This window comes from Podarcis bocagei, assembly GCF_964188305.1.
Source record: "Podarcis bocagei genome assembly, chromosome: 12".
NCBI classification, from domain to species: Eukaryota; Metazoa; Chordata; class Lepidosauria; order Squamata; family Lacertidae; genus Podarcis; species Podarcis bocagei.
The window spans coordinates 60,190,443-60,474,229 of NC_138137.1; the positions used below are offsets into that span (position 1 = coordinate 60,190,443).

Consider the following 283,787-nt stretch of genomic DNA (forward strand, 5'->3'; position numbering starts at 1 on the left):
CAGGTGCAAGACATGTTACGCACGATAGACGCTTGTGCTGCGGTTAGGGATCCCTCCGTCAACCCTTCTCTTCATTATGGTCAGTGATCAGTTAGGTGATTTTAGGGCTTTTTGCTTGCAATGCGCTGGGGGCTTTTTAGGTTGGCAGTGTGTTGCCTCACCCTTACTGCAAAACCTGGCAAGCCAGCCCTGCCGGGTTGGGGGGGGGGGTGGCCCTGTAAAAATATAAGCTGTTCTGCTGGATCAGGTCAAGGTACATTATAGACCAGCAACCAAGAACCATAGCATGAGCGTAGCCAGGGTGGGGGCAGGTGCCCCCCCAATGAACCAAGTGTTGGTGCTGACCTTGAAAGCCCTAAATGGCCTCAAAGGCCCAGTGTACCTGAAGGAGCGTCTCCACCCCCATCATTCTACCCGGACACTGAGGTCCAGCTCTGAGAGCCTTCTGGTGGTTCCCTTGCTGCGAGAAGCCAAGTTACAGGGAACCAGGCAGAGGGCCTTCTCAGTGGTGGCGCCCTCCCTGTGGAACGCCCTCCCTTCAGATGTCAAGGAAATAAACAACTCCCTGACATTTAGAAGACATCTGAAGACAGCCCTGTTCAGGGAAGCTTTTAATGTTTGATGCGTTACTGTATTTTAATATTTTGTTGGAAGCGGCCCAGAGTGGCTGGGGAAACCTAGCCAGATGGGCAGGGTATAAATAAATTATTATTATTATTATTATTATTATTAGTAGTAGTAGTAGTAGTAGTAGTAGTATATTATTATCAAGTAAATCAAAATACTTAAGTAACTGACCAATTGCTTCGCAGATAACTTGGTTCTGCCCCCACCCCATGTAAACCCTGCCCCCCCCATAAATCCTGGCTATGCCCAGGAATCATAGAACTGTATAGTGGAAAGGTCACTCGCTGGAAACCGCAGAAGGCGAGAGTTGCTCTTGTATTCGAATCCTGCTTGTGGGTTTCCCAGAAGAGGCCCCTGCTTGGTCGCAGTAAGAACAGGATCCTAGACCAGATGGGATCCTGGCCTGATCCTGCAGGCTGCCACCAGCTAAGGTCCTCATGACTCTAACCACTCTACCACCGCTGCCAATGGCTCAGGCTCTCTGAGGTTGTCGTGCTGGAATTCAATAGGCAAATCAGCTGGAGGGACGCGTCCATGCAGTGTTACAGACCTCGTCTTTTTAGATCTGTTCTTTTGCCTGACCTTGAATCCCGTGTCCTTCGAAAGATAAATCTAGATTTCTTATGCCCCCCAAAAACACACACACACACAATAGCATAAAATAAGATGTTCAATGCTAAGTTCAGAAGGAACGCCAAGGTAAGTCTTTCCTGTTTTCCTGGAAGAACACCACATTCATTCCCAAAGTGCCTCTCATAGCACCTTATGAAATTTAGTCCACAGCCTATTTTTGACATGGAGATAAAAACGGAGGGGAGCTTTGCCAGTTGGATTCCTGCCTGCCAAGCTGCTGTGCTGCTAAAGGCAGGCTGGGGGAGGAGGTCTTCCGACTGGCGCCCCCTTCGCTCCAAGTGAAATGTCCCAAAGCACTGTGCAGTCGCTTCCTGCTCATGTGATTTCGTTGGGAGCTGATCCCTGGGAAATTAATGCCTGCCTGTCATGTGTCTAAATGCCCTTTGGATAAAAGAACCAGAGGCGGGTGCTGGCGATAAGGAAGGGGTGTTCTGGACATGCTGCAACCAAAGCCTGGACTACGCTTCCCAAAATGCACCGCAAGGAAGCAGAGCTTCCTGCAGAGAGACAGGACGGATGCTCTGATCAGATGGTTTGGAAGGAGAATGTGTGCAGAAGGGGAGAGATGTGCCCCTTTGGACTTAGATGGCAATCCCTGGCCAGGCTCAGGAAGGAATCTCCACTGCCCTCTTGGTTGTTGTTTTGTCGTGTCCGACTCTTCGTGACCCCCTGGACCAGAGCACGCCAGGCACTCCTGTCTTCCACTGCCTCCCGCAGTTTGGTCACACTCATGCTGGTAGCTTCAAGAACACTGTCCCACCATCTTGTCCTCTGTTGTCCCCTTCTCCTTGTGCCCTCCATCTTTCCCAACATCAGGGTCTTTTCCAGGGAGTCTTATCTTCTCATGAGGTGGCCAAAGTATTGGAGCCTCGGCTTCAGGATCTGTCCTTCCAGTGAGTACTCAGGGCTGATTTCCTTCATAATAATAATAATAATAATAATAATAATATCTTTATTGTCATTGCCCCCTCTCGGGGACAACGAAATTACTTGGCTGCTCCATCCACCCAGGTAGGGCACTCCACACAAAATCAACAACTATAAAAACACTAATTAAAACAATACAGTATAAAACAGCAAGGAAGATTAGATGACTTTCAAAGTCCGGGCTTCCCATTCAGGGCCGAGATCGCTCTGGGGAAGAAGCTGTTCTTAAGACGGCTTGTTCTTGTCTTCATCGTCCTGTATCTCCGTCCCGACGGCAGGAGCTCGAAGAGACAGTGACCAGGATGCGATGGATCTTTTACTATGTCCAGTGCCTTCCTATGGCACCTTGTGGCATAAATCTGCTCTAAGGAGGAGAGTGGGCAGCCAACAATGCTCTCTGCTGCCTTAACAACCCTGCACAACCCCAACCTGTCCTGGGTAGTACAGCTTCCGTACCACACACATAAGCCATAAGTGAGCACGCTCTCAATGGCACAGTGATAGAAGGCAAGCAGAAGTTTCTGCGGAAGATGGTTTTTCCTTAGAATTCTCAAAAAGTACAGTCTCTGCTGCGCCTTCTTCACAAGCCCCCTTGTGTTGACACTCCAGGACAGATCCTCTCGTAATTCAATGCCCAAAAATCTGAACGTTGTTACCCTCTCCACACAGACCCCATCAATCAAAAGTGGCTGGACGTTGCTCTTCTGTCTCCTGAAGTCCACCACAAGCTCCTTTGTCTTCCGTGTATTTATGAGCAAGTTGTTAGCTCTGCACCACTCTGTCAGCCGCTCCACCTCATCTCTATAATCCGTTTCACCCTCCCTTTCAGGGATGAGCCCAATCACAGTTGTGTCACCTGCAAATTTGACAACCCTATTACTAGGGTGAGCAGTGACACAATCGTACGTGTAGAGAATATAAAGGAGCGGACTGAGTACGCATCCCTGTGGTGTTCCTGTGTTAGTCTTAAGCATACTAGAGGTATAAGGGCCCAACCGAACCCTCTGACAAAAAGTCCAATATCCACCCACAAAGTGATAACGGAAGCCCCAGATCTTCCAGTTTAGACATCAGACGTTGTGGTAGAATGGTATTAAATGCCGAGCTGAAATCTAAAAAAAGCAGTCTGGCATAACCCCCCCGCTGCTCCAAATGTGCAAGAACGGCATGGAGGGCAATCGCCACAGCGTCCTCTGTCGATCTTTTCATTTTATAAGCAAATTGGAATGTGTCCAGTCCCTCTGGTAGGCAGGCAATGACATAATTTCGTACCAGCTTTTCAAAGCACTTCATGATTATAGGTGTGAGTGCTACTGGACGAAAGTCATTCAGATCTTCCGGGTTAGATTTTTTTGCTATTGGAACGATAGTAGAGGACTTTAGGCAGGATGGAACAATAGCCTGGGCTAGGGATCGATTTAAGATCCCAGTGAAAACTCCTGCTAGTTGATCTGCACAGTCTCTCAATACCCTTGAGAATAAGACCAACATGATAGAATTTTATTGAACATGATAGAATTTTTTTTAAATCATGCACGTCGTGGAGAAAGCAGAGAAAGAACAGTTTTCCTCCCTCAGCATGAGAAATTGTGGGCATCTGATGAAGTTGAATGTTGGAGAATTCAGGACAGAGAAAAGGAAGTTTGCCTGACTTTGTTTCTGATTGATGTTTCACTGTGTTTGATGTTTTAATTTGTTGGAAGCCACCCAGGGTGGTCGGGGAACCCAGTCAGATGGGTGGCATAGTAATAATTATGTTACATAATAATAATTACATTACACTCAATGGTGTAATATTGGAAAATGTCGGTCACTTCTCCTACCTGGACAGTTACCTTTCCACAAGGGCTGACATTGAGGCCGAAATCCAGCATCGCCTGAGCTCTGTGAGTGCAGCTTTCTGCCGAATGAAGCGCAGAGTGTTTGAGGACCAGGACATTCACAGGGAAACCAAAATGCCTGTTTACAAAGCTATTGTACTACCAACCTTACTATATGCTTCTGAAATGTGGACCACTGACAAACGCCATCTCCTTGACAGATTCCATCAACCGTGTCTCCAAAATTTTTTACACATCATCGGGAAGACAGGTGAACTAATAGCAGTGTACTGGAAGAAGCAAAGATCACCAGCGTCAAAGCAATGATTCTTCAACATCAACTTCGTTGGAGTGGTCATGTTGTGCGGATGCCTGATGGTCGTCTTCTGAAGCAACTGCTCTATTCCAAACTTAAAAATGGTAAGCCTAATGCTGACGGTCAACAAAAGAGGTTCAAAGGCTCTCACAAGGCAAATCTTTTTAAAAATGTAGTATAAACACTGACAACTGGGAAACACTGGCCTGCGAGTGCTCCAGTTGGAGAACAGCCTTTGCCAAAGGTGTCCTGGGCTTTGAAGATGCTCGAACTCAGGACGCAAGGGAGAAACGTGCTAAGAGGAAGACACTCTTGGCAAATCCACACCATGATCAACTCCCACCAATGTCCCCACTGTGGAAGGAGGTGTGGATCCAGAATTGGCTTCTGCAGTCACTTACAGACTCATTGTTAAAACAGTGTTTGTGGAAGACAATCTTACTCGGCTACGAGGGATCGCCAAAGAAGAGAAGGAGAAGGAGAAGGAGAAGGAGAAGAAAAAGAAAAAGAAAAAGAAAAAGAAAAAGAAAAAGAAAAAGAAAAAGAAAAAGAAAAAGAAAAAGAAAAAGAAAAAGAAAAAAAGAAAATAATAATAATAATAATAATGCATCATATTTCATTGTAACAATGGAAATTGCAATAAAAATGATCAAACACACACAAATAATTTCCTTCTGTTCCAAATGGATTCCAGCATTGCGCATATCAAGGGGAGATGGGGCGGTATGTGTGTGTGTGGGTGTGTTTGTGTGAGGGTGAATGACAACCTGGGGACCAAAGGAGAGCAAGTGACCTGCTGGGGGCTTTGAATTCTTTGCAGAGATGAGCTGGAGACCAGGAAGCAGGGATAAGCCCAGATCCGTGTTTGGGGCAGGAGGGCGTGATGGAAATGCCAGCAGGGGAGGCCTTTGCAGACAAAGTCTGGGCTCGTAGCTCAGAGACCCCCAGCGGCACATCCTAGGGACACAAAAACACCTCCGGGCCACGAAGCAGGTGGGACAGGCCCCCCCCCCCGGCCTCCTTTTATGTCATATTACGGATTTTTATATGATGGATGGGTGTTCTGTATTATTTATTAACACAATTCCTGAATGCAAGTTAGGCATGTCTTTTGGCTAGAACAATAAACCTATTAACTTGAATTTGCATTTTCATCTTTATTGGTTTTTAAAATACATCACAGTTATCCTTCTCCATCAAAAATATACACAAAAGAAATACCAAAGCGTTGGAAATAAAGTAAAGTTGCATAGTGAAGTATTGAGACTTCCCTCCACCCCAACACGGGTCCTCTACATTTATGTATTAACTGCAGATTGAATAATGTCTAGTTTATATTTATCCATTATTTCCATAAGTTATGTCACATTGCAGGAGTCATTCAAGGCCGGCCAAAGATTTCAGGTCCTTGCAGTGATCTCTTGGGTATTGTCTGTATTTTTCCCACTCTCTGTTAAATTTTTGGTCGCCATGATTCCTAATTTTTCCTGTTAATCTTGCCATCTCAGCGTACTCAAATAATTCCGTCTGCCATTCCATTTTTGTTGGTATTATCTCTTTTCCAGCATTGGGATAATAGCATGGTTGCATACATGAATAACGTCCTCAAATCTTGCGGTATATCTACACCTAGAATACATAGGAGAAAGGCTTCAGGGTTTTTTGTTTTTTTTTGGCAAAGGTAAATTAAAAAAAAAAAAAAAGCTCATTGTAAATCATATCTCAAAATTCCTTTATCTTTTTGCATTCCCACCACATATGGTACATAGTTCCTTCTATTTCTTTGCATTTCCAACGCAAGTTAGAGCTGGTTCTGTACATTTTTGTAAACTTGCTGGGTGTCAAATACCATTGATACAGCATTTTCAAATACACTGGTACCTCGGTTTACGAACGTAATTCGTTCTGGAAGTCCGTTCTTAAACCGAAACTGCTCTTAAACTGAGGCACACTTTCCTTAATGAGGCCTCCCGCTGCTGGTGCCCTTCCACCGTTCGGATTCCGTTCTTAGACCGAGGTAAAGTTCTCAAACTGGGACACTACTTCTGGTTTTGCGGAGTTCGTAAACCAAATTGTTCGTAAACAGGACTGTTCTTTAACCGAGGTACCACTGTAGTTTTCTTTAAGGGTGTAACACGCCATGAACTTTAGATTCTCTCTCCAAAGTTTATCCCATGCTGACCTTTGAATGTTATATCCAAAATCTCTAGCCCATTGAATCATCGCTGGTTTTACTTCCTCATCTTTCACTGACCAATCCAACAAAATCCTGTACATTTTAGAGCGTAATTTCTCCTTAACGCTTATTAACTTAGAATTCACCCCTGCATCTTTGCACGTTTCTCCTCCTGGGCTGTGACGCTTGGTGGCTTACATTTCTGATTCTTTCCTTTCCTTGCGTTTGCACTTTTCTATTTGTTAAGAAACCATTTGTTTAAAAAAAGGTTTTAAGAGGCAGGAGTCAGAGGGAGGGCAGGCGAGTTTGTGCAGAAACCCCAGGAGCAAAAGGGGAGGAGATGGGAAGGGCATCTGAAGACCCTCTCCCACCTCCAGCCTCCCACCCCCGGCAAATTGTGTGGCCAGGTTCTTTCCTGGATGCAGGCTCTGGATCCTGGGATGGGGGGGGGGGAGAAGGGGGCCAGTGGGGGGTTTCCATCTGACTGGGCAGAGTGAACCCAGAAAGCTGCATTGACGTGCGGGAAGAATGCTCCAATCCCAGACGCTCCAGATGTTCCCAAGCTGGCGACTCTTGCAGGCTATAAATGCCCCCATCCCAAGGAGCCATCTTCTGCTCTCTTCAGTTCCTGTCCTCCGGAGCAGAGAGCTCGTCCGCCTTGCCCCCCCCTCCACTGGAGCATCAGGTAAGTGGGGGGGGGGGTCTGCAGAGTGGGCTGGAGGGTCTTGCACTGGGGGGGAGTTTGAGACCCGATGGTGCCTGGAGGGGAGACTCATTTATTTCCCCCTTTCCAAAACAAGGGAGTTTTGGGTTGTTGGGGAACACTTTGAGCATAAGAAACGAAGAAGAGCATCTTCTGGATCAGGCCAATGTCCCATTTCGTCCAGCTTCCTGTTCTGACAGTGGCCGCCCAGATGGCTCTTCTGAGACACCCACAATCAGGATTCGAACACAAGACCACTGCTCCCTTGTGGCTTCAAGCTACTGGGATTCAGTGCTGCCTCTGTAGAAGGACAGCAGAGCCATTGCGGCTAGTAGTCACAGACAGCTTTATTCTCAATTAATTTGTCCAATCTTTGTTTAAGTTGGCCATCTCTGCCTCATGTGGCAGGGAGTTCCATCGTTTAGCGATGCGCTGTGTGAAGAAAGACTTTCTCCTGGATTCAGATCTTCCAACATTCAGCTTAATTGAAAGTCCACGAGTTCTGGTGTTTATTAGAGAGGGAGGAAAACTTTTTTCCCCTGTCCACTTTCTCCAGTTGGATAGGGGGGTGACCAACAGAACGCCGTGTTGAGTTTCTCCAGACCAATTTGGAGGCTATTAATATTTGCATATGTATTAGGATAATAATACCCTCCCTCTCTCCAGGGACAGGCTGGCCGGCCCGGACTCCACAAGCGGCGCCGTCCCTCCGAAGAGATGCAGGCGGCAGCGCGTCCCCCCAGGCCTTGCCACAGGTTAGTCCTGGGCACCTTGGCATGGCTCTGCCTCTGGGAGACTCTGGCGCTGGATGACGGGTAAGGAACAGGTGCCTCCCTCCCCATCCTCCTTCTGGGGCTGTCCATGTCTGTGCAGGCGCTGTTAGTACTTATTTTGTGTGTGTGTGTGTGTGTTTTTCCTTTATCATTTCTCTATTATAAATTAAAAAATAATATTTATTAAAAACATATGTATATGTTTGTGTTTTTAATCTGTTTGTGTAAAATAGAAAATGCAACTATATATATAATATTTATTAAATTTTAAAACATATAAGAAAAAGACCACCCCTTCATTGATGTATGTGTGATGTTTTGGGGGGGTGGCCTTGAGCTACAGGGCGGCAATTTCAAAAGTCTATATAAGGGCTTGTGCGCATGGCTTGGGGTTCTCTTCCTCCCTTCTGCGTGTGGAGAATGGGGACCCTGTTGCAACAGATTAATAAAGATCAGGCTTACTAGCTGCCTTGCTTCTCAATATTCTCTGGTTGGCCTCTGTTACTTTCTCCTACCAATAGGGAACCCACTTAAGGACTCTGTATGGGCTCTTGGAGACCCCATAAGGGAAAAGGAGCAGTTGTTTTTTTCTTATAACAGCATGGTTGTTCAAAGTGGTACCCATGCGCTTTAGTTGAACGGTGGCAGATGTGGCCTGAGGGGTCCAGAGTAAACCTATTGAAGCCAATGAGCTTCCTTGGCTCCTGCCTGTGAAGGCAGGTAAGAATCATCTTGAGAAACTTGATGCCACTTCTTCAGGGCCAGATTGAGGTTTGATGCGGCCCTCAGCTACTGAAGGTAATGGGGCCCTTTACAAGTCCAGCTGTCCTTTGTCAACAACAAATTGTCGCTGTTTTTTTGTGTTGAATCTATGCTATAGGGTTATTTATGGACCTCATAGGTATCTCAAGCCATTTGCACATCACAAAATACGTATTTTATCAAAGTCATTGTTGAACTGAAATACAATGAAGAAGTATATTAATAGTGAAATAATTATTAAGCTCTAACTTAAAATGATTTTTTTTCATAACAAACTTAATAATGCAAACACATTGGCATTTGGCAAGAACAAAAGTTCCTTTAGAAACACAATTTACAAGGACTCATCGTCTAGTCTCTAGAAACTTCCTATAACATGAAATAATAATAGGTGTAAATATATGATGCAAACTACTAATAATTATAACTAGCAGAATGTAGGCACCCTATATATAGAAAGGAGCAACCCGGGATATTTGAGGGAGCAGGCTAGCAGGCGGAGCCCATGACTTACATCACAGGAGCCTACACAACACAAAACACTGTTGCTTTTATTTTATTTGCTTTTTATCTTATATTTTGGAAATGTACATCCAGGTTTTGTCCTTCAATTTTTTTGGGGTCCCCAAGAGAGTGGGGCCCTGAGCTATAGCTTGTTCAGCTTATACATAAATCTGACACTGCCCCAGTCAGAAGGAGAAGGCTGGCATGGAGGTCCTGGGCAGGAAGGCCAAGGGTGTCCGGCTGGCACTCAGCTGCTGGTCCCTCAAGGGCCTCGTTCCCCCACAGGCGCTGGTGCGAGAAGATGGTGCAGGTGATGGAGGAAGAAGTGGTCAGCCCCCGGCGGGAGGAGATGGTGCCCTGCGCCGATGTCTACCAGTACAACATGGCGGGCTGGCACCTCGACCAGGACCGGATGCGCCAGGCTTACGGCAGGGCAGAAGGCCAGACTGGCACCACCAGCATGTGCTACATCTACAAGTGAGTAGGGCGGCTGGGGGGGGGGTGGGCAGGGAGAAGGGGAGGACCCCCCTAGCATGAGCTAGAAGAGGGTTGGAGAATCGAGGCAGACCCTCCAAGTGCCCCTATTTTCCAGGGACATCTGATTTGGAGAAGCCGTCCTGGTTTCTGAGTGTCCTGCTTTTCCTTAGGACATCCCGGGTGGCGCTGTGGTCTAAACCACAGAGCCTAGGACTTGCCAATCAGAAAGTCGGAGGTTCGAATTCCCATGACGGGGTGAGCTCCCGTTGCTCGGTCCCAGCTCCTGCCAACATAGCAGTTCAAAAGCACACCAGTGCAAGTAGATAAATAGGTACCGCTCCGGCGGGAAGGTAAACGGCGTTTCTGTGCACTGCTCTGGTTTCGCCAGAAGCGGTTTAGTCATGCTGGCCACGTGACCCAGAAAAACTGTCTGCAGGCAAACGCCGGCTCCCTTGGCCAGTAGAGGGAGATGAGTGCCGCAACCCCAGAGTCGTCCGCGACTGGACCTAACAGTCAGGGGTACCTTTGCCTTTGCCTTTACATTGATTATTGCTTTCATTTTATGGATCAGTGCTCTCGTTAGATAGTAAAATTCATGTTAAATTGCTGTTTTAGGGGTTGTTTTTAAAAGTCTGGAACGGATTAATCCGTTTTGGGTTAATTTCTATGGGAAAGTGTGTCTTGGTTTTGGAACGCTTTGCTTTTGGAACGGACTTCCGGAATGGATTAAGTTTGAGAACCAAAGGTACCATTGTATTGCAAAGGGTGGGGACCACCTGACGGGGATGTTCTCAGGGTTGTTTTTTTTTTTTTTAGATTAGATAAATTTATTGTCATTGTCCGTATATACACAGTATACACAACAACGAAAATCAAACACCCACCCAAAGACCGGGTTCACATATACATTTGCACGTATCTCCGACACTCTCATCCTATTCAAACATAATCTATAAAAACATAAAATCCAGAATAAACATGACCTATTAAGGCATAACATAACCTAAAACCTAAAACATAACCTAAAACCTATCTCATTCCTTCCTACTCTCTGCTTGCTAAACCTTGCAACTGGCCCTGAGATCATTATTTAGTGCAGTCAGAGCTCTTGGATAGAAACTATTCAGAAGGCGTGTGGTTCGTGTTTTCATTGTCCTATATCTTCTGCCCGAAGGCAATAGTTCAAAGAAGTTGTGAGCAGGGTGGGTGGGATCTCTCAGGATATTATGTGACTTCTTCAAAATGCGAGACGTGAAGATCTCATCCAGGGTTGGTAGTCGGAGCCCAATAACATTCTGGGCAATTTTAATTGTTCTCTGTAAAGCTTTTTTATCCGTTTCAGAGCTGCTCCCATACCACGATAATATACTATAGGTTAAGACACTCTCAATGGTACTATGATAATAGGACAGAAGTAGGTGCTGAGATAGATTCAGGTAAGGCAGATGTTGCAAACGCTTTGGAAAAGCTCTCTATAAAGACAAAGGGTGATGATTATTTGGGAAGATCGACTTCAGTCGTGGAGCGCGGCTGTTTTACGTACGTTGGGATAAACAGCCCTACAACTTGAGCCAGTTTCTTGTCTTCCTCTCCTACAGGACGTGAGAAATCAGAGCTTTATCATCTTCTTCTTCTTCTTCTTCTTTTGCTGTTCTGTCCTTGCAGGCCGGAGGACACGAGACCCACGCTCTGGAACCGCACGGTGCGCGCTTGCTGTGAGGGCTGGAGCGGGCCCCATTGCTCAGAGGGTAAGGCTGCCACAGACATGGGCCCCAGAGGGGGGTGGGCGGGTGCCCATTCTCCAGAGAAAAGTCTTTATTGAACATCTTTCACAGATTTATACATCAATATACTATATTACCATTTATATCCCATCCCATACAGAAGAAAAAATAAAAATACAAGAAATTTAAAACAAAAAAAGACCTAAAATAAACTTCCAATTTTTCTAAAAAAACAACACCTAAATCACACTTGTTACATTTTACACAGTATCATATTATTATATTGTTTCCTTAAATCTTTTTAATAAAGATTTAATAAAAAGAAAAAAGGTTAAATAGAAGCATTTGTTTTAAATATATTATCTATACATTGCAAGACTCATTCAAGATCTGCCAGGAGGTTTTTGCTGTCACAATAATTTTTCAAATATTCTTTGAATACAATCCATTCTTGATTTACTTTTTGCGTTGAATACGCTCTTAGCCTCCCCGTCATTCTTGCCATTTGCAGATATTTTAACAGTTTAACTTGCCATTCTGATTTTGTAGGTGCCATTTCGTTCTTCCAATACGTTGCAATTAAAATTCTGGCTGCAGATGTTGCATACATAAAGAGTGGTCTTGCTTCCTTTTTAATTTCAGTCGACATTATCCCTAATAAGAAGGCTTGTGGTCGTTTTGTGAATGGGACGCCCCTATTTTCATTGGAGAAATGTTGGAGGGTATGGAGTTATCCAACCCCTGAGCTACCTGAAGGCAGCTCGGCATAGGGCAGGTTTTTAAAAATGTTTAATGTTTTATTGTGTTTTTATATATGTTGGAAGCTGCCCGGAGTGACTGGGGCGACCCAGTAAGATGTGTGGGGTATAAATGGTAAAATTATTATTATGGAACAGGATGTCCCTATTTTCACTGGATAAATGTTTTAAAAGATAATTTTAGGTTATATTTTAGTGCTCAAGATTTAATGTATATTTTTAAATGCTGTTAAATCTGATTTGTCTCTGTTAAACCCAATTGCAATTCAATATATTCCCGTTGCGTTTTATGATTTTTCTGATATTGTAAGTGAGCCAGAACTGGTCTGTGACCGTAATCATAAAATTCAATTCAATTCACCTGGAGAAATGTTGGAGGGTGTGGGTTTCTCTTTCTCCCTTTCTCATCTCTTTCTTCCCTGACGTTCCAGGAAAGGAGTCTCTCGGCCGCTGCTTCTCCACCTGGCAATGCCAAGACCTGCCTGGACTGCAGAACATCTCTCTGCTGGGCATGGAGGAGTGCTGCCAACGCCCCTGGGGGCACAGCTGGCAGAACGGCTCCTCCCAGCTCTGCTTCAGCTGCTCCCACCTGCCTCTGAAAGGTGGGCAGCCTCAGGTCGCCTCCTCCTTTGCCAACCGGGTGCCCACTGGACTACAGCAGTGGGCAGTGGAATTCCCTGGGGGGCGCTAAGAGGCGAGGGGGTGGCAGTGGGGTGCGGCAGGTGGGTCCTTCTGAGCCAGCTCCGCCCGTGGAGCATAAAACTCCCTAATTTCAGGGTCACAGGTTCACATTTCACACTGGGCGAAAGGGGGTTGGACTAGATGACCCTTGGGTCCCTTCCAATTCTAGGACTCTATGAAACATCCGTTAATGTTCAATGATCATGACTGAGCAGGCCAGAGCCTTGAGCGAAGAAGCGAATAATAATAATAATAATAATAATAATAATAATAATAATAATAATAATAATAATAAAAAATTATTACCACCCCAGCCACTCTGGGTGGCTTCCAACCAAATATCAAAAACAATACAGCATCAGACATTAAAAATTTCCCGGAACAGGGCTGCCTTCAGGTGTCTTTTAAAGGGAAGATAGCTGCTTATTTCCTTCACATCTGAAGGGAGGGTGTTCCACAGGGCAGGCGCCACCACCGAGAAGGCCCTCTGCCTGGTTCCCTGTAACCTCACTTCTCACAGGGAGGGAACTGCCAGAAGGCCCTCGGAGCTGGACCTCAGTGTCCGGGCAGAACAATGGGGATGGAGACACTCCTTCAGGTCTACTGGACGGAGGCCGTTTAGGGCTTGAAAGGTCAGCACAAACACTTTGAATTGTGCTCGGAAACATACTTCCCTCCCAATAGCCCTCACCCTCTTTTAAAGCAATCCATGTTGGCGGCCATCCCCGCCTCCTGTGGCAGGGAGTTCCGCTGTTTTACTCTCTGCTGCACAAAGAAGGAACTTCCTCTGATCTGATCTGCCAGGCTTGTCCTCTCCCCCCTGACAGCTCACGTCTCTCTTTCTCCCCAGATGACCTGCCCTCGCCCTTCCTGCTCCGGCCACCGTCCCCCACGGCGCTTCTGGTCAGCTCGGCTCGGCACCGCCACCCCTTTGCCACCTGCGCCACCTGGGCCGGCTTCCACTACCGCAGCTTCGACGGCAAACACTTCCGTTTCCACGGCAGCTGCGCCTACACCTTGGCGGCCACCTCCGATGGCACCTGGGCCATCTACCTGTCTGCCGGCGGCGAGGGATGCAAGCCCGGCCACTGCCAAAAGGTGAGGGGCGTCGGCCCCACATGCCACGCAGGGCCAGAGGTGGGCAGGTCCTGGATCTCTGCCCCTGTCCCAAACACGTCCGTTCTGCAGGGAGGACGGCGAGGAGTATGGGCGGATTTCGCACCCAGAACCAGTGGTGGGTGGCTGGATGCTGGTTGCGACTGCTGGTAGGGCGGAAGGCAGGGAGGCTGCCAGTAGGTGGCGCCAGAGCCAAGGCAAGGCAGAAGTCCCCCAGAGCACTAACTTCACAAAGGTGCCTTATAAGAGTGAATATAACCCAGCAGAGAGTTTTAAAAGAGCAAAGACAGAGACTGCAGAGACAGCAGAGAAAGGGGAAGAACCATTTATTTAGAATTAGCCAAACTGACAGATATAATAAGACAAAAACTGAAAATTGAAGTGAATAAGGAATGGGTGTGCCTAAATGAATACCTTAAAAGCCAAGATTCGAGGACAGAAATCTGGCTGAGTCTGAAATAACCTTGGGAAGTGAAAGGATAAGAAAGAGGGATTGATATCTAGATGATAGGATAGAGATGATCAGGAAAACAGGAAGACACAATGAGAGGTCAAGGAGGTGTAGTGGGATTGGTGGAAGCCAATGTTTGTTTTTCTTTTTAGTGTTTATATTATTGACTTGTAATATATGGATTTGGGGTTTTTTTGTATACTGGTTTTTGTGTATTGTTATTTTTTGATATTTTTCGTGTTGTTGTGTGGAAAATACTAATAAAATTTATTTTTAAAAAAGAGAAAAGAAAGGCGGAAGTCAACAGCTGGATTCTACAAGGGCAGGGGTCAGCAAACATTTTCAGCAGGGGGCCGGTCCGCTGTCCCTCAGACGTTGTGGGGGGGGCGGACTATAATTTGGAAAAAAAATGAATGAATTCCTATGCCCCACAAATAACCCAGAGATGCATTTTAAATAAAAGGGCACATTCTAATCATGTAAAAAGACGCTGATTCCTGGACCGTCTGTGTGCCGGATTGAGAAGGCGATTGGGCTGGATCCGGCCCCCGGGCCTTTGTTTGCCTCCCCATGTACAAGAGTAACCCTGAGACGAAGAGGGCGAAAGAAACTGCCAGGCAGGGCTGGAGGCAAATAAGATGGCAAGCGGACAGGTGGGGCCTGGCTGAGGGCAAAGTGAGGCTGGTGGGGCAGTGCCCCCCTGACCCACAGCAGACAAGCCTCTGCTGCCCAGGAGAACTAGTTTCTGGCAGCCATAATGCAGACAGAGAGGGTGCCTCAGAGCATGTGCAGAGTTCCTGCTGCCTGGGAGGAAGAAGTGGACAGATACTTTGCCAGCCCTGCCTCAAACGGGAACGGCCAGCCCGACTGCACTGTTTCCATGGTAATTATCTGCGTGTTTTTAACAGATTATAGATACATAGCTTTAATTCTATGAATACTTAACATTTTTTGCATATTTTTTATTAAAGCTTTTTTTTTATACAACAAGATAAAAAGGGGGGGGAGAGAAGAAAGGAAAGAGGAAACGAAAGGAAAGAAGAAAAAGAAAAGAGCTTAATTGGTTTTTAATGATTGTTTCCACTCCCCACCCTCTCATGTTTTCAGTTGTTCTTATTTTTATCTGTGAGCTACGCAATATTTTAGCCAGTTCAGGCAGCTGCAGTTACTTTGTATTCCCCAAAGAGGAAAACGAAAGTTGAAAGTATCCTCTCCCTTTATGACGTAACAGTGGAGTCTAGCCTTCCATCACTGAGAGGTCCGCTTCAGAAATCAAGAGTCTATTTTCTGCCAGATCCATCGCGTGCAGGGTTCCCATTCTGTCAAAATCCCCCCCTTCCCCCTGCCAAAAGAGGGGCTTGAAAGTTTTACTTGAAAGTTTTTCTTTTAAAGATCTTTTCAGGTTGAGGCTTTGGTCAGCGGTAGCTACTTTCACTTTTATTTCAGCAGAAAGGGATCGACCTCCGTGTTTAAATCCCTTCCTGTCCAATTATGTAACCAAATTTAGATCCTTTTTACTCACAGTTTTCCAGTCTTATTTTTTCGGAGAAATTGGTCGCACACGATCGCCGGACGTGGAGCTTCGCGCAGTGAAGAAAGCGAGTCGATTCCACAGTGCCCACGTCTCCAACTCCGCTCGCTCTCGGGGCTCTTTTTAGAACTTACCGGGGAGCGGTACCCGCCGGAACACCAGGTCCTCAGAATGCTCAATCTGAGTTTTTTGGGGGGGTTCCGCAACGCTCTCGCGGTCACCCCAATCTTCAAAGCGCCGCGGCTCATTCAGCTGAAAGAGCTCCCGTCCATCATTGATCGGACAACCAGCCAGAAGTCCTAGTAAAGCTTTTTTTGATATAACAAGATAAAAATGGTTGGAAAAGAAGGAAAGAGAAAAGGAAAGGAAGAAATAAAAAGAAAAGAGCTTAATTGTTTTTTAATTATTGTTTTCACTCCCCGCCCTCCTCATGTTTTTAGTTGTTCTTATTTTTATCTGTGAGCTGCCTTGAGTCCCTGCCAGAGAAAAAGAAGGGCACAAATGATGATGATGGTGATGTTAGGATGAGTGAAGCTGTCACCTCAGACATCTGAGTTCAGGTGTCATGAAAGGGCAGAAAGATATAATTTAATACTATTTATTGTCTATAATTATTTATTGTCAATAAATAATATTATTTATTGCATACCCCGCCAGATGGGTGGGGTATAAATAATAAAATTATGATTATTTTTCACTCCTAGGAAGAGGCACCAGAGGAATTCTCTTTCTCCTAGGGAGAGACACCCCCCCCCCCCAAATAGCGTCGGCCGCCCTTGGCTTTTAACTCTGTACCTTGGCTTTTTTGGGGAGGGGGGGACAGGGCACCCAGAATGCCTTGGTCCAGCCATGGGACTCTGGCCAGAGCAGAGAAGGTCTCCTGCCCCACAGCAGGATTTGGGAGCCCCCCAACCTCACGAGACCCTCTCTCCCCACCAGGACCTTCGCCTGCTGTTCGGCCTCGACCTGGTCGTGGCTCAAGGACGGCGCGTCTCGGTGAACGGCGCTGTGGTGCCCGAGGGGGAGCCCCGCTTGCAGAAAGGTGAGGAAGCGGGGCAGGTGGGGGGGGGGAGATGGGTGAAGACTTATTTATTTTTTTATATTTTATTAAACAAACATTACAAACATAACATACAAAAAAAGTAAAAAACAAATTAATGGTACATTAGATATTTCTAAATACCATATTTTTTGCTCTAGAAGACTCACTTTTTCCCTCCTAAAAAGTAAGGGGAAGTGTGTGTGCATCTTATGGAGCGAATGCAGGCTGCACAACTATCACAGAAACTAGAACAGCAAGAGGGATTGCTGCTTTCACTGCGCAGCGATCCCTCTTGCTGTTCTGGCTTCTGAGATTCAGAATATTTTTTTTCTTGTTTTCCTCCTCCAAATACTAGGTGTGTCTTGTGGTCTGGTGCGTCTTATAGAGCGAAAAATACGGTAGTTATTACAGTATACATAACTGAATTGTCAAGAATGTAAAATAAATGTGTATTATATAAAAGAAGTAAAGAGAGAGAGAAAAGGAAAAAGAAAGAGAAAGTTGCATGGCGACAAAACCGAAAAATTAACAAAACTAAAACCGCCTGTCAGGGGTACAGGGACAGAGGCACAGGGAAGGCAGGAAATGGAGAGCGATGGAGAGGAATCCCAGGACAGCGAGGAAGAGGATAGCAATGACGCAGGGGATTCCATGAGTCTCTCCAGCGAATCAGAGGATTCCCAGAAGGGGGCGCCTGTGGTAAGGGCAAGGGGAGCCCCAGGGGGAAAGTGTCAGGAGCGGGGGGCCAGCAGGGGACCCCAAAGCGGCAGCTGGGAATCAGGGCCAGCCTCCCCACCAGAGCGCAGCGAGGGAGGGGGAGGTTCCAGTGTGTCAGAGGGAGCAGCTCCGGCGACAGAGAAAGGGGAGGGATCAGAGCAAGCCGTTCTCCCGGAAGGGGAGGAAGGCAGTGAGGGGAGTAGCATAACTGTCAAAAGGAAGGTCAGAGGTTGGGCGCGCGCGCCAAGTTCAAATGAGGAGGCGCGCGGAAGAACAGGGAGCCCGGAGGAGGAGGAGCCAGGTCCCAAAGCCCGCAGGAGGGGGCAGGAGCAGTCTGGAGACTCCGCTTCAGGAGAAAGCAGGAGGGGAGGAACCCCGGCGGGCAGAAAGACCCTGCGGAAAAGGAAAGAGAGAAAGAGGTGGGGCAGCGTTAGCTTATTAAACTGGTGTAGGGGAGGGACCGATTCAGAGGGGACTTCAAACGTCTAGGCTAAAAGACGCGGGGCTGCGCGCCTCGGTTGTGGAACCAATAATGAACTGCAATAAACATCCTTGTATATAAGAAGAGCTTGGCGTTGGTCTTTTGTGAGCTGAGACCTGAGGCAGCCCTGACACCGCCTATTAAACAAAAAGCAATATTTAGTTAATTTGAACCGGTACCAGGGTATTCTATCCACAAAGTCCCTCGTTCCGGATTCAGTTCCTTTTTTAATTTGTTGGTTTGCTGACGTCCGCCTACTCTTTGTGGTTTCAGTCCAGCTGTTTCTGTCTTTGATCTGTATTTAATTCTTTGTCTCCATCTTGGGATTCCGCTCTCTGTGAAATTAGTCTAAACACAGCCAAGTGTTGTTGTTGGAACCATGTTTATTCAAGTAATTTTTAAAACATTTAAAAACAGAATTCCAAGGCGTCTCTCATCCAAGCAATGTGTGTCTGTGAAAGAGAGAGTGGAGTCCACAGTTTAGCTTGTCCTTCAGCACCGATACCAAGTCCTCTCCTGCTTTATCCCAGGGATCAGTGTTTGGTGGCTGGGAGACTTCCTCTTCGTGGAAAGCGGCCTGGGGGTGCGGGTCAAGTTCGATGGGCGCGACACCGTCTACGTCACCATCGGGGCGGACCTGAAAGGAGCCACCCGAGGGCTGTGTGGGGTCTACAACGACGACCCTGCAGGTAAAGACCCCAGGGGGACACCCACACTTTCCCCTCATCCATGGAGGAGAAACAGAAGGGGGAGTTCTCACTTCTGACACCGTGTTGCTCTTCCTCAAAGGTCCAAAACACTCGCCAGCATTGGACCAAGGTAGCTGCTCTCTGGGTTTTGTATCGGGAGTGGGTGGGAGTCATTAGAAGGCAGTCTGCAAAACTTTTGTGGGGGGGGGCAAAGTAAACCACTGAAAAAGTTGGGGGGGGCAGGCTGGTTTCCCACAAAGCAAAAGAGAAGAGCCCTTTCGACTTATTTCTCAGGCTCTGCAAATGCAAGGAACATTTTAAAAAATCAAAGCTGGGGATCTGGAGATTATGGTTCATCCTTTGATGGGGGGTAACTGCCCCCCCTTACTTCCTCCCTTGCTACCCCAATCCCCGTGGATGCCCCAGGGCAAACAGTGGGAGACTCCATGGCTGGAACCACTTAGCATCACAGAAGTGCAGAGTCAGAAGGGACAACCATCTAAACCCATCCCTTACAATTGCTGGTGTAAGGAAAAAATATAGGTATAAAAGGGGACTCCTGTCAGCCCAGATCCAAATTTGGTGAGAGAACCCCAGCAGAGATTTAAAATCACAAAATATGCAACAAAGCAAAGCATGGAAGTCTAGGCTGTTAGACCTTTAAAAGATGCCCCTGTGAACTCCAAAAATTTCCCTCTTGTTCCAGCATAGGAAAAGACCACACATATTTGTTAAGTTAAAAATGGGTTTACTTACAAACTCTTCAAAGGTCAAGTTCATGTGCTTTCCCCTACATCAGTCAGAACAATTCCACTGGCAGTGAAACTTGGCTTAGTTGCAAAGTGGCGAAAGCTCCTAAATTATTGGTATATAGCAAATTAGGAGCGGCTGATCAGAGCCATGCGGTTTGAGCTGGAACAATAAACTCAGAACCTCTTTGCACGTTGAGCTTTTCGGGGGGTGAACGAAGGCTTGATTACCTAGTTCCTCCCCAGGTGAGGGGAAGTGGATCTAGCTAAGCCTGGCAGGACACCTTACTCTATGGTTTTAACCCCTTCTTTGGAGTTAAATATGTTGGTTATATGAAGCTGGTTATCCTACAGGAATAACAATGAAACTTGACCTTTACTCCGCCTTCTCCTCCGCCTCCCTAGGGGCGGGTGGGTGATCATCCCCCCCAGGGATCTTTCTCAGGAGGGGCCCCTTCCCCTGCTGCTCCCCACCCCAACTTGCCTGCCCCCTAGTGGCCGAGAGTGGAAGGCTATTCCGGCACCCTTCTCTGCCAGAACCCTTCCCACATGCACCCCACTTCCTTTTCTCCTTGCACCCACAGACGACTTCCTACGCGTGGGAGGCGATCTGGCCACCTCGGCGGCGAGCTTTGGCAATTCGTGGCGCGTCCCGGACGCCGGATTGGTAGGTGGTGCGAGAGCGGACCAAAGTCGCTTCCAAACGACTAGCTTCCTCCCTGAGGACTTGTCTTGGTTCATTTCTGCGGTTTGCAGAGAGGTCGGAACATAGGAAGTTGCCTTGCACTGAGTCAGGCCATTTCTCCATCTAGCTCAATATTGTCTACACTGGCTGGCAGCAATGGCTCTCCAAGCTTTCGGTCAGGGCTTAATCCTAGCCCTACCTGGGGATTGAAGTTGGACCTTCTAGATGCCAAGCAGGTGCTCTCCCCTTTGAGCCACTGTGAAGAGAGCATTTGCCCTGGCCCCTCTGAGTTCTCCCTCCTCCCCCTGTTAGGGAATCATTCTGCCAGAAACAAGTAGAAAGTTTCTAGAAGGCTCCAGAGTTTTGCCTTTATGTATGGGAGTGGCTCTTTGAGCTTAATTGGCATCAGCTGGAAGTGCTAAGAAGAAGAAGAAGGCCACTCGGCTTTGTTTTTGCAAACGTCTGTCCGAAGAGTGTTGTCTGTGAAATCTGTTGAAGGACTGTTCCTGTAATTTACGACGTGCTGGAGATCAGATTTTTGTTTGAAAGCGTGCTGTTAATTCCCGTTTATTTTAACAATCAAAAATATATTTGCTACTGCAATGCTTGTACCTGGTCTGGGAATAATATCTCTTGGCTGAGACTTCACAGAGTTTGTGAGTCATCTTTAGAATAACTTCCTCATTGTTCACCACGTCCACGAAAGAAAGAAGAGAAACTCTGCTAAACAGTATATATTCTGGGAATGGAGTTGAGAGATGACCTAACCTGGGGAGAAAACAGCAAAGTCCTGATGAAGAGAGCACAGCCAAGGTTATATTTTCTGAGAATCCTCCGGAAAAATAAGCTCTTAAAGGACCTGTTGATGGCATTTTACCATTGTACTGCTGAGAGTGTATTAACTTATGGTCTCTGTGTGTGGTTTGAGAGCTGCACAGTCAGGGAAAAAACAATGCTGTCCAGGGTTGTAAAGACTGCAGAGAGAATAATTGGGTGCACTCTTCCCACCTTGGATCAAATCTACGCTTCCAGGTGCCATAAGAAAGCTGCAGAGATAGCGCAGGATAGTGCTCACCCCGGAAATGATCTCTTTCAGCTTCTGCCTTCTGGAAGAAGGTCCAGGGTTATAAAGACTAGGACTAGCTGCCTGAGAAACAGTTTCTATCCCAATGCAATTTTGGTTTTTAATGCAATGTAAGGTAGTCTCTTTTTTTTATAAAAAAAAATTCTTTTTATTAAGTTCCTTTTATACATCCAAAAAGAAAAAACAACTAACAATTAGCTAAGTCTCCCGGGACTTAGTTACTGACCAGAAAAAGAAAAAGGGGAAAAGAAAAAAAAGAAAAAGAAAGGCTAAAAGAAAAGAGAGATAAACAACATAAAAAGACAAAAAAGTTGTGACGTACAACCTTGACTTCCTTCCCTACTGACTTCGGGTGTCCGCTTTTGATAGTTTCGTTTTTACCGCTGGTGTTTGTTTCTAGTTTATACATCGGGAGTTTTATAACAGACCTGCTGTAGTTGGTAAGTTTCTAAAATTACTTTCAAAATAAACCATGAATTTATTCCAATCTTCTTTTAACTTTGTATTTTTTTTGATTTCTAATTCTTTGTGTCATTTTTGCCAATTCAATAAAGTCATATAGTTTTAATTGCCAATCCCTCACCGTTGGGAGGTTTGTGCTTTTCCAATATTGAGCGATTAGCATTCTGGCCGCTGCTGTTGAATATTGGAATAAAGTTTTATCTTTTTCTCGAATTTCTTTCCCGACCATCCCTAATAAAAAGGCCTCTGGATTTTTGGGGAATGTGTATCTAAATATCTTTTTTAGCTCGTCATATATCTGATTCCAAAATTTTTTTATTTCCTCACATGTCCACCACATGTGTATAAAATTGCCTTCTTTTGTTTTGCATTTCCAGCAGGCCTTATTTTCAGTTTTGTACATTCTACTTAATTTTTCTGGTGTTAAATACCATCTGTATATCATCTTTTCTAAGTTTTCTCTAATTGCAGCGCTTGCTGTAAATTTTAATCCCTCATTCCACAATTTTGACCATTTTTCATATTCTATGTTATGCCCCCAGATCTATCGCCCACTTGACCATGACTTCTTTAACTTCTTCATCTTTAGTGTCCCATTCAAGTAATATGTTGTACATCTTAGATAGAATCTTGGAGTTGCTTTCAATTATTTCAATCTGAAATTTGGACTTCTTTTCATTCATTCCTATTTTCTTATCTTCTGTCCATTTTGCATTAATCTGGTGGAATTGTAGCCACCCCGTCAACATCCCTTTTAGTTCTTCATAAGGTCTTAATTTCCAACTGTCCTGGGATCTTACCAATAGATCTTCGTATGTCAGTTTTCGTTCTTCCAGGTTTTTCTTTTTGATTGATACTATGTTTGTTGGGGAAAGCCACCAGGGTGTTCTCCACTCTAACAGTCTCTTATTTTTTCCCCAAACTTCATACAGGGGTCCTCTAATGATATGACTCGAGAATCCTTTATGTACTTTTTCTTTATTTGACCAAAGGTAGGCGTGCCAACCGAACCTGTTGTCTGCTCCTTCTAGGTCTAGTAGGTCAGTATTCTCTAAGGTTATCCAGTCTCTGACCCAGCAGAGACAGGCCGCTTCATAGTATAGCTTTAGGTTAGGCACTGCCAATCCTCCTCTCTCCTTTCGATCGGTGAGTAGTTTGAATCTAATCCTTGGCCTTCTTCCCTGCCATATGAATCTTGAAAGAGTTTTCTGCCAGTCTTTAAATATTTTGGGCCCTCTAATGATAGGTATATTTTGGAATAAAAACAGCATCTTAGGGAGTATATTCATTTTTATTGCTTCCATCCTGCCCAGCCATGAGAGATTCACCCTGTTCCAAACATCCAAGTCTTTTTTCACTTTGTTCCATGTTGGCGTATAGTTATCCTCAATTAGATTTATATTTTTGGGTGTGAGCCAGATTCCTAGGTATTTTATTTTTTTTGCTACTTTGATTCCGTATTGTCTCTCCAGTCTTTCCTTCGCCTCATCTCTTAGATTCTTTGTCAACATCTTTGTTTTGGTTTTATTTAGCTTAAAGCCCGATAATTTCCCGTATTCTTCAATTATTTCCAATGCTTTGCCAATGCTTCCTTCCGGCTCTTCTAAGGATAACATCAGGTCGTCCGCATATGCTTTTAATTTAAACTCTTTAACTCCTATCTTAATCCCTTTTATCTCTGACCTTGACCTTATTTTATTCGCCAGGACTTCTAGAACCAGAATAAACAAGAGCGGGGAGAGAGGGCAACCTTGCCTTGTTCCTTTCTCTATTTTAAATCTATTCGTAAGATTATTGTTTATTATCAATTTGGCATGTTGGTTTGAATATATTGCCTTTATTCCCTTCAGAAATTCGCCTTCAATCCCTGCTTTTTCTATAGATTTTAATAAAAACCGCCAAGAGACATTATCAAACGCCTTTTCTGCGTCTATGAAAATCAGGGATGCCGGTATATTATTATTGATCTCCAAATACTCAATTATATTTATAACGTGCCTCACATTATCCTTCAAAAATCTATTTGGGAGGAAACCTGCTTGATCTTTATTAATTACATCTGTTAGGCATTTTTTCAATCTGTTCGCCATGATGTCAGCAAATATTTTGTAGTCGTTGTTTAGTAGCGATATTGGCCTGTAATTCTTCGTATTCAGGTTATCTGTGTCTGGTTTGGAGATTAATGTTATGTAGGCTTCCTTCCAGGACTCAGGTATTTTCCCTCCTCTTAAGATGTTGTTCATGGTTTCACAAAGTGCATGTGTCAGTTGGTCTCCCAAGACTTTGTAATATTTAGCCGATAAACCATCTGGACCCGGTGCTTTTCCCAGTTTCATCTTTTTTATCGCCTTCTCAGTCTCTTCTATGCTTATGAGTCTATTTAATTGGGTTTTTTCTTCTTCTGTGATAGTTTTTCCCGCACAGCTCTCTAGGTACTTTTCTATTTGGGCTGGGTCTTCTTCTCCTTTTTTATATAGCTCTTCATAAAATTTAAGGAAATTTTTTTGTATTCTTTTCGGATCTGTTATTAATTCTTCCTCTACCCTTATTTTGTTTATAACATTCTGTTTTTGTCTTCTTCTCAGTTGCCAGGCTAGAAATTTTCCTATTTTATTCGCCGATTCGAAATATCTCTGCCTCATTAACTTAATTTTCCATTCTATTTCCTGGCTCGTTATTATTGCGTATTGTCTTTGTAGTATTTTTATTGTTTGTATCGATTGCTCATCTTTTGGGTTTTCTGTTAGTTTTTTCTCGTGCTCCCTTAGTTGTTTAAGTATTTCATCTATCTTTTGCTGCCTTATTTTTTTCCTGTAGCTGTTCTGCTGGATGAAGAATCCTCTTAAAACCGCCTTACTGGCGTCCCAAACTATTTCTATGTTTGTTCCCGTGTTAAGGTTCAGTTCTAAATACTCTTTTAACGTGGTTTTAGCTTTTTCAATGACCTCCTCGTTGTCAAGCAGGTAATCGTTCAGTCTCCATCTAAAGCCTCCTTGTAATTTCCCTTTTATTTCTAAAGTTATTGAATTATGATCGGAAAGGGTTCTCGGCTGAATTTCACATTTTCCAGTTTTTAAAGTAATTTCTCTTGAGGCCCAAATTTGGTCTATTCTTCCCCAGCTTTGGTGTACTTCTGAGAAAAAGGTGAACTGTTTTTCTGTCGGGTGTTTGTATCTCCATAGATCTATTAAGTCCAAATTTTCTTCCAGACTTTGAAATGATTCCGGTAACTTTTCTTGTTTTCGTTTTTTCTTTTCTGTTTGTCTATCCAATTCTAATGACGGCACAGCATTGAAATCACCCAATGTAAGGTAGTCTCTATGGACGCTGGTGGCGCTGTGAGTAAAACCACAGTGCCTAGGACTTGCCGATCGTATGGTCGGTGGTTTGAATCCCTGCGGCGGGGTGAGCTCCCGTCTTTCGGTCCCAGCTCCTGCCCACCTAGCAGTTCGAAAGCACCCTTAAAGTGCAAGTAGATAAATAGGTACCGCTTACCAGTGGGAAGGTAAATGGCGTTTCCGTGTGCTGCGCTGGCTCGCCAGATGCAGCTTGTCACGTTGGCCACGTGACCTGGAAGTGTCTGCGGACAGCGCTGGCTCCCGGCCTCTAGAGTGAGATGAGCGCACAACCCTAGAGTCTGTCAAGACTGGCCCGTACGGGCAGGGGTACCTTTACCTTTACCTTTAAGGTAGTCTCTATGTGAGTATATTGTATTCAATTATGGGGTCTCAGAGTTTTTAGGGGGCTAACCAGGCTGGGATAGCAGGCTTGTTGGTTTTTGAAAGTAGGATGTATATTTTTTCCAATTTCGTTGTTCTGTATGGGACAATGACAATAAAGATGATCGTATTGTATCATAGCCACCAGTATCTGCACAGCGAAAGTGTCTGGATGGTAACCTCTAATCCCCCCTGCCCTAGATCCCCTGTGAAGACGCCGCAGAGGAGCCTCACAGCTGCGAAGCGCCGGAAGGCCGAGGGAAGCAGCAGGAGGCAGAGTCCGTTTGCCGGAAGCTTCTTTCCGGCCCTTTCGGTCAATGCCACTCGGAGGTGAGGGGTCTGCCACACCACACGCCTTCCCCGGCCTCCCTTTAACTTCCAACCTCTTGCCCGCTCATGCCACACCCTCACTGAGGTCCGGCCTCTTGCTCTGTCTCCGGCAGGTGGACCCCAGAGGCTTCTACGACACCTGCATGTACCTGCACTGCAGCGGAGCTGGGCTTGGTGCCGTCTGCGAGATCTTTGCCGGCTACGCCCGCGAGTGTGCCCAGAGGAGCGTTTTCGTCAGCTGGAGGCGGGCTGGATTCTGTGGTAAGCAGGGACAGAGCAGGGCACCCAGGAAGGACCTGCCTTTGGGAGCATCGACCCCTCAAAGCAGAAGGCATGTTTCTCCAAGGCTGTGTGACTCCAGCACATTGGCCACAATCTCCTCCTCCCCTTGTTTCTATCCTGCTGTTTCCCCAGACCTGGACTCAAGGTGGCTTCCACAAATTCCAAGAATTCACAAAGATCCTAGACAGAGGCTCTGAGATTACATCCACAAGCTCCTTTAGCACCCTTGGGTGCAGCTCATCATTGAAATTAGCTAGGTGTTCCCTTCGTCTTTTCCTGTCTTGGGCTGCAACTCCCGCTTTCCATCATTTATTCTGTTATCACTGGTCTGGGCATCGCTTTCCTTTTGGGTGAAGACAGAGGCAAAGGAGGTGTTGAGAATTCTGTCTTTTCTCTGTCACCCAATAGCATTTCTCCATCTTCCCCACGCAGAGGACTTCCCACTTGCTTGTTCTTCCTTTTACTCCAGACCTAGTCGAAGAAACCTTTTATTCTTATTTTTATCTTCTCTTGCAAGCCTGAGCTCATTCTGAGCTTTAGCCAGCCTGACTTTCCCCCTGCAACTGTTGGCTACTTGTGTGATGTTTTGGAACTACAGTTCCCATCATCACTGACCACTGGTCCTGTCATCTAGGGATGATGGGAGTTGTAGTCCCAAAACATGTGGAGGGCCGAGTTTGGGGATGCCTGCTTTAACCCCAAAACCAAGTGCCAGATTTACTTATAAGCTTAAACAAGCTCTAGCTTAGGGCCCCACTCTCTTGGGGGCCTCCAAAAAAAAAGGGGGGGGAACTGGATGTACATTTCCAAAATATAAGATAAAAAGCAAGTAAAACAAAAGCTACATACAGCAACAGTGTTTGTGTGTTGTGCAGGCTCCTGTGATGTAAGTCATGGGCCCCGCCTGCTAGCCTGCTCCCTAAAATATCACTGGTTTGCTCCTTTCTATATATAGGGTGCCTACATTCTGCATTGACTGGTTGCAAGGCAACATGTGCAAATGGCTTGAGATACCTATGAGGTCCATAAATTACCATAGAACATATATTCATTAGGGACGCGGGTGGCACTGTGGGTGAAACCACAGAGCCTAGGACTTGCTGATCACAAGGTCGGTGGTTCAAATCCCCACGATGGGGTGAGCTCCCGTTGCTCAGTCCCTGCTCCTGCCAACCTAACAGTTCAAAAGCATGAAGTGCAAGTAGATAAATAGGTACCGCTCCGGCGGGAAGGTAAGCAGTGTTTCCATGCGCTGCTCTGGTTCACCAGAAGCAGCTTAGTCATGCTGGCCACATGACCCGGAAGCTGTACGCTGACTCCCTCGGCCAGTAAAGTGAGATGAGCACCGCAACCCCAGAGTCATCTGCGACTGGACCTAATGGTCAGGGGTCCCTTTACCTTTTATATATTCAACACAAAAAGCAGCAACAATTTGTTGTTGACAAAGGACACCTGGACATAGAAAAGGCCCCATTACCTTCAGTAGCTGAGGGCCTCATCAAACCTCAATCCAGCCCTGCCTACATGTATTCCATAGCATTCTGAGTGTGGTCACCCCCCCCCCAACATCTGTATAATGGGGCGATGATCATGTTGATGGCTGTGATAAGAGGAGGCCAGTTTGCTGAAGGAAAGAGGGGGGCAGGAGCTTCTCTCACCCCCCCCCGAAGACTGCTGTGTCCCCCATAGTTCTCCCTAGACATCCGGAAACCTCCCCTTTGAAACTGCCCCTCTTCTTCCCTCCTGACAGAAAAGTCGTGTGGGCAAGGAAAGCACTACTCCGACTGCGTCTCCTCGTGCCCTGCCAGCTGTGCTGCGGTGGGCGCAGCCGAGGAAGGGCACTGCCGGGACGAGTGCGTGAGCGGCTGCGAGTGCCCGGCCGGCCTCTACCTGGAAGGGGGGGCCTGCGTCCCGGAGAGCCAGTGTCCCTGCTTCCACCGGCGCCAGAGGTTTGCCCCGGGAGATGTCCTCCAGCAGCGATGCAACCGTTGGTGAGTCTCTGCCCTTCTGAACCCACAAAAGGTTATTTCTCAGGATAGCTGGAGGGGTAACACGGTCCGATTAGTCTTGCTGAGCACAGCAGTATCTTTCACCCAGGGGTAGCTGGCATTCTTGGAGTTCCTGGAATCACAGAACTGTAAATTGGAAGGGAGAGGAGTCAGGGGTTACAGCGCTTCCTCAGGGTTCAGTTTCCTTGGAAAGGAGGTCAGCAGAGACATCTGAAGGCAGCCCTGTTTAGGGAAGTTTTATTCTGTTTTTAATATTCTGATGGAAGCTGCCTAGAGTGGCTGGGGGTACCCAGCCAGATGGGCGGGTTAAAATAAATAAATTATTGTTGTTGTTGTCTTAGGAAGCATGCTTTATTTTTTTAAAAAATATTTTATTAGGTTTTCACAATAAAAAACATACAAAGACAAAGAAAATACAGCATCACAAAAAACAGTACAGTACAAAAATACAAACATTAAACACATCAAAAGAAAAAGAAAAAAAGAAATAAAAACACATATAATAACAAAAAACAAAAATTCCCTCTTTCTTAGTTTCACATCTTCAATTAACTTATTTTCCCGACTTCCTCACGTCTCCCATTCTTGTATCCCTTCTTAGAAATTAATTCAGCAAATTCATATCTTATTAATTTATCTGTTGTTAATCCAATCTTACATTTTACTTTGTTGCTAAAGCCCCTGCAATTCATTTCAATGTCCTTAACATTCATAAATTTTACAATATTTCTGCAAATAAATTTTAAATTTCTTCCAATCTTCCTCCATCGTCTCCTCTCCCTGGTCTCGGATTCTGCCAGTCATTTCCGCCATTTCCATGTAGTCCATTAGTTGCATCTGCCAGTCTTCCAAGGTGGGTAGATCTTGTGTCTTCCAATGCTTTGCGATAAGAATTCTTGCTGCTGCTGTAGCATACATAAAAAAAGTTCTATCCTTCTTTAACACCGATTGGTCCACTATGCCCAGGAGGAAGGCCTCTGGTTTCTTCGGGAAAGTATATTTAAATACCTTTTTCAGTTCATTATATATCATTTCCCAGAAGGCCTTGATCCTTGGGCACGTCCACCAAAGGTGAAAGAATGTACCTTCAATCTCTTTGCATTTCCAACATTTGTTATCGGGCAAATGATATATTTTTGCAAGCTTGACTTAGGAAGCATGCTTTAGTTTACACATATACAGTGGTACCTTGGTTCTCAAACTTAATCCGTTCCGGAAGCGTTCCTAAACCAAAGCGTTCCAAAACCAAGGTGCGCTTTCCCATAGAAAGGAATGCAAAACTCCGTTCCAGACTTTTAAAAACAACCCCTAAAACAGCAATTTAACATGAATTTTACTACCTAACGAGACCACTGATCCATAAAACGAAAGCAATAATCAATGTACTGTACTATAAAATAAATAAGACAGTATTGTAGATGATAAAAATTAAAACTTAATTTTTTTCTTACCTGCACTGATGATAGTCATTGTTTTATCCATTTCTGCAGTCACACAATCGATCAATCAGTAGCTGAACTGGGTTCCACACGGTCACAAAAACAAATGAACCAAAAAAAGCCTCAGAAACAAAAACGCAAAATAAATAACAAAACAAAAGCGCCAATCTTAATCCATTCCGGAAGTCCATTTGACTTCTGAAATGTTCGAAAACCAAGGCGCAGCTTCTGATTGGTGCTGGTGCCCCGGAAACAATAGCCGACAGCTGCATCGGATATTTGGCTTCTGAAAAGCGTTCAAAAACCAGAACACTTACTTCTGGGTATTAGGTGTTTGGGAACCAAGGTGTTGGGGAACCAAGGTACCACTGTATTGACGCCTGCCAACTCTGAGCAGTAAGAGACTCCAAGCCAGGCTTCCTCAACCTCGGCCCTCCATATGTTTTGAGACTACAATTCCCATCATCCCTGACAACTGGTCCTGCTAGCTAGGGAATCATGGGAGTTGTAGGCCAAAAACATCTGGAGGGCCGAGGTTGAGGAAGCCTGCTCCAGGGGTTTCAGGCAACAGTTCAGTTTCCTTGGAAAGAAGGTCAGCGGAGACTGCAGTGTCTTTAGTTTATATGGTTGTATTGACACATAAATGCTACCTGAGCGTATGATGGAGGGGCTCACAGCATCAGCCCCCCTAGAGATCTTGCTTCTCTGTTAGTCACAGCTTCTGATCCAGCGCAGAGCAAGCAGATCTCTGCATCGCCAGCTTCCAGGCTGCTCCCAGCTCAGCTCTCCAACCCCTCTCTGGCTGCTTTTCTCCTACCTAGCTAGGTGAGAGGGATGGAGGAAAGGAGAGCCAAGAGACTACCTTCGCTTAGTCGCAGTTCGTGCTGCAAGCCATTTTTGGGGGGACGCTAAGGATGGTACTTAACTGTCCAGCTAAGGTCCTTATCTTACAATAAACTTGCCTGAGAAGTTAAGCAGGCTCCTCTGTTAGATTCCAACCCTCCTTGGGCACAGAACCCCAAGAATTGGAAGGGACACCCAGGGCATCATCCAGACTGACCCCCTCAAACTCACAGAAGAAGAAGAAGAAGAGTTTGGATTTGATATCCCGCTTTATCACTACCCGAAGGAGTCTCAAAGCGGCTCACATTCTCCTTTCCCTTCCTCCCCCACAACAAACACTCTGTGAGGTGAGTGGGGCTGAGAGACTTCAGAGAAGTGTGACTGGCCCAAGGTCACCCAGCAGCTGCATGCGGAGGAGTGGGGAATCGAACCCGGTTCACCAGATTACGATTCTACCGCTCTTAACCACTATGCCACACTGGCTCTCACAGCAGTATCTTTGGCTGTTGCTCTAGCACCCTGATGTGACTCCCATTCCCTTCTCCCCACAGCACGTGCCAAGGGGGACGCTGGCTTTGCTCCCGGGACCAGTGCTCTGGGGAATGTGCCATAACCGGTGACCCCCACTACCTGACTTTTGACCGCAAGCGCTTCTCCTTCCACGGCACATGCCAGTATATCCTAGTGCAGGTAAGGGGTCCAGGTGAGGAGGCAGGAGGTGGGGGTGGGGGCAGTGTGGTTCCAGCTGGGTTTCAATCATTTTGGTGGAAAACCTCATTATTTGTTTAATTTCAAGAAAATTATACAAAATCCAGGTATTACAAGTTCATTTTCCTTTTTTCAGATGAAAAAAATTATTTGATTTTACAGATTGAAATTTACACTCATATCACAAATCATAATCAAAAAAGAAAGAAAAAACATTTCTCTAAATCTTTGGCATTCCCACCATCCCTCCATGGGGTCCATATCCTTTCCTGCTACATTTTAAAAAATATCCATTTTAAAATCCATTTTTTAAAATATCCATTTTAAAATCCATTTTTTAAAATATCCATTAATAATCCTTTTCTCCTGCATCTTATAATAATCCATTTTTTAAAATATTCATTATATCCATAGTTCTTGTTATGTTACAAGTGTTATTACAATCCTGCTAACAATTTTAACTGTTTACAATGGTCTCGAAGGTAAACTACAAACTTTTCCCATTCCTTCTTAAAATGTTGATCCTCCTGATTTCTGAGCCTTCCGGTCTACAAGTTCATTTTCTCTTTCACACCAAAACTCCACGAGAAGTTTCCAATCCTTAATAAATGCCAATAGGTATTTCTCTCTCATTAAACACGTCAACTTTGCCATCTCAGCCAAGTTCAATAATTTTAGGAATCGTTCCTCCATAGTAGGTAGCTTTGCATTTTCCCATCTTGGTGTCTGTAACAATCTCGCCACTGTCATCTCACTGATCTTGGGGCTGCTTTCCTCCACTTTACAGGATTATGTGGATGGGAAGCTCCACATTTCCTCGGAGAATGTGGCATGTGGGAGTCGAGGGACCAGCAGCTGCCTCCACTCTGTGACCGTCACTGTGCAGAAGGTCTCTGCCCGCCTGTCCTTCACAGGTGAGAGAGAGAGGTGACAGTTATGGAGAATCTTTCATGAGTGGACATCAACGCCATAGGGGATGGGCGGGCAGGAGGCTAACCTGAGGCTCTCCAGATTTTGCTCCAGATTGTTGCTGGCAAGGGCTGGTGGGAGTTGGAGTCCCATAACATCTGGAGGACTAAAGGGTTCCCACTCTATCCGGTCAAATGCATTCACCGGGCTCAGGCTGGAGGTTTTGTGCGCATGTGAGGCACGTCAGCATGGAATAGCACAGGTGTTGCTTGTGTGAAGCCAGACAGGTTCCTTGCAGCCCGCTGTCAGAGGCTTAATGCTGTCCAGCTGGCATAGATAAGACTCCGGGCTCCCAGCCAGTTCCAAACTATTTGATTTATTTGACAAAGTTCAAACGTACATCTCCAGCGTTTCAATTAGCATCCTTCCCCTTGTTGTGCAATTGCCGCCTCTAATCTTTCTTCTTCCTTTTCCGCACCCAGCATGCAAGTCTGCGAAAACTCCTCCCCTGACTTCCTCTGTGCCCAGAATGTCTTGTTCCAGGCTCATTCTCCTCCCCCTCTACATCAGACCCACTGTCAGACGACAAGCTGCTGATAATCTCTTTAGGCTCTCTATAACTGCTGGTTTCTGTCCTTTCATCTTTTCCCGTTTGCCTCTCCCTCACACCCCCCATCCTGGCACAAATGTGCTACCACATTCTCGGGGTGCAAGAGTTCAGAGTCTGAGAATGGCAATGGCTTCCTTCAGCAAACTGAAGGTGGTTTGGAAGATGCCTGTGGTGTGATAAATCATTGTAAGAGCCTGCAAAGCTGCCTCCTCCTGAGACAGATCATTGGTCAATCCAGCTCAGGCTGGCAACAGCTCTCCAGGAATCCTGGACAGAGAGAGGCCTTCCCCAGCCAGTACTTCAGACTTGAGATCCCCTTTGCAACTGGAGATGATGCCAGGGATTGAATCTGGGGCCTTCTCTGTGCAAAGCATTTTCTTTCTCACAATGAGCTCACTTTGCAAGGTTGCAGGTGCTCTGGTCCTCCCGAGCTACTGTCCATCTAGTCTAACCCCCTTTTCACCCCTCCCTCTCACCTTCCTCCTTTGCTTCCCAGGGGAGCTGTCAGTGAACGGCCAAGAAGTCTCCCTCCCTTTTGCCAGCGCCGACCTGACGGTGCGCCTCGCCTCCTCCTCCTTCCTGCTTCTCCAGGCCTTTGGGGCTCACTTGCTGTGGGGCCTGGAGTTTCCGGCAGTCTACATCACCCTCCAGCCTAGCTTTGCCAACAAGGTGAGCCTGGGATGATAATCATAATTTTCTTCGCAGGAACATCTCGCCAGCAGCTCTGAGATGTGCAGTGGGCCACTGTTTAGATTTAGAGCCACACCCATAGGGTGTGTGAAGCAACTGGTCTGCCCTTGACTTTCCAGATCCTCAGGGACATTGATTGACTGACTGACTGATTACCTGTCCTTCACCCTAAGGTCCCAGGGTGGCTTAGAAGGTTAAAGGTATTATTAAAAAGCAATTTATAGAAGTTTCAAAGGCCTGGAAACGATGCCTTATGAGGAACGGCTAAGGGAGCTGGGCATGTTTAGCCTGGAGAAGAGGAGGTTCAGGGGTGATATGATAGCCATGTTCAAAGATATAAAAGGATGTCACATAGAGGAGGGAGAAAGGTTGTTTTCTGCTGCTCCAGAGAAGCGGACACGGAGCAATGGATCCAAACTACAAGAAAGAAGATTCCACCTAAACATTAGGAAGAACTTCCTGACAGTAAGAGCTGTTTGACAGTGGAATTTGCTGCCAAGGAGTGTGGTGGAGTCTCCGACTTTGGAGGTCTTTAAGCAGAGGCTTGACAACCATATGTCAGGAGTGCTCTGATGGTGTTTCCTGCTTGGCAGGGGGTTGGACTCGATGGCCCTTGTGGTCTCTTCCAACTCTATGATTCTATGATTCTATGATTCTAAGTCATAAAAATAAGGTGGGTCCTAAAAAACAGCCTCCTCAAGTGTCAGAAGCCAGGAACAAGAGGTGCTTCTTCAGCATCCTCCAGAAGCTGCACAATGAAGTTGCCAGGGGGGAGAATTCCACAACTTAGGAGCCAACAGGGAGAAGGCCCTGTCCCCTTGGGCCACCCCCACCCCTGAGCTTCTGAGGGCAGCAGAACTAGCAAGAGGGGCCCTTCCTCTAGTCTCAGCGCCCGACAGGGTATTTGGGGACTGAGTCATATGGGGCTTTACAGCCAGCATGTGCACTTGGAATTGGGCCCAGAAACAAGCTGATAACCAGCGCAAGCAGTTTGGAAATGGTTTATGAGATCTAAATGCAAACACACACACACACACACACACTGCCGCCACTAATTTGGCCGCTGCCTTTGGGTCCAAGTGGAGTTTCCGAGTCGTCTTCAAGGACAGCCCCATGTAGGGCACATGGCAGCAATCCAATCTGGAAGTTACCCGGAGCGTGGAGGGCTGTGGCCAAGCCATCTCTGTCCAAAAGAGACCATCGCTGGCAACCCAGCCAGAGATGGGAAAAGGCCCTGGCTCAGCAATACAGTGGTACCTCGGGTTGCGAACGGGATCTGTTCTGGAGCCCCGTTCTCAACATGAAAAGAATGCAACCTGCAGCGGCACGTCTGCGCACACGCGGGTTGCGATTCGCCGCTTCTGCGCATGCGCGTGATGTCATTTTGTGCTTTGCGCATGCGCAAGCGGCGAAACCCGGAAGTAACCCTTTCCGGCACTTCCGGGTCACTGCGGGGCGTAACCTGAAAGAACGTAACATGAAGCGGACTTAGCATGAGGTACCACTGTATGTCCCTTCTTCCGCCTTCCAGGTCCGAGGCCTTTGCGGCACCTACAACTGGAACCAGCAGGATGAGTTCACCACGCCGGAGGGAGACGTGGAGTCCAGCGCAGCTGCGTTCGCCAACAGGTTCCGCATCTCGCACGACTGCCCCTCCTTCGGCGCGTTCCCTTTTGACCCCTGCAGCATGTACGCCCAGCGGAGGCAGTTTGCAGAGGCGGCTTGCGAGGTCCTCCACAGCCCCCCCTTCCAGGTAAGAGGGGAGGAGATGTAGCCCTGAAACCGAGGCAAAAGCAGGAGATTTATCTGGGCAAGACTCCCGCCCCATATCCTTGGTGGAGATCTCATCCCGATCTCAAAAATCTGCCATCCATCCTCATCCTCTTATTTTGTGATCCCCAAAGTAGTTGTTGTTGGGCTCTGTGGGGTGGTGAGAATACCCAGGGAGGCCCTAACAGGCAAGCCGGTGGCAACCCAGTCAGATGGGTAGGGTGCAAATAATAATAATAATAATAATAATAATAATAATAATAATAATAATAAATTTATTATTACTAGGTCTGGCCTCCTAAGTAGACCTTGTTTCCTTGAATAAAGAGTTAACTTCACTGATGCGGTGTAAGTTATTAGTGACCTGCTCCTGGCACCTGCCAATAATAATAATAATAATAATAATAATAATAATAATAATAATAATAATATTTTTTATTTTTTATACCCCACCAAACTGGCTGTGTTTCCCAAGCCACTCTGGGCAGCTCCCAATAGAATATTAAAAACACGATAAAACATCAAACATTAAAAACTTCCCTGAACAGGGCTGCCTTCAGATGTCTTCTAAAAGTTTGGTAGTTGTTGTTCTCTTTGACATCTGGTGGGAGGGCGTTCCACAGGGCAGGTGCCACCACCGAGAAGGCCCTCTGCCTGGTTCCCTGTAACCTCACTTCTCGCAGTGAGGGAACTGCCAGGAGGCCCTCGGAGCTGGACCTCAGTATCCGGCTGAAAGATGGGGGTGGAGACGCTCCTTCAGGTATAAATTTTTGTTGTTGTTGTTGTTGTTTATTTATTCAGTCTTTGCAACTGCCTAATTGGGGCAACAGTTGCTGGCTACTAGGTCTGACCTCCTAAGTAGACCTTGTTTCCTTGATTAAAGAGTTAATTTCACTGACGTCCTGTAAGTTATGACTGACCTGCTCCTGGCACCCGTCCTTGGCGCCATCTATTGCTTTTTGCTGCATTTTCACATTAATATCTTTGGCACCTGAGCAAGTCTTAATGACCGGCTGGGCCTGCCTCAAGCCATCTCTGCATCCTGGGAAAAACCAGGCTGCTTGCTCATGCCAGCGCCCCCGTCTCCCCCCTCGCAGGCCTGTCACGACCTGGTGGAGCGGGACCCATTCTACCAGCTGTGCCTCTATGAGGTGTGTGGCTGTTCCACTGGCAAAGACTGCTTGTGTGGCGCTGTGGCTGCCTACGCCAGGCAGTGCGCCCAGGAGGGAGCCCCGGTCGCCTGGAGGAACCAGAGCTTCTGCCGTGAGTTTCTGGGGGGAAGGGGGGGCAGGGAGCGGGTGTGCTTGTCGTGTTGCTCGGGCAAGTGCCAAGATGGCAGTGGCCGCAAGGGTAGGATGGAGAATAGGGGCAGGTCATGAGAACCTCATAAAGCAGTTCCCAAAGTGGGTGGTACCCATCCCTGGATAGTGGTGGGATTATTTAGGGGGGCACTAAGAGGGACGCGGGTGGCACTGTGGGTGAAACCACAGAGCCTAGGACTTGCCGATCACAAGGTCGGTGGTTCGAATCCCCACGACGGGGTGAGCTCCCGTTGCTCGGTCCCTGCTCCTGCCAACCTAACAGTTCAAAAGCATGTCCAAGTGCAAGTAGATAAATAGGTACCGCTCCGGCGGGAAGGTAAGCAGTGTTTCCATGCGCTGCTCTGGTTCACCAGAAGCGGCTTAGTCATGCTGGCCACATGACCCAGAAGCTGTACGCCGGCTCCCTCGGCCAATAAAGCGAGATGAGCACCACAACCCCAGAGTCGGCCACGACTGGACCTAATGGTCAGGGGTCCCTTTACCTTTACCTTTAAGTGGGAAGGGGGCAGCAGGGGGGGGCTGGAGGTGGGTGCCTCCGAGCACATTGATCCCTTATTTACATTTGGCTGGAGCCTAGAGACTAGAAAAATGTTTATTTATTTTTTAAGTCTTTATTTATACTTTTTCAAATTTGCATATTTCAATAATTTCACAATCTTTTTAACATTTCAAAGTTTAGCTTCCTTCCCACTCTTTCTGCAATTCCTTAAATTTATTTTTTAAATATATTCTGCATATTCAAATTCATTTAATTTGAATGGAACGCTTATGGAACTCCAGGTTATTACAATAATCCTGCCAATGTTTTTATCTGTTTGCAATTTATCTGTAAATATTCAACAAACCATTTCCATTCTTTTATGAAAAAGTTTATTGTCTTGATTTCTTATTCTTCTGGTAAATTTTGCCATTTCTGCATACAGTGGTACCTTGGTTCTAGAACTCAATCCATTTGACTTCCGTTCAAGTCCGTTTGACTTCCAAAACGTTTGCAAACCAAGGCATGGCTTCTGATTGGCTGATTGGCTCCAGAAACAATACCAACAGCCGAAACGGATGTTTGGCTTCTGAAAAACGTTCGCAAACCGAAATGCTTACTTTCGGATTTGCAGCATTTAGGAGCCGATTTGTTCGTCAACTAAGCCGTTCAGGAACCAAGGAACCACTGTATTCCATAAGTTTTTGTATCCATTTTTCTTTGTTGGGACTTCTGCTTCTTTCCACTTTTGGGCGAACAACATTCTTGCCGCTGTAGTCGCATACATGAATAAGTTTCTATATAGTTTAGGTAGTTCTGTCCCTATAATTCCCAAAAGAAAAGCTTCTGGTGTTTTTTGAACATCTTTTTCAATTCATTATATATCGTTTCCCAGTAAGCTTTAACCTTACTACAAGACCACCACGTGATAAAAAGTATTTAGTTTCTGCTCGCGTGCAGGAACTGGCAAGCAGATAGGTGACGATTAAGGATAAATAAGTTTAAAAGCAACAAAAAACTCTTGTAATATAATTGAAGGGAATGGAAAGTGAGATAGAAATGACCAAGGAGAATAAAGCAGCAACAAGAGAAAACTTTGGTCACATCAAGAATGGAGTCCAGGAAGCCAGATTTTGCAGAAATTGTAGTAAAATTTGGAAAACTAATAAAAACGATTTGGCCACATGCACACAAAATAAACTTTCATTGCTGTTCAGCATTAAGTTGTGCTGAAGACCCTGACAACTTCCTTGAAGACCCGGTGTTACCCCGAGGGCTTCTTGCTTGCAGGATCCTGACCTTTCCCCTCTCCCCACAGCGGCGCCATGTTCTGGGGGGCAAGTCTATCGGGAATGTGCGCCCCCCTGCAGAACGACCTGCGCTGACCTGCGCTTGGGCCCCTGCCAGGATCTGGACCACGTCTGCGTGGCCGGCTGCAACTGCCCAGAGGGGACTGTGCTGGACGACGGCGGGCAGTGCGTCCAGCCTGCCATGTGTGCCTGTGCGAATGGGGAAGAAGCGCACCCCCCTGGCAGCAGGATCCAGAAGGGTTGCAACACCTGGTACGTGTTGCGGAGGCAACTGGGAGGCGAGGTGCTCGGAGGGAGAGGGGCGTATTGGATCTGGGATCTCAGCAGGGGCACCGACAATGGCACCGTCCTCTGGCTCTCGTGGAGTGGAAGGAGATGTTTGATGAAATCACCCTGTGACCTGTCTGTGGCTGCCCTACGGGATAGGTTGGTTTCATTGAATGTCTCGGCCACGTGATCTCGGCTGACGCGTGATAACCCGCGGGGTGTTTGCAACGTGAGTCTAAGGAGAGGCATGGTGGTTTTTGGATATGGGGTTTTATTTACACATATGTAAAACCTGAGGATTAAGAAGAGGGCCCCTCACAGCAGCTTTGGATTCAGTACAGAGCAAGTAGGTCTCTGTGTGTCCAGCTTCCTTTAAATATATATACCGCCTCTCGACCCATTATGTTTTATTGGCCAGGGAGGGCGGGGCATAAATAAAATTTATTTTATATATGTGTGTGCGTCTATATATATAGTTTTTAAATTAAAAATTTACAGCCGCGTATCCAACATACAACATAAAAACAAGATTCCAAGGAATCTCTTCCACTTCCCTCCTCCCCTTTGTGGGAATATTAATATTATTATTAATAATAATAAAATCTATTTATTTATACCCCCCCAATCTGGCTGGGTTTCCTCCTGCATCTTTTATGAAAAACCAAATCTTTCCATTGTCTCCAAAATTCACCATTAAGCTACAAGTGATATTCCAATCCTACTAATTTTTTTTTTACTGTTTACAGTGGTCTTTAAGATAAGTTATAAATTTCCCTCATTCCTTCTTACAATTTTGGTCTTCCTGATTTCTGATTCTTCCAGTCATTTTAGCCATTTTGGCATCAACTTGATCTGCCATTCTGTGTCTCCAGCTCTGCTCCCTGGCGCCTCTCTGGCTCCTAGCTGCTGGTTAAGGGAGTGGAAGAAAGCCCTTCCTGCCACTAGCCTGGAGGGGCCCCATCACTTAGCAGCAGCTCTGGCAATCTGGCCACTCCTTTTGGGTGCTGAGGAGGACACAAGCAGCCAGCTATGGCCATCACCTGACAAAGAAACATGCCTGACTACTTCTGCAAGCTCCTCTTTTAGATTCTAACCAGATTCAGGACCCCAATAATTGGGAGGGACTCAGGGCATTGTCCAGACTGACCCCTCCAAACCTGCAACAATATTTCCAGCCCCCAGGAAGTCCCAAACCTTGATTTTTAACTTGGTTGCTTTTTGTTCCCTATTGTCTCCACCCCCATCATTCAGCCCGGACACTGAGGTCCAGTGCCAAGGGCCTTCTGGCGGTTCCCTCATTGCGAGAAGTGAGGTTACAGGGAACCAGACAGAGGGCCTTCTCGGTAGTGGCGCCCGCCCTGTGGAATGCCCTCCCTTCAGATGTGAAGGAAATAAGCAGCTATCTTAGCTTTAAAAGACATCTGAAGGCAGCCCTGTTTAGGGAAGCTTTTAATATTTAATGCTGTATTGTTTTTAACACTCGATTGGATGCCGCCCAGAGTGGCTGGGGAAACTCAGCCAGATGGGCGGGGTATAAATAATACATAATAAATTGTTGTTGTTGTTGTTGTTATTTGAGGAAGCTGGCTCTGCTCTGGGAAGAGAGTGGCTGTTCAGTGGGGCGGCAGAGGGACGCACCCCCCTTTTTTCCAAAAAGACACTTGGAAGCTGGCATTGTTTGCAGAATGGACTTCCCACCTCACTCTGCACCCCTTCACTCACATATCCTTGCTCCTGACCTGTGTTTCAGCGTCTGTGTGAATGGGGCATGGAACTGCACAGAGCAGAGCTGCCCCCAAGCCGTCCGGTGCCCGGGGGAGCTGGTCTACGCCTTTGGCTCCTGCCTGCGGAGCTGCGACAGTCCCGAGGGGAACCTCAGTTGTGCCGGCTTCTCCGACGGCTGCGTTTGCCCCCCTGGCACCGTCTACTTGGTGAGTCCTTCCCTGGTGTCACAGGAAATGGGGTTGCTTGTGTGTAAACCTCTAGCTGTTCCAAACTGCTTAGGGGCGGTTGTGTCTTTCCCTGACTGAGCAGCCTGGGTGCTGCTGCTGCTCAGTCGCTCGACGAATCCGTGAGTGGGCGTCTCCTAAATTTCCTCCAGCATAAGAATTCCTTAACGGACAACCTTCGCCTCGCCTCTCTGCGCGGAAGCCTTCTGCGCAGAGTGGGCGTGCCTAGTGGTGGTCCTCCACCCTCCTCACTGACTTCACTGGTAGAGTCTCGGAGCCTCACCTCCAAGATGCTCTCTCCCTCTCCCTTCTTCCTGGTGTCACCTGGACTTTCTTCCCCAGATGACGTTCTCTCTCTACCCCTACTCGTTCCCTCTCCTGCAGAGTCTGAAAGCCTCGCCTCCCCCCTCTGCTCTGATGTCAGTTCCCTGACATTCACCTCCCTCCCAGGGCCCTCCACCCCCCCCGTCCTTCCCTGTGACGGTGATGCAGGAAACCCTCGGAAGGAACTTTCCTCTCCATCTGATGATTCAAACACCCCTCTCCATTTGCTGCTGTCTGTTCTCTCTTCCCAATCTCCCCAGTCGGATTCTTCTTCGGACCAATCCCCTCCCTCCTCTTCGGAGGCGGGAAAACCCGCAAACTCTTCCTCCTCATCGGTGGTGCCAAATTGCTCCCCCCAGAACCTCTCTGGTGGTTTGGGCTTTCTTGGGTACCTGCTATGAAACTCCTCCTGCAGATACTCATCCCTCATCTCTTCTGCTGGGACCCATGCATTTTCCTCTGCTGGCTCCCCCTCCCATGCCACCAAATACTCCACCCACCCCCCTTTCCACCTGGAATCGAGAATTTCAGCTGCATGGCCACTGAGTTCCCTTTCCTCCATCTGTGGATGCAAAGGTGTTTCATTTTGCTGACCCAGAAATTCCCTCCCTTCCCTGAACGGTGAGAGTAAGGACCTGTGGAACACGGGGTGCAGTTTCATGTGAGATGGCAATTTGAGCCTAAAGGCCACCGGATTAACTTGCTGGGCTACTTCGAACGGTCCCAGTCTCTTTGGCCGTAGCTTCTTGCACCCTCCTTTGAACGGTAACCCTTTGGTGGACAACCACACCTGGTCCCCCACTCTTATGTTTTCTCCCTCCCTCCGGTGCTTGTCTGCCTGACTCTTGTACTCTTCTTTCGCCCTTTCCAGGTTTAACTTAAGCTGTTGGTTTAAAGCCTCCATCTCTTCCACAAACTTTTCAGCTGCGGGAACACTCCAACTTCCCTCCCCTTCCCCTGGGAAAGCCCTGGGGTGACACCCGTAATTTGCCATAAACGGACTCATCCCTGTGGACACATGTTCTGCGTTATTGTATGCAAACTCAGCCAGTGCTAATTTGTCCACCCAATCCTTCTCCCTCTCGTTGACGTAGCAGCGTAGATATTGTTGCAGCACGCTGTTTGCTCTCTCTGCCTGTCCGTTGGTTTCTGGATGCCGGGCCGTTGAGAAACCAACCTCAACGTCCAGCAGACTCATAAGCTTCCTCCAGAATCTGGATGTGAATTGCCGGCCTCTGTCGGATAAAATCCTCAAGGGGGCGCCATGCAACCTGAAAACATGCTCTACAAACAGCTTGGCTGTTTCTTCTGCAGTCACCGCATGCGAGCACGCAATAAAATGGCACATTTTGGTCATCAAGTCAACTACCACCATTACTGCCGTTTTCCCCCTGGCTTTGGGTAAATCCGTCATAAAGTCAATTGATACCACCTCCCATGGCCTCTCTGGTGTTGGTAAGGGGTCCAGTAACCCCGCAGGTGCTGTCCTCTCCCCCTTCACTCTCTGGCAGCACTGGCACCCGCGTACATACTCCTTCACATCTTCCCTCACTCGTGACCACCAAAACTGCCTGGTGACCAGTAGCATTGTTTTATGTTGACCAAAATGTCCTGCCGTGGGGTTGTCATGCAGCTGTTTGAGTATTCTGCTCCTCAAATCCCCCTCAGATATGTACAATGCACCCTTATAGTACAGTGCCCCGTCCTTTACTTCAACCCCCCCCCCGAGTTTCCCCAGTGATACCAATTTCCCTGATTTTGGTTTGTGCATACTGATCATCCCTCGTCAACCCGACCAGCTCTTGCCTCCCTACGAACACTCCCCCACACACCCATTTGTCCTCGGGTATGACATAACGCGCCTCTGGGCTTCCCTCCCCTTCTGCGTATTCGGGCTTGCGGGAGAGGGTGTCTGCTCTGACATTTTCCTTCCCAGGCACGTACCTAATTTCAAAATTAAACTTGGAAAACTCCTGAGCCCACCGCACCTGTCGTTGGTTAAGCACTCTCGCCGTTCTCCAATATTCCAGGTTCTTGTGGTCAGTACACACCTGGACCTTGTGCTGTGCGCCTATGAGAAAATGTCGCCACCGTCGAAAAGCCTCGTGAATTGCCAGCAGTTCCCGATCGTACACTGTATAGTTTTGCTCTGACTTGTTCAGCTTCCTGGAAAAGAAGGCACACGGTTTCCACTCCCCATTTGCCTGCTGGAGCAATATGCCTCCTACAGCTCTGTCTGACGCGTCTGTCTCTAGCCTCATCGGCTTCCGCAGATCCACGTGTAGGAGCTGCTCTTCCGACGCGAACGCCTTCTTAAGCTTTTCAAAGGAACGCTGGGCCTCCTCCGTCCATACGAACTTCTTCTTGCTGCTGAGACAATCCGTTATGGGTGCTGTTAGATGGGCGAAGTTCTTGATAAACTTCCTGTAAAAATTTGCAAACCCCAAGAACCTCTGCACGTCCTTCTGGTTCTTGGGAGGCTTCCATTCTAGCACGGGCTGCACCTTGCCTGGGTCCATTGCCAGACCTTTGTCTGACAACCTGTAGCCCAGGAACTCCACCTCTCGTGCATGGAATTGGCATTTCTCCAGTTTGACCCACAGCTGATGCTCCTGCAGCCTTTTCAGCACTTCTCTGACATCTTTCACATGCTGCTTCTCGTTCTCTGAGTAGATAAGTACGTCGTCCAGGAAAGCCACACAATTCTTGTACAGCAGGGACCCCAGCACGTGGTGCATGAAAGCTTGAAATGTGCTGGATCCCGATTGTAATCCCGCCAGTGGCGCCGTCCTCCCTAAAAAAAGGCGGACAACTCTGGGAAACGGGGGGTGGGGGCCGCTGGAGGGAGTTTTGCACCACGGTGCCAGATATGCTTAAGACGGCCCTGCTGACCCCTACGGTTCTGTGACCCCACATGGATGAGGAGGGCCTGCTCACGTTTCCCTGCTGATTCCTTCTTTCAGAACGAGCGCTGTGTCTCCCCGGAGGAGTGCCCTTGCCATCACAACGGCCGGCTGTACCAGCCCAATGACACCATCACCAAGGACTGCAACACGTGGTAAGGACTCCGCCAAGCCTGCTGTGCTATGCTGGCTGCCACAGACTGGTTGGACGCAGAGGAATGTGGGGGGGGGAGGCAACAGCTGGGGAACCTTCAAGGGAAGAAGGCTCAGAGCCCGGGGACTGGTGGTGGGATGATGAAGAGTGGTCAGAGGGAGAAGAGGCAGCAGATTGGGAAGAGGAGGTATTGGAAGCTGAGGAGGTAACAAGGCTTAGTGAGCTGTGAGAGTCTGTAGCAGAGAGAAATCCAGAATCGGAGGCAGAAGCTGAAGCTGGTGAATGGAAGGAGGGAGACCAAGAGGCAGAGGTGAGTCAGGCTAGTGAAGAAGCTCTTGCGACAAGCTCCTCACCTCTGGTCTCCCAGAACCAGAAAAGGCATGCAGTGGAAGGAGCAAAGGCAGATGACCTGGCATAGTCTCAGCTTGCTGGAGAAGGATCTGGCAGAGGAGGAGCTTCGGGGAATCGGCTTCCTCCCCCGTGGCAGTAAATAAGAAGATCAAACGAAAGGAACGTCTCACCAGTTAGATTCTATAATAATCACAGTGAGAGACCAAAGAACACTGTCAGAGCTGCTTCAAGATCCTAGCTCACAGAGGATCACGCTAGCCAGCGGTCATTAAGTAAAAGTCTTTATTGAGTTACAGTTTCCATTTTCAAGCTGCTACGTGCAACTCTACGTCTAATGGCTAGATCGGCGAAGCTCCGTCTGAGTCTCCGCCCCTTGTGCACCAACTTAATATCCTAGCCCTGCTCCACCTTTTCCGCCTGACTGCTCTCCTCTGGGTCCCTCTGCCCCCCGGGGTCTCCTCCCTCCGGGATTCCTCTGACGCCGACCCCCCGGAACTCCCTGTCTCCTTGCGCCGGGCTTTAGGACCTGGCTCCCTCTCCTGGCTGCCTACTGCGTCACTTTCCTGTGCATTTGAACTTGGCGCGCGCGCCCAACCTTCCACTTTCCGTCTGACCGTTTCTTCGCTCCCCGATGGAGGTGTGGCCACTCCTGACTCGTGCCCTCCCCCCTGTTGCGAGCTGCCAGCGCTTGATCTCTGGCGCTCTTCCTCTTCCCTGCTCTCTGGCTGTGACGCTGGTCCCGATTTCCAACTGCTCCCCTCGGAGTCCCCTCTGGCTCTATCTTCCTGGGGTGTCCCCCTAGGCTCCCCCCTTGCCCTGACCACTGATGCTCCTTTCTGTGAATCTTCTGATTCACTGGAAAGGCTCGGAGATCTCGGGTCGTCGTCATCACTCATCTTTTCTTCTGCCTCCTCCCCCTCGCTCTCTGTTTCCTCCCTTGCCCTTGCCTCTGCTCCTGAACCCCTGACACCCATCCCCCCCTCGAAGCCCCCCGTTCCCCCCTCCCCTCCTTCCGGTGCGGGAACTGGGTGCTGCTGTGTCAGAGGGACGAACGTCGGATACAGTTCGCTTCCCGTGGCGGGCCTCCATCTGAAGTCTCCCGGTTCTGCCTCCCTGCTCTCGTCGACGACGGTCACCTCCGCTTCCATCTCTGTGCCGCCGTGCTCGAAACCAGGGTCGTCCCCGAAAACGTCCATGTCCGTCTCTCCCTCACTTCCTCCTGGCGGCGTTGCTCGTCCTGGACCTTCCTGCCACTTCCTGCGCCACTGCTCCTCTGGTCTATCGTCCCACCAATACGAGGGTTCTGAGGCAGATCCCGAGGGTGACCCCTCTGGGGAACGGGCGTCTCGTATCGGGTCCTCGTCCGAGTCGAACCCCCGGAACGTGCTGGCAGAAAGCGTTGGCGTGAAAAGCCAGTCGTCGAAAAAGTCTTCTGGCATTGGTCTATGTGGGAAGAGGGCATGAAACTCGTCTTTGAGCAGAGGTTCGTCCAAGGCGTAGCCCGGCACCCAGCTGTTCGCACTGGCCGGGGTGCCCTCCTTGGCGAGAAGGTATTCTACCCCCTCTTCCCCCCATCTGGAGTCCAAAATCTCCGTGACTTCGTTGATGCGTTCCTCCTGTGCCACTCCCGCGTGCCCGGTTCCTTCTCTGAGCGGACTCGGTGCCGTTCCGGGTTCCTGAAACCTGTGCGGTGCCTTGTAGGGAGTGAGCACCGATCTGTGGAACACCGGATGCATTCTGGAACCCTCCGGAAGCGCCAGCCTGAAAGCCACCGGGTTGACCTGCTCTTCGACTTGGTAGAGCCCCAGTTGCTTATGCCCCAGCTTCTTCTTGGCCAACGACCTGGCCGGCACTGCGTGGGCTGCTAACCAGACCCAGTCTCCCACATGGATCTCTTCGCCAACCCTTCTGTGTTTGTCCGCTTGCACCTTGTATGCATGTTTGGCCAGCTCCAGGTGTCGCCGCAGCTGATCGTGGACCTCTTGCAACTCCGACGCGAACGCATCTGCTGTCTGCGGCTCCCCCTCCCCCATCCTTTCCAGTCCCGGGAAGGTTCTGGGGTGCCTCCCGTTGTTAGCGAAGAACGGCGTGACCCCCGTGGACACGTGCTTCGTGTTGTTGTAGGCAAACTCGGCGAGCGGCAGGTAATCCACCCACGTCGCCGGCTGTTGATTCGCATAACATCTCAGGTACTGCTGCATGATGGCATTGACCCGCTCCGCCTGCCCGTTGGTCTGCGGGTGTCTCGCCGACGCCAGGTTGATCTTGACGTTCAGGAAGCCCATCAGCTTCTGCCAGAAATTCGAGATGAACTGTCGCCCCCGGTCGGACAGAATAGACCGTGGCAGACCGTGAACCTTGAACACGTGGTCTATGAACAGTTTGGCGGTTTGCTCCGCCGTGGCCACCTTGGCACACGGAATGAAATGTGCCATCTTGGAGAACAAGTCCACCACCAGCAGCACGGCCGTCTTGCCCCTCGAGCTGGGCAGATCCGTGACAAAGTCCAGGGCCACTCTCTCCCATGGTTCGACCGGAGTTTGCAGCGGTTCCAACAGTCCGGCCGGCGGTTTGTGCACCGGTTTGGCCCTCTGGCAGGTGTCACACCGCGCCACGTAGTCCGCGACCTCCCCTCTCATTCCGGGCCACCAGAAGTCCCTGGCGACTAATTCCACCGTCTTCTCCTTGCCAAAGTGCCCGGCAGTGGGCGCGTCGTGCAGCTGCTGCAGTACCTTGGCGCGAAGTTCGTCTCCCGGCACGTAGATGGTCCCTTTACGAATGAGCAATCCATCTCTCAGCTGGAACTCGTCGGTCGCTGCCGTGCCCCTGTGCACCTCTGCCATCTTCGCTTGCGCGAAGGAGTCATCCTGCAACGCTCGCCGCACCGCCTCCAGGTCCACTGTTGCCGCAGCGCACGCCCACACTGTTGGTGCGAAGATGTGCATGGCGGCCGCTGGCTTGGCGTCCTCCAGATATTGTGGCTTACGAGAGAGAGCGTCCGCCATGATGTTGGTGTCCCCCGGGACATACTCTATTCGGAAGTTAAAGTTCGCAAAGAACTCAGCCCAACGTATCTGCCTTTGGTTCAGGAACTGTGCCGTGCGCCAGTGCTCCAGATTCTTGTGGTCCGTGCAGACCTGCACCGTGTGCTTGGCGCCGATCAGGAAGTGCCTCCATGCTTTGAATGCTGCATGAATGGCCAGCAACTCTCTGTCCCAGATGGTGTAATTCTGTTCGGACTTGCTGAGCTTCCTGGAGTAAAACGCTCCCGGCCGCCAAACCCCCTGCGGGTCTTTCTGCAGCAGGACTGCTCCCACGGCTCTGTCCGAGGCGTCTGTCTCCACCCTCATCGGCCTGCTGGGGTCGACATGCAGCAGCTGCTCTTCCGACGCGAAGAGACGCTTGAGTGCCTGAAAGGACTGCTCCGCCTGCTCTGTCCAGATGAACTTCTTCTTCTTGGAGCTAAGCGTGTCCGTGATGGCCGCTGTCTGCATAGCGAAGCCTTTGATAAACTTGCGATAGAAGTTCGCGAAGCCGACAAACCGTTGGACCTCCTTCCGGTTGCGTGGGCTCTTCCAGTCCAACACCGCTCGAACCTTGGCGCTGTCCATGGCGAGCCCCTTGTCAGACAACTTGTAGCCCAGAAAATCCACCTCCGTCACGTTGAATTGGCACTTCTCCAGCTTGGCGTAGAGCCTATGCTGCTGTAGCCTGCTTAGCACTTCTCTGACGTGTCTGTCATGCTCCTGCTGCGATTCCGAAAAGATCAGGATGTCATCTAAGAAACAGACGCACGTCTTGTAGAGGAGCCCCGCCAACACGTGATGCATGAACGCTTGAAAAACGTGGGAGCCATTTTGCAATCCAAAAGGCATAACTCTATATTCGTAGGTGCCCAGAGGCGTGAACATGGCTGTCTTCCACTCATCTCCTTCCCGCATGCGAATGAGGTTGTACGCCCCTCGCAGGTCCAACTTGGTGAACACGCTGCCCTTCCGTACCTTTGCGAGGAGGTCGTCGATCCGGGGCATGGGGAAGTCCGATGGCTTGGTCACACTGTTTAAGATGCGATAGTCCACCACCAGTCTTTTTTGGGGCGTGTCCCGCTTCTTAACAAAGAATACCGGACTGCCCCCCGCTGCCTTGGACTCCCGGATGAAACCGCGCTCCAAATTATGATCTATGAACTCTTTGAGTTCCTGCAGTTCGTCCTCAGACATGGAATACAGCTTCCCTTTAGGCAGCGCCGCCCCCGGCAGCAGGTCAATTTTGCAGTCATATGGTCTGTGGGGGGGGGGTAGCCTGTCTGCCTCCTTCTCGCAGAAAACCTCCAAAAATTCTGCGTACTTGTGGGGAATCGCTTGCAGCGTGCCTAGCAGCAGCTGTGACTCCTCTTCCTCCCCTTCCTGCCGGGGGACGATGCAGTGTTCAGCACAAAAGGAAGAGCCGAAGGTCAGCTGCCTCTGGTACCAAGCCAGCGTTGGGCTGTGCTTGTCCAGCCAACTCATGCCCAATACAATGGGCGTGTCCGATAGTTGAGTGACGTTGAAGCTGATGATTTCCTTGTGATTCCCAAGGCGCATCACCATTGGTGGCGTCTGCTTCACCACTTGCCCCCCTAGCAGCTCCCTGCCATCCACCGTGACCACCTGCAGGGGCAGCGTGGCCGGCAGCAACTGTATAGCGTGCCGGTCTACAAAGTCCTGCCCTATAAAGTCCGCATTGCTTCCCGAGTCAATGGTGAGCGGCACGTCCATGGTGATTCCATTGGGCAGCTGGAGCGATGCGGTGAGCCTCACTACTGGTTTGGGCGGGAGGGGGTCCATGGGCTGTGAAATCTCCGGGGACTTCTTTACTGACACGTCTGGCTGGGCCCCATTGCCTCTTCCTCCAGCCAGACATCGTCGTTTCCCTGCTGTGGTCCTCCTTGTTGCGTTGCTGCAGTTACCATTGCTGAGGCTGCAGTGTGCTTGTGGAGCCTCCGGGGACACTCTTTCGCCATATGCCCTGGCTCCTCGCAGATGTAACACTTCCTGTTCCCTCTAGGAGGCTTCGCTTTCACTGTTGTCGGTGCTAGGGCTCTGGCTGCTGATTGAGCCCTTGCACTTCCAACCTCCATAGGTTGCCCACCTCCTCCTTGTGGAGGCGTGGATTGCGCACGCGCTGCTTCTCTGGGAAGGAAGGAGGAGCCCCTGGCTGGTTCGCGCCCTCCACGCCCTTCGTCCCTGCTCCACGGACGTTCTTCCAGCCGCACCCCCACGGCTAGCGCCCTCTGAACGATCTCCTGCGTGGTCCGGGGTCTCTCCCCCCTCGCAATTTCATCTTTAACAGAGCCGTGCAATCCCTCCCAAAACAGGTCTCTTACAGGAGCCGAATCCCTGTCCCATTCCAGAGCACTGACCAAAGCGAAAAAGCGGGCATGATACTGCCTTACGCTGGCCCTTCCTTGTCTCAGTCCATGTATCTGCTGCCGAGCAAGATCCACGTCAATGCTTGATAAGAAACACCCATCCATCGCTTTAATAAAGGCATCCGCATTTCGGAGCGCCGGATCCTTATCCCTCCACAAATTGCGCAACCATGCTTTAGCTTCCCCATGCAAATGGGACATGATGAATCCCACTTTCTCTTGCTCATCTCTAAAGTCTTTATTCAGCAGTTCCAGTGCGCACATTACATCTGCTCTAAAGTTGGGGTACTGCTGCAGGTTCCCATCGAAGTGAGAGACCAGCCCGCCTGTTCGTCTCGCCAACCCAATTCCCTCCTGTTTGGGTGTCAGTTGCCCGTGCTTCGTAAGCATGTCCAACCTGACCTGGAGATCCCTGCAGGCAGCAGCTGCCTCCTCCTCTCTCTTCCTGGATGCGAGAGCCTCGGCAGTCAGTTGTGACACTGCTTTTCTGAGTTCCTCTATCTGCTGCTCAGCCGTCATGTTGTCTGCCGTTTGTGAGCTAGCTAGTAGGCACCTGCTTCTCTCCTCTCCTCGAGGCTGTAGATGCCCACAATTTTTGAGACGGAGCTTACTGTCAGAGCTGCTTCAAGATCCTAGCTCACAGAGGATCACGCTAGCCAGCGGTCATTAAGTAAAAGTCTTTATTGAGTTACAGTTTCCATTCTCAAGCTGCTACGTGCAACTCTACGTCTAATGGCTAGATCGGCGAAGCTCCGTCTGAGTCTCCGCCCCTTGTGCACCAACTTAATATCCTAGCCCTGCTCCACCTTTTCCGCCTGACTGCTCTCCTCTGGGTCCCTCTGCCCCCCGGGGTCTCCTCCCTCCGGGATTCCTCTGACGCCGACCCCCCGGAACTCCCTGTCTCCTTGCGCCGGGCTTTAGGACCTGGCTCCCTCTCCTGGCTGCCTACTGCGTCACTTTCCTGTGCATTTGAACTTGGCGCGCGCGCCCAACCTTCCACTTTCCATCTGACCGTTTCTTCGCTCCCCGATGGAGGTGTGGCCACTCCTGACTCGTGCCCTCCCCCCTGTTGCGAGCTGCCAGCGCTTGATCTCTGGCGCTCTTCCTCTTCCCTGCTCTCTGGCTGTGACGCTGGTCCCGATTTCCAACTGCTCCCCTCGGAGTCCCCTCTGGCTCTATCTTCCTGGGGTGTCCCCCTAGGCTCCCCCCTTGCCCTGACCACTGGTGCTCCTTTCTGTGAATCTTCTGATTCACTGGAAAGGCTCGGAGATCTCGGGTCGTCGTCATCACTCATCTTTTCTTCTGCCTCCTCCCCCTCGCTCTCTGTTTCCTCCCTTGCCCTTGCCTCTGCTCCTGAACCCCTGACAAACACGTTTCCCTAGAAATGGCGGCGCTCCCAATTAAGGCGCACTCCCTCCTCCGTCCCTATTAATCTAAGTCACCCCTATGTCTTGTAATCTGCTCTTTCTGTTCTGAGACTTTCTGAACACTTCTCAACCCCGGGGAGGACAATGGAGAAATGCTGTCCATGACTGTGAATCTGTTAACCCTTTCTCTCCCTGTGTTTCTTCTCCTCCTAGCTGTTCCCCATTCAGTATTTCCCAGCTTCTGCCTTCTGAACTATGCCCCAGGGGGAGGGGATGGATCCCACCATTCCCCCTCAGTGCAGCCCTCCTCAGCACAGTCCCTGACACTTAGGCAGCTGTGGGAAGGCAGCGATCTTCCGTCTCCACAGCTTGCCTCACAGGGGCAAGACCTACCCAGGAGAGTCGCTCTGCTCCTTTGACCTGACACTCCTGTGCAGATCCTGTTTCTTCTAATACAGTGGTGCCCCGCAAGACGAATGCCTCGCAAGATGGAAAACTCGCTAGACGAAAGAGTTTTCCGTTTTGGAGGTGCTTCGCAAAATGAATTTCCTATGGGCTTGCTTCGCAAGACGACAATGTCTTGCGAGTTCCTGCTGGTTTTTTCCCCCTTCCCCCCCTTTTTCTAAGCCGCTAAGCCGTTTATCAGCTGATCCGATCAGCAGATAAGCCGCTAAAAGCCGCTGAAAGCCGCTAATAGCGCTAATCCGCTAATCCTTCAATGGGCTTGCTTCGCAAGACGAAAAAACCGCTAGACGAAGAGAATCACAGAACGGATTCTTTTCGTTTTGCGAGGCACCACTGTAAAGAGTTAACTTCGCCTTCTCTGTGTGATTGACTGCTGGCTTGCTCCTGACATTGGCTGTAGACCCGTGGCATGAGAGGTGCTTGGCTCAGCACTCACCACCTTGTGGTCCCTCCGTCTCCTTCCTTGCAGCATTTGCCAAAACCGGCGCTGGGACTGCAGCCGCCACCACTGCGCTGGGACGTGTGTAGCCACCGGGGACCCCCACTACATCACTTTCGACGGGCGGACCTACACCTTCCTGGGTGACTGTGAGTACATCCTGGCCCAGGAGAGCAGCGGGGCCTTCACCGTCACCGCCGAGAACGTGCCCTGCGGCACCAGCGGCACCACCTGCACCAAATCCGTCGTGGTGCTCATTGGCAACACGGTGGTCCACCTGCTCCGAGGTAATTAACGGGGAAAGAGACTTGAAGAAAATGTTTAAAATGACATTTGTAAAAAAGCCAGAAGCATTTTTGTTAGGGATTGTAGGACAAGACCTGCCAAGGAAAACAAAGAACTTATTTATGTATGCTACAACAGCGGCAAGAGTCTTGATAGCACAAGGATGGAAGAACGAGGAAACCCCAATGAAAGAACAGTGGGAAGAGAAATTGATGAACTGTGCAGAACTGTCGAAATTGACATACAAATTGTGAGATAAGGACAACTGTGACTTCAAAGAAGAATGGGAACTTCTTACAAATTACTTAAAAAGACAACAGAATGAATTGGACTCCTTGGCAGGTTTTGAATAAACATACACAAATTTGTGGACTGTTAACACAGTAAGGATTTATGCAATTTTACAGTATGCAGAGAACAATATGTGGTGAGAAATCAGAGAGAGGAGCTAAGGGAAGTCTTGGGGGGGGAGGGTTTGATGGGGAGGTGGGGGGAGGGGGAAATAACGAATATGGCATGTTTTGGTATTTTGATATGTTGAAATTGTTAATTAAAAAAAAACCTTTTAAAAAGGGGGGTGGAAGAGACGAGTATCGTGCCCATCTGCCCATCGCGTGCCCTCCTGATTTTGGCTTTCTCTGTCCACACCAGGAAAAGACGTGACTGTGAACGGGGTTTCGGTGCGCCCCCCGAAAACGTATAGTGGGAACGGCCTGACCCTTGAGAGAGCCGGGCTCTTCCTCTCGCTCATCTCCCAGCTGGGGCTGACGGTGCTCTGGGATGGAGGTGAGACTGGGCAGGAGTTGTGCCAACTTTAATAAAATATTGGGTGGGAGGTAAGCCCTGCCCCGCCTACTCACTCACATGATGTGGCTCATGCACATCGTTTGAATGGCAGTGCTCACCAACTTTGGACTGTGGCCCCCTCAAATATTTTATTGGGGGTGCAAAGACCCCTTGGGCCCTAGGAGTTGGCTCCTGTGCATTGTGGGCCAAGCTCCTAACCTCTTGACCTTTAATAAAGTAGAGAGTTAAACAGTTCTTGAGAAAGTTGGAGGAAAGAAACATGGTTTATAGTCGAAATATAAGAGCAAAATCAACGACACATGATTGCAAAATGATCAGAGATATATGTATCCAATCGGTCTTGTTCTGGACTGTTTTCCTAACCTGGTGAATATTGTTCAAAACAGAGGCTTCCAGCCTTCTCTGTTTTGCTTTTCCAACTGTTTCAGGTTTGTATCCTGGGTCCTTGTTTCAGGTTTATGCTCTATTTGCAAGAGGGCTCTAATTTCAGTTCTCCCTTAGTTCTCTCTTCTCCCTCCCCATCTTCCAATTTTCCTTACATGCCATTTTTTCATCCCCCTGCCAACCTTTGAGCCAATAAGGAGTAAAAATTCTCTTTTCTTCTGCTTGCTATATGCCGAGGCTGAGCTTTTGACTCACCTGCGCAAAATTTCCTCTTAAATGCTTTTAACCTCCCTATGCAAATCCTCCTCCTATGAGCTTTGACTTTTCCTGTGAACTTTTGATCTTCCTGTGCAGACGAAGCTCTAAAGCACAGAGCAACTATTTTACAACCCTAAAAATCCAAACACAGGGTAGCTGAAAGTCCTGCTTCTTCATTGTTTTTAAAATGAAAAAAATTGTGAGGTGGTGGTGGAGAGAACTTAGGAACGGAAAGGGGGAATGAAGTTGAAAAATAAGTCAGCATGTATTCCTTTTATTTTGACTCCAAGAGGCTGTGAATGAGCTCTTTCCCCTCTCTGTACAGGCACCCGCATCTACATCAAAGTGGACCCCATGTACCAAGGCCGCATGTCAGGCCTGTGTGGGAACTTTGATGGGGACACCGAGAACGATTTCACCAGCCGGCAAGGCATTGTGGAGCCCACAGCAGATCTCTTTGGCAACTCCTGGCGCGTCAGCCTGCTCTGCCCTGAGGTCAACAGCCAGGATTTTGAGCACCCTTGCACGGTACGCCCAGATCGGTGCCCAGTTAAAATCCATCTCTGATCCACATTCACCTCTTTACGGGCCTGGTCCACGCTTTCAAGTTCTGTGTCCCTGCATCCTTTTTAACTCAAGAGCTTTCCCCACGAAAACCCGCTCTCTAGCGCTCCATCGGAACAAATGTCAACCTGCAGAAAACCTGAACTGAAGTTTGCTCCGATGGAGTGCTAAAGAGCGGCTTTTCACCGGGGGTGGGGTGGGGGTGGGACTCCAACAACACTCAGTCATGGAGCTTGAAAGGCAAATGCATGCAACTGCGTTCCTGTACAATAAAGAGAAATGTCACCATACGAGGACGAGCGGGGGGAGGTGTGCCAGGTTTAACCTGTGGCTGCTGCATGCAGAAGGTGCAGATCTTTAGTGCGACGGCATTTGGAATTCTGCATACAGTCCTGGTCACCTCACTCAAAAAGGATATTCTAGAGTGGGGGAAAGACCAGAGAAGGACAGCCCAAATGAACAAGGGGAAGGAGTGAATCCCCTATGAAGAATGGTTGCAGCCTTTGGGACTTTTTAGTTCAGGGGAAAGAGGAGCAAGAAGCTGCTCTGTCCTCCACAGTCGGAGGCAGCAATCCAGTACCAGTTGCGTGGCAAGTCCCCTCCCCCATGTGAAATGAAGACACTGGACACAGTATTTAAGGTTAACGGGCATAAAAGGCCACAACTTTATTGATTACAGAATTGGAAGGTATTGGCCTTAGGCATTGGCTCCTATCGACTACCCGGCATGGGGACCGGGAAGGGTTGTCCACAAGCCGTGGGAGTCCTGTTGAAGTACGCCAACTAGGATCCCAACGGGTGTTACCACTCTGGGGCGTGCCGGAGGCCCTTACCTCCCTAGGTTTCGGACAAGGCAACGCCCCCCCGGAGTCCTCTACCGGACTACCCTTTTCTTTTGGGGAAGGTGATGGCGTTTCCTTCCCCCTTTATTTGCATAACAATTGACCCCTGCCAATGCCTAACCGCCAATACCGAATAAGTTGTGACGTTTGCTACGAGGTAGGCGAAAAAACCCAAAGGCTCAAAGTGTGCCAACTTGGAAAAATTCCTACCAGGCCCCTTGCGGCGACCAACCGAAGTCCATAGCAAGGGCGGTCCCCTGGCGTGCCTAGTCTTAAATAGGCTAGGCCACGCCTCCCCGGTCCGCCGATTGGCGGGCCGGGTCGCGGACACGCCTGGGGATTCCCTAATCACGTGGGGGCAATGGTGTGGGATGTGGGAGGGATTACTGCCCGCAACCCCCTCTCCTCCCAGGTCGGAAATGGCTTTGTTAGAAACCGCAGGAGGAGACAGTGGCTCTTGTGATTGGATCCTGCTTCGGATTTTCCCAAAAGAGGCATCTGCTGTGAGATCAGGGCGCTGGACCAGGTGGGCCATTGGCCTCATCCAGCAGGGGCTTCTGGTGAAGTCAGCGGCCCCTCTCACTTCTGTCTTCCTCCCTCCCACCACCAAGGTGAACTCACACCGCGTGACCTGGGCCCGGAAGCGCTGTGGGGTCCTCTTGCAGGACCTCTTCGCCCCCTGCCATGAGGAACTCCCCTGCCAGCAGTTCTACGAGTGGTGCATCTTCGACGCCTGCGGGTAGGGGGCTGGCGAGACATATAGCCGTTATACCTTGATAGTAATCTATTGATATATTAAACATTAAAAATGTTGAATTGAGGGCTTCCCTGTTGTTGATTTTTTACTGATGTCCTTTTTTGTAACACTTTGGAGGTCCCAAGTCGCAAGGTGGTTAGATTGGTCTCAACTAGGGCCATGGCCTTTTCAGTGCTGGCCCCAACGTGGTGGAATGCTCTGTCCCAAGAGACTAGGGCCCTGTGGGACTTGACATCTTTCCTCAGGACCTGCAAGACGGAGCTGTTCCGCCTGGCCTTTGGTCTGGACTCAGTCTGACACTTATGTTTTCCTCCCCTTACAGTTTTAATCCATGGGCTACTTTTAAAATGAGGCTGCATTTTAAATTGCATTTTAACCTATTTTTTAAATTGCCCCGTCCCCTCTCATTTTCCCCTATTATGTTTTTACTGTGATTTTATTGGTGTTAGCTGGCTGGGGAGGGTCAGTATTATTATTATTATTATAATTATTATTGTTAATAATAATAATTACCTTTGGTTTTAAATGTTGTATTTCCATAGGGTTGCTATATTTCTAAAAATAAAATCCCTGACACCCGTAGTTGTTGAGCTTTTATTAGGAAGACCCCAAAAATTGTTGACGTTTTTTTTTTAATAAACCCACCTCAAAAATAGTGATTTTAAGCTTTTTGAGCGGTTTCTGCTGCATTTTCCCATACATCCGGGTTTTCTCTGACATTTTGCCAGTTTGGCAAAAAAAAACCCCCCACGCCGTTTTTACACCCGAAAACATATGGCAAGCCTAATTGATAGCACATTTCCCCCTGTCTTTTCATTTATCTTACTATGTTTTATGTAAACCGCTTAGGGGTTTTGCATATTAAGTTGTATATAAATATTATTGGTGGTAGTGGTGGTGATCAGGGAGATTCACAACCAGATATGAGGCCATCGGGGTAGGGAATGTGTCTTCCCCTACAAGGGGCTTTAGAAATGATAACTTGGGGAGTTTTGAGAATGCATTTGGAAACTTGTGAGCTTGTGGGGGGGCTATTCTTAGGAGGCTGTTCCTGAGTAGAGACCCTCTTGTGTCCCTCTACTGTCCCCCTGGGATGTGGGTGACGCTGTGGGTTAAACCACAGAGCCTAGGACTTGCCGATCAGAAGGTCGGCAGTTCGAATCCCCGCGACAGGGTGAGCTCCCGTTGCTCGGTCCCTGCTCCTGCCAACCTAGCAGTTCGAAAGCACGTCAAAGTGCAAGTAGATAAATAGGTACTGCTCCAGCGGGAAGGTAAACGGCGTTTCCGTGCGCTGTTCTGATTCGCCAGAAGCGGCTTAGTCCTGTACGCCGGCTCCCTCAGTGAAGAAAGCGAGATGAGCGCCACAACCCCAGAGTCGGTCACGACTGGACCTAATGGTCAGGGGTCCCTTTACCTCCCTGACTTTCTTCTCCCCCCAGCTGTGATTCCGGAGGGGACTGCGAGTGCCTCTGCACCGCCATCGCTACCTACGCAGAGGAGTGCAGCCAGCGGGGGGTTCCTGTGCGCTGGAGAAGCCAGGATCTCTGCCGTAAGTCATGCTGCTTTTGTTTGGGAGTCTGGAAGTGGGCTCTGTGTGGAAAGGGGGAAAGCCTTTGCTGCCCAGCTGCGACACAACAGCTGGGCAGTGTTGCCAGTGGGCCTTACTGTCCGAATGTTGCTGCCTCTACCCTACCACTTACACTGCAGACCAGAAGGGAAGAGACTTCGCATGAACCAAGGCAGTTAAAAAATAATAATTCTGAGGCAATGCACCTAGCATTCTTTAGTCCAGCTGGCAGCTGACAGAAGCGAGGCAGCAGTCAATCACACCTTGCAAGTTGGTATACATGTATTGTACAGGAGTGTCAGGCCTAATGAGCACAGCTGCTTCTTCTTCTTTGGTGATCATTTATAACCAAGTAAGATTGTCTTCCATAAACACTGTTTTAACAGTGAGTCTGTAAGTGACTGTGGAGGCCAATTCTGGATCCACACATCCTTCCACAGTGGGGACATAGGTTTCCGGGGGGGTTGATCACGGTGAGGGTTTGCCAAGTGTGCCTTCCTCTTAGCACCTTTCTCCCTTGCGTCCTGAGTTCGAGTGTCTTCAAAGCCCATGACACCTTTGGTAAAGGCTGTTCTCCAATGGAGCGCTCACAGGCCAGTGTTTCCCAGTTGTCAGTGTTTATACTACTTTTTTTAAGATTAGCCTTTTAAGATTAAAGCTCTTTTGTTGACCCACCAGCATTACACTTTCCATTTTTAAGTTCGGAATAGAGTAGTTGCTTTGGAAGATGCTAATCAGGCATCCGCACAACATGACCAGTCCAACAAAGTTGACGTTGAAGAATCTTTGCTTCAACACAGGTGATCTTTGCTTCTTTCAGTACACTGGCATTAGTTCTGGAGGTCTTACCTTCATGAAGCGGCTGCAGAGACTGAAGGTCCCCGCCTCCCCCAATTGTCTAAGTCCCCTCCTTTCCAGGATTTCCCCCAAGCCACTGGAGACTGCACCTGCATGAAGCCAACCTCTCCCCAGCCCTTTTCAGCCCTCTTCTGGGTCTGGGAGACAAGTGGGGAGGGGAGCTTGTTGCAGCAGAAGGAGGCGACAACCTGAGCTTCTTCACCAGCCAGACCCATCTCTGCCTCCTCTCCTGCCTCAGCCTCCAATTCTGGACTTCTCTCTGCCACAGACTCTCCCCGCTCACTAAGCCCGGTTGCCTCTTCAGCTTCCAACACCTCCTCCTCCCAGTCTACACTCTCTGACCGCTCATTGTCGTCCCACCACCCCTCCGTGGGCTCTGGTCCTTCTTCACCCGGGGGGGGGGTTCCCCAGCTGGTTCCTCCCCCCATTCCTCTGCATCCAACCTGTCCCTAATAGTGGTGCACAAATTGCTGGGGGGAGCAGGGCTAGCCTTGTCTTACAGTTTGCTCCTTTCCCTGGAGGACCTTGTGAAACCAGACTCTCCCCAGAGACGCTCGCCTGGCGCCTTCATTGCATTCCTCTTCACTGAGGCCTTTGGCTACGAGAAGCCAAGTTACAGGGAACCAGGCAGAGGGCCTTCTCGGTGGTGGCACCCGCCCTGTGGAACACCCTCCCACCAGATGTCAAAGAGAAAGATAACTACCAAACTTTTAGAAGACATCTGAAGGCAGCCCTGTTTAGGGAAGCTTTTAATGTTTAATAGGTTATTGTATTTTAATGTTCTGTTGGAAGCCACCCAGAGTGGCTGGGGAAACCCAGCCAGATGGGCAGGGTATAAATAATAAATTATTATTATTATTATTATTATTATTATTATTATTATTATTATTATGCCTTTTAAATGTGTCAGAGTGTTTGTGGGTCATTGTTTTGTTGCTGTTGTTACATTATGTACTTGATGTGTTTTTATACTGTAACCCTCCCTGTGATATTTGGATGAAGGGCAGTATATTAATTTAATACTGCACATATTAATAATAAGAACTTTGAGACCAATGCACCCTGGATTCCCCAGACAGTTCCCTTGGCATGGCCAAACTTGGCCCTCCAGTGACTTCCGGGTTGACGCGATCTGGAAATGGCGGATTCCCTCCGAGCTGCGGAGGGAATCGGCTCTACCGAGGACGGGTCTTTGCCGCGCCGGCGACGCGGGGACCCTTAAAAACCGCAGCCGCGGATGCCTGCGGACTGAAGACTCGGCGGGTGCCTTAAGCGCCCCCCCTGATCCACGAAGAGCCTTTTTAAAGGCTGCGGAGAGGATACGGGGGTGGCGTGGCACTGAGAGTCGATCGCTACCTCGGTGGAGCGAAGCCGCGAGCCATGACCAGAGAGCGCTGACTTCCTTCCTTGAAAATTTGGACTGAAAGAATCACCCGTGAGTAAGACGGATTGGGACTTTAAAAAAATTTACCCTGAATTGGAGACGACCGGGGGGTGTGCTAAAAGGAAGTCCGCACCCCCCCCCCTTGCAGACGATCTACGCAACGACATAAGAGCTAAGCTGGAGAGCCTACCCTTGGTGGGGTGAGTTAAAAAGGACATTAACTTTCAAGATTTGGCTAAAGGAAATTTTGGGCTGGAGAGTGGAGTTTTGGAAACCTTCTTTTTGTTTTAAACAACCCCCCCTCCCGGGCTCGGGAAAGTCCTGCCTTTGTGCCTGTGTAAGAGCTGCGGAGTTTGACAGCTGTCAAAGCTGTCAAACGGGCGGTTTAAAGTGGAAAAATCGCTATCTAAGATTCCTCTGGACTAAGACGAGTTATAATTGAGCCAAAATTGTTGGAAACAAAGTAATAATAATTTGTTAAAGGACTGTTGGAGAAAAGACTAATAAGTAACCAGATTCCCTCTAGGGGGAATTCTGTGAAATTACAATGGATACAATGGCTGTGGAAGGAAAGTTACTAGTGGAAATCGAAAGGATGTTTCAATTGGTGGGAACCTTACAAGAGCAGAGCTTGGCCATGAATAAACAACTTGTGACTATGACCTTGGGAACAGGCAACTCTGCTCTCTGTATTGAGGACCTGAATGAGAAAGAATCCACAGCTGAATGGGAAACAATATCTACAGAGGTGGAAGAGACTAAACAACAAGAAAAAGAAGAAGTAACCTTGGGAAGTAACAACCAAAAGCTGACATCTGTGGAACACAAGCAAGGAGACGCTGGGAACTTATCTACCACAAGTCTGCGAAAGACACAGAAGAAGAAGGAGGAGGTCCCGGGACAATATGGAATACAGGAACTTAAAATAAAGAAATATGACTGGGGCCTCAGTTTGGACTTTGATTCTGAAGATACAGGCTTTGTGGAAATTTTTCAGCAGTTACTTTCAAATCTCCTTGTGGGAAGAGAATACACTTTGATGGTGAAAGAACTTTTTCCAGACTCGACGATTGACATAAAGGACTACCAACAAGACAGGCGGAGAGGGACTGAAATAGACTTGAAAGCCTCGGATGTGAGGAACCCAGGCTGAGAATCTCGAATTTGGATTTCTATTGGGAAGGGACAAAAACCGGGGATGGGAGGGAGGGAAGAGGAGATTCTTATAAACTCTTAAGACTTTTAGGTTTGGTTAATATGACTCTTAATTAAGACAAAATGAAAATCGATGGAAGAGAACTTAAGTCCAACTTAGGAAAATCAATTTTTATTATAAAAGAGGTAATAAGATGAATAAGATGGTTAAGAAGAAACACCAACTTGCTGATATAATCTTGGGAACTGGGATGCACGAGGGGGGGTGGGGGGAAGTCAGGGAACAAGGTTATGAAATGGGGATTTGCTGATTTTATACATGTTTTTGTTTTGTGTCTTTTCTTTGTGTGTGTTTTGTTTTTATAAAAGCAGAAAACCAAATAAAAATTTTTATAAAAAAAAACAAACTTGGCCCTCCAGATGTTTTGGGACTACAACTCCCACCATCCCTGGCCACTGATCCTGTTAGCTAGGGATGATGGCAGTTGTCGTCCCCAAACAGCTGGAGGGCCAAGTGTGGCCGTGCCTGCCTCTCAAAACAGCACTTGATGCTTGGTGATTTATTTGTTTTTTTGTAATGAGTAAGTGAGCAAGCACTTCCCTCTCTCCCTGCTCAGCCATGCAGTGTGACCACGGGCTGGAGTACGACGCCTGCGGCCCAGCCTGCCCCCCCACCTGCAAGAACTTCGGCCTGGAGGGGGCCTGCAGCAGCGAGGCCCTTTCCTGCGTGGAGGGATGCTTCTGCCCGGAGGGCAAAGTCGTGCATGGTAAGATGGGGGGGAGGCAGAGGACCACCTATTATGGATGCTTTTGCTGCGACTCCTGCACTGAAGGGGGTTGGACTAGATGGCCTTTGTGGTGTCCCTTCCGACTCGACAATTCTATTATTCTCAGAGGCGTTGGGTCCCTGTGCTGAAGAAGGTTGCAAAGGGTCAGCTGGTGTGTGGGAAGAGCAGCACTAGACTGCTGCTTCCGTCCTCCCTTTTTAAATATTTATTTATTTATTTTAGGTTTTTACAAATATCTTTTACATTCAAACCTACATGTTTTTATAGTCAGTTTTATACGTATCTAGGTTTCCCTGGATCTGTGGACTTCCCTCCACCCTCCTGTGGTTTCCATAGTACTTCATTTTATACTGCATCCTATAATATTGTCCAAATTGTATTCAAATTTCCATTTATAACTACAGAATTATTACAAGTGTTATGTTAATCCTGTTAATGTTTTTAACTGTGTCCTTTAAGACAATCTATAATTTTTTTCCCCATTCCTAATTAAATTTATTATCTTATTGGCTTCTGATTCTCCCTGTCAATTTTGCCATTTCGGCATAGTCCATCATCTTGATTATCCATTCTTCTCTGGTTGGAACTTTATCATCCTTCCATCTCTGGGCGGCTACGACCGTCCTCCCTGGTCATCAGCCATGATGAGAAGTCCCTGGATAGAAGGATGAAAATCCTAGAATCGTAGACTTGGAAGGGACCCCAAGGGTCATCTAGTCCAACCCCCTGCAATGCAGGGATCTTTTGCCCAACGTGGGGCTCGAACCCATGACCCTGAGGCTACAAGTCTCGTGCTCTACCCACTAGGCTATCCAGCTGGGTACAAACTGAAATGCCTCTCCACCATTCCTGCAGCAACCCATCAGTGCTCCCACAAGTGTTGAGATCCGCCCAAAGAGCTCTGCTCAGGGAGGAGATCGTTCTTGCGGGTTTCAAACCTGGGGCTGCCGGACCCGATGGGCTATTGGCCTGATCCAACAGGGCTCTCCTGATATTCTGCTGTTCCTTCCCTGCCAGGCGGCCGCTGCATCGACCCCTCCGAGTGCCCTTGCTACTGGGAGGGCACTCTGTTCCCACTGGGAGCCCTGGTGATGCAGGAATGCAGGAACTGGTAAGTCCGTAAAAAAGGCTGGCAGGAGCAGGGCAGATGGGAAGAACTGTCTATTTTTTTATTTTATAAATGTTTATTAAATTTTCACAAATCATAAAACATACACAATACACATTACAAAACATTACAAACATAAACACACAAAACAAACATGTATAATTTCAAATCCTTTTTTTTCTTAAACCTTATTTCACCGACTTCCCCGTACCTCCCCTTTTCTGCATCCCAATTCCCAAATTTGTTTCAGCAAATCCTCTCGCTTAATTTTATCTAATTTTTCCTTATTGTTTTCTTTTACTTAATCTTTTACAGCCATAATCCCCTATTTTTTATAACCACAACATTTTAGCACTCAATAATTTTACAGATGGGAAGAATTGTCTACCTACCAATAAATGCACCTAAGACTGCTCAGACCCACAACACTTTTACAGGGGGGTGTAAAAAGCAGGACGCGGGTGGCGCTGTGGTCTAAACCACGAGCCTCTTGGGCTTTCCGATCAGAAGGTCGGCGGTTCGAAGCCCCGCAACGGAGTGAGCTCCTGTTGCTCTGTCCCAGCTCCTGCCAACCTAGCAGTTCGAAAGCACACCAGTGCAAGTAGATAAATAGGCACCGCTCCAGCGAGAAGGTAAACGGTGTTTCCATGTGCTCTGGTTTCCACCACGGTGTCCCGTTGCACCAGAAGCACTTTAGTCCTGCTGGCCACATGACCCGGAAAGCTGTCTGCGGACAAACACCGGCTCCCTCGGCCTGAAAGCGAGATGAGCACCGCAACCCCATGGCCACCTTTGACTGGACTTAACCATCCAGGGGTCCTTTACCTTTTTTACCTTTACAAGTGCAACACAATGTTCATTCTGCACTGTACCCCAGGGGTTGTAAACTGCTCTGATATACAGTGGAACCTCGGGTTATATTACCCTCGGGTAACATAAACTTCGGGTTGCGAAAGCAGCAAACCTGGAAGTGTTTCACTGCTTGCGCATGCTCAGAAGTGGTCCTCTGGTTGCAAAAACTTCGGGATACAGCCAGACTTCCAGAATGGATCCTGTTCACAACTGGAGGTACCACTGTATATCTTTTATTTAGCTCTGTGTAAATAAATTTTGGAAAGGAAACCCTGCAAAGAGCACATTGTGGCAGCCCAGTCCTGCAGTAAGCAATGCGCGAACTACTGTGGCCAACTTTTCCTGGTCCAGGAATGGCCGTAGCTGTCGTGCCATGACCTCTCCTTGTGGCACTGCGCTGAGCCTCAGACGGCCCCAGTGCCCACCTCACACCCATCCCGCTCTTTCTGACACTTCTCCCTTCTGCAGCTCCTGTGAGGCTGGCTTGTGGCAGTGCGTCACCCCCCTAGAACCTTGTGCCACATCGCCCCGCTGCGCCGAGACAGAGTTCGCCTGCCACACAGGCGGGCGCTGCGTGCCCAGCGCCTGGGCATGCGACAACGAGGACGACTGCGGGGACGGCTCGGACGAGTTCTGCACCTTGAGCTGTGCCCCTCACCAGTACCAGTGCGCCAGCGGGCAGTGTGTGCCCTGGGGATACCGGTGCGACGGAACTGCAGACTGCCTCGACGGCTCGGACGAGAGGGACTGCCCACTGCCTGCCTGCGCTTTGCAGGAGTTCCGCTGCGCCAACGGGCGTTGCATCCCCCGTGAGCATCTCTGCGACGGGGAACTGGACTGCGGCTTTGCGGATCATTCTGACGAGGCGGGTGAGCGCAGAGCAAAGGCAGGCACTCAGAGCAGCTGAAATGCAGGGGGGGGGCGCAGGGAGAGATTACCAGCTGACCTGGGGGCAAGTGGAATTCTGTCTGGAGTAAAGTGTGCATAAAAATGGGTATGCAGGTGTCTCTCCACTTAGACATCTTTGACTCTTGTATATGGTCTGCGCAGGGAAATAATTAAGTAAATTGATTTAAACTGCCGAACAATATGATACGATACAATATAATATCTTTATTGTCATTGTCCCATACAGAACAATGAAATTGAAACATCTACACAAGACATTCAAAAACCCCTAAAAACTCTGAAACCCCATTTTAAAATACAATATACTCCTATAGAGACTCCTTATACTGCGTTTAAAACCAGAATTGCATTTGGGTAGAAACTGTTTCTCAGGCGGCTAGTCCTAGTCTTTATAACCCTGTACAGTACCTTCTTCCAGAAGGCAGAAGCTGAAAGAGATCATTTCTGCAAGGGCAAAAACCGCCTGAAAAGAGCAGGGAAGCTGCAAAAATGCCACAAAAAGGGAAAGGCTAGCAACCCCATGAACTTTTGCACTGACCTTTGAGGCCAGTGGAGAGTTGGAGTTTGAGAAAGGAGGTTTGGAGGGAGCAATTGTGGTGGAGTTTGGCAGATTTTGTGGGTGGTTGGCGGAGTTTGGCTGCCTACAGAGGTCCTGGCGTGTCCTCTCTCAACCAGGTAAGTGGGTGGTTCCCCAGATGAGATGGCTGGGAGGTCGCCTGCTCTGAACGGGGTTACATTCCCTCTTAAGGAGCTGGTACATAACTTGGGGATATTGCTGGATCCTTTGCTGTCGTTCGAGGCTCAGGTGGCCTCAGTGGCACAGAGGGCCTTCCTTCAGCTGCACCGCTATCTGGACAAGGACAGCCTAACTTCCATGGTTGATGCTCTGGTGACCTCTAGGATAGATTACCGCACAGTGTGATGCATGGGGCTGCCTCTGAAGACTGTTTAGAAACTTCAGCTAGTGCAGAATTGGGCAACCTGGTTGCTCACTGGAGCAAGACCGTTTGAGCATATTACAATGATCCTGGCCTGCCAATGAGTTTCTGGGCCCAATTCAAAGTGCTGGTTTTGACCTATAAAGCCTTAAATGGCTCAGCATCGCAATACCTCAAGGACTGCCTCTCCCCATATAAACCATCCCGAAATCTGCGTTCATCATCAGAGGCCCTTCTCCGTGTGCTATTTCCATGAGGTCTGCAGAGTGGCAACTCGAGAACAGGGCCTTCTCTGTAGTGGCTCCCAGTCTAGGGAATGCTCTCCCCCAGGGAGGCTCGCCTGGTGACTTCATTACCGTATTTTTTGTCCCATAGGACGCTCCGTCCCATAGGACGCACCTAGTTTTTTCGGGGGGAAATAAAGGGAATTCCCCCCCCTTTATTTCCCCCCAAAAACCAGGTCGGGGAAACCAAACCAGGTCGGGGAACAGCAGTATGGCGGCGCTCCGCCTCCCCGCTGTCCCCCAAGCTTGTGGGGCTGGCCGATGTCTGCCCGAAGCGCGGGGTGCTCTGCTTCAGCGTGCCCCGCGCTCCGTGCAACAGGCTGCGGATATCTGCCCAGCGCGCGGGGCACTCTGAATCAGGGCGCCTACGCGCCAGGCAGCAGGCTGCTATCTGCAGCCTAGGGAGCCCTGTGGGAACTCCCACGGGCTCCCCAGGCTTGCAGATAGCTTCCTGAAGCCTGGAGAGTGCGCACCGACCCCTCTCGCTCTCCAAGCTTCAGCGAAAGCCTGTATTCGCCCCATAGGACGCACACAGATTTCCCCTTCATATTTGGAGGGGGGAAAGTGCGTACTATATGGCGAAAAATACGGTATATACCTTTAGGCTCCAGGCAAAAATGTTCCTCTCTAACCAGAACTTCAGCCATTAGACAATCCATGGCCTTTTAAAAATGTGTTGGGGCGGGATTTTTACCTGTGATTTTTTAAATTTGTCCTTTCTTATTATGCTATGTAAATTATGCTTTTAACGTCGTACCTCTTCGGATAAAGGGTGGCATGTAAATTGCAGAAATAATAATAAACAATAAAACAACCCCTTCTCAGGCTGCGGGCCCCCCTGTGGGCCGAGCGAGTTCCGCTGTGCAACGGGGCGCTGCTTGCCGTACATCCACCGCTGTGACCGGCACGACGACTGCGGAGACTTCAGCGACGAGAGCGGCTGCCTGTGTCCGGCTGGGGAGTTCCAGTGCCCCGGCGGCCAGTGCCTGCCCCAAGCTCTGCTTTGTGACGGGAAGCAGGACTGTCCCGCCGGAATGGATGAAGCTTTCTGCCCAGGTGAGAGCGGTCATCCCCCGTAGGTCGATGGCAGGGCAGCTGCTTCGCATGCAGAAGGTCTCAGCTCCCGTCCACACACACCCAGTGTCCCCTCCAGTTACAGCTGGGAAAGGCCCCTGGACCCCCAAACCCTGGAGAGGCACTGCCAGTCCGTGCAGGGAATGCTGCGCTATGTAGACCCCGAAGGTTTTGATGTTCTACACTGAAGGTTCACAAGGTCCTGTCAAGCGTCTTTGGTAATCTTGGGGGGATTTCCAGCAGCGATGAGCTGCAATCCAGGTTTATCAAGATGGCCAACGCGATTCAGATGTTTCTTGCAGGCTTAAGGTTTGCCTTTCCTTCCCTCCACATCTTCTCCCACCATACCTGGCCTGATTATTTTCAGTTTCCTGATCTGAACTAAAATAAAAAAATTCCTTACAGTAGCACCTTAGAGACGAACTAAGTTTGTTATTGGTATGAGCTTCCGTGTGCATGCGCACTGTGTATCTGAAGAAGTGTTCATGCACACGAAAGCTCATACCAATAACAAAATTAGTTGGTCTTTAAGGTGCTACTGGAAGGATTTTTTTTTAATTTGTTTTACTACAGCAGACCAACATGGCTACCTACCTGAACCGTCGCTCTGATGGGTGTTATGGAACAAGCGCTATTGACCGCTTGATATTTATTTCACAAAACGTGTGCATTGCTTGATTGTTTTTTTAAAAAGCTGAAAGCGGTTTGCGATTGATTGATGGATTATTAATATCCCACCTTTTTTCCGGACTCACACAAATTAGAAACAACACAGATCAAATACAGAAGCTACCTTTTGAGGGTTCCAGCAACTGGCAGTCAGCAGCACTGCAGCCTCCAACTATGGAGGCCGAGCAAAGCCATCGCGGTCCCATTTAGTGGGGTGGGGGAGCTGAAAATAGGGCCAATATATTTCACATCTGGCAACCAATATGCCCCTTGGGTTTCAGGTAGTCTTCTTTGGCGATCCCTCGTAGCCGAGTAAGATTGTCTTCCATAAACACTGTTTTAACAGTGAGTCTGTAAGTGACTGTGGAGGCCAATTCTGGACCCACACGTCCTTCCACGGTGGGGACATAGGTTTCCGGGCAGGAGTTGATCACGGTGTGGATTTGCCAAGCGTACCTTCCTCTTAGAATGTTTCTCCCTTGTGTCCTGAGTTCGAGTGTCTTCAAAGCCCATGACACCTTTGGTCAAGGCTGTTCTCCAACTGGAGCGCTCGCAGGCCGGTGTTTCCCAGTTGTAGGTGTTTATACTAAATTTTTTTAGATTGGCCTTGAGAGAGTCTTTAAACCTCTTTTGTTGACCACCAGCATTACACTTTCCATTTTGAAGTTTGGAATAGAGTAGTTGCTTTGGAAGACGATCATCAGGCCTCCACACAATTGTGTTAGTTTTATGATGTTAGCTGCCCTGGGCCCGGGTCGGGCCAGGGAGGGCGGGGTACAAATAAAATTATTATTATTATTATTATTATTATTATTATTATTATTATTATTATTACCAGTCCAACGAAGTTGATGTTGAAGAATCATCGCTTCAACACAGGTGATCTTTGCTTCTTCCAGTACACTGGCATTAGTTCGCCTGTCTTCTCAAGTGATGTGTAAAAATTTTTGGAGACGCCGTTGATGGAATCTTTTGAGGAGATGGAGGTGGCGTTTATAAGAGAAGATGGAGATGGCGTTTCAGATAGTACATGGGTAGACGAGTCTAAAAAGCCCAGAACACAAATTTCCACCAGAAGCAATCTATTTAGCATTAACTCTGGAAGGGTAGACTTGATTCTGACCAAACTAAGCCTCCTGAGGGTTGAAGGAAGGCAGTATAATGAGCGAATGGTGGGCTGGTCTTCACCGTACCCTCCCCCCCCGCAGGCCGTGTGACGTGTGCCCCTGGGCAGTTACCTTGTCCGGATGGCGCTTGCGTGAGCCGCTCCCAGGTGTGCGACGGCCTGCGCGACTGTGCCGAAGGCGCCGATGAGAAGCCACCGCACTGCCCGGCGCCCCCGACCACACCTCTGGCAGCCACCCTGCCCCCCAGTCTTCCTGCGACTCACCCGTCCCCCAGGAACAGGACTCTGGGTAAGCAGGCTCCATGAAACCCAGAAACTGAGAGCTCCTTCCCGGTGCTGAGTAGCGCTGCCTAGTGGGAAGGGCCAAGGCTGCCCTAACACAGCTGTCGTCAGCCCCCATGTTTTGATCTAGAGTTCCCAAGAGCTCTTACCAGTTAGGGAGAGGCATGTCCACCAGTCCTACGTCTCTCAGCTACCCATTGAGGTTGTTGCCAAAACAGAGAGGCCTCGACCTCAGCTTGCGCCCAAGCGGGCATGAGCAGGCAAAGACTAAGCCTGTGTGCCAGCTGCATCTGCTCTTCTCTCTTCACTCCTCTTCTGGTCCTGGGAGACAGTGGGGCAGGAGAGGTGGGGGCAGGAGGAGGAGACACAGGGAAGCCCTGGGCTGTACAGCACCCTGACACCTCTCTCTCCCTCTTCCTGCACCTCTGCTTCACCTTCCAATCCTGCTCTCACTCTCCTGACTCTGACGCTCGTCTCCTGGCTGTTACAGGCTCCCCCAGATCACTGGTCCCTTTTTCCAAGCCAGCCTCCAATCTCCAGTGTCCAGCAGTCCCTGACAGGATCCTTGGGGAGAATTTTTCTCCCAAGCAGGGGTGAAATGGGAATGTGTTATCTCCCTGCACCGAAGTCTCTGCTATTTGGGTTGCTTGGTGGCCCTTGCAAAGGGGCTGCAATGACAGCAGGTTCCGGCAAGATCTTGCAAGATATCGTGGGATTTCAGAGGCGAAGGCGGCGGGGAGGGCAGGGCACCCATGCGACACCTGCCCTTGAGCTTCTGCTGCCTCCGCCTGGAGCCTTGCTCTGGACATCTTGACCTCTTTCCTTCTCTCTCCCTTTCTCTATCTCTCTCTCATTCTGCCCTCCCCGCAGCGCCACCCTGCGGCCGCTACGAGTTCCACTGCCACAGCGGGGAGTGCCAGCCGCGCGGCTGGGTGTGCGACAACGAAGCTGACTGCCTGGACGCCAGCGATGAGCTCCAGTGCAACCGCACCTGCGGCTTGGACCAGTTCCCCTGCGCCCACGGGGCAGAGTGCATCCACTACAGCCGGCTGTGCGACGGCGCCCCCCACTGCCAGGACCACTCGGATGAAAGCGTCGACACCTGCGGTGAGCAGATCCTGCCCCCACGACCAGGGCTTTCCGCAGATGACAAGAAGGGCTGGGTGGACGATTCCTACGTGGCCGGGGTCAGACTAGAGAACCTTCAGGGGACCATTCCAACACTACAAGTCTATGATTCCAACTTGCCCTGCCTCTAGGGCACACACCGGAGCTAATTTGGAGCTGGGTGCCGAAAGGCTTGTTTTGCTGGATCATAGAAAACATAGAATGGTAGAGTTGGAAGGGACCCCGGGAGTAATCTAGTCCAGCCCCCTGCAATGAAGGAATCTTTTGTCCAACGTGGAGCTCGAACCCACAGCCCTGAAATGAAGAGTCTGCTGCTCTGATCAAGTTCATCGGCTTTGTTGAATTGATCAAACTAAGTAGCTGTAATTGGGACTTGAATACATGTGCAATTAATTGTTGTTCTTTTGAATTTTATGCTGTTGTTACCTTCCTTAGCAGGTCGTGCAAACCATTGTTTTAAATAAGGCTTTTTATAGGATAGGGAAGGGGGCACTGGGAATGAGTTTTAGCGCCCCCCCAAAAAAAGTTTGGGAGCCACTGAGCTTAAGCTGAAGTCTAGACAGTGGGAACGAGGCCCCGTCAACTGGCGATGGGGAAGAAATTCCTTCCAGTTCACATGGAGAGGCAACCCTTTCGAATTCGCCCTTTCTGGAACAATTTGCGAAGCGAAACGCAGCCCTCCTCTGAAAACCTCCCAAATTTTGGAATGCGGTGCGCCTATCAACGCGCAGGTTAGTGCAAATAGCCTTCAAATATTATTCCCAGGGATAATGAAATAATGTTTTTCACTGCAAGTGTTTTTTAGGATGGTTTAGCTGAAATTGTTTTCAGAATGTTTTAAAGGTTGACACTGTGGATCTACTCGCCCCCCCCCCCCAGGAGGAAAGATGGGCTACAAATTCAACAAAATTCCAATTAACGGAATTGTGGGGGGGAATTGATCTGTGAAAATGTGCACGTTAGAGGAAATGGCGCACGAGCACGTGTACGGCAGGAGTTCGCTGGCGAGTTTTCCTGTGGATTTTTTCTTAAAAAAAACTGATCTGAGGACTGGACATGTAACATCAAATTCCTTAAAAATCAGCACTGGCACCCCCCAGGGATGTGTGCTAAGTCCCTACCTGTATTCATTGTATACATACGATTGTGTATCATCTGACCCGTCTACTATAATTATTAAGTTTGCAGATGACACCACCATAATGGGTTTAGTAACAGATGGTGATGAATCAGCGTCTAGAGGGGAGATCCAAAAAATATCTACATGGTGCCTAGGGAACAACTTGCACCTTAATACCAGCAAGACAAAGGAGATGGTGTTGGACTTTGGGAGGAAGAGAGGAGAACTAGCCCCACTGTGTGGAGAGAGTCTCTTAGGAGTTTATCTCAGTGAAGACCTTACTGGGAAAATCAATACAACCCAGGTGGTTAAGAAAGCCCAACAGAGACTCCATCTCCTCAGAGTCTTGCGGAAGAACGACGTCAATCAACATCTGATGATCTCCTTCTACCGGTCCACAATAGAAAGTGTCCTTTCCTACTGCATCACGGTGTGGGACGCTGGTTTGACATCAACGGATAGGTGGTGAATACAGCACAAGATATTATGGGCTGTCCCGTGAGTTGCCTCAGGAGAGGGAGGAAAATTCTCAGGGATGATTCACACCCTGGCCAGCACTTTCTTGATCTCCTGCCCTTGGGCAGAAGATATAGAAGCAGGATTAGCCACGCCAACAGGGTGAAGAACAGCTTCTATTGTGGGCTGTTAGGCTGCTGAATGAAAAGATAACAACAGGGCAACTGACTTTCGGGTTTGGTGGGTGGGTGTCAGTAAACGAGGGGAATTAAGACTAAGAGAGCTGAGTGGGGGGTGCTCCTGTAATCTCACTGTATACAAGTTGTACAAGTGACAATAAAGTACCGTATTTTTTGCTCTATAACACGCACCTGACCACAACACGCACATAGTTTTGAGAGGAGGAAAACAAGAAAAAAATATTCTAAACGAAACAGTGGATATATGATTTTTGTGGTTCATGCTGCAGCCACAGACATGTGATCTGACGGTGAGTTTGGGGTGGCCCAATGCAAAAATCCTGAGGATCCATGTGGATCCATGCTTTGTAACCATGTTTTTGCACCATTGTGGCCCCAGGCAACAGTGGGTGCGTGAATTTTTTTGGTGCAGGCTGTAACCATGGATCCTCTGCTCACGACTGCAGCAGATCCCCCTGTCATCCGTAGGCATTCGCTCCATAACACGCACAGACATTTCCCCTTACTTTCTAGGAGGAAAAAAGTGAGTGTTATGGTGCAAAAAATACGGTATTTCAATTCAATTCAGTTTCAATGTGGAGAAGGGGCTGTAAGGTGGGGGAAATGAGGAACCACTCTCAGCCTCTCGAAAGAGACCTGTGGAGGCATCTCAGGTGCCCACCTCATCCTGTCTCCCTGGGAATAACCCTCCTTTCTCCTTCCTGGCGCAGGCTCCACGCAGATCCCGCCCTGTCCCGGCTTCTTCATCTGCGACAACCGCATGTGCATCAATCTTTCCCGGGTGTGTGACGGCTCCCCAGACTGCCCCCAGGGAGAAGACGAGATGGCCTGCGGTAAGGAGCCTCCGGTGGCCTTCGCCTGGCGGGCGGCTGGAACGGAAGTGGGGTGAAAAGGGGCCCTCTCAAGATACCCCTTGCCCAGATTTGAGACTCTTGCTCCCTTCTCTGGCCGGGAAGGAGGAGAGGGGCTTTGCTGGGCATCTGATGCGCTTGAGCTACCCCCTCCATAAAAATCAGTCCAGTTTTGAAAGCAAGCTTCCAGTCCTCATGAGAAACCATTCGAAGACGTTCAGGCAGAGGTTTCTGGGAGTGTGGGAGGGGCCTGGGCGTGTTAAGCAATTCCCATTCCTCCCTCCCCTTCCCCAATTTGTTGTCTGCCTTGTCTCTCCCCTTGTTGCCCCCCTCCCACATTCGCCCTCAGCCACTTCTGTTTCTGGCAAATGTATTTCCAGGGTTGCAAAATTCAAAGCACGGTAGAGTGACTGAGCAGACACAACTGCATGCCCAGCTCAAGTGGTTTTCATTTTATTTGTTTCTTTGTTTGTTTTCTATTTCTATGCTGCTTTTTATTCAAATAAACCCCAAAGCGGCTTACAAGCAAAAGATCAAAAAACCAGAACGAAACATCACGAATACAGCATAAATTGTATAGAATACTTAACAAATCATCAGTGAAACAATCGCAAACTAAACAACTACCATCTGTGTAACGCTATTAACAAAAACTAAAAAATAAGCATCACAGTTACACCAAAAATCATGTTATAGGATTCCCAAAGCACGACAGCATTCATGTCTATAAAACAATACAGTGGTACCTCAGGTTAAGAACATAATTCGTTCTGGAGGTCCGTTCTTAACCTGAAACTGTTCTTAACCTGAAGCACCACTTTAGCTAATGGGGCCTCCCACTGCCGCACAATTTCTGTTCTCATCCTGAAGCAAAGTTCTTAACCCGAGGTACTATTTCTGGGTTAGGGGAGTCTGTAACCTGAAGCGTCTGTAACCCGAGGTACCACTGTATTACCAACATTAACAAAATAGCAACGAAATAAACAAGCCAAGCCCTGTTTATCCTGCCTGCTGGACGTCACCCGTGCGCATAGGTTATTTTCATGTGCAACTGAGTGGAACGATCACACAGTTTTCCAGGGCTGATGTTGTACCTTCATAATCAGAGATGACTTGTCTCTGAAGACCGGTTCCTAGGAATCACAAATTGGAAGTGCGGTGTTGGCATAGGGTCTAGGGCCAGATTGAGGTTTGATGCGGCCCTCAGCTCCTGAAGGTAATGGAACCCTTTAGATGTCCAGCTGTCCTTTGTCAACAACAAATTGTCGCTGTTTTCTTGTGTTGAATATATGCTATATGGTCATTTATGGACCTCATAGGTATCTCAAGCCATTTGCACGTGCAGAATGTAGGCACCCTATATAGAAAAATGAGCAAACCAGGGAGCAGGCGAGCAGGCGGGGCCCATGACTTACATCAGGGGTCAGCAAACTTTTTCAGCAGGGGGCTGGTCCACTGTCCTTCAGACCTTGTGGGGGACCGGACTATATTTTGAAAAAAATAAGGAACGAATTCCTATGCCCCACAAATAACCCAGAGATGCATTTTAAATAAAAGGACGCATTCTACGCATTGAAAAACACGCTGATTCCCGGACGGTCCATGGGCTGGATTGAGAAGGCGATTGGGCCACATCCGGCCCCCGTGCCTTAGTTTGCCTACCCATGACTTACGTCATAGGAGCCTACACAACACAAAACACTGTTGCTGTATGCAGGTTTCATTTTATTTGTTTTTTATCTTAAATTTTGGAAATGTACATCCAGTTTTTTTCCCTTTAATTTTTTTTGGGGGCCCCCAAGAGAGTGGGGCCCTAAGCTGTAGCTTGTTTAGCTTATACGTAAATCTGGCACAGATTGGGTCCTTTGCCTGGGCTTCCGCTCAGAGTCTGGTCTGGTGGGTCCAAGATTCCGGACAAGATCCTGACACAACGCAGAAGATGTTCCACTTCCCAAGGAGTTGACCGAGGGTCTCCTGGTGTGTCTTGTGGGGGCGGCTGCTGAGGAGAGCCAAGGAAGGCTTCTTCGGACCCCCCCAATGGGCTGGGGACGGGTGGGGTCTCCTCCTCCTCTGCTGGCCCTCCTGTGATGCTCATGGCTTTTCCTTTGACCCACACAGAGAGCCACGTGGTCCGTCCCGGCGAAAGGAACCGGACCGCGGGACCCTGTACGGAGTACTCGTGCGGGGATGGCGCCTGCATTGCCTTCAAACAGGTGCGATGGGGGGCTGTGGGGGGGCCTTTCACCCCGTCTCCCCTGCCCAGATGTTCTCCCCCCCCAAACCACTCTAAAAGGTCTCATTTCACACTACCCTCATCCCTGGTCCTGTCCAGCCACCCATCCAGTTCTCTTTCCCATCTGCAAAAGGGATCTCAAATATTTCGGGAAAGAACCAACAGCTCAGGACTGTGATACCTTAAGGACTGCCTCTCCCCAGATTTTGCGCTCGTCCCAGGCCCCTCTCTATGTCCCCTCTTTGACAAGAAGTCTGGAGGGTGGCAACACAAGGATAGGGCCTTTTCTTTGGTGGCTCCCTGCTTGTGGAAAGTTTTTAAGGACTGATGTTTTAATGTATTTTTAATCTCTGTTGGAAGCCGCCCAGAGTGGCTGGGGAAACCCAGCCAGCTGGGCAGGGTACAAATAATATATTATTATTATTATTATTATTATTATTATTATTATTATTATTATTATTATTAAATGCTCTCCCCAGGGAGCTTCACCTGGTGCCTTCATTACATGTCTTTAGGCACCAGGCAAAATCATTCCTCTTCACCTAAGCCTTCGGCCATTAAATATGTTTTTATTATTGATGCTCTGTAAAACGTGTTCTTAATGCTGTACAGTGCCCTAGGATCTTTAGATAAAGGGTGGTATATAAATTGAATTATTATTATTATTATTATTATTATTATTATTATTATTATTATTATTATTATTATTATTATTATTGGAGACCCACAGACCTTGTTTGGGTTCTTTTCCATAGAAAGAGAGACTAGTGGTTGAAGGATGTAACAGACCAGGGAAGTTTTTAATGTTTGATCCTTTATTGTGCTTTTAATATTTTGCTGGGAGCCGCCCAGAGTGGCTGGGGAAACCCAGCCAGATGAGTGGGGTGTAAATAATAATATATTTTTTTAAAATTATTATTATTATTATTCTCCAACCAGCTTTGACATCCTACTGTTTTGGGCTACTTATTTTATTTATTTATTTATTGGACTTATATACCGCCCTATACCCGAGGTTTCAGGGTGGTTCACAGAAAAAAACCCACAATATATAAAATATATTCAAGAAGGACACTGACAAACTGGAACGTGTCCAGAGGAGGGCAACCAAAATGGTCCAAGGCCTGGAAACGATGCCTTATGAGGAACGGCTAAGGGAGCCGGGCATGTTTAGCCTGGAGAAGAGGAGGTGAAGGGGTGATATGATAGCCATGTTCAAATATATAAAAGGATGTCACATAGAGGAGGGAGAAAGGTTGTTTTCTGCTGCTCCAGAGAAGCGGACACGGAGCAATGGATCCAAACTACAAGAAAGAAGATTCCACCTAAACATTAGGAAGAACTTCCTGACAGTAAGAGCTGTTTGACAGTGGAATTTGCTGCCAAGGAGTGTGGTGGAGTCTCCTACTTTGGAGGTCTTTAAGCAGAGGCTTGACAACCATATGTCAGGAGTGCTCTGATGGTGTTTCCTGCTTGGCAGGGGGTTGGACTCGATGGCCCTTGGGGTCTCTTCCAACTCTATGATTCTATGATTCTATGAAATAAAAATAAAAACAATAACCCAATAACACCCTCCCAAAAAAGATTCACAAAATGGAGAAGTGAACCACACGCGCTGCCTTGACTCCTTGGAGGAGAGGCGGGGATATAGGTGGAATTCGTTACCACCATCATAAATATCGGAACGAATCTTCAGCGAAGACCAGGCGTGGTTTAGCTTCCAGGCAATATTTGTGCGGGCAGATGCTGAATTTGGAGGGCATCTGGACAAGCCCCGAGTGACCCCTGCCCTCTCCGCCCCCCAGGTGTGCAACGGCCTGGCCGACTGCGCCGACGGCACGGAGTCCTCCGGCTGGCTGCCCTCGGACGAGCGGGACTGCGGCCTCTGGAGCCCCTGGGCCCCCTGGAGCTCATGCAGCCGCTCCTGCGGGACTGGGATGCAGGTGCGCCGCAGGTCCTGCACCCGGCGGGCGGACGATGTCCTTCGGCACTGCCTGGGAGAGGAAGCGCAGGCCCAGCAGTGCTTCGCGGTGGCCTGCCCAGGTGAGAGGGGTTGGGGGGTAGGAGGGAGGATGGCGGGAGCAGGAAGGGGGGGGAGTGTTAGGATATTTCCGTTCCACCTTAAAAGGGAGCAGGCTTTGTGAGTCAGAGAGTCTGCACATGTCCTGTTCACAGGATGTTTATGTTTCCATAGCTTTCGTTTTCTCTCTCTGTCGGAGACACTGACACAGGCAGTCATGTCTTTCTTTGTTCTGATCAACGCTGAATAAAGCTTGTAAATAATGCTCTCCTGCGTGCAACTTTTGCTGTGCATTATCTGCTGATAAGAGTGTGCATGAGCTCTGGAATGTGGCAAGATAATTTCTAGAAACTCATGTCGCTAATTGATGATACTGCGTGCCTACGGGAGATCGATGGATCGTCCGGCACACGGCTTGGGGCCATGATGGACTTTATCTCCCTAGCAGTATCCCAACAGGGAGCAGAGGAGGGAGTTGTGGGCAACTGCAGGGGTCCTTGGAGCTGAACCAGGGGAGAAGTGGCTCATGTAGACAAGCAAAGGGGAGACCTCTGGAATGGGCGCTTTCAGCCGGATGCTGCCCATTTTTCATGGTCATACAGTCATACCTCATGTTACGTTTGCTTCAGGTTGAGCATTTTCAGGTTGCGTCCCCCGGTGACCCAGAAGTTCAGGAAAGGGTTACTTCTGGGTTTTGCCACTTGCGCATGTGCAGACGCGCAAAATGACACCACGTGCATGTGCAGAAGCGGTGAATTGCGACCTGCGGGTTCTGTTCTGCTCATGTTGCAAACAGGCCTCCAGAACGGATCCCGTTCGCAACCAGAGGTACCACTGTGTGTGTGTGTGTGTGTGTGTGTGTGTGTATGGTAAAGGTAGTGGTAAAGGACCCCTGGCAGTTAAGTCCAGTCACAGACAACTCTGGGGTTGCGGCGCTCATCGCACTTTATTGGCCGAGGGAGCCGGCGTACAGCTTCCGGGTCATGTGGCCAGCATGACTAAGCCGCTTCTGGCGAACCAGAGCAGCGCACGGAAATGCCATTTACCTTCCCGCCAGAGCGGTACCTATTTATCTACTTGCACTTTGAGGTGCTTTCGAACTGCTAGGTTGGCAGGAGCAGGGACCGAGCAACGGGAGCTCACCCCGTCAAGGGGATTCGAACCGCTGACCTTCTGATCGGCAAGCCCTAGGCTCTGTGATTTAGACACACCACATTTTCCCGTGTATAAGATGCCCCCATGTATAAGACAACCCGTATTTTTTGAGCCCAAAATTAAGACTTCCCTCTGCTCCCCCGTGATTTCCATAGCACATTATATACTGCATCTTATAACATTATCCAAATTTATATTCAAATTTCCATTTGTAACCACAGAATGATCACCTTACAACTGCTCTATTAATCCTGCTAACGTTTTTAACTGTATACAGTGGTACCTCGGGTTAAGTACTTAATTCGTTCCGGAGGTCCGTTCTTAACCTGAAACTGTTCTTAACCTGAAGCACCACTTTAGCTAATGGGGCCTCCTGCTGCCGCCGGAGCACAATTTCTGTTCTCATCCTGAAGCAAAGTTCTTAACCTGAAGCACTATTTCTGGGTTAGCAGAGTCTGTAACCTGAAGCGTATGTAACCCGAGGTACCACTATACAGTGATCTTTAAGATGATCTATACATTTCCCCCATTCCTTAATAAATTTATTATCTCCTTGGTTTCTGATTCTCCATGTCCATTTTGCCATTTTGGCATAATCCATCATCTTGGTTACTCCTAATGTTTAGTCGGAATTGCCTTTCTTTTCATTGGAAGCCACGGGTTCGAGTCCTACCCTCCAGATCTGGAGGAAACAATTTTGCTCCTTCTTCCATGTGAAAGCCCTTGAAATATTTGAAGACAGCTCTCTTATCTCCTCTTTTCCAATCTAAACCTACCCAGCTCCTTCAACTGTTCCTCATCAGGCTTTGTTTCTAGACCTTTGATCCCCTCTCTTGCTCTTCTCTGCATACCAGCCAGGAGAGTTCTGCAGGATTTCCTTTGCTGGGAATCTCACCCACTGCCTGCGAGGTCTGTTTCTCTGCTCCCCCTGCCCTGACGCTTTCGCTTCCCCCTTCCGTGCAGTGGACGGCGTGTGGAGCGAATGGGCGACGTGGTCCAACTGCACCCAGGACTGCCGCGGCGTTGTGGTCCGGCGGCGAGAGTGCCTGCCCTCCCAGAACGGGGGTCGCCATTGCACAGAGATGCCAGAGGCTTTGACCAGCTCCATCGAGATCGGTGAGTCAGTCTGGGGAGCAGGAAGAGGGAGGATAATGCTGGGCGAGACATCATAGAATTGTAGAATTGGAAGGGGTCCCCCAGAGGTCCTCTAGTCCAACCCCTTGCAAGGCAGGAATCTCAACTAAAGCATCCCTGACAGATGGCCCTCCAAGCATCCCATGGCATCATAGGAGAAGGGAGCTGCTTCTTCCTCTTAAAAATATATATATTTAGACTTTTCAGATATATACATTTCACTGATTTTACAATCATTTTGTCATTTTAAAACTCGACTTCCTTCCCCCTCTTTCTGCAGTTCCTCAAATTTATTTTTAATATCTTCTGCATATACAAATTAACTTATTTATCTTCTTTATATATATACTCTTAGGTAAAGGTAAAGGTAAAGGTAAAGGGACCCCTGACCATTATGTACAGTCGTGGCCGACTCTGGGGTTGCGGCACCCATCTCGCTTCACTGGCCGAGGGAGCCGGCATTCAGCTTCCGGTTCATGTGGCCAGCATGACTAAGCCGCTTCTGGCAAAACCAGAGCAGCGCACAGAAACGCTGTTTACCTTCCCGCCAGAGCGGTACCTATTTATCTACTTGCACTTTGACGTGCTTTCGAATGCTAGGTTGGCAGGAGCAGGGACTGAGCAATGGGAGCTCACCCCGGCGAGGGGATTTGAACTGCTGACCTTCTGATCGGCAAGTCCTAGGCTCTGTGGTTTAACCCACAGTGCCACCCGTGTTCCTATACCCTTATGTAAAAGGTAAAGGTACCCCTGCCCGTACGGGCCAGTCTTGACAGACTCTAGGGTTGTGCGCTCATCTCACTCTAGAGGCCGTGAGCCGGCGCCGTCCGAAGACACTTCCGGGTCACGTGGTCAGCGTGACGAAGCTGCTCCGGCGAACCGGCACCAGAGCAGCACACGGAAACGCCGTTTACCTTCCCGCTATAAAGCGATACCTATTTATCTACTTGCACTTAAGGATCTTTCGAACTGCTAGGTGGGCAGGAGCTGGGACGGAACGATGGGAGCTCACCCCGCCGCGGGGATTCGAACCGCCGACCATGCGATCGGCAAGTCCTAGGCGCTGAGGTTTTACCCACAGCGCCACCCGCGTCCCATACTTTTATGTAGCTGCAGTTTATTACAACAATCCTGCCAATGTTTTTGCCTGTTTGCAGTTTATCTGTAAATATTCAACAAACCATTTCCATTCTTTTATACAAAGTTTGTCATCTTGACTTCTTCCGGTAAGTTTTGCCATTTCTGCATATTCCATAAGTTTTTGGGTCCATTCTTCTTTTGCTGGGACTTCTGCGTCTTTCCATTTGGGGGCAAGTGGCGTTCTGGCCGCTGTAGTCGCATACGTGAAAAAATGTCTATACAATTTAGGTAGTTCTACCCCTATAATTCCCAAGAGAGCTGCTTCTTCCTCGGCCTTCTGTGGACCATGGTGTTCTTGGCGGGGGGGGGGGGCTTACGTGGCCAAACTGGCAGCGCCCCAAGCAGCCCTCTCTGCTCCCCTTTGCCCTCTGCAGAGCTGTGCCAACGGGAAGATTGTGCCAACGCCTCCACCTGCCCCGGGGAGCTGGTCAGCCGGAAGTGTGCGCCTTGCCCCACCTCCTGCGCTGAGCTCTCCAGCCGCACGCGGTGCAGGAAGGACCGGCCCTGCAGGCCAGGTAAGCAGGGGAGGGCCAGGGAAAGGGGGCTGGCGGGGGGGTGATAAGGTTTAGTTCCAGTTCAAGAGCGAACCCGATTCACACTTTCCGAACCGGTATGCAAGCCAAACCAAAGTGTGGTACAGTGGTACCTTGATTCTCGAACTTAATCCGTTCCGGAAGTCCGTTCCAAAACCAAAGCGTTCCAAAACCAAGGCGTGCTTTCCCATAGAAAGGAATGCAAAATGGATTAATCCGTTCCAGACTTTTCAAAACAACCCCTAAAACAGCAATTGAACATGAATTTTGCTATCTAACAAGAACAAAATGAAAGCAATAAACAATGTACCGCAGACACACAATCAGTAGCTGAACTGGGTTCCACACAGTCACAAAAAGAAAAACAAAAGAGCCTCAAAAACAGAAATGCAAAATAAATAGCAAAAACAGACAGATCTCAGTGTAATACTCAAATTGGAAGCGGAACACTCAAAACGGAGAACATTCGACATCCAAAGTAAGTTCGCAAACTGGAAGACTTCCGGGTTTGCAGTGTTTGCGTTCCAAGTTGTCTGAGTACCAAGGCGTTTGAAAACCAAGGTACCACTGTACTACATTCGTTTCTTTTCCTTCATTTTTTCTTTTCTCCCCTTTTTCTAAAAAATAGCACCTTATATGTAAAAAAACCCACAAAAATTCCCACAAGGAAAAACAACCCACAACATTCTCCTTCACACTGTGTAAAAAATTAGAACATTTAACACCTATATTTCTGTTTTAATATTCCTACCTTGTTCACTGAGCTTATTGGTGATTATCTTGTTTGTTTTCTTTCTTTCTTTTGTGTCTTTCTGACTGTCTTTCTTTCTTTGTTACAATTTATTTATATATGTACAGCTTTTTTGCCCAATGGCCAAAATGGCATGCGTATTTATTTATTTGTTTATTCAAATAGATAGAAATAAAAATGTGCACCCCACCAATGAGACCATTCCATTGTAACTATCCAACCTGCCAAAATTTCAACACTTCTTGTGATGGTTTGACCCCTTTCCGTTTTAACAGTACAAATTCTCCAAATAACCTTCCATATCTCCTCAAAATCATTTCTCCTTATTCTTTTATATCTTGTCGTTCAAAGGGTTTTCCTGGCCTCATTTATCATCTCTCACTTGTAACAGAGTTTTGCTAAAGTGGTATTCCGGAGGATGCAATGTGTGTGGACTGCTCAGAAAAAAATAATTTTATTTTGGGGGCTGGTCTTGTTGAGGGATAAATAGTTATTTGTTACTTGATGTATTGCATTCATCAAACTTTTCAATACCTGAGTGACTCAAAAATGACAAACATCCATACTGCTGAAGACGGTTGTTTTATTTTGTACCTAGATGTTATTCTTGAAAATATATAAAAATTATGCAGGAATAAATAAACAAACACATGAACTATTACGCAGAAGCAGCCTCTGAACTTCGCACTTCTCTGAATTTTGGAGTGCCGTTTTCCTGCGAGGTAATGTAGAAAAATGCATCTGCTAGGCTCAGCTGTGCATAAAATGAAAAGTGTTAGTCAAAATAACAGTTTTATTTTAAGGAATGAATATTATATGCAGCTGCCGGACAGAGAGCCAGAAGTCCTTTCACCCTTTTCTATCTTTCTGTAGTTTTCCTCTTCTCTTTTTTTCAGGTCTCTCCTTTTCTTGTTTTTTCTTCTTTCTGGCTCTGTTCTTTTTCAGACTAAGTAGCTATAGGATAGACTAAGTAGTATATACTTTGTAATGGGCACATGATTTTGTGTATCTACGAACAGGTATCAATAAATAAGTCAATTAAGAACAAAAAAGCATTCTGTTAGGGACAATTGCATTGCAAGAATGTTGTTATGAGGCAAAATGCCATAGAAACATGTGCCTCGAGAGATGCATTTTCAGAACTTTTAAAAAAAAGATTGCAAATTGGTGTGGCGATGTGGAGAATCGAATGTGGAAAATGAGAAAGCGAGAGAAACCTAAACTGATGGCTCTGCCCACTCCTAAACTAAACGCTGCCTGGTTTTCTAAATGGTATCAAGGCAACAGGCCAGGATAAACCGCTGTCTGGTTTGTCTCCTGTTGTAAATAAAATTTGCCCTTTTTCCCTTATGGGGTATCCAAGAGCCCGTATAGAGTCCTTAAGTGGGTTCCCTATCGGTAGGAGAGAATAACAGAGGCCAAGCAGAGAATATTGAGAAGCAAAGCAGCTAGTAAGCTTGATCTTTATTGAACTGTTGCAACGGGGGGCTCCCCTCACACGCAGGAAAGGAGGAGGAACCCAGAAAAATGCTGTGCAAGGGCTTATAAAGACTTTTGAAATTCCCATCCTGTAGATCAAGACCACCCCCAGAAACATCATACAGTGGTACCTCTGGATGCGAATGGGATCCATTCCAGAGCCCCATTCACATCCAGAAGCGAACACAACCCGCGTCCGCACGTCTGTGTGTGCGCAGGTCGCAATTCACCACTTCTGCGCATGCGCATGACGTCATTTTGACCGTCTGCGCATGTGCGAGTGGCGAAACCCGGAAGTAATGTGCTCCATTACTTCCGGGTTGCCGCAGCGTGCAACCCGAAAATACTTATCCCAAAGCTACTTCAACCCGAGGCATGACTATACCTACATTGCAGAAAAGGTGGTCTACAACAGAAATTTGAATGTTGTTTTTCCTGTCTGCCAGGTTATCTGATAATGCCTTATCTGACTGCCTTTCCTGGTAGTTTGGCCATTCCTTTGAGATGGTGATTACCCAATTCCTGAGACAATGGGGAGGCTCCCTCACCCCCTCCCTCCTTGCAGAGAAAACATTTGGTCAGTTTGGGAGTCAAAATGGTTTCAGGTCGGTCTTCCTGTGCTGATCTGTGTACGTGCTTGGTTGGTACATTTATGAACATTTATTATATATATAAGACCTTAAATTTTATTATTACACTCCCTTCCTCCGTTCCCCCACCTTCTCTCTCTCTCTTCTGCTCAGGGTGCTGGTGCCCCGATGGGCTGGTCCTGGACAGCGATCAGCAGTGCGTGCGCCCCCGAGAGTGTCCCTGCCAGGTGGAGGGCATCCGCTACTGGCCCGGCCAGCTGGTGAAGGTCAATTGCCGCATCTGCACCTGCCAGGACGGTCAGATGAAGCGCTGCCGGCAGAACCCAGAGTGCACAGGTGGGCACGGCCCCTCTCCCCGCATTGCTAGATGCCCCAGGAGGTGCCCCCGACAATCCGGTGGTCCCCCAGGCTCAAACCTGTGGGAATATTGAGGATAGTAGGAGAGGATATATTGATTAAATTTTTTTTTAAAATGATATTTATTGAAAAAAAGAATTTTTTTTTTTTAATTACAAAGACAAGTGGGGAGCTGCAGGTGTGCAGATGTGCCGGCCAGTGTCCTTCTCCTTATTGGTAACTCTTCCTCCCCGCTTTCCCCTGTGTTGCCAGTGAATTGCGGCTGGTCCTCCTGGTCGCCCTGGGGCGAGTGCCTGGGTCCCTGTGGGGTGCAGAGCATCCAGTGGTCTTTCCGCAGCCCCAACAACCCCAGCAAGCACGGCAACGGCCGCCAGTGCCGCGGCATCTACCGCAAAGCCCGCAGGTGAGCCCACACAGAGCCAGCCATCGCTTGGAGGCCCTCCCAGGTGCTCCTTTTTTGCTAGAGGCTGAAGCTGAAAACTTCTCTCTCCCGCAATGGAGGCTTCATCCTCCCTCAACGGTTCATCGCATTTTTGCTGTATTTCTTATGTGGTTTTTTAAAGATGTTATTGCTGTGAGCCTCAGATAGTAGATGGATAGATGGATAGATGGATAGATGGATAGGGTGGTATATAAATATATTTTGTAAATAAAGCAGGCCAAGGAAGACAGCTTCCCAATTTTATTCGAATTTACCATTTTTGCAGAAGACACGCATATATATGTGGCTTGGGAAACCAGATGGTTGGGGAATAATAATAAGTATACACCCGGACAACACCATTACTGGCCCCAACAACATCACACATACCATCTCGGGACTATTTAATTGCTCATCATCTAACATTGTGTATGCCATCAAATGCCAACAGTGTCCTTCAGCTCTCTATATTGGACAAACAGGCCAAACCTTACGCCAAAGAATAAACGGACATAAATCTGACATCAAGAATCACAAAACAGAGAAACCAGTAGGAGAACACTTCAATCTCCCAGGACATTCTATACAAGATCTCAAAGTAGCTGTTTTACTACAAAGGAATTTCAGAAATAGACTGGAAAGAGAAGCTGCTGAATTGCAACTCATTACCAAACTTAAAACCATGGAGAGACCTGGTTTGAACAAAGACATTGGATTCTTATCTTATTATACATGACTAAGCCATTTTTCACCTTCCCACCCCTTGCCTTTTCCTGTAAGACCTATTACAGTCGTTAAGAGTCGTCAAGAGGCTCATCTCAGCTATCTGCCAATCTCCCATTCCCACCACCCCTTCTGAGTAATACCCCTCCCCACCTTCTCACTATATAGAAGGATCTGGCAACTTCTGTTTCAGTGTATCTGAAGAAGTGTGCATGCACACGAAAGCTCATACCAAGAACTAACTTAGTTGGTCTTTAAGGTGCTACTGGAAGGAATTTTTTTATTTTGACTATGGCAGACCAACACGGCTACCTATCTGTAACTATATTACAAGTGTTATTGGAATCCCGCTAACGATGTTAATTGTTTACAGTTGTCTCCAAGGTGAATTATAAATCCCTCCCCCCATTTCTTATTCTAATTTTGGTCTTTCTGATTTCTGATTTTTTCTGGCACTTTTGCCATTTCAGCGTGTCCAAAGTCCGCTTTGGTTTAATCCAGCCCCTGTGGCAGTTTATTTCCTGGGGTAAAATCCTAAAAAAAGCCTCAACAACCTCAATCCTAAAAAACGGTCAACAACTTTGGTCGGCCCTCATGGCCCTTCACTTCATCAAATCTGGCCCTCTTTGAAAAAAGTTTGGACACCACAAATCTGCCATTCTCCTTGGAGAACATTTCTAATCCATGATCTCTCTCTCTCTCGCCTGCCCGCCATGGTTCCTGCCCGAATCGGCTGCAGCCAACCAGCAGAAGCCAAACAAAGAAAAAAACTGATTTGTCTGCTTTCTCTTGTGGGGGGCGGGGAGGTTGCCCGGCTGCCTTTCCCCACTTACATGGGGGGCCCTGGAAGGAATCCACCAGCCATGATCTCCTGCAGCCCCTCCCTCTCCCTTTGCAGGTGTCAGACGGATCCGTGCGAAGAGTGCGAGCACCACGGCCGGGCGCATGCCATCGGCGACCGCTGGCGCTCAGGGCAGTGCCAGGTGTGCCAATGCCTGCCCAACCTGACCGTCCAGTGCTCCCAGTATTGCCCCTACAGCACGGTGGCCTGCCCTGAGGTGAGTCTGGCATGTTCCCTCCTCTTCTTGTGCACCAGGACGCAAGGGTGTCTCTGAGCATGTGCTGACTTCCTCACCGACGCGCATCCCTCTGTCCTGCAGGGCCGAGTCCTGGTCGAGGGCCGAGGAGACGCCTGCTGCTACTGCGTGGAGGCAGGTGAGCCCCCCAGGGTGGCAGGGAAAGGGGGCAGAGACCCTGCACCTCTCCTCCCACCCCACATCGGACAGACTCTGCAATTTCAGTTTTCTCCCCAGGCCTGTGTGTTTATATACACTGGGTTTGTGAATTATTTGCTGCACTGAATGAGGAATAAGTTTTAGAACTCTAGATGCAGGATTCAGAGCTCAAGAACCCCTGGCAGATGGATATCCAACCTCTGCTTAAAAGCCTCCGATGAATCACAGAATCCTAGAATTTCAGGGTTGGGAGGGCTCCCCAGCGGTCATCTAGTCCAACCCCCTGCAATGCAGGAATCACAGCTAAGTAGGTCAACCCCCTGCAATGCTCCAATTGCCGCTAATCATGGGGGACGACCCTTGTTTCCTGTTTCGGGAAGCTTTTAATGTTTGATGTATTATAGTATTTTAATATTCTTTTGGAAGCCGCCCAGAGTGGCTGGGGAAGCCCAGCCAGATGGGCGGGGTATAAATAATAAATTGTTGTTGTTGTTGTTGTTGTTGTTGTTGTTGTTTCCTTGGGAATCTTATTCCTTGTTTTTTGAACTTTGAGGATGCTATGTTCAAATCTTACAATTCCGAAATATTTCGTAGCATCCTGGAATTGTAGCGTTGGAAGGCAGCCCTGTTTAGGGAAGTTTTTAATGTCTGATGTTTTCTTGCTTTTTTATTTTTATTCCAGTCTTTTTCCATCTATAATACGCCCCCATGTATAAGACGCCCCCTATTTTTGGGGACTCAGGTTTAAGAAAATGGGGGAAGATGGCCCCATGTATAAGACACACCCTAGTTTTTGACATTATTTTTTAGGGGGAAAACCTTGTCTTATACACAAAAATACGGTAATACAGTGGATGCTCAGGTTGTGAATGTGATCCGTGTGGGATGCACGTTCGCAACCTGCAGTGGCACATCTGCGCATGTGCGGGTTGCGATTTAGCGCTTCTGTGCATGTGCAACCACTGAAACCTGGAAGTAACCCATTCTGGTACTTCCCGGTTTTGGCGGTCCATAACACAAAAAAAACCCTGAAGCGTCTGTAACCCAAGGTATGACTGTATTCTGCTGGGAGCCACCCAGAGTGGCTGGGGAAACCCAGCAAGATGGGTGGGGTAGAAATAATAATAACATTATTATTATTATTATTATTATTATTATTATTATTATTCAGCTCCCTACAGTGCAGCACTCACAGGAGTCTTGAGGTCACAAGCAGATTCAACAGAATTCCCCAGCTCAAAACCCTAGTTACCCCCCAGGGTCTCGTGTTCGGTGGTGGCCCAGGACGTCACCCCAGGATCTGCCCAACCCCTCCTGTTTCCTTCCTATGCAGGTGAGAACCGGACAGCTCTGCCAACTGTGCCAGCCCTTGGACCCCTGGGGCCCACCTTGGCCAGCCCGGCTGCCTTGACCACAGCCTTGCCCTTCAACACCTTCCCAATGCCCCCTCTCGGAGGTGAGACTCTGCGCGCATCATTCCTTGCACCTGGGTAAATGCAGGCCTGTGACTTGGGGCTTCTCGTCTGCAGCAACAGAGAGAGCCCCCTTCCGGGATGGAGGTTGTCCAAGAAAGGGTTGCTCCTCCCACTTGCTTGGTGGGCGGGGCTCTATATGCAAACAACCTCCGTCACCTTGGACAGAGCACAGTGAAGATGCCTCTGCCTGGTGTCAAGAGGCAAGGAGTTCCAAAGTTCGAGTCCTGCCGCAAGAAAGAGAGGAAGGAAGGAAGGAAGGAAGGAAGGAAGGAAGGAAGGAAGGAAGGAAGGAAGGAAGGAAGGGAAAGCTGGAGCAGCTGATGAGCTCACCCAGAAAGGCTTTTCCAATCAAAGTGGACCCTTAAAAGAGATGTGATCAGTGTTAGAAACTGAGATATGGGAGCTAAATGGCACCTTTAGGTTATGGGCACCACAACGGAATGTCTAAGTGCGCTTTTTAAATAACAATAATACAGTGGTGCCCCGCAAGACGAATGCCTCGCAAGACGGAAAACTCGCCAGACGAAAGAGTTTTCCGTTTTGGAGGTGCTTCGCAAAACGAATTTCCTATGGGCTTGCTTCGCAAGACAACAATGTCTTGCGAGTTCCTGCTGGTTCCCCCCCCCTTTTTCTAAGCCGCTAAGCCGCTTATCAGCTGATCCGATCAGCAGATAAGACGCTAAAAGCCGCTAATAGCGCTAATCTGCTAATCCGTCAATGGGCTTGCTTCGCAAGACAAAAAAACCGCTAGATGAAGAGAATCACAGAACGGATTCTTGCGAGGCACCACTGTACAATGCCAGAAATGAATGAACAGCAGCTAAAACATTATGTTCATTTTTCACATGGTCTAGTCCTTCCCCTGCCCACCCGCCTAATATTCTTAAGAGGGTCTCTTCTCCAGTCTTCAGAGGAGCTGGAAGTGGGGAGGCAGAAAAAGGTCCCCCTTTCCTTCCACTCTGCAGTTTCAGTCTGAAATCTTAGGCTCCCAGAGCTCAGAAACTGCTCACACTAATGAAATTCCCTGGCGCAAAATGTGCCTAGAACGATGGGAGTTTCAAACGCTGGGTGTGATGTGTTTCCACGATGCCAGGCGCTCTCCCAACCCCACCTCCCTTCTGTGCCACCACCCAGACCTCTGCTACGGCCCGCTGGGCATTGCCTCTCTGCCGGACGCCAGCTTCACGGCTTCCTCGCAGCAGCCAGAGAACCCGGCTCACGCCGCCCGCCTCAACCGCGTCCTGCCCAGCGCCGACCTCCAGGGCTGGGCTCCCCCAGCAGACGTCTATCCTGAGCTGCTCTCCCGACCCCCCTTCCTGCACGTGGATCTGGGGGAACCCAGGAACCTGACAGGTGGGTGCTCCCCTCACTCTAGAAGGAAGCTCGCAGGAGAGCTGGCCGAGGTTGGGTGGGGGCTGTGCCAGATTTACGTACAGTGGAATTTTCAGTTGCGGATGTAATCCGTCCTGGAGGCACGTCTGCAACTCGAAGCGTTCGCATCCAGAAGTGCAGCGTTTGTGTATGCGCATGGCGTGGTTTAGTGCTTTGTGTATGCGCGAGCAGCGAAACCTGGAAGCAACCTGTTCCCATACTTTTGGGTACATCTGGACGCAAGACAAAAACACGCAACCTGAAGCAGACACAACATGAGGTATGACTGTATAAGCTAAACAAGCTATAGCTTAGTGCCCCACTCTCTTGGGGGCCCCCAAAAAAATTAAATGAAAGAAAACTGGATGTACATTTCCAAAATATAACATAAAAAACAAATGAAATAAAACCTACATCCAGCAACAGCGTTTTGTGTTCTGTAGGCTCCTATGATGTAAGTCCTAGCCCCCGCCTGCTAGCCTGCTCCCTAAAATATCCCTGGTTTGCTCCTTTCTATATATAGGGTGCCTACATTTTGCCATTTATAATTATTGGTAGTTTGCATTGTATATTTACACCTATTATTATTTCATGTTATAGGAAGTTTCTAGAGACTAGACGATAAGTCTTTGTAAATTGTGTTTCTAAAGGAACCTTCGTTCTTGCCAAATGCCAATGTGTTTGCATTATTAAGTGTGTTATGAATAAAAAATCCTTTTAAGTTAGAGCTTAATATGTAATTATTTCACTATTAATATACTTCTTCTTAATTGTATTTCCATTCAACAATTAGCCTGCTCCCTAAAATATCCCTGGTTTGCTCCTTTCTATATATAGGGTGCCTACATTCTGCATGGACTGGTTGCATGGCGGCATGCGGCATGCGGCTGCAGCCTGCAGTGCAGCCCAGTTGACTGTAGGTCAAGCTGTTGTGCCTGTTTTCTAATATCAAAGAGTGCATGTAGACTGATGGTCAGGCAGCGTAGACTAAGAGCATGAGTCTTATGCCTACGGATTGATTTCATGTAACACATAATTTATTTACTTTGATCCCATTATAAAATGGCCTTTCCTCCTCAGGCGTGGTGGTGCAGGGGGCCGGATCCTCTGATGCCTACGTGACCAGCTTCTTCCTGCGGTTCAGCCTGGACGGCGTGAGGTGGCACGACTACCACGAGGCCTCTTCCACGGGCACCGTGCCCGACCTAAAGGTGCAAAACCCACGTGGTCTATCTCATTTATTGATTCTCCAAGGAACTCCAGGTGGCGCCCATGGCCACGTCTCTCCCTCCTCACTTACTCCCCGCAACAACAGCCTTGTGAGGTAGGCTGGGCTGAGAGGCAGCCACTCGGCCCAGTGATCTTCATGGCTGAGTGGAGATTCGAACCCTGGTCTCTAACCTAGTCCGACGCTCTAACCCCTGGCTCGAGAGGGTGGAGTGGGGGGAACGAAGGGCTAAGTTCATGGGCCCACAGGGCAGCTTTTGCCAACCTTGTGCCCTCCAGATGTTTTGGGAGGCAGCTGCCGCCAGCCCGAGTCAGCGCACGCTGGCAGGAGTTGTAGTTCAGAACGCCTGGAGGGCAGCAGGTTGGCAAAGGCTGCTTTCGGGATTTTGTGCATCTATATCTAAGACAGTTGATCTTATGGGTTTAGTTGGGAAACAGCTGTAGGACATCTGTATTGCGTAGAATCATGGAATCATAGTTGGAAGGGACCCAAGGGTCATCTAGTCCAACCCGCTGCAGTTTCGGAATCTCAGCTTAAGCAGGACTTTTGGAGGAAGAGAGGAGAACTAGCCCCGCTGTGTGGAGAGAGTCTCTTCCTTTAAATTCCTAGGAGTTTATCTCAGTGAAGACCTTACTTGGAAAATCAATACAACCCAGGTGGTTAAGAAACCTCAACAGAGACTCCTTCTCCTCAGAGTATTGCGGAAGAATGATGTCAATCAACATCTGATGATCTCCTTCTACCAGTCCACAATAGAAAGTGTCCTTTCCTACTGCATCATGGTGTGGGACGCTGGTTTGACATCATCTGATAGGAAGTGCCTACAGAGGGTGGTGAATACAGCACAAGATATTATGGGCTGTCCCGTGAATCCACTGGATGAAATAGCGGAAGAACGTTGCCTCAGGAGAGTGAGGAAAACTCTCAGGGATGATTCACACTCTGGCCAGCACTTTGTTGATCTCCTGCCCTCGGGCAGAAGATACAGAAGCAGGATTAGTCACACCAACACGGTGAAGAACGGCTTCTATCCATGGGCTGTTAGGCTGCTGAATGAAAAGATAACAACAGGGCAACTGACTTTTGGGTTTGGTGGGTAAACGAGGGGAATTAAGACCAAGAGAGCTGAGTGGGGGGTGCTCATGTAATCTCACTGTATACAAGTTGTACAAGTGACAATAAAGTATTTCAATTTCAAAAGAAAGAGAAGGAAGGAAGGAAGGGAGGGAGGGAAACCGATGCTCATAAGAAATGTGTTTAAATATAGCCAGGGTAGTAAGGTGCTCAGACCATGGCTCAAAAGGTGGTGGCTCCATTTATGTTTTTGATGACAAGGTGCTTCGTAACATTGGTATTAATACTTTATTGAAAAGTTTTTAATTATAAAGAAATAAAGCGAGACAAAGAAAAAGAGGAGGTATATCATTCAATCGGTGCTTTGTAAAGTTGAATGAGTTCTGACGATGGGACCTTCGGTCTCTTCCCCTTCCTCTAGCTCTTCCAAGGGAACTCCGACGACTCAACGCCTGTGGTCAGGACCTTCCAGCGCATGGTGCGCGCCCGGCATGTCCGGATCCTTCCCCGCGACTTCCACAATGGGATCTTCCTCCGTGTGGAGCTGCTGGGCTGTGGGAAAGGTAGGATGGCAGGATTGGCGAGGCGTATTGGCGGTGCGTGACTAATAATAATAATAATAATAATAATAATAATAATAATAATAATAATAAATTATTGTTTTTACCCTGCCAATCTGGCTGGGTCTCCCCAGGCACTCTGGGTGGCTTCCAACAGAAGGTTAAAAATGCATTAAAACATCAGTCGTTAAAAACTTCCCTAAACAGGGCTGCCTTCAGATGTCTTCTAAAAGTCAGATAGTTGTTAATTTCCTTGACATCTGATGGGAGGGCGTTCCACAGGGCGGGCGCCACCACCAAGAAGGCCCTCTGCCCGGTTCCTTGTAGCTTCGCTTCTCACAGTGAGGGAACCGCCAGAAGGCCCTCGGAGCTGGACCTCAGTGCCCGGGCCCAATGATGGGGGTGGAGACGCTCCTTCAGGTATCCTGGGCTGTTTAGGCTTTTCAAGGTCAGCACCAACACTTTGAATTGTGCTCGGGAACATACTAGGAGCCAATGTAGGTCTTTCAAGACCGGTGTTATGTGGTCTGGCCGGCCGCTCCCAGTTACCAGTCTAGCTGCCGCATTCTGGATTAGTTGTAGTTTCCAGATCATCTTCAAAGGTAGCCCCACACAGGAGATAACTAGAGCAGGCACCCACAAACTCGGCCCTTCAGATATTTTGGGACTACAATTCCCATCATCCCTGACCACTGGTTTTGTTAGCTAGGGATGATGGGAGTTGTAGTCCCAAAACAACTGGAGGACTGAGTTTGAGGATGCCTGAACTAGAGCACACACCACCCTGGCAATTGGGCGCTGCTGTTCCTTCTGTCTAAACCCTCGAACTCCCCCACCCTCCTCGCCCCCTTTCAGTGTCCCCAGAGCCTCCCGGGACCCCAACGGTGCCACCCACCGCCAGGCCTTGCTGGACAGGGGAGTTCCAGTGCCAGAACGGGCGCTGTGTCCCCGCCGGGCCCCATGGGGCCATTTGCGATGGATTCAACGACTGCGGGGACTTCTCAGACGAGAGGCACTGCGGTGAGTAGTGGGCAGAGACCCCTTAAGAAGCACGTAAAACCAAGCAATCCGTCTAATATATTGCATGCAGTTCCGGTTGCCTCCGCTCAAAAAGGAGATTGCAGAATTGGGAAAGGTTCAGACTTTGGTAATCTTCCGTAATATGGCCAAAATCTGGCGCCCCCAAATGGCCCTTCTCTCTCTCTCTCTCTTTGCATTTTAATATTTTTAATAAGTTTTATATAACAACTTTAAATTCAAACATATCATTCACCTCCTCATTTAGGAGTCTCTGAATCCCTTGACTTTCCTCTGCCATTCCATGATTACCATTATCAGTCTTTCTTTTCATCTGCTTATCGTATTTTCTCTAATTTGTTTTAAGAACAGTAATCCATTTTTCCACAGTTTTGCGTGATCAGAAGCATTACTCAAATCCTGCCAAAGTTTTTTGTTGTTTACAGTGTTCTCTTAAATACATTATAATTTCCCCCCCATTTCTTCTTAAAATCAAGCAGATCCCAAGTTTCAAAGATAATGTTGCTTCCTTACTGCTAGTCTTTGCCAACTTCTGACAGCGGTCAGTTCAGTCGGTCAGCCTAAACTTTGCCTCACCCTTCATGAGTTGCAAGCTTGCAGAAAGAAAGCTTTCCCTTTCTTACAGGCTTGGTTACGTTGGGGTACGTTTTAGCAGGCTGGGTTATTTTTCTACACAGAGTTGGGGTTCGTAATAAATTCTGTTCGATCCTTCCTTCACCGGATCTGTGCTGTGGGTTCCCTTTGGCAGGAGTTGGCCCGTCTCCAGAGCCCTCCATCCCAGGGGGCTGCTTGCCCTCCCAGTTCCGCTGCGCCACGTCGGGGGTCTGCATCCAAGCATCCCAGAGGTGCGATGGGGTCACCGACTGCCCAGACGCCGACGATGAGGTCGGCTGTGTGCCCGAAAGCAGAGCGCCCTCGGCTGGGACCAGCAGGTAATGCATGGTGGGGGAGTCTCCTTTAGAGCCTGCCCCCAACCTGGTGTCTGGGCTGCGGGTTGGCGAGATAACTCAGTCGGTGGAGCATGAGATTCTTCATCTCAGGGCTGTGGGTTCGAGCCCCGTGTCGGGCAAAAGATTCCTGTGTTGCAGGAGGTTGGTAGCTGACCCTGATGGGATGTTTCCAAGGGAATGGGGGCAATTCGCAGGCCCCCAGCTGGCTCCAGCCCACTGGCCGGTAGCCGGGCGAACGCCGGTCCTTGGAACAGCATCAAACAGCGACCTGCAGCTTCAGAACTCTTCAGAAGCTGGAGCACCCTCTAATCAGCAGAGTAATTAACTCTTTGCGACGGAAGATGTTATGTACTGAGTTGAATAGGATCCTAAATGCAGCAGTCTGATTGGTCCTAGAACAATAGGATCCAGAATGCAGCAGTCTGACTGGTCCGCAGGAGCCACCCAATCCAGCTCCAGGTGGAAGTGAATCCGCAACCTGATTGGCCTACAGGAGAATCCCGGAATTAGCCAATCACCTGGGGCCCATTGTGTAAATAATGTATATAAAGCAGACATTTCGGGGGAAATTCCATTCCTCACTACTATGAGCTGAATAAAGAGCATGAAATCCACACTCAACTCTGAGTATATTTCAGAAGGGCGGACAGAGGCATATGTAAAGCATATTTACAAGCAGTTTTATTCAGCATAGATCAAGACAAAGAAAACATGTCTGCTCTCCTTCATGTCTAAGAGCAGGAAGAACACTAAGCAAAAGCAACACACAAACAGAAGTTCCCAGCAAGCTGTGCTGGAATGTAAACAGACATGTGACATACGACAATCCACAAATCTGTTCCTCTTAGGGTGGAATGGAACATCAATACCCTAACAGCGATTGTACGATTCTACAGAGCTAAACTGGGGAAGTCTCTGCTACAGGAGACAGCCATGGCTGCCAACCTGGATGGCATTAAAAGAGGATCAGGCAAATTCGTGGAGGAGGAGAGGCCTGGCAAAGGCAGCAAGCCAGCAAGGCCCTGCTCTGCTTCCACAGTCAGAGGCAAAAAATAAAATAAAATAATCCTTCCAGTAGCTCCTTAGAGACCAACTAAGTTTGTTATCAGTATGAGCTCCTGTGTGCATGCACACGTCTTCAGATACGGTATCTGAAGTGTGCTATCTGAAGAAGTGTGCATGCGCACGAAAGCTCATACCGATAACAAACTTAGTTGGTCTCTAAGGTGCTACTGGAAGGAATTTTTTTATTTTGTTTTGACTACGGCAGACGAATACGGCTACCTACCTGTAAACAGTCAGAAGCAGCAATTCTTCTGAGTACCACTTCCTGAAAACCACAGGAGGCAAGAGGGCTCTTTGACTCGGAGTTTCCCATTAGCACATGTGGCGCTGTGGGTTAAACCACAGAGCCTAGGACTTGCTGATCAGAAGGTCGGTGGTTTGAATCCCCGCAACAGGGTGAGCTCCCATTGCTCGGTCCCTGCTCCTGCCAACCTAGCAGTTCAAAAGCACGTCAAAGTGCAAGTAGATCAATAGGTACCACTCTGGCGGGAAAGTAAACGGTGTTTCCATGCGCTGCTCTGGTTCACCAGAAGCAGCTTAGTCCTGCTGGCCACATGACCCGGAAGCTGTACGCCGGCCAATAAAGCGAGATGAGCGCCGCAACCCCAGAGCCGGCCACGACTGGACCTAATGGTCAGGGGTCCCTTTACTTTTACTAGGCAGGCTTGGCTAAGCAATAATTGACTCTAGAGAGACATTCCTCCACCAACGATTGCAGTTTGAGAGCTTTTGTGGGGAACCCCTTAGCAAAAGTCCTTGCAATATTTATTTCAGCTCTTGGACCTCCGAAAAACAGCCGGCGAAGCCTTCCGTGCCCCACGCAACTCAGGTGAGAGTGCCAAGGGGAATTGAGGCAGGATGGGCTGGTGTGTGTGTCTGTTTTTCATTGGTTTTACATATAATCACATTACGTAACATCACAGCCCCTTGTTTTATCCCTTTGGCTCAGCTGATCCTCACGGCTTCCCTCCCTCCCGTCTGACGGTTCACAGAATTAAACTTTGCATCTTTACATTCCGCTTCACTTCCTATCTTTGTTATACCATCACCTAAAATATGATATTACTCAACCTGGATAAGTAGCAATTTCACCTTACAGATCTTCAGATAACCCTGCTAATGGTGTTAATTGCTTCCAGTTTTCTTTCAAATATGAATTTGTTCCAGTCCTTTTGGAATGCCTGGTCTCGCTGGTTCTTCCCGTCAGTTTCGCCAGTTCTGCAAAGTCCATCAGCTTCGTCTGCCACTCTCCTAACTCCTGTTGCTTCCATCTCTGGCCTAACAAAACTCTTGCCGCAGTTGTTGCATATAAGAACAAATTTTTATCATGTCTCGGTGTCTTTCGGTTACCCTTTTCCAGCCTTCCTCTCAGGGCTGTGGTGCAGTTAAAACCAGGGAGCCAAGTAACAGCACCGTCAGCTCCCTGGAAGGAGGAGAACTGGAAGGGCAATTCCTCTTTATCCAAACTGGCTAGCAGAAGGTGACTCTCTTTTCTCTCCATCCTTGCAGGTGTCCCCCAGCAGATGGCCGCTTCCTGAAGGTCTCACCTTCCCCCAGCCAGGTAAAGCGCATCTCTTCCCAGACAGGGGGAGGGCTTGGTCCCAGCCTTCTCCAAGATCTGCACCCGTCACCTTTCATTGCTCCATGTTGATGGGATAGCCCAGTGGGTAGAGCACGAGACTGCATTTTAAATTGCATTTTAACCTGTATTTTAAATTGGTTTTTATTATGTTTTCACTGTAATTTTACTGGTGTTAGCTGCCCTGAACCTGGCTCTGGCCGGAGAGGGCGGGGTATAAAATAAAATTAATTTTTTTATTATTAATGATTCTGAGTTGTCACAAGATAGACCATTACTGGCAACAGTGAATGATTTTTCTTGTAAATGACTTACCGTACATCTGTGACAGTGAAGGTTTGTGCGGGTTTGGAAAGTGGTTGTATGTAAATACGCCATAAATTTCCTCTGTCCTGCTTTCGTTGATCAGAAGGTGTGAAAATATTTCGCATGCAGTATTCGCTGCTGAATTTTACCGTTGTCTCCTCTAGCGGGTTGTGCAAACTGGTGTCCTGAGCAATGGTTTTCATTTATTTATGGGGCAGGGTTAGGGGGCACTGGGGAAGAGCTCGTGGTACCGAGCGAGTAGGAGCCCCAAAACGTTTGGAAACCTCGGATACAGCAGAACTAACACCGGCCTACCTCGAGAGGCTGTTGTGCCGATTTCTAAGCTGACGCGGGTTGTGATGTGCCCTGAGATCTATGGGCAAAGGGCGGCATATTAATGTAATAAAATAAAAATAAAACTGGCTTTGCAAATCCACGGAAGCAAAGCTGGGGGCGCCTCTTACTGGATTTGTGCACCCTCTCGACGCAGGTTCCTGCAGCGAAGCCCTTGGTCTGGAAGACGGGCGAATCCACCAGCAGCAGCTGAGTGCCTCGTCCTACCAGGACGGGAACCCACCAGACGCCGGGCGCCTCAACATCATGCCCAACATGTAAGTTTGGGGGTCCAAGTCAGCTTCCTGGAGTCAGGGACAGATGGGGGGGGAGCTCAGAGAGCGTTGGTGTGAGGGTACCATGGTGGGTTTGCATTGCAGAAGGAAGGGGCCAGACAATTCGATGGTGATAAAAGAAAGTGCATAGTTAATCTCTGGAACTCCCTGCTGCAGGAGAAAGGGACGGCCACCCACTTGGATGGGTTTATGATTTTTTAAAATAATTTTTATTTCCATTGCAAAGTTACAACAAAAATTACAAACATAAAATCCTAAAAAACGAATAAACCAACAAAAACAAAGCAAAACAAACAGAAACCAAAAAAGGAAAAAAAAACCACACCTAAAAAAAACCCATGCCATCATACTAATCTTTACATACATATACACATATTGACTTCCTTCCTCTCTTTTGAGACCTCAAAAATTTTAATCTTTCTGAATTGTTGTGTCTAATGTAAATTACCTCTATCTTTACACCTTTCACACCGCTTTTCAATTTCTTTAACGCTGCAAAGCTTCATTCGTTACATACGATATACTTACTCCAGAACAATGTTTTTTCATATATTCTTTAACACAATCCCATTCTTTTGCTAATTTTTGGTCCGATTGTCCCCTTAGGAATGCTGTGAATCTTGCCAAATTTATATATTCACAAAGTTTAATTTGCCATTCTTTTATTGATGGGATTTCCCCCCCTTTCCAGTTTTTTGCTATGAGCATCCTGGCAGCTGCTGTTGCCTAAAGGACTACTTTCCTTTGATTGCCAGGGACATCTTTTGTAATTATACCTAAAAGGAATGCCGTTTTTTACCAAAATATATTTTAAACATTCTTTTGATTTCTTCATATATTTCATTCCAAAATTGTTTAATAGGTCGGCATTCCCACCACATGTGAAACATTGTTCCTATTACTTTCAAGATGATTATTGTCATTTATTATTCTTATTTATTAAATTGGTAGGCTGCCCGTCAGCTGTAGACGTCAGGGCATAAAAATACAAGATGAAAACCACAAAATATGTTAAATCCTCTTTAAAAGGGGATTAGACGAATTCCTGGAGGAGGAGGAGAGGGCTGAGGAACTTGTGACTATTAATGTTTAAAAAATGGGCAATGGAAAAATTTTTTGTGGTGCCACCCCTTCTCTTGATGCCCTTGGCAGATGCTTATTTTGCTGAATGGTTAATAGGCCAAACCTTGATGCTTCTCCTCCCCCCCACCAGGCAGAACATGGCCCCCGGGTGGAGCCCGGGCCCCTCGGACCCCGACCCCTATTTCCAGGTGGACTTCCTTCAGCCCACGTTCCTCACTGCCGTGGTCACGCAAGGCGGGGGGCCCTCCCAGGGCTACGTCTCCCGTTACCGCCTGGTCTACAGCAACGACGGGGTCAACTTCCGGGATTACGCCCGATCTGGATACGGCCCCAGCACTTCCCTGCGGGCGCAGGTACCACCTCTGCCCAGGCCTTTCGTCCTGCTTGGCACGGGGTCCTCCCGAGCGGGTGCTGAGGACAGGCTCCCCCACTTCCCAGGAGATCTCTCAGGGCTCCCAAGAGAAGGCAGAGCTGCTCAGTGGGTTGGTGTGGGAAGGGATCTCCAAGGTTCATCTAGTCCACCCCCACCCTCCGCAACACAGGAATCACAGCTAAAGGCCCCCTGACAGACGACCCACTTGCTAAGCACTCATCCTGCTCAGCTTGCACCAAGAAGACGTGGGAATCAGATTATATCCTGCTCTACTTTATCTTCTGCTCTGTTTACGAAGCAGTTGTGTTAATTGCATCTATCAATCTATTTATTGCCCCCACCCTTCCTTCATTATTTAAAAACAACTTACAGTCACTGAAAATACAGTGGGTCCTAAGACATATAGCTATGGTGCTAATATCACAGAATGGTAGAGCTGTAGAGCTGGAAGGGACCCACAGAGTCATCTAGTCCACCCCCCAAAAAAACACTAAAAGAGGATTAAAATTACCATAGCTTTCTAAGCATCTGGGGAGGCTTGTCTAAACAAGCTTTGAGCAAGTGCCTCTTTGATCTCAAGAGGCAGGGAGTTCCAAAGGGCAGGGGCTGCCACACTGAATGACCAAGTCCTAAAAAATGCGGAAAGGGGTTTATGGGCCATCCGTACCTGTGCCAATTCTGCCCATCAATGCTTACCTGGAGCAACGCCGAACTCGATGGCACCTAATTTTGAGTTGACATACTTTTAGAAGGCCTTGGCAGAGTTCTGCCAAAGCCCTCTAACCCTTTTCCAATAAAAACAATTGGGAGGGGAATAGTCATGCCCCGCCCGTTCTGAGCCTCGCTCTTGCCCTCTGCCGCCTCGGCTTACGCTTCTCAACTTCCCACAGGTTCTGGAGGGCAATTTCAACAGCGCCACGGCAGTGCGCCAGGAGCTGCGCCCACCCATCTTGGCCCGCATCCTCCGCCTCGTGCCCACGGAGTTTCGCGGGAGCCCCTCCTTGCGCATGGAGGTGATCGGCTGCCCCTGGAGTGAGTTTGGGGGGACTGGCGGGGGCACCTGGAGGGTTCTTCCAGGGGAAGGCGGTCGGCTGACGGGTCCTCTCTTCCAGAGTCTATGCCAGCCTCGGACCACCTGGCACCCTCCAGAGGCTTTTGATAGCGGTTAAACTGTGGAACTCCCTCCCACAAAAGACAATGATGGCCCAGGTGGTTTGAAAAGAGGAACGGAGAAATTCCTTGCGGAGGAGAGGGCTATGGAAGGCTACTATCCATTGCTCCTGTCCTTGGGCGTGGAAGATAGAGGGTTGGGAATAGAGGAGGGCCGAGGCTGGCACAGGGCAAGGTTTTCTCCAGGAAAACAGTGCCCCCCTGTCTTTGCAAGGGAGACTGGACGGGAGGCTGCTTTGAGTACAGTGGTACAGTGGAACCTCGGTTTTCTAATGTCTCCGTTGACATACATTTCGGTTTTTGAATGCCGACACCCCGGAAGTAAATGCTTCTGTTTTTGAATGATTCCGTTCCTGAGCAGCTTCCGAGGCACGTTCCTCATTTCCCCCAATTGACTTTGCAGCCAGCCTTTGAACCTCAGTTTTTGAACTTTTCAGAATCCAAAACGGTCTTACATTTGGAAACCGAGGTTCCACTGCACCTTGGTTTTCGAATGTCTCTGTTGACGAAAGTTTCAGTTTTCGAATGCCATAAAACCTGGAAGTACCGTATTTTTCGCTCCATAAGACACACTTTTTCCCTCCTAAAAAGCAAGGGGAAATGTGTGTGCATCTTATGGAGCGAATGCAGAGGGGAGCAGGCGGGAAAAGCCCCCCGAGAGCTGCACACAAGCTCCGTGCGGCTCTTGCGGGCTTTTCCCCAGGAGGGAGAAGGGACTGACTGGCCACATCAGTCCCTCCTCCCACCTCGCAGAAAAGCCCACAGGAACCGCTCAACCTCTAAAGAGTGCACAGCTTTTGCGAGCTTTTTCAGGAGGTGAGGGAATTCCCCCACCTCGTAGAAAAGCCAGTAGAAGCCGTGCACACTTTAAAGAGCAAAGGGGAGCCTTCATCCCGCTGCCCTGCGGAGGCTTCACACGGCTCTGTCCCTTTCCCCATCTCCCACAAAAGCCAGGGATAGTCGCTCTCCCTTTACAGAGCCGGGTGGAGTGTGTGTGTGGCTCTTGGGGGCTTTTCCCCGAGGAGGGAGATGGGTAGCCCGTGCCCTTCTCCCTCCTGGGGAAAAGCCTGCAAGCGCCCCACACACGCTCCACGCGGCTCGTTAAAGGGAGCGCTGAGCAGAGCCTGGGATGCAGACAGGCTCTGCTCAGCGCTCCCTTTAAAGAATATTTTTTTTTCTTGAATTCCCCCTCTAGAAACTAGGTGCGCCTTATGATCAGGTGCGCCTTATGGAGCGAAAAATACAGTAAATGCTTCAGTGTATCTGAAGAAGTGTGCATGCACACGAAAGCTCATACCAAGAACTAACTTATTTGGTCTTTAAGGTGCTACTGGAAGGAATTTTTTTATTTAGTAAATGCTTCCGTTTTTGAATACACCTCAGAAGTCAAATGTATATGTTATTTTTCTCAACTTTCTCTATTAAATTTGCAGACCGCCCTTTGTGCCTCGGTTTTTGAACGTTTCGGAACTCGAAAAGTCTTCCGGAATAGATTATGTTTGAAAACCGAGGTACCACAATTACTCCGTTTGAGGGAGACACTGCAAAACCTACAGATTTTCCTGCAAAACTATTACAAAACTTTGGTATGGCTTTGGAGTGAATCGGATGTTGAATTTCCATGTGTTAACAACGAACCCCGGTTTGATGTATCTATTACTTGGGGGGCTCCTTGGTTTTGCTGTTTTTGTTTTCACTATTTTTTTGCCTTTTTGCTTTGTAGTTTACCTTGCGAGCCGCCCTGCGGTCTTCTGATGAAGGGCGGTTTGTCAATCAAACACACAAACAAACAAGCAAACAGATAAAAATAAAACATTTGGGGGCGCTGCAAAACACGGGGTTCGTGCTGCACAACGCTGCCAAGCAGCTGCAAAGCTTTGGCACCGGTTTGGACCCCAAATTCTGGGGTTTGTAGTTCATGAGGCCGGACACTCAAGCTTCTCCCATGCTTCTTTCCAACCCCACAGCTGGTGCGACCTCTACGGTCACTGGCACAAGACCCCCTGCCCCAGAGACAGCATCTCCCCCGCAGTGGCTCACCAGGCTGCCAAGTGTATTGCAGGAGTCCCAGCACCCTGGAGGAGCAACCGGCGTCCCGGAATCGCCCCGGATCCGGCCCTCCAAGGAGCCTCCTGCCTCGCCTTCCTGGTCCCCATCCTGGCCATTGGGATCCACTTTGCCCAGACTCGCGACTGGTACCCCTGGCACGATGGTGCTGCCCGCGTCGCAAACCTTTCCGTACCAGCCAGGCCTGCGAACCATGCCGTCCGGTAAGCAGGGCTGTCATCTCCAAAGGGGGCGGCAGGGGGATGTGTCTGGGGCATTTGGAACGCTCTGTAGGGTTCTGGTCGCCTCACCTGAAAGAGGAGATTGTAGAGTTGGAAAAGGTTCAGAGGAGGCCAAACTTACGGACTATGCAGAAATGGCAAACCTTACTGGGAGAATAAGAAATCAAGATGACAAACTTTTTAGAAAAGGATGGGAATGGTTTATTGAATATTTACAGATAAATTGTAAACGGATAAAAAAACACTGGCAGTATTATCTTTTTAGGGGGGATTTATGGGGGGGGGAAATGAGGTTGATATGTTTTTGAATTGTTATGTTGAAATGTTTAATAATAAAATAATAATAATAATAATAATAATAATAATAATAATAATAATAATAATAATAATAGAGCCCTGTGGTTGGATCCAGCCTGTGGCCCATTTGGTCCAGCTTCCTGCTCTCGTGAGGCCATCCTGGGAAACCCGCACGCAGGATCCGAGCCCCAGAGCAACTGGAAATCAGTCCCCCTGCCAGCCCCCATAAGGTGCTGTTTTCCTCTGACAGCGCTGACTCGAACTCCCAGCCCCGGGCTTCCCAGAATCCTCTGCACCCAGGGGCAGTTCGCCTGTGAAGTCTTCGGCTGCGTTGAGGCCGCCTTTGTTTGCGACGGCCAAGAAGACTGTCTGGATGGTTCGGACGAGATGCACTGCGGTGAGTTTTGCTACCTGCCGCTCCCTTTGCCAAGAGGCGAGAAACTCTGGGGATCCAAGGCGCAGGCGCAGCTCCGGTTTCCGTGGAATGGAGTCCAATGTGGTGCTTTTAATTTGCGCATATATCCAACCTGGGATCACAGATGCTCTGTGGGTGCCAGGGAAGATCTCAAGGGTGCCATTGCACCCACGCACAGAGGCTGGTGGCAATTGCCATTAACCAAAAGTTCAGGGGTTGGTGGTTCTCCCCCAGGGATGCTTTAGCCATCTGTCAAGTCACCCAATGGGCTTCAGGAACAAGTGTGCCAGGGAATGGTCTGGATCAGAGGACTGGAGAATGCATTCTCAGGCAGATCAGCTCCTCTCTGAAGAGGAGGAGGAGGCAGGGGCGTACAAAGGGGAGGCGGAGGGGGCGGGCCGCCCCGGGCACAACCCGGGGGGGGTGGCAAGATGGCCCGCTGCCTCCCCCCAGCTGAAGAGTGGTGGAGGGCATGCATGCAGTCAGTGTGGGTGCCACATCTGCCCGGTGTCCATACGGGCTGCTGCTTGCATGGCAACCGTATGGACATCTGCAAGGGCTGGCGCTCATATGCGGCGTCTGTGCAGGCTGGCAATCGTGTGGCAACCGTACCAGCTGCTGCGCAGGCACAATCTGTACCAGCTGTCACATGTGCGCAGTCTGTACGGATGTCGCGCATGCATCACTGGGTGGTTCACCCCACCCCTCGGCGTCCTGACCCGGGTGACAGAGAGGGTTCCTCACCTACTGGGAGGAGGAGGAAGACCCCCCCCCCATTTCCAGCAGTTTCAGGAACAGAGAGAGACACAGACCCTGAGCTGTTTTGAGAGGAGTTGCCTAGTTACGAGATAATGGGAAGAGAGACAGAAGGGAGGGAGCAGGCAGCAGAGGCGTCATTAGAGAATGTGGGGAATCTTCCCTCCCCAAGAACTAGGAGGTCTGCCTGTATTAAAGAACAAAGACTAGAGAGGAGAAGGAACTTCCCATTGGTGCCCAAGATGTTGCTGGGGATGGAAAGGGGAGGATTTAGAGTAGTCAACCACTCTCCTTGTCGAGAGATGTGGATTTTTGCTTGTAACCAGGTAACAAAAAGGACTACAAAATATAAACTGCTCTTTAATTCTTGCCAGTGAAGTTACGCCTGACAAAGTGGGACTCGGCGCCTGGTCTCCCTGGTCCTAGTCCGACGCTCTAACCATTGCATTGCACTTCCCCCCCACAGGTGGTCCCACTGCTCCCGCCACCCCCACCACCACCCTGCTGCCCCCACTGGGCCCTCCCAGCGTCTGCTCTGCCAAGCAATTCACCTGTGGCAGCGGGGAATGCCTGGCGCTGGAGCGGCGCTGCGATCTCCGCCAGGATTGCCAGGATGGGTCCGACGAGGCCAACTGTGGTATGTCAGATTGGGGCAGATAGTCGCTCCCCTCACCCCCCCCCCCATTCTGCATGAGAGCAGGGATGGGCAAATGAGGGCATGGCTCGGCCATGCTCTGCCCCCCCCCTTCCCTGAGGGTTTTTGCCTGGCTGGACTGTGTCCCTGAAGGCGGAGGGTGCCTCTCGCTTTCCTGGATGGAAGGTGAGCGGGGAGTCCGTGGCAGAGAGAAGTCAAGCGTCAGAGGCAGAAGCTGGTGAAGAGTCACAGGTGTCTCCCCCTCCTGCTGTGACAAGCTCCCCTGAACCAAGAGAGGCATGAAAAGGGCGGAGGAGAGGTTTGCCACACTCAGGCACGGTCTCTGATTGCTTGGAAAAAACCCTGGATAGGAGGGGACTTAGGGGAGGCAGGGACTTTCAGTCTCAGCAACTGATCCATGGGGCCAGACCTACTAGGGTTGAGCTGTTGTGCTCATGAGTCCTGACAGTCAATCAATCAATCATTTTATTTGTATGCCACTTTCTCAAAGTTAAAACTATGTTCAAGGCAGCTTACAACATATTAAAAAACCCACATAACTACAAACATAAAAGCAGTTATAAATAATAAAGGAAGCTTCAAAAAGTGCACAACCCAACTGAACAATTATATTGCCACATTAATCCAAAATGAAGACACAAAAAATTAGTATCAACAGCCACAACAAAACCCCCTCAACAGTGCCCCAACCCAAAACATTTCTGCATGTCATTTTTGACAGTCCATCAAGACTGTGCAGATTGTGTTCTTGCTAATAAAGAGCTAAATTGCACAGTGTGGTTTCCTGCCAGCTCGCTCCTGACACCTGCCACGTGTAAAATTTAAATCTGTGGCTCCTCCCACTTCTGCCTCTGGCTCCACCCCCACTGGCCATGTGGCCCCTGGAAGGTTGTCCAGCATGGAATGCGGCCCTTGGGCGATGAAATCTCCCCCCCCACACACCTCCGTCCTAAAGAAAAGGGCACCAGCTCAGATCAAGGTTAGGATGTTTCTCTCCTGGCCTTTGCCGGAACTATAGTTCTGGTCCAATCCTGCCTCTCTCCCTTCTCTGGCAGCGGACTGCATCATGTCCCCGTGGACCACCTGGAGTGAATGCAGTCGGTCGTGCGGGCTGGGGGTGACCTTCCGGCGCCGGGACTTGCTCCGCAACGCCCTGCCTGGGGGGCAGTGTGACCGCGATGAGTTTGACAGCCGCTCCTGCTTCCTGCGGGCCTGCCCAGGTAAGGCCTTCTCCTCACTTACCTGGGAGCAGTGGGTTCCTGGGCAGGCGGGGCTCAAAAGGCTCCCTCCGCTTCTCATCGTCTCTGCAGATGCCCGGCCTGAAGGAGAACCCTTTGGGAAAGGAATTGAATTTTGCAAGTGCTGAATATTTCAAACAGAAACTTATTCATATAGTGAAATAAAGTGAAACTCGCAAGCAGGATTCGAGCCCCAATACCCTCTCAAGCCTTCTCAGGCCTGAAGCCCTTCATAAAAACATGGAATTATGGAATTGTAGGGTTGGAAAGGACCCTGAGCGTCATCCAGTCCAACCCCTTGCAATGCAGGAATATGCAGCTGGATGAAACCTGCAACCTTTGTGTTATCAGCACCACGTGCTAACCAACTGAGCTACCAACTGATTTATCTTTTTGCATGCTGCTTTGAGGCTGTTTAGTTTGCAATCTAGTGGCGTATACGTTTTATGAAAGATGTGGAGTTTATTTCATAAAATGAATACACCACTAGATTACAAACTAAACAGCCTCAAAACAGTTTGCGGGAGGTTGGGAGATAAATCAAACGTTAGCAGTAAGGAAAATTAACAGCAAAAATTAAGGCATTCAAAAAGTTAAAATAGAGGCTGAAAACAGGATTGAAAACAGGATTGAAACTTGCCTGAACAATAACGTATTTAGCAGGTGCAGAAAAGAGTGCAATGAAGGCATCTCTGCCTGATGTCAAGAGGCAGGTAGTTCCAAAGGACAGGTGCTGCCGCATTAAAAGATCAAGTTCTTGCAAATGCAGAACGGGTATTACGCGTCACCTGTGCCAATTTCTTACAACAACCTTGCGAGGTGGGCTAAAGCGAAAAGCTTGCAGGCTTCACGTGTAACATTTTGCTTAAAATGTTGATTTTGCCAGACTCTTAAAAACACATCTTTCATTCATAGTCGACGAAATCATTTAAACCGGCTCCCCGTTATTTATTCCAAAAAGGCACGGGAAGGTTGGCATGACAAAATACTGCCTTAAGATACAGGGGTCCAATTCTGTGGTTGCATGACGAGCTCAGTCACGTGGCTCTTTCTCTCCGCCCAGTTAATGGCACCTGGGCATCCTGGGGCGAATGGTCGGACTGTGACGCCGAGTGCCGCGGCGGCGTGCGGAGCCGCACCAGGACCTGCGCCGACCCCCCGCCCAAGAATGGGGGGCAGCCTTGCCCGGGGGACGCTGTGCAGATGGAAACTTGCAACCAGCAGCCCTGCGGAGATGCCCGGGGTAAGTGCTGGCTGCATTTGGGAGACAGGGAGGGTCAGAAAAGAAAGGTGGGCCAGTGATGGAGCAGTGGTGGCCTGAGATGGGGGAAGGATGATCCTGGGGGATGGCAGGAATATTAGGAAACCCAACAGAAACAGTGAACAATTTGGGGAGAAAAGAACAGAGAGGTTTTGTCTTTCTTTACATCTGGCCTTGTACGTACCAGAGAAGCCTTCAACCAAACACACAGAGGAAAAACTCCGTCAGAAATCACAGCCAATCAGGGCCCTGGGCCACCTCGCCTGAGATCATGCCACTCTGCCTGGTTGCTAAGCAACTCCTTCTCCACCCTCTATAGCTGAGTTACTGATTTAACCCTTGAGTTACAAACTGAATAATCCCTGGACTGACAACATGGGGCAGATGGGCAGGAGCTATAGGCTCTTCTGGATTGCTTTGTGAATTAGGGGAGGGAAGGGGAGGAAGACTGGATGGCTGCAAGCCCTGCCCCCTCCACCCACTAAGCTTCGCTTCCCTTTTCCCGCGCCCCGACCTCCTCCTCTCGCCTGTTCCCTCTGCAGACTGCGGGCCAGACATGGTCTACGTGCAAGCCGGGCACTGCGAGCGAGGCCTCGTGGCTCCCTGTCCCCAAACGTGCCGCCAGCTGAGCCTGAAGACGAGTTGCCCCAGCAGCTGCGTGGAGGGTGAGCATGTTTTCCCCGGGGCTAGGAGGGGGGCACCATGTTCCCGATCCCTTCCTAGCCTAGAAAAGGGGCTCCTTCTATCCCTGCCCCCTGCTCTGACCTCCAGCCCCCTCTGTCTCTCCTCTCAGGCTGCCGCTGCCCCCCGGGGCTCTTCCTGCAGGACGGGGGCTGCGTGAATGTCAGCCAGTGCCACTGCTTCTTCGATCACGAGCGTCGCATCCCGGGGGAGATGTTCCTGAGGGACAACTGCAGCCAGTGGTGAGCGGGGGACGGGGTCCCTCTGGTGCCCCACCCTCCTCCTCCTCCTCCTCTGGCAGGGCTCTGAAGAGTGTCGGGCACAGTCAGGCGACCAGGGGAGCAACCCGGGAGAGGGAACCGGCAATTTATAATAATAAATAAATAATAATAATAATAATATTTTATTTATACCCCGCCCTCCCCAGCTAGAGCCAGGCTCAGGGCGGCTAACACCAATAAAATTACAGTAAAAACATAATAAGAAAAAAAACCCCAATTTAAAATACAGGTTCATTTTAAAATAGCTGATAAATCAAGACCATAAGGGGAAGGATACATAAGGATCAGACCGAGTCCAAACCAAAGGCCAGACGGAACAGCTCTGTCTTGCAGGCCCTGCGGAAAGATGTCAAGTCCCGCAGGGCCCTGGTCTCTCATGACAGAGCGTTCCACCACATCGGGGCCAGTACTGAAAAGGCCCTGGTCCTAGTTGAGGCCAGTCTAACCTCCCTGTGGCCCAGGATCTCCAAGATGTTTTGTTTGAAGACCGCAAGGTCCTCCGCAGGGCATACCAGGATAGACGGTCCTGTAGGTACGAGGGTCCTGGCCTGCAAAGGGCTTTAAAGGTCAAAACCAGCACCTTGAACCTGACCCTGGACTCTACCGGGAGCCCGGCCACCCACAAGGCAGGAGTCTTCAGGGAATCTGACCCCCCCTGCCTCACGGCAGGCTGCCAGAAATGGAAAGACAAGAAGCTCTTACCAAGGTCTTTTATTCAATATTCACAGAGATGTAGCAGTGCCGTCTCTTGGATAATGGCGTTGCTCTGAGTAAAGTCCCACCTCCTCCGTCTCTCCTATTATACGTCATCCCTGCGTTGGCTGATCTGTGCTTTCTGCCTCTGAGCTTTCTGTTCTCCTACTTTCGATGCCTGCCGGGTTCTGGGAGAGGGGGGTTCTGGCATGCTTTCTAAAGACACTGAGTCTTTCCGCTGTCTCTCCCCTGGTGCTTCTTCGACTTCTTCCTGCTCATCTCCCAATATTTCCCAGCTTCTCCCCTCTGCAGCCTCTGAACTGTGACCTTCTGCAAACCGCTGTTCTAAATCTATACTGTCTCCCCCTTTTCTGGGAAGTGCAGGAGGAGGGGGCGGTCTCCACCATTCCTCCTCAGTCCAGTCCCTGACACTGAAGAGGAGCGAGCAGTCTGAAGCGGAGGAAGGCACACGGGATTGGGCGGAGGAAGAAGGGATGGTTCAGGCGAGGGACAAGTCAGTAGATTGCCCACCTTCCCCTGCTCCACTGCCTCCTAGTGCCAGGAGGGGTGTGAAAAGGGTAGAGCAATGATGACGTCTGTGCAGGAGAAGTCTCGGGTTGTGGGCCCATAACCCACCAGGGAGGGTATCTGTGCCGGAGGAGCCGAGGGTCCCGTTCTTTCGGAAACTGCTCCATTGCACCCAGACCTGTGACCAGCTGTCTAGAGGCTAACCCTTGGGAGGCCGCCCAGAAAAGAATGTGGCCCCCCCACCAGAGAAGAATGGCAGGTGAAGTTAATGGACTATGCTGAAATGGCTAAAATGACCGGGAGAGTCAGAAATCAGCAAGACCAAAGTTTTAACAAGGAATGGGGAACCTTTATAACTTACCTTAAAGACCATTATAAACAGTTAAAATAGTAGGATTGGAATATTACTGAAAGTTTAATGTTGAATTCTGGACATAACAGAAGAGGCAAAGGTTTTGGATTACAGTGGTACCTTGGTTCTCAAACTTAATCCATTCTGGAAGTCCGTTCCAAAACCAAAGTGTTCCAAAACCAAGGCATGCTTTCCCATAGAAAGTAATGCAAAACAGACTGATTGATTGATCCATTCCAGACTTTTAAAAACAACACCTAAAACAGCAAATAACATGAATTTTACTATCTAACGAGACCATTGATCCATAAAATGAAAGCAATAAACAATGTACTGCAGTCACGCAATCAACCAATAGCTGAACTGGGTTCCACAGCCACACACAAAAAAGAGCTGCAAAAACAAAAATGCAAAATAGCAAAAACAGACAGACCACAGCGTCAGTGGCGTAGCGTGGGGGGTGCAGGGGGGGCCAGCCACACCGGGCGCAACATCTGGGGGCGCGCGCTCGCACTCGCAGCTATCTGCCCCTACCTGGCTCACTCACTCTCTCTCACTGCAGTGCTGGCTGTGCGAATCCGATCCAAGCCGCTGGGTCGCCTCCCACTGTGGAGGGGGTGGGTGCCAGGCGTGCGGTGCGGAGAGAGAGCGAGGGACTATCTGGGGGAGGGACAGTGCAGCGGCCGCCCAGCGCAGCGCTGAGCGCGGGAGAGAACCACACCAGACCAGACCAGGCAGCAGCAAGAAGAAGCTGGCAGGGGCGGCAGGTTAGGGGTTAGGGGGCGCAAATTACTTGCCTTGCCCCGGGTGCTGACAACCCACGCTACGCCGCTGCACGGCGTAACTCTCAAAACAGAAATGGGGCTCTCAGATCAGAAGCGTAACACTCCAAACGGAGCATGTTTGGCTTCCGAAAAAAGTCCGCAAACCGGAACACTTACTTCCGGGTTTGCAGTGTTTGGGTTCCAAGATGTATGAGTACCAAAGCGTTTGAGATCCAAGGTGCCACTGTATCATAAAAGATGCAGGAGGAAAGGATTAATAATAGGACCCACAAAGGGGAGGGTGGAAGTCCAGGAGATTCCTGGGAATCTTGTTTTTATTATTTATGTGTGATATATCTCTGTAAAATATTTGAAGAACCAAATAAATTTTATATATAAAAAAAGAGAATGTGGCCCTCAAGATATGAAAGGTTCCCAGTCTCTGCCTTTCCCCCCTGGGGCTGATGGGAGGGTCACAGGTTCCCCCCTTTTGGGGTGGTGGTGGTGGTTATGGGGTCCAGATTCAGTCCTGATGAGCTTTTGTCCTCCCCCTCCTTCCCGCTCCCACCACCAGCGTCTGCCTGGAAGGCGCCGTGACCTGCGACTCGGTTTCCTGCCCCGTGAAATGTGGCTGGTCGGCTTGGTCTCCGTGGAGCCCTTGCGGAAGGAGCTGTGGGGTCGGCATGCAGCAGAGATTCAGGTGAAGGAGGGCAGCGTCCACCTGTGGGTGGGATGTGGCTGTTGGGATACTGCTGGAGAGACGGGGGCATCAGGCAGGTCCCCAGCTGGCTCCAGCCACCGGCCGGCAGCCGGGCGATCACTGGTCTCCCTTGGAACAGCATCAGTCAGCGACACGAGCCTCAGATACGTTTAGAGACCCGCGCATGCTCTGTCAGCAAAGTGAATAAATCTTCTCACAGCAGAAGAGGTAGACAGAGTAATGTGTAAGCATATTTACAGCATTTATTCAGCATAGTTCAGGAACAAAGGAAAACATGTCTGCTTCCCTTCGTCTCCAGCAAAACAGCTGTAACACAAAAGCTATACAGTGGTACCCCGCAAGACGAATGCCTCGCAAGACGGAAAACCCGCAAGACGAAAGGGTTTTCTGTTTTGGAGGCGCTTCGCAAGACGAATTTCCCTATGGGCTTGCATCGCAAGACGAAAGCCCATAGGGAAATGCTGGCGGTCGGGAGCAAAGACTTTCGCCCACAGCCGGCCTTCAGAAGAGGACCTCTTCTGAAGGCCGGCGGGGGGCAAAAGTCTTTGCTCCCCCCCGCCTGCCTTCCCCCCCCCGCCTGCCCCGGGCGATCTTAAAATGCTGGCGGGCGGGAGCAAAGCGTTCGCTGCCGACCCCCAGCATTTTAAAATCTCCAAGGGACAGCAGAGAAGTCTCTGTCCCGGGGAGATTTTAAAATGCTGGGGGTCGGGAGCGTTCGCTGCCGACCCCCAGCATTTTAAAACGCTGTTCCGAAGCGGGGGGCGGGAACATCTGCCCCAGCCGCCCCACTTCGGAACGATGTTCCGAAGGGGGGAGGGGGGCGGGAACAGCTGCCCCATCCGCCCCGCTTCGGAACGATGTTCCGAAGGGGGGAGGGGGGGCGGGAACATCTGCCCCAGCCGCCCCGCTTCGGAACGATGTTCCGAAGGGGGGAGGGGGCGGGAACATCTGCCCCATCCGCCCCGCTTCGGAACGATGTTCCGAAGGGGGGAGGGGGGGCGGGAACATCTGCCCCATCCGCCCCGCTTCGGAACGATGTTCCGAAGGGGGGAGGTGGGGCGGGAACAGCTGCCCCATCCGCCCCGCTTCGGAACGATGTTCCGAAGGGGGAAGGTGGGGCGGGAACAGCTGCCCCATCCGCCCCGCTTCGGAACGATATTCCGAAGGGGGGAGGTGGGGCGGGAACAGCTGCCCCATCCGCCCCACTTCGGAACGATGTTCCGAAGGGGGGAGGTGGGGCGGGAACAGCTGCCCCATCCGCCCCCCTTCGGAACGATGTTCCGAAGGGGGGAGGTGGGGCGGGAACAGCTGCCCCAGCTGCCGGGCTTCGTAGCGCTGCTGCGAAGCCGGGCGGGGGGGTGGGAACACCTTCTGAAGGCGGGCAGGGGGCGAAAGTCTTTGCTCCCCCCTGCCTGCCTTCCCAGGGGCTTTTAAATCGCCCCGGACAGCGGAGAAGTCCTCCGCTGTCCGGGGCGATTTTAAAATGCCGCCCGCCAGCATTTTAAGATCGCCCGGACAGCGGAGAAGTCCTCCGCTGTCCCAGGTTTTTTTAAAATGCTGGGGGTGGGAAGAAAAGCCCTTGTCCCCCCCCCCCCAGCCTTCAGAAGAGGTCCGGGGACAGACTGTCCCCGGACCTGGCCTGAAGGTGGTTTCCCTAGGAACGCATTAATTGATTTTCAATGCATTCCTATGGGAAACCGTGCATCGCAAGACGAAAAACCCGCAAGACGAAGAGAATTGCGGAACGAATTAATTTCGTCTTGCGAGGCACCACTGTATACAAACGGAAGTTCCCAGCAAGTGCTGGAAGTAAACAGGCATGTGACACACAACAGCCTGTTCCCTTTTAAGGTGGAACGGAATTATATCCTAACAGTGGCCTCTTGAGGCAGGTTTTTTTTTATCCGGCCCTCCCAAGGAAGGTTGTGATCAAAATGTGGGTTTGTTTTTGTTTTTTTTCCTCTCCTTGCCCCCCCGACTCATCCCACTGGAGTAGGTGATGCGAATTAGCCATTGAAATTGCTTTTTTATTTAAGATCGCAGGGCAGGTCACAGCATAAAAATACAAGATAAAAACAAAATACATAAAAAGAAAACAAAATTTAAAAAACACACCCAACACATTTAAAAGGGCATGGATGTCAATCAGCCTGGCTGAAGAAACCCTGGAAGATAGCTCTCCAGTCTCCAACCTGTTTAAAAACCGACAACCAAAGAGAGACCACCACTTTTCAGTGGAGTCTGTTCCTCTGTTGAAGAGCTCTTACCACCAGAATAATAATAATAATAATAATAATAATAATAATAATAATAATAATAATAATAATAATAATAATAATAATAATTTATTTGTACCCCGCCCATCTGGCTGGGTTTCCCCAGCCACTCTGGGCGGCTTCCATAGAAACAAAAAATACAGTAAAATATCACAGATTAAAAGCTTCCCTGAACAGGGCTGCCTTAAGATGTCTTCTAAATGTCAGGTAGCCATTCATTGCTTTGACATCTGGTGGGAGGGCGTTCCACAGGGCGGGTGCCACCACCGAGAAGGCCCTCTGCCTGGTTCCCTGTAGCTTTGCTTCTCGCAATGAGGGAACCACCAGAAGGCCCTCGGAGCTGGACCTCAGCGTCCGGGCAGAACGATGGGGGTGGAGACGCTCCTTCAGGTATACTGGGCCAAGGCCGAAAGATCTTCCTAATGTTTAGACCTGTGGGTATAGGGCAGTATATAAATTCAATTAACAACAGCAGCAGCAATAATGGTCGGAATGGTCTTCTTCCTTGTCATCTGAAGCCATCGCTTCGGACCGTGCCCTCTGGAGCAGCAGGAAACAAGCTTGCTGCATTTGCCATGTAATGACAGCCCTTCTGATATTTGAAGAAATTAATTACAATTATAAATGTAACACATGTATTAGTCGTAGTCGCCATGTGTTTTCTTGATTTTTTTAAAAAATGAATGGATGGAACTGTCGTTGAAATTCTACTCAATACTGATTCAGATTAGATTCCGATTTATAGTTAGCAGAGTAAAATCTTAAACACATTGCAGGATTCCCAAAAGTAGACCAGAGGGAATTTTATTTCATGCAGCAGAGCTTTACTGCTACTGAAGGCAGATGAGCATCATGGTCACAAATCCAATACATTCAGGATTGGCCCTGTCCATAAGAAATCCAGTTGCAGCAGACTTCACTTAAACTCACAGTATTTATAAACACAAACAATACACAATACAAACAAACACACAAACAAACAAACATGTATAATTTCAAATCCCTTTTTCTTAAACTTTACTTCGCCGACTTCCCCATACCTCCCCTTTCTACATCCCAATTTCCAAAATTATTTCAGCAAATCCTAACACTTAGTTTTGTCAAATTTTCCCATTATTCTTTTCTTTTCCTTAATCTTTTACAGCTGTAGTCTCCTTTTTTCCCCTTAAAACCTCGACATTTTAGCATTCATTGATTTTACAATGTTTCTTAAGATAAACTTTAAATTTCTTCCAGTCTTCTTCCGCCGTCTCTTTCCCCTGATCACGGATTCTGCCAGTCATTTCAGCCAGTCCCATATAGTCTATCACCTTCATCTGCCATTCTTCCAAAGTGGGTAGATCTTGAGTCTTCCAATGCTTTGCGATGAGTACTCTTGCTGCTGTTGTAGCATACATAAAAAAAGTTCTGTCTTTCTTTGGCACCAATTGGCCGACTATGCCCAAGAGAAAGGCCTCTGGTTTCTTAGGGAAAGTACATTTAAGTACCTTTTTCATTTCATTATATATCATTTCCCAGAAAACCTTAATCTTCGGGCACGTCCACCAAAGGTGATAAAAAGTACCTTCAGTTTCTTTACATTTCCAACACTTATTGTCAGGCAAATGATAGATTTTTGCTAGCTTGACTGGGGTCATGTACCACCTATAGATCATTTTCATAATATTTTCTTTTAAGGCATTACATGCCGTAAATTTTAAACCAGTGGTCCACAACTGTTCCCAGTCAGCAAACATGATGTTATGACCAATGTCTTGTGCCCACTTAATCATAGCTGATTTCACTGTTTCATCTTGTGTATTCCATTTCAGCAGCAAATTATACATTCTTGACAAATTCTTAGCATTGGGTTCTAACAGTTCTGTTTCTAGTTTTGATTTCTCCACCTGGAAGCCAATTTTCCTGTCTTGTTTGTAAACCTCCATTATTTGATAATAATGGAGCCAATCTCGTACTTTGGTCTTCAATTTCTCATAACTCTGTAGTTTCAGTTTATCACCCTCTTGTTCCAAAATCTCCCAATATTTTGGCCATTTAGCATCCATATTAAGCTTTTTCACAGCTTTTGCCTCCATTGGCGACAGCCATCTTGGAGTTTTATTTTCCAACAAATCTTTATATCTGGTCCAGACATTGTATAATGCTTTCCTAACAATATTATTTTTAAAAGCTTTGTGCGCTTTAACCTTATCATACCATAAATAAAAACCAATAAAAAATTTTATAAAAAAAAATAAACTCACAGTAATTTATAATAAGTCGAAACCTTAACACTAAGCACACCACATACAGAACACCACACCAGAAAGAGAGAGAGATGCAAAAGAGTGAAACCCGGGCTCCTTCTGGCATTATTATAGTCAGCCAGGGGCGAAGGAAGGCGTTGTGACACCCGGAACGGGCATCACTACGTAGGGCGCATGTGCGGTGTCTCGTTGTTCTGTATGGGACAATGACAATAAAGATTATCGTATTGTAACCAGTTTAAGGCAGCTGTACTCAGCTTCTCTGAAGAAATAACCCAAACATCATGAACCTTCTGCTTACTTCTTTCACAGAAAGAGGCTTCCAGAACCCTCTTGAATTAAGTAGAATAGGTAAGATCTCTGCACATCAGATCAATACTTACTGCACTAGGAAATGCAAACGGACAGGAAAAGCAGTCCTTTCCCCAGTAATATGTTATACAAGTCCTCTTCTAGGATAGCTCAGTCAGTAGAGCAGGAGACTCTTAATCTCAGGGTTGTGGGTTCGAGCCCCACAAGGGGCAAAATATTCCTGCATTGCAGGCGGCTGGACTGGACTCTACAATTCTATGCTTCTATGTCGCTTAGAGATACTTGATTCATTAACTCTATACGTTTTGTTAAATAAATGAATAAGAGAAAAGGAATTGTGGCATCCTTCAGGGGTCCATCCGTCTGGATGGGTGCAGAGGCAGAGCTTCACCCTCTCTTCCCTGTCCCTAACTTATGTACCACCCTGCCTCTTTTGCAGGTCTCCCTCCAACCCGGCTGCTGCCAATGGCGGTGCCCCGTGCCAAGGCGATGCCCAGGAGGTCCGCGAATGCCACACCGTCTGCATCTCAGGTAAGGGGTCCCGACAAGGAAGAGGTGCGTCACTTTCATGAAATAAGTAAATCCGATGCCTTGGGAGTCTGGAGGAGAAGCTCCACTCCTCTGCGTCAGCTCTCAAGCCAGTCTTTTGTTCAGGGAGTGGTTTTGCACTCTTTTTTTTAATATAATGCTTTATTGATATTCAAAAAAGCACAACAAACAAATGTATGAAACAACCAATTGAGAATACAAGAAAAAATATCAGTATTTGCTAATTCATATCACCATACATTCTTCTTAAAAAAATTCCTATGACTTCCCACCACCCCATGTATTTACAATATTACTTATCTGATAGACAGTTAATCTCTATTTTCTTTTTACTCATATTTGTCAATATTATATTACATATATTTATCCTAATACAGAAGTCATTCAAATGCTGTCACTGACATTATAATGCTGTAATAATCCTCATGGGGTTTTCTGTACATGTCTCATTTTCGAATAAAGGTTTTTCTGTCATTTTTGCCAGTTCGGCATACTCCAACTTTGCCACTCCAGCTTCATTGGGATTTCCTCTCCCTTCCAATTCATTGCGATCAGTATTCTTGCTGCTACCGTTGCATACAAGAATATTTCCTTTGCATTTTTTGGTATGTTGGGGCCCAAAATCCCCAGGAGAAAAGCCTCCAGGTTTGTTTGTTTTTAATGATACCTTGATCATTTTTTAAAGTTCCTCATTATTCTGCCTGCCAGTAGACTATAGAGGCCTCACTTCTCCTGGAAGGGGACCCAGTGACCCCCAACCCCGTGCCCCACACTCTTTCTCCTGTCCCTCCCCAGAGATCACCTTTGCCTGGAGCGAATGGACGCCCTGGTCCCCCTGCTCAAAAACCTGCTACTATGCCACGGACGTGGCGGGCGTCAGGAAGCGCTTCCGGGACTGCAATGGCACCACGGATGCCGCCAGCTGCAGCGGGGAGACGGTGCAGGAGGAGCTTTGTGACACGCCCCCCTGCCCAGGTGAGAGGAGGGGGGGGCAGAAGGAGGGGGCAGCACTGAGCCCCCCCCGGCCTCGGGGATGATGGGAGTTTGCAGTCTGAAACATCCAAAGGGCACCAGGTTGGGGAATTGCGTCCTTTGGGCTTCGAGGTTTGGCTGATCTTACCCGAAAGGTGGCCGCCGTACAGGAAGCGCCCTCAGGTTCTTCCCCAGTGCAGTGGCAAGTCGAAAGAGCATTCCTGCATTGCAGGGGGGTTGGGATAGATGACCACTGGGGGACCCTTCCAGCTCTATGGTTCTAGGATAGAGAAACAGAATTGTAAAGTTACCCCAGGGGTCATCGAGTTCAACAGCCTCCAATGCAAGGATCACAGCTAAAGGAGAGACCATCATCATCATCACCATCATCATTTTATTTGTATGCCGCCTTTCCATAGTTGAAACTATGCTGAAGGCGGCTTACAACACGACAAGATTTACATAATTACAAACATAACAGAGGTCATAAACAATAAATAAAACACCTCAAAAAGTACACAACCCAATGGAAACAATTTCCACGCAAATCATAAGAGCTAAAACTAAAAACGCAACCATGGTACCGATAACAGCAACAGGCTCTCTCAACGCCCCCTGTAAATAAATACTCCAGCCCGAGAATCTGTTCAACAGCCTCAGCTTTTGTAGCTGGAGTCAGTCCGCTCTCCACTCTCTCCCAGGCCAGATGGGGAAGGACCGGCAAGGCAGGGTGCAGGTCTTCCAGGGCTCACAGCCAAGATGGTCTCGTTTGAAACACCACAGATAAAAATTAAAAATATAAAAGCAGCTGCAGTCCTTGTGAAGCCTGTCAAGCCCCCCAGAGCCAGGTGGAGAGAGGCAGGGGCAGGGTCCTTTAGACCCTCAGCAGGCAGACCACCTCCTTATCATCTTTTGTTCCTTCTTCCCTCCCTCTCTCCCTCCTCAGTGGAAGGCATCTGGACCCCATGGACCTCCTGGTCTCAGTGCTCGGCCCCTTGCGACTCCGGGGTCCAGACCCGCAACCGCACCTGCTCCAAGCCAGCCTACGGGGGCCCAGAGTGCTCCGGACCCCTCATCCAGACCCGCGATTGCAACACCCAGCCCTGCAAAGGTACACATTTGGGATATGGGGTCCCTGTCAGGCGTGGAGAGTCTTTCCCTCCCTCCGGTAGCTTCGCAGATAAGAATCAAGATAAGAATCAATGAGCAGTTGATAGATTTGTGGTCCTTTTATTACAGCACCACATTGCGAGCACAAATGCACAGCTCTCCACAAGGAGGCAGCAGGCCAGTCTAATCTTCTTTCCGGCTTCCACAGCATTTCGGGTGCCGACGGGAAGTCCCCCCCCTCCCTCTGACTCCTTTGCTCTCTGATACGTTCGGACCTCCAAGTCCACGGTGAGGGGGGGTCCGCCACACTCTTGAGTGACGTCTCAACTAGCTGCCCCCTCCCTTCTGCTTCTTATCTCATAACTGGGTAACTCCCCCCTAAGCTGTCCATCTCCTGTTTCTCTCTCTGCTTCTGAACACGCTGCGGACAAAGGGGGGGTGACCTTTCCCCCTCCAGCTCTCCATCAGAATGCACCCCCCCCCAGTCCTCGTCTTCAGACCATTCCCTGACACTGTCATGGTTTGGTTCATGGGCAATCGAAGTCCCAGCTGAGGACGTCGGGACCGGGGACACAATAGCGGGGTGGGAGCAGGAACGGGAGTCCAGAAGGCAGGAGTCAGAAAGCCAAAAGTCAGAGGGTCAGAGGGCTGGGAGTCAAGGGTCCGAGGATCAAGAAGCAAGGAGTCAGGAAGCCAAGGGTCCGAGGGCCAGAGAACCAGGGGTCAAGAAGCCAAGGGTCCAAGGGTCAGGAAGCAAGGAGTCAGGGAGTCAGGGGTCCGAGGGTCAAGAAACAAGGAATCAAGGAGTCAAACACAGCAAGGCAGAGAACGAGTTGCTGTAGCAAAGAGCTGAAGGGAAATGCTGACCTTATATCCCTTCCCGGCTCTTGCCACCAGGTGCTGTGAGTTACCAAGTGGCCTCACTTGTGTGGCTGTGCTTTGCCTCTTCAGAACAAACGTAGGAAGGCCCCAGTCCTGCAAAGTCCTACTGGTCACAGGGCCTGGCTCCTGCACGCACACCTGACAGACACTTCCTCTCCAGCCCCCGCCCATCCTGCTACACCTCTGGGTAGCCTACGTCTCTCACCAGATGCCTCTCCCTTTGTCCCCCCCCCCCCAAACCCCACACAGCGCTCTGCCCGGGGAACCTGGTGTACCAGACGGCCGAGGAGTGCGAGCGGAAGGGGGGCGCCTGCCCCCGCCTCTGCCTGGACCAAGGCTCCCGCGTGGAGTGCGCCTCCCGCTGCCGCGAGGGCTGCTCCTGCCCCGGGGGTCTCTTCCTGCACAACGACACCTGCCTGCCGCTCAGAGAGTGCCCTTGCTACCACCAGGGGGAGCTCTACCAGCCGGGGGACGTCGCCTTCCTGGACTCCTGCAACAACTGGTGATGAATGGATTGCATTTCTTCTCATTTTTACTATTATTTATTTACCCCCCCTCCCAGGAGAACCCCCCTTATGAAAACCTGTATTCCTACACACACACAGACACCACAATTTGTAATTGTATGCATCTATAAAACACTTCCTTCTTAAGTGATCCCCAAGTTAAATATTTATTTCACCTGAAGCCTAAAGGTGTATACGGAAGGTGCCAGGTGAGACTAACTGTGGAGAGCCTTCCACAAAATAGGAGCCACTGCAGAAAAGGCCCCGTTCTCATGTCACCACCCTCCAGACCTCTTTTTTTCCTCCAGAAATTTATTTATTTAGTTTTTGAGATTGAAATTTCACAGTCACGTATCCCACGTACGACATAAAAACTAGATTCCAAGGATTTTAACTGTTTACAATGATCTTTAAGATAAGTTATAAATCTCCCCCATTCCTTATTAAGCTTTTGACCTTCCTGATTTCTGATTCTTCGGGTCATTTTAGCCATTTTGACATAGTCCATCAACTTGATCTGCCTTTCTTCTCTGATAGCGACCACGGCTGCGTGGATGTTATTGGCCCAGAGATGGAAAGAAGATAAAGTCCCTACCCACCGGGCCTCGATCCGCCCTGTTCTTCCGAGTGCAAATCATTCTAAATAATTTTCATCTTGCATTTTCCCATTGAGGCAACTCGTAAAACATCTACTCAGTGACGTAATTTCCCCCTTTTCCTTTCCAGCACCTGCAAAGATGGAGAGATGGCGTGTACCACGGAGCCCTGCCCAGGTAAACAGAGACGGCCACCTTTCCTACTAGGTCAGAGTCTTTATCATTCTATCCCAGGACGGTTCACACTGACAGGTGGCAGTTCTCTAGGGTAGAGAAGCGGAGAAGGACTTAGAAACATACCATCGTGGAATTCTAGAGTTGGAAGAGACCCCAGGGGTCATCTAGACCAACCCCGGCACCTGCTCCCTCCAGTGAAAATTGAGCAGAGGATTCCAGTAGGGATTGAAGCTGGGGACTCCCGCATGCAAGGCAGGTGGCCTCCCAATGAGCCACAGCTCCTCTGCCCAGCTGGGAGGAGCAGAAAATGGCCAAGCCACGAAGCTTCAATTTAGCCCACCTCGCAAGGTTGTTGTAAGGATAAAATGAGATGATAGCCCGCTCTTGGTTGATAGATGGGTGGGTGGAATGGAGATCCTGCACCTGTCCTGAGGTCACACCTTCCGGGGACCACGAGTGCCTGTTTAACCTTCTATGTGTCAAAACAAAATAAAAAAAATCCTTCCAGTAGCACCTTAGAGACCAGCTAAGTTTGTTCTTGGAAAACACACAAATGAAAAATAACTTGGGTCTCTAAACACCATATCTTAAATGGGGTTGAGTTCCATCAGCGGCTGGTTTTATTTTATTTTATATAATAAATGTACAGTGGTGCCTCGCAAGACGAAAAGAATCCATTCTGTGATTCTCTTCGTCTAGCGTTTTTTTCGTCTTGCGAAGCAAGTCCATTGACGGATTAGCGGATTAGTGCTATTAGCGCTATTAGCGGCTTATCGGCTTAGCGGATAAGCGGCTTAGCGGCTTAGAAAAAGGGGGGGGAACCCGCAGGAACTCGCAAGACATTTTCGTCTTGCGAAGCAAGCCCATAGGAGATTCGTTTTGCGAAGCACCTCCAAAACGGAAAACTCTTTCGTCTAGCGAGTTTTCCGTCTTGCGAGGCACCACTGTAATAATAGAAATAATATCTGGGGAAGGCACTCGGAAAGAGATTCCCCCCGCCCTGAGCTGGCCTCCCTCTCTGCAGCTGACTGCGCCTGGAGCGACTGGACGTCCTGGGGCTCCTGCAGCCGCAGCTGCAACGTGGGCACTCGGCGCCGCTTCCGCTCCAGCTCCCAGCCCCCTGCCTCCAACGGAGGACAGCCCTGCCAGGGACCCAGCGTGGAGATTGAATTCTGCAGCCTGCAGCCTTGCCAGGGTAAGAGAGAGTGGGGAAGGGGGTTCAAGGAGAGGGGAGGGGGTCAGGCTGTGGGTCAGAGGGATGGGGAGGAAAGGGAGCAGAGGAGCACAATGAATGTCACCGCTGATTTGATTCATTACATTTCCAGGCCCCCTTTCATTTGAATGAATCCCAAAGGGGCTTACAAGCCACAATTAGAACAGAACTGAACATCACAAATACAGTAGAAATAGTATAGAATACAGTGGTACCTTGGTTCACAAATGCCGAAAACCCAGAAGTAAGTGTTCCGGTTTTTGGAAGGTGAATGTCCGATGCGGCTGTTGGCTATTGTTTCCGGGGCACCTGCACCAATCAGAAGCTGCATCTTGGTTTTCAAACATTTCGGAAGTCAAATGGACTTCTGGAACAGATTAAGTTTGGTGTGTTACCGGAAAAATCCGAGGGCTCCCTTGGACAAAAACAAAGACACCAACCAGGATAACTTGGAGCAAAACAGCAGCCTGTAGGCTTGGCCTTTATTGAACTGTTGCAACAGGGTGTTCCCCTCACTTGCAGGAGAGAGGAAAGACCCAGAAAGATGGTGTGCCAGACCTTATAAAAACTTTTGAAATTCCCATCCTGTAGGTCAAGCCCACCCCCAGAAACATCATGCATACATCACAGAAAGGAGGGGTTGAGGGAGGAGTTGTGGTGGTAACCTGAGTGTCCTGTCACCTGGCTGGTTCCCTTCTCCTCCTCCCCATGAGTACTTTCCAGGTGACAGAGGGGAGTTTGCAGCTTCCTGCCCCCAGAGGGAAGAGCTGATTATTGTCCTTTGTTCCAGTCCGTGCTGAATCCACTCCCATATGCAAGTTCTTTGTGATCTTGATGGTCTTCTGTCTAGGACCATCAGGGTTGGCATAGCAACTGGGCAGGGCTCCTGTGGATGTGCTGGGATGTTCAAGGGATTATGGCTGGCCTGTATCAAACCTTCCCCATTTTGTAGTCCTTCCTTCATGGAGTAAAATAAAAGTGGAACAGTGCAAATCCGATGTATGGTTGATTTTCTATGAATTTATAACAGAAGCATAGCGTGTGTAGTGTGTGTGTGTGTGTGTGAAGTTTGTACAAACTGAATGATGGGGGGGGGGGTTTCCTGCTACAGGTGCTTTTTGTTTTTGCTCTTTATTTTGCCCTTTTTGTTTTTGAGGCTTTCTCGGTTAATTTGTTTTTGTGACTGTGTGGAACCCGCAGCTACAGGCTGCAGAAATGGATAAAAGCCCCCCCCCCCCGTCCAAATAATGACGATCATCAGTGCTGTTACGGCTAAAATCTGGGTGCGGGGTTACTCTGCCACCCAGCTCATCGGACTAAGTCCGTGGGTCCCTGCGGAAGAAAATGAGCTCAGCCGGACGCAGGAGCAAACTGCAGAAGATCCAAGTTTATTGCGCAACAGGTTCAAGGCGAGATTGAACCCAGAGAAAGGGGTGACATGAACTTTTGAAATTTCCCTCCATATCCCAGAATACAGTGCATGAAACGTCACGAATACATTATGGGAAGGTTGGGTTTCACAAGTTACATCATGAATATACTTTACACGTCATGAATACATTATGAAAAGGTGGGATTACATTAATTAGCATTTTCGGATGAGGGAGGGGGGATATGCGGAGCGGGAAATATACATAGATACACATTTATTGAGTACCGGTGGTGGCAAGACAATGGGTCAGAGATATGCATCGTCTGCCACCTAATATTGCCTAGAGGGAAGGTTTGGCAAATTAAGAAGTTCCTGCGTACGTGACCTGCCGCTTCGGGGATTATGGAAGTAGGGATAGCATCATGGAGTCCACGGGGAACTGAGTTGAATGACACTGAGAGCGAAGAAATTGGAGTTACGGTTGATTTTATATCAATTTCTAAAGATTTCAATGATTTCAAACCCATTCTGTACTATAGGGCAAAAGCAGAAACAGAATGGATACATTGTAACAGGAGGTCCCTGGTTTCGGATCCATTGTTCTCGCCGTGGGGGGCCGTCAGCAGCTTGCCAGGGGTGAAATGAGGCGTGCAGGAGCTCCCTGAGCTAGCTTCTGCAGGACGAATGCATGGCTGTGATTGGCTAAAGCGGGGCCATAGGAATAAGCGGGGCCTCGGATGTTCCTAGAAGGAAGGGGGAAAGGAGCCCCCCCCTTCCGTTCCGTATCAGTCCCCCATTCGGAGATAGATTGATTTGCATTAAAGTTCTGTAAGAACTTGCAAATCTTTTCTCCGCACCCTAAATCTTGGTGAATGGGATGTGTGGCTTTATGCAAACCTGAAAGGGACTTGCAAGCCATGCCTCTTACGGTCATTTGCAAGTATAGCAGTGCAGGTAGCTGCATATAGGGTATTATATAAAGAACACCTCTTGTATTTTGTTGCTAAATTACTTGTGGCATTCTCAATAGTGTTTTATGCTTTACACCTAGCAGGAAGGTCTAATTGACTGAAAAATGCAGTTGGTGTTTTGTCCTTCGCCATTTTTGTGTATTTCTCAGGTGTCAAGCTAGCTCTTCTGTGGTCTCACACTGACATAGTGCTACAGCAACACATCCTGTCTGTTGAATCCCCTCGGGGCTTTCATTTAACCATGTTGCCTGGCATTCACCATAGCTGGCACAGGTTGGACATCTCGTGAGGGAGAGGTCTTCGCCTTGGCCTTCCTATGGGATTCTATTATAGGCTGTGGTTTTGCACGCATGGGGGTTGCTCACTTGCACTTAAAGGACCAAAAGGCTAATTGCAGCCTGGATACACTTGCCCAATTCAAACTGAGTCCAATTTGAATTTATCTTGCCCCATGGTTCTCAACTCTTCAAACCAATCTGTTAAAAGAAAACCATTCTTAACAAGGGCAGTTGTCCAAATAAGTCAATTTAACTCTATAAGGGATCATTCCTGCTAAACCAAAGCATATGCACCTTCATGTACCTGGTGTTTTATGGATCCAGAAGCTTGTCCTTGGCAAAACGAGGTTTAACACATATTAAAATGGATAGGGAAAGATTGGCATAGTGTCAGGTGGGACAATGAAATGTGGTTATCTAAACATTGAACTACACAATAGTGTGAGCTATTAGAAAGTATAAAATGCATGAGAATTCTCCATTGGTGTGTAAGCAATAAGACATTAAACATAAAAACAATTACACACAAAAATTGCCCCCCTTTGTGGAAATCACACTGTCAGACACATTTCAACATTCTTACATAATAACACATAATACAAAACAAACTAATTAAATATCAGTTACATATCTTGACACAATTGTGATCTTTTATGCATGTATCTTTTGAATCCTGGAGCACAGTCTTAAGGTTCAAAAGTGAGAAAATGTCCTTGCAATTCAACTCCTCCCCTTAGCCATGAGGGGTTGTTGCTGCTTTTCATCATTGCACATCTGTAGAAGTGAGATCCTGTAAGGGGCAGGGTTTTGGGGCTTAAAGACAGTTAGAAAAGGGAGGGGGCAAAAGGCGAAAAGGATGTGATGTCCTTCGGTTTCTGTTGGAAGTTGCAAATAATAAAATCTTAGCGAATTAAGCGTTTCATTCATTCCAATATTATTATCACATTTTCCTATAACTACTGTTATTATCTGCTAAGTTTGTTTGCTTTTCTTCACTTAGTTTTTGTTGTTGTTGTTCTTTTCATATTATAAAATAAAAAATTACTCCACATGTATAGAAAGAGAACTGTAAAAAATACAAAGGTTAAAAAATAAAAAGGAAGCAAAAAATTAGATTACCAGTTAGATGAAAATGGACTTGACACAAAGACATCAGATTCAGAAAATAACTATTATTAAATAGTACAAAGATATTATCAAAACCACACATATTACTACTGGACTGGAAAAAAAGGGAAAACAATGGGGAAAACTTAAAATTCACCATGTGCTATCCAATAAAAGAACTTCATGAGACTGACTTTCAACATGTGATGAACATGTCCCCAAAGTAAAACACAAACACACAAAATGAGCTATGAGGAACCAAAAATAAATAAATGCTAAGACACACAATTAATAAGTAATCTGTTTTGGCATTCTAACATCCCAAATGAAAATAAAAGTGTTTCTTGATGTGACATCATCAGCTGTAATGTTAATACTGGGAAATGAGTTAATACCAAGAAAAAATGAATGGCAATTTAAAGTTGTGTAAGTACCTTGCACTAGCCAAAATGACAGAATTAATAAGAGATGCTCAGGCCGAAGGTAAACAAGTACCATTCCACAAACAATGTTTGGTTGTGCTTCGATTAACTTCATAGACATCATGGAGAAACGGATTAAATAAATGAAAACAGATTATTTGTAACTTTAAAAAAGTGTCAAAGCCACAAAGAGATGGAAGTCACTAATATAGCAGGGATTCAGACGTGTTTCACAAAACAGAAAGAAAGTTGCTGTGGGAGGAAAAAGGGACAAACACTTTGTTACCGGGGTTCACATATCCTGTTAAAAGGGAAAATTATTTCATGTGAGAAGCCTGTCAGGAAATGCTGTTCCTAAAATTCCCATTGAGGGGGGGAATGCTTTGATATTTACCTGTGAAAAGAATTTGGCATGTTAAGATTTGGAACCTGGAAAACTCTTGACTTTTGATGGGCTAGTTTTTTTTTTTAGCCTTTTGTCTTAAGTAGCCCCTGGAGCAAAGACAGATTAAGGGTGATTTCCTTCAATGGTTCCGACTTTTCTTTTACATTTGGAAGAAACCTCCTCTCCCTCCTTACAGTTCTCCCCCCCCCATCCTCTCTCTCTCTCTCTCTTCTTTAGCTGATCTAGCCTCTGTGCATGTGCAGAGTTCATGTCTCAGCAAACCTTTTGTACTATTGAAAATGTTGCATCCTTTGGCTAAATTAACATTTGAATAAGGGAAGGGAAGGGTATGGAGTAGATTTTGAGAACAGGGTTTGATTTTAAACAAAAAAGAGAAACTCAGCAATTTAAGTATTCACCAAAGCTAGCGATTTCAGCCCAAGCAAACGAGACTGCTTCCTTTATGTACAGGAAAGGGCTAATATCCCTCTGGCCATTCGCGGAACAATCAACCGCTCTCTTATTTATGAGTAAAAATGGCCAGAGAGTTAGAATTCATAGGAATTTTTTTTTTTTTTAACATTCTCAGTCATTTCGGCCTTACCATTTGCAGACAAATGGATTGGTCAAGGCTAATTCTACTTGATTATCCATTTGTATGTGCTTAAACTTTGAGTAGACTTTTAAGTCTAATTTTTGTAAATAATAGACAAAATGATAAACACTGTAATCACTTAAATGCCTGATATCACCAGTTCTGCTTCAAACATCATGGCTTTCACCTGTCATCACACCTTTTAAAAAAACAAAGAGCCAACCTGGGCTGAATTTCAACTCATCAGCCACAAATTGGGAAAGTTGAAAGGGACCTGGGGTCATCTAGTCCAACCCTAAAATACAGGGTTCGTAGCAAGATTTGTACTACCAGAAACACACACATACCTATAGAAATTATCTTTAAAGGAAGATTGAACTTAACATTTTTCCTAAGATAGGGAGAGGATCTTTTATAAAGCAAAGTTAATTCAATTGATATAACCACTCACAAATAATTACAACAGCCATAGATTTGACATTTTTGTTGAACTTGCAGAGCAATAGTAAGCCTAATCTATGCCCCCCCTTGCAGTTTCCTTTAAAGGAAGCTTACTCAGGAGTAAATTTACCTGGCACAGAATAAGAAGGAGAAGGGAAAAAAACCCTGAAAGAGACAGAATGAAACAAGGGGGGGCATTTTCTAAGAAAAGAGGCCAGGAAGTCTTATAGAGACTGATATCAGGAGCCTTACAATAACTCTTCTGTCCAACCAAATCAAAGTTAAACCTGGACTCAGATATTTTCCTTAGAAGGAACACCATACTTTCATAGGCATATGCTTAATGAAATACATACACTGCATTTTAGCTTGAGAGCAGTTGGCTCAACTAGGCTTTTGCAGCAGAAACATTAGGTTATCAGCACCTTCCAAAATAAGACTGTAGACTCACAATCTCAAAAGTTGGGGCAAAGCAAGAGGTGGGGTAAACATTTGCACACTTCATTCTCATTTTCTCTTATTTAGGACTGCTAAGATCCAGCATGGCTTCCTTAGATTTAAATTTTGAAGCAAGCTTGCAGTTTAAACTATGCACACTTAAGAAAGGCAGTCTGCCAGAGACAGAAGGAACAGACAACACACATAACAGACAACATGTAAACATACATATTCTCATATATGTATTAACAGACAACACACATAACAGACAACATGTAAACATACATATTCTCATATATGTATTAACAGACAACACACATAACAGACAACATGTAAACATATATATTCTCATCCTTTAGTTGGTTATTGCAAGGAGATGGGCCACTACCTTTGGCTTCATTAAGTGAAATTAGTAGGAAGGTCCCACATGGTTTTATGAGCCTCCTTGCCTCTTCAAACACACCACCAGGTAATCAGACTGGTAGGGCTCACAACGCTTGGTTGACTGGGTACCCCTTTATAGATGCATGCGTTGCTGTTGTTGCTCTTTTGCTTTTTCCTTTTTTTTGGGGGGGGTGTCTGGGATAGAGAAGGGGAAAAAGAGGGGTTGATTAGGATTGGTATGTCTAGGGGTTTGGAATGCTTAGTACAGGGACGTATAGTAAAGAGGAGAAGGGGCTTCTAGTTGCCTGGCAACTTCCTTAGTGGGTTTTAGAGAGCTCTAGCTATCCGGTTCCTTGCGTTCCCTTTCCTATTTCCTATTTCCTTATTTCCTTATTTCCTTATTTCCTATAACCTGGGGTCTCTTTCCACTCTGCCGGTCCTGCCCAATTCCTCATGGGCTATCCCTCCTGGCAACCTCCTACCTATCGTCACATCTCAGGAAAAGGGGCCCTACTGGACGCCCGCGCCATGCGGTGCCAGATCGGGTGGTCCCTGGATAGAATTTCGAACTGAAAATCCCCCTTGCTTTTGGAAGCGGGCTCACGCACGGTTACGTGGCACCGACCAGTGCGGCTGGGATTGGGATAGAAAGCCAGACCCCTTCCTGCCCCCTCCGTAAGGGCGCTCGGGAAGTTCGGAAAGAGAGCTCCAACCCCTTGCTTTCAACTGGGATGCCCGTTGCGGAAAGTCGGCTGTCTTTCCAAGCCGGGTCTCACCGTCTTACTTTCGGACTCCCAATTGGTGCGGCTGGCTGGAGATTTTAAGGAAAAGAGATAGAGCTCAGAACCCCCCTTTCGGGTTGAGCAGCGGTCCACGGTCTCTCTCACTAACCGGACCAAGAGAAAGGCAAGAAGGAGCGATAGAGAGGAGGGCAGAGAATTCAGTTGCCAGGAGATTCCACCCCCTTCCCACCAGTGCACTGGATTTTCCTTTTTCCTTATACTCACGCGTCTTCTATGATGATCCCGGGATCGATGAATAAGCCGGCTGGATCCCTCTTTTGCTCCCCGGCTGAACTCCTAGGGCTTTCGATTACCGCCCGGAAGATGGCTGGGGGTCCAAAAGGATCTTCCCAGGCAAAATGGCCCGGAGCCGGCTGAAGATTTCGGGGCCCCCAGTCAGCAGCTCGGGAGAACCACAAGCCCCACGTTGGGCGCCAACTGTTACGGCTAAAATCTGGGTGCGGGGTTACTCTGCCACCCAGCTCATCGGACTAAGTCCGTGGGTCCCTGCGGAAGAAAATGAGCTCAGCCGGACGCAGGAGCAAACTGCAGAAGATCCAAGTTTATTGCGCAACAGGTTCAAGGCGAGATTGAACCCAGAGAAAGGGGTGACATGAACTTTTGAAATTTCCCTCCATATCCCAGAATACAGTGCATGAAACGTCACGAATACATTATGGGAAGGTTGGGTTTCACAAGTTACATCATGAATATACTTTACACGTCATGAATACATTATGAAAAGGTGGGATTACATTAATTAGCATTTTCGGATGAGGGAGGGGGGATATGCGGAGCGGGAAATATACATAGATACACATTTATTGAGTACCGGTGGTGGCAAGACAATGGGTCAGAGATATGCATCGTCTGCCACCTAATATTGCCTAGAGGGAAGGTTTGGCAAATTAAGAAGTTCCTGCGTACGTGACCTGCCGCTTCGGGGATTATGGAAGTAGGGATAGCATCATGGAGTCCACGGGGAACTGAGTTGAATGACACTGAGAGCGAAGAAATTGGAGTTACGGTTGATTTTATATCAATTTCTAAAGATTTCAATGATTTCAAACCCATTCTGTACTATAGGGCAAAAGCAGAAACAGAATGGATACATTGTAACAGGAGGTCCCTGGTTTCGGATCCATTGTTCTCGCCGTGGGGGGCCGTCAGCAGCTTGCCAGGGGTGAAATGAGGCGTGCAGGAGCTCCCTGAGCTAGCTTCTGCAGGACGAATGCATGGCTGTGATTGGCTAAAGCGGGGCCATAGGAATAAGCGGGGCCTCGGATGTTCCTAGAAGGAAGGGGGAAAGGAGCCCCCCCCCTTCCGTTCCGTATCAGTGCAGATGGGGGGGGGGAGTAATTTTAATTTTTATCATCTACAATACTATCTTATTTATTTTATAGTACAGTGGATTGATTATTGCTTTCGTTTTATGGATCAGTGGTCTCGTTAGGTAGTAAAATTCATGTTAAATTGCTGTTTTAGGGGTTGTTTTTAGAAGTTTGGAATAGATTAATCCGCCTTGGTTTTGGAACGCTTTGGTTTTGGAACGGAATTCCAAAACGGCTTAAGTTTGAGAACCATGGTACTACTGCAATTAACAATGATAATTTGCAGCATACTGTTGACAAAGCAGCAACTGAAAAAATAAGCTGAACCTCACAATTAAAGTCATATTATATTTGAAAGTAGCCTGGGAGTCATTTTGGACTCACAGCTGTCCATAGAAGCACAGGTTAGTTCCGTCTCCAGGGTGGCTGCCTGCCAGCTCCATCTGGTACACAGGATGAGACCCTCCCTGCCCACAAACTGACTCTCCAGAGTGGCGCATGCTCTGGTTATCTCCCGCTTGGACTACTGCAATGCGCTCTACATGGGGCTACCTTTGAAGGTGACCCAGAAACTACAACTAATCCAGAATGCGGCAGCTAGACTGGTGACTGGAAACGGTTTTTAATGTGTGACATTTTAATGCATTTTTAATCTTTGTTGGAAGCTGCCCAGAGTGGCTGGGGAAACCCAGCCGGATGGGCAGGGTACAAATAATAAATTATTATTATTATTCCTTCTCCTCTGCCCCCCCCCCTTCCCAGCTTCCGGCATGGAGTGGGGGCCCTGGTCCGAGTGCTCTGTGCCGTGCGGAGGCGGATACAGGAATCGCACAAGGGCCAGCCTGACTGTTTTGCGCCGGATTGAATTTGCCACCTGTCACCTTCCCCCCTGCACAGGTGAGTCCGGTGGATCCATCTCGGTTCTGGGTGAGACAAAAAGGCTGTTATGATCCCCAAAGTGGGGGGCGGTGCTGTTGGATGTCATCCACTGGGAGCAGTCAAACACAACATTCCTTGTTTTCCTAGAGTGGACATGGAAGGGGAGGTTTGGTCCAGCCAGTCGAAACTTCCTGTTTCCTCCTGGGCTGGAACATCCTTCCTTTTGCATGTGACTAGAGGTGGGCGTGCCCTTACCTGTCCAGGTAACAAAAGGACAAGGCATGCTGCCACACTCTCTCTCTTTGACTTACTCCGCCGTTGGAGCAGCTTATCCCTATATGGGATAGATCCACATGTATATACTTTGTAACTAAGTCTGCCTTCAGGGAGCCAACTGTGAACTGATGATGTGAGTAAACTTCTTTTAGTGACTTTAAATAAGATTGTTGTGTCTTTATTCTTTTAAGAGGGATATAAGGGAACTTACCAGGAACCTAATAGTGAGAGGTTTACACAAGCCTAGGGACGTGGGTGGCGCTGTGGGTTAAACCACAGAGCCTAGGACTTGCCGATCAGAAGGTCGGCAGTTCGAATCCCCGCGACGGGGTGAGCTCCTGTTGCTCGGTCCCTGCTCCTGCCAACCTAGCAGTTCAAAAGCACATCAAAGTGCAAGTAGATAAATAGGTACTGCTCCGGGAGGAAGGGAAATGGCGTTTCCATGCGCTGCTCTGGTTCGCCAGAAGCGGCTTAGTCATGACCCGGAAGCTGTACGCCGGCTCCCTCGGCTAGTAAAGCGAGATGAGCGCCGCAACCCCAGAGTCGGCCACGACTGGACCTAATGGTCAGGGCTCCCTTTACCTTTACCTTTAGACAAGCCTGCAACCAGTTATCCGCTGTGCGTTTAAAAGGGGAATGTGAAACTCTGCTAAGTAAAGGAACTTGCTAGTGCAAGTTAGGAAGGATATTAATAAACAATATATCCTCTCCTGCCTCCCTGAACATTCCCACAGGTGCTCACTGGTGGCAGAATTGGGAAGGAAGGGGGATGCGTGGGGTGCCAATAACTATCAGACTTGGAAAAGCTGGTCTCGAGTGCACCAGTTTTGCAGAATTAATTAAACTGAATAGCTTTGTTTGGGTTTGGAACAAATATGCAATTCATTGCTCCTGTCTTGAGTTTGATTGTGTTACTATCTACCTCGGAGAGTTGTGCAAACTGCTATTCTGAATAATGCTTTGGGGGGGCAGGGGGTGCTGGCGATGAGCTGAAGGGAACCAAGGAGGCAGTTCCCCGAAAAAGTTTGGGTGTTGCTGATCTTATGGCCTGTTTTCTAATTGAAGGCAGCAGCCTCTTCGTTCAGAAATACCCTGCCTCTTTAGTGAGGGGGGGGCAGAGGACACAGCCCCCCCACTGCCTGCTTGGTGTTCCTGTGGTTTGACCCCCCCCCAAGATGTCTATTTTCTGGTTTGTGAATTGGAGGGGGGGGGGGGTTCCTGGGACCAGTTTACCTGCACGATCGCCTAACCCCATATATGCCCATTCAGCAGAATGGGCACCATTGCAGGTGCCACACAATACCCATTCTGCTTCTGTAAGTACTCAATTTTTTGTTGGGGTACCACCAACACTTTGGAACTCCCCGCCTCTGGACACCAGGCAGGAGCCTTCACTGTTTTCTTTTCAGCACCTGTTAAAAACATTCTTGCTTGGACAAGCTTAGATCTGTTTTTAGGTCTATTCTTACAAAAGCCTTAAATTGTTGTTGTTTTCTTATTGATTATTTTATCATGTAATATTTTTTCTGCAAACTGCTTCAGAGGTTGTACTTGCAATCGAGCAGTGAATAAATGAAAGAAAGGGATAAATGGATAAATCTGAAAGGTGTGATGACTCCCCCATTCCACCGAGTGCACAGAAACTCCTGGCACCGTTTTCTCCATCTATTTCGGCGGAATGACCTCAGTAGTGCCAGGCTAACCCCCAGCTGGCCCCTGCCCCCTCGAAATGCTCCACCCACGTCTGCCTTGCACTTTCCCACCCAGGTGAGGTGCCCGGCGTCTGCCCGGAGGGGAAGGTGTGGCAGGAATGTGCCGACGGACCGGCTTCCTGCGCGGAGCTCAGTGCAGTGCCCAGCGCCAACGAGACCTGCCATGCTGGCTGCTACTGCCCCAACAGCACCTTCTTGCTGGTGAGTCTCTGCTCCCCACAATTTCCCCCATGCAGAGGCTGGGGGGGGGGCGTCCCCCAGGGCAGGGCCTTCTCTGTGGCGGCACCTAATCTGGACCCACCTCATTTTTATGTTTGCAAGTTGACTTACACTCTTTTTGATATTGTGTTTTAATGCTGTTATGCTGCGTTGGGGCCTTAGGGTGAAGGACGGATAATTGATTGATTGATTGATTGATTGATTTTAAAAAATATATATATATTAATTTTATTAGTATTCTCCACACAACAACAACAAAAACAAAGAAGAACAATACACAAAACACAAAAACAAGTATACAAAAAAAACCCCACAAATCCAAATTAATTTGTAAGATTTGGATTTGATTGATTGATTGATTGATTGATAGCAGATTAGTCTTTCCCAACCTGGGCCCCTCAGGAAGGTCTGAACCACAACTCCCAGCAGCAGCACCCCTAATAAAACATCAAACATTAAAAACTTCCCCATACCGGGCAGCATAATTCATTTTTTGTGTATACAAAATACAGTGGTGCCCCGCAAGACGAATGCCTCGCAAGACGGAAAACTCGCTAGACGAAAGAGTTTTCCGTTTTGGAGGTGCTTCGCAAAACGAATCTCCTATGGGCTTGCTTCGCAAGACGAAAATGTCTTGCGAGTTCCTGCTGGTTTTTTTCCTCCCCCCCCCTTTTTCTAAGCCGCTAAGCCACTTATCAGCTGATCTGATCAGCAGATAAGCCGCTAAAAGCCGCTAATAGCGCTAATCCGCTAATCCTTCAATGGGTTTGCTTCGCAAGGCGAAAAAACCGCTAGACGAAGAGAATCACAGAACGGATTCTTTTCATCTTGCGAGGCACCACTGTACGTTTTGTCATTCAAAACTTCCAGAGGGCCCCCGTTTGGGAGAGGCTGACCTCAGAAGGAGGGGGGGGTGTTTTCCCCTCTAATTCTGCCCCCTTCCCTCTCCGCTGCTTACAGAACAATCTCTGCGTGCCGGAGGAGGACTGCCCCTGCGCCCTCGATGGGATGCTGTACGGCCCGGGAGACGTGGTGACCAAGGGCTGTGAAAACTGGTCAGTGCCTTTTCCTCTGGTTCTCGGCCAGCCATGCCCCTTCCTGCCAGCTCTGGCTGCTGGCGCAAATATGTCGAGAGAGAGAGGAAGGAGAGGTTCCTGGGTGCCAAGGTGCAAGTTTGGGGCAAGGACTCTTTTTGTGAGAGGACCCCAGCAGAGATTGAGAGTCAGAAAATATGCCACAAAGCTTCTCGTGGCACGAGAAGAGGCAGTACTGAAGATCTGGAGATATGCTTCAGAGGTCCAGACTGTGGGGACCCAGAAAAAATTAATAATTACAATTTGGAGTACAATTTGGTCTTTTTTAATTTTTAGTTTCTTGTGTTCAATTGGGTTATGATGTGGATATGTTGATTGGCTGTTTTTATTGGAAAATCAATAGAAATGATTTTTAAAAAAGAAAGAAAATATGCCGCAAAGCAAAGTGTAGAAATATAGGTTGTTAGCAGTGACACTTGTCTATACACGTGATTCGTTGTTGCCTTGCATGGAGGAACGGTGGTTAAAATTATTGGACTTGGCTGGGATGGCAAAGTGGAAGGGTTCAAACAAAGAAAAACCATTGTCAGTATTAAGTTTGGGAATTTCTTAGACTTTTTGTGTGGGGAAAAAATGATCTTATGTCTGGGCTTGAGGACTGAAGAAGCTGAGAGACACAGAATCGAAAGTTCTCCTCTCTTTCCCTCTTCTCTTCCTTTTGCTTTGTGATTTTAATTATAGTTTTTTATCTTAGATAAAAAGATATTTGATAATGACCTTTGTATATTTTCTTTCAAACTTTAATAAAATCTATTGGGGGGGGGGAGAGACATATAGGCTTTAAAAATATGCCCTTTCAAGCGAGTTCCAAAAAAGGCTTTTCCCCAAAGTTTCCCTCTTCCTCCAGCACTGGAAAAGACCACACCTTTGGTAAGTTAAAAAATGGTTACAAATACTCCAAAGGTCAGATTCACGTGCTTCAGAACGGTTGCACAGGCAGTGAAACTTAGCTTGCTTGGAAAGTGGTAAAAGTTGCTAGATTCTTGGTATAGGAACTCAAGAGCGGCTGGTGACAGCCATGCGGTCTGAGCTGGAGCAACTGGCTCAACTCCCTTCGTGCGCTGAGATTCACAAGTAGATTGGAGGAGAACAAAAGCTTGAGTCCTCCCTAGTTCCTTCCCAGGTAAGGGGAAGTGGACATAGCTAAGCCTGGCAGGACAGCTTACTCCATGGTTTTAACCCCTTCGTGCCTTAATTAGACTGAAGCCTCCTTCTACCTGTCTTGCCCCACCCTCCGACCCTAGGAGTCCTCATAAGGGAGCTGTTCCTGGAGGAAGAACTGTGAGGGGGGAGACTCCATCAGGCAAGGCCTCCTTCCACCTGCCTTGCTCTACCCTCTAGTCTCTGCTTCTCGATATGTATTGTATTGTTTTATGTACTGTGGCTTGCCGTTGTCTTATTGATTATAGTTTAGATATTATTTATTGTAACTGTTGAGTGGATTTCTGTTTAACTTTTATATATCATTGTTCTGTTTGGGACAATGACAATAAAGATATCGTATCATATTGTATATGTTGATATTATTATTTTCTACTATTCTAATGATTGTTGAATGTTCCTTTTTGATGTAGATTGCCTATTTTAAAGTTATGTTTCATTATCACATTTTTGTATTGCATTAGATTGTAATAAGATGTACATTTTTTGTTTCTTCAGCTTGTAAACCGCCTTGAGTATTTTAAGATAGAAAGACGGTATACAAATTAAAAATGAAGATGATGATGATGAAGCATGTCGGTGAGATGAGGATGGTTACCCTGCACTAAAAACACTCTCTCTTCCTCTCTGCAGCACCTGCCTCTCCGGTCGGGTGCGCAACTGCTCCAGGGCAGCCTGCGGTGATGGTAAGGCCTGGCTCGCTGGGACACTTTTAGTTTGGAGGTTCTTGCTCCGAAACAGCCGTCCTCTTGCTTCCCTTTGCAAAGAGCTCGGGCCCTTTCAGGTGATCTTGAATCATCTGGGGCTGTTGATGGCTCCTAGCCATGAGAGCTGCAATCTTCCTCCCCATCCTGGGTAGTGATGCTTTTGAAGACCAGTTGCTGAAAACCACAAGAGGAGGAGAGAGTTGCTCTTTTGCCTGGATCCGGATTGTGGGCTTCCCACAGGCAGAGCAGAGCTTGTCAGGAGTTCAGCCTACACTCGAGTAGGACCCTGGCAGAGACACCTGCCCGACTGGCATGTTCTCTCCCTCCTGGTCAATCGTTTGGGAGCTTCAAAAGCTTTCTTCAGCCCGAACATCACAGCGACCGACGCCAGCAGACACCGGCACACTTAGGGGTCCGCAGAGTTTGCGCATCATGCGTAACAGACCTCAGCAACTCAGCATTTTGGCTAATCTACTTTATTTACATATAAACACACACGGAGCACTGCAACATGGCTCCCTATCTCTCTAGCATCAGACAGCAAAAAGAAAAAGAACAAAGGACAATAGTCCCACTTCACGGAACACAGTAACACAAACATCCTGTCTCCATCAGTTCCCACTCTGTGGAGTCAAAACACACACCGTCATGTGAAAGACAACAATCCCATGACTGCAATCACGGAGCAGGAATTCTAACAGAGCTGTCATATCTAGTAGCCCTCTCTTCCTCCATGAATTTATCTGATCCTCTTTTAAATTCATCCAGGTTTGTGGCCATCCCTGTCTCCTGTGGGAAGGAGTTCCACAGGCCAACTCTCTGTGAAGGAGGACATTCTGTCCACAATCTGAGTCTTGCTGTGCCCCCATCCCACCCCCTTCTCCATCTAGGGTCTCCCCCAGAAAGATCACAGCTCGCCACCTCCCATTCAGACCTTTTTACTGGTGACTTCCCTTTTCCCCAGTGAACGGCCAGTGGTCAGAATGGACCCCCTGGAGCGAGTGCTCAGCGTCCTGCGGGCTGGGGCTACGGAACCGGTACCACTTCTGCACAGATCCCCCTCCGTCTGGGATGGGGCTGCCCTGCTTGGGTCCCGAACGCGAGGACAAACCTTGCCAGGCCCTGCCCTGCGCCCGTAAGTGTCCCCCTAAACACCCCTATTCCTTCCTGCTGCCTTCCAAGAGTCAAGACTTCACTTTCGCAATGTTATAAGAAAAACCTGCTCCTTTTCCTTTATGGGGGACCCAAGACGCCGTATAGAGTCCTTATGTCGGTTCTCTATCGGTAGGAGAAAATAACAGAGGCCAGCCAGAAAATATTGAGAAGCAAAGTGGCTAGTAAGCCTGATCTTTTTTAAACTGTTGCAACAGGGTCCTCACTCACCACACGCAGGAGGAAGGAGGAACCCAGAAAAATGGTGTGCCAGCCCTTATATAGACTTTTGAAATTGCCCACCCTCTAGCTCAAGACCACCACCCCCAAAATCATACATACATCACAGAAGGAGGCAGACTACAGCAGGAATCCTGCTTTGCCAGGATACCTGATAATGGTCACTGATTGCATTACCTGGGCAGCCTGGCCATTTTTTTGTGATAGTTAATGCTTTAGTGACTCCGGGTCACAGGCTCACCCTATTCACACAGAAATAGGCCCTTAAGACAGGATTTGCAAGCAAAAAGACAATGGGAAGCCTTTCTCCATTTGCCTCCCTTACTGCAGAAGAATATTTGAGGTCACTGGGAGAGTCAAAATGACTTCAGGATTGCTCTCCTATACTATTTAATATACTTATGTATGTGTTTGCCTAGTACATTAATGCACATTTAATTTGTATTTGAGACCTTAGAATTCTTATAACAACAACTTCCCTCTTTCCTCCACCTGGGGGGCAAACCACACAGGAGGGAGGGAGTCTGCAATGGGGCGTCCAGCGACCCACACATGCTCTTTTCTCCCCTGTGGTTGCAGGGAACGGGGGCTGGGGGGGCTGGAGCCCCTGGACCGACTGCACCGCCAGCTGTGGGGGAGGCATGAGGAGCCGGGCGAGAGCCTGCGACACCCCCGCCCCACAGGGGGGCGGCGACTACTGCGAGGGGGTCCCCACCCAGGTGGAGGGCTGCAGCTTGAACCCGTGTCCAGGTAAGTAAGGGCCGGGATCGGAAGACCCTGCACGCTAGAGACGCACCTAGATGTTTTGGTAAAATCTCTGCCCCTGTCCCATTGCTCTTCCCCCTCACCCCAAAATGGGGGGGCTTATAGGGAGCCCTTCCTGGAAGAAGGGCAGCCCCCGCTGCCTGGGGGGAGTGTGCACTTGGGGGCTGGCACTGTTGTGATGTGACAAGAGCCATTTCAGCCACCTGCTACAGAGCGTTGGGCTAATAATAATAATAATAATAAATTGTATTTATACCCTGCCCTCCCGGGCCAGAGCCGGGCTCACAAGAAAAATCACAGTAAAAACATAATGGGGGGGACCCAATTTAAAATACAGGTTAAAATGCAATTTAAAATGCAGCCTCATTTTAAAGTAGCTGATAAATCAAGACCATAAGGGGAGGGAAACATAAGGGTCAGACCGAGTCCAAACTGAAGGCCAGGCGGAACAGCTCTCTCTTGCAGGCCCTGCGGAAAGATGTCAAGTCCCGCAGGGCCCTGGTCTCTTGTGACAGAGCGTTCCACCAAGTCGGGGCCACGGCCGAAAAAGCCCTGGCTCTGGTTGAGACCAATCTAACCACCTTGCAACCTGGGACCTCCAAAGTGTTGTCATTTGTGGACCTTAAGGTCCTCCATGGGGCATACCAGGAGAGGCGGTTCCGTAGGTACGAGGGTCCTAGGCCGTATAGGGCTTTAAAGGTCAAAACCAGCACCTTAAACCTGACCCTGTACTCCACCGGGAGCCAGTGCAGCTGGAAAAGCACTGGGTGAATGTGATCCCGTAAGGAGCCTTGACGCAGCATTCTGCACCCGCTGGAGTTTCTGGGTCAGCTTCAAGGGTCATCATTCTGCCCGAACACTGAGGTCCAGCGCTGAGGGCCTTCTGCCGGTTCCCTCGCTGCGAGAAGCCAAGTTACAGGGAACCAGGCAGAGGGCCTTCTCGGTAGTGGCACCTGCCCTGTGGAACGCCCTCCCACCAGATGTCAAAGAGAAAAAGAACGACCAAACTTTTAGAAGACATCTGAAGGCAGCCCTGTTTAGGGAAGTTTTTAATGTTTAATAGGTTATTGTATTTTAGTGTTTTGTTGGAAGCAGCCCAGAGTGGCTAGGGAAACCCAGCCAGATGGGCGGGGTATAAATAATAAATTATTATTATTATTATTGTCAAGGGCAGCCCCGCCTAGATGACCCCTGGGGTCCCTTCCAGCTCTACAATGCTACAATCCCATTCTTCTCCCACCCTTGTTTTCCTAAGTGGCTCGGTGTCAACTCAAGGTGCAGGGAACCCTTTTCCCTCTAAGGGCCGCATTCCTTTTTGGGGTGCCTCCCGGGGGCCACATCACCCCCCAGAGGCCAAAGTGGTCTGGGCCACAAATGTAGTTTATGTTGGAGCGAAAGGTTAACACCCCTTTGCACGCAACCCTTCCAGGCATCATCATCATCATTATTATTATTATTATTATTGAGGTTCAAGGAAACTTCCCAGGCAAGCGAAAGGGGGCAAGCAGGGCTGGGGAGCGGAGGAGGGCGCCTGGGGAGAGTGCCGGGGGCCAGGAAGAGAAGTCTTGGGGGCTACTTTCAGGCTCTACCTCTGTGGTGAACCGGCATAGCTCTCCCCACACAGACACTGGCTTTGTCTTCCCAGCAACCCTGCAAGTGAGACTAGGCAGGGGGGGGGGAGAGAGAGAGCTTTGTGGCTGAACGAAGATTTGGACCCAGATCTCCCTAGACAACGTCACCTTCACCCTGCAATAGAGCCTGAAAAGTCCTCCTGCCTGCTCAGTGGTGGCACTGCAAAAATATATACAGTGGTACCCCGCAAGACGAACGCCTCGCGAGACGAAAAATTCGCAAAACGAAAGGTTTTTTCGTTTTCGAGTTGCCTCGCAAGACGAATTTCCCTATGGGCTTGCTTCGCAAAACGAAGCTTGCCCCGGGGACAGCGGGTCTTCTCTTTTGAAGCAAGGGGCGGCCGGGAGATCGCTTCTCCCCACCGCCCCTTGCTTCAAAAGAGGTCCGGGGGCAGCGGGAAGCGCTCCCGCTGCCCCCGGACCTCTTTTGAAGCAAGGGGCGGTGGGGAGAAGCGATCTCCCCGTGCTCTGAAGCCGGGCGGGGGGGTGGGAGCACCTGCCCCAGCCGCCCGGCTTCGTAGCGCTGCTGCGAAGCCAGGCGGGGGGTGGGAACACCTGCCCCAGCCACCCCGCTTCGGAATGCTGCTCCGAAGCGGGGTGGGGGGGCGGGAGCACCTGCCCCAGCCGCCGGGCTTCGTAGCGCTGCTGCGAAGCCAGGCGGGGGGGTGGGAACACCTTCTGAAGGCGGGCGGGAGGCGAAAGTCTTTGTCCCCCCCTGCCTGCCTTCCCAGGGGCTTTTAAATCGCCCCAGACAGCGGAGAAGTCCTCCGCTGTCCGGGGCGATTTTAAAATGCCGCCCGCCAGCATTTTAAGATTGCCCGGACAGCAGAGAAGTCCTCCGCTGTCCCAGGGTTTTTTAAAATGCTGGGGGTGGGAAGAAAAGCCCTTGTCCCCCCCCCCAGCCTTCAGAAGAGGTCCGGGGACCTGGTCTGAAGGCGGTTTCCCTAGGAACGCATTAATTGATTTTCAATGCATTCCTATGGGAAACCGTGCATCGCAAGACGAAAAAACCGCAAGACGAAGAGACTTGCGGAACGAATTAATTTCGTCTTGCGAGGCACCACTGTATTCAGGGGAGGGGCACAGAAGGGGCGAAATGTGTGTGTGTGTATATGAATTTGCATTTTATTTATTTGTTAGCATTCTTATATTACATCAGTAAACGTTGTCATATTACATTACAGGACTTACTATAATATAATTTTCAACATGTATACAAAAATTATATACAAATTTTATATACCTAGGAAGAAAATGAAACAAAACAAAAAAAGAACAAAGAGAAAAAACAAAAACAGATTTCTCCCCCCAAAATCATATACAGACTAGACTTCCTGTCTTTCCCGTTGTATATTCCTTTTTTACAAATGAATGTACTCTTATTATGGTCTATTTCTTTACATATACAATATTTGGGGCAAAGTATATTTCTAGGTGGGGAAGTTGTGCCCCACATATTGAGATATCTGAAATGAGAGTAAACATATGATAATAACAGGAGTCCAGAAATTGGGGCAGGGGAAAGTGGGGGGAGTGAGTTCTTCGTTTGGGGGGCTCTTGATCTCCTGACCCCCCCTCTGGCACCACCCATTTACCTCCCTGCCAGTCATTTTAGGGCCCAGGAAGCTGCACTCTTTCTGTTTTGGAGGGTGGTTGTGGGGAGAGGTTGTGGGCACTGCCCTGGTCGCTTCCCCCTGGGGACTTCACCTGTCCTTTCTTTCCTACCTGGCACAGGTGTGGACTGCTCTGCCCTGGAGGGCGCCGCCTACAGCCGCTGTGGGCCCCCCTGCCCCCGCTCCTGCGACGACATCTCGGTGAGGCCCAGTGGGCATCTCTGCCTGGGGGACCCCCAGCCCACGGCTTTTGTCTGTGGGGTGATTTATTTCATCTTCGTTAATTGCTTTCCTACCCCATCTTCCCGCCCCCAAGGAGCTCAAGGTAGTCCTCTCCTCCTGTCATCCTCACAACAACCCTGTGAGGTTCAACTCCCACCTGCCCCAGCCGGCACGGCTGCATGGTGCACGTAGCTCTGCCTTGCTGGGTTGCCAGAGGCTGCGGCAGACCCCGGCACTCTCTTGCAAACTCTGCCCCTCCTCGCTGCCCTGTGCCTTCGTCTCCCTGCCTCCCCTCACCCCCCTCTCCCCCCCCATAGCACTGCCTGTGGACCTGCGAGCCCGGCTGCTACTGCACCGGGGGGAAAGTCCTGAACGGCACGGCCTGCGTGGAGAAGGACCTCTGCACCTGCCTGGACCTGCTCACCGGCCTCCGACACCTGCCGGGAGAGACCGTCCCTCGCTCCGACGGATGCAACACCTGGTGAGGCCAGGCAGAGATGTGGGGCTGAGGGCTGGGGCCTCCGGGGGGGGGGGTCAAAGGCCAGCTACTATCTAGCTGCGATTCCTGCACTGCAGCAGGTTGGCTGCACCTCCGGCCTCTACAACTCCATGATTCTGTTATCATTTACTTGTGAGTCCAGCATTGCAGGGGGTTAGTCTAAGGTTACCAGATTTTTTTCAATGGATCCAGGGACACTTTTCAACTTCAATGGATTTTGTATGGGGACTGATTTATAAATCCAAGGACTATCCCCGGGAAACAGGGACATCTGGTAACTTTGTTGTTGTTTAGTTGTTTAGTCGTGTCCGACTCTTCGTGACCCCCTGGACCAGAGCACGCCAGGCACTCCTGTCTTCCACTGCCTCCCGCAGTTTGGTCAAACTCATGCTGGTAGCTTCGAGAACACGGTCCCACCATCTCGTCCTCTGTCATCCCCTTCTCCTTGTGCCCTCCATCTTTCCCAACACCAGGGTCTTTTCCAGGGAGTCTTCTCTTCTCATGAGGTGGCCCAAGTCTTGGAGCCTCAGCTTCAGGATCTGTCCTTCCAGTGAGCACTCAGGGCTGATTTCCTTAAGAATGGAGAGGTTTGATCTTCTTGCAGTCCATGGGACTCTCAAGAGTCTCCTCCAGCACCAGAATTCAAAAGCATCAATTCTTCGGCGATCAGCCTTCTTTATGGTCCAGCTCTCACTTCCATACATCACCACTGGGAAAATCATCGCTTTAACTATACAGACCTTTGTTGGCAAGGTGATGTCTCTGCTTTTAAGATGCTGTCTAGGTTTGTCATTGCTTCTGGTAACCTTAGGTTAGTCTAGATCAGGGGTCCCCAAACTAAGGCCCACAGGCTGGATAAGGCCCGAGGAACTCATTTATCTGGCCCGCAGTGACCCCCGCCGCTCGCTCTTACCAGCACTGCACTGCGCAGCTGCCCACTTCCAGGTTGGAGGAGCACTGGAAATAGCTTGTGCGCATGCGTAAGCATTATTTGCGCATGCGCAAGTGTTATTTCCAGTGCACATCCATGTCGGAGGAGGCCCGTGTACATGTGCACAAGCTATTTCCGGTGCTCCTCTGACCCAGAAGTGCGCTGGAAATAGTGTGTGCGCATGCGTATGAGCCTGCCGCACGGTTGGCGCTGGAGACACCGGCCCGGGGCACAGTAAGTTTGCTGACCCCTGGACTAGATGGCTCTCGGGGACACTTCCATTGATTGATCGACTGATTGATTGAATTTTGCATAACCAATTTGAATTCAAACATTATACAGAACATCAACATCATCATTTAGGATTCCCTAAATCCCTTGGCTCCCCTCCACCCTTCCATGGTTACCATTATCAATCTTTTTTTTCAGCTGCCTCCCTTATTTTCTCTGTTTTTCCAAAAACAACAACAAAATAATCAATTTTTTACCATAATTCTTCATATATTACAAGCATGACTCAAATCCTGCCAAAGTTTTTAGTTCTTTACAGTGTTCTCTTAAGCACATTGTAAATTTTCTCCATTCCTTCTTATAGTTCTTCTCTTCTTGGTTTCTGATTTTCCCGGTCAATTTCGCCATTTCGGCGTAGTCCATCATCTTCATCAACCATTCGTCTCTGGTCGGAACTTTATCGTCTATCCATCTCTGGGCCAGTAGTATCTGTGCTCCTGTCGTTTCTGCTCCTTCGGAATCTCTGCACCTAAAGTACCTAGTAGAAAAGTTTCTGGTCCCCCCCCCAAAAAAAGTTATTTTAAACATTTTTTTCAACTCATTATAAATCATTTCCCAGAATGCTTTTGTTATCTTGCACGTCGACGACAGGCAAGGGGGACTCCCATCTCCTGCCTCTTTCTCTCTTCCCAGCACCTGCTCCAAAGGGAAGCTGATCTGCAGCAGTCAAGCTTGTGCCGGTGAGTCCCACAGGGAGGTTTTGCCGGGCAGAGGGGGGCCCCACAGAGAGGAAGGAGCCCCCCCCATGGGAAAGGCTTCATTAGGACCCCAGCAACCTCTTTCCCTCCTTATTCTAGTTCCCGGCGGCTGGTGCAACTGGTCCCCGTGGAGCCCTTGCTCCAGGACGTGTGGCAACGAGATGGTCACCCGCTACCGGGCCTGCGCTTGCCCCAAGCCCCAGAACGGGGGTCCCGAGTGCGAGGGGCTGCAGGAGCAGCACGGCGACAGCGGAATCCAGCTCCAGAGGAAGGAGTGCCCCATGGACTCTTTCTGCCCAGGTACCAAACCTCTGGGGCAAACAGGAGGGTGGGTCACAGATCCCGCAAATGAACTTTTGTAAAAGTGGTTAGGGAGGGAAAGGCTCAGATGGGGAGGGGGGGCTCAGCCCCCTTTCTTCCTACTGTGCAATATTCTTATTGTGCATTTATAGCCCACCTTGAGGAGCTCAAGGTGACCTAGAGGGTTCTTCTCGCCTCCGTTTAATCGTCACAACAGCCCTGAGAGGTAGGCTAGGCTGAGAGGCAGCGACTGGCACCCACCAAGCTTCATAGTTGAAGATTACTGATTTGAGGAACCTCACCAAAATGCTGGAGAGGGTCACCTCCACAGGCACATACCTCCACATGTAGTGGGAGTGTCCCAAAATCCAACTATTCTGGACAACAGCCATACGAGAAATATGTAAAATAACTAAGCAAGTATTAGACATCACCCCGGAATTGACCCTACTAAACAGCTTCCAAGACAGTAATGCCCACTTACACCACAAAGAACTCATCACCCACCTACTTTCAGCAGCCAGAAACATCATAGCCAGACACTGGAGAGACCTGTCAGGAGTAAGCATGGACCAATGGTACCAAATAGTATGGGAAACAGCCCTACTAGAAAAATTAACCAATAAACTGAAACTGACATGGGGACAAATAGAAGAAGACGCCTTCTCCCCTTTATCACATACACAGCCCAACAAGACAATGACAATAATCCACCAACGGCATATAAATCAAGATGGCTAGCCTGATCCAAAACACCTACCCACCACACTCACACATGAAAACAAAGACCCCCACAGCCAACCACAAATGAACAACCACACCCTAGGCCAACCCCAACCTCTCTCACCACCAAAGGAACGCAAATGAACAGCACGAGCAACGCTGACACCAAACCCTACATACATTAAGCAAAATAGAAACACCCAGGCTTCCTTATCCTCAGCCCTCCAGATGTTTTTGACCCACAACTCCCATGATCCCTAGCTAGCAGGACCAGTGGTCAAGGATGATGGGTATTGTAGTCTCAAAACATCTGGAGGGCCGAGTTCGAGGAAGCCTGGGTTACAATATAACGGAGCACCTTGTGTTTATTTTCCCTTCTTTTCCTTCTTCCTTCTTTCCTTTGCTTATTCTCGCTTCTTTCCTGCTTACCTTCTTTTGATCAGTTTGGCTTTTATTGTATTTTATATTGAAAACCTTTAATAAAAATTGATATCAAGGAAAGAGGAGGGGCTCAGCAGACACACACACCCCTTTTTCTCTTGCTCCTCACAGTGGACGGGGCCTGGAGCACGTGGAGCCCCTGGTCCCCCTGCGACGCCTGCGGAGGAGAGTCGGCCCGGAGCCGGGAGTGCAGCAACCCCCCTGCCCGCTTTGGGGGGCTTCCCTGCCCTGGCGAAGCCCGGCAGACCCTCTCGTGCCACGACGGAGTCACCGAGTGCGAAGGTGAGAAGGTGCAATGGGCTGGGCGGATAATTTTAGAATGCCTAACTGTGAAGATGGGACGCGGGTGGCGCTGTGGGTAAAACCTCAGTGCCTAGGACTTGCCGATCGTATGGTCGGCGGTTCGAATCCCCGCGGCGGGGTGAGCTCCCGTCTTTCGGTCCCAGCTCCTGCCCACCTAGCAGTTCGAAAGCACTCTTAAGTGCAAGTAGATAAATAGGGACCGCTTTATAGCGGGAAGGTAAACGGTGTTTCCGTGTGCTGCGCTGGTGCTGGCCCCCCAGATGCAGCTTGTCACGCTGGCCACGTGACCCGGAAGTGTCTTCGGACAGCGCTGGCTCCCGGCCTCTTAAGTGAGATGGGCACACAACCCTAGAGTCGGACACGACTGGCCCGTACGGGCAAGGGTACCTTTACCTTTACCTTTAACTGTGAAGATACACCGAATGAAAGGGTTTAAGGTCAGTGAGAAAGGGGAGGATTGGTTTGAGAAGATACTGAATTATTTGAGTAGGTTTGAACAATTTGGGAGAATTAAAATGTTAAAAGTTAAATAAACCTTGTGGAAGGAGGAGTGTTAAGGTATATAGTGTACATATGGTTGATTTGAATATGTTATTATTGAATATGTATATTATTGAATATTGTATACCCAACCCCTGGGGGGTTTCACTGTTTGTGTTTTGGTGGTTGGTAAAAAAATTAAATTACAAAACAAAACAAAAAAGACATTCCGGGGGGCGCTGTTGTTGCCCCCCAAAAAGCCCCATAATCAGAGAGGTGGGGGTGGCACTGACGTTGGGGAGATGAATGTCAGAACATACAACAGTGGTCCTCAAAAAACACCCTTTATACCCACATTTTCAGAAGGAAAATTCGCTCACGCCCAACAGAATTTTATTTATTGGTAATAAATTAATTGGATCAGGCTCCTTTGAAACACCTGCTTTTACACTGTCCCACGGTTAGTAAGTTTTGGGAGAAAGCGTGGGATTATATCAATAATACGTTGGAGAAGAACTTAAGATTTTCAGAGGGGAATTTTCGTTTGAACTCTATAGCTGTTGCGTGAAAAGTGACAACGGGAGAGTGAAAATGGAGCCCACCTGCCCTAAGGGTTGCTAAGAGATTGATATTGATGAACAGGAATAATAATATTTATTTATTTATTTATTTATACGTACGTACGTACGTACGTACCCCGCCCACCCGGCTGGCTTTCCCCAGCCACTTTGGGCAGCTCCCAACAGAATATTTAAAACACAATAAAACACCAAACATTAGAGACTTCCCCGAACAGGGCTGGTTTCAGGTGTCTTCTGAAAGGCAGATAGCTGTTTATTTCAATTGACATCTGATGGGATGTACATTTCCAAAATATAAGATTAAAAAACAAATACAATAAAACCTACATACAGCAACATAGTTTTGTGTTGTGTCGGCTCCTATGATGTAAGGAATGGCCCCCGCCTGCTCCCTCAAATATCACTGGTTTGCTCCTTTCTATATATAGGGTGCCTACATTCCGCTATTTATGATTATTAGCAGTTTGCATCATATATTTACACCTATTATTATTTCATGTTATAGGAAGTTTCTAGAGACTAGGTTATGAGTCCTTGTAAACTGTGTTTCTACAGTAAAGGAACTTTTGTTCTTGCCAAATGCCATTTTGTTTGCATTATTACGTTTCTTATTCTTATGAATAAAAAAAATCATTTTAAGTTAGAGCTTAATAATTATTTCACTAGTAACATACTTCTTCTTAATTGTATTTCAGTTCTGCAATGACTTTAATAAAATACATATTTTGTGATGTGCAAATAGCTTGAGATGCCTATGAGGTCCATAAATGACCATATAGCAAATATTCAACACACAAAAAACAGTGACAATTTGTTGTTGACAAAGGGCAGCTGGACATAGAAAGGGTCCCATTACCTTCAGGAGCTGAGGGGCGCATCAGACCTAAATCCGGCCCTGGGTGGGAACACGGAGTGAAAGTTCACCCCCAAGGTGCGCGCAGAGATCTGAGTGGCTTTTTCCTGGTTCCCCCCAGACTGCAGCGGGGGCCAGGTGTCGTTCCCCTGCGGCAAGGCCTGCCCACGCACCTGCGAGGACCTGCACCCGGACACCGCCTGCTTGGACAGCCCCCAGTGCCAGCTCTCGTGCGCCTGCCCAGGCGGGCAGCTGTTGCAGGATGGTGTGTGCGTCCCTCCAGCGCAGTGCCGCTGCAAGTACCAGAACACCTGGCTGGGTGAGTGAGTGAATCTTTAACAAAGGGAGCTGCCTTGTTTGGAGTCAGGCCATTGCCCCATCTAGCTCTGTAATGAGGACGCTGGCTGGCAGAAGCTCTCCAGGATTTCAGGCAGGGGAATTGAATGAATCAAGGACCTTCTGCATGCCAAGCACGTGTTCTACTGTAGCCTTTCAGACCTTTCCCATGGGTCGGGTGATCGTTGCTCCCAGGAGGGAGGGAGGAGCCAATAGACACCAAGGGTAGGTTCAGAGAAAGAGTTTATTTCTGCTCTCTGGAATAGCAGAAAGGCACTGCGTGATCAGTCACAAGCAAGCACACCTAAAGAGCAGTTACATACAGCCTATATTCCCTTTAGGTCCCCTTTCCCCCTCCCCAGGAATCCAGCCTCATGAGTTTGTACACGTAAGTTTGTATCCTTGAGCATGAATAGAAATTGTTTCTGTACTTTTATCTGGCACTCCTGGCGCCATTCCTGGGGTCTGTGCACCACCGTGGTCAGGATAGTTACAACCGGTAAGATAAGTTGGATGCGCCATCCCTTCTCTACTTGGAACTGACAAGGCCATCTATTACACCTTCATGGACTGATAAAGGGGAAGGCTTTGTTTATTCGGCTACTTTGTGTTATACAACTCAAGCTTATGGATTTTAGCTAATGGATCCTCAAAGAAAGAATCTGGGAAGTTTGGAGCCTAGTTGAGGTGACTACACAGTCAGGTTTGGGCAACCTGTCCCTTCACTACCACCCATCTACTAGGAGCATAGGAAGCAGCCGGTCCGCCTACCTCAGTGTTGTCTACACTGGCAGGCAGCGACTTTCCCGGGGATTGAACCAGTGACCTTCTGCAGGCCAAGCAGCTGCTCTGCCACTGAGCCACAGATCTTTCCCAGCCCAGTTTGCTGGGCTTGGCAATCATTTGGCAAGGAGTCTTGGTTGACCACAAACTTGACATGAGCCAACAGTGTGACGCAGCAGCTAAAAAAGCCAATGCAATTCTGGGCTGCATCAATAGGAGTATAGCATCTAGATCAAGGGAAGTAATAGTGCCACTGTATTCTGCTCTGGTCAGACCTCACCTGGAGTACTGTGTCCAGTTCTGGGCACCACAGTTCAAGAAGGACACTGACCAACTGGAACGTGTCCAGAGGAGGGCAACCAAAATGGTCAAAGGCCTGGAAACGATGCCTTATGAGGAACGGCTAAGGGAGCTGGGCATGTTTAGCCTGGAGAAGAGGAGGTTAAGGGGTGATATGATAGCCATGTTCAAATATATAAAAGGATGTCACCTAGAGGAGGGAGAAAGGTTGTTTTCTGCTGCTCCAGAGAAGCAACGGAGCAATGGATCCAAACTACAAGAAAGAAGATTCCACCTAAACATTAGGAAGAACTTCCTGACAGTAAGAGCTGTTCGACAGTGGAATTTGCTGCCAAGGAGTGTGGTGGAGTCTCCTTCTTTGGAGATCTTTAAGCAGAGGCTTGACAACCATATGTCAGGAGTGCTCTGATGGTGTTTCCTGCTTGGCAGGGGGTTGGACTCGATGGCCCTTGTGGTCTCTTCCAACTCTAGGATTCTATGATTTTAGAGGAGGGAATTCAAGATGGAGGGGGCCTGATTCACACAAGGAGGGCAAGGGGAGCAGGAGGAAACTGCCGACTCTGAATTATTCCCTCTTCTTCTCACCTTAGCAGGTGTCCCCGAAGGACGGAATCTCTCTCTGTGGTCAGGGCTCCCCCCCTGGGAGTACGTCCAGCCTGGGGAGACGGTGACTGGGCCCTGCCAGAACTGGTGAGTCTGGCCAAGGCAGGCTAATGACGCTTTTAATACCTTTATTTGGTTTATTTTGTAAGATTTATACACCCTTTCTTTGTTTTTTGGGTGGAAAACACCTAAATTTCACTGCAGCTTGGGTTGACTTTATAAGCTCAACACGGCGATCTTCTGGCACCAGCTCTTTGCATGGCATGGCTGACAAAATTTACCTAAAGCTCCCCTTCTTTCATGAACTAGGCTCACCAGTGGGGAAAAAATAACATATATTTTGCCACTAGCTGGTCTGCAGTTATATAAATACAGAGGTACCTTGGTTCTCAAACTGAATCTGTTCCGGAAGTCCGTTCCAAAACCAAAGTGTTCCAAAACTCAGGCGCTTTCCCATAGAAAGGAATGCAAAATGGATTAATCTGTTCCAGACTTTTAAAAACAACCCCCAAAACAGCAATTTAACATGGATTTTACTATCTAATCAAACAATTGATGAAAGCAATAAACAATGTACTGCAGTCACACAATCAATCAGTAGCTGAACTGCAAATGCAAAACGAGAGCATGAGTTATATAATAATATCACTTTTAGGATAAAACCTTAACATCCGTATTTGCTTAAATGCATGGTTTTAAAGTCTCTCTCTCTGTGTGTGTTTTTAACATCAGGTTGGATAAATGAAGCCTTAAAATTTTAGCCCTAAACTTAAATTTAGGATTGAGCTGATGAAAGCAGTTCTTACTCAAGTGAGGGCAATACTTTCCTCAAATCTGCACTTACTTTTTAATTACTTCAGTCCATTTCCAATCATTATTTATTTTAGGATTTTGCACCATTCTTTGGTTTTGTTTCATTTTTTATGTGCATCATGATTTAGTCTATATTCTTGGCAGTTCAGTTAGTTTGTCCCATTAATTTATGACGATGTTATGCTGGCTTAACACCAAACCAGTTCTTTTGTGTGTTACTACTGTGGAAATTCCAGTTTGGGGGATTTTGTAGCTCCTGTTTTGGAAATACGATGTTTGATGTACTTATTGTTAAAAATTTAATAAAAATCATTTAAAAACAAACAAACAAGCCTCAGGGTGGTTTACAAAAAGAAAAGAAAACAGTAAGTTTATCGATAAAAAAACCAATTAAAAACAACAATTTAATACCTTCCCAAAATTTAAAATCAGCAGTAAGCTAAAACCAGACTAAAACACCCACCCACATTCTAGATGTCTGGTTGGGCTTGTCTAAACCAAAATGTTTTTAGCAGGTGCCAAAAGTGTACAATGAAGGCTGCTGACTGTTGTCAAGTGGCAGGCAGTTCCAAAGTGAAAAATCTGTTTCTTACAAATGCGGAACAGTTATATATGGAATTTTGACTTTGCTTTTTATTCATAATCTTTCATTCAGACATTTTGTGACCTTCTGTTTCAAAGCAGCTGATAAACCACTTAGAGATTCTTTTCCTTCTTTTTCTCTTGGAAATGTGAAACACAGAATGGAAACAATTTCTGTAAATAAAAATAAATGTGAATGGTGTTATGTCTGCCTGGCCATTAGCATCCCTCTGCCCCCTTTCTTCTCCCCCAGCACCTGCGTGGCCGGGCACCTGCAATGCGACGTGGACCCCTCGTGCCGCCTGGATGGGGGCTGGGGCCCCTGGGGGCCGTGGTCGCCCTGCAGCCAGAGCTGCGGGGAGGGAGCCGAGTTCCGATTCCGCGAGTGTGACCACCCAGCCCCCCAGAACGGAGGCAGGGGGTGCCTGGGCAGCAGGGAGCAGCAGAAAGCTTGCCAGAGCCAGCAAGATTGCCCAGGTGAGGAGAACGGGGGAAGATAATAATAATAATAATAATAATAATAATAATAATAATAATAATAATAATAATACTTTATTTATACCCCGCCCATGTGGCTGGGCCTCCCCAGGCACTCTGGGCTGCTCCCAACAGAATATTATTATTATTATTATTATTATTATTAATAATAATAATAATAATAATAATAATAATAATAATGTGATAAAAATAATAAAAAACGATATATTTTTAACTTTTCTGTTCTAAACTTTTAAAAATAATAATAAAAAATTCCTATTTTGCTACGTTTTCCCTCCTTCCCTCCCTCCTTCCCTTGACCTCTGCCCCCTCTGTCTCCTAACAGAGGAGGACGCCTGGGGCGACTGGTCCCCCTGGGAGCCCTGCAGTGTCTCCTGCGGAGGAGGAGAGCAAATGCGGATCCGCCGGTGCCGGGAGCCCGACTGCCAGGGCTTGTCCGCCCAGAGCAAGACCTGCAACACCCAAGTGTGCCTTGGTGAGTCTGTGGCTCCAGGGGCGTACGAAGGGGGGGGAGGGGGCAGGTCACCCCGGGCACCGCCCTGGGGTGAGGGTGACAAGATGGCCTGCTGCCTCCCCCCAGCTGTAGAGCATGGCTACTTTACCGGCTGCCACGCATGCGCAGTCCATAGGGATGTCTTGCATGCATCACCAGGCGACAGAAAGGGTTCCTCCGCCACTGGGTGGCTCCCCCCAATATTGAAACTCCCCACTTCTCTGAGGAGCGCAGACCGGCCCACTGTCTCCTCCCCAATCCAGCTTCTCCAGGCAGCGAGTTCCAAAGTTGCCTGGGAGGTGCTACCACCGAGAAGGCCCTGCTAGGCATCCCCACCAGGACCAGATTTAGGTTTGATGAGGCCCTGAGCTGCTGAAGGTAACGGGGCCCTTTCTATGTCCAGCTGTCCTTTGTCAGCAACAAATTGTTGCTGTTTTTTGTGTGTTGAATATATACTATATGGTCATTTATGGACCTCATAGGCATCTCAAGCCATGTGCACATCACAAAATATGCATTATATCAAAGTAATTGCTGAACTGAAATACAATTAAGAAGAAGTATATTAATAGTGAAATAATTACTAAGCTCTAACTTAATTTTTTTTTCATAACGAACTTAATAATGCAAACACATTGGCATTTGGCAAGAGCGAAAGTTCCTTTACAAACACCATTTACAAAGACTCAGCCTCTAGTCTCTATAAAGTCCTATAACATGAAATAATAATAGGTGTAAATATATGATGCCAACTACTAATAATTATAAATAGCAGAATGTAGGCACCCTATATATAGAAAGGAGCAAACCAGTGATATCTGAGGGAGCAGACTAGCAGGCGGGGGCCAGGACTTAAACCATAGGAGCTGACACAACACAAAACACTGTTGCTGTAGGTGGGTTTTATTCTATTTGTTTTTTATCTTATATTTTGGAAATGCACATCCAGGGTTTTTTTCCTTTAATTTTTTGGGGGGCCCCAAGAGAGTGGGGCCCTAAGCTGTAGCTTGTTCAGCTTATACATAAATCCGGCACTGGACCTCCCCAAGGGACCGAGAGAAGGGCCTCTGGTCACTGCTGCGATCCTTCTCCCATCCTCTCAGAGGTCGGCTGCCCGGTGGGACGTCTGTACCGGGAATGCCTGCAGGAAGAGGGCTGCCCCTACAGCTGCGCCCATCTCACCCGCCAGATGGACTGCTTCTCGGACGGCTGCGAGGAAGGGTGCCACTGCCCCGTGGGCACCTACCAGCACGAAGGAGCCTGCGTCCAGGTGGGGAGCTCTGAGCTTCTCTGTCTCTCTCTGTCCGTCTGATGGTGGAGGTAGAACATAGCCGTTGTGCTCCACCGCTGAGCAAAAGCCCTTCCCCCAAAACTGCTGTCTGTGCTGAGGAAGGCTGAGTTTTTGCACACAACTAATAATACTAATAGGGAAGCGGATGGCGCTGTGGGTTAAACCACAGAGCCTAGAGCTTGCCGATCAGAAGGTTGCCGGTTCAAATCCTGTGACGGGATGAGCTCCCGTTGCTCGGTCCCTGCTCCTGCCAACCTAGCAGTTCGAAAGCACCTCAAAGTGCAAGTAGATAAATAGGTACCGCTCCGGCGGTAAGGTAAACGGCGTTTCCGTGCGCTGCTCTGGTTTCGCCAGAAGCGGCTTAGTCCTGCTGACCACATGACCCGGAAGCTGTACGCCGGCTCCCTTGGCCAATAAAGCGAGATGAGCGCCGCAACCCCAGAGTCGGCCACGACTGGACCTAATGGTCAGGGGTCCCTTTACCTTTACTTTTAATAATACTAATACTAGTACTAATAATAATAATAATTTATTATTTATACCCTGCCCACCTGGCTGGGTTTCCCCAGTCACTCTGGGTGGCTCCCAACAGAAATAATATAACAACAACAGGTTGATTTGAATATGTTATTATTGAATATGTATATTATTGAATATTGTATACCCAATGTATCAGCCGCCTGGGGGTTTCACTGTTTGTGTTTTGGTGGTTGGTAAAAAATAATATATATTAAACAACAACAACAATGCAATAAAACAACAGACATTAAAAGCTTCCCTAAAGAGGGTTGCCTTCAGATGTCTTCTAAGTGTCAGGTAGTTGTTTATATCTTTGATATCTGGTGGGAGGGCGTTCCACAGGGCGGGCGCCACCACCGAGAAGGCCCTCTGCCTGGTTCCCTGTAACCTCGCTTCTCCCAGGGAGGGATTTGCCAGAAGGCCCTCAGAGCTGGATCTCGGTGTGCTTTGGAGTGGTTTAATAATAATAATTTCTACACAACAAATTATTAACATAAATCATCTCCATTATTTCCCTGCCCCTTTTTTTCTCCCTCCGCCAAAACTTCTCTCAGTTCCTCTCTCTGATTTCTCAACTTTCTCAAAACCTGCCAAGGAGTCCAGTTTATTTTGTTGTTGTTTTAAGTACCCGTATTTTTCGCTCTATAACACGCACCAGACCATAACCAGACCGTAGTTTTTAGAGGAGGAAAATCCGTAGGCATGCCACCCATAGGCATTCGCTCCATAACACGCACAGACATTTCCCCTTACTTTCTAGGAGGAAAAATGTGAGTGTTATGGTGCAAAAAATACGGTAATTTGTAAAAAGTTCCCATTCTTCTTTAAAGTCACAGTTGTCCTTATCTCTCAATTTGCATGTCAGTTTCGACAGTTCTGCACAGTTCATCCATTTCTCTTCCCACTGTTCTTTTGTCGGGGCTTCTTCATTCTTCCATCCTTGTGCTATCAAAACTCTTGCAGCTGTTGTAGCGTATTGTAATGAGTGTGGGGTTGCTCGTGCGTAAGTTACCGCCACTCCTGGCTGTGTTGCCTTGTTAAACCTTTCTGTCTGGACAGCCTTTCACTTCGTGGCTGCCTCAGTCACTAGCAGAATCCGTCAGTGGTCGTTTCTTAAACCTTTTCCAACATAAAAGTTGTTTGACGCCAAGTCTCCTCCTACTCTCCCTGCGCGGAAGTCTTCTGCGCAGGGAGGGTGTGGGTAGCGGAGGACCCGTGCTCTCCCCGCTGGTGTCCGGTGAAGAGTCCTGGAGCCCTCTCTCCGATTCCCCCATCTGCCCCCCTTTATCCCTGGTGTTGCGCTGATCTCCTTCCCCATCTGCGGAGCTGCCTCTCTCCCTGCTGGGCCCTTCTCCAGCATCATTTGAGAGCCTTCCCTCCGCCTCTAGCTCCGATGTCAGTTCCCTGACACGTATAGTTCCTTATTTTCCTTGGCAGGTCTTGTCCTACAATCCCTAACAAAAATGCTTCTGGGTTTTTTTTTACAAATGTCATTTTAAACATTTTCTTCAGCTCATTATATATCATTTTTTAAATTCCTCTGCATTCCCACCACATATGATAAAAGGTCCCTTCCTTTTCTTTACATTTCCAGCATATTATTTGACCCGGTTTTATACATTCTTGCTATCTGTACTGGTGTTACATGCCATCTATACATCATTTTCATGTAGTTTTCTTGAAAAGAGAACAATCTGTAAATTGACCTCTTTACAAGTCCCCTCTCTTTCTCTTTCTCTCTGCTTTAGGAGTGCCCCTGCATCCTGACCGAAGACGCCCTCAAGATGTTCTGGAACCACTCCTCGGATCCCAGCCCCCCTCTGGGCATCCTCACAGCCCAGGGTCAGCGACTCTCCCTGGGAGAAGAAGTTGCCCCAAATACCACCATCTATTCTGCCTGCAGCAACTGGTGAGCTCGGCCAGATTTCAACCGTTCCCTCCATGCCCAGCTCACAGGCAAAGCCTCACCTGTGCCACTGCGGCCTGAAAGACAAGCGGAAAGTGTCTCATCCCACGCGTGGCTGCCCCCCTGGCATGCCAGCTGCGCACCCAGCTTATGATTTTTTTCTTATTATTTGTATATTTGGAACAGATTTTATATATAGATATACAGTCATACCTCGGGTTACAGATGCTTCAGGTTGCATTTTTTTTGGGTTACGGACAGCCGAAACCTGGAAGTACCGGAACGAGTTACTTCTGGGTTTCAGCAGTCACACATACTCAGAAGCACCAAATCGCAACCCCCACGTGCGCAGACACGGGTTGCAAACGCTGCGGGTTGCAAACGTGCATCACGCATGGATCACGTTCTCAACCCAAGCGTCCACTGTAGTTTAATTCGATTAATGGTGAATAGTCTTCTTTTTATCTGTAAGCTACCTTGAGCCCAGCAGGGGGGGGGAGATGGTTTATAAATAAATATTAAGCTTTTTAAATTATTATTAAGCTATTTTTATTACCGTAGATTCCGACGTATAAGACGACTTTTTAACCCCAGAAAAGAGGTTAAAAAGTCGGGGGTCGTCTTATATGCCGGGTAATAATTCCAGCTGCTGGTTGCAGTGGCGTAGCGTGGCTTGTCAGCACCCGGGGCAAGGCAAGTAATTTGCGCCCCCTAACCCGTGGATTTGCGCCCCCTAACCCTAACCCCCGGCCCCCCCTGCACCCCCCACGCTACACCACTGTTTCCTGGCAGTTTTATTCTCTTGGCAAACCGCTTTTGTAGCTGTCAAGCGGTTTATAAATTTTAGGATTTTTTTTTTTAAAGGGCATTTTCAGAAAAAGCTGCTCGTGGCTCTCAGCTGTTCCCTCTCAGCTGCTCGCTCCTAGTTTGTGGGAGGGTGGATTTAAGGCGTGACGGGGGGGGGTGCGTGCGAAGAAGGGCAACCTCTCCCCACTCCGCCGCTTTGCTCCACCCTGGCAGGCAGGCTGGCAGGCTGGCTACACGCGACGCGCTCGGAGAGGGCCTCCGGATCGTCCCCCGGGCTGGGCAAGGGCTCGTTCTCACGCAGCGGCTGTTGCGCAGCCTCGCCGCCGCCGCCGCCCTTGCTCCTTCGCGTGCGGGGAAAGGCCGCCGGCAGCCCTGGGAGCGCCTCCCTCCGCGCCTTCACACGCAGCTGTGCCAGCCCAGCAGGCGGCTCCCATCCTCCCCGAGCCCCGGCCGGGCTAGCGGGGGTTGTGAGCCACCTGCAGGGAGCCGGGGGTCCTAGCAGGCTCCCTCGGAAGGTGGAGCGGGGCCCTCCTTCGCTGGAGGTTGGATGGCCAGCTGCGAGGAATTCTTAGCAGGCTCGCTCCACCTCCTCCTCCTCCCGACTTTGCAAGGAATTAGCAGGCTCGCTCCACCTCCTCCTCCTCCCGACTTTGCTGCTGCTGCTGCTCGGCTTTTTTCCTCTACCGACGGCACGCTGTGCCTTGGAGAGGTTCCCGCTTCCTTGAGGGGGGCCGGCCAAACGCGCCCCCCAAAATGTTGCGCCCGGTGCGGCTGGCACCCCTGGCACCCCCCACGCTACGCCACTGGCTGGTTGCATGTTTGCCATCAGCGTTCACATTTGTGTAGCATCCCAAGAGGCTGCCTTATACAGTGGTACCTTGGTTCTCAGACTTAATCCCTTCCGGAAGTCCGTTCCAAAACCAAAGCGTTCCAAAGCCAAGGTGCACTTTCCCGTAGGAAGTAATTCAAAATGGATTAATCCATTCCAGACTTTTAAAAACAACTCCCAAAACAGCAATTTAACATGGATTTTACTGTCTAACGAGACCACTGACCCATAAAACGAAAGCAAGAATCAATGCACTGTACTATAAAATAAATAAGACAGTATTGTAGATGATAAAAATGATAATTAATTTTTCTTACTGCACTGATGATAGTCATTGTTTGGATGGGGGTATTCTATCCGTTTCCGCAGTCACACAATCAGTCAGTCAGTAGCTGAACTGGGTTCCACACAGTCACAAAAACAATGAACCGAAAAAGCCTCAGAAACAAAAAATGCAAAATAAACAGCAAAAACAAAAGCGCCAAACTTAATCCATTCCGGAAGTCCATTTGACTTCCGAAGTGTTCAAAAACCAAGGCGCAGCTTCTGATTTGGTGCAGACGCCCCAGAAACAATAGCCGACAGCCACCCTAAAAAACGTTTGAAACCGGAAAACTTACTTTCAGGTTTTTGGCATTTGGGAACCAAAGCGTTTGAGAACCAAGGGACTACTGTATTGAGTCAGATTATGGCTCTGTCTGGTCCACTGCAGTTCTCCAGGCAGTGAGGAGCCTTTTCCCATCCTTACCTGGAGATACCCTTGAGGATTATCATAGAAATTTTGGAAGGGGACCCATAGGGCTCATCTAGACCAACCCCTGCAAACGCAGGAATCGCAACTGACTTTGAGACTCTTCCTGACTGTTGCATCTCCTCCGTTCAGCTCCTGCCGCAACGGGGAGCTGGTCTGCGCTTTCTCCCGCTGCCCCGTGGATGGGGGCTTCTCAGCCTGGAGCCCGTGGGCCCCCTGCTCCTTAACCTGCGGGGGGCTGGGGAACATGACCAGGACAAGAGAGTGCACCAACCCCAAGCCTGCCAACGGCGGGAAGGGCTGCGCCGGCCCCCGGGTGGACATCAAGTACTGCCAGACGCTGGATTGCCAAGGTAAGAGGGCAGAGTCAGGAGCAAAGTAATAATAATAATAATAATAGATGTTAATGGAATGTAAATGGGTAAAATTGATGGTAAATGCAGCCAGACAGGTTATAGCGAGTACTTGGAAAAATGGAGAAGAGCTAGGGGTGAACCAATGGAGGGGAAAATTGAAAAATATTATAATCTTAGAATATCTAACTGTGAAGATATATAAAATGAAAGGGTTTAAGGTCAGTGAGAAGGAGGAAGATTGAATTATTTGGGCAGGTTTGAACAATTTGGGGCAATTAAAATGTTAAAAGTTAAATAAACCTTGTGGAGGGAGGAGTGTTAAGATATATAGAATTGTACTTATGGTTGATTTGAATATGTTATTGATTATGTATACCCAATGTATCAGCCGCCCGGGGGGGTCTCACTGTTTGCTTTTTGGTTGTTGGTAAAAAAAACCAACAACAATAAAGGAAGGCTGGAAAATAATAATAATAATAATAATAATAATAATAATAATAATAATAATAATAATAATTGTACCCTGCCCATCTAGCTGAGTTTCCCCAGCCACTCTGGGAAGCTCCCAACAGGATATTTTAAAAATGATAAAAGATCAAACATTAAAAGCTTCCCGACACAGGGTTGCCTTCAGATGTCTTATAAAAGTCAGATAGTTGTTTATATCCTTGACATCCAATGGGAGGGTGTTCCACAAGAGAGTGCCACCACCGAGAAGGCCCTCTGCCTGGTTCCCTGTAACCTCACTTCTCGCAGGGAGGGAACCGCCAGAAGGCCCTCAGCGCTGGACCTCCATGTCCGGGCTAAACGGTGGGGGTGGAGACGCTCCTTCAGGTCTACTGGGGAATTCCAGCCAGATAGGTGGGGTATAAATCATAAAATTATTATTATTTATTATTACTTCTTATTATTATTCGCTCTGCCCAACGGCACGCAGCCGGTCAGGGTCCCAGCTGTCTGGCCACTGGTTTTGCCACAGATCATCGCCCTGTGGTGACACAGAGGCGGGTTTTTCCACCGGTGGTACCTGCATGATGGTGGAGACATGAGGAAACCTGTGCATAGCTGTCAACTTTTCCCTTTTCTTGCGAGGAATCCTATGCGGAATAAAGGAATTTCCCTTAAAAAAAGGGAAACGTTGACAGCTATGAACCTGTGAAAAAAGCCAATGCAAAAAAAAGCCAATGCAATTCTGGGCTGCATCAATAGGAGTATAGCATCTAGATCAAGGGAAGTAATAGTGCCACTGTATTCTGCTCTGGTCAGACCTCACCTGGAGTACTGTGTCCAGTTCTGGGCACCACAATTCAAGAAGGACACTGGCAAACTGGAACGTGTCCAGAGGAGGGCAACCAAAATGGTCAAAGGCCTGGAAACGATGCCTTATGAGGAACGGCTAAGGGAGCTGGGCATGTTTAGCCTGGAGAAGAGGAGGTTAAGGGGTGATATGATAGCCATGTTCAAATATATAAAAGGATGTCACATAGAGGAGGGAGAAAGGTTGTTTTCTGCTGCTCCAGAGAAGCGGACACGGAGCAATGGATCCAAACTACAAGAAAGAAGATTCCACCTAAACATTAGGAAGAACTTCCTGACAGTAAGAGCTGTTTGACAGTGGAATTTGCTGCCAAGGAGTGTGGTGGAGTCTCCTCCTTTGGAGGTCTTTAAGCAGAGGCTTGACAACCATATGTCAGGAGTGCTCTGATGGTGTTTCCTGCTTGGCAGGGGGTTGGACTCGATGGCCCTTGTGGTCTCTTCCAACTCTATGATTCTATGATTCTATGACTGCCACCATTGGTTAACCCCAGCATGTTCTTTTTCCTCCTTTTTCACAGCGGTGGCTGGACCCACAAAACAGCCCGTCTCTGTCGTCCCAGGTAAGGGGGTGGGGAGAGGAACGGGGAGGACCCAAAATCTGGTTGAGAAGCCCTCTCCTCGGCCTGTTCCCTTTGGGGGGAGGCAGAGGAACCCCACCCCACCCGGAAAGCCAAGCTGCTCCTCTGCCCCACTCTCCAGGCTCCGAGGAGGACAGCTTCACCCCTTGGTCATCCTGGACGCCTTGCTCCAAAACCTGCAGCGACCCCGACCTGCCGGCCCTCAAGACCCGCATGCGCCTCTGCCGAGGGTGGGCCAACTGCACGGGGGACTCCTTCCAGGAGCGAGAGTGCAACCTGCCCCAGTGCACAGGTGAGGGACCCAGAGCCAGCCGCCCAGGGGGGCTGGGAGCAACCCAGCCAAATGGGCAGGGTACAAATAATGAAATTATTGTTGTAATTATTAGGGGCTCACAGCCAGCGGTTAGTGGGTGGGCTGAAATAACACAGGAAGACCTTCCCCAACAGGTGCAAAGTGATGCTCAACTAGGGCAAAGAATCTTAATTTCTCGCGGGGTCTGAACTGGAAGTGATGGACCGGGAACGAGACCTTTGGGGTCAGGGTGGAGAGCCCAATAAAGAGGTTGACACAGTGTGAAAAGAGCAGATAAAAAGAGATCCATCGTCACGCAGCTCACTGTTAAACTGTGGAACTCCCTCCCACAGTGCCCACCGACCTGTTGTTGTTGTTGTTTAGTCGTTTAGTTGTGTCCGCCTCTTCGTGACCCCCTGGACCAGAGCACGCCAGGCACTCCTATCTTCCACTGCCCCCCACAATTTGGTCAAACTCATGTTTGTGGCTTCGAGAACACTGTCCCACCATCTCGTCCTCTGTTGTTCCCTTCTCCTTGTGCCCTCCATCTTTCCCAAAATCAGGATATTTTCCAGGGAGTCTTCTCTTCTCCTGAGGTGGCCAAAGTCTTGGAGCCTCAGCTTCAGGATCTGTCCTTCCAGTGAGCACTCAGGGCTGATTTCCTTCAGAATGGAGAGGTTTGATCTTCTTGCAGTCCATGGGACTCTCAAGAGTCTCCTCCAGCACCAGAATTCAAAGGCAACAATTATTTGGCGATTTCCTTCTTTATGGTCCAGCTCTCACTTCCATACATCACTACCGACCTAGATGGCTTGAAAAGAGGATTAGGCCAATTCACGGAGGGTCAGCAATGGCCACTAGCCAGGACGGCTGCACTCTGCCTCAACAGCTGGAGGCAGCGATGCTTCTGAATTCCGCTTGCTGGAAACCACAGGAGAGGAGAGTAGGGCCTTGTGTTCGAATCCTGCTTGCGGGTTTCCCATAATGGGCATCTGCTTGGCCACTGGGAGAAGGGGATTCTGGTCCAGGTGTGTGCTTGGCCTGATCCAGCAGCAGGTTCTTTTAAAGGCAATGGCTCAGAACGACCCTCTGCCTTTTTCGGCTGCCCCCTGCAGACGCCCCCCTGTGCCAGGGCGAGGAGTGCCTGGGCCTGAACTGCACTTGGAACGCCTGGTCTCCCTGGAGCGCATGTTCCCGCAGCTGTGGGGTCGGGCAGCAGCAGCGCCTGCGGACCTACAACCCGCCGGGGCAAGGAGGGCACTGGTGCCAAGATATCTTGACGGCCAACGCGGAGCGGCAGTTCTGCAACCTGCAGGCTTGCAAAGGTAGGAGTCGCACGCAGGTCCCGCTTGGGGCTCGCTGGCTTCTGTCTCCCCTCCGAGTTCTCCATGGCATAGAGAAAGTGGGCAGAGAAAGGCCTTTTTGTTAGGATGTAGTTCTGTTCCACCTTAAAAGGAACAGGCATGTGTGGGAGCCATGAAGTCATGGCAAAGGCTTGTAGCGCCACCTGGTGCCTCGCTGACCTCGGTGACCTGCAAGGCCGTGCCTTGCAGTGTATTAAGTGCATAACCTTATATGGCAATGGGTGGGTTAAAGCCATGACCGGATGTAGGTAACGTGAGACATTGGCAAACGGCCATGCGAGAGGAGAGAACAAAGGATAATAAAAGATACCGGAGAGGAGAGAAGTTCGAAAGGAGCTGCTCATACCATCCTGAAAATATTGCTGGCTCTCTGTGTCTTTATTTTATGCTAAACTGCGCCATTTGTGACGGCTGGCTTCCGTCAGGCATGACTCTTGTGTGTCTCATGCCTGTTTACTTCCAGCACAGCCTGCTGGGAACTTCCGTTTGTATATTGCTTTTGCTATCTTGATGTGTGCTTGGACATACAGGGATGCAGACATGTTTTTCCTTTGTTCCTGAACTATGCTGAATAAACGCTTGTAAATAATGCTTACACATGTCTCTGTCCGCCACTTCCGTTGTGAGAAGTTATTCACTCTGCTGATAAAAGCGAGCTCAAGTCTTCTGAAGGCTTCTGAGGATTGTGTCACTGTTTGATGCTGTTCTGAAGACTGGAGATCACCCGGCTGCCGGCCTGTGGCTGGAGCCAGCTGGGGGCCTGCCAAACGCCCCCGTCTCCCCGGACACATCCCAACACTTTTCACCCTCATCACGCTATAACAACATTGCTAGACTGTGGAACTCCCTGCCACAGGGATGGCCACCAGCACAGCTGGTTTTAAAAGAGGATTAGGCAAATTCATGGAGGAGGAGGAGAGAGCGAAGGAAGGCTACTAGCCAGGCTAGTCGTAGGCAGAAATGCTTCTGAAGACCCCAGGAAACCCCAGAAGGAGAGGGCTACTCTAGTGCCCGGATCCTGTTTGCAGGTTTCCAACGATGGGCATCTGGCTGGTCCCTGTGAGAACAGGATGAGGCACCAGATGAGCCATCGGCCTGCTCCAGCCAGGTCTCCTTATGTTGTTAAGAGTGAAACCTCCAGCACCAGAGGCAGTCTATCTTGATTCCTAGGTTCCTATGGGTATTTCCCCCAGGGAAGTTCAGGGGCAGAGCTAACAGGCAGGACCCCTCTCTGGCAATTCTCCACAATCCAGCCTCTGGGAACGAGACCTCCAAACATCCCGGTGCAGTGGTTAGAGAGCGTCAGACCAGGACCTGCGTGACCAGGGTTCAAATCCCCCTCACCCGGCTGTGACGCCTCGGGTCATTTACTCCCTCTCACCCCTGCCTCCCTCGCAGACCGTTGTGAGGATGCAGAGGAGAAGCTGAGTGTGCCAAAATAAAGGAACAAAACACAATATCCTGTGGCAAGGAGTTCCGAAGTTGGGTGCATCAGCATTTGTTGGGATGTGGAGGGGAGGGTGAGGAATGGCTCAGAGCCTGCCCCAGAAATTAGCTGAGTGTCCGGCCCCCTTTGCATGTCCATCCGGCCCCCCTGGGCAGCCCCCCTCTCAGCCCCCCTCCCTCGTCTCTCCCCTCTGCAGTGGACGGTGCCTGGTCCAAGTGGAGCCCCTGGTCGTGGTGCGACCGCCTCTGTGGTGGGGGGCGCTCGTCGCGGACGAGAATGTGCACCAGCCCCCCGCCCAAGAATGGAGGGCGCCACTGCCCCGGGGAGAAGTACCAAGTGCGAGTCTGCAACGCCAAACCCTGCGGTAAGTTGGGGGGGAGAGGAGAGGTCTTTCCCCCCAAAGTCTGCTCCCCAGTTGCCCCCAACTCCCCTCCCTGGACCACAGCAAGATAACAGGCGGCTCTCTCCCAGCAGAGGAGGGCTGCCCCCCAGAGATGCTCATGGTGGGCTGCGCCAATGAATGCCCACGCCACTGCTGGGACCTCCAGGAGGGCATCGCCTGCCAGGACGGGGAGGTCTGCGAGCCTGGCTGCCGGTGCCCGGAGGGTAAGCAGTGTTCTTTTGTGTGCTCCACGGTGCAATTAAACATAGGGGACTATCCCCCAATTGTTCTTTCCTTTTTATTTATTTTGTAAATTTCATACGCCGCTGGGTAGTAGGAAAAAACTTCACGGCGGTCTGAAAAAAAAAGAAAAAGATAAACCATCGAGGGAAATTTGCAGCAACGGTTTAAAAATGGGCAAAAAGTTAAAATGCTAAAACAGGTTGGAATTCTAATCCGCTTTCTAAGAATCTCAGCAGGGTCACCTGAACAATAATGTTTTGAGCAGGCGCCGTAAAGAGCACAATGAAGCCGCCTGCCTGATCATCAAGAGGCAGGGAGTTCCCAAGGGCACACTAAAAGATCAAGTTGCTACAAATGCAGAACGGGGGTTCTGTGTAACGATGCGAGTTCTGCAGATCAGGCAGGCGCATGGGCACTAAAGCGATATCGCAGGCAGACTGGTCCCACGTGGTTCTGTTGCAGTTGTAACATTGGCGCTCCTTGCAAAGCTGGAACAGGTACAGAAAAGGGAAAACTGAGCAGCTGCTGGAAAGCTCAGGAGGGGAGCGCTGCTCTCACATTCAGCTCCTGCTTGCAGGTTTCCCATTGGGATATCTGGTTGGCTGCTGTGAGAACAGGATGGGCTTTTGGCCTGATCCAGCAAGACTCGCCTTACGTTCTTAATCTTAAGCATGGGTAGGCAACCTAAGGCCCGGGGGCCGGATCCGGCCCAATCGCCTTCTAAATCTGGCCCGTAGATGGTTTGGGAATCAGCGTGTTTTTACATGAGTAGAATGTGTGCATTTATTTAAAATGCATCTCTGGGTTATTTGTGGGGCAGAGGAGGAGAAGGCTCTGTTCTGTGTCTGTTATGTACTAAGCTTGGATCCTAGATCAATAGGCAAGTAGGATCCTAGAATGCCACACCTGATTGGCTTGCAGGAAACGACCAATCAGGCTCCAGGAGGGAAGCAGAACCAGCCAATCAGACGGGACGCTTTGTGTAAATAATGTATATAAAAGCCTGAGGTTTTTAGGGCAATTAAATCACTGTTTTACAAGCTGCAATAAAGAGCATGAAATCACTACAGGATTCTGTGTCCAATCTCAGAAGACTGAATATCTTCTTCCTGGGAGTCACAGGGGAGGAAAGGGCTGTTGTTGCACTCAGGTCCCACTTTTGGGGCTTCCCTTGGGGGGCATCTGGGGGGCACCAGCTTGGCGAAGGTGGGCAGGGAGCAAGGATAAGTGCTTGAATGGCAGCTGCTCCGTGTAAGGGCGCCAGGAAGGGAGAAGGGGGCAAGGCAGGTGGGAAGAGCCGGTCTTTCCAGCCCCCTGATTCCAGCCGTCTGTGGGTCTCAGCCCTCTTCCTCACCTGCCTTCCCCTTCCTGCTCTCTCCTCCCCCAGGGACGCTGGAGCAAGACGGCGCCTGCGTGCCCCCTGCCCACTGCGAGTGCACCGATGCCCAGGGGCACAGCTGGGCACCGGGCAGCGTCCGCGACGACGGATGCGACAACTGCACCTGCTCCGGGGGGAGGCTGCTCTGCACCAACCACACCTGCGCCCCCCGCGAGTGCGCCTGGAGCCTCTGGTCAAGCTGGTCCCAGTGCAGCGTCACCTGCGGGAACGGCCTGCGCACCCGCTTCAGGTATTATTCGGGGAATCATAGAAACGTGGCGTTGGAAGGGACCCTGGGGGTCATCTAGTCCAACCCCCCTGCCATGTAGGAATCTCGGCTAAAGCATCCATGACCGGTGGCCACCCAGTCCACAATCTCTCGAGGGCTGTCACGCATCTCTCACTGCCAGAATGTTGCGTGTGTGTGATTTTTATTAAATTTTCTGTTTTACAATTTAGAATATCCATTTAGACAACCTTAAAATGTCTTCTTCTTTTTTAAAAAAATAATCTTTATTAATTTAAATTACACACATATACAAAGAATTTACAGTCTCGTACTACAAAAAGAAAATTAAAGAAAAAACAATTAAGAAAAAAGAAAAGAAGAAAATACAGAAAAAAGAAAGAAGAAAAAACAGATTCACATGCATAAAAAACTTAATCTTCCTAATTAATACTTACAGAAACACTTAAATAAAAACCTTAAAATATCAATAACTTCCCTTCTTTTCTTTCCATGGTACATTCTGCATACCATAAATCCCTGCGTATTTTGTATAAACTAAACCATTCAGTATTCTGTTGTTTCTTCCATCAAAACTTATTTACACTGTTGAATTTATCTTAGTGCTGCCGGCGTTTTCAAGTGTACACAATTATCCCCCGATAAACATTTCCCAAACTTCTTTAAATGAATGTTCTTCTTGTTCTCTTATTCTGTATGTTAGGCCTGCAAGCTGCGCATATTCCATCAGTTTAAGTTGCCATTTTTCTTTGGTTTGGACCTCACTCATTTTCCATGTTTGGGCTAACAACACATTAGCTGCAGGAGTAGCATACATAAATAACCTTTTTTGAAACATGGGAATTTCAGTCTGAATTATCCCCAACAGAAAGGACTCTGGGGTTTTTTGGGAAAGTACTTCTAAACATTTTTTTCAATTCGTTATAGATCATTTCCCAAGACTCTTTTACCCTTTTACAAGTCCACATGAAAGAACGTTCCGGCCGCCTCTTTGCACCTCCAGCACTTAATCTGATTCTGTCTTGTACATCTTAGCAAGCCTACTCTGAGTTAAATATCACCTGTAAATAATTCCCCTTGGAACTCCTTGGAGGGGGGAAAAGCAGGAGACAAAGGCAACGAAAAAAATAAATTAAAATAATGGGATTCCCTGGGGTGGGGGGTCTGTTTCCTTCTGGCTCAGCACGCAATGAAGGCTGCCTGTTTTTCCTCCCCCTCCAGGACCCCCACGTCCGGCTCATGGGCTGCTGAGTGTCATCAGGAGGAGCTGCAGACTCGCCCCTGCGCCCCAGGATCCTGCCCCCCTCTGTGCCTGCACGAGGGTCGGGAGATGGCTCTGGGCAGCACCTGGCTCCTGGGAGAGTGCCAGCAGTGGTGAGTGCCTCGCTCGACTCAGGGAGCGGAGTCCCATGTAATATTGATTGATTATTGCTCTTGTGTTCGAATTCTGCTTCCTGGTTTCCCACAGGCAGATGTTCAGCCTCTTTTCTTACGCTCTTTAAGGACTGTTCCTCTCCAGGTGGCTCTGAAGAGCTGCTGCTGGTCAGAGTAGGCACTACTGGGCTAGATGGAGCAATGACATCATCATCACCACCACCACCATCATCAATTTTATTTATACCCTGCCCTCCCCAGCCAGAGCCGGGCTCAGGGCGGCTAAAAATTACAGTAAAAACATTTAAAAACCCAATTTAAAATACAGGTTAAAATGAAATTTAAAATGCAGCCTCATTTTAAAAGTAGCCCATAGATCAAAACCATAAGGGGAGGGAAACAGAAGGGTCAGACTGAGTCCAAACCAAAGGCCAGGCGGAACAGCTCTGTCTTGCAGGCCCTGCGGAAAGATGTCAAGTCCCGCAGGGCCCTAGTCTCTTGGGACAGAGCGTTCCACCAAGTCGGGGCCAGTACTGAAAAGGCCCTGGCCCTAGTTGAGACCAATCTAACCACCTTGTGGACTTGGGACCTCCAAAGTGTTGTTATTTGTGGCCCTTAAGGTCCTCTGAGGGGCATACCAGGAGAGGCAGTCCCGTAGGTCCGAGGGTCCTAGGCCGTGAAGGGCTTTAAACCAGCACCTTAAACCTGACCCTGTACTCCACTGGGAGCCAGTGCAACTGGTAAAGCACTGGATGAATGTGATCCCACGGCAAGGACCCCGTATGGAGTCTCGCCACAGCATTCTGCACCCGCTGGAGTTTATGGGTCAGCTTCAAGGGCAGCCCCGCGTAGAGCGAGATACATAATCAAGCCTGGAGATGACCATCACATGGATCACTGTGGCCAGATCAGGGCAAGGAAGGAAAGGGACCAACTGCTTAATGGCGTTGCAGATCTCCTTTCCTGGGGTGGTTGGAGATTGGAAGCCAGGTGAGGGGCTGACATCCTGTTGGCAATCGCTGACCCCTTTTCTCCATCCTTTCCCCCTAGTATTTGCACCCCGGAGGGCATCTATTGCCTGGACATCGCCTGCGCAGGTGAGTCTTTCCTTCATCAGCTGAACCGGGGCATCAGTCAACGTAAACAGACTTCTGCCAACCTGCTGCCCTCCGGATGTTTTTAGACTACAAGTCCCACCAGCCCCAGCCAGCACAGTTGATCTGGACACAAGACTTCCATTGATGCAGCCCAGAATAGCATTAGCCTTTTTTGCTGCTGCATCACACAGTTGACTCTTCTTAAGCTTGTGGTCCACCAAGACCCCTAGGGGATCCTTTTCACATGTACCACTGGCAAGCCAGGTGTCCCCCCATCTTTTATCGGTGCAGCTGGTTCTTCCTGCCTAAAGGTAGAAGTTGACTTTTGTCCCTGTCGAAATGCAATTGACATTTTACAGGTTTGCTAGGGGAAAATGCGCAGAGGACTTGGGGACAAGAGGGACCTTAGAGACCTAGCCAGGCAGGGGAATGTGGCAGATACCAAAAAATTCCAACTGAGAAACGACTCTGCCCCTGTGGAGACGGCAATCTGGAAACAGTGGCTCATGTTCTCCTGTCCTGTCCCCTTTATAAAGATCTGAGGAATGAGATCATCACCCCACTCTTACCATCCCAGGCCGCCCATCTGAGGCCACATTGGTCTTTCTTTTATCAGATCAAAATGATCGGACAACAGCAAAGGTTGCTAGGTTTATCGAGGGTGCAAGATTAAGAGCCACTGTCTGAACGATAATCTTGGCCATTTGATTGCCCTTTTTACCCATTGCTGTCTTTTTTCTTTGTATATATTTTCTTTGTATATATTGCTTGTTTTGTGTTGCTATGGCCGTTGTCTAATGCGAATAAAGTTTATCTTATCTCTCCTTCCTGACAGTGCACGGAGCCTGGACCCCCTGGTCGCCCTGGTCCGACTGCCCCCTCACCTGCGGCCGAGGCACCCAGATCCGCACCCGGGCCTGCGTCAACCCACCGCCACGCAACAAGGGCCTCCCCTGCGCCGGCCCCGAGGCGCAAGCGCAGAACTGCTCCATCCCGCCCTGCCCAGGTGAGGGGCTCACAGCATGGACACCCCGACAGAGCCTGCTTCCCCATCAGGTTCCCAGAAGCCTAGCTTAGGCTCAGCACAAATGGAGACGCGGTTTCTGTCTCTCCGGCTTCCAGCATCCAGTTTTCAGCTCACACACACAATGACAACAACTCTAGCTATTGCTCTTCTGCCGTTCAGTCTAAGTTCCTAAGGCAATTTTTTCCCCTGTTCCATCCTCTGTTCCAAATGCTTCATTGCGCTTGGAGGCTAAACCTCCCCTCTGTTGAATTACAGATTTGGCGTAGGACTTTTAATTATTGGCTTCGCCTAAATTTAAACCCCGCTGGTCTACTACCCTTAGTATTGCAAGATTGTCCTGAGAGCACTTGCACTAAAGTTGTCAACTGAAAGCTTTACTTTTCTGGTTTATCGCCACAACCGTTACTAACACCGGGCTCCTGTGAGGCAAATAATTGAATTGGACAACGCCTATATGATATCGAGCGACAGAATAATCTGGCCACAATAAGGAAACTTTGTCCATGGTATGATTGTTTTCCACCTAGCCATTTTGGCACCTTCTTTGCAAAATTTAACAATTCCAAAATACAGGCACTTCCGCAAGGTTGAATATACTGCCTTGGGTTGTACTTGAGGGTCGATTTCAAACAATTCCAACTGGAAAACGGTTGTGTCCCTGTGGCGATGGCAGCATTGAGTCAGTGGCTCCTGTGCTTCTGCCTTGCTGTCTTTATAAAGATTTGAGGAGTGAAGTTGTTAGCCCTCTATTATTGTCGCTCAACCACTGCTACTTTCTTTTAGAAGATCAAGATGATCAGGTGACAGCAAAAACTGCAAGGTTTTTAGCGGGGGCAATTAGAATAAGATCTGTTATTTGATTATTCCTGTTTCCCCAGCTGCATATAAGTGTTGACCTGTCGACAGCAATATTATTCGCAATTTCTATTTTAAAACACGGACCTTCCAGATTCAGGAGCTCTGGAGATGGGGGGGGGGGAGAGCAAAACATTCAGGGAGTCCTAATCTCCATTTTTTTAAAAAAAAGACCACAGAGATCAAAATGTCCACAGCGCATAGACAGTGTGTTCCTTCCACGCAGGGGACGAGCTGTGCCATTGGTCTTCCTGGGGTCCGTGTTCGAGATCTTGCGGAACGGGCTTGGCCACGCGGATGGGGACATGTCCTTGCCCGACCTCCGGGGAGGCGGCTGCGGGAGCGTTTTGCAAAGATGGGCACCGCCAGGACGTGGAGGCTTGCTACCTCGGGGCTTGCCAAGGTGAGAAGGGGTCAGATCACCTGTGACTGTCCTTATCCTTTTTCCTTTCTCCTTCTGTGATGGAACTCCTATTTGGGGACGTCCCTGGTCATCCTGTCAGCTTGCAACCAGATACTTCCAGAAAGTCGGCTTATACTCTGCAATATTCAACACATTCATCAGAAGCTTTTAAGCAGAGGTTGGACGGCCATCTGTCAGGGATGCTTTCGCTGCAATTCCCGCATTGCAGAGGGTTGGACTAGGTGACCCTGGGGAGCCCTTCCAGGCGTACGGTTCTGTGATCTCAGGCTGGCACACTTTGCAAACTCCTCTGACCCTCCTCTCTTCCCCCGCCCCCCCAGAGTGCCCCTGGAGTCCCTGGACAAAGTGGACCAGGTGTTCGTGCAGCTTCCTGGTGCAGCAGCGATACCGGAACCAGCGTGGCTCGGGGGGCGACGGACAGCCCTGTGTGGGGCTGGACGGCCAGTTCCGCATGTGCGACTATTCCCAGTGCTCAGGTGAGCCATCACAGTTTCTTGTGGCCGTGAGTTCCGTAGAGTAATGAGGTCTTTAAAAACACACACAACTTTATTACCATTACTAACAACCCAAAACTGTGGTAATAGGATATTGCATTATCCCATATACAAAGCAAGCAAGCCCGGCAAAAGTGTTCCTTTTTAACCTTTTAAAACATGTTTTTTTTTTGTTGTGGTTTTTTTGTTGGGGGGGCTATTGGGTTGTTGTTTTTATTTTTATTATGTATTTTGTGGTTTTATATCTTGATTTTTTTCTGTGAACTGTCCTGAGACCCTCCCCCCCCCCCGGTATAGGGTGGTATATATATTCAATAAATAATAATAAATAATAGCAAACAAACATGCTTTTTTAGATTAGAGGGGCACTGGGGGTGAGTTTATGGAGCCGGGGGGTGGGGGACCAAAAGAATTTGGGCTGCACTGCATTAAACCCTGAAAATCTGTTTCCTGCCCATGTTGACACCAGTGAGCTAGACGGATCAATATGATCTGTACAGGCAGCTTCCTCGATTCCTGCATTTAAGAGTGAATTGCACTTCCACTTTTCACACTTTTCAGGAAAAAAAGATGTGTGCTAAATACTGAAGTAGAGGATCCGACTCCGATTAAAATTGCTAGAAGGGAAGGCGTAGGATGTACCCCCTAGAGAGCAACTTCCACCCAGGGGAGGGGAGCTCATTTGAATGGCCCCGCCCACCGGGATAAGTAGGAGGAGCAACCCACACAAGGAGGAGGAGCAACGTACACAATGTTCTGCTGAAAGAGAATACAGTGGTACCTTGGTTCTCAAACTTCATCCGTTCCGGAATTCCTTTCCAAAACCAAAGCATTCCAAAACCAAGGCATGCTGTCCCATAGAAAGTAATGTAAAGTGGATTAATCCATTCCAGACTTTTAAAAACAACCCCTAAAACAGCAATTTCACAGGAATTTTACTATCTAACGAGAGCACTGATCCATAAAATGAAAGCAATAATCAGTGTACTGTACTGCATAATAAATAAGACAGTATTGTAGATGATAAAAATTAAAACTGCATTTTCTTCTTGCCTGCACTGATGATAATCTTTGTTTGGATGGGGGGCTTTTATCCATTTCCACAGTCACACAATCAGTCAGTAGCTCTGGGCAGCTTCCAGCAGAATATTAAAATACAATGATTCATCCAGGATTAAAAGCTTCCCTAAACAAGGCTGCCATCACGGTCTTCCAAAAGTCAGAGAGTTGTTTATTTCTTTGACATCTGATGGGAAGGTGTTCCACAGGGCGGGCGCCACCACCGAGAAGGCCCTCTGCCTGCAATATTCGTTGTACCCCAGGGATTTCCCCCACCTGGTCATGATAGGATAGAGGGGTTTCCTGGTCTCTCCCCTCACCCCCCCCCCCAGCACCCTGGGAGCAGCCTGTCTCCTTGCTCCGTTGAGGACCCCGGCTTCACCCGCCTCCCCACCACCGGCTTTTCCCCTGAGTCTTGACATCAGCAGTAACATCTAGACCATGGGAGTGTTTCAGCCCTGTTCTTGAGTTTGTTTAAAATCTAAAACAGCTTATGTTGTATTCCTTTCTTTGAATTTGTGCCATTTAGGTTTTTTAAACCTTTTCGTAAAGGCAACACTAGAATTTTCACAGCTGAGTCCTCAACTCTTTATTACTGTGCTTTGCTTCCTCTAAGTTGGGCTTTGTCTAAAACTTGCCATTTAGGCCTTCAAACCTTTTTTGTAAATTCAGTATTAGAAATTGTACCTTTGAGTCCTTAACCCTTTATTGCTGTGTTTTGCTTCACCTAGGTCGAGCTAGGATTATAATACTTCATAATATTGGGGAGTTTACCCCCTTCCTGTGAAGTTTGGTCATTTAAGGTTTATGATTTTTCTATTTCCTTCTGAGGAAACTGAATAGTTCAGTGAAACGAGGTTTGTAACCGGCATCCCGTTAAGGCTTTGTTCAATTTGAGGTTTTTCTAATTTTTTCCCTGAAACTCTTTGATTTGTATTATTTAGTTTATTTTCATAAGATAATATTTCCAGTCGATTACTTCTCGTTTCAGGGATTTTCATGGTACAGTGGAGCCTCGCAAGACGAAAAGAATCCGTTCTGTGATTCTCTTCGTCTAGCGGTTTTTTCGTCTTGCGAAGCAAGCCCATTGAAGGATTAGCGGATTAGCGCTATTAGCGGCTTTTAGCGGCTTACCTGCTGATCGGATCAGCTGATAAGCGGCTTAGCGGCTTAGAAAAAGGGGGGGAAAAACCCCACAGGAGCTCGCAAGACATTTTCGTCTTGTGAAGCAAGCCCATAGGAGATTCGTTTTGCGAAGCACCTCCAAAACGGAAAACTCTTTCGTCTAGCGAGTTTTCCGTCTTGCGAGGCATTTGTCTTGCGGGGCACCACTGTATTTCATTTGTTTTGTGCAATTTCTCGGTTCCACGGCTGTCTTTGTTCTCCTGTTTTCCCCAGAGTCCAGCTGCGAGGCCCCCTTTGAGTTCCGGGAGTGCGGCTCGCCCTGCGACAGCCTCTGCTCCACCATGCGCCACCCAGAGCTGTGCAAGGACATCCCCCGCTGCCTGCCCGGCTGCTACTGCCCACAGGTGAGAGCTGTGCCTGCTCTTCTGGGTTGGGGGCGAACCCATCACCTGCGGAACTCCCCGCTGCAGGATTCGGGCTCTCCTTTCGATCTGATTCTGGGTTCTCTCTCCCTCTACCCCCCTTCAAGGGCCTGGTGGAACAGAACGGGGCCTGCGTCCCGCCCTTGCAGTGCGGCTGCCTCCACCTCAGCCAATCGGAAGGCCCCGTATCCTTGGCGGCAGGAGACACCGTTTTGATTGGCTGCAAGGAGTGGTGAGTCGATGGCCGGCGGAACGGCGTTACTCCCGGGGGTGGGCAGGAAAAGGGGAGGGGCCAAAGGCTGGGAGGGCGGGACCTTTCGCGGCAGGCCAACTTTCCCCAACCTGACGCCCTCCAGATGTTTTGTACTATAACTCCCAGCCCCCCCCAGCCAGCAATGCAGAAATGGTGCCCTCGGTTCGTTATGATCGTGGAACAGACTCTCCTGGAAATTGATGGAGTCCCCTTCTTCTGAGCTTTTAAAGCAGAGCTTGTATGTGTGGCCATCTGTCAGGGATGCTTTAGTTGTGAATTTCAGGGGTATTATTATTAACTTTATTGTATTTTCAAAAATTACACAGAAAGCATGAGTTTAACATTGCATCCAAATATTCAAAAAGAAAAAGAAAAAAATGCAGAAAAAGTAAAAATACATATTTAAAAGATGGAAAAAAGAAAAAAGAGGGAGAAAATTGATATAAAAAACAAAAAAGAATTAGTCCAGTACACAAAATAGTTCAATGGATACAAACAGTAATTTAAATATTCTATACGCCAGGTTCTCGGAAAGAAATACATTTATAATCCTTCTTTTCTTTCTTTCTTTACAGTCCCTTTCCTTCTGTTCCAGAAAACTAGTTTGAATCCCTGTTATATTAGACTTCCCTCTATCTTTTTGCAGCTTCAGCACTTCTCTTAAGGGACAAATATTCTGTATTCATTTATTAAAATCAGTTTTTCCCCCATTATATCTGTGAGGTTAATCCAAGCACAACCGGGTATTGTTTTTGGAACCATATTTTGTCAGGTGGTTTCTAAAGCAATCCCATTCCTTTTTTTTCACCTTGTCGCCTGAGTGATCTCTTATGAGTTCTGTCATTTTGGCTAGTTCAAGGTACTCACACAACTTTAATTGTGGGGCGTTTGACTAGATTGCCTTTAGGGGTCCCTTCCAAACCTGTGATTAACCTGTGGCTTTCTCTTTGCAGTATCTGCCAGCAGGGGGAGCTGCAGTGCAGCAGCGAAGGCTGCCAAGGTGAGCACTTTTTCCCAGGGAAGCTCCGCCCCTCACTGTCCCGGGGTAGACTGCGCCTGGCCAGGGAGGAACCATGCCAAGCCATTTGGGAATTAGAGATCAGAGGTTTTTGCACCAGATCTTTGCACCTGGGCAAGCCACTCCGCATGCCTACACAAATCGCTTTGCAGAAGCCTGTCCTAAGAGGCAGAAATCTTCTCTCAAGTCCTTAGAACTCCAGCCCTTGTTGCCCCAGGTCTCCTAGAGGGTTCAAGAGTCCCCTTTCAATCATGTGATGCAGCAGCAAGGAAAAAACTAACATCGTGCAATTCTAGGCTGCATCAACAGAAGTCTACTGTCCAGATCAAGGGAAGTCATGTTGTTGTTGTTGTTTAGTCGTTTAGTCGTGTCCGACTCTTCGTGACCCCCTGGACCAGAGCACGCCAGGCACTCCTGTCTTCCACTGCCTCCCGCAGTTTGGTCAAACTCATGCTGGTAGCTTCGAGAACACTGTCCCACCATCTCGTCCTCTGTCGTCCCCTTCTCCTTGTGCCCTTCATCTTTCCCAACATCAGGGTCTTTTCCAGGGAGTCTTCTCTTCTCATGAGGTGGCCAAAGTATTGGAGCCTCAGCTTCAGGATCTGTCCTTCCAGTGAGCACTCAGGGCTGATTTCCTTCAGAATGGAGAGGTTGGATCTTCTTGCAGTCCATGGGACTCTCAAGAGTCTCCTCCAGCACCAGAATTCAAAAGCATCCATTCTTCGGCAATCAGCCTTCTTTATGGTCCAGCTCTCACTTCCATACATCACCACTGGGAAAACCATAGCTTTTTTTTTTTTTAAAAAAAATTTTTTTATTGCGTTTCTTTCCATAGGTTAACAGATTTGTGTACATAGCAACATGCAAGAAACATTTTTTATATATAAAGAGAATAAGAAAGAAAAGGAAGAAAATGTTAAGAACCTTCCATAATGTCATTCAACAATTCGCCTTTGGACCTCCTCGCGTCCTCTCAGCATTGCATTCATTATTCTAACCAGTTCAGCAATTTGTTATCTTGTTTCCCATCTTATTGTACCTTTAGATTTATTATGTTACCAATTTCAATAATTTGTAATTTAGTTTTAACACTCTTAATAAACATAATATTTTGTTTCTAATTTATCTCGTTTTTTCCTCATTACTTACTTTATCATTTACTTAAATAAATTACAGAAGCATAACGTTTCTTAATCGTGCAAAGTCTTAACATTCAAACAACTTATAGTGTTTTTGCAAATAGTCCTTAAATTTTTTCCAGTCCTCCTCCATTGTTTCTTCGCTCAGATCTCGGATTCTGCCAGTCATTTCTGCCAACTCCATGTAGTCCATCAGCTGCGTCTGCCAGTCCTCCAGTGTGGGTAAATCTGGTGTCTTCCAGAACTTTGCGATAAGGATCCTTGCTGCTGTGGTTGCATACATAAACAAAGTTCTATCCTTCTTTGGCACCTTCCGGTCCACCATGCCCAAGAGAAAGGCCTCCGGTTTCTTAGAAAAGGTATATTTAAATACCCTTTTCAACTCATTATGTATCATTTCCCAGAAGGCCTTTACTTTCGGGCAGGTCCACCAGAGGTGAAAGAATGTCCCTTCTGCCTCCTTGCATTTCCAACACTTATTATCAGAGAGATGATATATTTTAGCCAACTTGACTGGGGTCATGTACCACCGGTATACCATTTTCATAATGTTCTCTTTCAAGGCACTACATGCCGTGAATTTCATACCGGTGTTCCATAACCTTTCCCAGTCCTCAGACATAATGTTGTGTCCTACATCCTGTGCCCATTTTATCATAGCAGATTTAACTGTCTCATCCTGTGTGTTCCATTTAAGCAGCAAGTCATACATCCTCGAAAGTACCTTAGTCTTTGGTTCTAGTAACTCCGTCTCCAATTTCGATTTCTCCAACTGGAAACCCACTTTTTTATCCATTTTGAATACCTCTTGAATTTGAGCATAATGTAACCAATCTCGCACCTTACCTTTTAGTTTGTCCTGGCTTTGGAGCTTCCAATTATCTCCAACTCTTTCAATCAATTCCCAATATTTTGGCCAGTAGGCCTCCATATTGGGCCTTTTTTTAGAAATCTTGGCTTCCACAGGTGATAACCACCTCGGGGTCTTACTTTCTAATAGATCCTTGTACTTCATCCAGACGGCAAAAATTGATTTTCTGACAATATGGTTTTTAAACAGTTTATGAATCTTCGCCTTGTCATACCACAAGTATGCATGCCAACCATACACATTATCAAACCCTTCCAGATCTAGGACATCGGTGTTTTCCAACAGAAACCAGTCCTTCAGCCAGCAGAAGGCTGCAGCTTCGTAGTACAACCTTAAATCCGGCAGGGCAAACCCCCCTCTGTCTTTTGAGTCGGTTAGTATTTTAAATTTTATTCGGGGCTTTTTGCCCTGCCAGACAAACTTAGAGATATCCTTCTGCCATTTTCCAAAGCATTCCATTCTGTCCACGACCTGAAGGGTTTGAAATAAGAATAACCTTTTTGGCAAAACACACATCTTTATAGCTGCGATTCGGCCTGACAAGGTAAGTTTCAATCTTGACCATATATCCAAGTCCTTTTTAATTTCCAACCAACATTTTTCATAGTTATCTTTGAAAAGGTTTAAATTTTTAGTGGACAAGGATACTCCCAGGTATTTCACTTTTTTAACCACACTTAGCTCTGTCTCTTTCTGATACCCCTCTATCTCTGTAGGTGTCAGATTTTTGACCAAAACCTTAGTTTTTTGTTTGTTTAGCTTAAATCCCGCCACCCGACCAAACTCCAAGATAAGTTCCAAAACTCTTTTTGTGCTAGATTCTGGCTCCTGTACTGTCAAGACTAAATCATCTGCGAAAGCTTTCAGTTTGTATTGTTTCGCTCCGACCACTATACCTTGCACCAACTGGTCCTCCCTAATCATATTCAGCAATACCTCCAGAACAGAGATAAATAGCAGAGGGGACAGAGGGCACCCCTGTCGTGTCCCTTTTTCAATTTGGAGTTCCTCCGATACCACATTGTTCACTATCAACTTAGCTTTTTGCTCTGAATAAATTGCTTCTAGTCCATTTTCAAACCCCCGTCCCACTCCCATCCCTTTCAAGTTCTTCTTCATAAACATCCAAGAAATGTTGTCAAATGCTTTCTCCGCATCAATAAAAATTAAGGCAGCCCTTGTATTTCTAATTCGCAACAGCTCCAATATATCAATAATGTTCCTAGTATTGTCAGACATGTGTCTACCAGGGAGAAAGCCTGCTTGGTCCTTGTGAATTACTTCATTTAGTACATTTTTAAGTCTACTTGCTAAAATGTCTGCAAAAATTTTGTAATCCACATTCAGGAGTGAGATGGGACGGTAGTTCTTAAGCTGAGTCTTTTCCCTTTCTGACTTGGGAATCAATGTGATAAATGCTTCTTTCCACGTTTCCGGTGCCTTCCTCCCCTCCATGATCTGGTTACAAACCTCCAGCAACGGTTGTATCAAGAAGTCCTTCAAAGTCTTATAATATTTGGAGGTGAGTCCATCCGGGCCTGGAGATTTGCCCAACTGCATGTTTTGGATGGCACCTTCAATTTCCTGTTGAGTTATTTTGCTATTAAGGATTGATCTTTTATCTTGACTTATTTTAGGTAATCCATTTGTTTCCAAAAATTGATCCATTTCCGATTCTTTCTGAGGCCCCTGTGCGTAGAGCTCTTTGAAGTATCTGTGGAAGCACTTTCTTATTTCTTCTGGTTTCTGAACTATTTTTCCTTGAATCTCCAAGTTTGTAACCGTATTTAACTTTTGTCTTTTTTTCAATTGCCAAGCTAACAACTTTCCACATTTATTTGCTGATTCAAACGATCTCTGCTTCATTTGTTTAATTTTCCATTCAATCTCTTGATTGATCAGTTTCGAATATTGTGCTTGATGGAATTTGATCTCTCTTAGCACCTCTTTTGACTTCGGTTTGATTCTCAACTTTTTCTCTCCTTCACTTATTTTCTCTAAAAATTTTTCTTTTTTTCCATTCCAATATTTTCTCTTTATTGTATTCTGTTGTATCAGAAACCCTCTCATTACAGCTTTACTTGCATCCCAGATAGTTCTTTTCTCCACCATAGTGTTCAAATTTATTTCAAAGTAGTCCTTTAGTGTTTTTTGGGCCTTCTTAACAATCTCTTGATCTCTTAACAAGGTGTCATTCATTCTCCATCTGAAGGATCCAGTTGGGAAAAGTCTCAATTCCATTTTTAAGGCATTATGGTCGGAGCAGGTTTTTGGGCAGATTTCCACTTTTCTCGTTTTCGGGGCCAGCCCTCTAGATATCCAAATTTGGTCGATTCGTGTCCATGACAAGTGGGCCTCAGAAAAGAAGGTTCCTTCTTTACCCAAGGGGTTCCTTGTCCTCCAAATGTCAATCAAGTCCATATTGTCTGTCATTTCAAAGAAAGTTTTAGGGAGTCTGCCGTCTGTTGTTAAGTTTTGATTTTGGGATTTGTCCATATTTGTAGACACCACCCCATTCATATCTCCCATCACAATAATGTTAGAATAGTCCAAATAGTCCATCATTGTCTCATGCAGCTTCTTGTAGAATTCTGATTTTCCATCATTTGGCGCGTAAACTCCTAGTATCAAAATCTTTTCCCCTTGTGTTTGGATTTCAATTGCGAGAATTCTTCCATGATCATCTTTGAATAAAAATTTTGGCGACAGGTTCTCCTTTGCATAAATTACAACACCTCTTTTTTTAACTTTGTCTGATGAGATAAATTCTTGGCCAAGTCTTTTATTGATTAGTACTTTCCTGTGGAGCCTAGTCACATGTGTTTCTTGCAGACATATTACATCCAATTGTTCTTTTTTTAGGATATGAAATATCCTTCTTCTTTTTTCCGGAGAATTCCCGCCATTTATGTTCCAACTAAGTAGCTGCAGAGACATCCCGTTCTATTTAAGATGTTCTTAAGATGGGGTGCCTTCCTTTTGCTCAGATCCCGAGGGTGCAGGCGTTGGCCCGCTTCCAGGCGGTATTGGTGCTGGTAAAACTGGAAACCAATCCACTCCTTTTTGGAGATCTTCTCCGTGGTCGTGAAGGAACTTTTGGTTATCTTCAGGTGTTCTAATTTTAACCTTCCTTTCTTTGTAGGTGAAGGATAATCCTTGTGGAAACTCCCACCTATAGGGAATTGCGTTGTGTCTCAGCAATTTTGCTAGTTCTGTATAGGTGGCTCTGAGGTCCAGCAACTGTCTCGGAATATCTCTATAAATTTCCACCCTTTTGTCTTGTATTTCAATTGCTTTTTTGAAGTGAAGACCTAGGATCTTGTCTCTCTCTTCCTTTGTTCTTAAAATTATCAAACAGTCTCTGGATCTGTCTTTCCTTACCAGTCTTCCCAGTCTATATGCCGAGACAATCCTGAAATCTGTATCTTCCTTTAAACCCCAGAACTTCGAGAATTCCTGTGTCAAGTATCCAATCAAGTCTCCTTGCTCGAGTTCCGGAATACCTCTCAATTTGATGTTGCTCTCGCGATTTTTCAGTTCCACCATTGACAGATAAACTTGTTGTTCACCCACCTGTTTATGCAGGGGCTTAACTTCTCCTTTTATTTCTTCAACCTCTTTTTGTAGAACTCCCACTTTCTGGATTGCTTCTCCAGCTAATTCCCGATTTTCCGCTGTTGCTCCTTGCAATTTCTCTATGGCCTGCGTGTGCTGGGAAACTTGGTCAGTCAATTTTTGAATCGAGGAAGTTGCTTTATCTATCTTCACAGACTGGTCGTCCACCTTCTGGTTTAAACTTGATAATTGCTCCAATATTTGTTTTAATAGTGTGTCTGACCCACCTGCTGCCATATCTTCCTCAGTGGACTTCTCAGTTGTTTCCCCTTGTTCCCTTTGGGTCACCAGTACAGCTGGAACCGACGAACGGCGTCCTTGGGTCAGTGTTGTTTGTACAAATTGTGCTGGTTTTCTTTCCTTTTCTTTTTCCTTGGCCTCTTTAGATTCCTTAGCTTTAGATGCTCTTGTTCTCCCTGCACCACTCATTACACATCTGTCAATATTCAAGGTCAGATTGTCTATTGTTCCATGGGAGAGACAAATTCAGGAGTAAACAACCAGTGAGGTGGAATTCAAAACAAAAGTCAGTTCCCAGGATTTTATAATCCGAAAGCCCTGTAGGGGGAGTGCCACCAGGTTTCAAAGACAAAGAAGGAAGTAATCCGCCATTAAAGTTCCAAATTGTTTCAAGTCAGTAAATCCAGTAATCCAAAAGTCCCTTCATAAACTCAAAGTTTCCCAAAGCACCTTTTATAGATCAACAAAGTTTCACAAAAGGTGCTTGTAAAAGTATCCCATCCAGTCTTTTCTGCCCAAATGTAACAGTTACGTTCCAGCAAAGTTTTGCAACTGTTTCCGCAGTTTGACACAGTCTCCCTCTCTGGCAGCCCGACAATCTGGCTCTTTAAAAATACAGCCCGAAGGAGAGAAAAGATAGGAGGAAAGTCCCCATTTACTGCTTCTTTTAGTCAATGTCTATTTCCACCTTCAGCTCAAAAGAACAAGCAGATCTTATAGCACAAAAAAGTTTAAGCTTCCCACAGTCCCGTTTCAAGCGCTTCCGTTTTTTAAAGCTTTGCTTTGATCTTGTCAGCAATGTCGGAAGACGGACTTCCCTTTTCTCGTCTCCCGCTTTCAGCCAAATTTACAATATTCTTTGCCAAATTTTAAACCCCTTTACTCACGGGTGTGTTACTTGCAGTTTGATGTTGATTTTAGGAAGAAGGATCAGCGCTCATCTGTAACAGCCGCGCGGCTTCGCTTCCGCGGAAAGAGCGATGAACTCACAGCACCGCTACCCCTCCTTCACTCCGGGTCTCCTTACGGGGTCCCTTCTGTGTTTTCGGAGCAGCTTCTGGTGCCCGCCGAGTCCCACGGCCACGGGCTCACTCTACCCGTGGTTTATCTTGATGGGTCGTCGCTATGCCGCAGCGAACGACCCTTTTCCGCGGAGCCCCTCTTCAGAGAACGAAGAGGACCGCCATTACAGTTTCGCGCCGCCCCCGGAAGTCCCATAGCTTTAACTATACAGGCCTTTGTTGGCAAGGTGATGTCTCTGCTTTTTAAGATGCTGGGAAGTCATAGTCCTTCTCTATTCTGCCTTGGTCAGACCACACTTGGAATTACGGTGTCCAGTTCTGGGCACCACAATTTAAGGAAGATGTTGAAAAATTGGAAGGTGGGCAGAGGAGGGAGACCAAGATGGTCAAGGGTCTGGAAACCATGCCTGATGAGGAACGGTTGAAGGAGCTGGGGGTGTTTAGCCTGGAAAAGAGGAGACTCAGAGGAGATATGAGAACCATCTTCAAATATCTCAAGGGCTTTCACCTGGAATATGGAACAAGCTTCTTTTCTCCTGCTCCAGAGGGTAGGACTCGAACCAATGTCTTCAAGTTATAAGAAAGGAGATTGCGACTCAACGTCAAGAGGTGTTTGCCAGTGGAATGGTCTCCCTCAGAAGGTTGTAGACTCTCCTTCCTTGGAGAGTTAATAGCAGAGGATAGAGGGCCAGCTGTCAGTGATTCTTTAGCTGTGATTCCTGGATTTCAGGGGGTTGGTCTAGATGACCCTTGGGGTCCCTCCCAACTCTACCATTCTCGGATTCCTTTCCCCCCTCAGGTCTGCTTCCAGTCAGCGCCTGGTCGGAGTGGACGTCCTGCTCCCCTTGCCTGCCTTTCGTGGCCCTCGGCCCCAGCGTGGTCTCTGCCCTCAGCTGGCCCCCTGCAGAAGGGGACCCCTGGCCTGCTCTGGTGTCCGTCCAGCATCGCTTCCGACTCTGCCTGGACCCTCAAACGGGCAGAAGATGGACAGGACTGGCCACCCTGTGCTCAGCAGAGCTGGATCAGAAACGCCTTTGCCCGGATCCTCACATCTGCGAAGGTTTTCTGCTTGTTTGTTTTTTATAAAAAAAATTCACTTGTACAAAATAACATTCAAGAACAGAAAATAAAAAAAAACAATTGCAACTGAATCAAACTGAAAACCACGCACACATGTAAGAGAGGCGTTTCATTCACACACCCTTGAAGAAAGATTTCTTATTCAGGTTGAGCGGTAACAACATTTTTTTTTTTTTAAATTACTTTGTTCATAAAAGTCAGTTTATGGCCTTGTGCCGTTCTCGCAAAGCTGAGAAGCTACTAATCATTCCAAATGGCAGCATATTTCACAGGAGGGGTTCAAATGGTATTATCATTAAAGTCATTGCGACTTTTTTGCATTGGATTAGATTGTTATGTTTTATTACATTTTCATGTGTGTCAGAAGCCGCCCAGGGTGACTGGGGCAACCCAGCCAGATGGGCGGGTATAAATAATAAAACGATTGGTTTATTTAAAAATCAATATATAAAATAGCTCTTTGTCATGTCTAGCGCCCTGAATCAAGGCAACACTGAACTCCCAAGATGTTTTGGACCACAAATCCCATCAGCTGTGCTGACTGGGAGGAGTTAATAATAATATTTTTTTTATTTAAACCCGACCCCTCTGACTGAGTTTCCCCAGCCACTCTGGGCGGCTCCCAACAGAATATTAAAAGCACAATAAAACATCAAACATTAAAAACTTCCCTAAACAGGGCTGCCTTCAGATGTCCTCTAAAAGTCAGATAGTTCATGGGTAGGCAAACTAAGACCCAGGGGCCGGATCTGGCCCAATCACCTTCTAAATCTGGCCTGCAGATGGTCTGGGAATCAGCAATGTTTTTCCATGAGTAGATTGTGTGCTTTTAATTAAAATGCATCTCTGGGTTATATGTGGAGCATAGTAATTCATTCGTTTTTTCCCTTCTTCTCCAAAATATAGTCCAGCCCCCCCCCACAAGGTCTGAGGGACAGTGGACCGGCCCCCTGCTGAAAAACTTTGCTGACTCCTAAGATGGTTGTTTATGTCCTTGACATCTGATGGGAGGGTGTTCCACAGGGCGGGTGCCACCACCGAGAAGGCCCTCTGCCTGGTTCCCTGTATCTTCACTTCTTGCAGGGAGGGAACCGCCAGAAGGCCCTCGGCGCTGGACCTCAGTGTCTGGGCTGAGCGATGGGGGTGAAGGCGCTCCTTCAGGTCCCCAAACGCCTGTATGGGTCCAGGAGTAGAGAAATGTGCATTTTCATGGTCCTTAATGTGGGAGAGGGGTTTTTGGTGGGGGAGGGCAGCAGCAGAGGTGACTGAGACAGTCCCGTCCCCCCCGCAAGGCCACTATCTGCAGCTCCTCTTCTCCCTTCCAGACTTCTGCCTGTGGAGCGTTTGGACCTCCTGGAGCCCCTGCCGTGCGCCCTGCAGCGGGGGGTTCCGCACGCGCCAGCGCTACGCCCGTCACCCATCAGGAGAGACCCGGTGCCACGGGGCGTGGTCCCAGTCCGAGAGCTGCAACACGGCCGCCTGCCCAGGTACGTTCCCTCCAACTGGGATGGGGTGAGCAAATCCCCAAAAGGCTGGGAAACGGAGGAAACTGCTGCCTTGGACCAAGTCAGTGTCAGGAGCTCGTCCTACTCTCGAGTAGGACCCTGGCAGAGACACATGCCCAACTGGCATGTTCCCTCCCTCCTGGTCGATCGTTCGGGAGCTTCAAAAGCTTTCTTCTGCCCGAACATCACAGCGACCGACGCCAGCAGACACCGGCACACTTAGGGATCCGCAGAGTTTGCGCATCATGTGTAACAGACCTCAGCAACTCAGCATTTTGGCTAATCTACTTTATTTACATATAAACACACACACGGAGCACTGCAACATGGCTCCCTCTCTCTCTAGCATCAGAGAGCAAAGAGCAAAAGGACAAAGGACAAGAGTCCCACTTCACGGAACACAAACATCCTGTCTCTGTCACTTCCCGCTTTGTGGAGTCAAAACATACACCGTCATGTGAAAGACAACGATCCCATGACTGCAATCATGGAGCAGGAATTCTAACAGTCAGACCATTGGTCCGTCTAGATCAGTATTATCTGCACTGACCCGCAGCAGCTTTCCATGGCTTCAGGCAGAAGACCAGATCCTGCGCTTGTGTTTTGCCAACCCTGAAGGTGCCCTATTGTGGGAAACACAAAAGCAGGACTCAAGCGTGAAAGCTCTTTCTCCTCCTTCGGTTTCCGGAAGTGTTGCTGCCTCCCAACCGCGGGGCCAGGGCTAGTAGCCATTGATGGTTCTCTCCTCCCTTTGTCATTTATCCAGGAATCTAGACCTCGACACGCCTGGTGTGGACACAATCAGAAACGAATCTGAAACTCACTTATTTACTTACTTCATAAGATTCCCAGGCCACCTGGTTGTTTAGAAAGAAAAAACCCAAGGGGTTTGAAAAAAGATAACAACAGTATGAGCAAGAAAAAATTGCAATACTTTAAAACATATCCCAAAAAAATGAAAATACCAAGACGGGCTAAAATTCACACCAACTTTCTAAGCATCACGTTTGGCCCATCTAAACAAGAACGTTTTCAGCAGGTGCTGCAAAGAGTACAGTGGTTCCTCAGTTTTTTAATGTCTCCGTTGACGAACGTTCCGGTTTTCGAATGCCGTAAACCCGGAAGTAAATGCTTCCATTTTGAAACACGCCTTGGAAGTCGAACAGCTTCCGCTGACTGTGTATGTTATTTTTCTCAATTTTCTCAATTGAATTTGCAGACCGCCCTTTGCACCTTGGTTTTTGAACGTTTCAGAGCTCAGATGGTCTTCTGAAACGGATTATGTTCGGAAACCGAGGTCCCGCTGTACAGCAAAGGTGCCTGTTTGCTGCCAAGAGGCAGGGAGTTCCCAAGTCTAAAAGATTCACCCAGAAGTGCTGCTTTCTCATGGTCCCGGGGGCTGTTCTTCTTCTCTTCCCCCAGGAGAGGAATGTGAAGATCGGGGCAAAGTTTGGGCCCCATCCTGCGCCAACAGCTGCCCTCGCACCTGCACAGACCTCTGGGAGCATGTGGAGTGTCTACATGGCGACTGCAAGCAAGGTAACGCCCCTCCTTCTGCCCCCCCCCACGCCAACCCTCCCCAGTCCTGGATTTTGTCTCAAACTGGTTCCCTCCTTGTTGCCCTTCCGCTGACAGGTGGATATTTTTTCATAGAATTGTAGAGATGGAAGGGACCACACGGGTCACGTAGTCCAACCCCTGATCTATTCCGACCCCCTGCAATGCAGGAATCTTTTGCCCAACGTGGGGGTCGAACCCTCAACCTTGAGATTAAGCGCCACATGCTCTACCAATTGAGCTATCCCAGGCTCTCTCTGTGTGTGTCTGCTTGGGTTTTTTAATAATAATAATTATTATTATTTATACCCCGCCCTCCCCAGCCAAGGCCGGGCTCAGGGCGGCTAACAACCAATAATAAAAACAAGTTGATTGAAATACAACTTAAAAAACAAGATTAAAATACAACATTAAAATGAAGCCTTTAAGGAAATGGCATTTAAGAGTACTGCGCTTTTCCTTCCTTCCTTTTTTGACTACCTGCCTTTTTGAACAATTTGGTTTTACATCATTTTCATTGAAAAGCCCCAAATGCTGCAACCGTTCTTCATAGGGGCATTGCTCCGTCATCCCGATTGTTTTGGCTGCCACTCTTAAGAGACTGTGCATCTTTGGCTGGGAGGAGCCTGCACTCCTTTAATTCATCCCAAAGTCCATATTCTTGCTAGAGCCATATTCCTAGCTTCTTGTGGCCATGAGTTCCATAGAGTAACTGTGAAATACATGAAGAAGTGGGAGGTACCTTTTGTGTTTTGGAATTCCCTCTGTTCACGGCCTCATCCACACCCTTCGTGTCAGAACCCAAACGGCCCTCTCTCGCCCGGCCAGTTCCTCATCCTCCTCTCCCTCCCTCCCCTCCACACCCAGGATGCCGGTGTCCTGACGGACAGCTCCTCCAGGACGGGGCCTGCGTTCCGATCCCGGCTTGCCGCTGTGGACTCCCCACGGCCAACATCACCCTGGAGGTCATGCCAGGCCAGACGGTAGAGCTGGATTGCCACAACTGGTAAGGGGTCAAATTGGGGGGGGGGGGCGGAAGGGGTCACATTCCCTGGCCAGGAAACCTTGGAGAATTTAACTTCTTAAATGTTCTAATTTAAATCAAGTCGCAAACTCCCCCCCCCCGTTTTACTTTCCATTTTACAAATATTTTAACAAAGAAAACATTTGCATAGTCAAGCATATCTTCAAATCGACTCCTGTCCCCATTTTCCATTATTACGTATGTTATATCTTTTACCACTGCCTATCCAGTTCAAACCTGTTTACTAATTTTTTCTTTTATATTTTATTTTTGCCACATGTTTTTACATCAACCCTGCTAACAATTTAAATTGTTTACGATAATTCTTCAAATAGTCCACAAATTTCCCCCTCTCTGTATGGAACAGTCTCTCTCTTTGCTTTCTCGGGAAGTCGAGAGGGCAATGTTGTGGAAGAGGTTTTTCTGGGGTCCAAGTGGAGCTGCCGTTCTCCCTTGCCTTTCCGGCTGCTGGGCTTTGTGACTGTGATCTTGTTCCATGCGTTTACGGCACAGAAACGTTCTCGTTGTTTTGTGTGTTGCCGCTCTTGACCTTGTGCTTTTCGCCGCGAAATGCTCTTGCGGTGCCTGAATTCGAACTGCCTTTCTGTTTCCTGAGCTGCTTGGAGCTTGGTTTTCGTCTGAGAAAGTGGCGTGCAGACGAAGTGATGGCTGGATGATGGACGGGCGCATGCGCAGTAAGGCATCTCGCAGGTCAGCCGGTCCCAAGGTGCTCAGGTCCTAGTAATTTGGGGTTCCTGTCTCTTCCTTCCCTCTGTAGCACCTGTGCCAACGGCACCTTCTTGTGTCCTGAGAAGGAGTGCCCATCCTACGGGGAATGGTCCTCGTGGAGCCCCTGTTCTGCCAGCTGCAGTGGGGGCAGCACCCTGCGGCACCGGCAGTGCCACGAGAGCCCTGCGGGAGCCCCCTGCGCCGCCGATGCCATGGAGGAAGCAGCCCAGTGCAGCCCACAGCCCTGCGAGGGTGAGTCTGCCATCCTCCTGGCGTCAGGGCAAGCGGGTGCCCCTACCCCTGCCAACACAGCCAACTCTCTCTCTCTCATTTTTATTAATACAATGCCAAATCACAATACAATAAAAAAGCCAGTTAATCAGTTCCAAATTCAACGTTTTTGGGTGACTTCCCGTATTCCGGTTATCTGGAGTTGATGTTAATCCTTGGTCCTGCTCCAGTTCGCTTAATTAGTCCGAATTCCACAATTCCGATCTTAATCCTTTGTTTTAGCAGCCGCTGGTGTGATGACTTTTCATCCGTATTTAATAAATCCATATCCATTAACTTGCAGAGGGGATTTATATCCTAGAACAGTCAACTCTCATCCAGGGAACAGCAGTTTGTTTGTTTCCCCCCCTGTTGTGAGTTGCGATACTTTGTGATTTTCCACCCTTAACTCCTATGTGCAGATGGGCAAGATCAAAATAAGAAGCCTTATTAACGAGTTGTATCTGATGCTCATTGTATGCAGAGTAGACCCACTGAAAGTGATGGACGTGTCACTTTGTTGTAGGTGATAGACGGTACTTTTATGGCATTGCACAGTCTTGCGCGTCTTTACATATACATTTATTTATGTATATATTTACTTTAGCATTATTATTCCACTCATTACGTTGATTAAATATAATTTTTTTATATATATATGATATATCAGTATAATTTATAATGCAATTATAATTTTATGGTTTGATTTTGTATTGATTGAAATATTGTGAGGGCTGATACAGCCTTTGTGTGGCCCCCAGCTTTTGACTCTCCCCCCGCCTCTGGTTCTACCAGCTGGAGCAGGGGCAGGCAAACTAAGGCCCGGGAGCTGGATCCGGCCCAATCACCTTCTAAATCCGGCCCGTGGACAGTCCAGGAATCAGCGTGTTTTTACATGAGTAGAATGTGTGCTTTGATTTAAAATGCATCTCTGGGTTTGTGGGGCATAGGAATTCCTTCACTCCCCCCCCCCCCAATATACTCCGGCCCCCACAAGATCTGAGGTACGGTGGACCGGCCCCCTGCTGAAAAGGTTGCTGAGCCCTGAGCTGGAGCATCCCTCCCTGAGCACGGGCCGGCAGGCGCAGGAGGGAGATTTCAGTGCTGCCATTGATACCCCCCTTTCCTTGTGCAGCCGCCTGCCTGCTGAGCGAGTGGTCGGCCTGGAGCCCTTGCAGCGCCACCTGCGGAGGAGGCGAGTCAGAGAGGAACCGCAGCCTCCTTTCCCCACCGCTGGAGGAACCCTGCGCCGACCCCCTCCTGCAGCACCACGCCTGCAACACGCAGAACTGCACGCCAGGTGAGACCCCCCCAAAAGCCGCCCAACGGCAGGGCCGGCTCAGCGGCAGCCGGGGACCAAAGACTCCCTGTTTATGCATACATTTATATCCGATCAGAAGGTCGGCGGTTCGAATCCCCGCAACGGGGTGAGCTCCCATTGCTCTGTCCCTGCTCCTGCCAACCTAGCAGTTTGAAAGCAGGCCAGTGCAAGTAGATCAATAGGTACTGCTCCGGCGGGAAGGTAAACGGCGTTTCTGTGTGCTGCTCTGGTTCGCCAGAAGTGGCTTAGTCATGCTGGCCACATGACCCGGAAGCTGTACGCCGGCTCCCTCGGCCAGTAAAGCAAAATGAGCGCCGCAACCCCAGAGTCGGCCATGACTAGACCTAATGGTCAGGGGTCCCTTTACCTATATCCCACCAAGGAGCTCAAGGTTATCCCACCTCCTCATTTCATCCTAAGAACAACGACCCTGCAAGGCAGGCCAGGCAGAGAAGTAGACAAAATTGCGGTCAACTGCAAAGGGGATTCGGATATTTAATTTGGCACATCTTACCTGAGAATCTTCTGCTATTCTATTGGATGCAACAAATTATGCATCTTTGGGTTATTTGTGGACATAGGAATTCATTCATTCCCCCCCCCCAAATATAGTCCGTCCCCCCAAAGGTCTGAGGGACAGTGGACCGGCCCCCTGCTGAAAAAGTTTGCTGACCCCCCCTGCTCTAACCACTATGCAACACTGCCTTTTACGTCGTTCCTCCTCCCTCTCTGTGCCAGAATGCCCAGGATACCAAGTCTACAGCGACTGCGCCAATGCCTGCCCACGGTCCTGCTCCGACCTGCGCCCTCACACCCAGTGCCTCCGTGAGGAATGCCAGCCGGGCTGCGCCTGCCCCCCCGGACAGGTGAGTGAGCTCAGAGCACCCAAAGCTGCCCTTTCTGTCTACCTAGGCTGGTGTTGCCTGCACTGGCTGGCAGCCACTCTGTAGGGTTTAGGGCAGGGGTCTTTCTGGAACTGCCGTTGAGGGTTGGGCCCAGGAGCCTCTGCCATGCCAAACGGATGTTCTGCCACTGAGCCGCAGCCCAGCCCTCGAGACACACAAAATGGCAATAATGTTAATTCGGCAGAGAAATGGTTGTTAAAATTATTGGACTCTGCTGAGATAGCAAAGTTTTAGGAATTACAGGGACAGAACTACCTAAATGGTATAGAATTGTATAGGATCAGTGTAATATGCTCAAAGTGAGCATTGAAAAAAGAGTATGGGAAATTATATATTATGAATTGAAAAGGATGCTCAAAATAACTTTTATTTTTTATAAAAACCCAGAAGCTTTTCTTTTGGGAATTATAGGGAAATAACTACCTAAATTGTATAGAAATTTATTTATGGCTGCTACTGCAGCGGCAAGAATGTTTCTTGCCCCAAAATGGAAAGAAGCAGAAGTCTCAGTAAAGGAAGAATGGATGCAAAAAACTTAAGGAATATGCAGAAATGGTGAAACTCACTGGAAGAATAAGAAATCGAGATAACAAACTTTTTATAAAAGAATGGAGATGGTTTATGGATTGTTTACAGATAAATTGTCAACAGATAAAAACGTTAGCAGGATTATTGTAATAACCTGCAGTTTCATAAGAGTATATATTTACAGTAGGTAATTAAATGAGCACGTTAAGTGAACTTGGATATGCAGAAGATATTAAAAAATAAATGTAAGGAACTGCAGAAAGAGGGCGAAGGCAGCCAAATTTTGGAATGCCAGATTGATTGTAAAACTAAAGAAATGTATAAATTTGAAAAGTAAAAAAAAAAGAAAAACGATGGCAAAGTTGACATTCACGCCTTTGTGCATTAATGAGCCCTAAACTTGCTAAGGTAAAGGTAAAGGGACCCCTGACCATTAGGTCCAGTTGTGACCGACTCTGGGGTTGTGGCGCTCATCTTGCTTTACTGGCCGAGGGAGCCGGCGTACAGCTTCCGGGTCATGTGGCCAGCAGGACTAAGCCACTTCTGGCGAACCAGAGCAGCGCACGGAAATGCTGTTTACCTTCCCGGCGGAGTGGTACCTATTTATCTACTTGCACTTTGACATGCTTTCGAACTGCTAGGTTGGCAGGAGCAGGGACCAAGCAACGGGAGCTCACCCCGTCACGGGGATTTGAACCGCCGACCTTCTGATCGGCAAGTCCTAGGCTCTGTGGTTTAACCCACAGCGCCACCCGCGTCCCTCTAAACTTGCTATCTGACTGCAATTTCCCGCACTTCTGAGCCGAGAGCCCCTTCCCAGGAGCGCATCTGTGCTTGGCCCAGTCTCTTCTCCCCGGGGGGCCAGCCAGCCACAAAGCAGGAAGGGGGGGTTCCCTTGCCCCACAGCAGCGCACCTGCTGACGCTGAGCCTCCTCTGGGCCCACAGGTGCTGCAGGACGGGGGCTGCGTCCCCCCAGAAGAATGCCGCTGCCAGCTGGGCTCGGTGCCCGCCATGCCCTGGGCTGCCAACATTTCCCAAGAGGAACAGGGAGAGGAGCACCCGCCGGGCAGCGTCATTCACCACGAGTGCAACAGCTGGTGAGCGTGGGCTGGGTGGGGGGCAGGATCCCTGAAACAGTCATTTTGGGGGGCAAAAGAGAAAAATGGACAACGCTGCCCATTGCAGCACAGAAGCTTTTTTAAAAAAATGTTTCTTTAAAATTCATTTTCCCTTTTCATTCATTACATACATCTCATATCCATAACGTTTACTATACATTCCTTCCTCCCTCCCCTTCTGGGCTTCCCCCAACTTCCGTTTCTGGTTTGTTTCTCCTTTCATGCACTTTGCTATTTCCTAAAAGAAAATAATACCAGTAACATATTTATACAACAAACCTTAAAACATAAAAATAAGACACACCATCCTGTTTCTCTATCTTCCACACATTTTCTAATGCTAATGATGTGAATATTTATTTAAATCCTGCCATCAAGTCTATAGACTTTCTTTGTTTCTGCAAGTATAATATAAATGGTTCCCATTCTTTTTCAAAGTCACTGTTGTCTTTTTCTCTTAGTCTCTTTGAGCCAGGACTCCTGGGTCCTGTTCCAGCTGCGGAAATTGTAGGGCAGGGTGTTCTTGACTTAGAGCAGGCGACGCCGCGTAAGGTCCTTCCAATTCAGGGTGTGCTGGCCCCGTGGGTTACCCGAGAGGTGAGGTCCAAATCCGGTCCGTGGTCAAAGGTGCAACGTGGAGGCAGTCCGTAGTAGCTGAAGCTGGGTGCAGGGCAGGGAGTCGGGTGAAGTCAGGAACAGGCTTGTAAGCAGGGATCCAGGGCGGGTCAGGAGCTCAGGCAGGAACTAGCAACCAACAATGTTGCTCCCGCAACTTGGGGCTGGGTCTGGCCGGCTTTTATCTGCCCCAAGCCATAGGGCAGCCCCGATCCTCAGGTGACTCGCCTCTCCTGGCCTGGAGGCAAGCACTCCTCCTGCGGGAACTCAGTTCCCTCCGCCTCTCTGCCCTGAGCCTCTGCAGCTCAGGAGAGGATGAAGGGTTACCGGACCCAGAGGCAACCTCAGCTTCCCCTGACGGGGCTGGGAGTGGAGCACCTGCAGGCAATGGGTCCTCCATCACCTCAGGGGCCAGAGCAGACTCAGCTGGTGCCTGCACCTGAGGATCCAGCACAGGTGAGGACCCTTCAGGCTCAAGCCCCAGCCCCAGCTCAGCTGGTTCTGGAGGCGGGGTCTCCTGTGCAGGCTGGGATCCCTCAGGTTCAGCCTCCGAGTCTGAATCCCAGGCCATCACACAGGGGGCTCCTCTCCCCATCCACCCACCCTGGGCTGCAGGAGGAATCATAGAATCGTAGATTTAGAAGGGGTCCCCCAAAGGTTCTGTAGTCCAGCCGCCCGTGATGCAGGAATCACAGCGGCCATCCAACCTCTGCTTTGAAATATCTGAGGAAGGAGAGTGTGCCATCTTCAGCGGTGGTCCCTTCCTCTGTCGAATAGCTTCCACCGTCAGAAATTTCTTCCCAAGGTTCAGCTGGAATCTCATTTATTGTCCTTTGACTCTGTTGGTTTGGGTTGTCTCTCCTGGAGCAGCGAAAAGCAAGCTTGCTCCATATTTCTTGTGACGGCCTTTCAGATTTGAGGGCCTCTCTCCATGACCTACTTTGATATCCTGCCTCTCCCGTAAGCCGTTCAGGGCGGTGTGTGTGTGTGTGTGTGTGTGTGTGTGTGTGTGTGTGTGTGTGTATTTCTCCCACTCCTGCTTTTGAGCATCACAACAGCCCTGCAAAGTAATAATAAATAATACATTTTTATTTATACCCCACTGTAATAATAATAGGGGTTGCTCGCGCGTAAGTTGCCGCCACTCCTGGCTAAGTTGGCTTGTTAAACCTTTTCTGTCTGGACAGCCCTTCACTTCGTGGCTGCCTCAGTCGCTAGCAGAATCCGTCAGTGGGCGTTTCTTAAACCTTTTCCAGCATAAAAGCTATTTGACGCCAAGTCTCCTCCTACTCTCCCTGCGCGGAAGTCTTCTGCGCAGGGAGGGCATGGGTAGCGGAGTACCCATGCTCTCCCCGCTGGTGTCCAGTGAAGAGTCCTGGAGCCCTCTCTCCGATTCCCCCATCTGCCCCCCTTTATCCCTGGTGTTACGCTGATTTCCTTCCCCCGCTGATGAGCTGCCTCTCTCCCTGCTGGGTCCTTCTCCAGCATAATTTGAGAGCCTTCCCTCCGCCTCTGGCTCCCATGTCAGTTCCCTGACACCCACCCTTCCCAGTTCAGAAAACCGGGCTCAGGGCAGCTAACAACAAATTCAGAACACTTAATTGATGCAAGAAAAAACAACATAAAATACAGTATAAAACGTGAATAGCAATAAATTCAGAATTCAAAAATCAATTTAGGGGGGAAATCCATCCAATAAACATTAGATGATCACCAGGGCTAGCTGGCTAAGTTAGTCCTATTTGGGCCAGCAAGGAGACCAGGGGAGAATTAGCTGTGGGATTCCAGAGCGGGTAATCTTCATAAAAAGGGGAGAGGGAGGGGACGAAGTAGGCTAGACAGAGAGAGGAAGACTGGCTGAAGGCCACCCAGTGGAGATTTGAACCCGGGTCTCCTCCCGCCCAGCCCTGGGCTCTGTTAACCCGCCGCACCTTCCTTGGCTGTCTTCTGACTCCTTTTGTTTGGCTCCGCAGTGTCTGCCAGAGGGGGGTCTTCACCTGCACCCAGGAGGACTGCGATGGTAAGAGGCTGCCAAGGGGCACAGACCCTCTCCAGGCAGAGCTTGCCCCCTTCCTGCCCCCTACAGCCCCATTGCTTTCAGCCCCACGGCACCGGGAAGGGGGCTGGCAGCCTGGAGGAGCCAAAGGGGTCTGGGGTGCTTGTGTTTGGCTTGTGTTTTCCTGCCAACTTCCTGTTCTTAGCCCTGGGACCAGGCGGCCAACGCTTCCTCTAAGCCTGTGCAGAGTGCATTCCTCCCATCCCCGAACCCCAACCAAACCCCTTCTCAAAAGCGAGAGCTCTGCCCTGAGCTCTGGCATCACCTACTTCAGGACTGAGCCGCCAGGGGGCAGGGGTGCCACACCCATACTTGCTCCCCTTCTGGGGCAATTACCTGGGCGCGTCTCTGCCCTCCCAGCCATCACCTGCCCCACACAGCACCGGGCCCTGATCCGATGCCCTCTGCCAGCCGCACTCCCTCACCCAGCCGCTCTCCCGCTTTCGCAGTGCCCTGCGTCTGGTCGGAGTGGTCCCCGTGGTCACCCTGCTCTGTGACGTGTGGCTCCGGACAACGGACGTCCCGGCGCCACCGCCACCAGCTGCGCCTCTACGGCGGTGCCGAGTGCGAAGGACCCTCGGAGCGCTGGATGTCGTGTTCGCTCCCAGACTGCGGTAAGGCTCAGTGGCTTTCCTTTGCCCCTGCGGATCATTCTCCTGCCCCTGGGGAATCGGGGAGGAACAGAAAATCTCCCCTTTTACGTTTTGATACAAGCCTAGCTAAGTGGAACTTCCCGAAACAGAAGCGCAGCCGAACCAGAAGCGATAAAGGGTCTGGAAACCAAGCCTTGTGAGGAACAGTCGATGGAGCTGGGCGGTGCTGGTGGGAGTTCGATAATAATAATTTTATTATTTGTATCCCAGCCACTCTGGGAGGCTCCCAACAGGATATTAAAAACACAATCAAATTCCTTAAGAACTTCCCTAAACAGGGCAGCCTTCATATGTATTCTAAAAGTCAGATAGTTGTTTATTTCCTTGACATCGGATGGGCGGGTGCCACCACCAAGAAGGCCCTCTGCCTGGTTCCCTGTAACTTCGCTTCTTGCAGTGAGGGAACCAGCAGAAGACCTTCGGAGGATGACCTCAGTGTCCAGGCTGAGCGATGGGGGTGGAGACGCTCCTTCAGGTATACTGGCACCTGGTTGGCAAAGGCTACTCTGACTGGTATCCCTCCTGCCCACAGCCTGCCCTGCCGGCGAGCTCTGGCTCAGGACCGATTCCCCCGCCCCCTGCGAGCGAGGCTGCCACCAGATCTACAAGGATCCCCCACAGAACTGCACCCCAAGGTCTGGGCAGGGTTGCGTGTGCCAGCTGGGGCACTACCGGAACAAGAGCGGGCACTGCGTTCTGGCTGCTCACTGCGAGTGTGAGCATCGGGGCCAGATTTACGCGGTGAGTGTGAGCGGTGGCGGCATTTTGGATTGGAGGGGAGGGCAAAGGTATCTGGCTTTGGCGAGACAAAGTTTTGTGGCCTCAACCTGCTTATTCCACATTGGTGGGCACAAAGGACTAGATGACCCCTGGGGGTCTCTTGCAGCTCTAGAATTCTGTGACTTATTGCAGGGCCTTCTTAGTGACTGCTCCAAACTTTGACACTCCCTCCCTAGAGAAGCCAGACTGGCTCCCTCCTTGTCCTTCCATTGGCCGAAGATTATTTTATTCTGGCAGGCTAGTTTTTTTTAAAGGAAGGCACTTTTAAATAGTGCTGTGCTGTTTTCATTACCTGTTTTTATTAGATTTGTTTATTTATATCATTTTTATTCTCTTAAATCACATTCTAACGACCATCTTTTGTACGTCTGTAACTTTTTGCATTCGACCTGTGCCGTTTTAATTTGAGTGAGTCCTGATCTGGGGAAAAGGCAGGATATAAATTGATATGGTAACGATGGCGATGATAATAATAATAATTTCTAAGCCGGTTGCACTCTGCAGGCCCTCTGACGCCTTTTCTCCCCTTCTTTCTCTCCTCCGCAGGCTGGCACAGAATGGCAGGAGGGCTGCAAAACTTGCCGTTGCCTGAACGGGAGGGCCGTGTGCGAGGCTACCTGTCCTCCGATCACCTGCCTTGAGGTATTTGCACCTAAAGGACCCCGTGCTGTGCAGGGAGGGTGGGGCGCTGTAGCGTGCCCAAAGCAAGGAAGGATTGGACTCTGATTAATAAAATACACACGAGGCTTGACCAGTAAGACTCTGGGAGGAGTGCATATAATAAGCCCCTCTCCACTCCTTGGCCCCGGTCATTTTATTCACAAAAGAACTTTTTACACAGTGTTCGTAAGATTTCCTCTGAGCATTTAAAAAACCAACCATGTGGGACAAAGTCAGATCAGAAGAAATTCTTTTAACTACAAAGAAACTATTTCCTACTTGAGCATGCATATGTAGTTCAGAGTAAATAAAATAGGAAGCAATGAGAAATGCTTTTAGCAAAACCCCGGAGGTCATAAACAGGAATAAACAGGAGCCACAGGGTGGCGGTATTTACCATCTCCTTGTGAACTCTCTTCCTGGCCCTTAAGATCTATCTAAAGATTTAAAAACGACATCAAAGTAACTTACAGTGGTGCCTCGCAAGACGAAATTAATTCGTTCCGTAAGTCTCTTCGTCTTGCGGTTTTTTCGTCTTGCAATGCACGGTTTCCCATAGGAATGCATTGAAAATCAATTAATGCGTTCCTAGGGAAACCGCCTTCAGACCAGGTCCGGGGACATATTCATGAGCTTATTTATTATTCATGAGCTTTCCCGGGCCCCCCCAATATTTTTTATAAGTCCGCGTCCCTGAGCAAGGGGCGGTGGGGAGAAGCGATCTCCCCGCAGCCCCTTGCTTCAAAAGAGGTCCGGGGGCAGCGGGAAGCGCTTCCCGCTGTCCCCGGACCTGGGGCTGCGGGGAGAAGATCGCTTCTCCCGGCCGCCCCTTGCTTCAAAAGAGAAGACCCGCTGTCCCCGGGGCAAGCTTCGTTTTGCGAAGCAAGCCCATAGGGAAATTCGTCTTGCGAGGCAACTCGAAAACGAAAAAACCTTTCGTTTTGCGAGTTTTTCGTCTCGCGAGGCGTTCGTCTTGCGGGGTACCACTGTACTATCTTTATGTACTGAGGATGCCTGGTGAAGCAACTGGCCTGTGCTTAGAATGCTTATACGTGCCTGTCAGGCGTAGAGAAAGAAAATGGCAGAGGTGCAGAGGCCTGTGGGATTCGATCAGAAACTATTGTCAATGAATCAAACCCAGTCAACGCAATGCGTTCATCGTGGACACAATGGCTTGCTCCATATTTCATAATTCCTCGTAGCAATCCCACCTGACCCCCACACTCTGGATATTTGCACCCCTACAGGGCGCCTCTGTCCTGCAGGCCAAAAACAGATTCAGGGGCCACCCCGTGTGGGCCCTGCCCTCGCCTCCTCTCAACGTAGGACAATTAACGAAGAATATATGGACGGTCTGCTGGTTCAGGCCAGAGGAGGCCAATCTAGCATTCCCTCCAAGCGTCCCGATTTTCCAGGGACAGTCCCGGAATTATGAAAACCACCTGGGCTTCTGATTTGATTGCGGAATGTCCCAAATTCTCCCGCCAGTGCCACTGAGCTTGGGAAGGAGGGCGAATTGGCGCTTGACTGAAATTTATTATTTGGCGCATGTTTTGTAAATCTGCCGAAGAATAAAATAAAATTGGGGTCAAGGGATTTTCTCAGGTGGAGGGCGTGAGTATAGCGCAGGCAATCGCCCTTCCTCCGGTAGGAAAAGCTCTGCCTGGGGACTGGGAGGGGGGACCGAAAATGGGGGGTCAATGAGGGTCAGTTGGGGAAATGAGAACTCCGAGGGGGGCAGGCGGTGGCAGAAACGCATCCTGGGATATGTGGGGGAGCAGGGAGACCGGGTTGCAGCTTGCTCGAGGGTGTAGGGAAAGACACTTTGCACATGCTCAGGCGCCTAGGGTCTGCAGGGATTTGAAAGTGAGTTCCTGTAGCTCAGCCCTGCGGGACAGCTCAGTTGGCAGAGCAGGAGACTCTTAATCTCAGGGTCGTGGGTTTGAGCCCCACTCTGGGCAAAAAGGTTCCTGCGTCATAGGGGGTTGGACTAGATGACCCTTGGGGTCCCTTCTGTGATTCTTCTCTCCTCAGGGCGAAGTCAAAGTGCAGGAGGCCGAGAGCTGCTGCCCGCTGTGCAGGAAGGAGCTGCCTGGTAGGTGGGCTTGCGAGGGGGGAGAGAGCCCCCAGAGGGTCCTTTCTAGGCTGTGCCTTTGGGGTCTTGGTTTCAGCCCTGGGCTAGGAGCCGGGTCCCCCATATCAGGGCTTCTGCATGCAGGGCAGGCGGGCGAGACGGGGAGGGAGAGCAAGGAATCCCCGTTTGCAACAAAGCCATCTTTAATTGTGGCAGCCCCACTCTTCGGAACTCCCCGCCTATGGAGATCAGGCAATTCTCTTTTTGGAGACTGCCGAAAACATTTTTTGTTCAGAGAACCCTACTCAGACCTGCGGACTGTTGATGCGTGTCTTAATCTGGATTTCCTTTTCTGCTGCCTTCATATCCCTCCCAATGTTCTAAACAGTTCCTTTTAACCGTTTTACTGGTAATCGTTACCGTTTTATTCGTTCTGTGAACCGCTTTAAGGTTTTTTACCATCACCTTTGGAACTCCTTGCCTCTTGACACAACAGGCAGGCTCCTCCCCTGTGCCCTTTGCAGTGCCTGCTGAAAACATTTGCGTCCAGGCCAGCCCACCCAGACATTTGACTTTCAATCTGTTGTGATTTTAGCTTCCCAAAAGTCTTCAATTGCTATTGTTAGCTTTCCTTATTTATAATCTTATTGGCTTTTTTGTTTTTCTTCTTTTGCAAATTGTGGTGTTTTGAACCAAACCAACCAACGGGAAACGGAAACTGTTCCGTCCGACGTGGGTCAGGGTTTGGGGGTTTTTTGCTGGGCCCAAACTCCCCATCAGCTCCAGGCCTGGCCCCCCAGGACCCTCGCACAGGGGTGCCCCCCTTGCCCGCTGGCCTGCCACATTGCCCTCCTCTTCCCCTGCAGAAGATCACCCTCTGCCCGACTGCCAGCACCACACAGAGCTCCGCAACATCACCAAGGGCACCTGCTTCCTGGCTGGCGTGGAGGTGAGCTACTGCCGTGGGCGCTGCCCCTCCCACACCAACGTCATCCCCGAGGTAAGTGGGCGCCAGACCAAGGCACCGGGCAGGCACTGCCCTCCCCAGAAGCCCCCTCTGCGTCACCCAGTGGCCTCGCCCCTCACAGTCCGCGCAGTGTATTGGGGTTATCAATAGTGCACAAACGGTAGGGTTGCCATATGCCCAGGAAAACCAGGACCTGTCCTCTTTTAGGGGGCAAACATGCCCATCCAGGCGGATTTTTACATTTTAAAGGAAACGTCCAGGTTTTTCGGGCATAGGCTGCTCTGCATGCCGCAGCCGCTGCTGGCCCGAGTTGGGGAAAGAGGCATGCGGGCACGGCTGCCCCACACATCTCTTTCTCCAGCTCAGGCTGGCAGCAGCTGTGGCTGTCCTCTTTTTTGCAACCCTATCGCACAAAAGCTGTTGGAGGAATAAAAACGGACTCCCCTTTGAAATGAAAATTCTCCCGTCCAAAAATGTCATTATTATTTTCTGTTTATTTACTAGAGTTATATACCACCCTTCATGCAATACACTACTACTACTACTACTACTACTACTACTACTAATAATAATAATAATAATAATAATAATAATAATAATAATAATAATAATAATTTATTATTTATACCCCACACATCTGGCTGGGTTTCCCCAGCCACTCTGGGCGGCTTCCAACAAAGTATTAAAATACAGTGGTCTATTAAACATTAAAAGCTTCCCTCAACAGGGCTGCCTTCAGATGTCTTCTAAAAGTCTGGTAGTTGTTCTTCTCTTTAACATCTGGTGGGAGGGCGTTCCACAGGGTGGGTGCCACCACCGAGAAGGCCCTCTGCTTGGTTCCCTGTAACTTGGCTTCTCGCAGGGAGGGAACCACCAGAAAGCCCTCGGAGCTGGACCTCAGTGTCTGGGCAGAATGATGGGGGTTCGCAAGATAAAAATACAAATACAACAAAACAACAGCCCCCAGCTTCCACAAACACATTTAGAAGTCTGTAGAATAAAGATTAATCAGCCCTAGGCCTGGTTGAAGAGAAGCGTTTTCACCTAGCACCTGCAAATATATAATGAAGGTGCCAGACAAGCCGCCATAGGGAGAGCATCCCACAGACGGGGAGCCACTGCAGAGAAGGCCCCGTTCTCATGTTGCCACCCTCTGGACCTCTTGTGGATGAGACACACAAGGAAGGAGGGCCTCGGAAGATGATCACAGAGTCTGGGTCAGTTTATATGGGGAAGGGCAGTCCTTGAGGTATTGCGGTCCTGAGCCATTCAAGACTTTACAGGTCAAAACCAGCACTTTGAACTGGGCCCGGAAACTAATCAGCAGCCAGTGCAGATGGACCAAGATCGGTGTAAGATGCTCAAACAGTCCTGGCGAGCATCGAAAAAAGAGCATGGGAAATTATAGATAATGAATTGAAAAGGATGTTCAAAATAACTTTTATTTAAAAAAAACCCAGAAGCTTTTCCTTTGGGAATTATAGGGACAGAACTACCTAAATTGTATAGAAATTTATTTATGTCTGCTACTACAGCAGCGAGAATGTTTCTTGCCCAAAAATGGGAAGCAGCAGCAGCAGTCCCAGTAAAGGAAGAATGGATACAAAAACTTACGGAATATGCAGAAATGGCAAAACTTACCGGAAGAATAAGAAATCAAGATGACAAACTTTTTATAAAAGAATGAGAATGGTTTATTGAATATTTACAGATAAATTGTAGACAGATAAAAACCTTGGCAGGATTACTGTAATAACCTGCAGAGGATATATTTCAAGTAGATAATTAAATGAGCAAGTTAAATGAATTCAGATATGTAAAAGATATTAAAAAAATAAATGTATGGAACTGCAGAAAGAGGGGGAAGGAAGCCAAATTTTGAAATGTTAAATTGATTGTAAAACTAATGAAAATGTATAAATCTGAAAAGTATAAATAAAAAACAAAACCAAACCCCCCCCCCCATAGCCCCTTCCTGACCTGGGCTCCAGGCGGTCTCTCCTTGAAACGCAGGGCCAGATTTATGTATAAGCTAAACAGGCTCTAGCTTAGGGCCTCACTCTCTTGGGGCCCCCCCCAAAAAAATTTAAAGGAAACACAACATCTGGACACACATTTCCAAAATATAAGATAAAACAAATAAAATAAAATAAAACCTACATACAGCAACAATGTCTGTGTGTTGTGTAGACTCCTGTGATGTAAGTCATGGGCCCCGCCTGCTAGCCTGCTCCCTAAAATATCACTGGTTTGCTCATTTCTCTATATAGGGTGCCTACATTCTGCATCGACTTTTTGCATGGCATGTATTTCACGATTAATGTACTTCTTCTTAATTGTATTCCAGTTCAACAATTACTTTGATTAAATACATATTTTGTTATGTGCAAATGGCTTGAGATACCTATTAGGTCCATAAATTACAATATAGCATAGATTCAACATAAAAAACAGTGACAATTTGTTGCTGACATAGGACAGCTGGACATAGAAAGGGCCCTGTTACCTTCAGGAGCTGAGGGCCACATCAAACCTAAATCTGGTCCTGGTGGGGCCGCCTAGCAGGTCCTTCTCGGTGGTGGCTCCTCCCAGGCAACTTTGGAACTCGCTGCCTGGAGAAGCTGGATTGGGGAGGAGACAGTGAGCCGGTCTGCGCTCCTCAGAGAAGTGGGGAGTTTCTATATTGGGGGGAGCCGATATAAAGCTGGACATAGAACGGGCCCTTTTATCTTCAGTAGCGTAGGGCCTCATCAATGGTGTTTTGATACACCTGTTTGGGTTTTTAATCTCTCTCCTCCCCTGCCCTCGTGGTGCCCCTCGCAGGAGCCCTACCTGCAGACCGTGTGTGAGTGCTGCAGTTACCGCCTGGACCCCGTCAGCCCCGTCCGCATCCTGAACCTGCAGTGCCAGGGGGGCGAGACGGAGCCCGTCGTCTTGCCCATCATCCACCAGTGCGAGTGCAGCAGCTGCCAAGGTGAGCCCGGGCCAGAGGCGGGCGCTGGGAAGGGCTCCGATTGACCACAGGCAGTGGGGTGTGGGGAGCCTCTGAGCCCAGGGCTCGGGGTCTGTCCCCCATCGGCCTGCTCTGGAAGAACACCCCCCCCCCCAAATTGGGTTGTTTGCCAGACTGTGGTGTGTCCTTGAAATCTGGTCCTGTCTCTTGCTTGTCTGGAGAGGGTGGGGTTTGTGGGCGCAGGAAGGAATCTCCTGTACAAAGGTAACATCGTAGAATTGTGGAGTTGGAAGAGACCCTGAGGTCATCCAGTCCAACTCCCTGCAACCAGTGGCGTAGCGTGGGTTGTCAGCACCCGGGGCAAGGCAAGTAATTTGTGCCCCCTAACCCGTGGATTTGTGCCCCCTAACCCGTGGATTTGCGCCCCCTAACCCTAACCCCCAGATGTTGCGCCCGGTGCGGCCGGCCCCCCCCCTGCACCCCCCACGCTACGCCACTGCCTGCAACACAAGAATCTCAACTAAAGCAGCCATGATAGATGGCCAGTTTATAAACCTCCAAGAAAGGAGAATCCATCCCCCTTCCCGAGGGAGACTGCTCCACCGTCACAGCTCTTACAATTTAGTCAGAATCTCCTTCTTTGCAACTTGGAGACATGGGTTCGAGTCCTACCCTGTGGAGCAGAAGGAAACAAGCCGGACAGCCCTTGAGATATTTCAAGTTGGCTCTCGTATCTCTTCTCAACCTCCTCTTTTCCAGGCTAAACATTCCCAGCTCCCTCAGCCATTCCCCCATAAGGCTTGGCTGCCCTCTTCTGCACATCTTCCAGCTAGTCAACATCCTTCTTAAACTGTGGTTTCCAGAATTGGATATAGTATTCAAAGTGTGGCCTGACCAAGGCAAATCAGAGCAGGACTATTACTTTCCTTGGTCTGGACACTATATTTCTGTTGATGCAGCCTAGAAAAAGCATTAGCTTTTTTTGCTGCTGCATCACACTGTGGGCTCATGTTCAGCTTGTGTTCCACCAAGACTCCTAGATCCTTTTCCCGGTGTCCCCAGCCCTATTTTTGTGCATCTGGTTCTTCCTGCCTAAGTGCAGAAACTTACATTTGTCCCTACTGGGCTTGCACCCAGTTCTCCAATATCCTACAAGACTTGTGTTGATGAAGCCTAGAATAGCATTTAACCTCGTATTAAACTTGTGGTCCACCCAGACCCCCCCAACTCACTCTTGCCTTCATTGAACAGCTTCCAGCGGATACTGATGACGCCCCTCTTTCTCCTTTGACGCCTAATGCATTGATTTTAGGACCCACTTTATTTCTGGGATTGTGAATGGGTTTTTTTAAACTGTTTTCAATACCATACTTTAATCATGTCACCCGCCCTTGGACCTTAGGACGGGTTATAAATTATAGTATAATAATAATAATAATAATAATAATAATAATAATAATAATAATAATAAGTTCTCCCCCCTCCTGGGCCTAAGAGGAGCCTGGCTCAATTAGGCCAAAGATGTAGACAAAGCTCTCTTTTCTATAGCTAAGACCATAAAAAGAGCTGGATCAGGCAAGTGGCCCAGCCATTATCCTTATTTATTTCATTGCATTAATATCCCACATTATTTCCCTCCAAGTGGCGTACATGGTTCCCTCCCTCCTCATTTAACCCCCACAACAGCCCTGCGAGGGAGGATAGGCTGAGAGAAGGCAGTGTGATTGGTCCAGTGTGACTGGGGGGATTCGAACTCGGGTCTCCCGCATCCTGGTCTGACACTCTAACCACACCGAGTTTCCAGAGCCCAGCATGCTGTCCTCACAGCGGCCAATGGGAAACCCACACGCAGGATCCGAGCAGAAGAGTCGCTTTCCTCTGCTCTTGGTCTTCCCAGGGAAGTCCTGCATTCAAGTCTCACCACCCGTCTCGGGTTTGCCTTCTTCTCCATCGCAGGTGGCGACTTCTCCAAGCGCTGACGATGTCCCCGCAGGCGAAAAGACCAGGCCCTTCCATGGCGGAATGGGACGTCTGCCCTCCCAGGATGCAAGATTTTTTTTCATGTTCCCCATTGCCTCTTCTCTCCTGTTTTCCAGTTTCCCACACACACACACACAGCACAGCACAGCACAGATTTCTCCTTTGTTCCTTTGCAAGTCAATAAACTCAGCCAGCAGCTTCGCTGTGTGTTTTATTAATGCGCCAAGGAAGCTTCCACAGGGGAGGACTGAGAGAGGATGCCAAAGGAATTTGCTGCGGGCTTGCAGGAGTGGAAGCAGAGTGCCCACCTTGTGAGCCCTGCACCCAGTGGCATTTCCAGGTGGGGCTAGGAAGGCCCCTTGCCAGCTGGACAGTGTGGGCGATACTGAGCAAGCTGGGCCAACGATGGCCTGGCGCAGCTTCCCAGGTTCCTATCGAATTAGCCCTTGATGCAAAGCGTGAAGACTAGAGCCTTGCATCATTTTTAGGGGAAGCACTGTTGCTCAGGGGATGAACACAGAAGGTGCCTGGTTCATATGTACAGTGGCTGTGAAAAGAGCAATCTCTGTGCCAGGCGTTTTTGATTGGAAGCGAAGAGATTGGAAGCCAAGGAGCAAATCTCCCAGGAAGAAAAGAGATTCGTCTTTTTTATGAAAATGTCTCAGTTGCAAATCAGGGCGCAGGCAGTGAACCAGCATCTCATTCCCCCTGAAAACCAGGTGTGTGAGGAAGAGGTTTTAACAAGCGATAGCAAGGTGGGGGAGCCCTTTTCAGGAAGATCAGAAGCGGCAGCTCAGAGCCCAACCACAGGTCAACGTTGCGGAAAGAAAAGACCTATTTAAGGTCGACAAGGGCAGGGGAACAGCTCCATGAGCTTTGCTTCTTTTTGCATTGGGAAAAAAGGAGGAATCTGAGAAGGAAGTGCTGGCTTTCAGGAAATCCAAGAAGTTGACTCATGTTAAACTTGTGGTCCACTAAGACCCCTGGATCCTTTTCACATTTACTGCTAGCAAGCCAGGTGTCCCCCCATCCTATATTTGTGCATCTGGTTCTTCCTGCCTAACTGCAGAACCTGACATTTGTCCCTATGGAAATTCATTTTGTTAGCTTGTGCCCAGATCTCCAATCATTTTGAATTCTGATTCTGTCTCCTGCGGCATTAGCTACCCCTCCCACTTTGGTGCAGTCTGCAAATTTGATTAACATCCCCTCAATTCCTTCATCCAAGTCATTTATAAAGACATTAAGCAACAACTTGCACAGGACAAAACCCTGCAGCACCCCACTGGTCACTTTCCCCCAGGATGACGAGGAACCATGAATGAGTCCTCTTTGGGTTCAGTCAGTCAACCAGCTACAAATCCACCTAACAGTCACGTCGTTCAACCCATATTTTACCAGCTTCCTTGCTAGAATATCATGGGGGACTTTGCCAAAAGCCTTTCTGAAATCAAGATACACTATGTCCACAGCATTTCCCTGATCCACCAAGTTTGTAATTCCATAAAAAAGAAATCACATTGGGCTGCCATGACTTATTTTGGAGAAACCCATGCTGGGTCTTCGTAATCACAGCGTCCTTTTCTAAATGCTCACAGACTAACTGTTGAATTATCTGTTCTGGGACCTTCCCTGTTATCAGTGTCAAGCTCACCTGTCAGTAATTACCTGGGTCATCCTTTCCCCCCTTTTTGAAGATGGGGACAATATTTGCCCACCTCCAGTCTATAGGGACCTCACCTGTTCTCAAAGATAACAGACAAAGGCTCTGAGACTACATCTGCAAGCTCCTTTAGCACCCTTGGGTGCACCTCATCAGGCCCTTGAGATCTGAATTAATTTATAGTAGCTGGTTGTTCCCTTACTACCCCTTTTCCTATCTGGGCTGCAGCTGTCTCCTTGCATCATTTATTCTGTTATCACCAGGTTGGGCATCGCTTCGTTTTGGGTGAAGACAGGCAAAGAAGGTCTCCGTCTTCCCCACGCAGAGGACGTACCACTTGCTTGTTCTTCCTTTTACATAGGACAGGACATAGCTGGACTTGCAGTCATTTTGAGCTTTGGTGGGGTGGTCTGGGCTTGGGAGGTGTAGCTGATGTGCTGTGGCCTCCCATCATCCTTGCCATTGGGCCTACTTGCTGGGGCTGATGGGAACTGGAGTCCAGGAGCAGCTAGAAGGGACCACACTGGCTATTCCTGGCTTGCCGAGGTTTCAAAGCAGAGCTCAGATCTCCACCTGCTGGGGATCCTTCAGTTGCGAGGCCTGCATTTTGGGGGGGTTGGGTTGGATGACCCTTGGGGTCCCTTCTGGCATTATGATTCTGGGACCTTTGGGAGGGCGCTACATTGCCTATTCACAGCTTGCAGGGCAGCTGAGGGTTCTGAAAAAGTGCACCCACTCCACGGCCACCTGCCGTCTTAACGTGCCCAGAGGCAACCTTTGCGCTTATGCTGGGGAGGGAGAGGCTGTGGCTCCGTCTGGCTGTCGTTGGCCTACAACTCCCAACAGCCAGGAATCATGGGAGTCGTAGTCCAGCAACACGTGGAGGGGTGCAAATTCCCCATTTACGATTTCCCAAATGGTGTTCCACGGGTGAATCTGTCAATCTTGGTTTCCTCCTCCACTTCCTCATTTTCCTGGTCGCAGATTTAGTTCTCCGCATCAGTTTGCAATTACCAAAAATAAGTCCTCATGATAACTCACCAGAATTTTAGTGCGAATGTCTCTTCCCACACACATTTTGGGTGCAATTTTGCCTAAAATACACATTTTTGCAAGGCAGCGTTCTCTCACCTAATGCATTTTATTTCTGCTAAACTACGGGTTTTGATCCATGCCCTAGCCTAGTGATGCATACTTTACACTCGTCACCTGCACAGTGCAAAATTCAGAGAAGGGTGACTTTTTGAAGGGCTGTGGCCGTGTCTTGGTGTGAGGGCTGATTCAGAAAGAGCAGATAAAGGGGATTCACCTGCAAATGCAAAGAGAATTGAATTTCTCCAGTGGCAGGCAAAGCCTTTTCCTGGTGCAGAGCAAAGAACTGCGGTTGACTGTGATTCCTGCATTGCAGGGGGTTGGACTAAATGACCTTCGGGGATCCCTTCCAACTTGACGATCCAGCGAACTGGAAAGAGCTGCTCAAATTCCTTGTCTCTTAGAACCGAGGTGGGTTGGTGAGGTGGCCCATTTTACAAGGCTCTCGCCTGGCAAGAAGGGAAGGGGCACCGCAGTCTGGGGGTGCAGGGGTCAAGAAGGTCGGACAAGGACCTGGGTTCAAATCCCCACTCGGCCACGCAGCTCACTGTGTGGGACCTTTGGGCCAGTCACTGTCTCTCACCCCACCTCACAGCGTTGGTGTGGGCACAAAATGGGGTGTCATCAGGAGAAAGGGGGGCTGCGAACGCCGCCACGAGCTCTGGCACTCTAGCCCAGCCTTTCTCAAACTTGGGTCCTCAGCGGTTGTTGGACTACAACTCCCGTCATCCCTGACTGCTGCTCCTGCTAGCTACAGATGATGGGAGTTGTAATACCAAGTTTGAAAAGCAGCGCTCTAACCACTACACTACACTGGCTCCCTGGGTTGGGCTGCTCCTGCAATAACCAGTCGGCGCTGCAACAAAGCGGAAATGGGAAGCCGGGAAAGGGGAGGTCCTTGGTTTTGATGGGTGGGGGCAGGATGCTGACAAAATTTCCAAAGCGAAAAGGACAATGAGAAAGGTGTATTGCAGCAGGTTGGGATGGATGACCCGTGGAGCCCTTCCAACTCTACGATGCCATGAAAGAGGACAATCGCATTCCCTTGTCCACCCAGCCTAGGGATTCTGGCCTGGGCAGGCGATTCACTGCGTTGGCATCTTTGCAGCTGGAGGATGTGTGCCAGGGCCCAGACTGCCCTTTTCTTTCTGCCATGTGCCCTTAGGGTCTGGGTGGCGCGTTTGATGCTCTCTCCCCGTCAGCATGCAACTCAGCCGGGCGGCGCAAGTGGCCGGTTGGTCCGGGCCGTGCGCCAGCCCCGTGGGGCGCTGCTGCTGGGTGTGCCCTCCTCCTGTGGGCAGCCAGGCTGCGCATGCGCGGGAAGCTCTCCCCGCACTCGGTGCAGATGAGCTGGGCGGGTGCGTCGTGCGCCCTCTGGTGGGAGAGCAGGGCCTTGCGCAGGCGGAAGCTCTCTCCGCATCGCCCGCAGGAGAAGGGCTTCTCGCCCGTGTGGAGCCGCACGTGCAGCTTGAGGGTGATGCGGTCCTTGAAGCTGCGCGGGCAGGCGGGGCAGGCGTAGGGGCGCTCGCCGGTGTGGATGCGCTCGTGGCTGAGCAGGTGGTGCTTCTGCGTGAAGCACTTGCGGCACACCTGGCAGGAGAAGGGCTTCTCGCCCGTGTGGACGCGCTGGTGGATCACCAGGTGGTGCTTGTGGCTGAAGATCTTGGCGCAGCACTGGCACGCGAAGGGCTTGGCGCCCGTGTGGACGATGCGGTGCATCAGCACCCCCGCCCGGTCCTTGAAGGCCTTCCCGCACTCGGGGCAGGGGAAGGGGCGGTCCCCTGAGTGCCCCCGCTGGTGAGTCTGCAGGTGGTGCTTCTGGGTGAAGCACTTCCCGCACTCGGGGCAGGGGAAGGGGCGCTCGCCCGTGTGCACCCGCTGGTGCGTCATCAGGTGGTGCTTGTGGCTGAAGAGCTTCCCGCAGTCGGCGCACGCCAGAGGCGGCTCCCCCGAGTGCGCCTTGCGCCGGTGCGTCAGCAGCAGCTTCTGCAGCCGGAAGGCGGCACCGCACTCGCCACAGGAGAAGGGGTGCTCCCCGCTATGCACCCGCAGGTGGGTGCCTAGGTGCTGCCGCTGGGTGAAGCGCCGCCCACACTCGGGGCAGCCAAAGGGGCGCTCGCCGGTGTGGATGCGCTGGTGCGTCAAGCAGGAGGTTTTGCTCTTGAAGCGCTTCCCGCAGTCCGGGCAGGTTAGGGGGCACGGCTCTTCCCCTCCGGGATCCCTTCCTCTTTCAGTGCCAGGCGGCCCCTGAGACAGGAATCCCGCTCCACCCGCAGGTTTGCCAGCCACGTTGCTGCCGCCGTTTTGCTGCGGGTGCGAAGTCTCGCCCTCGGGCTTCCAGCGCCGGAGCACCGTCTCCAAGAAGAGCCCTCGGCCGTCTTCCTCCCCGGACTCCCCTTCTTCATCCTTGACTCGGAGGTCGCAGCCTGCAAAAGGAAAAGGGAGAAGTTGAAAAGCAGTCTTGCCAATCCAGTGACGTAGCAGGGGCAGGGTTGCCCCGGGTCAAGTTTTTTTGGGGGGGCGCATTAATTATGATGCCCCGCAAGCCCAGCAGCACTTTGCGCCCTGCCCTGTTGCGCCATGAGTGTACCCCTCAAAGCAGGGCCATGTTAGCCAGCCGGGCTCCCCACTGCGCAAGCAGGCAGGCGGTGCAGCACGGCCCCACTTAGCCCCGGGCACCAGCAAAGGACGCTACACCACTGTGCCAAGCTGAGGCTTTTCCGCCATTGCTTATCAAGGTTCTCTCCCAACTCTACAGGTAACAGGGAGGACAGGAGAAGGACCTGCTGGTCCAGGTCAAATGGGGCCCGTCTTGTTCTGTGTCCTTTCCTCGCAGTGGCCAACTAGATGCCCCAATGGGAAGAAGCCCACAAGCAGGATCCGAGTGTGGGAGCCGCCTCCCTGCCTGCGGTTTCCAGCAGCTATGAAAGCAGAGAATGGCCAGCATAGCTAGCAGCCATTGAGAGCCTCCTTCATGAATTTGTCTCTTCCTCTTTTAAAGCCATTCCAGGTGGTTGCCATCACTACTTCCCGTGGCAGGAAGTTCCACAGCTAAACTATGCGCTGTGATAAGAAGGGCTTCGTCACCCAGAACATCATAACTATTATTATTATTATAATTATTACAGGTAGGTAGCCGTGTTGGTCTGCCGTGGTCAAAACAAAACAAAATAAATAAATATCCAACGAAGTGTGCATGCACACGAAAGCTCATACCAATAACTAACTTAGTTGGTCTCTAAGGTGCTACTGGAAGGAATTTATGATTATTGTTGTTGTCATTTTACTCACAATGACTCAAAGTGGCCTACAAAAACAGAAACCACTAGAAGCACCATTTCTGCAGCAATCTGCTTTTGTTTCCAAATATAAATCTTCATGAAAAGCCATCTCGAATGTAGTGCAAATTTACCACCACCAACACATTTCTGACTGACTCTCACATTTTGGCAAGCAATGTCCAGTAACGCAATGCACGACTCGATTATGACTTTTGCCGACATTTGACACAAATAGATGCATTCTCGCGCGTAACAGACACCTGGAGAACTTTGCGTCGCAAAATTCAGAAGCGTGTGAATCAGGAAGGTGAGCTGTGTTTCAGTTTGCAGACCGGTTTGAGAACGAGAATCGGGACAGGTCTCTTGTTCAGATGCATGCAAAATTGAATTCCCCTTCTATTGCGGACGGTGAGGCTCCGGTTTGCTTGAGTGCTCCCTGCGGCCCGTTAAGTATGGCGAGGAAACCACTTGTCTTACCCAGGGAGGCGAGCAGCTCGTAGTTCTCTCGCATGACGTCACGGTGGAGCCGGCGCTGCCACTCCTGCAGCCCTGCCCACTCTTCCGGGGAGAAGGACACCGTGACGTCGTCCAGCGTCACCTGCAATGACAGAGGAAGCAACTCAGCAAAGCATCCCACCCCAAGACCTGGAGAATTGTGGTGCCCAGAATTCAAGAAGGACACTGACAAACTGGAACGTGTCCAGAGGAGGGCAACCAAAATGGTCAAAGGCCTGGAAACGATGCCTTATGAGGAACGGCTAAGGGAGCTGGGCATGTTTAGCCTGGAGAAGAGGAGGTTAAGGGGTGATATGATAGCCATGTTCAAATATATAAAAGGATGTCACATAGAGGAGGGAGAAAGGTTGTTTTCTGCTGCTCCAGAGAAGCGGACACGGAGCAATGGATCCAAACTACAAGAAACATTAGGAAGAACTTCCTGACAGTAAGAGCTGTTTGACAGTGGAATTTGCTGCCAAGGAGTGTGGTGGAGTCTCCTACTTTGGAGGTCTTTAAGCAGAGGCTTGACAACCATATGTCAGGAGTGCTCTGATGGTGTTTCCTGCTTGGCAGGGGGTTGGACTCGATGGCCCTTGGGGTCTCTTCCAACTCTATGATTCTATGATTTGTCAACCCAGTTACCTTATTAAATGACTACCTGCCCCGTCACGTGGGCTCCAGTGTGGGCTCCAGTGGGCTCCAGTGTGGGTTATGGGAACTCCTTTGGGATGGGAGATAAGAGAGCAGTGCCAGATTTGCATATAAGCCAAGCAAGCTATAGCTTAGGGCCCCATAGCAGACATTCTAAGCACCTCGGCCACATGACTCCCCCTCCTCCCTGCAAAGGATTCTGGGAACTGTAGTTTGCCCTTACACAACTCCCAGCACCCTCACCAGGCGGGGGGCAAGGCGGACGCTGGAGGTGTAAATCATGACTTGGAAAAGGCGGCATCGTTGGATCAAGTCCATCAGTTTTGTTCAATTAATTAAAGAAAAGAGGTTTGCTTGGATTTTGAACCAATGTGCAATTCAGTGCTGGATTTACGGTACAAGCTAAACAAGCTCTAGCTTAGAGCCCCACTCTCTCGGTGGCCCCCCAAAAAAATTTAAAGGAAAAAAACCTGGATGCACATTTCCAAAATATAAGATAAAAAAGAAATAAAATAACACCTACATACAGCAACAGTGTTTTATGTTGTGTAGGCTCCAATGATGTAAGTCAGGGGTAGGCAACCTAAGGCCCATGGGCCACAAGCGGCCCGTGGGGGTCATTTAATTGGCCCACAAGCCGCCCCTGAACCGAGCTGCCCACTCGACGAGTCCTTAAGGTCAGATAGGAAGGGTGCTGGTTCAGTGGTTAGAGTGCCTTGCCAGCAGAAGGTCCCAGGATCAGTCCCCAGACAGGGCTGCAAGAGAAGCCTGCTTGAAATCATGGACAGCAGCTGCCAGTCAGTGTAGACCATATGGAGCAAAATGGACCACAGGTCCGTCTCAGTACAAGGCCATTTCCTATGTCGATATTCCATCCCTTGAGGCCTGCTCAGCATGCAGAAGGTTCAACCACAGACAGCATCTCCAGGTAGGGCTGGGGGGGGGGGGCCCTGCCGGAAATCCTGGAGAGCTGCTGCCAGTCAGAGTAGACAATATTGAGATATCTCTTGTGTGATATATATATAAATTTTCTGTTTTACACTTTGGAATATTCATTTAAACAACCTTAAAATGTCAATGCCCTTTCCGTAGTTCATTTTGCATATCATAAATCCCTGCATATTTTACATAAACTAAACCCTTCAGTATTCAATTATCCAACAAAACTTATTTACACTGTTTAATTTACCTTAATGTTGCCAACGTTTTCAAGTGTACACAGTTTCCCCCCACATATCCAATAAACATTTCCCAAACTTCTTTAAACGAATGTTCTTCTTGTTCTCTTATTCTATAAGTTGGGTCCGCAAGCTCCACATATTCCATCAATTTAATTTGCCATTCTTCTTTGGTTAGGCTCTCGCTCGTTTTCCATTTGGGGGCTAACAAAACACAGACCACAGTGGTGGCACACATAAATAACCTTTTTTGACACCTGGGAATTTCCGTCTGAATTAACCACAACAAAAAGGACTCTGGTTTTTTGGGGGAAAGTACTTCTAAACATTTTTTTTCAATTCATTATGGATTATTTCCCAACACGCTTTTACCCTTTTACAGGTCCAGAGCTATCTTGTGTTCTCATCTTGTGAACCGCTCCGAGATCTTTTGATGCTGTATAGGAATCTAATAAATAAAAAATAAATGAAGGGATGGTCTGGCTCAGAGAGTGAGTGACCATAGCTCAGTGGAGGGGGAGCACATCTGCTGGGAATGTAGAAGGACCCACAGCATCTCTGGGCTGTTTGCGTTTTTATTTTGCATTTTTATGCTGTGATCCGCCCGGAGATTTTTGGGTGAAGGGGCGGTACGGGGGCAGCTGCCCCCCTAAATCAATACAAATCAACACAATCTGAGGTTCTACCCCCCCAACAATAGCCTGCCCCCCCTAACAAAAATCCTGGCAATGCCCTTGGTGAAGGGCTATAATTTATAAATAATAATAAAAAAATGGGTTGGGAAAAGTCTCCTCTTGAACCCCGGCAGAGCTGCTGCCGGCCTGTGTCGACAATACTGAGCTACATAGACCATGGCCTGACTCGGTATAAGGAGAGGTTTTGGGTCTCGCCTTGCGGGGGACGACTCGCTTTCCCCGGCTCTTCCCACTCTCCTTCCGGAGCCGAGGCGCTCTGCATGCGCGCAGAGGCACGCGCGCCTTTGTCCGCCGGCCAAAGCGGGCGCCTCTGCCGGGCTGGTCCCTTCTCCCGGTCCGGCCCGGGGACCCAGAGAAGGGCAAAGGGTGCGGGGACGGAGAGAGGGGTCCTACCGGGCCGAGCATCTCCTCCTCGGGATGCGAAGCGCCCAGGCCAGCGGGCGCCTCCGGAGGCGGATCCGAGCGGCGGCGCGGAGGGGCCGGCGGGATCCACCCCCGTCCAGCTCGTGAACCGGATCCGCTTCGGCCGGCGGAGGGAGGGACGGAGGAAGGAAGGGGAGACGAGAGGAGGCGCCCTCCGGCCAGGCTGGGCTGGGCACCCGGCGGGGGAAAAGGGGCTCCGCAGGGTCCCCAAATGCGTCTTCCTTTCCAAGGAGCTGGCGAGCGACGTCTCCAAATGCGCCCTGAGCGCGCGCTCCCTTCACCTCGCCCGCCAAGCGCTCAGCTTGCAGGGCCAGCTCTTGGGGGAGCTTAAAATATTGGGGGGGGGGGCTTTTTCAGTTTTTCTGCCTCCTGCAGACCCTCCCCGGCTAGCCTGGCAGCGCAGGCTGCTGCGATCCTGAAGGCGCAGGGAGCAGCGGCGGATTTTGGGGAGCAGGGTCGGCGCAGTGTTTTGGCTTCGCACAGAGGACCCCTGAAATTTGAGACCCACCGCTGCAGGGAGGAAGCCGCCTTGATATCCCGAGCCAAGTTGAATGTTGTGGGAAGGTTCAGGGCAGACGGAAAGAAGTCCTCCTTCACTCGGCGCGGAGTTCATCTGTAGAACTCACTGCCACAGGAAGAAGCAGGGGTGGCCACCAACTTAGACGGTTTAGAAGAGGGTGGGACCGATTCCAGTTGCTGGAAGCCACAGGAGTGGAGAGTGTTGAATCCTGCTCTTCTTATCCCAACGGGACTGACTTGAGAGGAAACATGCATAGGATCGCGCAGTTGTTTCTGGATGGGTTTGCAAACGCCGTTATCGAGCAACGTTCAGAGTGCAATCCTAGACAGGTCAACTTACCTGTCCCGGCCTCAGTCTCCCACTAGTCTGGGCGAGACAGCAGCAGCCTGAAACCCTGTGAGTAGGAGTAGCATTGAACACTGCTGCTGCCAGCCAGTGCAGCGACATGGAGGCATGGTCTGACTCAGCAGAAGGACATGTCTTGTTTGGGAAGGCCGTAACTCAGTGGCAGACCACCTGCCCTGCATGCAAAGGCCCCAGGTGCCATCACCAGTTTCCTGGTAGAGGCTGGGAATGTCCCTCGTCTGAAATCCTGTGGCTGCTGCCAGTCAGTGTAGACAATATAGGAATAGCTGTATCTCAGTAAAAGGGAGCTTCCTGTGTTTTATGGTGGGCGTTGGGTTGCAGCCTATGCAACTCAGAAAGTTCTTGCTTGTTTTATATAAATGTTTATTTGAAACGGCTCCTTGTTGCACTTCAAATAATGTGCTCTGGATCCAGAAACTTCTAGCGTTTCACTTAAAATACCACAAAAAGTGTTTCACGGCACCTTAAAGAGAATTCTTACATTCTCTTTTTGTATATTGCTTGACTATGAGATATATAGCTATACAATCTACATTCTAGGAAATTTGATTGCTATTGTTTGATTTTTTCTTGCTCTCCTTTAAGGCACTAACTTTACAAATCACAACAAATTTATTACAGTCCACAGCAGTTTGAAGATTACAGTACCGTACTTGGAACGTGGACCTGCTGCATTAGGATACGTGAAGAGGCGGAAATGCAATCTCTTGCCAGTGAGGTCATTATCGCCACCTGCCCTTTCCACACTTCCTTTCCTCCGGACCTGGCTGTTTACATTCCTGATCCTCAAAGCACATGTGCGCATAGCAGCACACTTCTTGCAAGAACTTTTGCTGGGTCTCTGAAGGTGCCGCATGCCTCAAATATTGCATTTCTTGCAACAGACCAAGGCAGCTTCTTCTCTTACATGTAAACACCAATTCACTTTCACATCTCCTGTCAGGACAGAGACAAGGAAGCACCTCATGGAGCACAGTTTCAAATGCTTTTTAATGTTGCTTTTAACGCTGTAACACACCCTGGGAACTTGGGGTGAAGAATGCGTACAGAATACAGTGGTACCTCGCGTTAAGTACTTAATTCGTTCCGGTCCGCTCTTAACCTGAAACTGTGCTTAACCTGAAACACCACTTTAGCTAATGGGGCCTCCTGCTGCCGCTGCGCCGCTGGAGCACAATTTCTGTTCTCATCCTGAAGCAAAGTTCTTAACCCGAGGTAATATTTCTGGGTTAGCAGAGTCTGTAACCCAAAGTGTATGTAACCCGAGGTACCACTGTACATTAATAATAATAGTTAAACTGTGGAACTCCCTGCCACAGATTTTTATTCCCCGCTGTCTCAGCACTGGCCTAGGTCAAAACAACCTGTTGGTTCTACCACGAAAGAATGACTCCTAGCTAAGATGATGAAATTGATGTGTTTCATTAAGAGAAAAAACATTGTCGATATTTACTACAACTTCTTACGGAGCTTTTGTGTGAAAAAGAAAATCAACTTGTGAGATCAGCGTTTGAGGATTGAAGAAAACATTAGTTTATAGAACGCAGAATTGTTGGAGTGGATATTTTGAAGTTCTCCTTTTTCTTTTCCCCTTTTCAGTTTTGTTTTGTTTAATTGGTTCGTCTTTAATATTCCAAGATACTGGGTATTTCATATTAACATTTGCATATCTTTTTTCAAACTTGAAATTCCCCACTTCTAGAAACACAAGGAATGGGGGGGGGGCAGGATAGAGAGGGGTCAGGCCCACACAGAAGAATCATTAAAGGGAACAAGGTCACTCCCAGTTAGAGATTCCCGTGGGCCCTTTTCAGGCTGGGCCAGTCACTCCCAAACTGGGGCAGCTCAAGAGGGGAGTAAACGACTATCAAACTTTGAAAAACAGGTGTAATTGCATTTTGAAAAACTGCGACTGAGCATTTCTCTTTTGAATTTTATGGTGCTGTTATCTTCCACAGTGGGTCATGCACACCGCTAGGCTGAAGAATGCTTTTTATAGGTTTATCTGCAGCAGAACAACCGGGCGCCTTCTTCTGCCCCAACTGCAAAGAAACATGTCTCTCCTGCATCGGTCTCTGCAGCCACAGCAGGCGCTGTGACTCTTCAGTGGTTTGACTTCATCCCCAAAGGAGCACTTCTGCATTGTTCCAGCAGGAAGGGGGGTTGGCCAAAATCGTTTGGGAACCGAGCAGGTTGGCATGTTTTTATCTGTCATGGAATTGTCGGACACAAATGAATGGGAGCAGGAACCAGCCGGCGAACCCCCAAGGGAAGAAGTCTCAGAGCCTGGGGAGGGGCAGTGGAAGGCCAATGAATGGGAAAGAGAAGGCTGGGAAAAGGAGGTGTCAGAAGCTGAAGAGGCAACAGGGCTTAGTGAGCGGGAGGAGTCTGTGGCAGAGAGCAGTCCGGAATCAGAGGCAGAAGCTGAGGCAGGAGAGGAAGGAGACCAAGAGGCAGAGATGGGTCTGGCTGGGGAAGAGGCATCGGCGTCTCCTCCTCCTCTGCTCTCCTCTGCCATGCTCTCCCAGAACCAGAAGAGGCATGAAAAGGGCAGGGGAGAGAGAGGCTTCTTGCAGGCGCAGTCTCTAATTGCTTGGGGAAAGCCCTGCGGTAATGGGGACTTTCGGTCTCAGGAACTAATCAGAGGGCACGACACGAGTTGCTTTCTTCATGAGGTTTGACTTGCTCAGTGTGATGTACTGCTGTCAAAATGCAAGGCTCCCTCCCAAAAGGACGCCAGGATTGGACTCTCAGCGGGAGCCATCCTTCCTCACCTGTGGCTCCTCTGATGCAACAGGAGGGACTTCCGCTGCGGAAACTTCCTCCCACAATGAGCACACCCAAAAGGCAACTTTTCAGGGGGGGCAGTTGCACGCAGAGAGGCGGGCTGCTTCCGACCCCCGCCTCTCCCGCTGGCCGATTTGGCCTCTGCCTGGGCCGGGCCAGCGTCCCCGGCAGACAAGGACTCTGGTTCGTGAGTCAGCAGATGGGCCCTCATGACCCGCTTGTCGCGGAAGCGCTTCTCGCACCTGGGGCAGGCGTGGGGCTTCTCCTTCGCCCAGGCCTTCTGCAGGGCGCGTCCCGTGCCGTCGCTGGGGGGGAGCACCTCTCCCCGGTGCACCTTCAGGTGGCTGTTGAGGTGCTGCTTTTGCCGGCAGGCCTTGCCGCAGAACGGGCAGCTGTAGGGGCGCTCGCCCGTGTGCATCCGGTTGTGGATACTGAGCGTCGCCTGGTCCCGGAAAGTCTTCCCGCACTCGGCGCACGAGTAGGGCCGCTCCCCGGTGTGCAGGCGGAGGTGCTTGAGGAAGTGCTGCTTGTAGGCAAAGCGGCGCCCGCAGGCCTCGCACGAAAAGCACTTCTCGCCCGTGTGGACCAACTGGTGGCTGCGGAGGCCACGCTCCTGCACGAAGGTCTTCCCACACTCCTGGCACGGGTAGGGGCGCTCGGTGGCGTGGCAGTCCATGTGCGCCACCAGGATCTGCTTCAGGCGGAAGCTGCTCCCGCACTGGGCGCACGAGAAGGGGCGCTCGGTGGAGTGGGTCCCCTGGTGCTTCCGGAGGCTCTGGGGTGTGCCAAAGCCCTTCCCACACTGGGCACACACGTGGGGCTTCCGGGGGTCCGGCGGGCGCTGCAGGTGGCTCAGCAGCTGCAGCTGCAGCTTGGCGGCCAGGCGCTTCTTGCCCCCGCAGGCAGCCTCCACGGGGGGAGGCGGGCTCCGTTTGGGGCGCAGGTGGGTCTTGATGTGCCGCTTCAGGTCCCCCCGCGAGGGGAAGCCCTTGGGGCACAGGTGGCACTTGAAGGGCCGCTCCCCGGTGTGCGTCCGGATGTGGATGGCCATCGCCACGTTGCTCAGGAAGCTCTTGCCGCACTCGGGGCACTTTGGAGGTTTCATCTTCAGCGTCAACTTCGGGGGGCCCTTGTCCTTGCGGGGCACGATCGCTGTCTGCTTCTCCGTTGTTGAAGACGGGACCTTCTTCCTTCTCCCTCGCCGCCGCCGAATGGGGGCTGCCCTTTCGAGGTCTTCATCGTCTGCCATCCTGATGCCATCTCCTGCCAGGAAGGAAGGAAAGGGAGTCAGTGTCCCTGGCGGGGGGTTGGGGGAGAAATCTCACATACAATCTGCCAGCAGGACTGAGACGCATTTTATTGGCAGTTGTCCACCTCCTGACTTTCGCAAGATTTGACAGAGAACAGAGATGATCCATAAGGGAGTACAGTCATACCTCTTGTTACGTTTGCTTCATGATGTTTTTTCAGGTTGCAACCCGGAAGTACCGGAAAGGGTTCCTTCTGGGTTTCACCACTCGCACATGCGCAGACGTGCAAAACGACGTCATGTGCATGCGCAGAAGCGGCGAATCATGACCCGCGCATGCGCAGACGTGGGTTGCGTTCCTTTCAGATTGCGAACGGGGCTCCGGAACAGATCCCGTTCACAACCAGAGGTACCACTGTACAAGAGAAAAATCTGGCCAGAGACCAGAAGATATAATCACCAGAAAGCTTCAAAAACTCCCAGGTTCAGTACCTCGGCAACCAACAGCCTTCCTCCTTCAGTAGGAGGTGGCGGCGGCAAGATGAGAAGGGAAAGAGGTGTCCGCTATGTATCAAAACCTGCACAAGAGAAGGAAATGGATATGCCAGCGCTACCAGAAATATCTTTGCCCATCAGTACGTCACTGCTAAGTTGTGGATGAACATATCAGACGACACAACGATTCTTCAAACAGCTCTTGTTTATTCACAGACCAGAACAGAACTGAACTGAAGGGTTCAGCCAGCCTGCTTATATAGAGCTCCAGTACCACGTAACTGTAACAATTTTCTAAAACTATCCAATCACTGAATGTCACTTTCGATCCCTTATTTGCATAACTATCTACAGTATCCCCCTGCTGGCCCAGGGTGAGAACTTCAGTACATAACAGTCACCTTTGCCAAAATATTGCCTCATCTTCGCCTGTCAGTTCTGTGCAATCAGTGGCTAAAAAGCTGCAACCGGCCAGTAATGCCGGCATCTCTAATTGCAAAATCATCTCTAATTTTCATCTCTAATTGCAACACTGTACTGCCGTCAGTGTCTGCTGGTGCATTCAAATTTAGTGCTCCTGTTGCAAAAGCATCTGATCCTTCAGGACCTGAGGATACCCCCGTCTTGCCTCTGCGTAATGCAGCGGTCAATAGCGTCAAAGCACAAACATGAGTATGATGGTCTCTTTAAGCCTGCAAAATCCTGAAAGAAGGAAGTGTGCTGGGTATTTTAAAGAGTCCTGGCTTTGCTTCCTCAACCACAAACTCACCAGCAGCCGTGCCACCTGTTGCAGCAAGCACAGTAGTTTACACAAGGCCTGCAAGAAGTACTTTCTCTGGAACTGTTTCAGGACTTGGAGATGCTTTGAAACAAGGGCCAGCCCACAGGCAGTGTGGTGCAAGTCTTGTGCAAAACAAGCTGGCAGATAACAAATGTGCAGCCTGCCAAGGGTCTAAGATGCCAAAGTCAGATGGTACTAAGCAGACTGGTACTTTAACTCAGTTTAACTCAGCCATTAAATCAGCCCTTTCCACAACGGGAATACAGGGCTTTGGAGAGACATTTAAGGCAGCAGCTGGAACTTGGGCCTCCCAACTTTCCTGCAAGGCCTGCCCTCCCGTGTTGGTGTCGCAACAACAACCCTGAGAGGCAGGCCGGGATCAGAGTCCCACCATTGCAGCCAGGGCTAGGGGAAGCAATGGGGCCCCCACCGCCCCACTTGGCAGTGTGCAACTCTCGTGGACCTTTGCGGAAACACAGGAAGTCACCTGGGACCAACCCAGATCTATTGGGCCACCTAGGGCTGTCTACACTGGCTGGCAGCAGCTCTTTCCCCGAAAAATAAAACAATATTCTAGTCCTCATGGTTCCGGAAAAGGGGCTGGTTGACAATTCAGCTCAGGAAGTCGCCTTCTGCTACGTCAGATCTATTAGCCTGTCTAGCTCAGTGGTGTCTGCACTGGTTGGCAGCAGTTCTCCAGCAGGGCTGTCTCCCAATCCGATCTGGTGATGTCAAGGACTGGACCTGCCGGTCTTCTGCCTGAAAAGCTAGCGCTCCAGCTCTGAGCTATACGGTTAAGGCCTCCCAACTGCAAAGATTTCGCAGGGTGAATTTGAGGCCAGTCGACCTCAAAGGGCTGTTGTGCAGCTTTCAAAAAGAGAGTGGGGGGAACCAGAACGCAACATGGACTACTGACCTAGCCACTGGCCTGAAGGGTCTCTCCACTGGGGGGGCTTCCAAAACTCTCCAATGCACAGCTCGGCCTCCTCCCGTTCGATTTTGCTGATGATCTCCGGTTTCACAGACAAGCGGCCTGCGTGGGAGAGAGACACTTCCATTTTATTTTGGCAGTATTTCAGGCCAGGGACCCACCTAGTCCCGCATCAGAGAATCAGAGAATTGTTGAGTTGGAAGGGGGCCTGCGGGTCATCTAGTCCAACCCCAACAATGCAGACATATTGTCCAGATGCCTGTTACAGGAAGCGCCCAGGAAAGTGGAACAGAGCCCTCCTGGGCAGGAGCCCTCCATAGCCCTCTCCTCCTCCATGGATTCGCATGATCCTCTTTCAAAGCCACCCAAGTTAGTGGCCATCCTGTGGCGGGGAGTTCCACAGTTCAACCCTGTGATACATGAAGGACTTGATTTGAGTTTATAAAGGCTAATTCGAATGGCATTTGAGTCCTTCTTCCCACCACCCACTGTAGGAAGAGGATCCTGGACAAGACAGGAGTTTGGTCTGATCCTGTGGGATGTGAAACGCAAGATCAGTCAAGTACAACATTCCTAGAGTGAACATGTTTACACATGGGGAGGAATGTGTAAGGGACTGTCTCCTTATGAGATAGTTTCTAGGTATATGTTACTTTTCTAAGCTAAGTCTGCCTTCTGGGATCCTATTGTGAACAGAATGATGTGTCAGTAAACCTTTTTATACTTTTGTAGAAGATTGTGTCATGTCTTATCTTTTATGAGGGAATAAGGGGGAAATACCAGAACAGTTATTATAGAGGCTTTAGCATCCGCTGTAAGTTTAAAAAGGGGAATGTTAAGGTACTCTGCTAAATTGTGAACTTGTTTACACAAGTTGGAAAGGCTATAATCAGACAATATATCCTCTCCTGCATCCCTGAACATTTCCACAGATCCAGCAGCCAGGGAGAGGCCAGGGACGAATTCTGCCCCTTTCCCAATATGCTGGAGGTCACCCAGTGAAGTCAAATGGTGGGCAGTGCCACTGAGGCCTCTTTACAGATGGCATTTAACCCACCAGCTCTGGAGGATAATCTCTCAATGGCTATTAGCTCAGATGGCTGCTTAACAGAACCTCCACACTCAGGGGCAGTATATCACTCAGTCTCAGATGCTGTGAAAAGAGCATGAATATCGCGCTCTGTTTGCGGCTGCCCACCTTCAGTGAGAAGGACGAACTCTCTGAGCCTGGGCAGAAATGCAGAGAAATTTCATGGACCCTGTTTCAGATTATCTGAGCCAAATGAAATTGCAGGCAGGTTTGGAAAGGAATGAGAATGATAAAGGAATGTAACGTAGGCTATGTGTATTAGAAATAAGTATTATTTTTAAGGCAGTAGAGAAAAGGATTTAAACAGGAACATCGCGGAAGTAAGGGTGGAAAAGACAAAATGCTAAGGGGTTACTGTACGGAAACGGAACTAAATTTGTTAAATTGTATGTACATCAATTTTTAAAAATATGATTAAGAAAGGGAAATTCATGGAGGACGATGGGCCTGTCAATCAAACAGCAGCCGTGAGAGCTAAATTGAACCTCCACAGGCAGAGGCAGTCTACTTCTGAGTAACTAATGGGCTCTGCAAATGAAACCAGTGTTGGACCCTGGACCAACCACCATGACCTCGCTCCCCCCGCCAGCGAACCGAGTTCCAGAGGTCGGCGGTATATTTACCCACGGAAAGGACCGCCTCGTAGTTTTCCACCATCACACCCCGGTAGAGTTCCTTCTGCCACGGAATTAATTCCGCCCACTCTTCCCGGCAGAAGTAGACGGCCACGTCCTCAAATGTCACCTGCGGAAATGAGGACGTAGAATTGTAGAGTGGGAAGGGACCCCAAAGGTCATCCAGCCCAACCCCCGGCAATGCAGGAAGTCAAAGCTGTGATGGAAGCCAACTTATCTCCATGAAAATGCCGAGGTTTGCCACAACACAACCCTCCTCACCCCAAAAGCAAACCCTACGACCTCCTGTAATTTAATTTAATTTAATTTAATGTATTTTTAATCTTTGTTGGAAGCTGCCCTGAGTGGCTGGGGAAACCCAGCCAGATGGGCAGGGTACAAATAAATAATAATAATAATAATAATAATAATAATAATAATAATAATAATAATAATTAATTATTATAATTATAAATAATTATAATTTATTATTATTATTATTATTATTATTATTATTATTATTATTATTATTATTATTATATTACGGACCAGTGTCAAGGCTGAGTGCCAAAGACAAATCTGGATGACATGCGGTGAGAACACCACATGTTACGATATTAGAGAAAACGTAATGAAGATGTTATCCAGATGGTACCTAACCCCGGCCAAATTGGCCAAGATGTATAAGAACAGTTCAGAGGTTTGTTGGTAATACCAATGGAAATGTATTGTCCAAAGGATATATTATCTTGGCAGGACGAATAGTAATTGCAGCTCAGTGGAAAGCAGCCCATAATTTTACACCAAATGCTTGGGGCCACTGACTCTTGAAGAGAGCTGTCATGGAGAAAATTACAAATAATCTGAGATTTCCACCAGGACTAGAATCTCCTTTTTTATATGATTCTGCCTTCCTTGAGCTTAGGGCATTTATGGCTTTGCTAGTCTAACCTCTGCCCCTTTAATTATTACTATTATTATTATTATTATTATTTATTATTTATACCCCACCCATCTGGCTGGGTTTCCCCAGCCACTCTGGGCGGCTTCCAGCAAAATATTAAAATACAGTAATTTATCAAATATTAAGAGCTTCCCTAAGCAGGGCTGCCTTCAGCTGTCTTTCTTTGACATCTGGTGGGAGGGCGTTCCACAGGGCAGGGACCACATTCTGCTTGCCTCTTTTATAATTTGGTTCATCCTTTACTTTCCGCTTGTTGCAATAACTCTTCAATCTGCTGCAGGTACACTGCAAAATGAAAATCTATAAGCCTCATCATCATCATCAAGGCTTGGTTTCAACCAGAACTCAGTTCCAGTACCTCTCAGGTGGGTGTTCATGGTGAGCTCAGCAACCCATTTTTCTACAAAAACAGCACCGAGGATGATGATGTTGACTTCTAGAGAGCCGCTGGCGGCCAGTATAAGCAACCTTGAGTGAGCTAGACCACTCCGGTCCTCCTCCTCCAGGCCTGGGAAATAGGTGCCGGGCCCAAATTGCTGCTGTTCTGGGTTCGAATCCCGCAATGTTTCCCCTCCCACCAGCGATCTCTCCCCCTACTTCTCTCTTGGAGGGCGCAGGCGGCCCCCTCCAGCGCTTGGAAAGGCGTTGCGGGCCGGAGCTTTACGCGCGGCGCTTTACGCGCGCCTCCATCGCGCCCGGCCCGCCAGGGGGAACAAAGAGCCAGGCGGCGGCGGCGGCGAAGGGGCGCTTGCTGGGCCGGAGGGAGCGCTTGCCGGGCCGGGGAAAGGGAGCCCGGCCTGCTCGGGGCAGGCGGTGCATTGCAAAAAGGCAGAGGCGCTTTTACCTCCATCCTGGAGCAAGAAGCTTCCGCGGCGGCAAGAAGGCGCAGCAGCCGCAGCAGCCCAGGCTTTTCTCCGGGTCAGTTGGCAACCCGGCTGCAGAGGCGAAGCTGCAAAGAAGCCTCTTGTGCAAGAAAGGCCTTTCTTCCTTGCAAGGCGGCTCCTCCCTTTCCCGACGTCACGGGGCAGCGGAGGGCACAGGAGCAGCCGGGCGTTTCTTCTGGTCCGTTGGCAACCCGGCTGCAAAGCGCCCGGCCTTTCCTGCAAAAAAAGAGAGCTTCTTTCCCCCTTTTCGTGCAACGCGGCTCCTCCCTCCCCGGACGTAGCAGGGCATCGGGGAGGCACAAGAGCAGCCGAGGGCGGGGCTTCCTTCGGGTCAGTTGGCAACCCGGCTGCAAAGCGCAAGACCCGGTCCGGCTGCTTCTTCGCCTTCCCTGCTGCAAAACGCGCCTCCTTTTTTTTTGCAACGCGGCTCCTCCCTCCAGCTTCCCAGGCCTCCTCTCTCGTCTGGTTCACGGGGCTGGAGGCGACGTGGACCCTTTTCTTGCAACTCCCTAGGATTTATAGAGCGCGCTGGGGGGGGGGGATCTGCTAATTCTGAGGACCACCCCCCTCTTGGTTCCATCAGTGCACCACCGGTGCTCCCCTACCCTATGAAAATCATATTTCCATTCAAATCGGTAGCAAGCAATTCAGGGCCGGATTGAGCTCTGATGGGGCCCTTTCTGTCAGCAGCTCAAAATAATGAGCTACGATGCAAACCACCCCATGGTTCTTGGCTGAAAGATGGATGGATGGCGGCTAACAGATTGAGGTTGAATCCTGACAAGACAGAAGTACTGTTCCTGGGGGACAGGAGGCAGGCGGGTGTGGAGGACTCCCTGGTCTTGAATGGGGTAACTGACCCTGAAGGACCAGGTGCGCAGCCTGGGAGTCATTCTGGACTCACAGCTGTCCATGGAGGCGCAGGTCAATTCTCTGTCCAGGGCAGCTGTCTGCCAGCTCCATCTGGTACGCAGGATGAGACCTTACCTGCCCATGGACTGTCTCGCCAGAGTGGTGCATGCTCTAGTTATCTCCTGCTTGGACCACTGCAATGCACTCTACGTGGGGCTACCTTTGAAGGTGACCTGGAAACTGCAAAATAAAAAAATTCCTTCCAGTAGCACCTTAAAGACCAACTAAGTTAGTTCTTGGTATGATCTTTCGTGTGCATGCACACTTCTTCAGATACCTGAAGAAGTATCTGAAGAAGTGTTCATGCACACGAAAGTTCATACCAAGAACTAACTTAGTTGGTCTTTAAGGTGCTACTGGAAGGAATTTTTTTATTTTGACTATGGCAGACCAACACGGCTACCTATCTGTAACATAAACTGCAACTAATCCAGAATGCGGCGGCTAGACTGGGGACTGGGAGCGGCTGCCACCGGTCCTGAAAGACCTACATTGGCTCCCAGTACGTTTCCGAGCACAATTCAAAGTGTTGGTGCTGACCTTGAAAGCCCTAAATAGCCTTGGCCCAGTATAGCTGAAGGAGTGTCTCCACCCCCATCGTTCTGCCCAGACACTGAGGTCCAGCTCCGAGGGCCTTCTGGCGGTTCCCTCATTGCGAGAAGTAAAGTTACAGGGAACCAGGCAGAGGGCCTTCTCGGTGGTGGCACCTGCCCTGTGGAACGCCCTCCCATCAGATGTCAAGGAAATAAAGAACTATCTGACTTTTAGAAGACATCTGAAGACAGCCCTGTTCAGGGATGTTTTTAATGTGACCTTTTAATGTATTTTTAATCTTTGTTGGAAGCCACCCAGAGTGGCTGGGGAAACCCGGCCAGATGGGCAGGGTAAAAATAATAGATTACTATTACTTTTATAAATATTAATAATTGCGAGAGGAACAGCTAAGTGGTGGTGTCCTCCAAGCTAATGGACGGGCCATTCCTCCACCTCCCTTGCCTGGCTGCTAAGTAGGAGAGAAATCAGGCAGAGAATTGTGGGTGAGCTGAGCTGGAAGGTGGAGACACAGAGACCTGCTTGCTCCGTGCTGGATCCAAAGCTGTGACTAAAAGCGAAGCAGGATCCGTTTGGGTGCTGATGACGTGAGCCTCCCTGCCCAGATTGTGGAAACCTTTGGGGGAAAGTGTGTTTCCGAGGTTTATTGGCTCCCTAAAGACCCTTTTTCTGGTTATTATGCAATAATATTTGATAGAATACAGGGAACTGAACAAACTTTGTTGCATTACATTCTTTATTAGATTACCTTTCCATTGAGATATAATTTTACGGATTTGCCAAGGAGCCCTCTAGATTTGAAAGAAAATTGCTAAATAATAACACTAAGACCGTTTCCAGGGTGTACTGACTCCTCCTTGACTGGGAAGGTGAAGGGGATAAAATGGGTGCAGGACATCGGGCTGACTATTATGATCAGTGAATGGGAAACTCTCTAGAAAACTAATATGAACTTTACTGCATGCTACACCATTAAAGAAAATATGATGAAAATGCAGTCCAGATGGTACCTTACACCATCAAAGCTCTCCAAGGTGTATACAAATAATTCAAATAAGTGCTGGAAGTGAGGAAACAGAAGGAGATTTGTACCATATGTGGTGGAAATGCATAAAAATCAGAGTGTTTTGGAATTTCATATATGATGAGATGAAAAAAAAATCTTTAAATTAACATTCATAAAGAAGCCAGAAGCCTTTCTGTTTGGAATTCTAGGTAGAGATATCCTAAAAAATATAGGAGAAATCTTCTTATAAGCAACAGCTGCCGCCCGACTATTAATAGCATTGAATTGGGAGGGGTGGGGGAGTACCAACCTTAAGGGAATGGTAAAACAAACTCCTAGAATTTGCAGAAATGGCTCAACTAACAAAAAGGCTAACACAAAACAATCATTCATTCAAAAATGGGGTATGTTCAAGAGATATCTACCAAAACAACAACAGCAATATACTGTCTATGGCACCGTTCAAATTTAATATTGTGTATGATATCAATAAAAGGGACGCGGGTGGCGCTGTGGGTTAAACCACAGAGCCTAGGACTTGCCGATCAGAAGGTCGGCAGTTCGAATCCCCGTGACGGGGTGAGCTCCCGCTGCTCGGTCCCTGCTCCTGCCAACCTAGCAGTTCGAAAGCACACTAGTGCAAGTAGATAAATAGGTACCGCTCCAGTGGGAAGGTAAACGGTGTTTCTGTGCACTGCTCTGGTTCGCCAGAAGCGGCTTAGTCCTGCTGGCCACATGACCCGGAAGCTGTACGCCGGCTCCCTCGGCCAATAAAGCGGGATGAGCGCCGCAACCCCAGAGTCGGCCACGACTGGACCTAATGGTCAGGGGTCCCTTTACCTTTACTTTACTATGATATCAATGAACTTCAACAAAGGTATTAAAAGAGAGAGATAATTTTATGGCATTACTCCAAACAAAAGTGGTGTTCTGAGCCACCAAGCCTCAGAAATACACTTTTTCCAAAAGGTTTCCACAATTTCGGCTGCTAGTGTATGTGTAAATAAAACCGCATATCCCCAAGACAGCACAGTCTCGGCTGACTCTCCTTCCAAAGAGACCGGACGCTAAGTCAAAGTGCCTGGAACCCCTGGAATCCAGAACCACTCACGAGATTGGTGTGGCACCTAGCAATAAATCTGAAAGCAGCCCTGTTTAGGGAAGTTTTTAATGTTTGATCTTTTATTGTGTTTTTAATGTCCTGTTGGGGGCCACCCAGAGTGGCTGGGGAAACCCAGCCAGGTGGCCGGGGTTTAAATTAATAAATAATAATAATAATAATACTTCCTAAGCTGGAAAAGGAAGTTGCAAGAAAGGGGCGGGCCAAATGATCCAGGAGCAAACCCCCCTCCGGGGAAAGGTCCTGTTTGCAGCATTTGTCAACCTGGTACCTTCTAGATCCTTGGGACTACAACTCCCATCAGCCCCGGCAAGTGTGGCCAATGGTCAGGGATGATGTGATTTGTAGTCCACCAGGATCGGGGGGCCACTACGACTGCTATCCCCATATTTGGGGGAAAAGGCACATAAACTTATTCGTGGCGTACGGAACGTAGGTGGAGAAACATTTTCTCTCTCGTAATAGTAGAACTTGGAGCCGCCCAACGGAATTTATTTGGAGCAGGTTCAGGGCATGTGAAAGAACAGATTTCTTCATGTCACACCGAGTACATTTAGGGGAAAGGGGATGAGAGCAATTCATACAGCAAAGTGTATAGATTTTATTGCGGCTCCCAGACACATCTTGATGTAGGTTTATTCCCCCCGCCCCAAATCTACACGCCCTCTTTCAGCCAAGAAAAACCCACAAGGCCGTTTACAATAAGGGGGAAATGAAACCGACAATTAACTATTCATTTGGCAAATCCCATGCACAGCCCCGCCTCCCGCACACACAAAAACTCTCGACACAACTACAGTAGGATAAATGCAACCGCTTCCCAAGGCAAAGCGGTTGCTGCGGAAACGGAGGAAGGAGCCTCGTAGGGGGCACGGTATTTAGCAGCTAAAATCGCCCCTCCAGGTCTCGGGACTCTTCCTAATTCCCAACGCTACTCCCTGCCACCGGCTTTATACAGAATCCGAACGTCCTGGCACGGAGTGGGGGCAATTCGAGGGAACCCCCCGTGCGGCTGCATTTGCTGGGCCAAAAAGGCTGGCCCCCGTCGTGCGAGGGTCCTCTGGCGTTGTCCTTAGGGCACCGTCCACCTTCACTGGATGGAGAAGGCCACGTGGAATTTCTGGTGGCGGATGAGGTGGTTCTTGTGGACGAAGCTCTTCTCGCAGTCCCCGCAGGGGTAGGGCTTCTCCTCGAGGTGGATTTTCTGGTGCTCCCGGAGGTACATCTTTTCCCGGAAACTCCTCCCGCAGACCCAGCACATGAACGGCTTCTCTCCCGAGTGGATCCTCTGGTGGACCGTCAGGCTGCTCTTGCCCCGGAAGGTCTTGCCGCACTCCAGGCAGGGGAAGGGCTTCTCCCCCGTGTGGATCCTCTCGTGGTACGTGAGGGTCCTCTTGGCTCTGAACGTCTTCCCGCACTCCTGGCAAGAGAAGGGCTTTTCCCCGGTGTGGATTCTCTGATGATCCTTCAGGTACATCTTCTCCCGGAAGCTCCGCCCACATTCCCAGCAGATGAAGGGCTTCTCCCCGGAATGGATGTTCTGATGGACCGTCAGGCTGCTCTTGTCCCGGAAGGTCTTCCCGCACTCCTGGCACGGGTAGGGTTTCTCCCCCATGTGAATCCTCCGGTGGTACCGGAGGGTTTTCCGGTCCCGGAACATCTTCCCGCATTCCTCGCAAGGGAAGGGCTTCTCGCCGGTGTGGATTCTCTGATGGCTGACGAGGTTGCTCTTCTGGACGAAGGTCTTCCCGCACTCGTTGCAGACGTAGGGCTTGACCCCCGTGTGGATCCTCTGGTGCAGGGTGAAATGGCTCCGCGTACGGAAGCTCCTGCCGCAGTCCTCGCAGTGGTAGGGCCTCTCGCCCGCGTGGATTCTCTGATGGTCCCGAAGGTAATGCTTGTCCCGGAAGGATTTCCCGCACTCCTGGCAAACGCAGCGCTTCTCCCCCGTGTGGATCCTCTGGTGCACGATGAGCTTGCTCTTCTCCCGGAAGGATTTGCCGCAGACCTCGCAGGGGAAGGGCTTCTCCCCCGTGTGGATTCTCTGATGGACGCGAAGGTCGCTCTTGTCTCGGAAGGCTTTCCCGCACTCCTCGCACCCGTGGGGTTTGTCCCCCAGGTGGATGCTCCTCTGGTGCCGGTCGAGTTCCTTCCTGCCCCGGAAGCACTGCTCACACAGCGGGCAGGGATACGGGCTCCGCGCAGGGCTGGTGCCCCTTGGCAACGGTTGCTGCTCCGGCACGAAGGCTTCCTCCATCTCCGTTTGGCCCTCGAGGATACGGAGAGGCGAAGTCTCCGGAGACCCCATCGCAGGAGCTCTCTGCGGCTCGGCGGGGACATTTTCTTCGTCTGACGTGTTCCAGAACATTCCGCTCGAGGAAAGGAGGTAGAGGTCGTTTCCTGGGACATGGAAAGATTCACATAGCAAGAGGGTGAGCACGAGAACGGATTCAGTTGATGAGAACGGAGATTTGGGCAAAATATTGGGACAAACTTTCTGGTGGAAGGAGCTGTTTGACAGTGGAACCGACTCCCCCGGGAGGTATCGGACTCTGCTTCCTTGGAGGTTTTTAGACAATGGCCATCAGGGATTATTTAGCAGTGATTCTTACACTGCCACGGGTGGTGCTGTGAGTTAATCCACAGAACCTAGGACTTGCCGATCAGAAGGTCGGCAGTTCGAATCCCCGCGACAGGGTGAGCTCCCGTTGCTCAGTCCCAGCTCCTTCCAACCTAGCAGTTCAAAAGCACGTCAAAGTGCAAGTAGATAAATAGGTACCGCTCTGGCAGGAAGGTAAATGGCGTTTCCGTGCGCTGCTCTGGTTCGCCAGAAGCGGCTTAGTTATGCTAGCCACATGACCCGGAAGCTGTATGTCGGCTCCCTCGGCCAATAAAGCGAGATGAGCGCCACAACCCCAGAGTCGGCCACGACTGGACCTAATGGTCAGGGGTCCCTTTACCTTTACCTACACTGCAGGGGGTGGGCTTGATGATCCTTGGTAGTCCCTTCCACCGCTATGATTCTATGATTCTATCAGAGGCACAGGGAGCTTGCAGCAGAACAAGCCCAGATCTCTCTGAAATGGGAACCCTAAAATTGCAGAGTCGGGGGGTAATGTGGTCTAACCCCCCACAATGCAGGAATCACAGCTGAGGAATCCCTGAGAGGTGGCCAACCAAAGTCCAAGGAAGGAGAGTCCATCACCTTTCCCCGTCAAAAAGGTCTTGCCGTTCCCAGCCTCACGGGGTTGTTCCAAGATGGAACAAACAATAAAAGTCAGGTTTCTAAAAGGAGAGAAAGCGGGAGATCACGGGTTCTGCATGTAATCCCGGGTTCAAAGCTGACTGCAAGATCTCAGGTAGCCCGTGATTTGGACTTCCAATTACAGAAGATGTCAGAAACGCTACTGTTACGAGGTTGTCTGGGAAACCTATGTGAAGGGTCCGTCTCTGGGTCCAGTTTCCGAGATGCAAAGGGTGGCAATATGAGAAGAGGGGCTTTTTAGGGGTGGCTCCCGGCTTGTGTAATGCTCTCCCCAGGGAAGCACGGCTGGCACCACTGCTGCCTGCTTTTAGGCAAAAGCATTTTGTATTCAGCTAGGCTGAGGGTAGCTGGATACGCTCCTTCTTGAGGCAGGCTACAGGGCTGTTGTCTTCTACCTGGCCAGGTTCAAGGTGTGACTCTTAGTGCATAAAGCCCTGGACACCTTGGGACCAGTTTGCCTGCAAAATCGCCTTGCCCCACATGCAGAATTGGCACTGCCAAGGTGCCACAGAATACCCGCTCTGCCTTTGGAAGAAATCAGTCTTTTGGTGCAGCGACACTTTGGAACTCCCTGCCTACTGATAGCAGGCACCTTTGAGCCACTCTCTTTGGCACCTGCTAAAAACATTTTTCATTTAGACGAGCCTGTCCAGACATGCGGAATGTCAATTTACGTTTTTAATCCGCTTTCAGCTTGTTCCTGATTTTATCTTTTGAATGTTTTAAAGTGTTGCTTTTACTGATAGATTGTTTTATTCTCGTTGTGATGCATTTTGAGGTTGTTTGTTGTTTTTACAATCAAGTGGTGTTGAAACACAATAAATACCAACACACATATCTATATGTAGTATTTCTTATATTTATATACATAAATATATAAATATAAATATGTAGATAGATAGATGATAGATAGATATCTCCATATATAAAAATATATAGTTTTATATATTATATTATATTATATTATATTATATTATATTATATTATATTATATTATATTATATTATATTATATTATATTAAACATACACACACACATATATATATATACACATATGCTGAGCACTTTAGGCCTTGCTTGGTTGCTGTTTTTTATATTTGGTATCAACACTTCTTGTTATTCCTGTTTAAATCCTGTAAGTTGATTTGAGACACTTTGGTGCAAGAAAGTGAGAAATATAATCAATGGCAATCAATAATTCTGGCCCTGGTGATCCATATTCCTGGTCTGGCTCACCAAATGGCAAAAGCTCGGCCACATCTCTGCCAAAAGGTGGGGTTACAAAAGCATGGCTTCTCTCTCAGCGGAGCACCGTAAAGGGATCCTCCCCTGGCTAGGAAGAAGCGAGAGATATTCCCAGTAAACCAGCACCGACAAGTTACATTCCCAGGAGAACTGCAGCTGTGGAGCACGTTATGTCAGCTAATGCCAAAAGATTCTTTGCCAAAAGATCGCTGTGACTTGGACCACACCTTAAGAACAAGGTGGGCCCAGAGAGCAAACATCTTAGGAACATGATGTTCAGGTCTCTAACCGCAGGTGAAGAAACCGCGGTTCTTGGAAGGAGATTCCGACTAAACATCAGGGAGAAATTTCTGACGGCAAGAGCCGTTCAACAGTGGAAAGGTCTCCTTTAGAAGGAGGTGGGCTCTCCTTCCTTGGAGGTTTTTATGCAGAGGTTGGATGGCCACCTGCCTAGGACTCTCATACCTACGGGACCGCCTCTCCTGCTATGCCCCACCGAGTACCTCAAGGTCCATAAATAGCAACACCCTAGAGGTCCCGGGCCCTAAGGAAGTCAGATTAGCCTCAGTCAGAGCCAGGGCCTTCTCAGTGATGGCTCCAGCCTGGTGGAACACTTTGTCTCATGAGACCAGGGCCCTGCAGGATCTGATCTCTTTCCGCAGGGCCTGTAAGACAGAGTTGTTCCGCCTGGCCTTTGGCTTGGAATCAACTTGATCCCCTCTTTCCTTTTTCCTTTCTCCATCTTTGATGGAACTCCTATTTGGGGACTTCCTTGGCTTTTTTCTGGCCCACATAGGACCAGTCTGGATAGTTGGCCTTAGTCAAAATTTGATGTTTTCATCCCCAAAAGTTTTTGATTTGAGTTTCTACTGAAATGAGGCTGCATTTCAATGTTGTACTTGTTTTCAAGTTGTATTTTAATCAATTGTTTTTACCTGGTGTTAGCCACCCTGAGCCCAGTCTTGACTAGGGAGGGCGGGATATATAAAACAATATTATTATTATTATTTAGCTGAGATTCCGGCATTCCAGGGGGGCTGGGCTAGATGACCTTTGGGTCCCTTCCAACTCTACAATTCTATGATTCTATGCTCATCTGAAGCTGCTGCTAGGAGCTGTGGCCGAAGCAGATACTGGATTAAATTCCTCTTTCCCCCACTTTGCCCCCTCTCCATCCCAGTTGGCAAGTTCTGTCGGAAACTCAGAGGCAGCAATTTTGAGCACAAACCACTTTCAAAACAGAGTTGGACCTGAAAAATGCAGGCAGCTTCGAATAATAGAATTGCAGAGCTGGAAGAGGCAGGCAAGAGGCGGGAAAGCAAAGAGAAACACGATCCATGTCTCCCTTAATCAGGAAGAGAATTTTGGGAAGATTTCAAGGAGTTTAAGCCTAGGCCTTATTGCCACTACAGGCCCCTAAATGGCCAAAATGGGCAACCCAGGCAGACAGGCAGGGTATAAATGATAAAATTATTATTATTATTATTATTATTATTAGTCATTCTCTCTGTACCGGAAGACTTAGGAGTGGCTGTTGCATTACACCCCGAAACCCAGCACACGGGAAGTCACACAAATTGTATAATTGGCTTTATATCCGATATATATTTGGATGCGAATTGTAATTTGGCATTGGAAAAATGTGGCTGTTATTGGATTTTAATAATTGAAAATTAATATAAAATTATTTAACAAAACAAAGAGGAATGTTGTATATGAGCAGCAATGGGGGAGGCATTTATGGAAACTCAGAAATCCTTGACTTAAGGAGATTTTAAGGAATCATTGGATGGCCAGATGTCAGGGGTTCTTTCGCTGTGACTCCTGATTTTATGTATAGTGCTTAGATCTGAGCCTGCTGACCGGTTCATGTTAGGAAGTGGAGATGCTAAAGGGAGGGACATTTCACTGGGAGAAAGACCCTGGTGCTTGTTGGACTAATGTTGGATTCAGCCAAAATCCCAGAGACCCTCTCTTACCATCTTTGCTGCCATTAAAGTCCAGGCTCTGCAAGGCAGCCTCAGTGAAGAGCACATGCCCTCACAAGCTATATTGTCCCAAGCAGCTGGAGAAGCAAATATTATCGACTGCCTCTCATTTGTTGCTGGGGGCCTTTCTCATATGTTAACTATGTATACAGAAACAAATCAGCCTCCAGTTCTTTTTGGACTACAATTCCCATTGTGCTGGCTGGGGCTGATGGGATTTGTAGTCCCAGACGTCTGAAAGTCACCAGGTTGGAGCAAGCCGACACCGCCAAGATCAGAAGTGCCTTGACTCTGCCAAACGCTCCTGCTCATGATAATAAATGCTGGAAATGTAAGGAAAAAGAAGGAACTTTTTACCTTATGTGGTGGACATGCCCCAAGGTAAAAGTCTTCTGGGAAAGGATTTATAATGAACTGAAAAAAGTGTTGAAAAACACATTTATTAAGAAACCAGAAGCCCTTTTACTTGGTATAGTGGGGGGTGAAATCCCCAAAAAGGATGTTACTTTTTTCTGTCTGCCACAACAGCTGCGAGAATATTGCTAGCGAAGAATTGGAAGAAACAAGATTTACCAACTATCGAAGAATGGCAGATGAAGATGATAAGATGATGGACTATATGGAACTTGCCGAACTGACTGGGAGACTCCGAGACCAGAGAGAAGAGATGGTGGAAGAAGATTGGAAGAAGTTTAAAGAATATTTGAAAAAATATGTTAATATTTAAATCTTAGAATAGCTTTGGAAGTGGATTTAGGCTGTAGGGGTAGAAGTAGAAGATAGGGTATTTTAAAATAGTATTACTTGTAAGGGATAAAATATGAAGATTTTTATGGTAAAAGTAAGTGTGAAAAAAATATGGTTAAAAATTATGATATATGTAAACTGCTAAAGATGAGGTAAAATAAAAATCAGATAGGGGGGATTTGGGGAAGCCCAACTAACAATGTTTATAAAAAATAAGGATAAGACAAGAATTTGTTTGTATTGGTTTTTTTGTGTGTGTGTTGTTCAGTTGTATTATAAAATGAATAAAAAAATTGGGGGGGGAGGGACGTTTTAAATGCCTGATATCGTCTTATGCTTTTAGATTTGTGGGAAGCCGCCCAGAGTGGCTTCCAACAGATTATTTTTACCCATACAGAATGTCCCCCGTGTTCTGCCCCACAGATAAGAAGACCCAGGAACCCGCCGTGAAAGGGAAGAGGGGCATTTACCCAGAGAGATGAGCATTCTGTAGTTTTCCATCATCACCTCCCAGTGCAGCTCCCTTTGCCAGTCCTCCATCATCTCCCATTCTTCGGGGGAGAACGAGACGGCAACGTCCTCAAACGTCACCATGTCCTGCAAAGACAAAGGGGGTCAGAGCAGTTCCTGAATGGTCAAGCCACTCCTTGCCAGCAAACCTGCCAGCTAATTCCAAGCGTTTCCCCCCTGGTTCCGTTGATTAAAGAGAGAGCCGTATTTTCTGCATTTGTTCCAGGTAAACTTTCATCGCCCTGCTCTCCACACACCCTGACTGGCGGCATCTCCCAGGTGTATTCTGCAAAGTACCATTGATGCAGTAATAACAGTGTATTTGTGGGGATTCCTACGGTTCCGTCTGCACAACAGCCAGTTTCCTTAGTTGTTCTGCATTGCTGCTCCAACGCTGTTGCATTATTATTATTATTATTAGTAGTAGTAGTAATTAATTTTGTATAATAAATAATAATAAAAAATATTTTTTATTTATACCCCACTCTTCCCGGTTTAAAAACCGGGCTCAGGGCAGCTAACAGCAAATATAAAGCATTGATTAAAATGCGACTTAAAAACAGCATAAAATACAAGATAAAATGCAGCATCAATATCAATAAAATTCAAAAAATCAGGGGTCATTTTGGGGGAGGGGGGAACCCAGTCAGTAAACATCAAGTGATCGCCAGGCCTAACTGGCCAAGTTGGTCCTACTAGGGGCAGCAGGAGACCAGGGAATAATTTAAATGTGGGGTCCCGAAAGGGTTTCTTCATAGAAGAGGAAAGGGGGGAAAGGGATAGAGGATCAGGCTAATTCAAATTGAAGGCCAGGTGGAATAGCTCTGTCTTACAGGCCATGTGGAAGGAGATCAAGTCCTGCAGGGCCCTAGTCTTGTGGGACAGAGCATCCCACCAGGTCGGAGCCATCACTGAAAAGGCCCTGGCGCTGGTGGAGGATAGTCTGGCTTCTTTAGGGCCCTTCATCTGTAGATTTCAGGACATTGTTTCTGGCTGGAAGAACGCTCTGCTGGAACAAAACCAGGACTACTCCAGGGTGGTATTCCGCCAACCTTTATTCAGAGCAGATCCACTGAAATAAATAAATGTGCCAAAATTTAGCTTTGGTTCCTGCCTTTCAGAGGGTTAGATGACTAGATGAGCCTCAGGGTCTCTTCCAAGTCTACAAGTCCATTTCTCCCCTATTGGATTTGTCTTTATTTGCAGTTTGCATCAGCGATAAACAGTGATTCACACACAGCTGATTTCTTAAAACAATCCATCTGCCCAAAAATAATCCATCTGCTGTTGTTTTTTGTTTCTACACAGCCACCTGTCACAGATGCTTCAGTTGAGAGCCCTGCGTTGCAGGGGGTCAGACTAGATGACACTGAGGGTCCCTTCCACCTCTACCTTTCTATGATTCTAATCCCTCTCCCTGCCCAGAAGCACCAAATGTCTATTGAATCACATTTAACTTTTAAGCCATTTCAGTTTTTAAATGGAGGTTCCGCAAATCGCCTTGTCTTCTCAGAAGCCACGTTCCACCAGTGTTGCACAGGTAACAAAACCGTGTCAGGTTGATTAAAAAGCAGCGGTTTCCTTGTCCGTTTGACTCTCTCGTATGAGTCTAAGTTAGGTCCATGAATTTCAGTAAGTCTACTCAAAAATTGTTTGCATACCAGCCTCTGGAATATTTGTGGTGTGGACAATTTCAGGATTTCAGCAGAAAGGTCTGGAAACGAAGCAGTGTGTCTGTCCTGAAACCTTTGCAGGTGCAAATACTTCTGAAACAAGGGACCTGATACCATCAATGCACAATTATGATTTTCTTTTTCTCTGCTTCTTTCTGACAATGAGACCTTGTCTTGCTTTGCTCTGCTTCCTTATCTGCCCTGACAGGCAGGAAACGAAGAACTAAATCGTGATGTTCTTTCTGGGTTGCTGTTTTTTCATGCCTTACAGCTAAACAAATAAAATTTGTACCTGCCTAGGCCATCCTGTTGGTTGACCGACCAACCGAACCCAAAGAGCACTCATTAATGGCTGCTCATCACCCTGGGGGAAAGTGACAAGTGAGGTGCCGAAGGGCTCTGTCCTGGGCAAGTTGTTGCTTAACATCTTTATAAATGACTTGGATGAAGGAATTGAGGGGATGCTCGTCAAATTTGCAGATGACACCTGTCAGAGCTGCTTCCAGATCCTAGCTCACAGAGGATCACGCTAGCCAGCGATCATTAAGTAAAAGTCTTTATTGAATTACAGTTTCCATTCTCAAGCAGCTGCGTGCAACTCTACGTCTAGTGGCTAGATCGGCGAAGCTCCGTCTGAGTCTCCGCCCCTTGTGCACCAACTTAATATCCTAGCCCTGCTCCACCTTTTCCGCCTGACTGTTCTCCTCTGGGTCCCTCTGCCCCCCGGGGTCTCTTCCTTCCTGGATTCTTCTGACGCCGACCCCCCGGACCCCCCTGTCTCCTTGCGCCGGGCTTTAGGACCTGGCTCTCTTTCAGGGCTGCCTACTGCGTCACTTTCCTGTGCATTTGAACTTGGCGCGCGCGCCCAACCTTCCACTTTCCGTCTGACCGTTTCTTCGCTCCCCGATGGAGGTGTGGCCACTCCTGACTCATGCCCTCCCCCCTGTTGTGAGCTGCCAGCGATTGCTCCCTGGCTCCCTTCCTCTTCCCTGCTCTCTGGCGGTGACGCTGGTCCCGATTTCCAACTGCTCTCCTCTGAGTCCCCTCTGGCTCTATCTTCCTGGGGTGTCCCCCTAGACTCCCCCCTTGCCCTGGCCACTGGTGCTCCTTTCTGTGAATCTTCTGATTCACTGGAAAGGCTCGGAGATCTCGGGTCGTCGTCATCACTCATCTTTTCTTCTGCCTCCTCCCCTTCGCTCTCTGTTTCCTCCCTTGCTCTTGCCTCTGCTCCTGAACCCCTGACAACACCAAATTGGGTGGGGTAGCTAATGCCACAGAAGACAGAATCAGAATTCAAAATGACATTAACAGATTGGAGAACTGGGCCCAAACTAAAGAATGAATTTCAGTAGGGACAAAAGAAAAGTTCTGCACTTAGGCAGGAAGAACCAGATGCAGAGATACAGAATGGGGGACACCTGGCTTACTAGCAGTACATGTGGAAAGGATCCAGGGGTCTTAGTGAACCACAAGTTTAACATGAGTCAACAGTGAGATGCAGCAGCAAAAAAAGATAATGCTATTCTAGGCTGCATCAACAGAAGTCGAGTGTCCAGATCAACGGAAGGAATAGTGCTGCTCTGTTCTGCCTTGATCAAAACCACACCTGGAATATGGTGTCCAGTTCTGGGCATCACAATTTAAGAAGGAGGTTGACAAACTGGAAGTTGTGCAGAGGAGTAGCCACTTCTAAGGTTCTTACGTTTACTCAAGGGGGTGCCCCTCCAGGACGCTGCCAGGCCCCCACATCAGTTCCTCACCTGAATCACGATGTCTTCCGCCATGATGCTGGGTCCCTCTCAGGGCTGGGTCCGGGCAGAGGCGCGAAGCTGACCTGTCTCTGAAGGAGGCTCCGGACTCCCCCACTTTGCTCAGCAGCCAAAACTTGGGGAGCAGACTTCGGCGCAGGTTAACAGATCTGGGGGGGTCAAGAAAGAGGAATGAAGAAGCATCATAAGCAGCTGGGAAGGGAGAAGAGGAGGGGTTTTGGGGGGAGGGTTATATTTATTTAAATAATTTTATAAGCTATGTGACTTTGTTGCTCAATAATAATAATAATAAATAATAATAAAATTTTATTTACATCCCGCCCTCCCCAGCCGAAGCCAGGCTTAGAGCGGCTAACAACAATAAAAGTAACACAGCACTCAATTCTATTGTTGTTATTGTTATTATTATTAATTATCAATACTCTGGCAAGACTCAAGGCAGGTTATGTATGCAAACCTCTAAAAACATCGGGGGGGAGCATTTAAAAGCAAGTAAACTTTGTTAGAAGTAAAACAACAAGCATGTATAAACTCTATTGAAATCACACAGATAATATTTGCATGGCACCAGCCCAATCATAGGATTGTAGAGTTGGAAGGAAGCCAAGGGTCATCTAGTCCAACCCATCTTTCACCCCATGTGGAGCTCGAACCCACGACCCTGAGATTAAGAGACTGAACTATTAAAAGCAGTCGGTTCCCCAAGGCCGGTTGGAACAAGGAGGTCTTCACCTGCCGGCAGAAGGACCGCAAAGAGGGAGCCTGACAGTTCTTATTCTGCCTCCCCCAACCTGGTTCTGGCTGATGGGAGTTGTAGTCCGAAGCAGGTCATGCAAATCCAGGATAAATCATCCGAGAAAAATTCACCGAACTTGCTAAACTTTGCCTATCCGGTCGCAATGTCGAGAAGCTCCCCAGCTTCACACCAAACAGAGAAAGGGGTTAAATGAAACTGTAGACGTTGCAGGGGGGAAAAAGGTAATAATTGCAGGGACCCAACTTTCCTGCTCAACTGGCTGGCTTTCCTCTCCGACACCCTCCAGAACTTGGGAAGCTGCCTAATAGGAAGTCAAATCTCTTTGCCCAAATAGTCTCCTCTGTTTTCGGCTGGTGGGGGGCTCTCCAGGGGCTTGGCATGCAGAAAGTCCCAGGTCCAGTCCCTGAAAAAGATTTCCAGGGAGCGCTGGGAGAGAACCCCACCTGCAAACCCAGAGAGATGCTGCCAGCCAGTGCAGACAGCTCTGGGCTCAATGGACCCAACAGTCTTGCCGGCAGAAAGCGGCTTCCGTTGTTCCTATAGATTGCAGAAAGGGTCTTCTGCATCATTTGCTACCTGCTGCATCCTACCTGGAGACATCAGGGGCTGAATCCGGGAGACGAAGGGGGTGGGACCCAAACCGACAGATTCTCAACCGACAAACTCAACGTTAAGAGCCATTTGAAAGTGGAGAGGGCTCCCTCAGAAGGTGGCAGACTCTCCTGCCTTTTTAAACAGAGGTTGGACAGCCATCTGCCTGGGATTCTTTAGCTGTGGTTCCTGCGTCACAGCGGGTTGGGCTGGATGACCTCTGGGGGACCCCTAATTCTATGATTCCAAAGGCAGGAGCTGCAAGCTGTCTCCCTTGACTGCCCAGGTCGCTTGCTGCTCCTGACCTGGGCACACACGCAACCCCTTCCTTGAGGTCTGTCCATCCAGGGGGGGCACATCCCCATCTCCCCTCCTCCTGCACCAGTGGCCTCTTGCAAGCCCCAGAGGCCACAGAACCCTAGAATTGCAGAGTTGGCAGGGTCCCCCAAAGGTCCTCTAGCCCAACCCGCTGCAACACAGATGCTTCCAAAGCCCTGGCTCTGGGTGCAAAGGCTGGGACCGTTTCCCCCCACCCCAGCCTTTGATAGACTGAAATGGTTTCTTTCTCTACTTAGTCTGCTTCCCAAGTTTCCAGTGATTGTTATGGGGGGTGGAGTTTGTGGGGGGGGGGCTGTATGTGCAATATACTGCAGGTTGCTCTTCTGAAAACGTTAATATTTAGTGCATTATTTGACACACAGCCCTTGTGCAGCATAATGTATTTACGATTATGGCTATAAACCCTTGGAGACCTTTTTGCAACACAGGCAACTCACAACGTCTTGAAAATAAATGAGTGGCTATGGTACCAAATATGTGGGGCTCCTGCGATGAGCTGTGATTCCTGCACTGAATGGGGTCTGGGGGGTTGTTGTTGCTCTTTTGGACTATTTGGCCCTGAAGGGCAAGGAATCTCTCCCTCCCATCTCTGCATCCCCGAGATTCCATGAAATGATAAAATAATCCTGGTTCATAAAATAGTAGCAATAGACTGAAACGGGGCGGCAGCGAAGACGAATTCCTCGAAATGGCAAATGCCCTAGCAATGAATGCCAACGACAAAGGAGTAGGATAGTCTCTGAAATAATGAGGAATAATAAATAAAATAAAATCAATAAAATAGAAATAGACTAGAAACGGCGGCAGCGAAGACGAATTCCTCGAAATGGCAAATGCACCAGCAATAGAAATAATGAAGCGACAGGATAGCAGCTGCCACACCAGTTCTATGGAATAATAATGAATGCAATTAATAATAATAATAATAATAATAATAATATGCTCCATCTGTTCCAGTTGGGGAGGGGGCCCAGGATACTGGGGGGTCTTTCTTCCTCCCCTTCCCCTCCCCCTCCCCCTCCCTCCTCCCAGGCCCACCCCCGGACCCCCAAAACTCACCCTCCGGCCCCAGAGGCACCTCCAGCGTGGGCTCCCTTTGTTTTCTCCCAGCTCAATGCTTGGCAGTCCTCCCACGTCCTCTCTCTCCTCCTCTCTCTCTCTCTATGGTACCCTCCTCTTACGTCACTTCCTCTCTCGCCTCTCTAGGAAGCTGCCCTCTCTCATTTTAACCCTCAGAGCACCCCATCCCTGCAGGCACCAAGGGAAGGCTGGAGAGGTCCCCCCGGGGCGCCCTCTGCTGGGCTGCAGGGAGAGGGCAGCCTGCCTCAGCTGCCTCGGGCGGCAAAATGATGTGATCCTTTTTCATTCTTAATTTTTTTTTGGGGGGGGGGGGAATGTCGCAAAGTGGTTTGCACCATTCAGATGCACAAATAAGTTCAAAACCTACATTATGGGCTGCTTTTAAAATGAGGCTGCATTTTAAATTGCATTTTAACCTGCACTTTAAATTGGGTTTTTTTTTCCCCTATTATGTTTTTACTGTAATTTTGCTGGTGTTAGCCACCCTGAGCCCGGCTCTGGCCGGGGAGGGCGGGGTATAAATAAAATTTATTTATTTATTTATTTATTTATTTATTTATTTATTATTGAGAACCGGCACAGTACAACACTTTGAGCAGCAGTTTCTCAAACTTTTTCCTTTTTAATTTTTTTTTTTAATTGAAGTTTTCACAATACAGTAAAAGAAACAAACTCATTTCCAGGAAATAAAGGAAAGGGAAAAAACTAAAGAAAGAAGGAACAGATTGGAAAAGGTTTACTGAATATATGGGTGAAAGTTGTGTGTGTTTCAAAACGCCGGCAGCATTGAGATAAATTCAGCAGGGTAGATACATGGTCGTAATAACGGAATACTGGACGGTTTAGCTTGTGTAAATTATGCAGGGGTTTATGGTATGTAAACTGAACTACGGAAAGAGAAGAAGGGAAGTCATTGATTTCAGACTGTTTAAATGAATATTCCAAAATGTAAAATAGAAAAAAATAATAAAAATGATATATAAAAAAAGAAAGAAAGCAGCAAAACAGAATTCACAGGTGGCAAATACTTTTTATTTTATTTTTATGGATTCCAGAGAAGGAGAGCAACTTGAGAGCAAGCGGATCCCAGTTGCAGGATTCTCCAAGGCTTTTTCAAGACTTCTCTCATTCTTATTCTGCAGAAAAGAATCCAGAGACGGTTAAGAAGGGGAGCACATTGCCCACGAAAACAACGTTGCTCACGTAACATCCACAATTACTTCATCGCCAGTGACAGATGATCTTCAGGTTGCTTGGAAATGTTGCATGTCCTTCTTTTTAACCTTTTCTTTTCATTTGCGGCAACCATTCATTGGCCCTTTGCTGTTCACCGTCCTCTGTAACGTTGTGATGGCTCAACGGCACCTCCAGAGAATCGGAGTCCCTACTCTTCTGGCTGCTTCTTGGCTTCTTGCTGGAGTCGCCCTGTGCCAGAAGACAGGAAGGCATGAGAAAATTTATTTATTACTTACATATTTAGAACACTTTGTTCCCTGCTCTCCAGCCAGAAAGGCTCCCAGAGTGACTTATGTACAATCAAAACAACACAATCCTTACTTTCAGGCTCACAATCTGGAAAAAAAACAACAACATGGCATGCAAGGGGAAAGGAACTTGGAGGGAAGAGGAAAATAAAAATCACAACACAGGCAGCAACAGTTGTTCCTCTATCTATTGATCTATTCATTAAAAAGGTTACAGAAGATTCTGCAAAATACGGTGCTATCTGATGGCAATATGCATAATCCATATACAATTATAGACCCCTGTTGAATGAAAACAAACATAAAATAAAACCAAGGTAAATAAACCACAGGCATTGAAGGCAGTGACTGGAGCTATTTATGGTTAAACAAGACAGGGTTACAAAACATGGACCCTATTATACCAAGGGAAAGTACTGAAGGTATTCAAATGCCCTAAATCACTCTATCAATCACTCCATCTATGTGGCGCTTAAAGGTATATAATGAAGGAGCCAGACGAACCTCCCTGGGGAGAACATTCCCCAAATGGGGAGCCACTGCAGAAAAGGCCCTGCTCTTGTGTTGCCACCCTCCGAACCTCTCATGGAAGAGACACAGGAAGGAGGGTCTCAGAAGGTGATCTCACGATCTGGGTAGGTTCATACGGAAAGAGGCGGACCTTGAGGTATTGGGATCCTGAGCCCTTTAAGGCTTTATAGGTCAAAACCAGGACTTTGAATTGGGCCCAGAAACTAATTGGCAGCCAGTGCAGTCGGACCAGGATCGGTGCAAGATGCTCAACCCACCTCAGACCCCCCAAGTTCCCCTATTTTCCAGGGACATTCCTGATTTAGAGAAGCCGTCCTGGTTTCTGATTTGATCTCGGAATGTACCGCTTGTCCTTAGGACGTCCCTATTTTCATTGGAGAAATGTTGGAGGGTTTGGAGTTATCCGACCCCCGAGGTGTCAGAAGGCAATCCTATATAGGGAAGGTTTTAAAAAAAATGTTTAATGTTTTATTATTTATGTTGGAAGCCACCCAGGGTGGCTGGGGCAACCTAGTAAGATGTGTAGGGTATAAATAGTAATATTATAATTATGGAATGGGACGTCCCTATTTTCACCGCAGAAATGTTGGAGGTTGTGCCTCCTTGCCCAAGTCAGCAATCTAGCCGCCAAATTCTTCACCAGCTGAGGTTTCCAAACCATCTTCTGAGGCAGCCCTTCATATAATATGTTGCCGTAATCCAGGGCTGGATTGAGGTTTGATGAGGTCCTCACCTACTGAAAGTAATGGGGCCCTTTCTATGTCCAGCTGTCCTTTGTCAACAGCAAAATGTTTTTTTTTTTGTGTGTTGAATATATGATATTTGGCCATTTATGGACCTAATAGGTATCTCAAGCCATTTGCACATGTTGCCTTGCAACCAGTCCATGCAGAATGTAGGCATCCTATATATAGAAAGGAGCAAACCAGTGATATTTTAGGGAGCAGGCAAGCAGGCGGGGCCCATGACTTACATCATAAGAGTCTACACAACACACAAACACTGTTGCTGTATGTAGGTTTTATTTTATTTGCTTTTTAGCTTATATTTTGGAAATGTACATCCAGGTTGTTTTTTTCCTTTAATTTTTTTTGGGGGGCCCCCAAGAGAGTGGGGCCCTAAACTATACTTTGTTTAGTTTATACGTAAATCCGGCACTGCCGTAATCTAACCTAGGGCTTAACGGAGCATAGACAACAGGATTACCTCTCTGCTTCCTGCACGGCTGGGTAACAGAGTCCCGTCGCACCCCCAGCAAAGGTCCCTGTTTCTGCTCGCTCTTCTCTCCTGGCGGACCTTTTCTCCTCTCTCTTTTTCTGAAGCGCTCTGTGAGGGAGGAAAGGGGAGTGCAGAGTTGGAAATGCTGGCGGAGGAACTGGGGGGGGGTGTACCATCATGGCCGCCCCCATGGGACACCTGCCGGGCGCACCCCCACCTTGCCAGGCACCATGCCCCTGCAGGCGGCACGCCACACCCCCAGGACGCACACCACAACCCCACGGATGGCATGCCATGCCCCCCAGGATGCCCATCACGCCCCCAGGACGCACACCACGCCCCCACTTACGGCATGCCACACCCTTGGGGCCCATGACTTACATCATAGGAGCCTACACAACACAAAACACTGTTGCTGGATGTAGATTTTATTTCATTTGCTTTTATCTTATATTTTGGACGCGAGTGGCGCTGTGGGTTAAACCATTGAACCTAGGACTTGCCAATCAGAAGGTTGGCGGTTCGAATCCCCATAACGGGGTGAGCTCCCATTGCTCGGTCCCAGCTCCTGCCCACCTAGCAGTTCGAAAGCACGTCAAAGTGCAAGTAGATAAATAGGTACCACTCCGGTGGGAAGGTAAACGGCGTTTCCGTGCACTGCTCTGGTTTCGCCAGAAGCGGCTTAGTCATGCTGGCCATATGACCCAGAAGCTGTACGCCGCCTCCCTCGGCCAGTAAAGTGAGATGAGCGCCGTAACCCCAGAGTCGGCCATGACTGGACCTAACGGTCAGGGGTCCCTTTACCTTTTTACCTCTATTTTGAAAACCCAAAGGAGCTCCCGGTGCTTAAAACCCTAAATTAATTATTCCCCAAATTTTGGGAATTACAGGGAGAGAACTGCCTAAGCTGTATAGAAACTTATTCATGTACGAGAGACGAATGGCTGATGAAGATTGTGGACTACGACAAAAGGGCAAAATTGACGGGGGAAATCAGAAACCAGGAAGAGAAGAATTTTAAGAAAGAATGGGAAAAATTTGTAATGTATTTAAGAGAACACTGTAAAGAACTAAAAACTTTGGCAGGATTTGAGTAATGCTTGTAATGTACAAAAAAAAAACACTTTGGTAAAAATTGATTATTTTTCTTTTTTTAAAAAGAGAGAAAATAAGGTAAGCTGGGGGAGGGGAGAATGATAATGGTAACCGTCGAAGGATTCAGGGAATCTTAAATGATGATGTGGGTGTTTAATGTTTGAATTTCAATTTGTTATGTAAAATTTAATAAAAATATATTTTAATAAAAAAAGAAACTTATTCATGTATGCGACTACAGCTGCAAGAATGTTACTTGCCCCAAAATGGAAAGAAGTCGCAGCAAATGAAGAATGGATACAAAAACTTATGGAATAATTAGATATGGCGAAACGTACCAGAAGAATAAGACAAAATCAAGATAATTTTATATATATATATAAAATAATGGAGATGATTTGTTGAATATTTACGAATAAATTGCAAACAGATAAAAACATTGGCAGGATTATTGTAACAACCTGAAGTTTTATAAGAGTATATATTTAAAGAAGATGAACGAATGAGCAAATTAAGTTAATTTGGATATGCAGAAGGTATTAAAAACAAATTTAAGGAACCGCAGAAAGAGGGGGAAGGAAGTTGAGTTTTGAAACGTCGAAATGATTGCAAGATGAGCGAAATGTACAAAATGAGTGAAATGTAGGAACTTGAAAAGTAGAAATAAATAAACAAAAATATTGTCATCAAAAAATTAAAATGAAATAGTCCTGTATACTAAGAGAGCACCTCCGCAATTACAGACCAGTAGGTTATGGTTCTATGGCTCCATAGTTTGTGAAACTGAGTTGAGGGGCTTGTGTGACTCAGCTGAGGAATTTACTAGCTAAGGCAGGAGATGGAAGATTATGAGTCTGCAAAACTCGCAGTCTCCGTCCCTGTCTCTCTCCAGGAATCTTCCTTGGCTCCAGCTTCAGAGGGAGACAAAACGTGTTTTGGAGCCTGTCCGATAGGAAGGATTGCAAGTGGACTCTGGCCGCATTGTGGCCGCGATCCCTGGGCTCATCTGTTCCGTGGAGCAGAATGAGGAGTCCTTAGACTGCCTGGCCGTCCTGGATTACCAAGAGGACATTCCCTCCTGGAGCCTCATTAAGCCCCGAGAGGACAGAGTGTCCCGGGGGGTCCGGGGGGGGCTGCCCTGTCTGAGCATCTCGGCACGGAGAGGGCAGGTGCCGCGCATGCAGAAGGCCACAGACTTCCTGGTTGGCAGAAAAGGCGGGCGAGAGGCAAAAGGATAGAATTTTGCAAAATTAGGCCTGGGAGAAGACATATAAAGACTGGAAAGGAATGTGGAAAATGACTGTTGTTAAAGAACCCCTGAAATTATGACATGTCCAGGCTTTGTTGGACTTATTGAACAAAAGACTTTGTTCCAGTACTCAGGAGTGGATCCCAGGCCAAGACCGACTGCCAGACCAGCCAGCTCCTACACAAGGAAGAAACCTCCGATAAAGAAGACTGGCAAAATAAACTACGGAACTATGCAGGACAGATTAGTTAACTTGAAACCCAAGAAAGAAAAAATAAAAAAATTCCTTCCAGTAGCACCTTAAAGACCAACTAAGTTAGTTCTTGGTATGAGCTTTCGTGTCCATGCACACTTCTTCAGATATCTGAAGAAGTATCTGAAGAAGTGTGCATGCACACGAAAGCTCATACCAAGAACTAACTTAGTTGGTCTTTAAGGTGCTACTGGAAGGAATTTTTTTATTTTGACTATGGCAGACCAACACGGCTACCTATCTGTAACTGGAACCAAGAAAGAAAGAAGACTTTTAATTTTTAAAAAGGGACAAATGTTTAGTGCATATTGTTTAAACTTTGTGTGTTGATTTTTCCATTAGTATAACTTTTAAAAGTCGCTTGTAATAAGATGAAGTTTAAAAGTGAAATATTGAGAGTATAAGGATTTAAGGATGTGCGTGAACGAATATTAAGTAATGAAAGCAAGAGAGGGAAGGGATGTCAATCCAAATTATGGTTTAAAAATTTGCTGATGATGCTTTTGTTTTTATTTTTGGAAGCTTAATAAAATATTATTTTAGAAAAAGAAGTTTGCAAAGTTATGCGTTACATGGAGGATGGAAGTGGGTAGAGTCTCCTGTAACACTAGAACTTGGAATGAAGCTGAAGGCTGGAAGATTCGGCGCAGGTGAAAGAAAGTGCTTCTTTGCACCATGCGTAGTTAAGCTGTGGAACTCCCCGACACAGGAAGTAGTGATGGCCAAAATGGCTTTAAAAGAGGACTGGAGGAGGAGGAGGGGGCTATTGATGGCTACGAGCCACAGCTGGAGGAAGCAATGTTTCTGAAGCCCAGCAGCCCCAGGAGGGAAAAGTGCTCTCCTGCTCAGATCCTGCGTGAGGGTTTCTCATAAGGGGATCCAGGTGGGTCTTGATATGTTCTCGTGCCAAACCCCAACATCCCCAGGTAGGGCTCAGAGAGACCCAAACCCCAAACCCTGGAGAGCAAATGCTGCCAGTCAGTGGGCACCGCATGGACCACCGCTCTGACTCAGGGTGAGACATCTTTGACGCCACACAACAGCCCAGACACTCACCAAGTTCGTCATGAGGCCTCTGCTGAGGGCGGAGAGGCTGCCGGTTCGGTAAGCGGTCATTCTGCTTCTCTGGCGCTGGGTCGTCCTGGGAATCCGCAGCGCCTCCAGGTCCCTCTTCCCGGGGTCGTCCTGCAAGGTCAACAGCAAATGGCAGTGATATTGGAGAGTCTCCAATTAGGATTTCAGCATCAGTGGGTCTGGAGGGCCTGAGAACCTAAGGAAAACCTGGCTGCTGGATCAGGGTCCCCATCCTGTTCTTGCACCCCGTTCTCTCAGCGGGCAGCCCGATGTCTTGGGGGAAAGCTTCCCCACTCAGTGCTAGATTTAAAGGTAAAGATAAAGGGACCCCTGACCGTTAGGTCCAGTCGTGGCTGACTCGGGTTGCGGCGCTCATCTCGCTTTATTGGCCAAGGGAGCTGGTGTACAGCTTCCGGGTCATGTGGCCAGCAGGACTAAGCTGCTTCTGGCGAACCAGAGCAGCGCACGGAAACCCCGTTTACCTTCCCGGCGGAGTGGTACCTATTTATCTACTTGCACTGGTGTGCCTTCGAACTGCTAGGTTGGCAGAAACAGGGACCGAGCAATGGGAGCTCACCCCGTCGCGGGGATTCAAACTGCTGACCTTCTGATCGGCAAGTCCTAGGCTCTGTGGTTTAACCCACAGCGCCACCTGCGCTGGATTTTCATATAAGCTAAACAAGCTATAGCTTAGGGCCAGGGCCGTCTTACCCATAGGCGTAGAGTTGCGGGGCACCTGGGCGCCAGGCTCTGAGGGGCTACCTTTCATAGCATCCTAGAGTTGGAAGAGACCACCAGGGCCATCGAGTCCAACCCCCTGCCAAGCAGGAAACACCATCAGAGCACTCCTGACATATGGTTGTCAAGCCTCTGCTTAAAGACCTCCAAAGTAGGAGACTCCACCACACTCCTTGGCAGCAAATTCCACTGTCAAACAGCTCTTACTGTCAGGAAGTTCTTCCTAATGTTTAGGTGGAATCTTCTTTCTTGTAGTTTGGATCCATTGCTCCGTGTCCGCTTCTCCGGAGCAGCAGAAAACAACCTTTCTCCCTCCTCTATGTGACATCCTTTTATATATTTGAACATGGCTATCATATCACCCCTTAACCTCCTCTTCTCCAGGCTAAACACACCTTTGAAGGTGACCTGGAAACTGCAACTAATCCAAAATGCGGCAGCTAGACTGGTCACTGGGAGTGGCCGCCAAGACCATAAAACACCAGTCCTGAAAGGCCAACATTGGCTCCCAGTACGTTTTTGAGTGAAATTCAAAGTGCTGGTGCTGACCTTTAAAGCCCCAAACGGCCTCAGCCCAGTAGACCTGAAGGAGCGTCTCCACCCCCATCGTTCTGCCCGGACGCTGAGGTCCAGCGCCAAGGGTCTTCTGGTGGTTCCCTCACTGCAAGAAGTGAGGTTATAGGGAACCAGGCAGAGGGCCTTTTCGGTGGTGGCGCCTGCCCTGTGGAACGCCCTCCCACCAGATGTCAAGGAAATAAACAACTTTCTGACTTTTAGAAGATATCTGAAGGCAGCCTTGCTTAGGGAAGTTTTTAATGTGTGACCTTTTAATGTATTGTTAATCTTTGTTGGAAGCCGCCCAGAGTGGCTGGGGAAACTCAGCCAGATGGGCGGGTTACAAATAATAAATTGTTGTTGTTGTTGTTGTTGTTGTTGTTGTTGTTGTTGTTGTTGTTGTTGTTGTTGTTGTTGTTAAGTGTTGAGGGAACTGTCAGAATAGGATACCAAGGGGGGAAAGACCAGAGAGGTTCCACTGTGCAGGTGTAAATCTTTGCACACATGGGAACAAGCTGGTTGGCTACAACTCTCCATGTTGAAGGTGCCACCAGAGTCCTCTGCAAAGTCCCACAAAACTGTGTGTGTGCTAACTTTGTGAAGAGCTCGGAAGATGGCAAGCGTATTTCATGACATTCTTGTTGTCCTAACAAATATACCAACCAGGGCCGGATTGAGGTTTGATGTGGCCCTCAGCTCCTGAAGGTAATGGGGCCCTTTCTATGTCCAGCTGTCCTTTGTCAACCACAAATTGTCACTGTTTTTTGTGTTGAATATATGCTAGATGGTAATTTATGGACCTCATAGGTATATGGCCTTTGGTTTGGGCTCAGTCTTATGTTTCCCTCCCCTTATGGTTTTGACTTTAAAAATGAGGCTGCATTTTAAATTGTTTTTTTCCCCTTTTCCTTTTCCTTTTCTTATTATGTTTTTATTGAAATTTTATTGGTGTTAGCCGCCCTGAGCCCGGCTCTGGCCGGGGAGGGTGGGGTATAAATAAAATTATTATTATTATTAAAGCCATTTGCACATGCAGAATGTAGGCACCCTATATATAGAAAGGAGCAAACTAGGGATATTTTAGGGAGCAGGATATTGTTGAACTGAAATGCAATTAAGAAGTAGTATATTAATAGTGAAATAATTATTAAGCTCTAACTTGAAAGGATTTTTTATTCATAACAAACTTAATAATGCAAACACATTGGCATTTGGCAAGAAGAAAAGTTCCTTTAGAAACACAATTTACAAAGACTCATCATCTTGTCTCTAGAAATTTGCTATAACATGAAATAATAATAGTAAATGAATGATATTTGAGGGAGCAGGCTAGCAGGTGGGGCCCATTCCTTACATCATAGGAGCCTACACAACAGAAAACACTGTTGCTGTAGGTAGGTTTTATTTTATTTGCTTTTTATCTTATTTTTTTGGAAATGTACATCCAGTTTTTTCTTCCTTTAAATTTCTTGGGGGCCCTCAAGAGAGTGGGGCCCGAAGCTATAGCTTGTTTAGCTTATACGTAAATCCGGCACTGGTACCAACCCGATATGGATCTTGGAGAACCAAAACCAGGTGCTTTCCAGTGTACGCCAAACGCAAGATCTTGCCTTATGCTGAATTGGATCCCTAGGGCATCTAACTCAGTCGTGTCTGGGGGTCTACACTGAGCAGCAGTGACTCCCAAGGGTTTCAGACAGACAGGAGAGGTCAAGGTCTGATCCTGACCCCTTCTGCATGCAAAGGAGGTGCTCTGGCATTGAGTCACAGCTGCCTCATGATTCCACGTCCCTTCCAGTTCTGAAATCTCCACTTCAAATTGTAGCTCCTTAACAGCTGAGGACTGGAATAAATGTTGAAGATATTCCCCCCCACCCCACCCCCCACATTACATATTACCTCTAAAAATACTACGGTATGTCAGACGGCCTCGTAATACCTAATGATCCCAAACATCTCATACCCTCCAACACTTCTCTGATGATAAATAGGGCTTTCCTGTATAATAATAATAATAATATAGTGGACGCTCGGGTTGTGAACGTGATCCATGTGGGAAGCACGTTCGCAACCCGCAGCGTTCGCAACCTGCAGCACTGCGTCTGCGCACGCGTGGGTTGTGATTAGGTGCTTCTGCGCATGCGCAAGCGCCGAAACCCGGAAGTAACCTGTTCTGGTACTTCTAGTTCAGCGCGTTGTGCAACCCGAAATCGCACAACCCAAAGTGTCTGTAACCCGAGCTATGACTGTAATAATAATAATAATAATAATATTTGTACCCCGCTCATCTGACTCGGTTGCCCCAGCCACTCTGGGCTGCTTCCAACATATATAAAAACATAATAAAACCTTAAAAGGTTTCCCTATACAGGGCTGCTTTCAGGTGTCTTCTAAAGGTTATATAATTATGTATATCCTTGGCTCAGGGGTCACATAACTCCATACCCACTAACATTTCGCTGATGAAAATAGGGATGTCCTCAGGAATAGCAGGACATTCCTGGATCATATCAAAAACAGGGACAGCTTCTCTAAATCCGGGCTTGTCCCCGGGAAATAGGGACACTTGGAGGGTCTAACATCCCCCTGCTTCGTATCAAACCAGAAACTCCACAAGCGCGTTTCAACTCCAAGAACTGCAACCAGCTTTCTTCATAAGCTATGAGACGGGGAAAGAGGTCTGTGGAACCACCAGAGACATGAAAAAACCCTTTCACCCTACAGAGTACCAACCTCTGCCTCTGGAAGAGCATTGGGGCTCTCTGCTCCATATCCCCCGTCGGAAAAAGCCACAAGAGCGAAGGTGGCAGCTAAGCTCCAGGATAGCCAGGGCCGCATCTCCGAGGGTCCTGCGAAGGGGGTCCCTGCGGGATGCTTGCCCCGACTCCTCTTGCTGCTTTATGTCCCCCGTCCCGCCGTAGCAGTCAGGAGAGGTTGAGTCACGGAGGCGGCGCCAGTTGTTAAACATTAGTAAATCCAGCAGAGAGAAATCCCGATTGCTGCTCCGCTGGGGTTTTTCCACTTGACCCCACACCTGGGCCAGGTGATGGGGTAGGGAAACATGGGAGCAGGGGGGTGAGTAGGGGGCTGAAAGGGTTAGAGGCGGTGGACGTGCCTTCTTTTCAGGAACCAAACAACCCCCTGTGTTGCAAAGAGAATGTCAGCAATGTCTAGGCAACGCGATGACCATGTACATGCGCAATATGTGCAGTGACTACATTATCACATGTTAAATAAGTTGGAGTTCTTGTTATTAAATATACCAAGAAAAAAGCACACCAGGAACTCTTATCTCTAATTCTGTAACGAATTATTGTGTTATACATATCTTTATGAGTTTGAGTTTGTAATCTCTATTTGAGTTTGTAATCCTTATCTCTATGTGGGACAAGAAGCTACATTTAGAACTGGATATGGAACAACTGATTGGTTCCAAATTGGGAAAGGAGTACGGCAAGGCTGTATATTGTCTCCCTGCTTATTTAACTTATATGCAGAATTCATCATGCAAAAGGCTGGGCTGGATGAATCCCAAGCCGGAATTAAGATTGCTGGAAGAAATATCAACAACCTCAGATATGCAGATGACACAACCTTGATGGCAGAAAGTGAGGAGGAATTAAAGAACCTTTTAAAGAGGGTGAAAGAGGAGAGCGCAAAATATGGTCTGAAGCTCAACATCAAAAAAACGAAGATCATGGCCACTGGGCCCATCACCTCCTGGCAAACAGAAGGGGAAGAAATGGAGGCAGTGAGAGATTTTACTTTCTTGGGAATGGATTAATCTGTTTTGCATTCCTTTCTATGGGAAAGCGCACTTTGGTTTTGGAACGCTTTGGAACGGACTTCTGGAACGGATTAAGTTTGTAAACCAAGATACCATCGTATGCTGTGAATCCCCTCACCCCGGCATGTTCCCAAATTCCAGAATCCTCCTCCCCAGCTGCTATTCTGTTTTTTTAAAGAAATAAAAATACTGAAATTATTGATTATTTATTGCATGTTTTGTTAATTAATTAATAGACTTCTTACATGTCAAAATGTCTTCCAAGCAGCTTACAAGGTTACAATCGGTGATAACACATAATTTGAAAGGCACACTAAAATACTTCCAGCAACATGTTTAGCTGCGATTCCTGTATGGCAGGGGGTTGGACTAGATGACCCTTGGTGTCCCCTCCAGGTCTGTTCTTCAGCGTCCAGCGAGGACTCTGCGCCCTGGGTGGGGGCTCAGGCTTTGGGAGGCAGAGTATCTTCCTCGCTGGAATCTCCCTCGGACTCCGAGTGGCTCCCGATCCAAGTCTCGTTTTTGCTCCCCTGGGCAGGCGGAGCCACGATCATCAGCCCCGAGTAGCAGCCCCGGCAGACGGCCCGGGCACCCGAGCGCTGCTTCCCCCTGGCCCGCGCTGAGGCAGCCCCCCTGGCGGACCTCTTCGTCCTGAGCTTGAACAACAGCTCCTGCAGGGAAAGGGGAAAGAAGGAGGTAGGAGACACTCCAACAAACGTCACCCCCCTCCCTGCGCCCACCCAACCGCTTTGATCGGCTGAAACAAGTCTAGGTTTCACTTCACACCTGTTCCACACCTGAAAGCAGCACGGAGCCTGCGGAACTCCCTGCCTCTTGATGCCAACCAAGCACCTTCGCCGTGCTCTTTTTGGCACCTGCTTAAAACCTTCTTGCTTGGACATGCCTGTCCGGATGCTTAGAAGGTCAGTGTTTCTTTCTGGCCTTCTTTTAGTATTTAACTTTCCGCATGTTTTCAACTCCCATCATGGATTTGTTATCTTTATCTTTTGTAAACCTAAACCATCAGCTATATTTTGGAAGCTACCAGCATGAGTCTGACCAAACTGCGGGAGGCAGTGGAAGACAGGAGGGCCTGGCGTGCTCTGGTCCAGGGCGTCACGAAGAGTCGGACACGACTAAACGACTCAACAACAACAGGAAGTGTGCCACAAACAGAGGGCGGGATGAGTCCTTCCTCTCTCCTGCAGCCTCTGGAAGGCTCAGATTTGCCATCACCTCAACCTGGAATAATCCCTCGCCTTCAGTCCCACAAGGACTCCTATTTCACCCGTCAATGAGAGCCTTGCCAATCTGGGCAAACATCTCTTAGGCTGGACTCCCGACAAGACAGGGATTCCTTCTCCACCACCCCAGGGCCAGACGTACCTGCAGAAAGCGATCTGGGTCGTATAAAAGCGGCTCTTCTGTCTTCGCAGGGCGCTGCAATTCAGGATGGCATAATGCTTAGGCCAAGTGGAGGGGTGGGGGGAAGACAGCATATCCTGAGAGAGGACCCCCCCCCACAGCTGTCCATCTTCTGTCCTTGGAGTGGCAAGCCAGCTGTGGGTTAAGACGCAAAGCCAGAAGCGGGCACTTCCTCGTTTGCCAAGGAGCAGCTGGCTGTGCAGAGCGCACCCACTTGCCCCCACATTTGAAAGCAGCACGGACCCTCCCATCGTGGATTTGTTGATTAATTTATTGTTTCATCTCTTGCAAACTGCTTTTAAAAAGAGGTTAATCAAGCGGAGGCTCCAATACTTTGGCCACCTCATGAGAAGAGAAGACTCCCTGGAAAAGACCCTGATGTTGGGAAAGATGGAGGGCACAAGGAGAAGGGGACGACGGAGGACGAGATGGTGGGACAGTGTTCTCGAAGCTACCAGCATGAGTCTGACCAAACTGCGGGAGGCAGTGGAAGACAGGAGGGCCTGGCGTGCTCTGGTCCAGGGGGTCACCAAGAGTCGGACACGACTAGACGACTAAACAACAACAGGAAGTGTGCCACTAACAGAGGGCGGGATGAGTCCTTCCTCTCTCCTGCAGCCTCTGGAAGGCTCAGATTTGCCATCCCCTCAACCTGGAATAATCCCCTTCCTTGCCTTCAGTCCCACAAGGACTCCTATTTCACCCGTCAATGAGAGCCTTGCCAAGCTGGGCAAACATCTCTTAGGCTGGACTCCTGACAAGACAGGGATTCCTCCTCCCGCCACCCCAGGGCCAGACGTACCTGCGGGCTTGGATCCAGTGCTGGCAAGCTGGGCATATGAATCTGAAAGCGATCTGGGTCGTACAAAAGCGGCTTTTCTGTCGCCACAGGGCGCTGCAATTCAATATGGCATAATGCTTAGGCCAAGTGGAGGGGTGGACGGAAGAGAGCATATCCTGAGAGAGGACCCCCCCCCCAGCTGTCCATCTTCTGTCCAGCAAACCAGCTGTGGGGTAAGACGCAAAGCCAGAAGCGGGCGCTTCCTCGTTTGCCAAGGAGCAGCTGGCTGTGCAGAGCGCTGATTGGCTAGCTTGGGTGGCACTCACATCAGCCATTCCCCGCCCCCCACAGGGGATATTTTCCAAAGCCCCCTTTAAAACCCTGAAGAACTGGCATTTGAGAAAGAGGTATGAGCACTGCAAAAGAGCACCTGCCCAGACTGGAATCTTTCCCCCCATTACAGTGGTACCTTGGTTCTCAAACGCCTTGGTACTCAAACAACTTGGAAACCAAACACTGCAAACCCAGAAGTAAGTGTTTCGGTTTGCAAACGTTTTTCGGAAGCCAAACATTCTTCATTTTGAGTGTTACACTGAGGTCTGTCTGTTTTTCCTATCTGTTCTGTGTTTTTGTGCCTTTTTCTTTTCATTTTTGTGACTGTGTGGAACCCAGTTCAGCTACTTATTAATTGTGTGACTGTAGTACATTGTTTATTGCTTTCCTTTTATGGATCAATGGTCTCATTAGATTGTAAAATTCATGTTAAATTACTGTTTTAGGGGAGGATTTTTAAAGTCTGGAAGGGATTAATCGGCTTTGCATTGCTTTCAATGGGAAAACGCGCCTTGCTTTTGGAATGCTTTGGTTTTGGGACGGACTTCTGGAACGGATTAAGTTTGAGAACCAAGGTACCGCTGTATATCTATGACTCTTCCTTCATTTACCTTTTCAAATCCACAGGCTGCCCGTCCGTCTCTGTGTCCACAGAGGAGCAGCTCAGAGACCAGCCCTGCACCTCTCCTCCTCTCTGTGGAAAACTTTTGTGCTTACCTGATGAAGAGGTGTGTGACAACTGGAGCAGTACCTCCGCTGATTTTGTCTCCGAGCCTGTTCATGGAGAAAAAAGAGCATCAAAGTGCCGCCCCTGTTCCCAGCCAGCCCATGGCTCTTGCAGGAACAGGCAGAGAGAAATCTCTGCCCTGGGGCCAAAACAGAGTCAGGGACGGGGCAATGTTTCCAGGCCATCTCCTTGGGCTGCCAGACTGTGAAGCTGACCCAGTGGATATGAAGGGGGCTTTTCTGGCAAGGGAGTGAGGGGTCTCCGGACAAGGCAGGGGGCTCCCTCTGCCCACTTTCCAGCCCCCACAGCCCAGACATACCTGGGCGCCTTGATCCCCGCCTAGCAAGATGTCCTCCACTGATCGGATGTTTCTCTTGGAAGCCTCCTGCAGAAGGAGTGAAATGGGGAATGCCGGACAGTCGCACAACAGGGCATTGCCATTCAACCTTGTATAATACTGAGACCAAGCTCAGTTGTGGGAGAAAAGAAAGCTTTTCCCAAGAGGCTCCACCAGTCCTCCATCTTCTCTCCTTTCAGGGATGGCCCTGCTGTGGGTTCACAATCTCTGGAGACACAAACCCAGAAGCCACCGGCTCCCCCTGTGTCAAGGAGAATCTGGCAGCGCCGAGTGCCGATTGGCTAGCCTTGGTTGCCGTCAGACAAAGCTGTGCAGCAACGAGGCTAGGATTTAGTCTAGGGGGCAGGCGCACCAACTTGCCCCCACATTTGAAAACAGCACGGAGCCTGCGGAACTTCCTGCCTCTTGATGCCAACCAAAGACCTTTTTCGGCACCTGCTTAAAACATTCTTTTTTGGACGAGCCTGTCTGGATGCTTAGAAGGTCAGTGTTTCTTTCAGGCCTTCTTTTAGTATTTAACTTTCCGCATGTTTTCAACCCCATCATGGATTTGTTATCTTTATCTTTTGTAAACCATCAGCTATCTTTTGGAAGCTACCAGCATGAGTTTGACCAAACTGCGGGAGGCAGTGGAAGACAGGAGGGCCTGGCGTGCTGTGGTCCAGGGGGTCACAAAGAGTCGGACACGACTAAACGGCTAAACAACAACAGGAAGTGTGCCACAAACAGAGGGCGGGATGAGTCCTTCCTCTCTCCTGCAGCCTCTGGAAGGCTCAGATTTGCCATCCCCTCAACCTGGAATAATCCCTCGCCTTCAGTCCCACAAGGACTCCTATTTCACCCGTCAATGGGAGCCTTGCCAAGCTGGGCAAACATCTCTTAGGCTGGACTCCCGACAAGACAGGGATTCCTCCTCCCGCCACCCCAGGGCCAGACGTACCTGCGGGCTTGGCTCCAGTGCTTGCAAGCTGGGCATATGAATCTGAAAGCGATCTGGGTCGTATAAAATTGGCTTTTCTGTCGTCACAGGGCGCTGCAATTCAGGATGGTATAATGCTTAGGGCAAGTGGAGGGGTGGGGGGAAGACAGCATATCCTGAGAGAATACCTGATGACCCCCCCCCACAGCTGTCCATCTTCTGTCCTTGGAGTGGCAAACCAGCTGTGGGTTAAGACGCAAAACCAGAAGCGGGCACTTCCTCGTTTGCCAAGGAGCAGCTGGCTGTGCAGAGCGCTGATTGGCTAGCTTGGGTGGCACTCACATCAGCCATTCCCCGCCCCCACAGGGGATATTTCCCAAAGCCCCATTTAAAACCCTGAAGAATTGGCATTTGAGAAAGAGGTATGAGCACTGCAAAAGAGCATCTGCCCAGACTGGAATCTTTCCCCCCATTACAGTGGTACCTTGGTTCTCAAACCAGCTGTGGGTTAAGACGCAAAGCCAGAAGCGGGCACTTCCTCGTTTGCCAAGGAGCAGCTGGCTGTGCAGAGTGCACCAACTTGCCCCCACATTTGAAAGCAGCACGGACCCTGTGGAACTCCCTGCCTCTTGATGCCAAGCAAGCAACTTCGCCGTGCTCTTTTCGGCACCTGCTTAAAACATTCTTTTTTGGTCCAGACTGGGCAGATGCTTAGATTCTCCAGCTACTGATTAATTGTGTGACTGTAGTACATTGTTTATTGCTTTCCTTTTATGGATCAATGGTCTTGTTAGATTGTAAAATTCATGTTCAATTGCTGTTTATGGGGAGGATTTTTAAAGTCTGGAACGGATTAATCGGCTTTGCATTGCTTTCAATGGGAAAATGTGCCTTGCTTTTCGAATGCTTTGGTTTTGGAACGGACTTCTGGAACGGATTAAGTTTGAGAACCAAGGTACCACTGTATTTCTATGACTCTTCCTTCATTTACCTTTTCAAATCCACTAGCTGCCAGTCCGTCTCTGTGTCCACAGAGGAGCAGCTCAGAGACCAGCTCTGCACCTCTCCTCCTCTCTGTGGAAAACTTTTTGCTTACCTTATTAATAGCTGTGAAGCAACCGGGGCAGTACCACGGCCAATCTTGACTCCGAGCCTGTTCACGGAGGAAAGAGAGCATCAAAGTGCCGCCCATGGCTCTTGCAGGAACAGGCAGAGAGAAATCTCCGCCCTGGGGCCAAAACAGAGTCAGGGACGGGGCAATGTTTCCAGGCCATCTCCTTGGGCTGCCGGACTGTGAAGCTGACCCAGTGAATATCAAGGGGGCTTTTCTGGCAAGGGAGTGAGGGGTCTCCGGACAAGGCAGGGGGCTCCCTCTGCCCTCCACCTTCCAACCCCCATAGCCCCAGACATACCTTGCGACTTGGCAAGGTGTCCTCCACCGATCGGACGTTTCTCTTGGAAGCCTCCTGCAGAAGGAGTGAAATGGGGAATGCCGGACAGTCGCACAACAGGGCATTGCCGTTCAACCTTGTATAATACTGAGACCAAGCTCGGTTGTGGGAGAAAAGAAAGCTTTTCCCAAGAGGCTCCACCAGTCCTCCATCTTCTCTCCTTTCAGGGATAGCCCTGCTGTGGGTTCACAATCTCTGGAGACACAAACCCAGAAGCCACCGGCTCCCCCTGTGTCAAGGAGAATCTGGCAGCGCCGAGTGCCGATTGGCTAGCCTTGGTTGCCGTCAGACAAAGCTGTGCAGCAACGAGGCTAGGATTTAGTGTAGGGGGCAGGCGCACCAACTTGCCCCCACATTTGAAAACAGCACGGACCCTGCGGAACTCCCTGCCTCTTGATGCCAACCAAACACGTTTTCGGCACCTGCTTAAAACATTCTTTTTTGGACATGCCTGTCCGGATGCTTAGAAGGTCAGTGTTTCTTTCAGGCCTTCTTTTAGTATTTAACTTTCTGCATGTTTTCAACCCCATCATGGATTTGTTATCTTTATCTTTTGTAAACCATCAGCTATCTTTTGGAAGCTGCCAGCATGAGTCTGACCAAACTGCGGGAGGCAGTGGAAGACAGGAGGGCCTGGCGTGCTGTGGTCCAGGGGGTCACAAAGAGTCGGACACGACTAAACGGCTAAACAACAACAGGAAGTGTGGCACAAACAGAGGGCGGGATGAGTCCTTACTCTCTCCTGCTGCGCCTGGAAGGCTCAGATTTGCCATCCCCTCAACCTGGAATAATCCCTCCTTGCCTTCAGTCCCACAAGGACTCCTATTTCACCCGTCAATGGGAGCCTTGCCAATCTGGGCAAACATCTCTTAGGCTGGACTCCCGACAAGACAGGGATTCCTCCTCCCGCCACCCCAGGGCCAGACGTACCTGCGGGCTTGGATCCAGTGCTGGCAAGCTGGGCATATGAATCTGAAAGCGATCTGGGTCGTATAAAAGCGGCTTTTCTGTCGCCACAGGGCGCTGCAATTCAGGATGGCATAATGCTTAGGCCAAGTGGAGGGGTGGGGGGAAGAGAGCATTTCCTGAGAGAGGACCCCCCACGCACCCACCCCAGCTGTCCATCTTCTGTCCTTGGAGTGGCAAACCAGCTGTGGGTTAAGACGCAAAGCCAGAAGCGGGCACTTCCTCGTTTGCTAAGGAGCAGCTGGCTGTGCAGAGTGCACCAACTTGCCCCCACATCTGAAAGCAGCACGGACCCTGCGGAACTCCCTGCCTCTTGATGCCAACCAAGCACCTTCGCCGTGCTCTTTTTGGCACCTGCTTAAAACATTCCTTTTTGGACAAGACTGTCCGGATGCTTAGAAAGTCAGTGTTTGATTCAGCCTGTTTTAGTATTTAACTTTCCGCATGTTTTCAACTCCCATCGTGGATTTGTTGATTAATTTATTGTTTCATCTCTTGCAAACTGCTCTTAAAAAGAGGTTAATCAAGCAATATATAATTGTTACGAAACAAACAAACAACCCGCTGTGGAATCTGCTGAGACGATGAGCATGATGGAACCTAATAAAAGCCTACAATGGATCTCAATTGTTTCATGTGATTTATTAAATCATGGGGAATGGGATTACTTGGGGGGGAAGCACTAAGGGGGTGGCACTGGGGCGCAGGAGGTGCAAATGACCGTTGGGTATTAAAAGAGGGTGCAGGAGAGGCCTGTCGACAGCCACCAGCCACAAGGGCCACGCTTTGCCTCCGTAGTCAGAGACAGAGATGCTTCTGAAATACCTGTGCCCAAGAAGTGTGCTCCATGATCACTGCAGATGGTGACAGCAGTCAGGAAATTAAAAGACGCCTGCTCCTTGGGAGAAAGGCGATGGCAAACCTAGACAGCATCTTAAAAAGCAGAGACATCACCTTGCTAACAAAGGTCCGTATAGTGAAAGCTATGGTTTTCCCAGTAGTGATGTATGGAAGTGAGAGCTGGACCATAAAGAAGGCTGATCGCTGAAGAATGGATGCTTTTGAATTCTGGTGCTGGAGGAGACTCTTGAGAGTCCTATGGACTGCAAGAAGATCAAACCTCTCCATTCTTAGGGAAACCAGCCCTGAGTGCTCACTGGAAGGACAGATCCTGAAGCTGAGGCTCCAAGACTTTGGCCACGTCATAAGAAGAGAAGACTCCCTGGAAAAGACCCTGATGTTGGGAAAGATGGAGGGCAGAAGGAGAAGGGGCCGACAGAGGACGAGATGGTTGGACAGTGTTCTCGAAGCTACCAGCATGAGTCTGACCAAACTGCGGGAGGCAGTGGAAGACAGGAGGGCCTGGCGTGCTCTGGTCCAGGGGGTCACGAAGAGGCGGACACGACTCAACGACTCAACAACAACAGGAAGTGTGCCACAAACAGAGGGCGGGATGAGTCCTTCCTCTCTCCTGCAGCCTCTGGAAGGCTCAGATTTGCCATCACCTCAACCTGGAATAATCCCTCCTTGCCTTCAGTCCCACAAGGACTCCTATTTCACCCGTCAATGGGAGCCTTGCCAATCTGGGCAAACATCTCTTAGGCTGGACTCCCGACAAGACAGGGATTCCTCCTCCCGCCACCCCAGGGCCAGACGTACCTGCAGGCTTGGCTCCAGTGCTGGCAAGCTGGGCATCTGAATCTGAGGGAGATCTGGGTCGGATAATTGTGGCTCTTTCTCCGCAGGGACCTGCAATTCAGGATGGTATAATGCTTAGGCCAAGTGGAGGGGTGGGGGGAAGGGAGCATTTCATGAGAGAGGACCTCCCCCCCCCAGCTGTCCATCTTCTGTCCTTGGAGTGGCAAACCAGCTGTGGGGTAAGACGCAAAGGCAGAAGCGGGCACTTCCTCGTTTGCCAAGGAGCAGCTGGCTGTGCAGAGCACTGATTGGCTAGCTTGGGTGGCACTCACACAGCCATTCCCCGCCCGCAGGGGATATTTTCCAAAGCCCCCTTTAAAACCCTGAAGAACTGGCATTTGAGAAAGAGGTATGAGCACTGCAAAAGAGCATCTGCCCAGACTGGAATCTTTCCCCCCATTACAGTGGTCCCTTGGTTCTCAAACGCCTTGGTACTCAAACAACTTGGAACCCAAACACTGCAAACCCAGAAGCAATTGTTTCGGTTTGCAAACGTTTTTCGGAAGCCAAACATTCTTCATTTTGAGTGTTACACTGAGGTCTGTCTGTTTTTCCTATCTGTTCTGTGTTTTTGTGCCTTTTTCTTTCAATTGCTGTTTATGGGGAGGATTTTTAAAGTCTGGAACTGATTAATCGGCTTTGCATTGCTTTCAATGGGAAACTATGCCTTGCTTTTCGAATCCTTTGGTTTGGGAACGGACTTCTGGAACGGATTAAGTTTGAGAACCAAGGTACCGCTGTATTTCTATGACTCTTCCTTCATTTACCTTTTCAAATCCACTAGCTGCCAGTCCGTCTCTGTGTCCACAGAGGAGCAGCTCAGAGACCAGCGCTGCACCTCTCCTCCTCTCTGTGGAAAACTTTTGTGCTTACCTTACTAATAACTGCGAAGCAACCGGGGCAGTACCACAGCCAATCTTGACTCCGAGCCTGTTCACGGAGGAAAAAGAGCATCAAAGTGCCGCCCCTGTTCCCAGGCAGCCCATGGCTCTTGCAGGAACAGGCAGAGAGAAATCTCCGCCCTGGGGCCAAAAGAGAGTCAGGGACGGGGCAATGTTTCCAGGCCATCTCCTTGGGCTGCCGGATTGTGAAGCTGACCCAGTGAATATCAAGGGGGCTTTTCTGGCAAGGGAGTGAGGGGTCTCCGGACAAGGCAGGGGGCTCCCTCTGCCCCCCACCTTCCAGCCCCCACAGCTCCAGACATACCTGGCGACTTGGCAAGGTGTCCTCCACCGATCGGACGTTTCTCTTGGAAGCCTCCTGCAGAAGGAGTGAAATGGGAAATGCCGGACAGTCGCACAACAGGGCATTGCCGTTCAACCTTGTATAATACTGAGACCAAGCTCAGGTGTGGGAGAAAAGAAAGCTTTTCCCAAGAGGCTCCAGCAGTCCTCCGTCTTCTCTCCTTTCAGGGATGGCCCTGCTTTGGGTTCACAATCTCTGGAGACACAAACCCAGAAGCCACCGGCTCCCCATGTGCCAAGGAGAATCTGGCAGCGCCGAGTGCCGATTGGCTAGCCTTGGTTGCCGTCAGACAAAGCTGTGCAGCAACGAGGCTAGGATTTAGTCTGGGGGGCAGGCGCACCAACTTGCCCCCACATTTGAAAACAGCACGGACCCTGCGGAACTCCCTGCCTCTTGATGCCAACCAAACACCTTTTCGGCACCTGCTTAAAACATTCTTTTTTGGACAAGCCTGGCCGGATGCTTAGAAGGTCAGTGTTTCTTTCAGGCCTTCTTTTAGTATTTAACTTTCCGCATGTTTTCAACCCCATCATGAATTTGTTATCTTTATCTTTTGTAAACCATCAGCTATCTTTTGGAAGCTGCCAGCATGAGTTTGACCAAACTGCGGGAGGCAGTGGAAGACAGGAGGGCCTGGCGTGCTCTGGTCCAGGGGGTCACGAACAGGCAGACACGACTCAACGACTAAACAACAACAGGAAGTGTGCCACAAACAGAGGGCAGGATGAGTCCTTACTCTCTCCTGCAGCCTCTGGAAGGCTCAGATTTGCCATCATCTCGACCTGAAATAATCCCTCCTTGCCTTCAGTCCCACAAGGACTCCTATTTCACCCGTCAATGGGAGCCTTGCCAATCTGGGCAAACATCTCTTAGGCTGGACTCCCGACAAGACAGGGATTCCTCCTCCCGCCACCCCAGGGCCAGACGTACCTGCGGGCTTGGATCCAGTGCTGGCAAGCTGGGCATATGAATCTGAAAGCGAACTGGGTCGTATAAAAGCGGCTCTTCTGTCTTCGCAGGGCGCTGCAATTCAGGATGGCATAATGCTTAGGCCAAGTGGAGGGGTGGGGGGAAGAGAGCATATTCTGAGAGAGGACCCCCCCCCAGCTGTCCATCTTCTGTCCTTGGAGTTGCAAACCAGCTGTGGGTTAAGACGCAAAGCCAGAAGCGGGTGCTTCCTCGTTTGCCAAGGAGCAGCTGGCTGTGCAGAGTGCACCAACTTGCCCCCACATTTGAAAGCAGCACGGACCCTGCGGAACTCTCTGCCTCTTGATGCCAACCAAGCACCTTCGCCTTGCTCTTTTCGGCACCTGCTTAAAACATTCTTTTTTGTTTTTTTTTATAAAAATTTTTTATTGCGTTTCTTTCCATAGGTGAACAAATTTGTTTAAACAGCAATATACAAGAAACATTTTCTATATATATAAAGAAAAACAGAAAAAAAAGAAGAGAAATCATTGTAAAATTTTTTCAACATCTTTTTGGACCTCCTCACATCCTCTCAGCATTGCATTCATCATTCTAACCAGTTCAGCAATTTATTATCTTATTTCCCAACTTATTATACCTTTGTATCTATTATGTTACCAATTTCAAAAATTTGTAATTTCGTTTTAACACTCTTAATAAACATAATATTTTGTTTCTAATTTGTCTCATTTTTTTCCATCAATACTTACTTTATCATTTACTTAAAATAAATTGCAGAGGCATAACGTTTCTTAATCGTGCGCAATCTTAACATTCAAACAACTTATAATGTTTTTGCAAATAGTCCTTAAATTTTTTCCAGTCCTCCTCCATTGTTTCTTCGCTCAGATCTCGAATTCTGCCAGTCATTTCTGCCAACTCCATATAGTCCATCAGCTGCGTCTGCCAGTCCTCCAGTGTGGGTAAATCTGGTGTCTTCCAGAACTTTGCGATAAGAATCCTAGCTGCTGTGGTTGCATACATAAACAAGGTTCTATCCTTCTTTGGCACCTTCCGGTCCACCATGCCCAGAAGAAAGGCCTCTGGTTTCTTAGAAAAGGTATATCTGAATACCTTTTTCAGCTCATTATGTATCATTTCCCAAAAGGCCTTTACTTTCGGGCAGGTCCACCAGAGGTGAAAGAATGTCCCTTCTGCCTCCTTGCATTTCCAACACTTATTATCAGAAAGATGATATATTTTAGCCAACTTGACTGGGGTCATGTACCACCGGTATACCATTTTCATAATGTTCTCTTTCAAAGCACTACATGCCGTGAATTTCATACCGGTGTTCCATAACCTTTCCCAGTCCTCAGACATAATGTTGTGTCCTACATCCTGTGCCCATTTTATCATAGCAGATTTAACTGTCTCATCCTGTGTGTTCCATTTAAGCAGCAAGTCATACATCCTCGAAAGTACCTTAGTCTTTGGTTCTAGTAACTCCGTCTCCAGTTTCGATTTCTCCAACTGGAAACCCACTTTTTTGTCCATTTTGAATACCTCTTGAATTTGAGCATAATGTAACCAATCTCGCACCTTACCTTTTAATTTGTCCTGGCTTTGGAGCTTCCAGTTATCTCCAACTCTTTCAATCAGTTCCCAATATTTTGGCCAGTAGGCCTCCATATTGGGCTTTTTTTTTAGAAATCTTGGCTTCCACAGGTGATAGCCACCTCGGGGTCTTGCTTTCTAATAAATCCTTGTACTTCATCCAGACGGCAAAAATTGATTTTCTGACAATATGGTTTTTGAACAATTTATGAACCTTCGCCTTGTCATACCACAAGTATGCATGCCAACCATACACATTATCAAACCCTTCCAGATCTAGGACATCGGTGTTTTCCAACAGGAACCAATCCTTCAACCAGCAGAAGGCTGCAGCTTCATAGTACAACCTTAGGTCCGGCAGGGCAAACCCCCCTCTTTCTTTTGAGTCGGTTAGTATTTTAAATTTTATTCGGGGCTTTTTGCCCTGCCAGACAAACTTAGAAATATCCTTCTGCCATTTTCCAAAACATTCCATTCTGTCCACGACCTGAAGGGTCTGAAATAAGAATAGCATTTTAGGCAAAACACACATCTTTATAGCTGCGATTCGGCCTGACAAGGTAAGTTTCAATCTTGACCAAATATCCAAGTCTTTTTTAATTTCCAACCAACATTTTTCATAGTTATCTTTGAAAAGGTTTAAATTTTTAGTGGACAAGTATACCCCCAGGTATTTCACTTTTTTAACCACACTTAGCTCTGTCTCTTTCTGATACCCCTCTATCTCTGTAGGTGTCAGATTTTTGACCAAAACCTTAGTTTTTTGTTTGTTTAACTTAAATCCCGCCACCCGACCAAACTCCAAAATAAGTTCCAGAACTCTTTTTGTGCTAGATACTGGCTCCTGTACTGTCAAGACTAGGTCATCTGCAAAGGCTTTCAGTTTATATTGTTTCGCTCCGACCTCTATACCTTGCACCAGCTGGTCCTCCCTAATCATATTCAGCAATACCTCCAGAACAGAAATAAATAGCAGAGGGGATAAAGGGCACCCCTGTCGTGTCCCTTTTTCAATTAGAAGTTCATCCGACACCACATTGTTCACTATCAACTTGGCTTTTTGCTCTGAATAAATTGCTTCTATTCCATTTTCAAACCCCCGTCCCACTCCCATCCCCTTTAAGTTTTTCTTCATAAACATCCAAGAAATGTTGTCAAATGCTTTCTCCGCATCAATAAAGATTAAAGCAGCCCTTGTGTTTCTAATTCGCAACAGCTCCAATATATCAATAATATTCCTGGTATTATCAGACATGTGTCTACCAGGGAGAAAGCCTGCTTGGTCCTTGTGAATTACTTCATTTAATACGTTTTTAAGTCTACTTGCTAAAATGTCTGCAAATATTTTGTAATCCACATTCAGGAGTGAGATGGGACGGTAGTTCTTAAGCTGAGTCTTTTCCTTCTCTAACTTGGGAATCAATGTGATGAATGCTTCTTTCCACGTTTCCGGTGCCTTTCTCCCCTCCATAATCTGGTTGCAAACCTCCAACAACGGTTGTGTCAAACAATCCTTCAGAGTCTTATAATATTTGGAGGTGAGACCATCTGGGCCTGGAGATTTGCCAAGTTGCATATTTTGGATGGCACCTTCAATTTCCTGTTGAGTTATTTTACTGTTGAGCATTGATCTTTTATCTTGACTTATTTTGGATAGTCCATTTGTCCTCAAGAATTGGTCTATTTCCGATTCTTTCTGAGGCCCCTGTGCATAAAGTTCTTTGAAATATCTGTGGAAGCACTTTCTTATTTCTTCTGGTTTCTGAACTATTTTTCCTTGAATCTCCAAGTTTGTAACCGTGTTTAGCTTTTGTCTTTTTTTCAATTGCCAAGCTAGCAACTTTCCACATTTATTTGCTGATTCAAACGATCTCTGCTTCATTTGTTTGATTTTCCACTCAATCTCTTGATTAATCAATTTCGAATATTGTGCTTGATGGAATTTGATCTCTCTTAGCACCTCTTTTGACTTCGGATTAGTTCTCAGCTTTTTCTCTCCTTCACTTATTTTCTCTAGAATTTTTTCCTTTTTTCCATTCCAAAATTTTCTCTTTATTGTATTCTGTTGTATCAGAAACCCTCTCATTACAGCTTTGCTTGCATCCCAGATTATTCTTTTCTCCACCGTAGTATTCAAATTTATTTCAAAGTAGTCCTTTAGCGTTTTTTGGGCCTTCTTAACGATCTCTTGATCTCTTAGCAAGGTGTCATTCATTCTCCATCTGAAGGATCCAGTTGGGAAAAGTCTCAATTCCATTTTTAAGGCATTATGGTCGGAGCAGGTTTTTGGGCAGATTTCCACTTTTCTCGTTTTCGGGGCCAGCCCTCTAGATATCCAAATTTGGTCGATTCGTGTCCATGACAAATGGGCCTCAGAAAAGAAGGTTCCTTCTTTACCCAAGGGGTTCCTTGTCCTCCATATGTCAATCAAGTCCATATTGTCTGTCATTTCAAAAAAGGTTTTAGGGAGTCTGCCGTCTGTTGTTAAGTTTTGATTTTGGGATTTGTCCATATTTGTAAACATTCTTTTTTGGACAAGACTGGGCAGATGCTTAGAAAGTCAGTGTTTGATTCAGCCTGTTTTAGTATTTAACTTTCCGCATGTTTTCAACTCCCATCGTGGATTTGTTGATTAATTTATTGTTTCATCTCTTGCAAACTGCTCTTAAAAAGAGGTTAATCAAGCAATATATAATTGTTACGAAACAAACAAACAACCCGCTGTGGAATCTGTTGAGTCAATGAGCATGATGGGACCTAATTAAATCCTACAATGGATCTCAATTGTTTCATGTGATTTATTAAATCATGGGGAATGGGATTACTTGGGGGGGGGAGCACTAAGGGGGTGGCACTGGGGCGCAGGAGGTGCAAATGACCGTTGGGTATTAAAAGAGGGTGGAGGAGAGGCCTGTCGACGGCCTGTGCCTTGTGGCATGCCGAGATGTTGCACACATGACGAATGGGCTTTGTGGTTTGCCTCCTTTTCCCCGCACAACCTTGCAGCGGCCTGTGAGGGGTGAGGCTGTGGTGGGTTTGCCGGTGGCCAGCCCTTCCCTGAATTTTTTTTTGGGGGGGCACAAGACCCCTTGGCGCCCCTAGTTGGGGGTGGTCTTGCTGGTGGTTCATTCTGGACATGGAGAGACAAAGTGCATCATCCTAATCTGTGATTCTGTACTTGGGGTCCGGAAAAAAGAAGGAATGGCAGAAGGTTGAAACCAGTATCTGCTGGGAGACAAAGGATGAACAAGTACATGATATATGTTAGGATATTTCCGTTCCACCTTAAAAGGGAGCAGGCTTTGTGAGTCACAGAGTCTGTGCATGTCCTGTTCACAGGATGTTTATGTTTGCTGTTGCTTTCGTTTCTCTCTCTGTTGGAGACACTGAGGCAGAACAGTCATGTCTTTCTTTTGTTCTGATCAACGCTGAATAAAGTCTGTAAATAATACTCTTCTGCATGCAACTTTTGGCTGTGCATTATCTGCTGATAGAGCGTGCATGAGCTCTGGAATGTGGCAAGGTATTTCTGGACACTCATGCCGCTATTGCTGATACTGCGTGACTACAGAGATCGATGGATCGTTCGGCAGCCGACTTGGGGCCATGATGGACTGTATCTCCCTGGCAGTATCCCAACAATATATTGGGCAATAGATATTGGTCAAGATATAGACACGGAAGCATGGGAACGATTGTGGAATATGGATATAAAATTTACAGCATGTTATGGTTTAAGAGAAAATTATATGAAAAAGATATATCAATGGTATCTGACACTGAGTAAATTGGCAAAAATCTACAAATGTAATTCAAGTAAGTGTTGGAAATGTAAAGAGAAAGAAGGTTCTTTTTATCATATGTGGTGGTCTTGTAGTAAGGTCAGAGCTTACTGGGAAATGATATATAATGAAATGAAAAGGATGTTTAAAACAACCTTTGTAAAGAACAACCAGAAGCCTTTCTTTTGGGAATTATAGAATTACAGAACTACCTAAAATGCATAGAAACTTATCCATGTTTCATGTACAGTGGCAAGAATGTTTCTTGCCCCAAAGTCGAAAGAAGCGGAAGTCCCAGCAAAGGAAGAATGGATACAAAAACTTATGGAATATGCATAAATGGCGAAACTTACCAGAAGAGTAAGAAATCAAGATAACCTTTTTTTAATAAAAGAGAAAAAATGGTTTGTTGAATATTTACAGATAAATTATAAACAGATAAAAACACTGGCAGGTTTATTGTAATAGCCTGCAGTTTCATAGGAGTATATATTTAAAGACGGTGAATAAATGAGCAAATTAAATTTGGATATGCAGAAGATGTTAAAAATAAATTTAAGGAAAGAGGGGGAAGGAAGTCAAAATGTCAAAATGATTGTAAAATTAATGAAAATTAGTGAAATGTATAAACTTGAAAAGAAAGAAAAAGATGAGATTTTAGCAAAAAGAAAAAAAAGAAACAATTTCTGCTGCTTCGTTGTGGGTGGGTGTTGACATGATAGTTCAACAGAAGAGCCTATGGTGTTTGCCTTTCATTGGGGCCTGGCTATGGGACTCCTTGGCATCCAAATTTCACGAATTGCTGTCCAGAGTTCCTGGAAGAAGGTGTGCGTTATTGCACAAGCCCTGCAGGCAGCGGCAGGGTCAGGTACATATCAGAAGAGGTGATGGACAGTCGGTCCTCTCCCTCCCGGCTCCTGGGCCTTCTGGGAATCTGGCATGGGGCAGGATCTGGGAAACCAGAGAGTCACCCAGCCAGAGGCAACATTCTGACGTCAGATGGATTCTTTGCTGTGTCTTAGGATGGGCTCAGACCTGCAGGTCATATTGGCTGCGTTGGGGCTCAAACCAAGGAAGAACCGGTAACAGTATAAAGGGCATCGGAGCACGCGCAGAGTGCTTTCGCCTCTTCTTCGCTGAGAAACCACAACCGATGCCACTCTCAGAACTGGAAGGCACAACTTCCACGGCTGAGAACCCAGAATTTCTTTTGGTTAGGAACTAAGAGAATAAGGAACGTCTGGCTGCTGAATCGGGCCAGGGACTCACTGGGCCCAGTATCCTGTTCTCACAGCAGCCAGGTGCTTATGAGAACCCCACAATCAGGATTCGACCACGAGAGCCCTCTCCTGCCCCACCCCTTGCAAGGCAGGAATAAAGCGTATTTTATCAAATGCACTTCGCGTATTATGTATCTCTCTCTCTCTCTTTTTTAATTGACTTAAGAAAATTATACAGACAGCAAAATGAAGAAGTCCAAGTTAACATTGCCTTCTGCTAATAAGAAATAATAATAACTATTACAATAATGAAAATACTAAAAATACATTTACTTCCCCTTTTGAACTTCTCTTCTTGTTACAAAATATTACTATTCTATAAGAATCTATTATATCCTTTGCTGTCCCGTTTATTATTTTATTTCCCAAATTCAACCTAACCCTCCCCTCCTCCCCACTGCTTCCTGCGTGAGATCTTTCCCAACATAATATTTTTTTCTAGTTGCTTTAACAAAATAAAATAACATGAAAACTAATAAATTATAATTACTTCTTTTGGCCTTACATGCTTAACAATTGCCTATGAAGAGTTCTGCGTTAACACCAGATTTCTTCATGTATTCCCCTATGCATTCCTATTCTGTATAGAATTTTTTATTGGAGCAGGCCCTGATGGATGCCGTCATTTTTGCCATTATGTATTCTAATAGGTGTCTAAGATGAAATATTATCTGGAAGCAGCACCACGGACAGAAGAAATGCCACACACAGGAAGAGCTAGGATGTAGTTGGAGTGCCTCACTTGCAGTTTTACAAATCATTTAATGTGTCAATACAAAGGGAAGTTGTTAACATTGCGGTTGTTGCATAAGGGATTATTATTATGACTGGAATGTAACTGAAATTAATCAGATTTTGGAACACAGAAATAAAGAAAATCATCAAACCATCAACTCTATCATGCGGGGGGCCACCTCATCTAAATTATATAATTTGGTTGAATGACTGGTATTACGAATTATATTATAAATTGGAATTGTTATAATGAGGCTATTATTGGATCGTGGTTGAAAACTAATAAAAATATTATAAAAATGATGGAATATTATCTTGACCGTGGTCTTTTCTAGGTTCTTGTAAAGCCATCCAAGTTGATGGCCATCGCTGCCTGTTGTGGCAAGGAGTTCCGTAGTTTAACTATCTGCTGCATGAAGAAGAATGTCCTTTAGTCCATTCTGAATCTTCCAACCTTCCGTTCGGCGCCTACGGGTTCTAGTCTTTTGAGAGAGGAGGAGAAGTTTTCTCCATGATTTTACAATGTCGCCTCTTCCTCTCCTTATCTCTAAACTAAAAAGAGAGAAAGGGAAACTTTTCTCTGTCTGCTTTCTGTTCTCTGTGTGCATACATTTAAAATACGATAAGAGGAATAAGAGTGTTGCAAAAAATAAGCTCACCTGCCCCGTGCCAGCAGCTGCAAAGGCGAAGAGAGAGGCCAGGAGCAGCCAAAACGTCTTCATGGTTGCCAGTTTGACTCTGTTTTCAGAGCCTAAAGCTGGAGGGACGTGGACATGAGGAGTCCAGGAATGTCCCTCCCTCTTTCTCTGGCCCTGGACCTTGACTCTTCGTTTCCAGTAAATTTGAGGGGGGCTGGACAAGCGGGAAATCTCTGCCATGAGGACCTGTTAGCAAAAACAACTTAAAAACTTTCCCCCACCTGTTGAGTTCCACAGTTCTTTCTTTCTTTCTTTCTTTCTTTCTTTCTTTCTTTCTTTCTTTCTTTCTTTCTTTCTTTCTTTCTTTCTTTCGTATTTATATACTGCGAAAAGTCAAAGCGTTGAACAAAAATAAACATAAAATAAAACCAAAGTAAATAAACCGCAGGCATGGAAGGCAGTGACTGGAGCTATTTATGGTTAAACAAGACAGAGTTACAAAACATGGACCCTATTGTACCAAGGGAAAGTCCTGAAAGTATTCAAACGCCCTAAATCACTCTATCAGCCATCTATGTGATGCTTAAAAGTATACAGTGGTACCTTGGGTTACATATGCTTCAGGTTACATGCGCTTCAGGTTACAGACTCCGCTAACCCGGAAATATTACCTCGGGTTAAGAACTTTGCTTCAGGATGAGAACAGAAATCGTGCTCCGGCAGCGCGGCAGCAGCAGGAGGCCCCATTAGCTAAAGTGGTGCTTCAGGTTAAGAACAGTTTCAGGTTAAGAACGGACCTCCAGAACGAATTAAGTACTTAACCCGGGGTATCAGTGTATAATGAAGGAGCCAGACAAACCTCCCTGGGGAGAGCATTCCCCAAACGGGGAGCCGCTGCGGAAAAGGCCCTGCTCTCGTGTTGCCGCGGGCGTTCAAGTTTCTGGTTGGGGTTGATGGGAACTCTACTCCAAAACATCTGGAGGGGAAATATAGAGCCAGACCCCCCACCCAAACTAGCGGTATTGAACATTTCCCCCTGGAACAACATAGGTTTAAAAAGCAAAGCTAGCAGCAGTGAGGCTGAGCATTGCACAATTCAGGAGATATGAAAGGCAGTTACAAAAGCTTGCTGGTTCAGCAAAATATGGAGCATTGCTTTAGTGGGAAAATGGACAAAGAAATTAAGAATGGCCAGGGGGAAAATGAAAGTCACATTTAACTCTGGAAGGCTTTGATTAAGGGGTGATATGATAGCCATGTTCAAATATATAAAAGGATGTCACATAGAGGAGGGAGAAAGATTGTTTTCTGCTGCTCCAGAGAAGCGGACACGGAGCAATGGATCCAAACCACAAGAAAGAAGATTCCACCTAAACATTAGGAAGAACTTCGTGACAGTAAGAGCTGTTCGACAGTGGAATTTGCTGCCAAGGAGTGTGGTGGAGTCTCCTGCTTTGGAGGTCTTTAAGCAGAGGCTTGACAACCATATGTCAGCAGTGCTCTGATGGTGTTTCCTGCTTGGCAGGGGGTTGGACTCGATGGCCCTTGTGGTCTCTTCCAACTCTATGATTCTATGATTCTATGATTCTATGATTTTGCTATGTACATCAAGAAATCTGACTTTTTTTTGTAGGCTTAAAGGTAGCGGGGCAAGAACGCCATCGTTGCAAAATGCTGATCTTTGGAACTTTTGGCTGTTTGTTCGTGCTGTAATACATATAATGGCCACAATCATGCCAGATACCAGAAACAGATCAAATAAAACTACTGGGGGGGGGGTCTTATAAGTAGAACGTTATCTAATGACGCACCTTGGTAGGCTTGGCCAAACAAAAATGTTTTTTAGGAGGCGCCGAAAAGGAGTACAGTGAAGGCACCTGGCTGGTATCAATAGGAAGGGAGTTCCAAAGTGTTTTAGTGCTGCCACACTAAAAAATCTGAGTTCTTACAAATGAGGAATGGGGGTCATGTGGAAATGATAACATGGCCAATTCCACCACTCAAAGCGGTTGAATGGGAGCCTCCAGGGTAAAGTGATTTTGCAGGTAAATTGGTCCCAAGTTGTATACTAATGGTATACCCTCCAACATGTCGTGATAAAAAACTGGGACACCATCTTCCATGAGATTGCAACCCCCCCCCCAAAAAAAAACATGCTTGGCAGGGCACGACACCCAAAAACACATGTTTTAGGGGTGCTCCATGAAACCACGGCTCTGGGATAAAAGGGTGAAATCATGGCATGAGATTGGGGCGGCCAAAATCCCCATGTTTCTTCGGGGGGGGGTGTGTGTGACAGGATGTCCCGGTTTTGCTGGGACAGTTGAGGGGTATGTAATAACAACAGCTTGAACTTGGCCCAGTAGCAAATAGGCAGCCAGTGCATTATCTCTGAGCACAGACGTCATCTGTTGACAAGGCCTTGATCATGTCAGCAATCGTGCTGCAGCATTCTGTGAAGGCTCCTCCGTGTCAGAATGTTCCCTCTCAGGATAGTTGGTTCCTGGTAAATGGCCAAATGGCAGAGGTCTCATTGTGGACTCTCTTGCCTCCCTTGAGCTTGGGGAAGGCATCTGTTAAGTAGTGGGTTGACATAGCAGCCGGCACAGCGATTTCTTCAAGTAGCTCTTTATTAAGGTAAGCTGGAATAGAACTAACTGCGAACAGCTCAGCCGGCCTGTATTTATAGGCAGCCGGCTGTCAACATTGTAACCACAACAGCTCAGAGTTCCCGCCTAAAATAACTGCCGCGGACCTGAGTGAAAACTATCTACAGACCTGATTGAAAACTATATACAGTATCCCCCTGTTGGCCCAGGGTGAAAATACACTACATAACACCCCTCCCCACCGAGATAAGGCGTTAGTTACAATCGTAATGGTTCCCTTATGTACAGCACTACGCGTAATGGTTCAATTAGGCACAAAAGCATATCGATTACATTTCCCATACTTAGCCCAACAGTGATACCTGTCCAACAACATAGTCCTTTAAATAAGTTGGGCGCTTGGAAACTCTGCCAGACCGCCGGGGACTGGTAGCCAAGTCCGGAGGGCCACACAGTTCTCGCTGAGGCTGTGGTGCGACCCTAGGTGGCGTTGGAACCAACTCCCCTGGATCCGCTGCTGTGGGTGGAGCCTCCGCAAGTGGAGTGGTCTGAGTCTGTTCTGAGACGGCTTGGTTCGGCTCCACGCTGGCAGTTTGCGAGGGAGGTGTAGGTGGGGCCTCGCCATCTGTACGTGTCTCTTCTGGAGCCGCAAGCGCAGTTGGGGGCACCTCGGTAGTGTCCAAGTCGCCAACCCTGCGCCTAAGCTGGTCTATGTGCCGTCGCCACAAACGTCCGTCTTCGAGTGCCACCTGGTACGAGCGAGGTCCAGTGACTCCCACTACTGTGGCTGGCACCCAAGGGATGTCCCCCACATAGTTCCGGGCAAAGACCTGGTTTCCTGGGACAAATGACCGTGGCACGTTGGCACAGCCTGGGGGTTCAGCCACGGCAAAGTCTGGGTGTAGCCGGTCGAGCGGTGACCTGAGGCGGCGGCCCATAAGCAGTTCAGCAGGACTCCTCCCTGTGGCCGCATGAGGAGTGATGTGTTGCATGAACAAGTATTCGGCGACCCGCTCATGCCAGTCTCCCCGGTCCAGGCGCGCCAGTGCCTCTTTTGTCGAGCGCACCATTCTTTCCGCTTGCCCGTTGCTGGATGGATGAAAAGGTGCCGTTAGGGCATGGCGGATGCCCAGTCCCAAAAGATACCGCTCAAACGTGCCTGAGGTGAACTGCGGTCCGTTGTCAGAGACAAGGACATCAGGACACCCATGCGTTACAAACAGGCCTCGCAGCACCCGGATGACAGCTTCGGTAGTGGTGGAGGGCATCAGGGCGACCTCCAGCCATTTGGAATAGGCGTCCACCACTACCATAAAGGTCCGGCCGTGAAAGGGGCCAGCCAGATCGATGTGCACCCTCGACCAGGGTGTCTTTGGCGTCTCCCAGGTGTGTCCCTTAGCTGCCGGTGGTGCAGGCCTCGACTCTTGGCACGCTTGACAGGCGGACACCCAGGCAGTGATGGCATCGTCCATATTAGGCCACCAGACGTAACACCGAGCCAACGCCTTCATTTTGACAATTCCCGGGTGGCCAACGTGCAGAGCCTCCAGGACGCACTGACGGAGTCCCTGGGGAATCATGACGCGGTCTCCCCACAGCAGACAGCCGCGATGAGCTGAGAGTTCATGTTGTCTGGTTGCGAAGGGCTGGAACTCCGATGCAAAAGGCCCTTGTGGCCACCCCCTCCACACCCAGTTGAGCACCCGGCTGATGGTGCGATCCTGGGCAGACGCGGAGGCCACAGTGGCAGCCGATACAGGCGCTGCCGGAAGATCCTCAATCAGAAGGAGCGATGAAGCTGGAGCCGGGTCTTCCACAAATGCTGGAAGAGGGCAACGGCTGAGGGCGTCGGCATGTCCCATCAATTTCCCCGGGCGATGGATGAGCCGGTAGTGGTAGGCAGCCAGGAAAACAGTCCATCGCAGCATGCGTGGTGAGAGGACCGGTGGAGTTGGACGATCACCGGCGAGGAGGCCCAGGAGTGGCTTGTGGTCAGTGATGAGGTCAAAAGTCCTGCCATAGAGGTATTCATGGAACCTCTTCACTCCAGCCACAAGTGCCAATGCCTCCTTGTCGAGCTGGCTGTAATTCCGTTCCGTCGGAGATAGTGTCCTGGAAAAGTAGGCGAGCGGTGCTTCTCTTCCATCTGGAAAACGGTGACTAAGGACAGCACCGATGCCAAAAGGTGAGGCGTCGCAGGCAAGGACCAGCGGCCTGGATTCACTGTACTGTACCAGCACACTGTCTGAAGAAAGGAGAGCCTTGACCGCGTTGAAGGCCGCCGTCTCTCGATGACCCCAGGCCCAAGGCGTCTTAGTGCTAAGGAGTCGGTGAAGAGGCTCAGCCACTGTGGCTTTGTGGGGCAGGAACATGTTATAAAAGTTCAGCAGCCCCAGGAATGCCTGCAACTCCGTTTTGTTCTTTGGGGTGGGGGCCTGCTGGATAGCGCGGATCTTGGATGTGGTTGGATGAAGGCCGGAGGCATCGATAAGATAGCCCAGGAACTCTACCTGTGGAACGGCAATCAGGCACTTCTCCCTCTTTACCTTGAGCCCGGCCTCCTGGAACCTGGTCAGCACGGCACGGAGGCGCTCGAACAGCTGCTGGTGTGAGTCTGCAGACACCAAGACGTCATCAAAATATGGTACCACGCCCGGAAGCCCTTGCAGGAGACGCTCCATAAGGCTTTGGAAGATGCCAGGAGCCACACTCACCCCGAACTGCAACCGGCGGCAACGGAATGCCCCCCGGTGGGTGACGATCGTCTGGGCTTCAGCAGTGGCATCATCGACTGGCAGTTGTTGATAGGCTTGGGCAAGGTCCAGCTTAGCAAAGACCTTACCCTCACCCAGGGAATGCAGCAGGTGTTGGACAACAGGAACCGGATAAGCGTGCTGCTGAAGTGCCTTGTTGATTGTGCACTTGTAGTCAGCGCAGATTCTCACCGACCCATCTGGCTTGACAGGCGTGACGATGGGGGTTTCCCACTTTGCGTGGTCAACGGGCTCCAAAACTCCTTGGGCGATCAGTTTGTCCAGTTGTTCGTCCACCTTAGCCTTGAGAGCAAAGGGAACCCGGCGTGGCTTTAGCTAGACGGGGGCGACTTGTGGATCAAGGCTAAAGGAGATGGGCGTACCAGTATATTGTCCCAAGGTGCCGTCAAAAACCTCGGCAAAGTCTTTGACCAGACCCTCAGTCTCTGCGTTAGAGATGCAGTTGATGCCGGTGACTTCCAGGCCGAGGGCATCAAACCAGTCTAGCCCTAGGAGGCTTGGCCGCTGACCTTTGACCACCACCAACCGGAGCAGGCCCGAAAAATCCTTGAAGGCGATCCGGAACCGGCCAACGCCTACCACGGGAATGTCGTTTCCCTGGTAGTCTCTCAGGTGTACGCGGTGAGAGTCGAGTTGCCTTTTGGACACTCTGGGTACCAGTCTTTTGATGGTGCTCCATGACACGACGGACAGGGCAGACCCGGTGTCGATCTCCATGTTACATGGAGCTCCTTCAATGAGCACCGTGACGTGCAGCTTGCGTCGCTTAGGCGAGTCGGTTTGGCCAATCGTGGTTCCAGACGGGCAGCGGCAGTTGGTGAGAGCGAAACAACTTTCCTTGGCAGACTGGAGTGAAGACTTGAACTTGCGAGTCGATGAAGGGGGGGTGTCAGACGGAGCTGATCGGCAGACCTTAGCGATGTGGCCCCTTCTGGAACACCTCCTACAGATGGCGTCTCTGAATCGACACTTGGCACGGGAATGGTCGCCTCCGCAGCCAGCACATTCCGGTTGGCCCTTGGACTTCTGTTGGAGCTTCCTGCGCTCCCGCTTTGTCTGGTGCACGTCATCGTCTTCACTGGAGGATGCCTCATTACTGCTGGCCTCTTCATGATGCACCGGAACTGGCTCCCTAGCAAGACGCGGGCTGCTGGACTTGCGGATCTCCTGGGCAGCTTCTGAGGCCACAGCCTCCTCAATGGCTTTCTGTAGCGTGAGGTCTGGCTTGGCTAGGAGACGCCGTTGCAGATGGTAGCTCTTTATTAAGGTAAGCTGGAATAGAACTAACTGCGAACAGCTCAGCCGGCCTGTATTTATAGGCAGCCGGCTGTCAACATTGTAACCACAACAGCCCAGAGTTCCCGCCTAAAATAACTGCCGCGGACCTGAGTGAAAACTATCTACAGACCTGATTGAAAACTATATACAGTATCCCCCTGTTGGCCCAGGGTGAAACTACACTACATAACAGCATCATTTCCATCTTCTCTGTGGGTTCCACTCGTTACAGACTCTCTCCTGTTTCGATTATGAACTTCTAAGAGGTCACCTCTTCCTCGCCTCACATGCATGTAACCGTCCTTCCTTCCTTCCTTCCTTCCTTCCTTCCTTCCTTCCTTCCTTCCTTCCTTCCTTCCCTCCCTCCCTCCCTCCCTCCCTCCCTCCCTCCCTTCCTTTTCCAGCAACTAGTACAGTAGAACCTCGGTTCTCAAATGACTCCATTGATGAACGTTTCGGAGCCTGAATGCAAAAAACCCAGAAGTAAATGCTTCCGTTTTCAAACATGCCTCAAAAGTCGAATGGCTTCCGCTGCGTGTTTTTCAATTTTCTCACTTGAATTTTCTGACAGATTACGTTTGAAAACTGAGCTTCCACCGTATTCAGAATTTACTGCCTCCAGGACGTGGCATTTTTCCTGGTGCAACTAAAGACAATAGCGGGGGGCTTTGGGGTTTTATCCCTCCCCACGGTCTGAATGAGCCAACCGGTCCATCTCCAATTTTCATATCCAGGAGTGCAGAAAGTGAAAGCAGGTCTGGCAGCACCAACCAAGCCCCGAGGAGGCAAAGCAAGTCATCCTAGAGAGCCAAAAAGCCTCTGATGAGTTGTGGCTTGTTGGAAAAGGTTACAGCTGTCCTTCCTCAGAGAAAGGAGGCAGGTGACAGGCTGAGGAAGTGATCCAGGACTAGATATTTAACGGCGGCAGTTGTTAAAAGGGTAAAGGGACTCCTAACCATTAGGTCCAGTCGTAGCCGACTCTGGGGTTGCAGCGCTCATCTCGCTTTACTGGCTGAGGGAGCCGGCGTACAGCTTCCGGGTCACATAGCCAGCATGACTAAGCCGCTCCTGGCGAAACCAGAGCAGCGCACGGAAATGCCATTTACCTTCCCGCCAGAGCAGTACCTATTTATCTACTAGAACTTTGACGTGCTTTCAAACTGCTAGGTTGGCAGGAGCTGGGACTGAGCAATGGGAGCTCACCCCGTCGCGGGGATTCAAACCGCCGACCTTCTGATCAGCAAGTCCTAGGCTCTGTGGTTTAACCCACAGCGCCACCCGCGTCCCTCTGTTAGAAGAGCTTTATTCCCCACACCAAGCGACAATTCCCAGAGAGGATAATAAAATCATAGAATGGTAGAATTGGAAGAGACCCCCACCCCCAAGGGTCTAGTCCAACCGCCGGTGATGCAGGAGTCTCAACTAAAGCATCTATGAGATGACACGGATGGGTTGGATTGTCATGGTCTGGTTCATGGGCGATCGAAGTCCCGGCTGGGGACGTCAGGACCGGGGACAAGATGGTGGGGTGGGAGCAGGAATGGGAGCCCAGAAGCCAGGAGTCGGGAAGCCAAGAGTCCAAGGGTCAGAGAGCTGGGAGTCAAGAAGCCAAGGGTCAAGAAGCAAGGAGTTACGAAGGCAGGGGTCCGAGGATCAAGGAGTCACAATGGCAAGGGTCCGAGGATCAAGAAGCAAGGAGTCACGAAGTCAGGGGTCCAAGGATCAAGGATCAAGGAGTCACGAAGACAGGGGTCCGAGGATCAAGGAGTCAAGGAGCCAAATGCAGCAAGGCAGGGAGCGTGTTGCTGTGGCAAAGAGCTGAAGGGAAATGCTGACCTTATATCCCTTCCCGGCTCTTGCCACTGGGTGCTGTGAGTTACCAATCGGCCTCACCTGTGCGGCCGCACCTTGCCTCTTCAGAAGAAACTTAGGAAGGCCCCAGTCCTGCGAAGTCCTACTGGTCACAGGGCCTGGCTCCTGCACGCACACCTGACATGGATGCAGAGGGATGGGAACCCCTCCCCCAGGGAAGAAAGCTCAGAGCCCAGGGAGGGGTGGTGGGATGATGATGGGTGGTCAGAGGGAGAAGACGGAAGAGGAGGTGTTGGAATCTGAAGAGGCAACAGGGTTTAGTGAGCGGGAGGAGTCTGTGGCAGAGAGCAGTCCAGACTTTGCAGAGTCAACCTCTAAGAATCAGTGCCCCGAATGAGATCTTTGGTAGAGTCAAATGTTACAGCAGCCTTGTAACTACATCCAGAAAAACATGGCCGCCCCTGTGTCTGCACAGGCCTCATGGGAAACTCAGAAACAGGGGTGACCTGTCAAGGGGCAGCAGAGAAGAGCCATCTCTCTTCAGCTGTAGCTCAGGGGTAGAGTATCTGCTTTGTATGCAGGTTCAAATCCTGCTGGAATCTCCCAGTAGGGTTGGGAAAGGCTCATGTCTGAAATCCTGGAGAGCTGTTGCCTGTCAGTGTAGACAATAGTTAGCTTGGGGGACTGGTGGTATCTGACTCGGTATAAGGCAGATTCCCATATTCCTTAATATGGGTCCCAGGATCAGTTCCCAGCTTACCTGGAGAAAAGAGTCTCAGTTGGCAGGTGAGAAGAATGACCTTTTCTCAGCTGCTGCCAATCAAAGTATATACTGGGTGCCATGGCCTGGTTGGACACAGAGGAATGGGGGGAGGAACCAGCTGGGGAACCCCCTGGGGGAGAAGGCTCAGAGCCCAGGGATTGGTGGTGGGATGGTGAAGAGTGGTCATAGGGAGAGGAGGAGGTATCGGAAGCTGAAAAGGCAACAGGGCTTAGTGAGCGGGGAGAGTCTGTGGCAGAGAGAAGTCCAGAATTAGAAGCAGGAGAGGCGGGAGACCAAGAGGCAGAGATGGGTCTGGCTAGTGCAGAGTCACGTGTGTCTCCTCCTGCTGCTGTGACAAGCTCTCCTCCCTGCCTTGTCTCCCAGCTCTACCTCTCCTTTAAATCAGAACCAGTGAAGGCAGTGAAGGTCCTGTGTGAGTGCCTGGAGGTGGTTGGAGGATGGATGCCGGCTAACAGATTGAGGTTGAATCCTGACAAGACAGAAGTACTGTTTTGGGGGGACAGGGGGCAGGCAGGTAGGGGGGACTCTCTGGTCCTGAATGGGGTAACTGTGCCCCTGAAGGACCAGCTGCGCAGCCTGGGAGTCATTTTGGACTCACAGCTGACCATGGAGGCACAGGTCAAATCTGTATCCAGGGCAGCTGTCTACCAGCTCCATCTGGCATGCAGGATGAGACCCTACCTGCCCACAGACTGTCTTGCCAGAGTGGTGCATGCTCTAGTTATCTCACGCTTGGACTA

At 48.6% G+C, this 283,787-nt stretch overlaps 5 protein-coding genes across 16 annotated transcripts; 1 reads left to right on the forward strand and 4 right to left on the reverse strand.

The window, feature by feature from the left end:
• Positions 1–7,101: 7,101 nt before the first annotated feature.
• On the forward strand, positions 7,102–205,427 carry LOC308569488 (SCO-spondin-like). The gene is made up of 113 exons (XM_081163402.1): positions 7,102–7,184; positions 7,869–8,017; positions 9,527–9,718; positions 11,384–11,466; positions 12,632–12,802; positions 13,732–13,979; positions 16,919–17,021; positions 18,750–18,908; positions 20,242–20,324; positions 25,809–25,937; positions 26,051–26,198; positions 27,970–28,210; positions 31,062–31,200; positions 32,006–32,132; positions 33,234–33,406; positions 34,959–35,180; positions 36,295–36,460; positions 38,316–38,559; positions 40,325–40,505; positions 43,811–43,905; positions 51,967–52,223; positions 52,873–53,007; positions 53,996–54,198; positions 55,688–55,815; positions 57,273–57,382; positions 61,415–61,564; positions 62,603–62,696; positions 64,014–64,414; positions 66,502–66,732; positions 68,628–68,834; positions 69,698–69,934; positions 72,442–72,564; positions 74,701–74,795; positions 76,621–76,858; positions 78,954–79,106; positions 80,639–80,779; positions 83,771–83,953; positions 84,227–84,377; positions 86,017–86,176; positions 86,279–86,333; positions 87,687–87,809; positions 88,963–89,181; positions 90,280–90,410; positions 91,923–92,064; positions 92,917–93,081; positions 93,848–94,031; positions 95,889–95,943; positions 96,624–96,675; positions 97,490–97,610; positions 98,842–99,064; positions 99,975–100,116; positions 102,222–102,524; positions 103,090–103,236; positions 104,477–104,647; positions 105,721–105,885; positions 106,967–107,146; positions 107,707–107,829; positions 107,958–108,087; positions 111,038–111,163; positions 116,458–116,549; positions 117,363–117,542; positions 118,486–118,650; positions 119,781–120,033; positions 120,764–120,810; positions 121,835–122,005; positions 131,292–131,426; positions 133,452–133,597; positions 134,576–134,670; positions 136,504–136,556; positions 137,542–137,712; positions 138,549–138,719; positions 142,100–142,179; positions 142,518–142,681; positions 144,555–144,601; positions 144,719–144,919; positions 146,195–146,365; positions 148,422–148,619; positions 150,313–150,409; positions 151,971–152,194; positions 152,541–152,690; positions 153,812–153,978; positions 156,267–156,427; positions 158,944–159,164; positions 161,003–161,044; positions 161,184–161,354; positions 162,470–162,679; positions 164,362–164,529; positions 164,640–164,771; positions 166,178–166,418; positions 167,637–167,789; positions 168,840–168,886; positions 169,722–169,892; positions 170,995–171,171; positions 171,513–171,668; positions 174,144–174,274; positions 174,400–174,524; positions 175,499–175,545; positions 183,250–183,510; positions 184,856–185,017; positions 186,458–186,574; positions 187,460–187,598; positions 188,395–188,597; positions 189,751–189,915; positions 190,675–190,802; positions 192,316–192,467; positions 195,077–195,123; positions 195,609–195,773; positions 196,345–196,553; positions 197,139–197,234; positions 199,287–199,347; positions 200,193–200,326; positions 203,117–203,267; positions 205,203–205,427. The coding sequence occupies exons 2-113, from the start codon at positions 7,920–7,922 to the stop codon at positions 205,223–205,225; spliced, it is 17,100 nt and encodes a 5,699-aa protein (XP_081019528.1). The 5' UTR covers positions 7,102–7,184; positions 7,869–7,919; the 3' UTR covers positions 205,226–205,427.
• A 3,504-nt stretch (positions 205,428–208,931) lies between these two features.
• LOC308569631 (uncharacterized protein) lies at positions 208,932–215,618 on the reverse strand. 4 transcript variants are annotated; one of them, XM_081163778.1, is made up of 3 exons: positions 214,678–215,618; positions 211,740–211,860; positions 208,932–210,407 (listed from the first exon to the last, which is right to left on the reverse strand). In XM_081163778.1, exons 1-3 carry the CDS (start codon positions 214,687–214,689, stop codon positions 209,143–209,145), a joined length of 1,398 nt encoding a protein of 465 aa, XP_081019904.1. In that variant the 5' UTR covers positions 214,690–215,618; the 3' UTR covers positions 208,932–209,142. The 4 variants fall into 4 exon arrangements, with proteins under 4 accessions (XP_081019904.1, XP_081019907.1, XP_081019906.1 ...); XM_081163781.1 differs by lacking the exon at positions 214,678–215,618 and adding an exon at positions 213,962–214,104; XM_081163780.1 differs by lacking the exon at positions 214,678–215,618 and adding an exon at positions 213,601–213,955.
• A 946-nt stretch (positions 215,619–216,564) lies between these two features.
• LOC308569625 (uncharacterized protein) lies at positions 216,565–226,221 on the reverse strand. Its single transcript, XM_081163771.1, has 4 exons — positions 225,349–226,221; positions 223,550–223,670; positions 221,822–221,938; positions 216,565–219,643 (listed from the first exon to the last, which is right to left on the reverse strand). Exons 1-4 carry the CDS (start codon positions 225,352–225,354, stop codon positions 218,364–218,366), a joined length of 1,524 nt encoding a protein of 507 aa, XP_081019897.1. The 5' UTR covers positions 225,355–226,221; the 3' UTR covers positions 216,565–218,363.
• A 3,216-nt stretch (positions 226,222–229,437) lies between these two features.
• Positions 229,438–243,020, reverse strand: LOC308569614 (uncharacterized protein). Of its 3 annotated transcripts, none has more exons than XM_081163752.1 (4): positions 242,922–243,020; positions 240,167–240,324; positions 236,694–236,820; positions 229,438–231,378 (listed from the first exon to the last, which is right to left on the reverse strand). In XM_081163752.1, exons 2-4 carry the CDS (start codon positions 240,188–240,190, stop codon positions 230,069–230,071), a joined length of 1,461 nt encoding a protein of 486 aa, XP_081019878.1. In that variant the 5' UTR covers positions 240,191–240,324; positions 242,922–243,020; the 3' UTR covers positions 229,438–230,068. The 3 variants fall into 3 exon arrangements, with proteins under 3 accessions (XP_081019878.1, XP_081019879.1, XP_081019877.1); XM_081163753.1 differs by lacking the exon at positions 242,922–243,020 and adding an exon at positions 240,908–241,124; XM_081163751.1 differs by lacking the exons at positions 240,167–240,324; positions 242,922–243,020 and adding exons at positions 238,699–238,893; positions 239,655–240,132.
• A 940-nt stretch (positions 243,021–243,960) lies between these two features.
• On the reverse strand, positions 243,961–274,081 carry LOC308569687 (uncharacterized protein). Of its 7 annotated transcripts, XM_081163919.1 has the most exons (9): positions 265,815–266,018; positions 263,546–263,645; positions 261,851–261,943; positions 260,882–260,935; positions 260,566–260,622; positions 257,154–257,246; positions 249,829–249,957; positions 246,164–246,283; positions 243,961–244,367 (listed from the first exon to the last, which is right to left on the reverse strand). In XM_081163919.1, the coding sequence occupies exons 2-9, from the start codon at positions 263,579–263,581 to the stop codon at positions 244,221–244,223; spliced, it is 729 nt and encodes a 242-aa protein (XP_081020045.1). In that variant the 5' UTR covers positions 263,582–263,645; positions 265,815–266,018; the 3' UTR covers positions 243,961–244,220. The 7 variants fall into 7 exon arrangements, 4 of the variants coding, with proteins under 4 accessions (XP_081020045.1, XP_081020044.1, XP_081020047.1 ...); XM_081163918.1 differs by lacking the exons at positions 260,882–260,935; positions 261,851–261,943; positions 263,546–263,645; positions 265,815–266,018 and adding exons at positions 264,791–264,844; positions 273,812–274,048; XM_081163921.1 differs by lacking the exons at positions 260,882–260,935; positions 261,851–261,943; positions 263,546–263,645 and adding an exon at positions 264,791–264,844 and having other exon boundaries at positions 265,760–266,011.
• Positions 274,082–283,787: the final 9,706 nt, after the last annotated feature.

Excerpts from the sequence above, each read along its gene's own strand:
- LOC308569625 (XM_081163771.1), bottom strand. Across the intron at positions 221,939-223,549 it reads CGAGGCGGTCCTTTCCGTGG|GCCGCTTGTCTGTGAAACCG; the intron begins GTAAATATACCG and ends TCTCCCACGCAG. Across the intron at positions 219,644-221,821 it reads CCCTTCAGGCCAGTGGCTAG|GAGATGGCATCAGGATGGCA; the intron begins GTCAGTAGTCCA and ends CCTTCCTGGCAG.
- LOC308569687 (XM_081163918.1), bottom strand. The coding sequence starts at position 274,030 with ATGGCAGAGATTTCCCGCTTGTCCAGCCCCCCTCAAATTTACTGGAAA. Across the intron at positions 246,284-249,828 it reads GAGGCCTCATGACGAACTTG|AGCGCTTCAGAAAAAGAGAG; the intron begins GTGAGTGTCTGG and ends CCTCCCTCACAG. Across the intron at positions 244,368-246,163 it reads GCCGTGCAGGAAGCAGAGAG|GGCGACTCCAGCAAGAAGCC; the intron begins GTAATCCTGTTG and ends CTTCTGGCACAG.
- LOC308569631 (XM_081163778.1), bottom strand. Across the intron at positions 210,408-211,739 it reads CGAGCTGCTCGCCTCCCTGG|GCTGCGACCTCCGAGTCAAG; the intron begins GTAAGACAAGTG and ends TTCCTTTTGCAG.
- LOC308569614 (XM_081163751.1), bottom strand. The coding sequence starts at position 238,833 with ATGTTAAGCAACAACTTGCCCAGGACAGAGCCCTTCGGCACCTCACTT. Across the intron at positions 236,821-238,698 it reads CAACAGGATGGCCTAGGCAG|GACATGGTGACGTTTGAGGA; the intron begins GTACAAATTTTA and ends TTGTCTTTGCAG. Across the intron at positions 231,379-236,693 it reads CAGAATGCTCATCTCTCTGG|GAAACGACCTCTACCTCCTT; the intron begins GTAAATGCCCCT and ends TCCATGTCCCAG.
- LOC308569488 (XM_081163402.1), top strand. The coding sequence starts at position 7,920 with ATGCAGGCGGCAGCGCGTCCCCCCAGGCCTTGCCACAGGTTAGTCCTG. Across the intron at positions 40,506-43,810 it reads CCCCTGGCACCGTCTACTTG|AACGAGCGCTGTGTCTCCCC; the intron begins GTGAGTCCTTCC and ends TCCTTCTTTCAG. Across the intron at positions 144,602-144,718 it reads CAGCAGTCAAGCTTGTGCCG|TTCCCGGCGGCTGGTGCAAC; the intron begins GTGAGTCCCACA and ends TCCTTATTCTAG.